The sequence below is a fragment of the Schistocerca serialis genome, chromosome 9 (assembly GCF_023864345.2).
Source record: "Schistocerca serialis cubense isolate TAMUIC-IGC-003099 chromosome 9, iqSchSeri2.2, whole genome shotgun sequence".
Lineage (NCBI taxonomy): Eukaryota > Metazoa > Arthropoda > Insecta > Orthoptera > Acrididae > Schistocerca > Schistocerca serialis.
The window spans coordinates 50,370,188-50,658,545 of NC_064646.1; the positions used below are offsets into that span (position 1 = coordinate 50,370,188).

A 288,358-nucleotide genomic window follows, 5' to 3' on the forward strand; every position below is an offset into this window, starting at 1 on the left:
TTAATCTGTTGGGCAGTTACACTGAATGAAATAAATAATTATATTGTATTTACTGTTGGGAGGTTACGGAATTTATTTTGTGGGGAGGTTACAATAGGTGAACTCCAGTGCAAGACTTTGCAGGAGAGACGCTGAGTAGCTCGGTACGGGGTTTTGTTGAAGTTTCGAGAACATACCTTCACCGAGGAGTCAACCAATATATTTCTCCCTCCTACGTATATCTCGCGAAGAGACGATGAGGATAAAATCAGAGAGATTAGAGCCCATACAGAGGCATACTGACAATCTTTCTTTCCACGAACGATACGAGACTGGAATAGAAGGGAGAACCGATAGAGGTACTCAAAGTAGCCTCCACCATACTGCGTCAGGTGTCTTGCGGAGTGTGGATGTAGATGTAGATGGAGAACTATGGACGGATTCAGAGGCAGCGTGATTCAAGAGATTCGCTGGGGACTTCCGACGACTTGTGCAGGCCGTTCTAGGTCGAGTTGCTGCGCGAAGCCGCGCAAAAGGTGTTGAGACACGATATTGGGAGGTGTCCCGTGTCATTTGTGAGCTCATTGTATTTGTTCAGAGAAATAATGAGTACCGCTTTCACTGTACAAAAACAGTTTCGTTCTGTAATAGAACAATTACGCTATAGATATTGGCTAACGAGGAGCGTCAGGAGGACTTGTGACGGGTACCGCAAGTGGGACAGCTGTGCTCTGTGCAACTGGTCTCGCACGCCCCGAAACCATTCCCCTGCCCTGCAGCTAACGTTGCTTCTCGCAGACCCGGTCTCCAGATGGCTACAGCTGCAGGGGGCAGGCCCTGGACAGAGAGCACTGAGACGACAGAACTGGGCCGCAGTCGGCAGCTGGCCGCTCGTGGCGCTGCCAATCAGCGGGCGGCGGAGTGGTGGTCCGGAGTGGGCGCGGTAATCAGGAAGCCGGGGACAGCTCTGGTCCGCGCGGCCAGTCGGTGCCCGGCGCCGCCATGGCCAGCTCCCGCCGCCTCGCCCGCTGGGGCCTCGTGTCACTGCCGCTGCTGCTGCTGCTGCTAGCGGCGTCGGCGGCGGCGTCGTCAGCGTCATCGTCGGCGGCGGCGTCGGCGTCGGAGGCGGCGCGGCTGGCCGCCAGGATTGCCAGCCTCGAGCGCCGCCTCAAGTCAGTGGAGCAGCCAGGTGCGTGCTCCCTCCCACTCACTGCCGACAGGTGTTGGGTTTAGCGCGCTCGTCAGCCTGGTCGTCATCTGCGGTTCTTTTTTTTCTTTGAGTCATCAGTCTTCTGAAACTTCCTGCCAGAAGTAATAGAAGCTATCGACAGGGGATCTCAGGTTGATTCCTTATTTCTGGATTTCCGGAAAGCTTTTGACACCGTTCCTCACAAGCGACTTCAAATCGAGCTGCGGGCCTGTGGGGTATCGTGTTATTTGTGCGACTGGATTCGTGATTTCCTGTCAGGAAGGTCGCAGTTCGTAGTAATAGACGGCAAATCGTCGAGTAAAACTGAAGTGATGTCAGGTGTTCCCCAGGGAAGCGTCCTGGGACCTCTGCTGTTCCTGGTCTATATAAATGACCTGGGTGACAATCTGAGTAGCTCTCCAAGGTTGTTCGCAGATGATGCTGTAATTTACCATCTAGTAAGGTCATCCGAAGACAAGTATCAGTTGCAAAGCGATTTAGAAAAGATTGCTGTATGGAGTGGCAGGTGGCAGTTGACGCTAAATAACGAAAAGTGTGAGGTGATCCACACGAGTTCCAAAAGAAATCCGTTGGAATTCGATTACTCGATAAATAGTACAATTCTGAAGGCTGTCAATTCAACTAAGTACCTGGGTGTTAAACTCTCGAACAACTTCAGTTGGAAAGACCACATAGATAATATTGTGGGGAAGGCGAGCCAAAGGTTGCGTTACATTGGCAGGACACTTAGAAGATGCAACAAGTCCACTAAAGAGACAGCTTACACTACACTCGTTCGTCCTCTGTTAGAATATTGCTGCGCGGTGTGGGATTCTTACCAGGTGGGATTGACGGAGGACGTCGAAAGGGTGCAAAAAGGGCAGCTCATTTTGTATTACCACGTAATAGGGGAGAGAGTGTGGCAGATATGATACGCGATTTGGGATGGAAGTCATTAAAGCAAAGACGTTTTTCGTCGCGGCGAGATCTATTTACGAAATTTCAGTCACCAACTTTCTCTTCCGAATGCGAAAATATTTTGTTGAGCCCAACCTTCATAGGTAGGAATGATCATCAAAATAAAATAAGAGAAATCAGAGCTCGAACAGAAAGGTTTAGGTGTTCGTTCTTCCCGCGCGCTGCTCGGGAGTGGAATGGTAGAGAGATAGTATGATTGTGGTCCGATGAACCCTCTGCCAAGCACTTAAATGTGAATTACACAGCAGTCATGTAGATTAAAACTGTGTGCCGGACCGAGACTCGAACTCGGGACCTTTGCCTTTCGCGGGCAAGTGCTCTACCAACTGAGCTACCCAAGCACGACTCACGCCCCGTCCTCACAGCTTTAGACGAGGTACTGGCAGAAGTAAAGCTGCTCTTTTTGCACCCTTTCGACGTCCTCCGTCAATCCCACCTGGTAAGGATCCCACACCGCGCAGCAATATTCTAACAGAGGACGAACGAGTGTAGTGTAAGCTGTCTCTTTAGTGGACTTGTTGCATCTTCTAAGTGTCCTGCCAATGTAAAGCAACCTTTGGCTCGCCTTCCCCACAATATTATCCATGTGGTCTTTCCAACTGAAGCTGCTCGCAATTTTAACACCCAGGTACTTAGTTGAATTGACAGCCTTGAGAATTGTACTATTTATCGAGTAATCGAATTCCAACGGATTTCTTTTGGAACTCGTGTGGATCACCTCACAATTTTCGTTATTTAGCGTCAACTGCCACCTGCCACACCATACAGCAATCTTTTCTAAATCGCTTTGCAACTGATACTTGTCTTCGGATGACCTTACTAGACGGTAAATTACAGCATCATCTGCGAACAACCTAAGAGAACTGCTCTGATTGTCACCCAGGTCATTTATATAGATCAGGAACAGCAGAGGTCCCAGGACGCTTCCCTGGTGAACACCTGACATCACTTCAGTTTTACTCGATGATTTGCCGTCTATTACTATGTACTGCGACCTTCCTGACAGGAAATCACGAATCCAGTCGCACAACTGAGACGATACCCCATAGGCCCGCAGCTTAATTAGAAGCCGCTTGTGAGGAACGGTGTCAAAAGCTTTCCGGAAATGTTCCTCCACGGCTGATTTGTCTGTTTTCCCGAGTCGGCAAGGACTTTTATGTTCCTTCAACCGTGTATTCACACTTCTCTTTGTAGTTCCAATGTAGACCTTGACACACGTACACGGACTCTTATTACACCACTTGCAGCCAGAGGGGGGCGTTCATCCTTAACGGAACAAAGTGCTTGGCCTATTTTGTTCAAATGTTCAAATGTGTGTGAAATCTTATGGGACTTAACTGCTAAGGTCATCAGTCCCTAAGCTTACACACTACTTAACCTAAATTATCCTAAGGACAAACACACACACCCATGCCCAAGGGAGGACTCGAACCTCCGCCGGGGCTAGCCGCACTGTCTATGACTGCAGCGCCTGAGACCGTGTAACCTCCCCCTCACTTATCGACCGTAATGACAGTGAAAAATTAAACCGCGTGTACCTAATGGAAATTTGGGAAAAGCAATCGTCACCGAAGTTAATTTGTCGGTAAAGAGGGAGGAAAGGGTTACAACTAAATGAAAGGAAAAATGCAAATGAAACTGGTGGAAATTAATTTTGAAAAGGGGTAAAGTTAATGAAGAAAGTAAATGTGCGGCCGTTACGTTAACAATTAACTAGCGGTAATTAGATATTTGAGATTTGGGGGAAATTACGGTCGCCAGTCCTAAGGACAATTACTATAGTAACTGAAAAAGAAAGGTAATTATACATATAATTAGCTCTAGAAGCGTGGCAACTGAAGGTTGACACGTGTAGTGTGAAAACTGAAAGTTTGTCAGAAGTAATAAATTTCGCTACACTCTGACTTAATTTAGCAAAAGAATTAATAAAACTGGAAAATCGAAAGTTAATTTAGTGACTGAAGTTAATAGTGAGCTTTCTTTCTGAAGCACATCGACATTCAGTAAAATAAGGTTAGTCTTGGACTACCTCAACAATCATTTCAAAAGCTACTTGAATCTACGCAATTTAGAAATAAGAGAATTAACTTTGAACTTGAATTAAATGATTCTGAACAATTAACAATAGTAAAATTTAGTACGTACCAAGCTGAGCTGCAGTCACAGGTAACTAAAATACGGTAACAAAACTCGCACTCTTAATTTGTGCTTGTGCAATCTAAATATTGTAGCCAGCTGAACTTTGAAATTAAAGCAGTGAAATCGAATGATGCTGGTGTTTGAATTTCAACGACCCTCGGGCTCATTTCGGAAAAGGAAGGGACCCTGCTTGGCAATGCAATTGGGACAATGAGCAACAAAGGTTCATGCTAAGTTGCTGTAATTTTGCGAGGCAAATGGAACAATTTGAAAAGCTGAGGTCTGCCATACAGTTCTGAAACTTTACGTGCTTTTAGTCTTCCTTGTTGGTTGATTGAAGGTTTGAAGCCGTCGATCGAGGAGGTGGCGACAGTCACTCATTGTCGGCCGTCGCTGTTGCAGAAGCTGGATGTTGGCGCGCCTTCTTCTCGACATGGTCACCAGGCGAAACGGGCTCTTGATGTGCGCCAGCTAATGCTTCCCGTCCGCGACACCATGTCAGAAACTATCATCGCGAGTCGAGCGCAATTACATGCTGCCAAACCCCGAAAGCGCGGCAACTCGCGGGAGCGTCACACAACACACCTGCTCCACTCGCTACTCCCGCCAGACTCTCTCTGCCCGCGCTCCACGCGGCAGAGTTAACACTACCAAAGATCCTACACACTTTGATTCTTCACACGAACCATCGATGTAATCGTTCGATAGCAGTTTTCCCTAGGCAAGACCCAGCGTAAAAATACAAATAATATTTACGAAACAAACCAATTATACATCGACATGAGTGCATAAATATATATATACAAACAGTAAAACAATTACAATATATAAAGAGACAGAACTGTCATATCTTGAGGTAACAAAACAAGGAAAAAAAATAATAGTACAATAGATGGAAATAGGAGGATATGCATTTCCGGCGTTACAACCGCTCGGCTAATCCCGCGCGACGCTTGGTCTATTTTCTTAGTTGGTCTGAAAGTCGGTCGAACGTCATGTTTCCTTAGAATCTTGCCGATCTGATCCGTCAATTTCTTGATGGAGGGTGGAGAAACCGTGTTCTTCCATCGCTGTGTCCTAGCGTTGTCCTTAGGCCTCCTGTTATTCGGTCGCAAAACTCTATTTGTTTCCTTACCAGAGTACACATTCTTCTCAAAAGCCTGCTTTAGATGTTTTAACTCGGCGTCCAGGTGTTCCGGCGTACAAATCCTTTTAGCTCTGTCCACTATACTTTTAACTAGACCTCTTTTCTGTCGTGGATGATGAATGGAATCCTTCTGCAAGTATCTGTCGGTATGTGTAACCTTCCGAAAGACTTTATGTTTCAAGCTGCCATCAGTCGGTCTCATGACGAAGACATCCAAGAGGATGTTGGATTGTCTTTCTCCATTTCCATGGTACACTGGATTTTTAGATTTATACTATTTAAACAACAAAAGAATTCCTCTAAAGCTTTTTTGCCATGTGACCAAACAACAAATGTATCATCCGCGTATCGATACCATCGACATGGTGTCTTACTCGATTTTTCCAGAGATAATTGTTCGAATTCTTCTATGTAAAAGATAGCAATCGTAGGACTCAATGGGTTACCCATGGCCACACCATCAACCTGCCCATAAAACTCGTCTTCCCACTGGAACTGACTAGAGGTAAGGCAGTGTCTGAAAAGAACAGCAGATTTGTTTCACTACCATGCAGTGCTGTGCTCCAGAGTACGTTCTCAGAAATTTCTTCCTCAAATTAAGGTCTAACTTTGATACTAGCAGACTTCTCTCGGCCGGGAATGCTTTATTTGCCAGCGCTAATCTGCTTCTTATGTCCCCCTTGCTCCGTCCGTCATGGGGCATCTTGTCGCCTAGGTATCACATTTGCTTCACTTCATCTACTTCTTCATCACCAATCCTGATGTTAAATTTGTGGCAGTTCACATTTTTGCATCTTCCCGTTACTTTCGTTTTTCTTCGATTTTCTCTCAATCCGTATTTTGCACTCATTAGACTATTAATTCCATTCAACAGCTCCTGTAATTCTTCTTCACTTTCACTAAGGATACCAATGCCGTCAACAAATCTTGTCACTGATATCCTTTCACCTACAATTTTGTCTTCACTTTTGAACCTTCTTTTATTTCCGCCATTGCTTCTTGGATGCATAGATTGAACAGTAGTGCATCCCTGTGTTACAGTCTTTTTAATGCGAGCACTTCGTTCTTTGTCTTTAAGTCTTATTGTTCCCTCCTGGTTGTTGTACATATCGAATATTACCCGTCTTTACCTATAGCTTACCCCTATTTTTCTGAAAATTTCGAATATCTTTCAAGATTTTACACTGTCGAAAGGTTTTTCCAGGCTGACGAATGCTGTAACCGTGTCTTCATTTTTCTTCAGTCCTTCCATTATCAGTTGCATCGTCAGAACTGCTTTTGGTGGCTTTACCTCTGCTAAAGCCAAACTCATCGTCATCTGAAACTTTCTAGCAGATTAAAACTCAGGATCTTTACCTTTCGCGGGCAAGTGCTCTACTAGTAGAGAGAGCACTTTCCTGCGAAAGGCAAAGGCCCCGAGTTCGAGTCTCGGTCCGGCAAACAGTTTTAATCTGCAGGAGGAACAAGACTTTTGGTCAGGTGATTACAGGGTTATAAATACAAAATCAAATAGGGGTAATGCAGGAGTAGGTTTAATAATGAATAAAAAAATAGGAGTGCGGGTTAGCTACTACAAACAGCATAGTGAACGCATTATTGTGGCCAAGATAGATACGAAGCCCACACCTACTACAGTAGTACAAGTTTATATGCCAACTAGCTCTGCAGATGATGAAGAAATTGATGAAATGTATGATGAGATAAAAGAAATTATTCAGGTAGTGAAGGGAGACGAAAATTTAATAGTCATGGGTGACTGGAATTCGTCAGTATGTAAAGGGAGAGAAGGAAACATAGTAGGTGAATATGGATTGGGGGGAAGAAATGAAAGAGGAAGCCGCCTTGTAGAATTTTGCACAGAGCATAACTCAATCATAGCTAACACATGGTTCAAGAATCATGAAAGAAGGTTGTATACCTGGAAGAATCCTGGAGATACTAAAAGGTATCAGATAGATTACATAATGGTAAGACAGAGATTTAGGAACCAGGTTTTAAATTGTAAGACATTTCCAGGGGCAGATGTGGATTCTGACCACAATCTATTGGTTATGAACTGCAGATTGAAACTGAAGAAACTGCAAAAAGGCGGGAATTTAAGGAGATGGGACCTGGATAAACTGAAAGAACCAGAGGTTGTACAGAGTTTCAGGGAGAGCATAAGGGAACAATTGACAGGAATGGGGGAAAGAAATACAGTAGAAGAAGAATGGGTAGCTCTGAGGGATGAAGTAGTGAAGGCAGCAGAGGATCAAGTAGGTAAAAAGACGAGGGCTAATAGAAATCCTTGGGTAACAGAAGAAATATTGAATTTAATTGATGAAAGGAGAAAATATAAAAATGCAGTAAATGAAGCAGACAAAAAGGAGTACAAACGTCTCAAAAATGAGATCGACAGGAAGTGCAAACTGGCTAAGCAGGGATGGCTAGAGGACAAATGTAAGGATGTAGAGGCTTGTCTCACTAGGGGTAAGATAGATACTGCCTACAGGAAAATTAAAGAGACCTTTCCAGAAAAGAGAACCACTTGTATGAATATCAAGAGCTCAGATGGCAACCCAGTTCTAAGCAAAGAAGGGAAGGCAGAAAGGTGGAAGGAGTATATAGAGGGTTTATACAAGGGCGATGTACTTGAGGACAATATTATGGAAATGGAAGAGGATGTAGATGAAGATGAAATGTGAGAAAAGATACTTCGAAATTTAATATTTCTTTTGTCACGCAAGGATTTCTACAAGCCCTCGCCTTTTTACCTAATTGATCCTCTGCTGTCTTCACTACTACATCCTTCAGAGCTACCCATTCTTCTTCTACTGTATTTCTTTCCCCCATTCCTGTCAATTGTTCCCTTATGCTCTCCCTGAAACTCTGTACAACCTCTGGTTCTTTCAGTTTATGCAGGTCCCATCTTCTTAAATTCCCACCTTTTTGCAGTTTGTTCAGTTTTAATCTACAGTTCATAACCAATAGATTGTGGTTAGAGTGCACATCTGCCCCTGGTAATTTAAAACCTGGTTGCTAAATGTCTGTCTTACCATTATATAATCTATCTGATACCTTCTAGTATCTCCAGGATTCTTCCATGTATACAACCTCATTTCATGATTCTTGAACCAAGTGTTAGATATGATTAAGTTATGCTCTGTGCAAAGTTCTACCAGACGGCTTCCTCTTTCATTTCTTAGCCCCAATCCATATTCACCTACTACGTTTCGTTCTCTCCCTTTTCCTACTATCGAATTACAGTCACCCATGACTATTAAATTTTCGTCTCCCTTCACTATCTGAATAATTTCTTTTATCTCATCATACATTTCATCAATTTCTTCATCGTCTGCAGAGCTAATTGGCATATAAACTTGTACTACTGTAGTAGCACTGTGGGAGATACAATACTGCGTGAAGAGTTTGACAGAGCACCGAAAGACCTGAGCCGAAACAAGGCCCCGGGAGTAGACAACGTTCCATTAGAACTACTGACGGCCTTGGGAGAGCCAGTCCTGACAAAACTCTACCATCTGGTGAGCAAGATCTACGAGACAGGCGAAATACCCTCAGACTTCAAGAAGAATATAATAATTCCAATCCCAAAGAAAGCAGGTGTTGACAGATGTGAAAATTACCGAACTATCAGTTTAATAAGCCACAGCTGCAAAATACTAACGCGGATTATTTACAGACGAATGGAAAAACTGGTAGAAGCCGACCCCGGGGAAGATCAGTTTGGATTCTGTAGAAATGTTGGAACACGTGAGGCAATACTGAGCTTACAACTCATGTTAGAAGCTAGATCAAGGAAGGGTAAACGTACGTTTTTAGCATTTGTAGACTTGGAGAAAGGTTTTGACAATGTTGACTGGAATACTCTCTTTCAAATTCTGAAGCTGGCAGGGGTAAAATGCAGGGAGCGAAAGGCTATTTACAATTTGTACAGAAACCAGATGACAGTTATACGAGTCGAGGAGTATGAAAGGGAAGCAGTGGTTGGGAAGGGAGTGAGACAGGGTTGTAGCCTCTCCCCGATGTTATTCAATCTGTATATTGAGCAAGCAGTGAAGGAAACAAAAGAAAAATTTGGCGTAGGTATTAAAATCCAGGGAGAAGGAATAAAAACTTTGAGGTTCGCCGATGACATTGTAATTCTGTCAGAGACGCAAAGGACTTGGAAGAGCAGTTTAACGGAATGGACAGTGTCGTGAAAGGAGGATATAAGATGAACATCAACAAAAGTAAAACGAGGATAATGGAATGTAGTCGAATTAAGTCGGGTGATGCTGAGGGAATTAGATTAGGAAATGACACACTTAAAGTAGTGAAGGAGTTTTGCTATTTGGGGAGCAAAATAACTGATGATGGTCGAAGTAGAGAGGATATAAAATGTAGACTGGCAATGGCAAGGAAAGCGTTTCTGAAGAAGAGAAATTTGTTAACATCGAGTATAGATTTAAGTGTCAGGAAGTCGTTTCTGAAAGTATTTGTATGGAGTGTAGCCATGTATGGAAGTGAAACATGGACGATAAATAGTTTGGACAAGAAGAGAATAGAAGCTTTCGAAATGTGGTGTTACAGAAGAATGTTGAAGATTAGGTGGGTAGATCACGTAACTAATGAGGAGGTATTGAATAGGATTGGGGAGAAGAGAAGTTTGTGGCCCAACTTGACTAGAAGAAGGGATCAGTTGGTAGGATATGTCCTGAGGGATTAAGGGATCACAAATTTAGCATTGGAGGGCAGCGTGGAGGGTAAAAGTCGTAGAGGAAGACCAAGAGATGAATACACTAAGCAGATTCAGAAGGATGTAGGCTGCAGTAGGTACTGGGAGATGAAGAAGCTTGCACAGGATAGAGTAGCATGGAGAGCTGCATCAAACCAGTCTCTGGGCTGAAGACCACAACAACAACAACTGTAGTAGGCATGGGCTTCGTGTCTATCTTGGCTACAATAATCCGTTCACTATGCTGTTTGTAGTAGCTTACCCGTGCTGTTATTTTTTTATTCATGATTAAACCTACTCCTGCATTATCGCTATTTGATTTTGTATTCATAACCCTGTATTCACCTGAAAGAAAGTCTTGTTCCTCCTGCCACCGAACTTCGCTAATTCCCACTATATCTAACTTTAACTTATCCGTTTCCCTTTTTAAATTTTCTAACCTACCTGCCCGATTTAAGGGATCTGACATTCCACGCTCCGATCCGTAAAACGCCAGTTTTCTTTCTCCTGATAATCTGATACCTTCTAGTATTTCCAGGATTCTTCCGTGTGTATCTTACTGAGTCTGTGACGCTTGGCAAAGCTCTGGGACCTGAGATTGCTCTAGCAGCTGCACGCTCACGAACGCTGTTACGTTTCGTGGGGGGGACAGCTGAAGGCTGGCCGCGATTTCACGTTAGCTGTGGGTGGTGAATGCGGGCCGCGTGTTTGTTGCAGTGTGGGAGGTGTCTTCGGGCCCGGAGCGGTGGTCGCGCTGCACCGAGGGCCCGTGCCGCTGCCGGCCCGAGACGCTGAGCCTCAGCTGCTGGAGGATGCACCTGCGGGAGCTGCCGGCGCTGCAGCTGGTGCCGACCGACGCCCGCGCCATGTGAGTCTGAGAGACAAGCCTGCCTGAGTCTGCCTGCCTGCCTGCGCGCTCTGCGGGCCGCGCTCATTAAAGCACAGGGTGACACAGAAAAACGGCAGCATCTCCACTGTGGGGTGCGTACTGTAAGACCGTCGGTACACACACCATCAGACTACTTGACTTGTCGCTCTAACGAAGTAGGCGAGTGTCAGCAATGTCTTATCGTGGCATGTTTATCTTCTGCCGTTAGGTCACACGATAGAAATGCCACTTGCACGCTTAGAGTAGCAGATTGACGGTGACCAACTTTAAACAGAACTTGATTAATTTTCACACACATTTACTAAAATAATGAAAAACATACACATTACGTAACTTGATTCTGGATGCTATTTACAATTGACAATCTGAAGTTTCTTTGGTCTTGGTACGTTAATCTTATTCTCAGATATCTCTGATACTTGACAAAGTGTCTATACATTTCTCTTCATGGCTATGTACAGGAATATGATAATCTTATTAGGCGCAGACTGAAACTTGACTATAGACTGGTACAGACAAATGTAGAGCTCGTACAGGCTGGTACAGACTAATGCAGACTGGTACAGACTGGTGCAGACAAATGCAGACTGACTAATCGGAGGTCTGTACACTCGTTATAATACCTCGCGAGTTCAGGTATCACTGCGCGAGTGTGATCCGCGAGGAGAAAAGGTTCTACGTTAGCAGCAATGTCATTGGCTGCGTTACATATTAATATGCGGATCGGCGGAAGCAGAATTTGGCCCGTCTCTATGACAGCGCCATCTCGTAGTGCGGAGACGGACGAGCGCTGCACCTGCGCTGTTGTGCTTAGCGGGGCGCGCTCTAGTGGGAAAGTTGTGTACGCGCTGACTACGCGGAACTATCTACACAACATCCACAATCCAGTAAAAGTAATGAAGGAAAGTAATTACATTCGTAGTAACCGAAACCTTACAATTTTGCCATTTAAGAAACACTGATGGCATTTATCATTTTTTTTTTATAAATTACGTCGTTTAAGTGGCGTCCTCCTGTACGAATACATTCGTGAAATTTGCTGTTGAGATTCCTCATTGACCGCTGCGACATCTCAGCTGGCGTACCGTGAATTGCACCCCTAATTCTCTGTTCTAACTCATCCAGGGTTCTCGGTCGAGTCGTGTAGACTTTGCTCTCGAGGTAGCCCCACAAAAAAAAAAAAACAAAAAAAAAAAAAAATCACGAAGGGATAACTCTGGCGGTCTAGGGCGCCAGGGAATGTCACCGAATCGTGAGATCGCACGGTTTCCATACAATTCTCGTACGTATGCCAGTGATTGCCGTGTAGTGTGTGATGTCGCTCCATCCTGTTGAAACCAGCCTTCTTCAACGTTAAATTTTCCCTGAGACATTTAAGTCTCTAATTTATCTACGATAACGGTGGAAGCTGAACATGTGAATTAAAATCTGTGCTGTGGCTGGCACTCGAACCCGGATCTTCTCGGATACTTTTCTTTTTAATGTCATTTTGTTCGTTATAGTTCGTTGCAGTTGTTCGTGGCGGACGTCCCCAGACGCTCGTTGAAGTTCGTTATTGATCCATTAACTCAGTTTTTTTTTAATTATTACAGAGGGCAGCTAACCCTCTGACCGAACACGCTGAGCTACCGTGCCGGCATACTAGGCAGATATGCTGACTATTACACCACCAAAGCATTAATGTAAACATAGCTGCACGAACTATCCAACTCAAGTACCTCCCACAAACACTAATTCACATTTCGCCTTATATTGTCACTATTACCAGGGCTCTCCGACATTGGAATAGAACCCTTGGATTGGGCGTCATGGGGAAGTGCTGTGTTAGATGTGATCGTATAGACCTTAAATTAAATTTTCGCTGAGACGTTTAAGTCTCTAATTTACCTACGATAAACGAGCCCCAACCGCAGCACAAATTTTAATTCACTTCTTCAGCTTCCAACATTATCGTTTGGAAAGTTCTTCATTTCAGCTGTGACGAAAATTCGTAACACCTCGACGTAACGACCGGCATTCACAGTTATTGTCTTTCCCTGTTCATTTGCGAAAAAGTACGGTCCGATAATCCCCTGCGATGAAACACCACACCTTACTGTCACTTTAGTAGCATGTAAACGGCGCTCATGAACGTAATTAGGATTTGTGTTTGCCCAGTAACGATACCTCTGTTATTCACCATAACCTGCGACATGAAAGTGTGCCTCATCTGACATTCACAACGTTTTTACAAATTCATCGTCATTATTTTTGTTACCATTTGTTGACAGAATCCTAATCGTAAACGGTAACCGTTCTCCTTCAGTTGTTGCACCATCTGTAGTTTTTACGGGTGAAATTTTAAATCAAGATGAAGAATTCTGCGAACACTCTCCCGGGACATTCCAACCACTGCTGCTCGCTTACGAGTTGAACGCCGTGGGCTCCGTATGACAGACTCGCCTACATCAATGTTCGCTGGACAAGCACACTTTGTCGGTCGTCCTGTTGGTTTCTTCTTGACGGCAGATCCAGCCTATTCAAAGTTATCAGTCCAAGATTTTATCGCGTGTTTCGACGGAAGGGCATCATGACGTCCTAAATTATAAAAACGCCGGAACTCCTTCTGCGCCGCTACCAAACTACCATTGTTTTTATAAAACATTTTTATGGCTAACGCATGCTGTTTTCCGTTCCACTGATAAATGATTTCTGAAATGGCGGACTGCTTACTCGCTGTCACGAACCCGCAGTGTTGCCACCTGCCCATGGCTGCCAGTACTCATCCCAAACATTCCTGTTATTCTGAGTCACCCTGTATAGATGCGCGTATGTATTCTAACTCAACGTTACATGTACGAGCGCAAAATAATTTTATATAGTCTCATGTCGAGTGCTTAAACGTGCTCCAGGTCTGGGGCAAGTTAACACACGTATGGGGCCACGTGCACGAATATCAAAGAACACAACAGAGACTAAACAAAGTACAAAACAAAACTTTTCAAAACTTGTTTACTGGTAATACAAAATTAAAGGCATAGATCCACCAATTAACATGGTAAAACACAACAATGTTAGATAATAAAATAATAGGCAACCAGTCGCATAAAAGAAATTTAATTTCTTGACCGGTTTCTGGTACTGAGTGCCCTTCTTCAGAAGGTTTTGTTTATCCCATTATTTGCGAGAGTCAGTCATAAAGTGCATACAACTCCATGGCATACCCTTAAAAATATATATACAGGTACAATAAGTAATACAATACTGAATGCATTAATACAATAAGAGCTCTTAGATGCCTACATGTAGTTCGCAGTGTCTACATAAAACTGGTACAAGGAAGCTTCTTTGTACTAGTTCACAGTGTTTGCATAAAACTTCGTGGCTACCTCGGAGATGCTGTGTCCCATGGCTCGCACGCCGACTATAAACACCACGTTCAAACCCACTTAAATCTTGATAACCTGCCACTGTAGCAGCAGTAACCGATCTACAACTGCGCCAGACACTTGTTTTGTATAGGTGTTGCCGACCGCAACGCCGTATTCTGCCTGTTTACATATCTCTGTATTTGAATACCCATGCTTAAACCAGTTTCTTTGGTGCTTCAGTGTATATGAGATAAACGGTCGTATCTTCTGACTGAATTGACTTATAACCTTAAGTTTTATACAGAACTAAGGGACGATAGACCTTACTGTGTGACATAAATTTCAACTTGATTCGTCTACCCGTTCATGACGTGAAGGGTTTTTCACAGTCCGACAGACAGACAGACCTGTAGACGGACAGCGAAGTGGTCCTATAAGGCTTTCGTTTTTACCGAGTGAGATATGGAACCTTAATTGTGTCTTTCCTGTGGCACAATCGTCGTGAGCCCACCTTTTACTCGTAAGGAAGTAGACCCATTCTGTGAAAACCTGCCTTTTTGATTGGTTGTATTGTTTGAAGCAGTAAATACAAAGGCAATTTTCATCCTCTTTATCAGACTGCTGCGGGTTGTAAGAGAAAGGGAGAAGAACTAGAGGGGACGTTCGTTGAAACGGGAGTGCTTGCTAACAGACGATTTGGAAGGTCAAGTTTGTAGGAGGGGCCCGAGGCGAAGGAGAAGATACAAAATGACGGATGACACAAAGGGAAGCGGAAATTGCATGGATCTGAAGAGCGTGACAGAAGACAGGAGGATGCGCGGAAAGTTACAATGTGAAAACGTGCCCTTGGGCAGGACACTAACGATATCAGAAGTAGGCGTATCCACATTTTTTTCTTGTCCTTCCTTACCCTTACCCGCCTTTGCTCTCATAGAACCAATTCCTTCTGCTTGAGATTCATTAGGTTCAAACAGCTTCTTTCGCAATTTCTACCTTCTGTTCTCCTGTGCATTTTTCTAGATTGAGTTTCCAACTGCTGTTGCCCCTTACAATTTCCTTGTCTGGAGTAATGAAGTGTCGTGTGTCCAGGGCCTCCCGCCGGACAAACCGATAGCCTTTTTAGTTGACGCCACTTCGGCGACTTGAGCTTCGATGGAAATGAGATGATGATGATGAAGACAACAGAACATCCAGTCCCTCAGCAGAGGAAAACCTCCGACCCACCCGGGAACTGAACCCGGGCCCCTTCGCACAGCATTCCGTCGCCCTGACCACTTAGCTATCGGAGCATACATGGATAGTAACGCAAAACAGTGTTACACGCGCGCAACAGAAATACGTAAATGTGGCCCGTGGCTATGTTCGAATTAGTTTCGAAACTACTGCAGTAACTATCAGGCTTTCAAATTATGCAAATGGGCCTTGTAGAGTAGAATAATCTCCTGCAACCGAACGAATATTTATTTCTTCTCAACTTTGAAAGGTGTGTTTCCTAGGAGTTTCGATGTTTGAATAGCAAAATTTACTCACCTCGCACAAAAACGCAAATACGGGGGACATTTCATAAATAATGCACAGGATGGCATTGCTATGGATGCTTTGATACAACAACAATGAAAATTACGTCTGATGTGATTGCAAGGTTGAGGAAGACGCACGTGTGTTTATTTTTTCTCTGTGTACTCTAACATAAAATTGACGAGAGGTAGAAATGGACCCTGCACGTGTATCGAGTACTGTGACTCCTGAGGACCAGAAATCGTATGTGACAATCGAAACTTTACGCCTCAAAAACGCGACAGAAATCCACAGTACGTTAAGTGAAGTTTGTGCTAAATTTACGGTGGACGTAGTACATTTTCACGTTGGGTTTATTGTTTTCGTGGTAATAGTACGAGCATAGACGACAGTTCAAGACCCGGGAGGGCAAAACCGTCAACAGATGAACGACGTGTGTAACTTGTGGCAGATGCTCTTGAAGAAGGTCGCAGTGCGACTTTTGAGGAACCCTTCTAAGACACGGAAATTTCTTCAGCATCAGTATTCCGCATTCTGACAAATGATCTGAAGAAGAGAGAAATTTCTGCGAGATGGGTTCGACACCGTTTGACTGGTGAAGAGAAGCAGAAACATCTGGACATTGCTAACTTGTTCAGACAACCATTGGAACGTGAAGGTCAAGGATTCTTATGTTGAATTTTCGCTGTTGATGAAGCGTGGACTAGAGACTTTGGACCGGAGATGAAATCACAGTGCAATGAGTGGAGAGCTGCAAATTCTCCATGTCAAAAAAATTTCGCCGCGCTCGATCAAAGCTCAAGCAAATGATGATTTTTTCTTATGATCACCAAAGAAACATATCAACATGATAGACAGAGTCCCTTTGGAAGAAGTGTCACAGCTGTGTATTATCGTAACTTCGTGCAAAACCTGCAAAACAAAAATGCACAAAACACAACCTCAGTTGCTGGAAGCTGGGCCATTCCACGACAGTGCTCACCCGCATATCGGCAATGTTGTAGTCCTGAAACTGTGTGAACACAGGTGGGAAGTGTTTCACATCCTCTCACCAGCCCCCCCTATACGTGGACGTCGTTATCTTTCTCTGGAAGAGCTTTCTATCACCGTTACCCGAGACATTCGACAGGTGAACAGAAGTGGTATCCTGAGTGGAATAATAAAGCTTCCGAGATCTAGAGATTCAATCAGAGACAAGCAGGGAGTCTACACTGAAGGACCGCAGGGAGAGATATTGAAAAAAAGAAAACATGTAAGTAAAAAAATTAGAGCGCATTATTTATGAAATGTCCCCCGTATGTTCTTCGCACTAAAATGTTTACTCAACTGGTGCCGCAAAGTTCGTGAGAGTCCTCAGTAAATGGCAGTACTAATCTTCGACGGTCGGTAGCGCTCTAGAGAGAATGGTTCCCGAGAAAAATGCTCTGAGTGAATGTGCCCGTTGCGTAAACTTGCCCTGTTCTTCCCTACTTACCAGCGTGCCAGTACCGGAGCTTCTTTCCAGTCCATTCACTTATGGAGTGTGGGAAGAGTGACAGTTTAAGCCATTGTGTGCACGCTGTATGTATCTAATTTTTTTCCTCGCGACTCCTATTGGAGTGATATGTACTCTGTTGTAGCATATTCCCTAGATTCATCATTTGCAGCTCGTTCTTGAAACTTTGTAAGCAGGTTTTCCCAGGATAGTTGGCGTCTGTCTTCAAGTATCTGCCAATTTCGTTTGTTCTGAATCTCTGTGACACCCGCCGACGGGTGAAACAAACTTCTGACCATTCGTGCTGCTCTCCTTAGCATACATCCGAAGTACCCTGTCAGTCCTATTTGGTACGAATCCCTAGCACTTGAGCAGTATGCTAAGTTGCGTCACAGGGGTGCTTTATAAGCAATCTCCTTTGTAGCTTCCTGGCAGATTAAAACTGTGTGCCGGACCGAGAATGGAACACGGGACCTTTGCCTTTCGTGGGCAAGTGCTCTACCAACTGAGCTACCCAAGCACGACTCACGCCCCGTCCCCACAGCTTTACTTCTGCCAGTACCTCGCCTCCTACCTTCCAAACTTTACAGAAGCTCTCCTGCGAACCTTGCAGAACTAGCACTCCTGAAAGAGAGGATATTGCGGAGACATGGGTTAGCCACAGCCTGGGGGATGTTTCCAGAATGAGATTTTCACTCTGCAGCGGAGTGTGCGCTGATATGAAACTTCCTGGCGGATTAAAACTGTGTGCCGGACCGAGACTCGAACTCGGGACCTGGCAGAAGTAAAGCTATGAGGACGGGGCGTGAGTCGTGCTTGGGTAGCTCAGTTGACAGAGCACTTGCCCGCGAAAGGCGAAGGTCACGAGTTCGAGTCTTTGTTCGGCACACAGTTTTAATCTGCCAGGAAGTTTCATATCAGCGCACACTCCGCTGCAGAGTGAAAATCTCATTCTGGAATCTCCTTTGTAGGTTGAACGTCTTTCCTCGCTATTGTACAGGGGCCGAACATAGGCGCCTCTGCGTTGTCAGGATGGTACAGTGGAACCTGTAGAGCGTCTTTCGGTGCTAACAAAAGCTGGTTAGCGATTTAATATTTATTCACAGTGACACGGAGGAATTCCGTTGATTCCTCTCGTTGGTTCAGCTGGCAGGTCTGGGGTCAAGCAATACGGCGAAGTATTGTGGGTTGCCGTCTGGCAGGCGAAGCTCTGTGGTTAAATTATGCCCCACACTGCGTCAGAGCATCCTCGATCCTACAAGACGACGGTGACTCGCACTGACCCATCAGGATGCAGTGCACTGTCGGAAATTATGTAGTCAGATGGTGATCTTGGCTCTACTGGACCCGCTGGCCCCAGGAGCCTGGAAGTGCCTGTAGCGCTTATCAGGAACAGAGGCAGCGAGTGGCGCTCTTAGCCAGCAGTGATGACGATGTTAGTGCGACAAGACCACGAGATGTACTGGGACTGGAAGACCTTCGGTCTCCCCATCAGCGGTGTCATAGGCAGCCAGTGCGAAGTCCGTTGTGTGGCAGGTTGTGATTGCTTGGATACTGCCACGTGAGGAATGGAAATCAGCGTGTTCACGAAAAGTGCTGGAACAACTAATACATCGGTATCACCACAACGTAATAATCATTCAATTGATTATATATGATGGTAGTATCTGTTCCCGAAAGAACAGTTACCGCGGAAGACCATGCAGCTTTGCTAGCGGTGGCTCAGATGGATAGAGCGTCTGCCATGTAAGCAGGAGATCCCGGGTTCGAGTCCCGGTCGGGGCACACATTTTCAACATGTCCCCAATGAAATACATCAACGCCTGTTTGCAGCTAGGGTGTCCATTTAATTATCACTTCATTCAATTGATTGCTTCGGTAAAAACGCCGTCAATCCTAAGGACCAACTGGATTCAGAGCTGGAGAACTGCGGTATTTATGGAGAGGGGCGGGAGGCAGCGACCATCATTCCACTGTGATTGCTTAACGATTCGTTACAGGCTGTTAACTCCACTGTCGAGTCTTTGATAGGTTTTACTGCATCCGGCATACAGCTTGGTGCTCCACGTAACAAGAGCTCACAATTACATCTCTGTCTGTCTGTCTGTCTCTCTTTCTCTCTCTCTCTCTTTCTTTCTCTTCCTCAGTGGTCATTCTGCTAAATGTGTCTAACTTGTGCCTCGCGGTTGGGCTTGATGTAGCAATGTGTGGTCGTGACTGCGACCGACGTGCGGTGTTGATTTTTGCTGCTTAGCTATGCCACCATTTGCGCGTTGTGTTGTTTGCGGTCGTGCTAGCGTGAACTTATGAAAAAATTTTAATTTCTTCTCCTTTTCTACTCTGTGGCATAACACTATTCTACCAATAAACCAAAGCCTATGTGATCTTCCCATTTCGTATCCTTACAAACTGTTACACCCACGTGTTTGTATGAGTCGATATATTTTAATTGTGACTTGTTACTATTGTAGTCATAGGATACAACATTTTTTATTATAGTCAACTGCACAATTTTACTTTTATGAACATTTAAACCAAGTTGACAAACCTTAGACCACTTTGAAATCTTATCGAGATCTGACAGAATATTCCTGCAAATATTTTCAGGCAGTACTTCATAACAGATAATTTCGTCATCTCAGAAAAATCTTCGATCCATGATTTAATGATGTCATGGAAGAAAAGTGCGAGTTGAGTTTCACATGATCAATTTTTTGGCAATTCATGCTGGTTGGCTTGGAAAAGGTAATTCTGTTCGAGATACCTCATTACCTAACTTTTTTGTCCATGATTAATTACAAATAGATTTGTTGTTTGAGAGACGCTGCCTTGAGAAAATCAGAATTTTATTTTTTCTTCTACTTCCCAACACTTTTCGCTGAGGTTCCACCATCATCAGTAGATTTTCATTTTCTTTCTATTAAACAGGAAAAATGCTCTTTATCACTTGAATTTTTGAGACAGTATTTACAAATAAAAAACGAGACAGTTTTGCATATGTTCCTTGTTAACACATGCTGCGGCTTCATTGCAGTTGTTTTCTTCCCCAGTTCGTCATCTGAAATCATACAGAACATAATGCATAATAATTATTTACTTCGAAATTTTACGACTGGCAACAAAAAGTGAAGAATGAAACTTAGAGAAGAATGAACAAACTTAAAAACATTGGAGCTCTTGTCACGAGATCAGACAAGGGCAACTCCATGGTAGTAATAAGACAGAAGGACTACAAAGACAAAACCTTACATTTTCTTGAAGACAACAATACAACAAACCTAACCAGTAACCCAACACAAAGATACCAGGAAAATACGCAGACACTTATGAAAAAAAGTGTTCACAAAACAGAAAGTGAAAAAGCTAAAACAAAAGAACTCCAAGGCACCAACAATGAACAGCCTACTAAAGCTCGACAAAAAAGATATTCCGATATGCCCACTTGTAAATTTCAGAAGTGCACCCACATATCGCCTAGCCAGAGAAATACACACATACTTACACAAACATTACACGTACACAAACAAAAGAAGCATACACAGCACTGAAGAGTTGATACAAAACGTCAAAGACATTAACATGTCCATAACAGCCGCACCCACATCATTCGACATCACATTTATGATCACAAACATCACCACCACTTAAACCACCAACATAATCAAACAACAATTAAAACAACAGAAAGGCATTCCCAAACCCCCCATAAAAGAAACAGTTACCATTCTAAAACTAACCACAGAACAATCCTGCTTCCCATTTGAAGACCAGTTCTACTCGCAATAAGGTTGGCTTCCCAATGTCGTCACAAATCAGTGGACTCTAAGACAGCATCTTCCTAAATAACAATGAAAACAAAGTATTTGGAGCATAGTAAATCCAAACAATACAGGATAGTGTACTGGCATCACTGTGTTGATGACATCATATGTCTTCTAGATGAAACATCTAGTTGCATCCATCAACACCAAAATGACGAACACATTTCACTCAAATATAAAATTCACGATAGAAACAGAAAACGATAAAATCTTAAATTTCCTTCACATACAGAACAATCAACACCAATTCTCCATACTCGAATAAAGCCATCGCCACGAGCACAGCCAGACACAAATACGCTAATCATCCGACTCTGTAGCAACTAACCAGTTTCCAATACGTGCTGCATAGACTGAAGAGAACTCCACTCGGTGAAGACAACTACAAAAATGAATTACAGATAATCAAACAAATATCTGTAGAGAATGGATTTGATACAAACATTATGAGAAACTGAATCATAAAATAAAAATAAAAATAAAGGGACACTTATCACAGAAAAACAAACAGCCTGTCACCAACATACAAACGCAGACACAACGAGTGTTGCACTCTCACTTACAACAACCATGCATCCCACGGAATAGGTAACATACTCAAAAAACAAGGGCTTAAAACAGCCTACGGAAAAAACTAAGGCAACCGATACAAGGGTAAACAAATAAAACACAACCGGTATTCACCAAGTGACATGCTAGGACTGTAAATCACTTTATATAGGAGAGACAAGCAGAAGCTTTAATACTAGATACATAGAACACGGCAGAGCTTTAAAAGTAACAGCTGTCATTATACATTTACTGAACATGCTATAGATACGAAACACAGCCTAACAGACATCAACACTGACTTGTAAATTCTGAAACGCAACAACAGTTCCTCACGAAAACTAGTAACTATCAAATACAAAAAGCCGTACTTGGACGAAAACAAGTAATAAATGAATACATAGCTCTCTGCAACAGAACTCTGTCCTCTTCCCTCAAAGACCTATCAGACAACACCAACCGACAAACACTCAAAAGTCCTCCCCCTCCGCCACACAAAGCTAAATAATTTAAAAAATATCAAAAATGGAAAGGAAGATAGTAATTAAATAAGAACTCACAGCCTTTCACCTAGACACACACACACACACACACACACACACACACACACACACGCACACACACACTCACTCACTTACTCACGCACATAAAATGGCAGATACATCTCACAAAGATTCAAAATCTCACCAATAAGACATTCAATTGTTCAACCGTCCGCCACCTTGTTTTCTTAGTTCATAAACGGTTATTTTTTTATTTTTTATTTTATTGCGAGTTGCGTCGATCCTGCTAGCAATGGAGTTTCAAGGATATGGAACGAGTCAGTATTTTTACAATGTTAACAATACTGCAGCACACAATATGGTTAATTCATGACAAGACTCATAGTGTCAACATGGAACACTAGAAGAAATAAAAACATATTACATACATCAAAATTAACATTTACGTTTACACATTCAGATCAACAATGTCAAAGTATTTGAGCAACAATATGACACTACAGTAATGAATAGTTTGCATTTACGCTTACATTGAATGGCTAATCCAGTTGTATAATAAAAACTTGCTTCTATGCATTAAAAAATTCAGTAATTGAGTACAATGACTTTTGTATTAGGTATTTCTTCAGTTTTCTCTTAAACTTTGGTATTTCAAGAGCAAGACTTTTGATGGCACTGGGTAGACCATTGTAAATTTTGTGCATGTATAATTTACTCCTTTCTGTACAAGGCTATAGTTTGACTGGTTACTACGAAAGTCCTCTTTTGACCTTGTGTTGTGACCATGATATTCACTATTGGTCTTGAAGAGAGAGTGGTTTTTATTAATGAAACATACAAGAGAGTATATGTACTGATGTATCATTGTAAATACCTGTAGTTTCCTAAACAGATTCCTGCATGAGTGCCTTGGTTGCACACCACTCTTGATGCAAATAGCTTTCTTCTGAGCTATAAAAACTTTTTTTTTCTCAAGGGTTGGTTGTCCCAAAAGATGATTCCATAAGACAAAAGTGCATGGAAATATCCAAAGTAAGCAACTCTTATGGCCTACTTATGTGTGGTTGATGAAATTATGTATACGTCAAATGTTTCAGAATGTAGCCTTTTTTCTAGATCTAGGGTCTAATTGGACCAATTTAGTTTGCAAACTGTGTACACACACACAGGAACTTAGCTGCGCCGGCTTGCTTTATTTGTTGTCCATTAAATTCTATATTTATATCTCCCGTTTCTTTATGTGCCTCGTGAAACTGTACATAACGAGGATTTTTTTTATATTCAGAGAGAGTCCACTACAGTTAAACTATTTCAGAATATTATCAAGTGCATTGTTCACAGATGTTTCCCAGTTGTTCCCTGTTGCTTTATCAACTAGAAGAGAAGTATCATCAGCGAATAGGGTGAACTTGCTCACTCGTGCGGTGCAGTGTGGGACGTCATTTATAAATATAAGAAAATGTAAGGGCCCCAATACTGAGCCTTGGAGGCACTCCAGTGTTCACTGTGGCCTACTTGGATAAAGCTGGGATTCCATTACTGTCAGTAATTATTACCTTTTGTTTCCTATCTGTAAGGTAGGATCTAATCCATGTCCCGATTATTCCACTTAACCCATAGTAGTCTGCTTTGGACAGGTCACATAGGTTTCTAGTTGGTGCCAATTTTCTTTTAAGAGATTCGAGAATTCGATTGGTAAAAGAGAAAACAGCAATTGATAGGCCTTGCCGGAAACCAAACTGACATTGACTGAGAATGTTATGGCTGTTCAGATGATTAACAATTCTGCTATATACCAGTTTCTCAAGGACCTTTGAAAAACTTGTTAGGAGAGACATTGGGCAGTAGTTTGTTACATCAGTTTTTTCACCTTTCTTGAAACATATTTTAATCTAAGTGAAACAATACCTTGTTTTAGGAATTCATTAAAAATGTGACACAAGACTGAATTTATGTAGCCATGACTGTGCTTGAGTATCTTAGTTGAAATATTATCAACCCTACAAGAGTTTTTCGACTTCATCTCTCTGACTGTCTTATTGATCTCACTAATGGTTATGGAGGTTATCTGCATCTGGCAAACTCTGGCATTATTAGCTTTATGCAGAAGAGCTATCGCAACACCCGCTGAGCCTTCACAGCCATATTTTTCTGCAGCTGTTAAAAATGTTTATTGAAGATATTAGCAACTTCCTCAGTACTTTTTACAATATTTCCATGCTGACTTATTTCAACACTCTCCCTTTTCATAACTTGCCAGATGGTTTTTGATTTGTTGTTTGAGTTATCAATTCCAGATGTTATGTATATAGTTTCGGACTTCTTTATTACCCTTTTTAAAATATTACAGTACAATCTGTAGTCCTCGTTTTTGATGGTATCATTAGACAGCCTTAGGGATTCATACAAATTTCTTTTTGTCCTATAGGATATTCCGATCCCTCTAGTAATCCAGGGTTTCCGTTTCGCAGCCTGAGGATTGTTTCTCGAGATTATTTTTGGAAATACAGCCTAAAACAATGCCGCAAACTCATTAGAGAACAGATTAAATTTTTCGTTAATATTTCTCTCCATAAATACAAGGGTCGAGTCGACATGCTGGAACAGAAGGTTGAAGATTTCTAAGTTACCATTATTCACTGACCTGACAGTTTTAAGGGAGTGTTTCGGTTTATCACACGGTGTGATATCATGTACTGTAAGCAGCTGACCATCATGATGTGACAGACCACTCAGAATTTGACTTACAACAATACTGCTGCTTCTGTATCTGTGCAGGAATACAGGGTGAAGCGAAATTCGTGCACTCGGGCTTCGCAGCGCTACTCCTCACACGCCAGCGATAAAAAAATGTCTGTTACAAAATTTCGTCCTGCGAGGACATCCAGCAGAAAAAGGACGTTAAAGAGTGACAATCCGACAACACTGTAGCCACGTGAATAGAAACTACCTCTGCTGGCTCATATTATTTGTACTGTCCAGTTGGTGCAGTGGGTACGGTATTGGGTAAGAATGCAGGAGGGCGAGGGTTCGGCCCTCGGTTGGGGCGCACTTTTTTATTTACTTATTCATTCTGACATTTCATATTGTAATATACTCCATTTCTTAGTTCACATGTACCCTAAATTTACAAATTTTTGTAACGCTGAACGTAACAAATATGTGGTTAGACTAATAAGAAATAGACAGTTGAAAAAAATGACCTGTCAGAGGACAGAATAACTACAATAACATTATCAGTTTCGAGATGCTAAAGGTGATAGCACAGTGCAATAACACATCTACTTGTCATTTATACCACATGTGATACGAGAACTCAGAAGTCGTTCATTAGCAACCAGTGACAGTAATAATGTCCGTATTACTGACCTCATGACCTTCACAACAGAATGCGTTGTCCTCAGAACAACAGATGCTCAAAGCGACCTCCCTGCGCATCCAAACATAGCGCAACCCGCCGCATCATACAGCTCTGGACCCTTCGCAGCAAAGCTGCATCCACAGTAACAAGAGCAGCATGAATACGTGCTACAAATTCTTCCAGATTCGTCGGAGGAGCAGAGTGCACGCGCTCCTTCAGGTGTTCCCAAGGAAGAAATCCAGGGGATTTAGGTCAGGTGAACGAGGTGGCCATGCAATTGGACCTCCACGTCCAAGCCATTTCCCTAGAAATGTTCTGTCCAAATAGTGTCGGGCATTAATTCCAGAGTGTGGAGGTGCACCATCATCTTGGAAACATATCCTCTGCCGAACATTTAGTGGAACATCTTCCACCACATCAGGCAGATAGTTTGAGAGAAATGCACGACACTTTCGTGCAGTCAACCGGTCAGGTAACATGTAGGGGCCCAAACACCTGTCGCCCAATATTCCGGACCAGACGTTGATACCAAAGCGAACTTGATATCCACGGTCGTGGGTGACGTGCGGGTTAAACTCACACCAATGGTGGGCATTGTGTATACCGAAGACACCCTCACGAGTGATTGCTCCTTCCGACCATATTACGGTGTTCGCAAAGCCATCGTTGGCCTCCTGCTGTTGTTCGGACAGTTCACAGAATTGCATCCGCTGATGGCGATCTGCAGGATGCAGGTGTTGTGTGAGAGCATAACGATAGGGGTGCAGCCCGTGCTTATTGCAGCACATTAGCGACCTTGCGTTGCGAGACGCGCAGCTGCCTTGCTACGCTACGTGTACTTCACTGAGGGTTTTGGTGTAACACCTCCAGAATACTTCCTCAGTAGCTGGAGTACGGCGAGTCCGTGGACGACCTCTGTCACGCGATGGTGGAAGGAGAGAACCTGACCCCCGAAAGCGCAGCTCCAGACAACGAAACACACTTTTATCTGGGTGGCGTCGACGAGGATATCTAGCAGCATATTGATGAAAGGCAACACCACACCGGTTATCAGATGCACCAAGGACCAGAAGCATATCCACGTATTCATCGTCTGTGTATGCCATACGTCTGCCACACTGGTTTAGAGGTTTACAATGAGAAAATTCGATACGTGTACGCATGTACATTGGAGTCAGTCACTAGGAGCGTTACTGCGCTCGCAACTACTCCGTCTGTGGGACAGCGCACACAGTATACACACACCGTCAGTCCTGCGTGCTGTTCCACCTAGCGCGCATTACCCCGCTGACAGATATTGATCTGCATGATTCATCCCGACACCGCTAATTGTGAAATGTTCGGTTTCGAATTACACTGTTTCCATAACGGTAATATACGTGATGTTTCCACAATCCCATAGATAATAATAATAAAATAATAATAATAATAATAATGATAATAATAATAACAATAATAACAGTTACATTGCAGACCCATACACATTCCCTGATATACTTACCCATGGAATAACTTATCTGAAACCTAAAGATCAAGCAGACAAAGCAAACCCAGCTAAATATCGCCTCATAACATGCCTACCAACAATATACAAAATATTATCTCCAGTCATTACACAGAAATTAATGACACATACAACACAGAACAAAATTATAAATGAAGAACAAAAAGGCTGTTACAAAGGAGCATGAGGATGTAAAGAGCAACTGATAATAGATGCAGAGGTGACACATCAAGCTAAAACTAAACAAAGGTCGCTACACTATGCATACATTGATTACCAAAAAGCTTCTGATAGTGTACCCCACTCATGGTTACTACAGATATTGGAAATATACAAAGTAGATCCTAAATTGATACAGTTCCTAAACATAGTAATGAAAAATTGGAAAACCACACTTAATATCCAAACAAATTCAAATAATATCATATCACAGCCAATACAGATTAAGCGTGGAATATACCAAGGAGTCTCATTAAGTCTTTTCTGGTTCTGCCTTGCTCTGAACCCACTATCCAACATGCTAAATAATACAAATTATGGATACAATATTACTGGAACATACCCACACAAAATCACACATTTGCTATACATGGATGACCTAAAACTACTGGCAGCAACAAATCAACAACTCAACCAATTACTTAAGATAACAGAAGTATTCAGCAATGATATAAATATGGCTTTTGGAACAGACAAATTTGGAAGAAAAATAGCATTGTCAAGGGAAAACACACTAAACAAGAAGATTACATATTGGATAACCACAGCGACTGCATAGAAGCAATGGAAAAATAGATGCCTATAAATATCTAGGATACAGACAAAAAATAGGAATAGATAATACAAATATTAAAGAAGAACTAACAGAAAAATATAGACAAAGACTAACAAAAATACTGAAAACAGAAATGACAGCAAGGAACAAGACAAAAGCTACAAATACTTATGCTATACCAATATTGACCTACTCATTTGGAGTAGTGAAATGGAGTAACACAGACCTAGAAGCACTCAATACACTTACACGATCACAATGCCACAAATAAAGAATACATCACATACATTCAGCAACAGAAAGATTCACATTAAGCGGAAAGGAAGGAGGAAGGGGATTTATCGACATAAAAAAACCTACATTATGGACAGGTAGACAATGTAAGAAAATTCTTTATAGAACGAGCAGAAACTAGAAAAATACACAAAGCAATCACTCATATAAATACATCGGCTACACCATTGCAATTTCATAACCACTTCTACAACCCTTTAGATCACATAACATTAACAGATACAAAGAAAGTAAATTGGAAAAGGAAACCACTACATGGCAAGCACCCGTATCATCTAACACAGCCACACATCGATCAAGACGCATCCAACACATGGCTAAGAAAAGGCAATATATACAGTGAGACAGAAGGACTAATGATTGCAATACACGATCAAACAATAAACACCAGATATTGCAGCAAGCATATTATTAAAGATCCCAATACCACAACAGATAAATCCAGACTTTGCAAACAACAAATAGAAACAATAGATCACATCACAAGCGGATGTACAATACTAGCAAATACAGAATATACCAGAAGACATGACAATGTAGCAAAAATAATACATCAACAACTTGCAATACAACATAAACTAATAAAACAACACGTTCGCACATACAAGTATGCACCACAAAACGTACTGGAGAATGATGAATACAAATTATACTGGAACAGAACCATTATAACAGATAAAACAACACCAGACAACAAACCTGACAGCATACTCACCAATAAAAAGAAGAAATTAATACAACTAATCGAAATATCCATACCCAATACAACAAACATACAGAGGAAATCAGGAGAAAAAAATTGAAAAATACATCCAACTGGCCGAGGAAGTCAAGGACATGCGTCATCAGGATAAAGTTGACATTATACCAATTATACTATCAACTACAGGAGTCATACCACACAATATCCACCAGTACATCAACGCAATACAGCTACATCCAAACGTATACATACAACTACAGAAATCTGTAATTATTGATACATGTTCAATTACCCGAAAGTTCCTAAATGCAATGTAACATATACCGTACAGTTAAAAGGAACTCGCGCTTGATCAAGGTCCGTGTCACTTTCCATTTTTAATCAGACATAACGTCTGAGAAAGGAAAGAAATAATAATAATAATAATGCATTTAGATACGTACTGAACAGCATGCGGTTATCAGACTCATTGTCGAAAGGCATAATTAATGGGACCATGGTGATAACACATACAAATAGTAATTGAGTTTGGACATTATTTTCAAAGCATGTTGCTAGTCCTACTGGCCCTAACGAAATGTGATGGACCTCAAGGAGGCAAGAATAATAGTTGGTATTAATCTATGGGACCATTGGAGAAGAGTAGAAAGAAAACAGGTTTCTCACATACTAGATGAAGTGCTGCGAATAAATTCACGCCCACGACGTCAAAGGGCTACTTTCAAAGCTGACCAATCTTCCATTTCTACGATTGTAGTATGTAAGTGCAAATGTTTTCTAGAGGACTTGCTGCAATCGCTGTTGACGATTATGATGCCAGGTATCATACAATTTGGACTACGTTTACCAAATAAAAAATGTATGCCTCAACCCAGGATCGAACCCTCGACCTCCTGCATGCTACCACAAAAAGCTGTCCCTTGCACCAACTATACAGCAGAGCTAATGCGAGCTCACAGAGATAGTTGCCATACATGGTGGTCACAGGGTTGTCAGATTGCCACTCTTTAACCTCCTTTTTCTACCGGATGTACTCTCCGGACGAAATTTTGTGAGAGACTTTTTTTGTTCCTGGAGTGTGAGGAATCGCACTGCGAAGCCCGGGTGCGCGAATTCCGCTTCACCGTGCGTGCCGCATACATAACTAGCCGGGGTACGCGGCTTTGCTCACGGAATTTATATGAGATTGTATGGTAGTTGGAATAAATTTGCTTCAGAACTGGCAATATCTCCTCCTATTTTACGTTTGGGCATAGTCTAAAATATAAGTCAAATAAACTTTTTACTAAAGAATACATTAAGTACACTTTACACAGCCGGCCCGTGTGGTCGATATGTTCTAGGCGCTTCAGTCTGGATCTCCGCGACCGCTACGGTCGCAGGTTCGAATCCTGCCTCGGGCATGGATGTGTGCGCTGTCCTTAGGTTAGTTAGGTTTACGTAGTTCTAAGTTCTAGGGGACTTATGACCTTAGAAGTTAAGTCCCATAGTGCTCAGAGCCACTTAACACAATTTTCGCACTTTATTTTCGACTTATATTCAGTCACTGTATCACTTTGACTGCTCACACTTCACTGTTTGTTTTTATTGACTCACTGCACTACTTTTTCGGTTCCTCCCTTCGTCACTGATGAGAAATGACGTTCGAACCCAGGATGGGTCTTGCTTTATATACCCCTACCAATGGATAGCCCCACCAGTGGCAAATTCCAGAAAAAAACCGAAAAGGACCACAACGTTCCAGGTCATTCCAAAACATTCGAGAGTGTTCTAGAATGTTCCACAATGATCTTGGATGTTCCGGCATGTTCCCGAACATTCTGGAATCTAACTGAATGATTATTCCCGAACATTCCAGAGTACATCGGATCATTGTGGAAAATTCCGGAACATTCTGGAATGTTGTGGAATGTTCCCGAATACTCTCTAATGTTCTGGAATGTTCTTGTATATCCACAAATGTTCTGACATGTTCCAGTAATTTCTAAAGAGCGAAACTTCCCAGCCTTTATATCTTCAAAAACACGCCCTTCAGGTAAAAGCGGGAAGTGTGGGTGTAACAATCTGCAGGGATATGGAATGGAATGATCACACAAGATGAGTCGCGGGTAAAGGAGCTGGTAGGTTTCGGGTTTATTGCTGGAATGCTGGGGAGGCGCAGTCAGTCTACAAATGAGATTGCTTAAAAACCACTTGTGTCATCCATCCTGTAATATTGCTCAAGTGTGTGGGAACCGTACCAAGTAGGACTAACAGGGAATATTGAACGCTTCCAGAGGAGGGCAGGAGGAATAGTCACAGGTTTGTTTAATCCGTGGGAGAGTGTCACAGACATACTGAAGGAACTGTACTGGAAGACTCTTGAGGATGGACGTAAGCTGTTCCTAGAAAGTCTGTTAACAAAGTTTCACGAACCGTCTAGGAATATACCACAATTCCCTACGTGTCGCTCACATAGAGATATTAGGATAATTACTACACACACAGAGGCATTCATTCCTCCCGCGCTCCACACTTGAATGGAATAGGAAGAAACCCTAGTAACTGGTGCATTGGGATCTACCCTCTGGCATGCTCCTCGTGCTTGTTTGCAGAGTATAGATGTAGATGTAGATGTAGATGTAGATGTAGATGTTATACGTAGTAACATTATGGAATAAACTTGCGAAGTGTATAACGTGCCGGCCGGTGTGGCCGTGCGGTTCTAGGCGCTTCAGTCTGAAACCGCGTGACCGCTACGGTCGCAGGTTCGAATCCTGCCTCGGGCATGGATGTGTGTGATGTCCTCAGGATAGTTAGGTTTAAGTAGTTCTAAGTTTCTAGGGGACTGATGACCACAGATGTTAAGTCCCATAGTGCTCAGAGCCATTTTTTGTGTAACGTGTTTCCAGATGTAACAGCTTCTGAGGTGACACGCCCTAATGCTGACTGTTGCCTTGATGTCGTGTTACAGAGACCTGGGCGTGAATGCGCTGCCAGCGCTCCACAAGGACGCCTTCAAGGACCTCAGCCGACTCGTCGAACTGTGAGTAGCAAACTTCATTTCAGGGACAGTGAAGAGTGTTGACTGTGTACGAGGGGTGCTCAATAAATAATGCAATACATTTTTTCGTCCAGTTTCGGTTGAAAAAATGCGGAATCTGTTGTGGGACATCGTGGAATATTCTCGCCTCGGCCCCAATAGTTCCACGAAGTTTCGATAGGTGGTGGTGCTATGCGGAGCCTTCAAAATAGTGTCTGTAACGGAGGTACGCTCCAAGCAGAGAGTTGTTAATGAGTTTCTTTTGAGGGAAAATCAGAGTGTCGCAGATATTAATAGCCGCTTGCAGGAGGCCTACGGAGACCCGGCAGTGAACAAAAGCACGTCGAGTCGTTTGGCGAGGCGTCTGTCACCGACGAAACAAGGGCGCCTAAACCTGTCCCATCTCCCGCCTACTGACCGGCCGCTGTGACACCTACATCTACGTGATTACTCTGCTATTCAAAATAAAGTGCCTGGCAGAGGGTTCAATGAACCACCTTCAATCTGTCTCTCTACCGTTCCTCTCTCGAACGGCGAGCGGGAAAAACGAGCACTTAAATTTTTCTGTGCGAGCCCTGATTTCTCTTATTTTATCGTGATGATCGTTTCTTCCTATGTAGGTGGGAGCCAACAGAATGTTTTCGCATTAGGAGGAAAAAACTGGTGATTGAAATTTCACGAGAAGATCCCGTCGCTACCAAAAACGCCTTTGTTTTAACGATTGCTACTCCAATTCACGTATCATGTCTGTGGCACTAACTCCCCTATTTCGCGATAATACAAAACGAGCCCGTCTACTTTGTACTTTTTCGATATCATCCTTCAGTCCCACCTGATGCGGATCCCACACCGCACAGCAGTACTCCAGAATAGGGCGGACAAGCGTGGTGTAAGCAGTCTCTTTAGTAGACCTGTTGCACCTTCTAAGTGTTCTGACAATGAATCGCAGTCTTTGGTGTGCTCTACCCACAACATTATTTATGTGATCGTTCCAATTTAGGTTATTTGTAACTGTAATCCCTAGCTATTTAGTTGAATTTACAGCCTTCAGATCTGTGTGACTTATCTCGTAATCGAAATTTAGCGGATTTCTTTTAGTTCTCATGTGAATAACCTCACACTTTTCTTTATTCAGCGTCAACTGCCACTTTTCGTACCGTACATATATCTTATCTAAATCATTTTGCAATTCGTTTTGGTCATCTGATGACTTAACGAAACGGTAAATGACAGCATTATCTGCAAATAATCTAAGAGCGCTATTTATATTGTCTCCTATGTCGTTCCTTGGGGAACTCCGGATTTTACTTATGTTTTACTCGTCACTTTCCGTCTATTACTACGAACTGTGACCGTTCTGACAGGAAATCACGAATCCAGTCGCACAACTAATGTGATATTCCATAGGCCTGCAGTTTGGTTAGAAGACGGTTGTGAGGAACGGATTCGAAAGCCTTGTGGTAATCTAAAAATATGGAATCAATTTGACATCCCTTGTCGATAGCACTCATTACTTCATGAGTATAAGGAGATAGTTGCGTTTCGCAAGAACGATATTTTCTGAATCCGTGCTGACTATGTGTCAATAAATCGTTTTCTTCGAGGTACTTCATAATTTTCTAATACAGTGTATGTTTCAAAAGCCTACTGCAAATCGACGTTAGTGATATGGGCCTGTAATTCAGCGGATTAGTCCTACTTCCCCTTTTGGGTATTGGTGTGACTTGAGAAATTTTCCAGTCTTTAGGTACGGATCTTTCTGTGAGCGTGCAGTTGTATATAACTGCTTAATATGGAGCTATTTTATCAGCATACTCTGAGAGGAACCTGACTGGTATACAATCTGAACCGGAGGCCTTGCCTTTATCAAGTGCTTTAAGCTGTTTTGCTACACCGAAGGTATCTACTTCTATGTTTCTGATCTTGGCAGTAGTTCTTGACTGGAATTCAGGAATATTTACTTCGTATTCTCTGGTGAAGGAGTTTCGGAAAACCGTGTTTAATAACTCTGCTTTAGTCGCACTGTCATCAGTGACTTCACCGTTGTTATCGCGCAGTGAATGTATTGCTTGCGTCTTGCCACTGTTGTGCTTTATATGTGATCAGAATCTGTTTGGGTTTTCTGCCAGATTTTGAGACAGTTTCGTTGTGGAAATTATTAAAAGCATCTCGCATAGAAGCACACACTTTTGGCACACACTTTTGGCATGCTGTTTTCGTTGCTTCGGCAACAGCGATCTGACCCGTTTTGTGTACCATGGGGCATCAGTACCATCAGTTATTAATTTATGTGGTATATATCTCTCAATTGCCGTCCATACTATCTCTGAAATAATTCCACATCTTTTCTGCGCTTACGTGATCAGATCGGAAGGAGTGGGCACTGTCTCTTAAAAAGGTATTAAGAGCATTTTTAACAGCTTTTTTTTAATAGATGTACTTTGCGTTTCTTTCTGATGGTTGTGGGTGTTACGGTATTCAGCCTAGCAGCAAGTACCTTGTGGTCGCTAATCCCTGTATTCGTCTTGATACTCCGTATTTGTCCAGGATTCTTTGTTGCTAAGAGGTCAAGTATGCTTTCGCAACTTTGAGTGGTCTCATGAACTAATAGTTCAAAATAATTTTCTGGGAAAGTATTCAGTACAATTTCGGATGACTCCTGCAGCGTGCGAACACTTTCATTCGAGGTGCTCATGGTGACGGTCGCCTGGGACGCTGACGGGGTTATCCTGGTTGATGTCCTCCTCCCCCCCCCCCCCCCCCTCCCCATGGTGCAACGATCCGGAAGGTGTTCTAAATGATCTTGCATCGTATACTCATTTTACATGGGGACATTTCAGTGCGGATAAATGCACAGAAGCTCTGAAACAACATTGCTTCGTGTTTAATATGAAACGAAAAATTCGTGAAATCCTACGACGATGTGTCAAAAGGTTAAGCCTATCAATTATTCCACGAAGATTTGGCTGCACCCAATCATACCTTCTCGACCGTTGGAATTGGTATCATGTGACGTAGTGGGTGCATTGCCCACGTCGAAGGATAGATTTAAGTACATTGTAGCTTTTTATGATTGTTTCACTAAGTATGTCAGAATGTATCAGTTAAGAACAGCAACTGCTCGACCTATGTTAACAAAATTGATTAAGGATTTTATTCCTAATGTGGGTAAACCCTTAGCCATATTAACGGATAATGCATCCTATTATTCTAGTAAAACATGGAGTAAGTGCATGGAAGAACATTAAACATATTTTTGGGTCCAGATATGATGCCGAATCTTCACCCGTAGAGAGACTGTTTCGTGACCTTAACCGGTTCATGAGAATGTATCTTGAAAAGAACCATTGTAATTGGATTAATTATGTGAAAGTTTTTGAAACGGTACATAATGAAATACCTCATTCCTCGATTGGTTTTTCTCCAGTTGACGTTATGTTTCATCGACAACCTAGTTGTAACTGGATTAAAGGTTTACCACGTCTCTTAGGTAATAAGATGGACTATGCAGATTTCATTGAACACGTCCAAGTGGCTTTAAATAAAAAAAGCAGAGTTAATAGTTGTAACTGAATTAAAGGTTTACCACGTATGTAAGGTAATAAGATGGACTATGCAGATATCATTGAACACGTCCAAGTGGCTTTAAATAAAAAAGCAGAGTTAAGAAAACGAAAATATGATAAGAAGTTATCTAGAGTATGTGTTTATAAAATTTACGACAAGGTCCTGTTGAAGAAGTATGTAAAGTGGTCATCTGTAATGAAGATTAACAAAAAGTGGGAACATTTGTATGCGGGTCCATTCCAAATAATCGACATCCCACATGCCGGGGGTTATTTGTTATGATATGTAAGTGGAGACTATAAAACAGGTGGATTGTATCCGCGTAAAGACTTGAAGAAATTTTATGAGTGAGCCTAATTGTGGAATTGAGAAAAGTGAATGACGTTATTTAGTGTTAGTACAGTAGAACGTAGTATATAAGAATTTCTAATTTCTACGTATAATGCTAATGAACAAAATGAAAAATTTCGAGGTATTGTGCTACCCTCAGAATACCGAAGACACGACATCAGCGTGTTCGTCGCCACAAAACGCAAACGAACGTCCCCGTGACAACGCGACGCCTGCCACAGGTCTGCGCACCCTAGAGGAACTCGCAGAAGTTCGTTGGACTGTTCTGTTCTCCCTCATCCTTCCCAGAGCCCGCATCACGTACCTCCCGGCTTCCATCAGTTTGGCCCAATGAAGGATGCACACCAATGGAAGCATTACGTGGATGTTTGAAGGTTACTGACGCAGCAGAACGTTGGTTCCGAAGTCGGCCGGTAGAGTGAGTGGTACCATGCGGGCGTACGGGCCCTCGCAGTAAGGTGAGCAGAAAAAACTGAGTGTTGAAGCTAAAAGAGTGGGGAGTACTATCATGTATTGGAATCCTGACTAAGACCAACCTGCTTCCAGAAAAAAAATATGTGTTGCATTACTTAACGAACGCCCCTCGTATCAAGCAATCCGCCAATCCTTTGCTCTTATTGTTTCACATACAACACTTTGTAATGGTACTTGAATTACGTAACCATTACGGCACCTCACCTCAACCTCTCGATACCAGAAATATTCTACTGTGTTTCTGTAAAGTAGTTAACATATCTTTGAGGCAACGTTCAGATTTGATTTCATTAATGTGGAGGTACTTTGATACATCGATATGTTTATATTGCAATGATATTATTCGTATGTGAATTCTTTCTTTTGTCACTATAATCTTTGACGTACTTGTAACACTGATTTTTGGGCGCGTAAGCGGTTATTGGAGAGTCAAGTCTTGGTCGTCATGTTGAAAAGACGCAAATTGTAGTCAGTTTATAAAATGTGAACTTCAACAGTGAGGAAGATATTTTCAAGTATGTTTTATATTGTGAAGTGATGTTTTGTGTGTTACGTGATACTGCAACAAAAGTAATAAAAAAGCAGTGTAACTTAAATTCGGAGTGCTGATTACTTTTTTACATCACCATTGTGCTAACTTTCAAAGGTTTAATCTTCAAGAATGGTTTGTGAAACACATCTATGAAACTTTTGAATATCACAGACTAACACCTAGGCCTCTTTGCATCCGAGCTTGGAATCATCACTACCTAGATTTTCGAAACGAGACCAGCGTGGGAAACACGAAAAGATGAGTGCCTAGTTTATCCATTATTTCATCAAATGACTTTATTATTAACTGTGCTCTAATGACACCTGCCACATAATATAACTTTGTTGTTGTTGCCCGAAAATGCAGTATTTAACAGCGTGAGCAACACCACAATCATAATTAATTTTTGACTATGAATTACTAAATGCAGATGAAGAAACAAACTGTTGTTAACTTCGTCACTATTACTGGGTGCAATATTATGTAGAGGTTCCTTTTGTTGTGCTAACGTTCGGCTCCAATTGTATAGCGACCGCTGTGTTCAATCAGTCATTTTATAATGATTTGTGCGTGCGAGCCCACTGGAGATAAACCACAGTGATAAAATCTCCCTACGAGGTCACCCCTACCACAGCAGTGTCATCACCTGCCTCTGTACAAGGGTCTCCCTAAACAGTAATGCCATCCTCTGTCTCTGTACAAGGGCCTCCCTACAGCGACGCCATCGTCTATCTGTGTAAGAGTCCCCTACTCAGCAGTCCATGCTCTGTGTCTGTACAGTGGTCTCTCAACCAGCAAAGCTCGCCTCTCTCTCGGTCGAGCGGTCTAAGGCGCTTCAGTCATGGACTGTGCGGCTGGTCTCGGCCGAGGTTCGTGTCCTCCCTCGGGCATGGGTGTGTGTCTTTGTCCTCAGGATAATTTAGGTTAAGTAGTGTGTAAGCTTAGGGACTGATTACCTTAGCAGTTCAGTCCCATAACATTTCACACACATTTGAACATTTTTTTCTCTCTCGGTACGAGGGTCTCCTACATAGCAATGGCACCGCCTGTCTCTCTGTCCAAGGGTGTCCTTACAGCAATTCCATCCTCTATCTCTGTAGAAAGGTCTCCTTACAGCACTCTGTCTCTGTACAAGGTCTTCTTACAGCAATCCTCTGTCTCTAGAAAAGGGTCCCATAACCGGCAATGCCATGTACGCGGGCAGTTCAATAAGTAATGCAACACTTTTTTTTCTGAAACAGAGGTTGTTTTATTCAGCATTGAAATACACCAGGTTATTCCCCAATCTTTTAGCTACACAGCACTATTTTTCAACGTAATCTCCATTCAATGCTACGGCCTTACGCCACCTTGAAATGAGGGCCTGTATGCCTGCACGGTACCATTCCACTGGTCGATGTCGGAGCCAACGTCGTACTGCATCAATAACTTCTTCATCATCCGCGTAGTGCGTCCCACGGATTGCGTCCTTCATTGGGCCAAACATATGGAAATCCGACGGTGCAAGATCGGGGCTGTAGGGTGCATGAGGAAGAACAGTCCACTGAAGTTTTGTGAGCTCCTCTCGGGTGCGAAGACTTGTGTGAGGTCTTGCGTTGTCATGAAGAAGGAGAAGTTCGTTCTGATTTTTGTGCCAACGAACACGCTGAAGTCGTTTCTTCAATTTCTGAAGAGTAGCACAATACACTTCAGAGTTGATCGTTTGACCATGGGGATGGACATCGAACAGAATAACCCCTTCAGCGTCCCAGAAGACTGTAACCATGACTTTACCGGCTGAGGGTATGGCTTTAAACTTTTTCTTGGTAGGGGAGTGGGTGTGGCGCCACTCCATTGATTGCCGTTTTGTTTCAGGTTCGAAGTGATGAACCCATGTTTCATCGCCTGTAACAATCTTTGACAAGAAATTGTCACCCTCAGCAACATGACGAGCAAGCAATTCCGCAGAGATGGTTCTCCTTTGCTCTTTATGGTGTTCGGTTAGACAACGAGGGACCCAGCGGGAACAAACCTTTGAATATCCCAACTGGTGAACAATTGTGACAGCACTACCAACAGAGATGTCAAGTTGAGCACTGAGTTGTTTGATGGTGATCCGTCGATCATCTCGAACGAGTGTGTTCGCACGCTCCGCCATCGCAGGAGTCACAGCTGTGCACGGCCGGCCCGCACGCGGGAGATCAGACAGTCTTGCTTGACCTTGCTGCGATGATGACACACGCTTTGCCCAACGACTCACCGTGCTTTTGTCCACTGCCAGATCACCGTAGACATTCTGCAAGCGCCTATGAATATCTGAGATGCCCTGGTTTTCCGCCAAAAGAAACTCGATCACTGCCTGTTGTTTGCAACGCGCATCCGTTACAGACGCCATTTTAACAGCTCCGTACAGCGCTGCCACCTGTCGGAAGTCAGTGAAACTATACGAGACGAAGCGGGAATGTTTGAAAATATTCCACAAGAAATTTCCGGTTTTTTCAACCAAAATTGGCCGAGAAAAAAAATGTGTTGCATTACTTATTGAACTGCCCTCGTACAAGGGTCTACCAACCAGCAATGCTATTTCCACTGCCATACTACGGTCTCCTAACAGCAATGCCACTGTCTGTCTCTGTACAAAGGACTCCAAACAAGTAATGTCATCTACTATCTTTGTACAACGGTCTCCTTGTAGTAGTCCAATTCTCTATCTCTGTACAAGGATCTCTTTACATAATTTCTATCCCCTGTCTCTGTAAAAAAGTCTCCTTACAGCAATCTGTCTCTGTACAGGGTCTATACAGGGTCTCTGTAAAAGTGTACCCTAACCAGAAAAGTCATGTTCAAGGGTCTTCAACCAACAATGCCATCATCTATCTCAGTACAAGGGTCTCCTTACAGTAATGCCATTGTCTGTCCCTGTACAAGAGTCTCCAAACAAGTAGTGTCATCTTCTACCTTTCTACAACGATCTCCTTATAGGAAGGTCGTCTTCTGTCTTTGTATTCTTCCCTTACTAGCCACGTGACATAACCTACTTGTTTTGCAGAGACCTGTTCGACAACAGCGTAGACCACCTGCCGCCTGCCATCTTCGAGTCTCTGCACAGCGTCCGTCACATGTGAGTGTTGCCACATTCAAGTATAGCCTTTAGAAGTGAAATCGTAAATTCTGTTTGCATACTTAAATTATTGGATGTAACCACACAAATCATTCCGTGAAACAAGATAGGCCTGACACAATGTGAGCATTTCCTGTTATTGAATTCGAGAGCGGAATATTGGGGCATGTCGTCCACTGGAATCGTATTTGCCCGTCAGCTGGCCAGCCGAAGAGAACCGATGACGATCCAATAATCTCGAGACAGATAAGTTTTTTTTTTTTTTTTTTTTTTTTTTTTTTTTTTTTTTTTTTTTTTTTTTTTTGACAGTACTGCACACTAGCAGTTCGGCTGAATATGGCCGATTGACGGGTGAATCCCAATTGCGTGGGGCTGCCCAACGGATTAATTCCAGTGAATGTTGCTTGGTCGGACGTAGCCGTTGGGTATGCAAGGCAACAGGTGTCACCACTGCGACACGCAGAGAAAACTGGTCAGAAGTTGCAGAGGACGTGGATAAAGAAGGAAAGTCATAAGTTACCACTTAAAATAATCTGATTTACTGAACACGTGACACTTAGAAGCAAATGTGACACGAAGTGTATGTTCGGGTCAGTAAAAAAATTTTAGTCACTCTGCTTCGATAAAAAATTGAGAACACCTTGAACTGCGCTTGCATTTCATCAGCCTTCTGCTCATAAGCAGGACAATATTGAGAACCCATTTAGTTGAAGCACACAACTACTGCAAATTTCGTGAAAGCTTACACTTCGTAACAGTTTAAACCAAACATGGGGCTGTGCCCCATTTTAAAGAGAGTGAATACATTTAATATCAACATGTGATAGGTAACATAAACCGGTAAATAAAATTACACGAAACAACTTGTTTTAAATATGCTTTACATAATGCAACATAATAAAAACATATTTTACTTACCAAATTGTCACTTATGGCATGCAATTATGTAAACAAACCGTATCAGTTTCGTAGTAGATATAACTCTTTCAATAAACACAAATAAATTTATTTTCTGTATGTGTCTGTAATTCATCTAATGAACTGTGCAAATATTTAAAGATACTTTGGAAAGCTTGCACAATTACCTGTCTTTTAATAATTATTGCGCCATATGCTGTGCTTGTCTCAAATAACTTTCTTTTCTGTATTAAGAAATTGTTTTTCCTCATGAAATTTTATTCTACCCTCTCACATTCTCTTCAGCTCATTTCGGGGCAAATTTATTCTGCACAACCTTTGTGTTGCTGTTACTGTTGGCTTCAAAATATCGCCTTCCCTTTAATAGTTTTCTTCTTCCATTTGAGATGTTGTGTTTTGTTTCCTTTCTTTTTTCATACTTGTAACAGATTTAACTGTTTCCTTAAATATGTTTTTAAAATAATATTTCTTTCGTCTGTACCTGTGTATCCTTCACTTTCTAAGATGCTAAACTCGTTGCTTAATTTGTTCTAGCATACATCCATAATGCTAAATAAATTGTCATTATCTATGGTTATGGCTTCCTGATTTATAAGTTTTTTTTTCCACAGTCTGTATCTTATACGTATAATATAAATTAAAATTCTGCAGTGGTTTAATATGTCACATAATTCTTTATTAATTAAAAAATATCCTTAATTAGTTGCGACTCTTAGCAAGTCCATTTTGTATTGGTTTCATATGCAAGAACTTGTTGGCAACAAACATACTGTTGTCGACAGACTCTTCTAATGCTTGAGCCCTGTCATTTCTAGTATCAAATCTGTAGTTTCCCACTGAACAACTGTTCTCTAACTCTTGGCGTACTTGAGAATAAAATCTCCTGTCACTACCGTGCAGTGGAATTCGTTGGCATTTGTTAGTGTGTGGAAATATTTGTGAAGATATTCGTTCTCTTTATCAGAATGCGAACATTTTGTAACGTAGACTTGGTTTATTCCTAAAGAAGTCTTGCTATTTTGTTTGAGATTTAATGAATATCTTTAATACTGTTTCTAAACTTAAGTCTATATCCGAATATCTCCCATTTATTGGCATGTATGTAAAGGTGTATCAAGATTTTAATTCTGCACTGACTCCGCTTTCCTGTCACACTTCTGAAAACTCCATTATTTCCAATACGTTCTAATTTCACCCCTCTTCCAACTCCAAGAAACTGTCTTTGATTCCTAAGGTCCTGTAATCTGTTGTCCATAGATATAAATTTGTGGAGGCTTAATGGAAGCGTCAGCTACGAGCGTCTGATATTAACTGGCTGCAGAGGGCGCGCGCAGGCTGCCTGCCCTTCTTCTTAGCGTGCGGCACAGCACGAGCCACTAACACGGACTCTCTCTCGCCTTGTCACAGGAGGCTGAACAGAAACCGCCTGGTGGAGCTCTCCGAGAGACTCTTCAGCAAGCTCGTCCACCTCGAGACGCTGTAAGTACCTCTCAGGTAGTCGTTTCTGCACGGAGGCGCACGCCTAAGTGGACTCCTGTCCGCTCCTACAACAAATTGCAGAGATTCACGTTACCCAATGCACTGAACACATATGCTTGTCAGTTGTTTCCATTCTCCTTCTATCTCCCGCATAACTGTTATAACTGGGTTTGATATGCTATTTGTCGCTGGTATAGAATGACTCAGTTAGTGCGTAACAACTTGGGTGTAGTATACAGGGTGAGTCACCTAACATTACCGCTGGATATATTTCGTAAACCACATCAAATACTGACGAATCGATTCCACAGACCGAACGTGAGGAGAGGGGCTAGTGTAATTGGTTAATACAAACCATAAAAAAATGCACGGAGATATGTTTTTTAACACAAACCTACGTTTTTTTAAATGGAACCCCGTTAGTTTTGTTAGCACATCTGAACATATAAACAAATACGTAATCAGTGCCGTTTGTTGCATTGTAAAATGTTAATTACATCCGGAGATATTGTAACCTAAATTTGACGCTTGAGTACCACTCCTCCGCTGTTCGATCGTGTGTATCGGAGAACACCGAATTACGTAGGGATCCAAAGAGAACGGTGATGGACCTTACGTACAGAAGAGACTGGAACAGCACATGACGTCCACATGCTAACACCTTTTTATTGGTGTTTTTCACTGACGCACATGTACATTACCATGAGGGGTGAGGCACACGTACACACGTGGTTTCCGTTTTCAATTACGGAGTGGAATAGAGTGTGTCCCGACATGTCAGGCCAATAGATGTTCAATGTGGTGGCCATCATTTGCTGCACACAATTGCAATCTCTGGCGTAATGAATGTCGTACACGCCGCAGTACATCTGGTGTAATGTCGCCGCAGGCTGCCACAATACGTTGTTTCATATCCTCTGGGGTTGTAGGCACATCACGGTACACATTCTCCTTTAACGTACCCCACAGAAAGAAGTCCAGAGGTGTAAGATCAGGAGAACGGGCTGGCCAATTTATGCGTCCTCCACGTCCTATGAAACGCCCGTCGAACATCTTGTCAAGGGTCAGCCTAGTGTTAATTGCGGAATGTGCAGATGCACCATCATGCTGATACCACATACGTCGACGCGTTTCGAGTGGGACATTTTCGAGCAACGTTGGCAGATCATTCTGTAGAAACGTGATGTATGTTGCAGCTGTTTAGGGCCCTGCAATGAAGTGAGGACCAATGAGGTGGTCACCAATGATTCCGCACCATACATTTACAGTCCACGATCGCTGTCGCTCTACCTGTCTGAGCCAGCGAGGATTGTCCACGGACCAGTAATGCATGTTCCGCAGATTCACTGCCCCGTGGTTTGTGAAACCCGCTTCATCGGTAAACAGGTAGAACTGCAACGCATTCTCTGTTAATGCCCATTGACAGAATTGCACTCGATGATTAAAGTCATCACCATGTAATTGCTGATGTAGCGACACATGAAACGGGTGAAAGCGGTGACGATGCAGTATGCGCATGACACTACTTTGACTCAGTCCACCGGCTCTCGCAATGTCCCGTGTACTCATGTGTGGGTTCATAGCAACAACAGCTAACACACCAACTGCACCCGCTTCTACTGTGACGGGCCTGTTACGGACCCGTTTGCGTGCTACGACCATACCTGTTGCATACAGTTGGCGGTAGATGTTTTGCAATGTGCGGCACGTTGGATGCTCTCTGTCCGGGTACAGTTCTGCATACACCCTGCAGGCTTCAGCTGCATTTCGTCGACACTCGCCATAGATGAGTATCATCTCCGCCTTTTCAGAGTTCTAACACACCATGGTCACAGTTCCTACAACACTACACTATCACAGACGTCTGGTAACACGGTGTACTACAGTTGGTCTGCGTGCGGAGACGAATGCAGAATAACAATAGCAGCAAGCGCTACATGCGGACACTGCGACAGCTAGACCAAACCACAACAGTGCACTACAGCCACACTCGTAAACACGGTCGTCATCGTAAACATGTCCCTGCAGATGCTGCTCGCCGACCGTGGCACGTGTTTGTTACAACACGCAACTGAACGTCGGAGGTTTCGAGCGTCAACTTTAGGTTACAATATCTCCGGATGTAATTAACATTTTACAACGCAACAAACGGCACTGATTACGTATTTGTTTATATGTTCAGATGTGCTAACAAAACTAACATGGTTCCATTTTAGAAAACGTAGGTTTGTGTTGAAAAACATACTTCCGTGCAATTTTGTATGGTTTGTATTAAACAATTACACTAGCCTCTCTCCTCACGTTCGGTCTGTAGAATCGATTCTTCAGTACTTGATGTGGTTTACGAAACATATCCAGCGGTAACGTTAGGTGACTCACCCTGTATAATTTTCATTTATACTGCGTATCACGAAACAAAAGAACTGGCCACCCCAGGTGAAGCAGTGACGCCACTTCTCCTGAATCGCACAAAATCATTGTTTTCCATTTATAAACAGAAATCTGTAGATGAAGTACACCGGGTGCTGTGCTTGCAGTTTCACCGAGGCCAGGATAGAATTCAAGGACAGTAAAGTTTAAGTTTAGAAACGAACTCTTATTACACTACTGGCCATTAAATTGCTACACCACGCAGATGACATGCTACAGACGCAAAATTTAACTGACAGGAAGAAGATGCTGTGATATACGAATGATTAGCTTTTCAGAGCATTCACACAAGGTTGGCGCCGGTGGCGACACCTACAACGTGCTGACATATGAGGAAAGTTTCCAACCGATTTCTCATAATAAACAGCAGTTGACCGGCGTTGCCTGGTGAAACGCTGTTGTGATGCCTCGTGTAAGGAGGAGAAATGCGTGCCATCACGTTTCCGACTTTGATAATTGTCGGATTGTAGCCTATCGCGATTGTGGTTTATCGTATCGCGACATTGCTGCTCGCGTTGGTCGAGATCCAATGACTGTTAGCAGAATATGGAATCGGTGGGTTCAGGAGGGTAATATGGAACGCCGTGTTGCATCCCAACGGTCTCCTATCACTAGCAGTCAAGATGACAGGCATCTTATCCACAAGGCTGTAAAGGATCGTGCAGCCACGCCTCGATCCCTGAGTCAACAGATGGGGACGTTTGCAAGACGACAAACATCTGCACGAACAGTTCGACGACGTTTGCAGCAGCGTGGACTATCAGCTCAGAGACCATGGCTGCGGTTACCCTTGACGCTGCATCACAGACAGGAGCGCCTGCGATGGTGTACTCGACGACGAACCTGGGTGCAGGAATGGCAAAACGTCATTTTTTCGGATGAATCCAGGTTCTGTTTACAGCATCATGATGGTCGCATTTTGTTCGCATTGACGGCACTTTGAACAGTGGACGTTACATTTCAGATGTGTTATGACCCGTGGCTCTACCCTTCACTTGATCCCTGCGAAACCCTACATTTTAGCAGGATAATGCACGACCGCAAGTTGCAGGTCCTGTACGGGCCTTTCTGGATGCAGAAAACGTTCGACTGCTGCCCTGGCCAGCACATTCTCCAGATCTCTCACCAATTGAAAACGTCTGGTCAATGGTGGCCGTGCAACTGGCTCGTCACAATACGCCAGTCACTACTCTTGATGAACTGTGGTATGGTGTTGAAGCTGCATGAGCAGCTGTACCTGTACACGCCATCCAAGCTCTGTTTGACTCAATGCCGAGGCGTATCAAGGCCGTTATTACGGCCAGAGGTGGTTGTTCTGGGTGCTGATTTCTTAGGATCTGTGCACCCAGATTGCGTGAAAATGTAATCACATGTCAGTGCTAGTATAATATATTTGTCCAATGAATACCCGTTTATCATCTGCATTTCTTCTTGGTGTAGCAATTTTAATGGCCAGTAGTGTATGTAGTTGGCACGAATGTAAAATTTTATCTTTTTTCATAAATTTAATTTCAGTATAAGATTAAACTGCCAACCGGTTGCACATAAACGTTAGGTACACTGACCTACGTTTCGACTCCTACTAGGGGTTTCTACATCAGAACGAACAGTCTGATGTTGTTCCTAGCTGGGTACACGTGGCAAAGGCTACAACGTTTTGTTTTACTTTTGACTTGAGCATAGCTGCTTCAAATTTTGACTATTCCTTTTTAGCAATGTCGTTTTACGATTTAGCAACTGTCCATTCTGATGAAGACATCCCTACTAGGTGTCGAAACGTAGGTCAATGTGCCTAAAGTTTATGTGCAACCGGTTGGCTGTTTAATCTTATATTGGAAATAGTATACAGTTACTGAATAACAGCCATTTTCAAAACTGTATCTATTTAATTATTGTTCTTACATTATTAACATTGTTATAAGTATTGCTTTTGTTAATGAAATAACTTTCTGCTGGCAGTCACGACTTCCTTTTTATTTATACACTGGTGTCCCAAATTAAAGCAACAAATTTTGCAAGGCTGCATTTATTTTGCCACCGAACGGTATACACAGGTGATAGTACAGTAGAAGCAATTTAAAGAATACTGAGACGTCAACAACTGCAACGTGCAGAACGGTATACAAAAATGTCCTTCGCGCTTTCCAACTTAACGGATTTGCACACACATTCTGACAGCTGGCTAATGTGCTCGGTATGGGGTGTGACCACCCCTGGCAGCGATACAGGCACGACAACGACGGTGCGTGCCGTGAATGATGTCGTCAATCTCATATCGAAGCAACAACGCCCGTTCCTCCTCCAGAGCTGCTCACAAGTCTTGGAGAGTGATTGGCGGACGCTGACGTGATGCAACCTGTCTCCCCCTGCATCCCAGACGTGGTCTATGGGATTCAAATCGGGAGGCCACGGCATCGATACAATACCTTCCGTTTCCAAGAAAACATCAACCACCCCCGAGCTCTATCGTCCATCAATGCGAAATCTGGCTCCACAACATCTCGTCACGATACCTGATAGCAGATGAACATTGCCGATCTACCCGTACAATTTAGTGAAGATGTGTTCATGTGATTAACGTAATGCCTGTCCCATACCATTATGGATGTCCTCAACATCGGTCTCTTTCCACAGTATTTGGGCCCCGAAATCGAGTTCCACGTTCCCTCCAAATGCGAATTCCCCCGAGAATCAGTCTCCAGTCCAAATCGGGACTCACCTGTGAAAAGAACATTGGCTCACTGTTCGACTGTTCAGCTAATATGTTGACGACTCCATTATAGACGTTCCCTTCTATGAAGACGCGTCATAATGCAGCAGGTCTCCGACAGCAAAGGCCTCTCTGCCGAAGCCTTCTGTACACCGTCTGCCTCGATGCGACACGTCCAGTGGGTGCTGCTGGGTCAGGTGCCGGTTGCCGTGCAGTACTGAGGTGGTACCGTCGTGTCCTTGCAGCCAAATAACGGTCCCCTCTTCCCGATGTCACAAATGGTCGGCCTTGCCCTGGTCATCGGGATACAGTTCCGGTCTCTGTAAACTGCTGCGACATCCGAGAACAGCAGAACCATTCGCATCAAGCCATCGGACCACATCAGTTTGCGACTGTCCTGCTTCCACTCTTCCTATGGCCCTGTCTGGTGGGCGTCTTCTCTGTGCCATACTGCACCGTCTATGGTGTCCATACAGCAGTTGTGGATTAGGGTCTAGCCGGAAAACACTATTTCTTTTGATAGGTGCCCCGACGTCATCGATGGTGTGGGTGTCTGTTGACCGGAATGATCCCTTCCTTGCAGAACACTATCGTACCGACATCTGTTGACAGTGTGTATGATTATATCGTGAATTAGACACAGAACGGGGAAATAGCGGTTTGTTGGTTTAATTTTGGACACGAGTGTATTTTGGACATGGCTTTTCGGGAAACGATTCTCGTTTTCAACTGCATATTTTGTGTGCCACGCCATTCATCCGTGATATTTTCCATTCAATGTATGAGGTGCTGCGTTACTCTGCTGTCTCTGCAACAAGCGAACAAGCGTATTTTGAATTAATGACCGACTTTTGTTTAAAGTTAGTGGCGAATTAGGAAACAACTTTTACAATTCGGCACTGATTTTAATTTTGTCAGAGACGGCAAAGGACTTCGCAGGGCAGTCGAATGTAGTAAACACTATCTTGGAAAGAGATTATGAGGTGGACGTCGACAAAAATAAAACACGGGGAAGGGAATTTAGTCGAATTATATCTGGTGATCCCGAGTGAATTATATTAGGAAATTAGAGTCTAAAGGTAGTAGATGATTTTTGCTATATGGGCGGCAAAGTATGATAGTATACACATTATAAAACTCAGACTGAGAACAGGAAGAAAAGCATTTTTGAATAAGAGTGTTAGTATTTAATATACTGCCGGGAAACACGCAACACAATCAAGCACTGTGCTCAGTGGCACCAGAGTACAATACGTTTGCAATGAGGGACTGTGATTCGGCTGAGACGGTGATCGGCGATCGGGCGGCCCTAACGACGCCTGCCTGTGCTCCCTCTGTTCCGACGCTACAGGCACTAACTGTGATGAGTTTAGAGGCGAACAGAGTTTGCAACCTTTCTTCTTGCGTACAACCGAGCCCCACCGACGAGTTCGTACTCTTGCTGAATAGCTTCAGCCATTTGAATAGGGTCGCACTGTTGGCTCGCGCGAAGCTGGATGCACTTATCGACGGGTTACTGCACATGTTGGGCACACGGTGTGTCGGTGGTGTGTCGCTGCATTAAAAGCGGTCTTTGGAACGTGCCCACGCCGGTAGACCAGCTTCTGGACGTTCACTTAGCACCGGCGCACTTCAAGTCAAGATGAGCACGTTGTAGCGGTGGCCATCCAAATAACACCAAGCGACCATTGGGAACCGTCTGATTGCAGCAGGATTAAGATCGCGGGTGCCTCTGGCCAAGCTACTGGCGACATCCTGACACCACCAACCACGGCTACTCTGGTGTCATCAAAGTATTGACTGGAGAGTGGAATGGCGTTCTATTCTTCTCAGTGATGAGAGTAGGTTCTGCCTGTATGCGAGTGATGGACCAACAAGGTATGACGTATGTGAGACGCCAATTCCAAAGTGCATTCGCTCACTACACTCAGATTCCATCCTAGGCTTCAAGTTGTGCGGGGCCATCATTGGTGTTTCTGGAGGGTACAGTTACCAGTGCCTACTACATTTCACAAGCTGTTATTTCCATGCTAGTGCCATTTCTTTGACAGCAAGGTGAAGTGTTTTTTCAGCAGGACACTGTACGTCCTCATATGACTACTCCGATGCAACGTGCTCGTGTTGTGTACAGCATCCGCCCTGGCCGATAAAGTCACCAGATCTCTCGCCACGCGTGGGACTTGCTGAAGCGGGAACTTACTCGTTCTCCTGAACCTGCAAGACCCATTGCCCGATTGGAAGACGCAGGACGCTTGGGATAGCAGATCGCAGGATACAGAATGGCATTCGGCACGTTTACGATCGTTTTCATGCGAGAACAGTACCTGCGTTCCCGCCAGAGGCTAGGGAAGGAGGAGGGGGGGGAGGGGACAGAGGGGTGGGAGGTACAATGTGTATTGATGCGATGCGATTGTTTCGGGCGGCCTTTATTGTGGAGAGTAGAGAGAGTACTCCGTCTTCAGGCCACAAGTGGCCCATCGGGACCATCCGACCGCCGTGTCATCCTCAGTTGAGGATGCGGATAGGAGGGGCGTGTGGTCAACACACCGCTCTCCCGGTCGCTATGATGGTTTTCTGTGACCGGAGCCGCTACTATTCGGTCGAGTAGCTCCTCAATTGGCATCACGAGGCTGAGTGCACCCCGAAAAATGGCAACAGCGCATGGTGGCCTGGGTGGTCACCCATCCAGGTGCCAGCCACGCCCGACAGCGCTTAACTTCGGTGATCTCACGGGAACCGGTGTATCCACTGCGGCAAGGCCGTTGCCCCTTTATTGTGGCATTAGTTTCATTTGGTCTCAATTTGTTATTATATACTCTTGTCTGTCAGCTCCGTTGTCAATAAGGTTACCTCGTCCTTCAGGGTACTGCACTGTTTTCCAGCATTGTATAAATTTCTTACGAAATCTTTTCTCAAAGTATTTGCCTGGCGTGTAGCTTTTTATGGAAGGGAAACATGGACGATAAGCAGTTCAGACAAAAACAGAACAGACGCTTTTGCAAAGTGGAACTATGGAAGAATGCTGACGGTTTGATGGGTTGGTCGAGTAAGAAATGAGGTCGTACTGAATCAAACTGGACAAAAAAGAAATTTATAGCGTAACTTGACGAAGAGGAAGGATTGGATTCGGAGCTATCAAATAATTGCCAATTTGGTAATGGAAGGAATTATCTTTGTGTGTGGGGGGTGGAGGAATTGGAGACCAAGGCTTGAATACAGTAAACAGCTTCAAATGAATGTAGATTGCAGTACTTACGCAGGGAATGAGAAGGTATCCACAGGACATTTTGACTACACAGAATGTGAATATCGTTATTGAGCATGAGCATGATTTGTTCATTTTACTGGGTAAAATGGAAATGAGCGTTTGGCGTCATTGGCCGGGAGGCCCCTTGCAGGGCAGGCCCGGCCGCCTTGGTGCAGGTCTCACTACATTCGACGCCACATTGGGCTACGTGCGCGCTGGAGGGGGATGAAATGATGATAGTCGCAGAGCAGAGAAAATCCCCGACCCAGCCGGGAATCGAACTCGGGCCCGTAGGACGGCAATCCGTCACGCTGACAACTCAGCTATCGAGGCGGACATTTTACTAGGTGTGCAGATAGATGATAAGCCATCGTGGAAAGCCCACGGTCGAGGTCTTGTTCAAAAACTGGATGATGCCGTATTTACCACTAGAAGAGTATCTGTAATAACTGCTAGTCTACTTTGCTTATTTTCATTCGCTTGTGATATACTGCATTATAATCTGAAGTAGCTTTTTCCATTTGCAAAAGGATATTTTCTTGGATCAGAAATGAGCAGTTCGAGAAACATATGGTGTAAGTTCGAGAACCTCTTGTCAGTTCCTGTTCCGGAGTCCGGCCTGTCAACAGATATTTTCCTTAATGTCGTTTGTTGTTAACAATATAACCTTACTGCTAAGAAGTATCAGCTTTCACGCATTTAACACTGAGCAGAAATCTAATCTGCATTTGGATCGCACCTCTGTGACTCTTGTGCAGCCTTGTGTGCAGTATTCTGCTGTATCCTTTTTCAATAAAGTACAGTCTGCAAAAGAATTAACGGTTAACTTTTTTGAAACACCCTGTGTGAACTTGGCTCAAAGGTGCCTACGAACCTTCCACTGTGATGGTGAAAAAGCATGGTGCCTTGCGACGTCTACCTCGAGCTCGGCGATGTTCCAAATAACCAGGTTCAACACGTGCGAAAGAAGGGCCACAGCTCGGGAGTTCCTGTGAGGTGTAGTACGGGGTAATGATGTCACACTGGTACCAAATTTCACCACAGAGTTTCGCAACGCCACCACGGTCGTGTCAGGGGGGAATCCGGATCTGTCACTCATCTCACCCCCTCTCCTGACTCCTCTGTGATGGAGGTCAGAACCGCAACGCCCAGCGTCGAAATCACGCGGTTTTCTTGTGGGTGGCCGAGGAAAACATTGCAGACGAACTGCCGATCAGAATCGAGAATAAAAGGCCTCAGGAGGTGGCATAAAGGGCGGCAATGTAACCAACCCTTCCTTGGGGCGTTCATTTACACACTTTTTGCGCTTGAAAACAACAGATTTCAGTAAGATGTGCAACAGAATGATGTTCAAATAACTCACGGGTTTGCTGCCGGGTGACGTCGTCGGACACCGCCGATATTTCGACAGGAGCACACCCTGCCATTCTCAAGGCACAAATGCAAGAAGAAAAAGTGTGCAAGCAATTTTAATACCTCGGTTCACAGAGGAGAAACAAGGAAGACACCACACAGAGAACAAGTGTCAACACAACCAAAGATAACCAACATGAGCTGTTGAAATCAGACTATCAAGCAACCTTATTAACAGAGATGGTGGATTTTGTTTAAATGCTGCTTGGAATCCGGATCTGTCACTCATCAAAAAACAGAGGGACAGAATTAGTGCTAATGCACCTGTTGATCAATAGTAACTATCGATTTTTCTGATGTTGGTTATCTTTGGTTGTGTTGACACTTGTTCTCTGTGTGGTGTCTTCCTTGTTTCTCCTCTGTGAACCGAGGTATTAAATTTGCTTGCACATTTTTTCTGCCTTGCATTTGTGCCTTGAGAATGGCAGGGTGTGCTCCTGCCGAAATACCGGTGGTGTTCGACGAAGTCACCCGGCAGCAAACCCGTAAGTTATTTGAACATTCGATTCGCCGGGAAAAGTTAAGGTCTCAACAGAATGACGTTCTTGACAATCTTTAACACTGCCGACACCCTACAAACGATTCAGTCCTTTTCTGAGGACATAGTGGAGCTGCAGCCCAGCTGAATGCCATATGACCCCTTTTGAATGTAACACGACAGCAATTTTTGCTCTGGTATACAGGGTGGAACCACTAGGGGCATTCAAAATTATTCGACTAAATTTGAACACGATCCGAAGCAGTAAAGGTTGCTTATGATTTTCCAGCCCTCCTAATTCGTTCCTTCCCATGGCTGATCACAGAAGTGTGCGACATTGACATGTGTATGAATAAAATGGAAAATGGTCCCTCTGAGACGCCCTTCCCAAGTTTGCCAACACCCTGGTCACCCATCTACTTTTGTTGAGCATTTTAAAAATGTGCCGGTACAGGGACATCCCTTGACAGGTTCCTAGACACCTGCAGGCAGCTGATAGGCACTACATTGCCGCTCTAGCCCTGATTGCATGCACGCTGAATCTGAGGGCTGTTGGAGGGATAGCCTGCCCACAGGCGCCTAGGAATCAGTCAGTGGTTCTTCCTGTACAGGCAAATTTTTAAAGTGCTCAACAAAGGCGCACACGTGAAACTGAGGCTGTTGCCGAACTAGCTGTAGGTCTTAGAGAGACCCTTCGGCATTTTGTTTATGCACATGTGAATGTCACAACCCACTATGATCACGCGACAGGAGGGCGCGAAATAGGAGGGGTGAAAAAGCGCTTTGGTTCCACCCATTACACTAGAGCCAAATTTGCGGTCGCGCTACACAGCGAAGGGGTTGGATCACTTTCGAAGGGGTTGCAGCCCCACAGTGTCCTTAGACAAGGAGTGAATCGTCCGGGGGTGGCGACAGCGTCAAAAGTTGTCAAGAAAGTCGTCCTGTTGCATATCACACTGCAATCTGTTGTTTTCGACCGCGAAGTGTGTGTAAACGCCCCAAGGAAAGGGTGGTTTCACTGACACCCTTCATGCCACCTTGTGAGACTTTTCTGGTGCAGATTCTGAGCGGCGGTGAGTCTGAACTGGTTTCGTCGGCCACTCATAAGGAAACCTCTTGATTTTGACGCGAGGTATTTCAGTTGTGATCTCCATCGCAGAGGGTCAAGAGATTGGATAAGATGTGCTTAAGGGGGCAGGCTGTAACGAGCTCCCCGTCATGTCACACGTTTACAGTGGTCGTCGGGCAGAATTGTGCTGAGTCTTGATGCCAACGAGACACCATTAACCTGCTACACGTCTCACGTGAACTTTTGGGCTCTCACCCTTGTTCCGCTCGTGTCGGTACCCATCTGTCTGATACGACGCAGAGCCTCTAAGGGGTCCGTAGGCCCTTACTATAAGTTTTGCGACAGCACAGGTCGACAGGACAAACAATCGATAGTGTGCGTCGGGTGGCGAGAGCGAGAGCGAGTGTTGAGATAGTAGTAGAGTGGGACCCAGGCTGCGGGCCGGGCCGTGGGACGGCCGGTGGCCGTAATGCAAGGCCGTACCGACAAAGCGGGTGGCCATCGCCGCGGTTTAACCCCTTTTGTGTTAGAAATATACGGGAAAGTGAACAAGTACAATTACTAGTGTTATTCAGTGATATTTCAGTGCCGATATTTGTATTTTCGCGTCTACCGCGCCGGCGTTATTTGGATTGCAGTGTTGGTTTGCAGTGATGGATTACAGTGATTGAAATTGCGTGTGACGATAATGAATAACGAAAGGGCCTGTGCTGAGATTAGCCGTTATTAACTCTGTACGACGAAGGCAGTGGCTGTCTCCTTACTTTGTGTTTTTGTGATGAATATAGGTTGTTGATTAATGAAGCTGTGTTGTCGTTCTTCTTGGCACCAGACATGTCATTATTACAGCATTTGAGAAGGACAAAATGGAATGTAACATCTCCGTAGCAGTCCAATCCGATTGCCAGCCCCATTAGGTACACGGTCACATTAGTTATTATCTATTTGGGCTGCTATCAGATCCCGATCGAGCGGGATAAGTCAGTAGATTAAACCGGAGTGTTACAAGCCCCAGGAAGACATTGCAGGGCGCCATGCTTTTTTGTCTTTGTAGGGAAGTTTGTAGACGCGTTTGACTCAAATTTCCAAATTCTCCGACGCAGTAAGGAAAAATGACGCGGTTTCATAAGAGTGATCTTGTAATTCGCTTGCGCACTGTACTAACAGAATAAAAAATTCGTAGCAGTAGTCCTTGCACTTTCAAGTCTAAACTGAAGAATTGAGTCATGGCTCATTCCTATTCTGTTGGGAAATTCCTGGAAAAAATAAGCTAATTCGTATGTTATACCGTTGATTACGCTAGTATATACTCAACATTTGGTCGTCTGCGTAGGATTAATATAATTTTATTTTATTTGTTATTACTTCTATGATGTTATAATATCGTGTACCGAGTCATCCCATTACCTTGGAGATGTGTCCCTCAATTTCTGCCACGGAACTAGATGGCTAAAATAAAAATACATGAAACAGGATACACTAGCATGGACACTTACATCAAACTAGTCTTCGGAGCGAAGACCACGACAACAACATGTGGAATAGTTACTTACATTGGTATCACGGGATTAGCTTTTATATACAAGACGGTTTTCACTTATATGTCCATGCTTTGGAGTGAACTATTGGCTCCTTCCTACGGTATGACCTCAGTGTATTTTAAGCGTATAATTTTGATGTCATCTGCATTGATTCATTTATAAGCTTTTAACTTATTTTCATTATTGTCGACCTTGTAGACCTGAAGAGGTCTGGTGACAGCTGAAACCAGTTATTTCTCGTTGACATTATATACTGTTGTGTCGGAAAATAAACAAATAAAAAACCATTTTAGGGTCAGTGACGTAACGAGTACGGCTAGAATGTCATTCTTTACAATAACCTGTGTCTCTCTGAGCAGCACACACGATGTTTAACAGAGCCTGACTCTCCACTAGAAAAACACAATATATGGAGTTAGTTTGACCTATGTCTCCCTATCTACACCGCCGGGAAAAAATGAATCTCCCTCAAGGAGAAGGCCATTTTATTGATAAGTGACAGGTAGGAGTATATAATGAATTCAGACGAAATGAATCACATATGTCAATGTAATATACAATGTTCCACCCCTCTAGCGGCAAAGCAGGCGCGTATTCTCGCATGCAGACGATCATAAAGGTACGGAATGGCATCCTGTGATAGACTGTCCCAATAACCTTCCAGCTTTTGTTGCTGTTCGCCAGTGGTTCCTGCATTATCTGGAAACGAGTAAGTTCCCGCTTCAGCATGTCCCATACTTGTTCTGTTGCCAAGGCCAGGGCAGTTGTTGTACACCACGAAAAGCACGTTGCGTCATAGCACCGTATGTGGACGGAGATGCATTGTCCTTCTGAAAATTCACATCAGCTTCCTGTCGAAGAAACGTCAGTATCATGGTGCTAACAACCTGTGAAATGTAGCGGGCACTGGTTACTTTGCCATGTAGAAACAGCAGATGTGACCGCGAGTTTAACGCCCCCCTCATCCCCCCCTCCCCCCGCCAATACACACACACACACACACACACACACACACACACACACACACAACATGATGCCTCACGTGCGTGAGACCTGGGTGTGGTGGGCGAATAAACTCTGGAATGGGCCTCTCACGAAGTCTACGCCCTACATAAATCCGTCGCTCACGTGCATCCAAACAGAACCTCCTGCCTTCGGTGAAAACAGCAGAGTGCCATTCTACTCTCCAGTCGACTCCTTCACGGCACCAGAGCAGCCGTCCCTGGCGACCTCACCGCGCCAGTAGTAGCCTGACCAGACGCACAGTTCTGTTCCCATCTACATCTACATCCATACTCGGCAAGCCACCTGACGGTGCGTGGCGGAGGGTACGTTGAGTACCTCTATCGGTTCTCCCTTCTATCCAGTCTCGTATTGTTCGTGGAAAGAAGGATTGTCGGTATGCTTCTGTGTGGGCTCTAATCTCTCTGATTTTATCCTCATTGTCTCTTCGCGAGATATACGTAGGAGAGAGCAATATACTGCTTGACTCTTCGCTGAAGGTATGTTCTCGAAACTTCAACAAAAGCCCGTACCGAGCTACTGACAAGGGAACCTCCCCATCGCACCCCCCTCAGATTTAGTTATAAGGTGGCACAGTGGATAGGCCTTGAAAAACTGTACACAGATTAATCGAGAAAACAGGAAGAAATTGTGTGGAACTATGAAAAAAGTAAAATATACAAACTGAGTAGTCCATGTAAAACATATGCAATATAAATGTAAATATTGACTCAGGAACGCCGTGGTCCCGTGGTTAGCGTAAGCAGCTGCAATACGAGAGGTCCTTGGTTTAAGTCTACCCGGCGGCGAAAATTTTAATTTTTTATTTTCAGACAATTATCAAAGTTCAAGCACTTACACAAAATCAACTTCGCCCTCCAAAATTCCAGGACATGTTCAGATTTGCTTGGACATATGCAGGATTTGACGGTCTACACGCGGAAAAAATTGAAAACGTTAAAAACATACGTTTAGACAGAGCACAAGGAAAACTGCGACTGCCAAACTGTTGCATTCATTTGTTGCAGTTTATGTGACAAACTCTTATGTTTTCATCCCTTTTTTGGGAGTGATTATCACATCCACAAGAAAACCTAAATCGGGCAAGGTAGAAGAATCTTTTTACCCATTCGCCAAGTGTACAAGTTAGGTGGGTCGACAACATTTTCCTGTCATGTGACGTACATGTCGTCACCAGTCTCGTATAGAATATATCAGACGTGTTTTCCTGTCGAGGAATCGGTTGACGTATGACCTTGCGATCAAATGTTTTCGGTTCCCATTGGAGAGGCACGTCCTTTCGTCTACTAATCGCACGGTTTTGCGGTGCGATGGCAAAACACAGACACTAAACTTATTACAGTGAACAGAGACGTCAATGAACGAACGGACAGATCACAACTTTGCGAAAATAAAGAATAAAATTATTTCACCCGCGGGAAGATTTGAACCCAGAACCTCCAACTTCGCAGCTGCTCACGCTGACCACGGGACCACGACGCTTCTGAGGTCACCTCATCCTTGATGTTGCTTATCTTGCGCATGGACTACTCAGTTTGTATATTTTGCTTATTTTTTTCGTAGTTCCACACAACTTCTTCCTGTTTTCTCGACTGATCTGTGTTCAGTTTTTCAAGGCCTATCCACTGTGCCACCTTATAACTAAATCTGAGGGGGTTGCGATGGGAAGGTTCCCTTGTGAGCGTCTCTCCTGCAGAGTCTTCCACTGGAGTTTATCTATCATCTCCGTAACGCTTTCGCGATTACTAAATGATCCTGTAACGAAGCGCGCTGCTCTCCGTTGGATCTTCTCTCTCTCTCTCTTCTATCAACCCTATCTGGTACGGATCCCACACTGCTGAGCAGTATTCAAGCAGTGGGCGAACAAGCGTACTGTAACCTACTTCCTTTGTTTTCGGATTGCATTTCCTTAGCATTCTTCCAATGAATCTCAGTCTGGCATCTGCTTTACCGACGATCAACTTCATATGATCATTCCATTTTAATGCCTACTCCCAGATAATTTATGGAATTAACTGCTTCCAGTTGCTGACCTGCTATTTTGTAGCTAAATGATAAGGGATCTATCTTTCTATGTATTCGCAGCTCATTACACTTGTCTACATTGAGATTCAATTGCCATTTCCTGCACCATGCGTCAATTCGCTGCAGATCCTCCTGCATTTCAGTACAATTTTCCATTGTTACAACCTCTCGATATACCACAGCATCATCCACAAAAAGCCTCAGTGAACTTCCGATGTCATCCACAAGGTCATTTATGTATATTGTGAATAGCAACGGACCTACGACACTCCCCTGCGGCACACCTGAAATCACTCTTACTTCGGAAGACTCCTCTCCATTGAGTATGACATGCTGCGTTCTGTTATCTAGGAACTCTTCAATCCAATCACACAATTGGTCTGATAGTCCATATGCTCTTACTTTGTTCATTAAACGACTGTGGGGAACTGTATCGAACGCCTTGCGGAAGTCAAGAAACACGGCATCTACCTGGGAACCCGTGTCTGTGGCCCTCTGAGTCTCGTGGACGAATAGCGCGAGCTGAGTTTCACACGACCGTCTTTTTCGAAACCCATGCTGATTCCTGCAGAGTAGATTTCTAGTCTCCAGAAAAGTCATTATACTCGAACGTAATACATGTTCCAAAATTCTACAACTGATCGACGTTAGAGATATAGGTCTATAGTTCTGCACATCTGTTCGACGTCCCTTCTTGAAAACGGGGATGACCTGTGCCCTTTTCCAATCCTTTGGAACGCTACGCTCTTTTAGAGACCTACGGTACACCGCTGCAAGAAGGGGGGCAAGTTCCTTCGCGTACTCTGTGTAAAATCGAACTGGTATCCCATCAGGTCCAGCGGCCTTTCCTCTTTTGAGCGATTTTAATTGTTTTTCTATCCCTCTGTGGTCTATTTCAATATCTACCATTTTGTCATCTGCGCGACAATCTAGAGAAAGAACTACAGTGCGGTCTTCCTCTGTGAAACAGCTTTGGAAAAAGACATTTAGTATTTCTGCCTTTAGTCTGTCATCCTCTGTTTCAGTACCATTTTGGTCACAGAGTGTCTGGACATTTTGTTTTGATCCACCTACCGCTTTGACATAAGACCAAAATTTCTTAGTATTTTCTGCCACGTCAGTATATAGAACTTTACTTTCGAATTCATTGAACGCCTCTCGCATAGCCCTCCTCACACTACATTTCGCTTCGCGTAATTTTTGTTTGTCCGCAAGGCTTTGGCTATGTTTATGTTTGCTGTGAAGTTCCCTTTGCTTCCGCAGCAGTTTCCTAACTCGGTTGTTGTACCACGGTGGGTCTTTTCCATCTATTACGATCTTGCTTGGTGATGTTCGGTCGGCCACTCGCACTCTCACAATGCGCCGATCTTGACACGCGTCTATAACACGTGGACGTTTAGAACGCGGGCTGGCGTAACACGGCAGACACACTGTGCCCAACACGTGCGTCACCCTGTCCACTCGCCCATCCAGTTTCCCACACGGCCATAACAAAATCCTCTTCAAGCGGCAGAAGTTGTGCAGCAGGAGTACACTCTCGTCGGCGGGGCATAGTTGCATTCCAGAACGAATGTTCTACACACTGTTCACCTCTAAAACCAGCACATTTACTGCGTACAGGCTCAAAGTAGAGAGCGCACCAGGCCGCTGTCTGATCGCCGACGACTGTGACGAATGAATCACCAACACTACAACCCCTTAGCTCGCACACTTTGTGTCCTGGTGCCACTGAACACAGTCCTCGAGTGTACTGTGTAGTAGCCAGCATGGCTTGAGTCGCCCAGCCCGGCACTCACAGTGTTCAGCTAGGCCTGTCTCTCCCTACCCAGCACACACAGTGTCCGCCAAGACCGTTGTCTCACATAACAGAACACACACTGTCCACCTAGATACAGCTTTATCCAAAATTTTTGAGAAAATAATGTATTCAAGAGTAGCTTCACATATTTGTAAAAATGAAGTACTAACAAAATGTCAGTTTGGTTTCCAGAAAGGTTTTTCAACAGAAAATGCCATATATGCTTTCACCAATCAAATTTTGAATGATCTGAATAACCGAACACCACCCATTGGAATTTTTTGTGATCTCTCAAAGGCTTTTGATTGTGTAAATCATGAAATTCTGCTAGACAAGCTCAAGTATTGTGGGCATGAGTGGGACAGTGCACAAATGGTTTAATTCATACCTAACTGGAAGAGTGCAGAAAGCTGAAATAAGCAGTTCTCATAATATGCAAAGATCAGCACATTCCTCAAACTGGGGAACTATTAAGAATGGGGTTCCACAAGGGTCGGTCTTGGGTCCTTTGTTGTTCTTAATATATATTAATGAATTGCCATTCTATATTCATGAAGAGGCAAAGTTAGTTCTCTTTGCTAATGATACAAGTATAGTAATCACACCTGACAAACAAGAATTAACTGATGAAATTGTCAATAATGTCTTTCAGAAAATTACTAAGTCCTTCCTTGTAAACGGACTCTCACTGAATTTTGATAAGACACAGTACATACAGTTCCGTACAGTAAGTGGTATGACGCCATTAATAAATATAGACCTTAATCAGAAGCATATAGCTAAGGCAGAATATTCAAAATTTTTAGGTGTGTCCATTGATGAGAGATTAAATTGGAAGAAACACATTGATGATCTGCTGAAACGTTTGAGTTCAGCTACTTATGCAATAAGGGTCATTGCAAATTTTGGTGATAAACATCTTAGTAAATTAGCTTACTACGCCTATTTTCACTCATTGCTTGCATATGGCATCATATTTTGGGGTAATTCATCACTGAGGAATAAAGTATTTACTGCACAAAAGCGTGTAATCAGAATAATAGCTGGAGTCCACCCAAGATCATCCTGCAGACATTTATTTAAGGATCTAGGGATATTCACAGTAGCTTCTCAGTATATATACTCTCTTATGAAATTTGTTATTAACAACCAAACCCAATTCAAAAGTAATAGTAGTGTGCATAACTACAATACTAGGAGAAAGGATGATCTTCACTATTCAAGATTAAATCTAACTTTGGCACAGAAAGGAGTGAAGTATACTGTCACTAAAGTCTTTGGTCACTTACCAAATAGTATCAAAAGTCTGGCAGATAACCAACAAGTATTTAAGAAGAAATTAAAAGAATTTCTGAATGACAACTCCTTCTACTCCATAGAGGAATTTTTAGATATAAATTAAGAAAAAAGAAAAAAAAACAAACAAAAAAGTTGTTATATTACCTTAATTATGTTGTTAAATTAACTTAATTATGTCATGTATTGGAAAATTTGACTCATTCCACATCATTACGAAATATCGTATTCATGATCCATGGAACTAGTATTAATCTAATCTAATCTCTTCTAGTGCGTTTGTTCCAACTCGGCGCACTCCAAAGAGACTTTTGTCTCTCTGCACGACACTTGCAGCGAACACCAACACCAATATCGTCCTGCCCAACATACATTTTCTTCTCATCAGTCTTCGACGCAGCCCGACACAACTGTCTCTCCTGTGCCAACCTCTTCATTTACATTATTTGTACTATGTACTTTTATTCCAAATCCTATCTTCTCCTACAGTTTTTACCCTTTACAGCTCCCTCTAGTTCCACGAAAGTGAATCCTTCATTTTTTCAGCAAATGTCCTATCATCCTGTCCCTTCTTGTTGTCAGCGTTTTCCACATTTTCCTCTTCTCGCTGACTGCACAGAGAACTCCCAAATTCCTTATGTTATCACACTATATGATTTTCAACATCCTTTTAAAGCACCACATACACTATGTGATCAAAAGTATCCGGACACCCCCAGAAACATACGTTTTTCATATTAGGTGCATTGTGCTGCCAGCTGCTGCCAGGTGCTCCATATCAGCGACCTCAGTAGTCATTAGACTTCGTGAGAGAGCAGAATGGGGCGCTCCGCGGAAATCACGGACTTCGAACGTGGTCAGGTGATTGGGTGTCACTTGTGTCGTACGTCTGTACGCGAGATTTCCACACTTCTAAAGATCGCTAAGTCCACTGTTTCCGATGTGATAATGAAGTGGAAACTTGAACGGACACTTACAGAACAAAAGGGTACAGGCCGACGTTGTCTGTTGACTGACAGAGATCGCCGATAGTTGAAGAGAGTCGTAATGTGTAATAGGCAGACATCTATCCAGACCATAACACAGGAATTCCAAACTGCATCAGGATGTACTGCAAGTACTACGACAGTTAGGCGGGAGGTGAGAAAACTTGGATTTCATGGTCGAGCGGCTGGTCATAAGCCACACATCACGCTAGTGAATGCCTACGACGCCTCGCTTGGTGTAAGGAGCGTAAACATTAGACGACTAAATAGTGGAAAAACGTTGTGTGGAGTGAAGAATCACGGTACACAATGTGGCGATCCGATGGCAGGGTGTGGGTATGGCGAATGCCCGGTAAACGTCATCTACCAACGTGTGTAGTGCCAACAGTAAAATTCGGAGGTGGTGGTGTTATGGTGTGGCCGTGTTTTTCATGGAGGGGGCTTGCACCCCTTGTTGTGTTACGTGGCACTATCAAAGCGCAGGCCTACATTGATATTTTAAGCACCTTTTACCCTCCCCCCCCCCCCCCCCCCCCTGTTGAAAAGCAATTCGGGTATGGCAATTGCATCTTTCAACACGATCGGCAATTGTTCATAATGCATTGCCTGTGGTGGAGTGGTTACACGACAATAACATCCTTGTAAGGGACTGGCCTGCACCGAGTCTTGACCTGAATCCTATAGAACACCTATGGGATGTTTTGGAACGCCGACTTCGTGCCAGGCCTCACCGATCGATATCGATACCTCTCCTCAGTGCAGCACTCGGTAAAGAATGGGCTGCCATTCCCCAAGACACCTTCCAGCACCTGACTGAACGTATGCCTGCGAGAGTGGAAGCTGGTCAACACTTTACTGAATTTCAGCATTACTAATAGAGGGAGGCACGAACTTGTAAGTCATATTCAATCGGGTGTCCGGATGCTTTTGATCACATAGTGTATCAACGCTTCCCTTCTCCCCTTTTCCGATTTTCCCACAGTTCTTAACTCAGTTACATAGAATCCAGTGCTGCAAACGTACGTTAGCAGTAATTTCTTCCTCAAATTATTTCGTATCTTTGGTAATGGTAGACTTCTTTTGGCTAACATATTCAGAGTGGTACTAGATCTCAGCACACAGGTGACCACCGTGTGCCCGACAGGCGCATCACGCCTGGGTGGACGTGGGTCTAGCTGGGACTGGCGTTCCAGGGACCTGTCGTGGAACCAGCTGCGGTCGCTGCCGGAGAAGCTGGTGCGCTTCTGCAGCCAGCTGACGCTCCTCCACCTGAGCGGCAACCGGCTCGTCACGCTGCCGGAGGGGCTGCTGCAGGGGCTGGCGCGCCTCGAGGAGCTCGACCTGTCCGCCAACAGCCTCGAGCAGCTGCCGCCGCTGCTCTTGCAAGGTACCGAGCCCTTCTAACTAGTCACAATCTTTCCCCGTGCTAGTACCATCTTACAAGACGGTCCCGTATCATCGCAGCCAGATACGAGAAAATTAAACTTACGGATATTCTTGACTTTTGTTGTTCTGGTCTTCAGTCCTGATGCAGCTCTCCATGCTACTCTATCCTGTGCAAGCTTCTTCATGTCCCAGTACCTACTGCAACCTACATCCTTCTGAATCTGCTTAGTGTATTCATCTCTTGGTCTCCCTCTACGATTTTTACCCTCCACACTGCCCTCCAGTACTAAATTTGTGATCCCTTGATGCCTCAGAGCATGTCCTACCAACCGGCCTCTTCTTCAAGTTCTGCCACAAACTCCTCTTCTCACTAATACTATTCAATACCTCCTCATTAGTTATGTGATCTACCCATCTAATCTTCAGCATTCTTCTGTAGCACCACATAACGAAAGCTTCTATTCTCTTCTTGTCCAAACTAGTTATCGTCCATGTTTCACTTCCATACATGGGTACAATCCATACAAATACTTTCAGAAACGACTTCCTGACACTTAAATCTATACTCGATGTTAACAAATTTCTCTTCTTCAGAAACGATTTCCTTGCCATTGCCAGTCTAATTTTATATCCTCTCTACTTCGACCATCATCAGTTATGTTGCTCCCCAAATAGCAAAACTCCTTTACTACTTTAAGTGTCTCATTTCCTAATCTAATTCCCTCAGCATCACCCGACTTAATTCGACTACATTCCATTATCCTCGTTTTGCTTTTGTTGATGTTCATCTTATATCCTACCTTCAAGACACTATCCATTCCGTTCAACTGCTCTTCCAAGTCTTTTGCTGTCTCTGAGAGAATTACAGTGTCATCGGCGACCCTCAAAGTTTTTATTTCTTCTCCATGAATTTTAATGCCTACTCGGAACTTTTCTTTTGTTTCCTTTACTGGTTGCTCAATATACAGATTGAATAATATCGGGGAGAGGCTACAACCCTGTCTCACTCCCTTCCCAACCACTGCTTCCCTTTCGTGCCCCTCGACTCTTATAACTGCCATCTGGTTTCTGTACAAATTGTAAACAGCCTTTCAAATGGCTCGGAGCACTATGGGACTTAACATCTGTGGTCATCAGTCCCCTAGAACTTAGAACTACTTAAACCTAAGCAACCTAAGGACATCACACACATCCATGCCCGAGGCAGGATTCGAACCTGCGACCGTAGCGGTCACGCGGTTCCAGACTGAAGAGCCTAGAACCGCACGGCGATACCGGCCGGCTAAACAGCCTTTCGCTCCCTGTATTTTACCCCTGCCACCTTCAGAATTTGAAAGAGAGTATTCCAGTCAACATTGCCAAAAGCTTTCTCTAAGTTTACAAATGCTAGAGACGTAGGTTTGCCTTTCCTTAATCTAGCTTCTAAGGTAAGTCGTAGGGTCAGTATTGCCTCACGTGTTCCGATATTTCTACGGAATCCAAACTGATCTTCCCCGAGATCGGCTTCGACTACTTTTTCCATTCGTCTGTAAAGAATTGTTGACTATGAGTAGAAAATAAGTGCGGAAATCTGCGACCAGTCACTTTGTTTGCCTACTACCACAAACACTTTTCACACTTTGTCAGACTCGTCATCAGACGGAGCTTGCAGATGATTCGTCTTTAGTTTCGTGGTGTGTTTCTGTGTACCAGCACATGGCTCTGTGGGTGGCAGCTTCCAATGCCAGTGCCTGTTGGTCACACAGTAAACAGTTTTCACTTCAAATGGAAATACAGGCTGTCACCATAAATCCGGTAGTCTCCAGCTGTGACAATATCAGTGGCAATGAGAGACAACAGTAGCAGTCATTTACGTGTACATCTAAAAACATACTCCGCAAGCCACCTTGTGGTGGGTGGCGGAGGGTACATCTACATCTACGTAGATACTCCGCAAGCCACTATACGGCGCGTGGCAGAGATTACCGTGTACAACTACTAGTCATTTCCTCTCGCGTTCCACTGGCAAATAGAGCGAGGGAAAACCGAGCGTCTGTACGCCGCCGTATGAGCCCTAATTATTCGAATCTTGTCTTCGTGGTCCTTACGCGCAGTGTATGTCGGTGCGGCAGAATCGTTCGGCAGCCGGCTTCAAATGCCGAATCTCTAAATGTTCTCAATTGTGTTTCTCGCCTTCCCTCCAGGGATTCCCATCTGAGTTCCCGAAGCACCTCCTCAGCACTTACACGTTGTCCGAACCTACCGGTAACGAGTCTCGCAGCCCGCCAATGAATTGCTTCGATATCCTCCCTCAACCCGACCTGGTACGGATCCCGCACACTGCAGCAGTACACGCGAATAGTTCGCCCCAGAATCCTACATGCGATCTCCTTCACAGGTGAACCACTTTTTCCTATCATTCTCCCAATAAACTGAAGCAGACCATCCTGCCACAGTTGTCACGTGCCCGCTCCACCTCACACCGCTTCCCAACGCTACGCCCAGATATTAAAAAAACAACTTGACTGTGTCGGGCAGGGCACTAGCAACACTGTATCTGAATATTACAGGTTTGTTGTTCCTACTTATTCACACTCACTTACATTTTCCCACATTTAGGGCTAGCTGCCATTCATCGCACAAACTGGAAATTTGTCTACGTCGTCTTCTATCTTCCTACAGTTACTCAATTTCGACACCTTACCGTACACCACGGCATCATCCGAAAATAACCGCAGATTACTGCCCGCCATGTCCCCCTAATCATTTATGTACACACAGAACAACAGCGGTCCTATCACACTTTTCTAGGGCCCTCCTTATGATAATCTTGTGTCGGACACAACATATTGGGTTTTGAAACTTCCTGGCAGATCAAAACTGTGTGCCCGACCGAGACTCGAACTCGGGACCTTTGCGTTTCGCGGGCAAGTGTTCTACCAACTGAGCTACCGAAGCACGACTCACGCCCCGTACTCACAGCTTTACTTCTGCCAGTACCTCGTCTCCCACCTTCCAAACTTTACAGAAGCTCTCCTGCGAACCTTGCAGAACTAGCACTCCTGAAAGAAAGGATATGCGGAGACATGGCTTAGCCACAGCCTGGGGGATGTTTCCAGAATGAGATTTTCACATCCCCCAGGCTGTGGCTAAGCCATGTCTCCGCATATCCTTTCTTTCAGGAGTACTAGTTCTGCAAGGTTCGCAGGAGAGCTTCTGTAAAGTTTGGAAGGTGGGAGACGAGGTACTGGCAGAAGTAAAGCTGTGAGTACCGGGCGTGAGTCGTGCTTCGGTAGCTCAGTTGGTAGAGCACTTGCCCGCGAAACGCAAAGGTCCCGAGCTCGAGTCTCGGTCGGGCACACAGTTTTAATCTGCCAGGAAGTTTCATATCAGCGCACACTCCGCTGCAGAGTGAAAATCTCATTCCACGCAGGTTAGTGTATTTTCATTCATTTTGTTGCACTTTTCTGCCTCTGACGAACTTTCGCTACTGCACAAATGACATTTACCTTTGCATCCATGAGCTTCCTTTGCTCCAACGTTCTGCATGATAGTTCGTTCGAGAATACCCTCCATTGTGTAAACCACGCCTCGCCCTTGCATCAGTGTGTGGTTTCGATAGCTGTAGTCCAAATTTTTGAAGAGGAAGTCGTAACTTACTAGGTTTTTCCTTACTCTAATGCTGAAAGTTGAGTAGAAGTAATGTATAATTATTTACCGCTGTTATGGGCACAGAAGTACAAAAACTAGGCAGCGGCCATCTTGTACTAGCCTTCTTGTTTGAATGTTTCTTCACCATTTGATGGAATGTGTCAGCGCTGTCCATCGACTCAGTGAGGGAAATTACGAACGAGCCGCATGTAAATGTAACAACAAAGATCATAAACGAAACAAATGTTGAGTATTATTTAATTATTTTTGCTGCGCAGAGACATTATGGAATTTTTATCTGTTAGAGACTCTCGGCATATACGGACTGCCGCAGTCAACTTCACAGATTTTCGCACTCAGGTTGCCACATAACCACGAATTATTTAGTTTCGTAATTGAAAGAAACATGTTTCACACACATATGTTGATAATAATATTGAAGCACCTTTGCAACATCTTCATGGAGACGTGGAAACTCTAGCTGCAGAAAGCAACATAGACGTCCTGGATAGTTTTAACTTAAAAGCTTTTCTCTTCAACGGGAATTACCTTGCAGGTGAAATTAGTTATATTGGTACATACACAGGGGCGCTTTCAACTGAAGCGGCAAACGGTCTCTTAAACAGGTCTAAAACAGTAGTAAGATTGGCAACGTCCTCAAAACATTTAGAAAACTATACTCGTAATTCTACCAAGGCTACGATGAGTCCTTGAAACCTCATGTTTTCTTTAATTCAGCTGAAACAACTGGATTTATCAGAATGTGTCCCTTCTACAACGCGATATTGTTTTTAAATGAATCTTCATAAAATTAGCCGGTCGCAGTGGCCAGCGGTTCTAGGCGCTACAGTCTGGAACCGCGCGACCGCTACAGTCGCAGGTTCGAATCCTGCCTCGGGCATGGATGTGTGTGATGTCCTTAGGTTAGTTAGGTTTAAGTAGTTCTAAGTTCTAGGGGACTGATGACCTCCACTGTTAAGTCCCATAGTGCTCAGAGCCATTTTGAACCATAAAATTAGAAACAAGTTTTTCTGGTCTTGCAATTTCTCACTGTGGGCCGTGTGCAATCAAGTCCACTTAAAATGTGAGGTGTGCAATCTATTTCAGATGTTCTAATTTTCGTTCCTGCACTGTCTTTCCCTTCATAAATTCAAAAGTAGTGAGATTTAAAGCAGTCTCCATGCTCTTCCCTCAGTTCAACTGACAGTGGAATAATGGGTGCGACTTCAAAACCTTTACTATTCGTACTAAAAATATCTTCACGTGCTCCTTGCCTGCAAATGTAGCACAAAGTGCTTCTTGATGTACAAAACAATGAATCCCGTCTGTCGTACTTTGTAATGTTTTGCTCTTTCAGTGTCAACTAGATCTTTAAAATTCTTTCTGCACGGTATTGTAATGTCGCTTCATAGCAAATTTACAGTATCCGTCGATTAAGCGACTGCATAATAAATACTGAGAATTCTCATCCCTCTCTTTTGTCATTCCCATTCATTTTTAAATGGATGTGACGATCGAGCTGTAGACTGCCTCTTTTTGTGGAAACAGCCACTGGACTTGTGAATGTCCTTCACACGATGAACAAATAAGATGGTTCAAATGGCTCTGAGCACTATGGGACTTAACATCTTAGGTCATCAGTCCCCTAGAACTTAGAACTACTGAAACCTAACCTAAGGACATCACACACATCCATGCCCGAGGCAGGATTCGAACCTGCGATCGTAGCGGTCTCGCGGCTCCAGACTGCAGCGCCTAGAACCGCACGGCCACTTGGGCCGGCGAAGCGCATAGAGTCCCAGGATGCGAGGCACTGCAAGATTCCATACCACAAGGAATGAGCTTCTTTTTCCGTGGCGATCTCAGCAAGCAAAACACGGGATTATTGCAAACTCGGACAAACAATCACGAGCCTAACCTTGCAATCGCTTTTGCGCTATGCTTGGGAATTTTACCTCGAATTCCATCTCGAGCGTAGTTAAAGCGTCTCAGTCTCTCCTGGCCATATTAATGAACTCGCTCCTCGAGTGTGGTGAGATCCGCCATCACCCACGTGAGGGCAGCGTGACACGTCTTCTGCCTCCGAACTCTCCACCGACACTACTACCACTACTACCACGACTCTCGCACACGGAGCTAGTCTCACAACAATGCTTAGAATCGAGCTGCCATGTTTCCCCCCGGCAGGTTGTTACTATCGATATCTGAGTGCCTATTTATTTCCAATTTTACACAACGCAAAGAATAGCGTTGTTGTTGGTACAGAGCCGAGTGGAGGGTCTGAATCAGAGGCTGAGACGGTTCTGCGACCGTGTGGGCTGCAGATTCCTCGACTTGCGCCATAGGGTGGTGGGGTTTCGGGTTCCGCTGGATAGGTCAGGAGTCCACTACACGCAACAAGCGGCTACACGGGTAGCAGGGGTTGTGTGGCGTGGGCTGGGCGGTTTTTTAGGTTAGATGGCCTTGGGCAAGTACAGAATGGGCAACAGCCTCAACGGGTGCGGGGCAAAGTCAGGACATGCGGGGACCAAGCAGCAATCGGTATTGTAATTGTAAACTGTCGAAGCTGCGTTGGTAAAGTACCAGAACTTCAAGCGCTGATAGAAAGCACCGAAGCTGAAATCGTTATAGGTACAGAAAGCTGGCTTAAGCCAGAGATAAATTCTGCCGAAATTTTTACAAAGGTACAGACGGTGTTTAGAAAGGATAGATTGCATGCAACGGGTGGTGGAGTGTTCGTCGCTGTTAGTAGTAGTTTATCCTGTAGTGAAGTAGAAGTGGATAGTTCCTGTGAATTATTATGGGTGGAGGTTACACTCAACAACCGAACTAGGTTAATAATTGGCTCCTTTTACCTACCTCCCGACTCAGCAGCATTAGTGGCAGAACAACTGAGAGAAAATTTGGAATACATTTTACATAAATTTTCTCAGCATGTTATAGTCTTAGGTGGAGATTTCAATTTACCAGATATAGACTGTGTTGAGTGTTACTTAAGTAAATAAATTAGTGAAATCAAAGTGAACTACAAATTAGAATATAAATGGAAAACTTGGTTTAGTTTAGAGAGTTACATACTGGCATTCAGCGGGCAGAACAGAAGAAACAATGACCGTGGAGTCAGCGAGTTCCACATAAGCGGGCGCTGTCGATTCAGCCGTCAGGGCATCGCCCGACAGGCTCACGTGTTTCTCAGTTGTCGCATGTGAGCAAAGGCCCTCGCCTACATTCCAAGAGCCAATGACCGACGTCAAGAAGATTCTTCGAGAAGCTTTTCAACGTGACGGAAGAGGCAATGACCTGCTCACGTGTTTCTCAGTCGTCACATGCGATCAGAGGCCCCCGCCTACATTCCAAGAGCCAATGACCGAGGTCAAGAAGATTCTTCGAGAAGCTTTTCAACGTGACAGAAGAGGCAATGGCCGTGAAGTCGTTCACCTCCAGTGAACTGAAGTGAATAAATACGCGAGACGCGGTGGGCCCGACAGAGGTAGACAGATGAAGACGGATGAAGACAGATGAAGACGGGGACGAAGACGAAGACGGGGACGGAGACGAAGACGAGAGACGAAGGAAGAAAAGAAGAGTAGCCGTAGTTTTCAGTCAGTTTCGGTGCTGAAGACCGTCATGCAAGAAGAGACTGCATCATGCACAGACGCACCAAGTCCGCCGCTGTAATGGAATAGCAAGCAGCAGCCGCGGCGCCAGAAGACAGAAGTTAAAAGGTATTGGAAGTCTGGTTTTTACATACCCGGGTGACTCGTGAGGACGGGAAGGAGACGGCCTCACATCAGTAGTTACCTGTGAGCTGGGATGAAGACCTGACAGCCGAAGACTGGCAAGCGGGAGTCCGTGGTTCGAGTTCGGGACACTGGCCTTCCCCCGCCGCGCCGCTCCGCTGGTCGACGCACAACACACGCGGCCGCTTAGAGAAGAGAAACACTGGGACGCCACATTCAAGGTATCACCATCCGATGCACGACGTCGCTCGCAATAATTAAACGGGCCACCTCGCGCTGCGCGTCTCCGGTCAGCTGGGCGAGACGGCGACGCGAGATACACACCGCTACGCGTAATCAGACGCCGCCGCCGCCGCCGCCGCCGCCGCTGTCGCAGCAGAAGGCTACGCAAACGACACGGCTGCCGCTCTCCGAACCAGAACGTCCCAGTAAGATACAGTTGTACGAAACTTTCAATAAAAGTTATCTTATGTAAAAATGATGTTTCATTCGACCTCATACCCGAGCCAAGGAAGAACCCACCCTGCCCACATGTTGTAAGAGAGAAAAGTTAATTTATTTAATATTCTCACCCTGACAGAATGCTTTAGAATGCTCATCCTGACAATTGACAGCATCCAAAGAGAAACCCAGTTACATTGAGTGACAGAAGTGTCACATTTAGTAACACAACTGATACATTTGATGTCAGAAGTCGTCACAGTTGTTACAATTGGCGTTTTACTTGTTACAACTGGGACACTCAGATGTTTAGGACGGGTGGTAGGGACAGAGCATCGAGTGACATTATACTGAATGCACTATCCGAAAATTACCTCGAGCAATTAAACAGAGAACCGACTCGTGGAGATAACATCTTGGACCTACTGATAACAAACAGACCCGAACTTTTCGACTCTGTATGTACAGAACAGGGAATCAGTGATCATAAGGCCGTTGCAGCATCCCTGAATATGGAAGTTAATAGAAATATAAAAAAAGGGAGGAAGGTTTATCTGTTTAGCAAGAGTAATAGAAGGCAGATTTCAGACTACCTAAGAGATCAAAACGAAAATTTCTGTTCCGACACTGACAATGTTGAGTGTTTATGGAAAAAGTTCAAGGCAATCGTAAAAAGCGTTTTAGACAGGTACGTGCCGAGTAAAACTGTGAGGGACGGGAAAAACCCACCGTGGTACAACAACAAAGTTAGGAAACTACTGCGAAAGCAAAGAGAGCTCCACTCAAAGTTTAAACGCAGCCAAAACCTCTCAGACAAACAGAAGCTAAACGATGTCAAAGTTAGCGTAAGGAGGGCTATGCGTGAAGCGTTCAGTGAATTCGAAAGTAAAATTCTATATACCGACTTGACAGAAAATCCTAGGAAGGTCTGGTCTTACGTTAAATCAGTAAGTGGCTCGAAACAGCATATCCAGACACTACGGGATGATGATGGCATTGAAACAGAGGATGACACGCGTAAAGCTGATGAAATACTAAACACCTTTTTCCAAAGCTGTTTCACAGAGGAAGACCGCACTGCAGTTCCTTCTCTAAATCCTCGCACAAACGAAAAAATGGCTGACGTCGAAATAAGTGTCCAAGGAATAGAAAAGCAACTGGAATCACTCAATAGAGGAAAGTCCACTGGACCTGACGGGATACCAATTCGATTCTACACAGAGTACGCGAAAGAACTTGCCCCCCTTCTAACAGCCGTGTACCGCAAGTCTCTAGAGGAACGGAGGGTTCCAAATGATTGGAAAAGAGCACAGATAGTCCCAGTCTTCAAGAAGGGTCGTCGAGCAGATGCGCAAAACTATAGACCTATATCTCTGACGTCGACCTGTTGTAGAATTTTAGAACATGTTTTTTGCTCGAGTATCATGTCGTTTTTGGAAACCCAGAATCTACTATGTAGGAATCAACATGGATTCCGGAAATAGCGATCGTGTGAGACCCAACTCGCTTTATTTGTTCATGAGACCCAGAAAATATTAGATACAGGCTCCCAGGTAAATGCTATTTTTCTTGACTTCCGGAAGGCGTTCGATACAGTTCCCACTGTCGCCTGATAAACAAAGTAAGAGCCTACGGAATATCAGACCAGCTGTGTGGCTGGATTGAAGAGTTTTTAGCAAACAGAACACAGCATGTTGTTATCAATGGAGAGACTTCTACAGACGTTAAAGTAACCTCTGGCGTGCCACAGGGGAGTGTTATGGGACCATTGCTTTTCACAATATATATAAATGACCTAGTAGATAGTGTCGGAAGTTCCATGCGGCTTTTCGCGGATGATGCTGTAGTATACAGAGAAGTTGCAGCATTAGAAAATTGTAGCGAAATGCAGGAAGATCTGCAGCAGATAGGCACTTGGTGCAGGGAGTGGCAACTGACGCTTAACATAGACAAATGTAATGTATTGCGAATACATAGAAAGAAGGATCCTTTATTGTATGACTACATGATAGCGGAACAAACACTGGTAGCAGTTACTTCTGCAAAATATCTGGGAGTATGCGTGCGGAACGATTTGAAGTGGAATGATCATATAAAATTGGTAAGGCGAGTACCAGGTTGAGATTCATTGGGAGAGTGCTTAGAAAATGTAGTCCATCAACAAAGGAGGTGGATTACAAAACACTCGTTCGACCTATACTTGAGTATTGCTCATCAGTGTGGGATCCGTACCAGATCGGTCTGACGGAGGAGATAGAGAAGATCCAAAGAAGAGCGGCGCGTTTCGTCACAGGGTTATTTGGTAACCGTGATAGCGTTACGGAGATGTTTAATAAACTCAAGTGGCAGACTCTGCAAGAGAGGCGCTCTGCATCGCGGTGTAGCTTGCTCGCCAGGTTTCGAGAGGGTGCGTTTCTGGATGAGGTATCGAATATATTGCTTCCCCCTACTTATACCTCCCGAGGAGATCACGAATGTAAAATTAGAGAGATTAGAGCGCGCACGGAGGCTTTCAGACAGTCGTTCTTCCCGCGAACCATACGCGACTGGAACAGGAAAGGGAGGTAATGACAGTGGCACGTAAAGTGCCCTCCGCCACACACCGTTGGGTGGCTTGCGGAGTATAAATGTAGATGTAGATGTAGATGTTGTTGTTGTGGTCTTCAGTCCTGAGACTGGTTTGATGCAGCTCTCCATGCTAGCAAGCTTCTTCATCTCCCAGTACCTACTGCAGCCTACATCCTTCTGAATCAGATTAGTGTATTCATCTCTTGGTCTCCCTCTACGATTTTTACCCTCCACGCTGCCCTCCAATACTAAATTGGTGATCCCTTGATCCCCCAGAAAATGTCCTACCAACCGGTCCCTTCTTCTAGTCAAGTTGTGCCACAAACTGCTCTTCTCCCCAATTCTATTCAATACCTCCTCATTAGTTACGTGATCCACCCATCTAATCTTCAGCATTCTTCTGTAGCACCACATTTCGAAAGCTTCTTTTCTCTTCTTGTCCAAACTATTTAGCGTCCATGTTTCACTTCCATACATGGCTACACTCCATACAAATACTTTCAGAAACGACTTCCTGACACTTAAATCTATACTCGATGTTACCAAATTTCTCCTCTTCAGAAACGCTTTCCTTGCCATTGCCAGTCTACATTTTATATCCTCTCTACTTCGACCATCATCAGTTATTTTGCTGCCCAAATAGCAAAACTCCTTTACTACTTTAAGTGTCTCATTTCCTAATCTAATTCCCTCAGCATCGCCCGATTTTATTCGACTACATTCCATTATCCTCGTTTTGCTTCTGTTGATGTTCATCTTATATCCTCCTTTCAAGACACTGTCGATTCCTTTCAACTGCTCTTCCAAGTTCTTTGCTGTCTCTGACAGAATTACAATGTCATCGGCGAACCTCAAAGTTTTTATTTCTTCTCCATGGATTTTAATACCTACTCCGAATTTTTCTTTCGTTTCCTTTACTGCTTGCTCAATATACAGATTGAATAACATCGAGGATAGGCTACAACCCTGTCTCACTCCCTTCCCAACCAATGCTTCCCTTTCATGTCCCTCGACTCTTATAACTGCCATCTCCTTTCTGTACAAATTGTAAATTGCCTTTCGCCCTCTGTATTTTACTCCTGACACCTTCAGCATTTGAAAGAGGGTATTACAGACAACGTTGTCAAAAGCTTTTTCTAAGTCTACAAATGCAAAAAACTTATGTTTGCCTTTCCTTAATCTTTCTTCAAAGATAAGTCGTAGGGTCAGTACTGCCTTACGCGTTGCAACATTTGTAGGGAATCCAAACAGATCTTCCCCGAGGTCGGCTTCTAGCAGTTTTTCCATTCGTCTGTAAAGAATTCCCCTTAGTATTTTGCAGCTGCGACTTATTAAACTGATAGTTCGGTAATTTTCACATCTGACAACACCTGCTTTCTTTGGGATTGGAATTATTATAATCTTCTAGAAGTCTGAGGGTATTTCGCCTGTCTCATACATCTTGTTCAGCAGATGGTAGATTTCTGTCAGGACTGGCTCTCCCAAGACCGTCAGTAGTTCTAATGGAGTGTTGTCTACTCCCGGGGCCTTGTTTCGACTCAGGTCTTTCAGTCCTCTGTCAAACTCTTCACGCAGTATCGTACCTCGCATTCCATCTTCATCTACATCCTGTTCCATTTCCATAATATTGTCCTCAAGTACATCGCCCTTGTATAGACCCTCTACATACTCCTTCCACCTTTCTGCTTTCCCTTCTTTGCTTAGATTTGGGTTTCCATCTGAGCTCTTGATATTCATACAAGTGGTCCTCTTTTTTCCAAAGGCCTCTTTAATTTTCCTGTAGGCTGTATCTATCTTACCCCTAGTGAGATAAGCCTCTACATATTTACATTTGTCCTCTAGCCATCCCTGCTTAGCCATTTTGCACTTCCTGTCGATCTCATTTTTGAGACGTTTGTATTCCTTTTTGCCTGCTTCATTTACTGCATTTTTATATTTTCTCCTTTCATCAATTAAATTCATTATATCTTGTGTTACCCAAGGATTTCTATTAGCCCTCGTCTTTTCACTTACTTGATCCTCTGCTGCCTTCACTATTCCATGCCTCAAAGCTACCCATTCTTCTTCTACTGTATTTCTTTCCCCCATTCCTGTCAATTGTTCCCTTATGCTCTCCCAGAAACTCTGTACAACCTCTGGTTCTTTCAGTTTATCCAGGTCCCATCTCCTTAAATTTCCACCTTTTTGCAGTTTCTTCAGTTTTAATCTACAGTTCATAACCGACAGATTGTGGTCAGAGTCCACATCTGCCCCTGGAAATGTCTTACAATTTAAAACCTGGTTCCTAAATCTCTGTCTTACCATTATATAATCTATCTGAAACCTTTTAGAATAGCGTCAAGTTGGCTCTATTCTTTTCAATGCAATGGATAGTTCTGAAACACTACTTGGGCTACAAGGCTTATGGAAAACCAAATCATTACTTCTCCTAAGAAACGCTGCTGTGAAGAGAATTCAGTGAGAAAGCGAGCTCAGGCCAGGCGCCGCGTTTCCCCTGTGAGCCGGCCAGCGGTGTGTGGAGACGGGGACTGCGGTTGCAGGGCTGTCGTCTCTGCGGCGGCTGCGGCTGTCGGACAACCGCCTGTCCGAGGTCCCCCAAGAGCTGCTGTCCGGCCTGTCGGCGCTCGAGTCTCTGGCGCTGCGCCGCAACCGGCTGGCGCGCCTCGGGCCGCGGCTGCTCGCCGGCCTGCACAACCTCACCGTGCTAGACCTCACCTCCAACAGCATCACCGCCGTGAGTACTCGCCCTAAAACCAGTGTACACGTTCACCTACTCCGTCTAGTGTTTACTGTTAGCCTTAACTGTAGACTCCGAGTCGTGGGCTGTACACTGTTGTCCGAAATTAAAGCAAATGTTGCAAGGTCGCCTTTATTTTGCCACAGAACAGTATAAACAGGTGACAGTAGAGTAGGAGCAACGTAAAGAGTACATAACGTGAACAACTGCAACATGCATAACGGTAGACAAAAATGTTCTTCGGTTTATCCAACTTAACGGATTTGCGCACACATTCCGACTACTGCTTAATGTGCTCAGTATCGGATGTGACCACCTCTAGCAGCAATACAGGCCTAACAACGACGGGAAATGCTGTGAACGATGTCTTCATACTGACTCAATAACGCCAATTCTTTCAGCAGACTGCTCCTCCGATTGCGAAAACATTCTGTTGGCGCTCACCTTCATAGGGAGAAATGATCATCACGACAAAATAAGAGAAATCAGGGCTCGCACGCAATAATTTAACTGCTCGTTTTTTCCGCGTGCCGTTCGGGAGTGGATCTCTAGAGAGACAGCATGAACGTGGTTCACTGAACCCTCTGCCAGGCACTTTATTGTGAATATCAGAATAATCACGTAGATGTCGAAGTCTTCGAGAGTGGTTGGTGGATGCTGACGCGACGCAAACGCTCTCCCTACTGCATCCCAGACGTGCTCTAATTCAAATCGGGAGAGCGAGGAGGCCACGCCGTGTGTGCAATATCTTCCATTTCGAAGAAAACGTCAACCATCTGTGCTCTATTAGGCTGAGCACTATCGTACAGCACCTCGCAGCAACCGACATTGAGGTCCAAAGATCTTGTCACGATACCCAAGAGCAGTTAAACCTTGTCGATTCACCCATACAATTTCGTGAAGAGCGGTTCGAATGCTAAAAATAATCCCAGCCCGCACCATTAGGGATCGTCCTCGATGTCGGTCTCTTTCCACAGTGTTTGGCTCCCGAAATCAAGTTCCACATTCCCTCCAGATTAAATCGTGACTCATCTGTGAACACAGCATTGGCCCAGTATTGGACCATCCAGATGGCATGTTGACGACTCCACTCTAGACGTTCCCATCTGTGAAGACGCGTCAGACGTAATAAATACCGCAGGTCTCCAACAATGACGGCCACTCTACGGAATCCTTCTGCACACCGTTTGCCTCGATACAACACGTCCAGTGGGTGCTGCGCACTCACCTGCCACTTGCCGTGCAGTTCTAAGGCGGTGCCTCACAGCCAAATAATGCTCCTCTCTTCTGAAGTCACCCGTGCTCGGCCTTGAGCTCGTTTTTGCGATACAGTTTCGCTCTCTATAAACGGTTCTGGCGTAAGACCCGCCAGGGTAACCGAAAGCGCTAATGCGCTGCTTCCTGGACTCGGGTAAGCGCGCCGGCCCTGGATCGAATCTGCCCGGCGGACTAACGACGAGGAGCGGTGTGCCGGCCGGCCTGGATGTGGTTTTTAGGCGGTTTTTCCACATCTCACTAGGTGAATACCGGGCTGGTCCCCAAGTCCCGCCTCAGTTACACGCCTCGCAGACACTTGAAAAACTTTCGCTCTATTTTATGGTTTACACTAGATGCTGACAGCCGGGGTACACTAATTCCGTCCCGGGGGGGGGGGGGGGGGAGGTTGGGGTGGCGACAGGTAGGGCATCCAGCCACAACTTAAAATCAACCGTGCCAAAGCCGACCTTAACCATGCCGACCCTGCGCAAAATGCGGTACAAAGACACTAGCAAAAGGCGACAAGCTACAGAACGTGGAGGCCGTATACTTTGTCTGCTCTGTAAAGTATGATAGGCGGCAGCGATCTGTGGCAGATCTCATGACACAGGACACTTCTGCTGCAGGAAAAAGTACACGTATGTCAGAGAAGAAACTTCAGCACGCATTGTTGAACGTAGGGCCCCGCAGCAGAGGACGCCGTACGTGTTCCTATGTTGACACAATGAAACATCACACAATGAAACCGTCAATTACGATTTCAGAGGTTACGGCATCATTGCAGTTTGACTGTGGATCAATGGAAACATACCGCTTGCTCGGATGAATCCAGATTCTTGTTATGCGAGGAAGATGGTCGTGTCCGGTTACCCTAACATCCAACCGAACAGCTGCCCGGAAAATATACCACACATCTACATTTACATCTACAGCCATACTCTGCAAGCCCCCTGACGGTGTGTGGCGGAGAGTACTTTGAGTACCTCTATCGGTTCTCCCTTCTATTCCAGTCTCGTATTGTTCGTGGAAAGAAGGATTGTCGGTATGCCTCTGTGTCGACTGTAATCTCTTTGATTTTATCCTCATCGTCTCTTCGCGAGATATACGTAGGAGGGAGCAATATACTGCTTGACTCTTCGGTGAAGGTATGTTCTCGAAACTTCAACAAAGGCCCGTACCGAGCTACTGAGCGTCTCTCTTGGAGACTCTTCCACTGGAGTTTATCTATCATCTCCGTAACGCTTTCGTGATTACTAAATGATCCTGTAACGAAGCGCGCTGCTCTCCGTTGGATCTTCTCTATCTCTTCTATCAACCCTATCTGGTACGTATCCCATACTACTGAGCAATATTCGAGCAGTGGGCGAACAAGCGTACTGTAACCTACTTCCTTTGTTTTCGGATTGCATTTCCTTAGGACTCTTCCAATGAATCTCAGTCTGGCATCTTCTTTACCGACGATCAACTTTATGTGGTCATTCCATTTTAAATGACTCCTAATGCGTACTCCCAGATAATTTATGGAATTAACTGCTTCCAGTTGCTGACCTGCTATATTGTAGCTAAATGATAAGGGATCTTTCTTTCTATGTATTCGCAGCACCTTACACTTGTCTACATTGAGATTCAATTGCCATTCCACGCACCATGAGTCAATTCGCTGCAGATCCTCCTGCATTTCAGTACAATTTTCCATTGTTACAACCTCTCGATACACCACAGCATCATCTGCAAAAAGCCTCAATAAACTTCCGATGTCATCCAAAAGGTCATTTATGTATATTGTGAATAGCAACGATCCTATGACACTCCCCTGCGGCACACCTGAAATCACTCTTACTTCGGAAGACTTCTCTCCATTGAGAATGACACGCTGCGTTCTGTTATCTAGGAACTCTTCAATCCAATCACACAATTGGTCTGATAGTCCATATGCTCTTACTTTGTTCATTAAACGACTGTGGGGAACTGCATCGAACGCCTTGCGGAAGTCAAGAAACACGGCATCTACCTGGGAACCCGTGTCTATGGCCCTCCGAGTCTCGTGGACGAATAGCGCGAGCTGGGTTTCACACGACCGTCTTTTTCGGAACCCATGCTGATTCCTACAGAGTAGAGTTCTAGTCTCCGCAATGGACGGTGCGGGCAATATTACGCCAAGGGGGAATTTACCCGGGCTTCCATAAGACCTGTGGAAGTAATTGAAAGCCCCATGACAGATGTGAACTACGTGAACATTATTGCGGGCCACCTGCATCGCTTCATACTGTATGTCTTCCCTCATAACGGTGGCATCTTCTACTAGGATAACCGTCAGTGTCACAAGGTCGGAGTCGTGTTACAGCGGTTTGAGGAACGTGCTAGTATACTCACACTGATATCTTGGTAAACAAATTCGCCTGATCTGAACCCGCTGGAAGACGTCTGGTACGCCACCAAGCGTCAGCTCTGCCCCCACAAACCGACGACCTGCGACTTGGGGGAACTGCGCGGTTCGTGCCTACTCATCTGGAGACACACAAGACGGCAACCCAACCAAAGGCTTGTCGAGTCCATCCCACGCGGAACTGCTGCTGCACTGCGCTCCAAAAGTGGATCTACACGTTATTACGGGAGTCATGATGTTTTCGCTCATCAGTACACACTGAGGTGGCAGAATTCACGGGACACCTCCAAATCTCGTGTCCGACGTCCTTTTGCCCGGCGTAGTCCAGCAACTCGACGTGGCGTGGACTCAACAAATCGTTGGAAGTCTCCTGCAGAAATATTGAGCCGTGCCGCCTGTATAGCCGTCCATAATTGCGAAAGTGTTGCCGGCGCAGGATGCTCTGCGTGAACTGACCTCTCGATTGTGTCTCATAAATGTTCGGTGAAATTCATTTCGAGTGAACTGGGTGGCCAAATTATTCGCTCGAATTATCCAGAATGGTCTTCAAACCAGTTGTGAACAATAGTGGCCGCTGACATGGCATCGTCGTTTGGGAACGCGAAGTCCACGAATGACTGCAGATGGTCTCCAAGTAACCGAAAATAACCATTTCCAGTCCATGATCGCTTCTGTTTGTAACTTCCCAACAGCTTATTTCCGTAACCTCGCGATAAAAATGTGACTAACCTCTCAATAAAACTGTGGCTCACTTATAACCTTTCAATAATTAACTGACTGTGAATCTAACCTGGTCAATTTTGGACGTCAGCAGTGCTGCGTCATGGCCCTGAAAGATCATTCTGAATAAACTGAAAATTCTTACCTCAATGACGTCGCCGGATAACGCGTATATATCTGCTCGTATAAGAAATTTTTCTGGCACAGCCCAGTGCAATGCTCGCCGATAAATTTTGTTATGTATAAAAAAAACAACTGATTTTTCTTTACGATAATTGGCATGACTGCGGATACGAGTAATTAGTAAAGACTTTAAATTCAGATGAATGACTGTCAAAAGTTATCTTTATAAGAAAGATTATTATTGAAAAATTATTGAAAATTATTTACATGTAACTCTGATATAACAGTAGTACAAAATGAGTTGTTCCAAATTACATATGTGCGCGGCAATAAACAATAATAATTTTTGCTTTTACCTTATACTAAGTCGCTCAGGCAGCGCCATCGTTCTCCACGACCGGCCTTGGTAATTCCACACAGGACATAAGTGCTCTCTGTGAGCTGTACAACTAGACAACTGCTCTCTACGAGCGACCGGACCCAACCGCCCGACTGCGAGTTACTGCTGCTACTACTACTGCATACAACACTGCTCTCTGGTCTGCGATTCTATTCTAGCTTACATATCGCAGGCAGCGCGTGAGCATTCCATCGAAGTTACATCATCTCGAGTGCGCTAGCAATAAATTCCTTAGTCATGGGCCCCTTAAAAGTTGGACCAGAGGAGTAACGGGGGGGGGGGGGGGGGTAGTGTTTTTTTAACGTCTCGTCGACGACGAGGTCATTAGAGACGGAGCGCAAGCTCGGGTTAGGGAAGGATTGGGATGGAAATCGGCCGTGCCCTTTCAAAGGAACCATCCCGGAATTTGCCTGAAACGATTTAGGAAAATCACGGAAAACCTAAATCAGGATGGCCGGAGACGGGATTGAACCGTCGTCCTCCCGAATGCGAGTCAAGTGTGCTAACCACTGCGCCACCTCGCTCGGTGGACCAGATGACCCGGTATATTCCATGTAACCTCAGCCCTCACCATTATGGAACCACCACCTGCTTGCACAGTGCCTTGTCGACAACGTGGATCCATGGCTTGGTGTTGGATCTGCGAGCCGGCCGGGGTGGCCGAGCGGTTCTAGGCCCTACAGTCTGGAGCCGTGCGACTGCTACGGTCGCAGGTTCGAATCCTGCCTCGGGCATGGATGTGTGTGATGTCCTTAGGTTAGTTAGGTTTGAGTAGTTCTAAGTTCTAAAGGACTGATGACCTCAGCAGTTAAGTCCCATAGTGCTCGGAGCCATTTGAACGATTTGGATCTTCTCCGCACTCGAACTCTACCATCAGCTCTTACAAACTGAAGTCGGCACTCATCTGACCAGGCCACGGTTTTCCAGTCCTCTAGGGTCCAGTCGATACAGTCACGATCCCAGGAGGTGATAGTAAAGACTAATTACAATAAAATATCCCCCGTAACAATGTGAAATTTTTGTTGATTACATAAAATTTTTGTTGATTAAATACAAACGTCTGTTAGAATACAACCGAAACAAATACTTGTAGAAGGTCTGAAGGCGATGTCGTGCTGTTATCAAAGGCACACGCGTCGGTCGTCTGCTGCCATAGCGCATTAGTAACAAATTTCGCTGCACTGTCCTAACGCATACGTCCATCACAAGTCCCACATTAATGTCTGCGGTTATTTCACGCAGTGTTGCTTGTCTGTTAGTACCGACAACTCTGTCCAAACGCCACTGCTGTCGGTTGTCAAGTGAAGTCCGTCAGCCATTGAGTTGTCCGTGGTGAGAGGCAATGCATGAAATGTGGAATTCTCGGCTCACTATTGAAGCTGTGGATCTCGGAATATTGAATCCTCTAACGTTTCCGCAATTGCACGTTCTATGCTTCTGACTCCAACTAACTTTCCGCCTTCAGAGTCTGTTAATTAAAGTAGTGCGACCATAATGAACTCGGAAGCCTTTCCACATGACTCACCCGACTACAAATGACAGCTCCGCCAATGCAGTGCCCTTTTATACGTTGCCGATACCACCACTACCTGTGTTATGTGCATATAGCTGTCCCATGACTTCAGCCACCTTAGCATGTGTGGCTCAGAGGAACGTGTGATTGTTGAACAAAGATGTAAAATTTTTTATTGACTGCAGAGATACCGCTGGTTACAGAGATATGACTTCATTTAGGGTGTTGGCACTCAGTTGTTACAAGTTTATATATCAACTGTAGGTTTTGTTTTGAACTTCAAGCTCTGAAGTCTTTGTTGCGTTTACGTAACTGTATTATTCAAGTGTGAGTTTGATTTGTTGACCAATTATACTGTACGATATAATCACGCCACACGTATCTACAAACGCTGACAATGCCGATTTTGATATTAGTATGCGGGCTTTCTGGTTGCAGACTTTGCCGCGGCTTTTAGAGAATTTTGTAGACGATTTCCTAACCGCAGAATACCAGATTCAAGAGTTGGTTTTACTGAACTACGCGAGCTGGTATTGCGTCCTGTACTCATATCTCTTCCGAACTTGCACTTGAACAAGCTGGGTGAAACAAGAGACATTAATCATTTAGTAGACAGTAGTGCTTCAACAAGCAGAATTCCTACGCACATCGGTGTCTGACGTACAAGAATTGGCTACCCGAAAATCTCCGAGTAATCCCACTAATACCGTTTACTGATGAAGCTACTTTATACCGTTACGACATCAATAACTCTTGTAACTCACATCAGTGATCCGACGAAAACTTACATGCCTTTGTGGACAGTTTCCAGAACGGTTCTCTGAAAATGTGTTCGCGGAAGATGGATCAGCAGAAATGGTTACGTTTCTTGGCCACCAAGGTCCCCTGACTTCACTGATTTAAATGTTCGCTTGTGTGGGTGGATCAAAGCCGAGTCTCCAAAGAAAAATTAAACACAAGGGACGAATTGATCGCTCGGATTATGAATGGTGCTTCACTCATAAAAGAACTCCAAGACGACCTCACTAGACCTTCACGTCGGCTCGTCAAGAGAATTCGAAAGTGCATTGAACCCGGAAGTAGAATGTGTGAAAATGAACTTTGAATTTAATCATTTGCCTTTGCTTAAAGCCTTCTGTATGTATTTTCATGGGTTACATTCTAACAGCTGTTTGTATTTAATCAACAAAAATTTCACATTGTTACAGGGAATATTTTACTGTAAAGAGTCTTTGCTATCACCTCCTAAAATGTTTATTATTCCTCTGAAACCCAATGTGTATCTGAACGACTTTGTTTATCGAAGAACTATCGTGAATTCAGTTCCTTGTAATAAGAAGAAGCAGAACTCAGATTGGGAGCAGGCCAAGGAGTTTCAAACAGCCATTAGTGTAATATACATGTGCCCGGTCATATTGGTTACCTGCTAAAATGTAGTTTGATGGAAGTCAGTTATTTAATCAAGGGAAAACGATTTCCATTTACTCAGAGACTGCATCAAAACATACTAAAATAACAGTGATGAAACTACAAGTATCTTGAACATAAGCCTTAAGAGTCATAAGGTATTTCGTATATTTTTATTTTTACATTAGTCAAGGTAATAAATACGTGTTCGTATATGTTTACATTCAAGAAAATCTATTCTAGTAACCAATTTTATTAAAAAGAAGCACAAAAACTTGTGCTTCTTCACTTTGTTGCCTCCTGATGGAAGCAAGTAATGAATCTGACATCTTTTCAGTTTGTCAGATGGAAAATGAGTGCTTCAGCAATTTTTTAGCAAGTATATTTCTTTGCGTTAGTATTTCTGGGCTGACGTTCTCTTGAATACCACTAGCGCCTGTGGCATCTGTATTCTTTAGTGACCAACATCGTAGTCTATTCCGACTGCTCCAGCGCCCTCGTCAGTAAGAAAAATACTTCGTGCGCAGAATAGCAGCGAATACTCTCTGCGCCGCTTCAGGATGCAGCGCGGTCCCAGGCGCCTTGACACGGTTCGCGCGGCTCCCACAGAAACTTTCCACAAATTTCCAATTTCCAATACTCTCTGTGCTGCTACGACACGAACTTCCTTTGATGATTCGCTGTAAAGCTCTTAAGCAGTGGAATACGAGCGAGCACCTGCGAATGCGAATCTAACACGACCGAACGCTGTTTGGTCGTGCTCGCCTACCGTTTGCATCAGGGGGAATGTACACTATGTGATCAGAAGTATCCGGACACCCCCAAAAACATATTAGGTGCATTGTGCTGCCACCTACTGCCAGGTACCAGGTACTCCATATCAGCGACCTCAGTGGTCATTAGACATCGTGACAGAGCGGAATGGACCGCTCTGCAGAACTTACGGACTTCGAACGTGGTCAGGTGATAGGGTGTCACTTGTGTCATACGTCTGTACGCGAGATTTCCACACTGCTAAACATCCCTAGGTCCACTGTTTCCGGTGTGATAGTGAAATGGAAACGTGAAGGGACACGTACATCACAAAAGCGTACAGGCCGACCTCGTCTGTTGACTGACAGAGACCGCCGACAGTTGAAGAGGGTCGTAATGTGTAATAGGTAGACATCTGTCCAGACCGTCACACAGGAATTCCAAACTGTATCAGGATCCACTGCAAGTACTATGACAGTTAGGCGGGAGGTAAGAAAACTTGGATTTCATGGTCGAGAGGCTGCTTATAAGCCACACATCGCACCGGTAAATGCTTAATGACGCCTCGCTTGGTCTAAGGACCGTAAACATTGTTCGACTGAACAGTGGAAAAACCTTGTGTGGAGTGACGAGTCACGGTACACAATGTGGCGATCCGATGGCAGGGTGTGGGTATGGCGAATGCCCGGTGAACCTCATCTACCAGCGTGTGTAGTGCCAACAGTAAAATTCGGAGGTGGTGGTGTTATGGTGTGGTTGTGTTTTTCATGGAGGGGACTTGCATCACTTGTTGTCTTGCGTGGCACTATCACAGCACAGGCCTACATTGATGTTTTAAGCAACTTCTTGCTTCCCACTGTTGAAGAGCAATTCGGGAATGGCGACTGCAACTTCCAACACGATCGAGCTCCTGTTCATAATGCACTGCCTGTGGCGGAGTGGTTATACGACTATAACATCCCTGTAATGGACTGGCCTGCACAGAGTCCTGACCTGTATCCTATAGAACACCGTCGGGATGTTTTAAAGAACGCCAACTTCGTAGCAGGCCTCAGTGCAGCGCTCTGTGAAGAATGGGCTGCCATTCCCGAAAAAACATTCCAGCACCTGACTGAACGTATGCCTGCGAGAGTGGAAGCTGTCATCAAGGCTAAGGATGGGTCAACACCATATTGCATTCCAGCATTACCGATGGAGGGCGCCACGAGCTTGTAAGTCATTTTCAGCCAGGTGTCCGGATACTTTTAATCACATAGTGCACTTACGCTGACGCCCACTGGTGTCCACTCTGGTCTAAATCAGACTTCAGCGAACAACGGGAGTCGGTGGTGGGCAGAGGTAGAAAACATCACACAATGTTGATGTTGAGCGGCGATGGGTTTGGATTGCGTTCTAATGGTGCGGAAAGCGTGTTTACATACACCAGAGACACTGAGAGGTTATTGCCACTTCTTGTGGTTCCGTGAATGGCCACTGTTCCTTGCCGTTGGACACGACGGTGCGTTCACTGTATGAACTGGCAAGTGGAACTCGGAAACTGTACTAGAAATTAGACAGCTCAAGGTCATATCCGCTGTCCGCAGTTGGCAGGCGCTAAGTGCTGTGATTCTCCTGCCACCGAACTTTGATGCCACGCTGTTGGCGATGCAGTAAGCCAACGCCGGCAGAATATTCAATGTTTCCGGCCGATATCGTGTGTGGTTTCGGTCTTCCGTGGAACAGTGCATTGACGTGTAGTGATGTAGTGAGCGAAATCGAGAAGCAAGGGCCTGCGTAGATAGTGTGAAGACAGGCCAAAACAATCTGAAATTTCTGTGTCGAATGTACTGAAGCTTTTTACAGGTCTGGCTAACAGTGAAGAAACTAAGATTTAATATAAATTTTGCAGGGAAGTTCATGAAATGTCATCTAAACCTTGTGCTATTTTGGAATCGACTGTATTCTACAATAACAACGCAGTAACGTCGGCAGACATCTGCAGATGTGTCGGTCTGAGGCGCCTTGTCACGGTCCGTGCTGCTTCACCCCGTCGGAGGTTCGAGTCCTGCCTCGGGCATGGGTGTGTGTGTTGTCCTTAGCGTAAGTTAGCTTAATTTAGGTCAAGTAGTGTACAGGCTTAGGGACCGATGACCTCAGCAGTTTGGTCCCATAAGACCTTACCACAAATTTCCAAATTTTCTCCAGATGTGTGCATGTGTTTTGATTCTTCAAAAAATGGTTCCAATGGCTCTGAACACTATGGGACTTAACTTCAGAGGTCGTCAGTCCCTCCCACGCCCGGGTTCCCGGGTTCGATTCCCGGCGGGGTCAGGGATTTTCTCTGCCTCGTGATGACTGGGTGTTCTGTGTTGTCCTTAGGTTAGTTAGGTTTAAGTAGTTCTAAGTTCTAGGGGACTGATGACCATAGATGTTAAGTCCCATAGTGCTCAGAGCCATTTGAACCATTTTCATCAGTCCCCTAGAACTTAAAACTACTTAAACCTAACTAATCCAAGGACATCACACACATCCATGCCCGAGGCGGGATTCGAACCTGCGACCGTAGCAGTCCCGCGGTTCCGGACTGAAGCGCCTAGAACCGCACGGCCATCGCGGCCGGCTTTGATTCTTCAAGACAGGGTTATAAATGAAAACGAAAATCTATGGAATTTGATGATTTTCATATAAAAGTTACTGCATAAAATCTTCCTTAGATACCACAGCCGATGAGGGTATCGGACAGTTAGAAGAATGTTGGGTGATCACGGTCAAAAAAATTATTCTGGCTCAGAGACGTACGTTCTTTTGCATTCTCGGCTCATGTGGTTTTTGATTCAGAAAGTATAATGGTGGGGGAAAATTTTTGATGGAAGGCAGAAACGTTGCAGTTGCAGGAACGAAGTATTGTGTACAATGCACTTATTGCTTGCTGAGGACAATAGTCTTGTACTATACTTCGATAAAACTTGGATTTCACAAAACCATATGCGGAAATGTATCTTGCTAGACTTCAAAGGAATTAGTTGCCTGAAAGTACCTACAGTTACGTTTGCGTAGCGTGAATCAGCGATTTGGGTGAGGGGTGCAATGACGAAGGGTCAGGAAGAGCTGCAGATAAAAAAAATTTCGGGTGGTAGGGAATATTTTCGGTCATATTAAGCCGTGCAGTCGCAACTAAAATCTCGGCGGCGACCTATAAGTAGTTGCGCACTGTCGCACGCGAGGATCTCTCATAAATAAACGGCGTTCATAGGTTACACGACACAATAATGATGGCTCAGATGTTACCAAAGTTAATTTTATAGTTTTCTTAGCAACTTACTCGCTGCAAATTTCTACCCAGTCCAACAGAACCCAAATTCATGAGCGGCGACATTTTTCGTTACACAGGCGGAACAGTTTCACAATTCCTAACGGTATTTTATTTCTGATCTCGGAATATTTCTGTGTTTTCACGATGAAATATGCATCACACACATCTATTAATTTTCAGAACGTTCATATATTTTTTAAGTCCAATTACGTCAGTAGTTCTGTTTTATCAACAGGTTGAAGTAGAACATTCTTTTTCAACATTTCTTGTAACCTTAGTTTTTATTTTATTTATTTATTTAATTTTTATAAGAGCTGGCAAGAATTTTCTTTTAGATAGTTCTGCATCATATTCTAGATTAAAAATAGAGATGTGTAATATTTTTTTCGTAATTTTTTTCAACATTTGAAATTACCACTAACTGGCAATGCTGTAAGACGGTGAGATGACATTGAGGTACCTATATCCCTGACAGCCACTTTAGGCACCGCCAAAATATGGGAACTTAAATGGAAATCTCTGCAAGAAAAGGGAGGATGTTTTCACGAAACCCTAATGGGTAAATTTAGAGAAACATTTATTGAAGGAATACTGTGCGGCAACTACGTGGTCCCATCGTTCACTGCTTTCAGTCACGGTGAGAATTATAAAAGGGCTGTTAGAAAGTATACACGGACATACAGGCAGTCACTTTTCTCCGTGCTCTAAATGTAACAGGACTACGACAATAAGTCGCTAATTTTGGCATGAAGTGCCTGCCGCCATGTAATGTATCGTGGGTTGTGGAGTATCTACGCAAATTCATAATTATAAGGAGCACTCAAATGAACACAAGACAGCTGGAAAATAGTAAGTAAACGGTTTATTATTTCAAACGTAATCGCCATAACTGTTAATACATTTATCCCACTGTGAGACAAGACGGTCAAACCTTCGTGGAAAAATGTTTGCGCTTGCCTACGGAAATGTGATTGTACCCACGCGTGCACTTCTTCGTCCGAAGCAAATCGATGGCCACAAACGTCTTTCTCCAGGCCCCAAATATATGGAAGACGCACGGGGAGAGTTTGGGACTGTACGGAAGGTGTATGTAGGCTTCCTGGCGAAACTTCTGCATCGCGCTCCAAACAACCTCGGCAACATGTGGGCCCGCACAGCAGCCCAGATCTCTCCCCCATGCGATTTACATACTCTTATTCATCGTGATCAAAATTTCTTGTAGCACGTTGAACTCAGATCCATGACTGATTTTCAGTTTTTGCGCTATCGTTTCGATTGCGATAAGCTAGTCCTCTAGCATCAGATCCTCCAATTCTCTCGCGATTCCCGGTTCTTTGCAGTAAGAGGGTCTGCCGCTTCGCCCTTCGTCATGCAGACCTGTCTGAGCATACCGGAAATACGCCTATGCCACCTAAGCACTGTGTCATTACACTGAGGTGACAAAAGCCATGGGTACATCCTAACATCGTGTCGGCAGACCCGTCGAGAAGGGGGAGAGGGGGGGGGGGGCAGGGGGGCAGAACCTCTGGGCCTCAAGCCTCACGGTGTTCCTAAGTGTATGAAGATTGGGGACTCCCCAGGGTGCTCGGTTCGCAAATATAAGACTGCTACTGTAAAATAAATTTTGTGTTACATAATATGTTCTTACCCCAGCACCGGCATAGCCAAGCTAGCTCCTCACTTTTATGATTCTTAAAGGTCAATTGCATACAGTTCTATTTCGTACAAAATATTGAATGCACAGCTTTTTCTTTAGACATCGTGCGCTAAAACCACCTTATGATGGAGTCTAAACTTCCCTTTCTTTAAATGTTGTTGGAAAACCTACCAAAACATTTCCCTAACAGATGTACATGACAGCAGCTGTGAAGCGCCGTTATAATTTTGTAGGATTGCCGAAACCCGCTACGGTCGCAGGTTCGAATCCTGCCTCGGGCATGGATGTGTGTGATGTCCTTAGGTTTAAGTGGTTCTAAGTTCTAGGGGACTGATGACCTCCGCTGTTAAGTCCCATAGTGCTCAGAGCCATTGGAACCAAAACCATTCAAAGATAAGGCACTTGTGATTCCATCATGAGGCGATTTTACTCGAAGTATACAGAAAATATTTTGCGTTCAAGAGTAAACACAAAATAAAATAGAGCTATGGTGATGTAGTTGACCTGAAAGTATCGTAAAACTGAGGAAATAAAATGACATGAAATAGTTACACTCGCCCTGCTAATGCTTGGAGGTAAAGAGGTAATGTTCTTCTCATGTTCATTCATAGAACAGTTAACTTACGTGGGAACCCTTACGTTACATGATGTGACATTACTCATTGGTCAAAGAGGCTTCGTCTTCATAGGTTTATCTCAGAAAACTGGAGATCTAAATAATGGAAATTTCCTTGGAATATTAGAGCTCTTGAGTGACTATGATCCGGTTATCGAAAAACACTTGAGCAAGCTGGAAATCGTTATAAGTGCATTATCTGTCAAGTCATACAGTGGATTTATTTCTAGATGTGCTCATTACGTCAGGAATGCCATCTTGGAACAGAGGGAAAATGAGAAGGATTACTCAATTATCGTTGATGCAACTCCTAATTCAAATTATGTTGAACAGACAACTTTCATCCTGAGTTATATTTAATTCAGTAAGAACATTTATGATTATAAACAAGAAATAAATGAACAGGTTTGCAATTCGTAAATTGTAACCAGAAAAAGAGGAGTTACTACTGCCCATTTAATTCGTTCAATAAGTATGGAACACTCAGTTCCTATCAGTGAATGACGCGGATATGATAGGGTGTTATAAAGGAGTCAGACGCATTTTCAGAAGTGGAGTCATCTTGCAGAATTCTCTGTGTGTGCTTGCCGTCGCCTTGTGTGGCGTACATTCAGCTGGGAGCTGTCATGAAGCAGATACTTTTTTCGGAGTGACTCAGCTTCTTTACAACCTGTTCATTTTTAGTCCACAACGATGGGATATTGTGAAGTAGTGTGTTGGAAATTCTTTATATTCCATGTCTGACACCCATGGAACACTTCGGTTGATGCCGTAAAACTTACTGGAGGTGCTCAGTTGGATACGATGTCCGCCCCCGGTAGCTGAGTGGTCAGCGCGACGGCCTGTCACTCCTCAGTGTCCGGGTTCGATTCCCGGCTGGGTCGGAGATTTTCTCCGCTCAGGGACTGGGTGTTGTGTTGTCCTAACCATCATCATTTCATCCCCATCGACGCGCAAGTCGCCGAAGTGGCGTCAAGTCGAAAGACCTGCACCAGGCGAGCGGTCTACCGGACGGGGGGCCCTCGTCACACGACATTTATTTACTTGAATACGATTGCCATTGCTGCTGAAACTCCCAGCAAGCAGCTGAAACAATTATTGTGGTACAGGTTTCTTCCGATTATGTGAAATTTTTCAAGTGTTTAATCGTGACATCAGTTTGTCTAAAGCTGTAGGTACCAATTGACTGCACAATCAAATCACTACAAGCTCGAAAAACTACCATTGCTGTTGAGGTAAGACACCTTGACAGCTTAGTTAAAGTATCTTCGCGAAAATTGGGACATCATTCTCTCTGAATCTAAAGATCTTGTCGGTGCAATTAATACCGATCCTAAATTTTCGGAGGTGCGCACTAAGAAGAAGAAATCATTTCATTATGAAACCAGGTACGAAGCGACAGATGTAAATTCAGAAGATTTGTTCAAGATGAATGTTTTACGTCATAATTGACAATCTAGTGTCTGACTTGAAAACCTGTAGTGAGACACTGAAGATGATAGATGAAACATTGTGATTTTTATGGAAATAGGCGAAGATGACTGATGTTCAGGTTGCTGAGTTAGTTATTTATCAGTGAATACCATAATGATGTCACTGCAGATTTAGAAGAAAAATTAACTATTTGAAAACTATTCGTCTCTCCAACTATGTAGACATTGCTTTGGAAGAGTTAGACCTCTTGAATAAAGTGCATGAGTTTAAAGTTTCAAACTCATTTTCGAACGTATATGTAACCATGCGTATCTTTTACTATGTAACCATGCGTATCTTTTACTCTTCCATGGCTATAGCTGAAGCGGAAAGGTCATTCAGCACTCTGACTCATGTTAAAAACTGTGTCAGATCAAATATGCATCAACAATGTCTCACAGATTTTAGCACCTTACCAGTCGAATATATTTTGGCAAGGGAACTAGACTCTGATGCTAAATGAAAGGCTCGAAAAACCCCCTTGACGGTGTTACAGGCAAAGAAGTCATAGTATACTCCCCGTTGCACAACTCATTGCTGTTTACATGAGAGTGCGCTGGTGTCTGTTTACTGAAATATGTAGGAATGCCAGCGACCGACCGGGGAAATAGCACTCCATATTGCGGCGTTACTGGGACCAAGATTTCGTCAATGTGCAAAGCAATAGCCTTATAGCACTTAGGCTTTCATTTTAAAGTGAAGACCAGTTCCCTAGCTTTGGTGGTCTTGAGTTCTTGATAACTGTCTTCATCACTACTTTTCAAACCATTATTTGTTACTGTTGTGTCAGTCTCCTATCGCGTGAAACCATTATGGCGCTAGTATTATTACTCCACATACACACATCAAAAAAAGTTTTGCATCATCCCGGTTCCCAGAACTCCTGAAGATAGACGTTGACTGTGGATATTATATTACAGACACAGTCCCTTTGACTGTTCAGAGATGTCACTAAACTCGCCCTGCCGCGCGGGAATAGTCGAGCGGTCTTGGGCGCTGCAGTCATGGACTGTGCGGCTGGTCCCGGCGGAGGTTCGAGTCCTCCCTCGGGCATGGGTGTGTGTGTTTGTCCTTAGGATAATTTAGATTAAGTAGTGTGTAAGCTTAGGGACTGATGACCTTAGAAGTTAAATCCCATAAGATTTCACACACATTTGAACATTTTTTGAAACTCGCCCAAACATGTAAACAACAATGCATGAGCAGCGCCTATTAGACGGATTTTAAATGGCTCTGATCACTATGGGACTTAACATCTGTGGTCATCAGTGCCCTGGAACTTAGTACTACTGAAACCTAACTAACCTAAGTACATCACACACATCCATGCCCGAGGCAGGATTCGAACCTGCGCCTATTAGACGGAGGGGGTCCGACAGCCGATCAGTTCCAGTCATTTCACCAGGAATGAGGTACACGGCTCGTGTTGTCTGTAGGTGAACCATGCCTAGACGGTCAATACCGTGGTTAGATAGCGTCGGCATTGTTCCTTTGTGCCAGGGAAGTGTCCAGGCGTCTCGGAGTAAACCAAAGCCATGTTGTTCGGACATGGAGGAGATAAAGAGAGATACGAACTTTCGATGACATGCCTCGCTCAGGCCGCCCAAGAGCTACTACTGCAGTGGATGACCGCTGCCTACGGATTATGGCTCGGAGGAACACTGACAGCAACGCCACCATGTTCAATAATGGTTGCTTTTCGTGCAGCCACAGGGCGTCGTGTTACGACTCAAACTGTGCGCAGTAGGCTGCATGATGAGCAACTTCACTCCCGACGTCCATGGCGAGGTCCATCTTTGCAACCACGAAACCGCGCAGCGCGGTACAGATGGGCCCAACAACATACCGAATGGACCGCTCAGGATTGGCATAACGTTCTCTTCACCTATGAGTGTCGCATATGCTTTCAACCAGAGAATCGTGGTGACGCAACCCGGTCAGGCTCAACGCCTTAGGCACACCGTCCAGCGAGTGCAGGAAGGTGAAGATTCCCTGCTGTTCTGGGTTCGTCTTATGTGGGGCGGAGGTACTCCGCTGGTGGTCATGAACGGCGCCGCAAAGGCTGTACGATAGGTGAATTCCATCCTCCGACAGATAGTGCAACCACATCGGCAGCATACTGGCGAGGCATTCGTCTTCATGGACGACAATTCGCGCCCCCATCGTGCACGTCTTGTGAATGACTTCCTTCAGGATAACGACATTGCTCGGCTAGAGTGGCCAGCATGTTCTCCAGACATGAACCCTTACGAACATGCCTGGGATAGACTGAAAAGGGCTGTTTAGGGACGACGTGACCCAGCAACTACTCTGAGGGATCTACGCCAAATCGCCGTTGAGGAGTGGGACAAAGTGGACCAACAGTGCCTTGATGAAGTTGTGGATAGTATGCCACGACGAATACAGGTATGGATAAATGCAAGAGGACGTGCTACTGAGTATCAGAAGTACCGGTGTGTACAGCAATCTGGACCACCATCTATGAAGGTCTCGCTGTATGGTGGTACAACACACAAGGTGTGCTTTTGATGAGCAATAAAAAGGGCGGAAATGATGTTTATGTTGATCTCTATTCCAATTTTCTGTACAGGTTCCGGAACTCTCGGAACCGAGGTGATGGAAAACTTTCTTTGATGTGTGTATTTAACCTTTCCGCACTCATTCGTGATTGATCCGACTGGCATGTTAGCGCTTACAAAGCTGTAAAGGAAATTTACGGACAAGCTTTAGGACTGTTTTCTCACTGCATTCGAAGTGATTTTGATTGTAATAGAACGTTATACAAGGTGTAACATAATAACTGTTTCTAGTTTTGTGAAATAATAGAGGGAATGAAATTAAACATTTTTCGTAATAAAGGAAAGTCCGGTAATGCGTCGTTTTCAACTTGTACTGGACATAAGGAAACTATATATTGTAATAAATGTGCTGGAGCATGAAATTTAGAGCAGTGTCTTAGCAGCGGCATGTCACGCAAGGGTGCTATAAACTGTTTACTTCCCACGAAATACACTCCTGGAAATGGAAAAAAGAACACATTGACACCGGTGTGTCAGACCCACCATACTTGCTCCGGACACTGCGAGAGGGCTGTACAAGCAATGATCACACGCACGGCACAGCGGACACACCAGGAACCGCGGTGTTGGCCGTCGAATGGCGCTAGCTGCGCACCATTTGTGCACCGCCGCCGTCAGTGTCAGCCAGTTTGCCGTGGCATACGGAGCTCCATCGCAGTCTTTAACACTGGTAGCATGCCGCGACAGCGTGGACGTGAACCGTATGTGCAGTTGACGGACTTTGAGCGAGGGCGTATAGTGGGCATGCGGGAGGCCGGGTGGACGTACCGCCGAATTGCTCAACACGTGGGGCGTGAGGTCTCCACAGTACATCGATGTTGTCGCCAGAGGTCGGCGGAAGGTGCACGTGCCCGTCGACCTGGGACCGGACCGCAGCGACGCACGGATGCACGCCAAGACCGTAGGATCCTACGCAGTGCCGTAGGGGACCGCACCGCCACTTCCCAGCAAATTAGGGACACTGTTGCTCCTGGGGTATCGGCGAGGACCATTCGCAACCGTCTCCATGAAGCTGGGCTACGGTCCCGCACACCGTTAGGCCGTCTTCCGCTCACGCCCCAACATCGTGCAGCCCGCCTCCAGTGGTGTCGCGACAGGCGTGAATGGAGGGACGAATGGAGACGTGTCGTCTTCAGCGATGAGAGTCGCTTCTGCCTTGGTGCCAATGATGGTCGTATGCGTGTTTGGCGCCTTGCAGGTGAGCGCCACAATCAGGACTGCATACGACCGAGGCACAGAGGGCCAACACCCGGCATCATGGTGTGGGGAGCGATCTCCTACACTGGCCGTACACCACTGGTGATCGTCGAGGGGACACTGAATAGTGCACGGTACATCCAAACCGTCATCGAACCCATCGTTCTACTATTCCTAGACCGGCAAGGGAACTTGCTGTTCCAACAGGACAATGCACGTCCGCATGTATCCCGTGCCACCCAACGTGCTCTAGAAGGTGTAAGTCAACTACCCTGGCCAGCAAGATCTCCGGATCTGTCCCCCATTGAGCATGTTTGGGACTGGATGAAGCGTCGTCTCACGCGGTCTGCACGTCCAGCACGAACGCTGGTCCAACTGAGGCGCCAGGTGGAAATGGCATGGCAAGCCGTTCCACAGGACTACATCCATCATGTCTACGATCGTCTCCATGGGAGAATAGCAGCCTGCATTGCTGCGAAAGGTGGATATACACTGTACTAGTGCCGACATTGTGCATGCTCTGTTGCCTGTGTCTATGTGCCTGTGGTTCTGTCAGTGTGATCATGTGATGTATCTGACCTCAGGAATGTGTCAATAAAGTTTCCCCTTCCTGGGACAATGAATCCACGGTGTTCTTATTTCAATTTCCGGGAGTGTAATTATAATTGAGTATAATGAAAATTTGCAAATACATTTATGAACGTTATTTAAATTTGTAGCTAACGCAATGTACTCTAATCCTGAATGAAAAGAGTTGTATTTGTGGATATCAGAAATGGGAATGCAGAAAATGTGCTCGGAAAAAAATCACGTGCTGGAGGCAGGAAAATGAACTTGTGCACGGTGAGAGGCAGTGCCTGAAATCTGGTATTCTCGGCACGTTCTTGACACTGTGTATGTCTGAATATCGAAGTCTCTAAACGATTGCCTACACCTCTAGCTCCAACTGCCCCTCCGCGTTCAACGTCAGGTAATCCGCGTCGTGCGGCCATAATCCACGTCAGAACCACGTTCACATGAATCGCCAGACTACAAACGACAGCCTCGTCGATGCGCTGCCCTTTTCTACCTCGTGCACGCGATAATACCGCCGTGTGTGTATGCGCGTGTCGCTGTCCCGTGACTCTCGTCACCTCAATGAATGATGACGTGCACTGCCGCCGTACTCTTCCACTTGCTTTATATGGAATCATACAATGCAGGCTTTCACGGCCGGTGTTGCCTTCACTTGAAACTTCCGGGCTGAGAGGCCGTGGTCGATGTATAAAATTTCCCCCTGACGTTTCGTCTCCATCTGCGGGAGACATCTTCTGAGGTCGTCCGGCTACTGGCAACTGAAGCTACAGGTACTCTCACATTTACAGAGCGCATAGACGGCACCACCATGCCGACGGTATGCCTATCTTTGGAAGGCGTCATCATTCTCGATTAAGAGTAATCGATTGTCATTCTGCTGGCGCAACGTCGACATCCATATTTTGTCCAATTTTAAAACTTCCTCTTTTCTATTAAAATTGTTATGGTGTTTGTGAATTTCTATTGCTTCTCTATACATGCGCACATGATAATGGGATGTTCGTGCTAGAACGCTTGTCTCATTAAATTTAATTACGTGATTCCCATCTCGAAAAACATGCTCAGCTGCGGCCGATTTTTCGATGTGTCCTAAGGGACAGTTTCTTTTATGTTCGGCTAAGCGAGTGTTTACACTTCTTTTCGTTGTTCCAATATATACTTGTGCACAACTGCACGGAATTTTGTATACCCCAGGTGTTGCTAGGGGATGTCGGGCGTCTTTGGGATCGAAACAATGTTCAGACCCACCAAGAAGATGAAGGAATATTTAAGAACTGCAAAAGACGCCCGACATCCCCTAGCAACACCTGGGGTATACAAAATTCCGTGCAGTTGTGGACAAGTATACATCACAGGAACAAGACAGGAGTGATATATCTGTCATGTGTAGCTATCTCGATACACATCCAAGGACATTTTCGTTTTGTTAATGAACCTATTGTTTTAAAAGCGTCTTCAGTCACTCATCAATGGGAGGCTGTCTTATACTCTGTGCTCGTTGGGTTGTAAAACGCCTTTTACAATGCTCAACGGATGACTGCTTGTCTGAACCTTCATTTAAAATCGTGACCGACGATGAGACTTGAGTCTCTAATACTAACGTCGAGACAAAAGAGGCAATCATGTGCGGCCATGCCTAACTGCCCAACAAACAAACAAAAAATTGTGGAAAACTCTAGCAGCCAGAAACGTTAACGCTACTAATTCTTTTGTCTCTTGCAATCTTATTTGTTAATTTTATGGAATATGGAACAACAATCAGTTCTGAATCATACTGTCAGGCAGGCATAAAGGAAAGTGAGTAGAATGATTCATAAAAAGCAACTCTCTGCTACCTGAGTCATGCTTTTGAGAGACAAAGCTCGGCCACACTCTACTGGGAAAACACACGGGCTGTTACGTCTCCCCCACAGCCCAGATTTCACTCCTAAACATTTCCACTTCTTCATGCATATGAAAAAAAAAATGGCTTGGCTCCCAACTCTTTGACTCTGACAGAGAACGTGAAGATACTGTCACAGATTGGCTGCAGTCTCAGGTGGTAGAATTTGAAGCAGAGGAAATTAGTCAACCCTTTCCGGGATAATAAACGGTAAAATCTGATCGTTGATTATGTAGAGAAATAATAAAAAAGAGTAGCTTCTTGCGTTTTCGAACTAATTCCGGTTAAGTATTCTATTATTATACACCGAAGAGCCATAGAAACTTGTGCAGCTGCAGAAGTGCCGCAACACGACGTAGCATCCACTCGGCTAATGTCTGAAGTAGTGGTGGAGGGAACTGACACCAGGAATCCTGTGGGGCTGTCCATAAATCCGTATGAATGAAATGGTGGTACAGGGAGATCCCCACTTCACCGCTACCTCAGAGATGCTGTGGCCCATCGCTCGTGCGCCGACTATAACACCACGTTCAAACCCACTTAAATCTTGATAACCTACCACTGTAGCTGCAGTAACCGATCTAACAAGTGCGCCAGACACTTGTCTCATATAGGCTTTGCCGACCGCAGCGCCGTATTCCGCCTGTATTTGAATACGTATGACTATGCCAGTTTGTTTGGCTCTTCATTGTATTTACAGCCTAACGGAGTTTAGTTACCGGGTAGCGCACGTACACTGACATGGAATGTCTTGTCCTGCGACATGCTTGCTCTGCTGTGTTCTCGACCTCGCCTCATACGAATACATCACAATGTTCACACTTACACAATCTCGAATTCGCAGAATCTGTTTAACTCAAAATGATTGTGTTGACTTTATGTCTCAAATGAATTTGGTGTTTCATTTTGACCCCTTATACTACGTAGCTATAGCCAGAGGAACAAACATGAAGAATAGGACAGACAGTGAACTTTGTTTATGTGGTATATTATGAATGATTCTACATGTGAAGTGTGGATTTACAAACGTCAATTAGTAACTCTTTACGGTTTGTTTTAAAAATTACGCCGAGCTGTTGCACGCGTTGCCAGGAATACTTGAAAGTCTGCCGTTGTAACATAAACAAATAAGTTAACACTTTTTACACTTTCATCTCCATTATATTTACTTATTTTCATCTGCTTCTTTCTAATTTTCTTCCCACAAGAATTGCGTTATATTGTCCTATAACCTTACCATCCACAGTTTTCTGTAATAGTCTTGTCACTTGTCTTTTCTTATCACTAATGTGGAACAGTCTAAATACTTAAATTGTGAAATTTGTTGTTCTGGTTTGTATCAACGAATAATTTCGATTTACGTGGGCATGTTTCAGTTTATTTAGATTTTAATTCTTTGTGATTAAATATTGTAGATAGAGGAAATTTTATGGTCCATGGACGGCACATTGCAACCTGATATCTGTGTTCTCTGCTACCAAATATCATCACTTGAAGTGATCGTTTTCATGAAAGTGTACTCGCTTAAATTGAAATACTTTTTCCGTAATTTGAAGCTATCTCCCACAAAACGTTTCGAAAATGACTAGTATTCACGTTGGTGAAGATCTTGTCAAAATCTCAACTGTACATTATTTTATGAAGAGAAACGTTTTTCTCACTACACTTCCTTATACTGAAATGCGCTGAAAACGTAGGTGTAAGCGTTCAAAATGTTTCACACAGGGTGTCAAGAGATTTCTCACCGGATTGCTCATTAATGGCTCACAGTTAACTTGCAAAGGAATGACTACTGTGATTACACAGATGCTAGAAATATTTCGCACCCTCTGCACAATTGCAGTATAATAAGCTCTGCGCAATATAAGGTCCCACATTCTTTCGAACAGTGTAGCGGAAACTATGTCGCGATCACTTATGCAAGAGTTCATTATTGTGCTAAACTGAAAATAAAACTCTTGAGGATTATCTCTTATGGATGTTCGCTGTTTTGTTGACCTCTACATTTCAATAACGCCTTAAGAGGCTCTTCGTTCTCTTTCTGAAGTTCTTGCCTGTAGATATCTGAACATGTTCCTTGGCTGAAGTCTTCGTAGCTTTATTTATACCTCAAAGAAAGAATAGGTCGTGACAGGAAACTATTCTGAACAGGTCAGAATGGTAACAGTTAGGGGAAAAAATGTTGTCCTGGCAGGAGTTACCAGCCATGCGCTTTTCGTTACAGTGTCAGAGAAGAAACAAGCTGTCATCTGCATGCGTGTGGCAACACTGCTTGCTGAGTCACAGCGGTTATCGCTTTCGGTACGCTGACTAATTGAAACGACTTTAAGTTTTGCTTATCAGAAAGGCTAACTAAAGTGTCAGATGTATAGTGCGACTGTATGTACTCTTTATTGACGTTAATGTACCAGCAACAAAGAGGAAGGAAGAAATGTTAGGGCTTAACCATCTATCAATAATGAGAACATTCGAGACGGACCACAAGCTCTGATGCTCTGGATTTGGGGGCGGGGGGGGGGGGGGGACGGTGGGAGGGAATATTTGAGTTGAAACGGAGGAGTATAGGAAAGAACTCTTGTCTTTCTTCAGGAACTATCGTGACATTAGCATAATCTTCACGGGAGAAATCTAAATCTGGTTGGCGGGACGAGGAATTGAAACTATGTGATGCGCATGACGCTGAGAGCTCCGAGTGTATGAATTCTGTTCCAGTGTGTGAAATGTGAGCTGACAAGTAGTTTTAAGCACACAGTTCCTGCCGTGACCGACTGGTTGAGGCTCCTATAGGGCAGGGACGTGACAGAAGTCAAGACGTTCCCACGTAACAGCAAGGCTGTTTAGGGCGATGAGCATGTTCTACCATGTGCTGCGGTACCGAAGACGGACCTGCGTGGCACAGATTCTCCACATGGCGACAAATACGTGTTGGCCAATTCGGCACGAGAATGGCTCAAGCGTGCCCTGGTTCGCACAAGAGTGCTCGAGTCAAGTTTATCACAGTGTTTGATTTATGCAGTAGCCACATTCAGGGCTACCTCAGCATGTTGCTGACATATGATAAATTAAATCAATAGTCAGACATTCTGGAAATATTAAATTTGTTCGAGTTATTATTTAAGTGGCAACCGAAACATGCTCTGAGTTACTTTTAGTTTACAGATTATACAGGGTGGCCCAAAAAGGATGGTCACATTTTAAATAACTATAACTCCATCAGTTTTACAAATTAATTTTATTCAATTACGTAACTAAATGCTCCCAGGCACCCAATTACAAGAACTAACCACAAAAAATCATGTACGGAAAATGACTTCCGGAAGATGGTGTCCTTCCTCGGTGATGCATTCCACAAGTCTTTCCTCGAAATTTTCCATCACTTTCACTACTGTTTCTTCTTGAATTGCCATAATTTCCGCACTGATTGCCTCCTTCAGATCAATTAAGTTTCGGGGCTTCTTTACGTAGACTTTTGACTTTAGGTATCCCCAAAGAAAAAAATCACAGGCTGAGAGGTCAGGTGATCTCGCGGGCCAGTGGACATCTCCAAAACGCGAGATGATGTGGTGGGGGAACATCCGCCTTAAAACACACATGGAGTCATTGGCTGTGGGGGCCGTGGCCCCGTCCTGTTGAAACCAAATTCGATCTCGATTTACATGTAACTCTCGCAGTTTCGGCACCAAAAAGCTACGTAGCATGTTAACGTAACGTTTCGAGTTCACTGTGACTGTAGCGTTGTTCTCCTCAAAAAAATAAGGACCAACAATCCCCAATCTTGAAATTCCACACCAGACTGTTACCTTAGCACTATGAAGAGGCTTTTGGTGCAATTCTCTGGGATTATCTGCTGCCCAATACCTGCAGTTTTGTTTATTGACATAGCCGTCTAAATGGAAATGGGCTTCATCTGACATAAGAAGCACAACATCATTATTAGAGTACAAAATGTCAAGCATTGATTCACAAAATCGTCTTCGCTGCTCAAAATCACGATCATACAGCTTTTGCGTGATCATAATTTTGTATGGGTGAAACTGTAACTCACGGCTTAAAATACGCTGCAACGAACTACGGCTGAGGCCTAAAGTTTGAGCACGACGCCTAGTGGAACGACGCGGGCTTTGCAGCACTGACGCTCTAACATCATCAATGTTCTGTGGAGTAACTGCCGTACGTGTACGCCCTGTAGATTTACCACTTTTGACAGACCCTGTTGTCCGGAATGCAGTCACCCAACGTGATATGGATCTGCGATCTGGAATGGGTCCATCACGCGCTACACCAAAACGTTGTCGAAACAATCGTTGCACAGTAATAAACGATTCATCATTTCTGAAAAACTGTTCCACAGCAAAAACACGATGCTCGACCGTCCACTGCGCCATCTCGTGGCAAACTGGGTGTAATGGCCGACTTGCAGACGGCCGGCAGTGGTCCCCCCTCCTCACCTTTCAATGGTACTACGCAGTTCAAATCCGACCATCCTTTTTGGGCCACCCAGTATATGTAGACCACGCCAGAACGCCGTCTAAAAATGTCAGCTGGAAGAGTATTCTGTCCGGATTTAGGTGCTAACTTTATTTTTCAGGTATCGAGTTGCTTGAAAACTTAGCAGGAATCGAACGCACAGAGAGTGCTGCAACTGCTTAATATTACTCATTACTATTGGTGGACAAAGCGAGGATGTAAGAGGCAGATTAGCACAGACAACGAGGAAATACTTCGTTAAATACTTCTATTAGTTTCAAACATAGGCCTTAATTTAAGGAAGACGTTTCTGGGTATGTACGCACGCGTAGATAGTATTGGATGCAGGTGAATGATGGAAAAAGTATATACAGTCCATGATTCACCAGCATGCAGTGCTGTGTACACGTAAATACCCAGAAAAACAAGTACACACACACATACACATATAAGAATCGCCGTGTTTGAAATGAGGCGTTGTAGAAGGATGTTGAATATAAGAGGACCGGTAAGAAGTCGTTCTGTACAGGATGGCCGAGGAAAGGAGTGTTTGCAAGACACTGACTAGAAGAAGGTACAAGATGACAGGACGTGTGTTAAGACATCGGCCTACAACTCCCGTAGTAGTAGAGGGTGTGGTAGAGGTTTAAAGTTGTAGGGGAAGACAGAGATTGCAGTAGATACAAAAAATAATTGAGAATGTTGAGTGTAGGTGATACTGTCAGCTGAAGTGCAGGCACGGCAGAGGAAGTCGTGGTGTGCCACGTCAAACCAGTCAGAAGAATAATGAAAACATAAACAAATAAGTTAAGACTTTTTTCACATTCATATCTGTTATATTTACATATTTTCATCTGTTTCTTCCTGATTTTCTTCCCACAACTATTGTGTTATATTGTCCTTTAATCTCTTCGTCCACAGTTTTTTGTAATAGTCATGCCACTTGTCTTTTCTTATGACTTTATCTGCGTCATTTTTGTCGCTTCATTTGAAAGCCTCATCGTTTAGTTTGCATACTACTGCATCTGCTGCAAGTGATCTAGTTTCAAATCTGTGTCAGCTTCCGTTTATTTGTCTGTATTAGCTATATACTATCTTCACAGCAAGCAGCTCTCTTTTTTTGTAATCTTTGATTGTGCTCTACGTCCATTTCCTATATCCACACTATTCTCTTAAATTCGAATTATCCAGTTTTATTTCAGAATCTCAAGGTTTTTTCTTGTTTGTAAGATGTTTAGAAGCAACATAAAAGCTGCATTTCATACAACATTCTTAATTCCGAAACACCACTTCAAATACGTTAACAATTTCTCATATATTTTTTAACTTTTTTATGCAGCGACAGCCAATATATATATTTCGCATATATGTTTGATTTATCTTAATAATTGTGCAGCAATTTTACTGGGTATTCTAATTCAGCAAGTGTTTTCCTTGATGAATATTTCGTCCTTCGTGTTTTGTTGTTGTCTTTGTTCTGACCATAGACTGGCCTCAATTTGTATCAACATCCTCAGGAAACGTATTATACATTTTCTTGTTTGCTTTGTGTCAGAAATGAGACGACAGTTTACGAGTCCGTTTTAACATTAGTGACTACGGTTAAACGTTAAGCATATGTAAAACTACAAATCTCCGTTATAGACTTTTATGTCTCTTCCTGGTAGGTGACGAGTTAGGAACTATTAATTTTGAGATCGTTCTGACTTCAGAAGAATAATTACGATTTTAATAGTTATTGTCCGAGGAACCCACATTTTCTACATGGTTTATCCACAATTTATTTTTCTGTGGTGCGTATTAAGTACATCCTAAAATGAAACGGTTTAAATCTCTCCATAAACTTTGTGCCTCCACTATCTATACATTATCCGCAACTTATTAGACCTAGCAAAATCAACGGAGTCTTGTTTTAATTAATGCTCACAGCATTAACCGCTGAGGTATTCATAATAATTCGTCAGGCAGCCTCTGATATAAAGAGAATTATAATTTATTTAAGCACGAGTTAGTTCTTAAAATTTGCGTTTTTACATTTGTCTATAAATAACACTTTCGTTTCTCTTCCTGGACCGCAACTTTTGTACAATCATCCTAGACGAGAGAAATCTTAACTAGAGGGTTTTCTTTCTTTCTTACGAACTTTTCAGCTTTTGTTCCTGCCTGTTAACGATAGTTCTTTTCATTTTAGAAACCATAAATGCACCCGCGTGTGACTATGCTCTCGAGGTTTAATCGTCAAATCGAAGTGGTGTGACAAGTTTTTTTGATTAGAGACGGTGATACGCGCAGCAAACGACACAGCTGCATCGTATCGCAACGTAGATATTTGTTTACACGAATACTTTACTTTGAATCAACTTCTATATCAGATAATGGATAACTTATCTATCGCGGAAATTGTGGCTAAATGTTAGGCTACAGCCGACACACGACTTTTATCAGGCGAATGATACGTTGTACGACGAGTTCTGTTTCATTTTTACACGAAACTGTAGTTCAGTTGGTGAAATTTATGCTCACTGAAAACCACTTGCCTGAAATGAGAGAATGGAATACTATGTTTTAATATAACTATATTTATTGCTCCTCTGTGGAAGCACAATTTGGAAGTTTCTCACACTCTGAATCCGACAACGTGCTGTTCACCAGATCACAGTGTCGTAGTTGGAAAAGGGAGTGTTTGGTTAAGAACACGGTGGTAGTGTTAAATTAAGGACACGAGTAAATTGCATAGGATTTGAAACGTAAGAGCTCAATTTTCATACGATTTCGAAGCTAATTTGGACTGCATGATCAACTGTTACGTCATTAGTAGGAACCAATATATGTAATTTCGCCTTTTGAGCTCTGTAACGTAATTTTCAACAACTTCATGTCAAAGTACTTACTAATATTACGTCTATCAGTTGGTAGGACCATGTATTGTCAATTCGTTCGATTGCAATTAGGGCTTTTCATTTACGAACAACCGAGTAACAAAAGAGATACCAAATATACTGTGGTTGCAATGGCTGAATTACGTACCGACTCTGTTCGGCATACTGTCAGCTTGCTATGCTATTGGCTAACATTACAACATCTAATTACCTCGTAATTACTGTAATTCATAAAATGATAAAAATAACAATGAAAACAGCAGACCAAATGGCTGCTGTATTACACATTGAAATTCTGTTCGCACTAAAAAATAATTTACTCATATTTATTGGTTGGGATGATGTAGTTTCAGAGTAATCAACAAAAATTTATAAGCATTTTTATTCGTATCATTTCACATATTTTTCCATGAAAATAAGGGATATGTAATGGTTTTTGTCTCACTTTCCTTGCATTTTAATTGTTACCACTGGATGATAAGGTTTTTTGTAATTATCAAGAATTTTAGTAATTGTAATTAGCGATTTAACTGAAGGCAACACAACGTCAGTTGTTAGCAAGAGTACACAAAACCCGCGAGAAATCATGTGGCTGGTCTGGTATGATGTAAGATCTTGAGCAGCACTCTGTGACGTAATACCCTGGTAAATTGTACACCAGAAACACTAACTGTCTTTTCACGTTTTTTGAGAACGGTGGTGTTCTCTGGTACATTTTCACTTAAAAAACATAATGGAAACATCAGCTGCAACGAAGCAACACAATGATCATAGGTTCTGGTCGACGTTTATTATTTTGAACAAAATGACTTACACACCCACCAAAGTTCAAGAACATTTTTTCAGGTAGCATTGAAAAAATTAATATTTCATAAAGGAATTTACTTTGAATTATTCTCTGTTGAAAACACACAGCGAGGTGGTTACACCGCAGCTTATGAAAGTATTCTGGGTATACAGCCGGGTCATATCCTCAAATAAGTGTCACTGAAAGGATAAATATAGCGTTTATCCATCTAGTGACAATTGTTTTATTTGAGAACATGATTCGGCTATACATCTAGACAATTATTACTTTGAAAGGGTCAGATTATGCCAAATAAGGCAATAGCCTCAAGAGATGCGTAAGTTTGCTAGTTTTGTCTAGACGTCTCTAACAGCTTGACTGAGAGAAGACAATGGATAAGTGCCTGGGAACATCCTAAAGAATTCAGGAACTCTCTTGCAAGCAGCGAAAAAATGCAAGTTAAAGCTAGTAGTAGAAAGAGGTTAAGAATATCAAGGAAACATGTTAGCGTTTAGTCATGGAAGGGGAATATCTGAACTACATTGAAGAGCGAAAGAAATTGGTACATCTGCCTGATATCGTGTAGAGCCCCCGCGAGCTCTAAGAAGTGCCGCAATGTCTGAAATGTCTGAAATAGCGCTGGAGGGAACTGACACCATGAATCATTCAGGGCTGTCCATAAATCCGTAAGAGTATGGGTGGGTGGAGATCTTTTCTGAACAGTTCATTTCTGGGAAGTTTGATGGCCAGCGGAAGTGTTTAAACTCAGAAGAGTGTTCCGGGAGCCACTCTAGAGCAATTCTGGACGTGTGTGGTGTCGCACTGTCCTGCTGGAATAAGTCCGTAGAAAGCACAATGGACATGAATGGATGCGGGTGATCAGACGGGGATGCTTACGTACGTGTCACCTGTCACACTCGTATCTAGAAGTATCAGGGGTTCCATATCACTCCAACTGTACACGCCCCACACCATTACAGAGCCTCTACCAACTTGAACAGTCCCCTGCTGACATGCAGGGACCATGGATTCATGAGGTTGCCTCCATACCCGTAAATGTCCATCCGCTCGATACAATTTGAAGCAAGACTCGTCCGACCAGGAAACATGTTTCCAATCATTAACAGTCCATTGTCGTTGGTGACGGGTCCAGACGAGGCATAAAGCTTTGTCTCGTGCAGTCATCAAGGGTACACGAGCGGGCCTTCGGCTCCGAAAGCCCATATCGATGATGTTTAGTTGAATGGTTCGCACGCTGACACTTGTTAATGACGCAGCGTTGAAATCTGCAGCAATTTGCGGAACGGTTACACTTCTGTCACGTTGAACGATTCTCTTCAGTCGTCGTTGATCCCGTTCTTGCTGGGACCGAGCGAGGTGGCGCAGTGGTTACACAATGGACTCGCATTCGGAAGGACGACGGTTCAATCCCGCGTCCGGCCATCCTGATTTAGGTTTTCCGTGATTTCCCTAAATCACTCCAGGCAAATGCCGGGATGGTTCCTCTGAAAGGGCACGGCCGACTTCCTTCCCCGTCCTTCCCTAATCCGATGAGACCGATGACCACGCTGTCTGGTCTCCTTCCCCAAACCAACCAACCCGTTCTTGCTGGATCTTCTTCCTGCCGCAGCGATGTCGGTGACTTTATATTTTACCGGATTCCTGATATTCACGGTAAGCTCGTGAAATGGTCCTACGGGAAGACCCCACTTCATCGCTACCTCGGAGATGCTGTGTCCTGTCGCTCGTGCGCCGATTGTAACAACCCGTTCAGACCCACTTAAATCTCGATAACCTGCCATTGTAACAGCAGTAAGCGATCTAACAACTGTGCCAGACACTTGTTGTCTTAAACAGGCGTTGCCGATCGCAGCACCATGTTCTGGCTGTTTAATATCTCTGTATTTGAGTAGGCATTCCTACACCAGTTTCTTTGGCGCTTCAGTGTAGAACAGAGTTCCCTCGATATAATTTCGATATAAACTATGAAGTCTCTACTTTCACTGACAGACTAAATAATTTATACGATAAACACGCACCTCTAAAAATTTTAAGAAAAAGAGAAAGCCTGCGCCATGGATTACAGACCACCTTAAACACCTTGTGAGTATTAGAGATGCAGCACGCAGGACATGTAAACAGTACCCGACCTCCGGTAATCATCTCGCCTACAAGGAGCCGCGCAACCGCGTTAGTCGGTCTGTGACAAACGCGAAACTCAGGTATGTTCACTCGTTAACTGAGAACTTTCACAGGTCTTGTCGTCTTGTGGAGAAATCTACCAGCTCTAGGATTAGGCAAACACAAATATACCGCCGAAAGTCTGATTCATATTGGGGGTCTAAATCGGTATTCCGCTACGCTGATATTATTACGTGACCAACGCACAAGGGCACGAATCTTCAATATCTCTAAAGAATTAGAGGTCGATAGAAACGAAAAATTTTTCTGCATTCCTTAATCTTAAATACGGTCAAGAAGTCAACTGCACGAATTCGTTCGACAGGTGCAGTACACGATAATGTTACACAGCAGATCATCAACTTCGTCGTCGATCCACTAGTGTCCGAAACAGCGGACACTATTAACCGTTCTCTGGTCTACAGCATCTTCCCGATAGCCTCCAATCAGGGACTTATAGAAACATTACCTGGTAGGTAAACTCCCAAAGAACCCTTCAGCTACAGACCAATTTGTATTCTGCCAGAGTTGTGTAAGGCTTTAGAATACATAGCTCACCACCAGCTCATTAATTACTTAACCTCAAGTAATGTTTTATGCGAATAACAGGCAGGTTACTGGAAAAATCTCAGCGCGACGAGTGTTCTTACGAAAGGGACTAACGAAGTGAAACATGCTGTGTATAAGCAAGAGGCGACTAATATGTGCCATTTCAGCAAAGATTTCGACATTGGTGACACTGACATTCTACTTGCTAAGCTAATTAGTCAGAAAATTTCTTCGAGTATTATACAATGATTCCATTCATACCTTACATCCCGCCAATAGCGTGTAATTATTGGAACAAAAAGGTTATAACGAAGAGGTGTAATATTAGGTGTCAAACTGTGATCAGCATTAGCTCCATTGCTTTTCTCATTATATGTTAATGACAGAGCGACTATTCTCTTCCATTCCAAATATCAGATGTACACTGACAACCTTCAGTTACATGTAACAAGTTGTGCCAGTCATGCAGCATGTAAATGCTTTCTTACGTGCCTTATCAGATTGGCCGCCGATTATAGGTTTGAAACTTAGCCCATATAAATTGCAACAAATCTTAGTCACGCACAAAAGTTTGAGAAGCATGTCCACCCCGAGTCCTAAACAACACACAAATAAAAAACTTCCTGGCAGATTAAAACTGTGTGCCGGACCGAGACTCGAACTCGTACCTTTGCCTTTCGCGCGCAACTGCTCTACCGACTGGGCTACCCAAGGACGACTCAGGGGCCATCCTCACAGCTTCAGTTCTGCCAGTACCTCGTCTCCTACATTCCAAACTCCACAGAAACTCTTCTGCGAATCTTGCAGAACTAGCACTCCCGGAAGAAGGAAATGTTAGTCCTGCAAGGTTCGCAGAAGAGTTTTGTGGAGTTTGGAATGTAGGAGACGAGGTACTGGCAGAATTAAAGCTGTGAGGATGGCCCCTGAGTCGTCCTTGGGTAGCCCAGTTGGCAAAGCACTTGCCCGCGAAAGGCAACAGGTCCCGAGTTCGAGTCTCGGTCCGGCACACAGTTTTAATCTGCCAGGAAGTTTCATATCAGCACACACTCCGCTGCAGAGTGAAAATCTTATTCTGGAAACACACAAATAGCCTTTTCTTCTTCAGCCAAGAATCTGCAGATAATTCTGGACCATTAGTTAGACTGGACAGAACATACCGCTGCAATCTGTAAGAGGGTGACAAGTCACTTCACTAATTACAGAAATATAAATATTTCCTCTCGAGCTTAAAAAGGAACTCGTAGAATTATTAATACTCCTAATTCTTCATGATGGTGACCCTGTTGTCCAAGGACTTTCATACGAGAGCTGATGCCAGTCGGTTCTGGCGATGAATTTTGTGCGATACATTTGTAATGTTTCAACCATATCACTCCTGCCTAGGAACAGTTATCATGACTAGGTGCCAATAAGCGTAGAGACTATCATATCTTGTGTTTTCTCTGTCGTCTTTTCAATCACTGCACCCGTTTTATACAGGCTGTTTCAGCTGCCCTACCGCTACGTTTTTATGCAACACGCAGCCTTGTAGCTAACTTTCAAAAATGAAGAGTGAGATTTTAATATTCTCTCGTTCTCTACGCGCAAGCTATTAGTCCTACAAAAAAAAAAAAAACAAAAAAAAATGAGCAGGATTTTTTTTGTAGAAAATTTAATGTATTTAAATTTCGTACTGGGGTACGTTTCTGCTAGAGGCCACTTTTTTCGAGTTATTTCAGAAAAACTTAAAAGTGTCACCTTCAATGACACCTCCAATCCACATTCACCCTTCAACAGTCAGGATTCGCAGTCCGTGGCAAGGCATGCCTCCCACCACTGTAGAAAAATTTCCGACTACACCAACTATTGCCAAAATTCGACCTTTTTTGGTCTCTGTTGATTGGGCTATTACGCCACCATTAACACTATTAATTTAAAAGCGCACATGAGGGTAATAAAAGAAAAATGACTTTTGTAAAAGTTACGCTAACAACTAATTATGTTGAAATTTGATCCAAACTTAACCCTTCAAAGCACAGTAGTTTCGTAGTCAGGAGGGCTGCCGAATACAGTGTAATTATTTTATGCTGTTAAAATTCACGAAGTTGTTAGGTAAAATGTTCGCAAACGTCTATTTTACAAATTTAACTGCTCTATTAACTGGTGGCGTAATGACGCCGGTCAGTCAAGGCCAAGAAGGTTGACTATGAGAAATAATTCGTGCAGCCCAAAAGTTTCGTACAGTGGTAGGAACGAGAGCATGAACAACATACTAGAACTCCTGAATGGTGAGGGCCGAGTGGGGAGTGGACGTTGGGTGTGGGGTTGCATTTGAAGGTAACTTTTGTACGTTTTTCTCCAATAACTCGAAAACTATAGCCACTGGCGAAAACGTATGCCAGTACAAAATTTAACTAATTTCCTACAAAATGGTCCCATTCGTTTTTTTCTATAGGACTAATAGTTTATATGCAGCATGAAAGAGAATATGAAAATCTCGTGTATGGTATTTGAAGGCACTGGTGGTTACATAAAACCAAGTGGTAGGGGCAGCTGAATGATGACGACGTATTATCACTCAGTTTCTGGAGAGTTCACCAATTCCGATTTCATCGGGAATATAATTCAAATGTTCAAATATGAGTGAATTCTTAAGGGCCCCATGGAGGACTCGAACCTCAAGCGGGAGAGGCCGCGCAATCCGTACATGGCACCTCAAACCGCGCGGCCACTCCGCGTGGTGGATTCTAGTAAGATACTGATCACATATACAAAGAAAGCAGGGAAATTAGGTAACACCTGATAGGTACACAACACACCTCACATACAAGTAACGCTGTTACAGTGTTAATTGACGAAGGCTGCTAGGAAAACTATTGTAAACTACTTTGACTTGTGACAGTCTGCAGTAGTTTTATAACTCTACTTCTTCACAATAAATTTGTGATGTACAGTATTTCGACCGTATCACTCCTGTCTAGGAATAATCATTGGGGCTACGTGCCAATGAACATAGAGACTATCATACCTTGTGTCTGCTCTATTGTGTTTTCAGTCATTGCACTCCCTCTCATATATTTTCAACGCTTTTACTACAGTGCGAACAGCACAGTAAAAATACTCGTTGTCAAGAAACTAAAACCCTCCCTGCATCACTACATAACACAGCCATCTTCTAAAAACCGTTTTTCTGCATCACGAAGCCGAATTTAGGACGATCATCACCAAAATATTAGAGAGCTTACAGGGTGACAATTACTGAACTATACAAAAAACCTAAATTAGTTGCAAACTACGGCGTGCACACGCTTTACTCAATATGTAAACGTCACTACAGATACTCGGATTTAGGTTATGACAGGTTCGATACGCCTGACATCGTTGGCGATGTTGTGGCGCAGACGAACAGCGGAATTCCGCATGACTCGCCAAAGTGTCGGAACGTCGATGATGGAGATGAGCTCGTGAATGGCTGTTTCCAGTTCAGCAGTGGTGTTTGGGTTATTGCTGTACACCTTGTCTTTAATATAGCCCCAAAGAAAGGAGTCACATTTCTTCAGATCCGTAGAATATGGCCGCGCGGGTAGCCGCGTGGTGTTAGGCGTCTTGTCACGGTCCGCGCAGCTCGCCCCCGCCCCCCCCCCCCCTCTCCGACGAAGGTTCGAGTCCTCCCTCGGTCATGGGTATGTGTGTTGTCGATAGCTTAAGTTAGTTTAAGTTAGATTAAGTAGTGTGTAAGCTTAGGGACCGATGACCTAAGTAGTTTGGTCCCATAAGACCTTACCACAAAGTTACAATTTATGTAGAATATAGAGGACAATCGAGGCGCATGCCAGTGCCCTCTCGGTACGCTAGAGCCTGAATGGGGTTCCCAAAGTGCTCCTCTAGGACATCAAAAAAGCTCTCCTGCTTCGGGGATCAAGCTCCGTCTTGCATGAACCACATCTTGTGGAAGTCAGGGTCACTTTGGATAATGGGGGTGAAATCATCTTCCAAAACTGTCGCGTACCTTTCGGTAGTCATCGTGCCAACAACGAAAACCGCACCGATTATTCCGTGACTGGACATTGCACGCCGCACAGTCACCCGCAGAGGGTGAAGAGACCTCTCGATCGCGAAATGTGGATTCTCAGTCCCCCCAGATGTGCCAATTTTGGTTACTGACGATTGCACCCAAATGAAAGTGGGCTTCGTCCCTGAACGAAACTGTAATACTGATGGTAGTTCCTAACATGTCCCACGGGCAACCGTGCAGTTTGAACGCCCTAACTGAAGCCGTTCAGAAGTTATGACGATTTTATTTGATGTTGTTGTTGTGGTTTCCAGTCCTGAGACTGGTTTGATGAAGCTCTCCATGCTACTCTATCCTGTGCAAGCTTCTTCATCTCCTAGTACCTAGTGCAGTCTACATCCTTATGAATCTGCTTAGTGTATTCATCTCTTGGTCTCCCTCTGCGATTTTTAGCCTCCACGCTGCCGTCCAGTGCTGAATTGGTGATCCGTTGATGCCTCAGAACATGGCCTACCAACCGATCCGTTCTTCTAGTCAAGTTGTGCCACAAACTCCTCTTCTCCCCAATTCCATTCAATACCTTCTCATTACTTATGTGATCTACCCGTCTAATCTTCAGCATTCTTCTGTAGCACCACATTTCGAAAGCTTGTATTCTTTTCTTGTCCAAACTATTTAACGTCCATGTTTCACTTCGATACATGGCTACACTCCATACAAATACTTTCAGAAACGACTTCCTCACACTTAAATCTATACTCGATGTTAACAAATTTCTCTTCTTCAGAAACGCTTTCCTTGCCCTTGCCAATCTACATTTTATATCCTCTCTACTCCGACCATCATCAGTTATTTTGCTCCCCAAATAGCAAAACTCCTTTACTACTTTAAGTGTCTCATTTCCTAATCTAATTCCCTCAGCATCAACCGACTTAATTCGACTACATTCCATCATCCTCGTTTTGCTTTTGTTGATGTTCATCGTATATCCTCTTTTCAAGACACTGTCCACTGTATTCAACTGCTCTTCCAAGTCCTTTGCTGTCTCTGATGGAATTACAATGTCATCGGCGAACCTCAAAGTTTTTATTTCTTCTCCATGGATTTTAATACCTACTCCGAACTTTTCTTTTGTTTCCTTTACTGCTTGCTCAATATACGGATTGAATAACATCGGGGAGAGGCTACAACCCTGTCTCACTCCCTTCCCAACCACTGCTTCCCTTTCATGCCCCTCGACTCTTGTAATTGCCATCTGGTTTCTGTACAAATTGTAAATAGCCTTTCACTCCCTGTATTTTACCCCTGCCACCTTCATTTGATATAGTTGGACGGCTGCCGCCCAGTAAGTTCGTGTACGGTGGCAGCAGAGTGTGGGTGTGGGTGTGGGTGTTGCAGCTGAGCGGGGAGGAGCTGCGCGGGCTGTGGTGCCTGCGCGAGCTGCACCTGGGCCAGAACCTGCTGTCGCGGCTGCCCGACGGCGCGTTCGCGCAGCTGCCGGCGCTGCAGAAGCTGTTCCTGTTCGCCAACACGCTGGAGCAGCTGTCGGCGGGCGCGCTGCGCGGCCTGCACAACCTCACCACCCTGCTGCTCAACAACAACCTGCTGCGCGGCTTCGACGGCCGCCTGCTGGCGCACTCGCCCAGCCTGCTCAAGCTGTCAGTACACACCCCGCACCGCGCCGCGCCGCGCCGCTGGCCTGGCTGGCCGGCCGGCCGTTAAAGCTGCAGCATGTCGAATAGGGGCATGCGACGCGTTCTGCACTACTGGCCATTAAAATTGCTACACCACGAAGATGACGTGCTACAGACGCGAAATTTAACCGACAGGAAGAAGATGCTGTGATGTGCAAATGATTAGCTTTTCAGAGCATTCACACAAGGTTGGCGCCGGTGGCGACACCTACAACGTGCTGACATGAGGAAAGTTCCCAACCGATTTCTCATACACAAACACCAGTTGACCGGCGTTGCCTGGTGAAACGTTGTTGTGATGCCTCGCGTAAGGAGGAGAAATGCGTACCATCACGTTTACGACTTTGATAAAGGTCGGATTGTAGCCTATCGCGATTGCGGTTTATCGTATCGCGACATTACTGCTCGCGCTGATCGAGATCCAAAGACTGTTAGCAGAATATGGAATCGGTGGGTTCAGGAGGGTAATACGGAACGCCGTGCTGGATCCCAACTGCCTCGTATCACTAGCAGTCGAGATGGCAGCCATCTTATCCGCATGGCTGTAACGGATCGTGCAGCCATGTCTCGATCCCTGAGTCAACAGATGGGGACGTTTGCAAGACAACAACCATCTGCTCGAACACTTCGAAGACGTTTGCAGCAGCATGGACTATCAGCTCGGAGACCATGGCTGTGGTTACCCTTGACGCTGCATCACAGACAGGAGCTCCTGCCATGGTATACTCAGTGACGAACCTGGGTGCACGAATGGCAAAACGTTTTTTCGGGTGAATCCAGGTTCTGTTTACAGCATCATGATGGTCGCATCCGTGTTTGGCGACATCGCCGTGAACGCACATTGGAAGCGTGTGTTCGTCATCGCCATATTGGCGTATCACTCGGCGTGATGGTATGGGGTCCCACTGGTTACACGTCTCGGTCACCTCTAGTTCACGTTGACGGCACTTTGAACAGCGGACGTTACATTTCAGATGTGTTGCGACCCATGGCTCTGCGCTTCATTCGATCCCTGCAAAACCCTACATTTCAGCAGGATAATGCACGACCGCATGTTGCAGGTCCTGTACAGGCCTTACTGGATATAGAAAATGTTCGACTGCTGCCCTGGTCAGGACATTCCCCAGATCTCTCACCAACTGAAAACGTCTGGTCAATGGTGGCTGAGCAACTGGCTCGTCACAATACGCCAGTCACTGCTCTTCATGAACTGTGGTATCGTGTTGAAGCTGCATGGGCAGCTGTACCTGTACACGCCATCCAAGCTCTGTTTGACTCAATGCCCAGGCGTATCAAGACCGTTATTACGGCCAGAGGTGGTTGTTCTTGGTACTGATTTCTCAGGATCTATGCACCCAAATTGCGTGAAAATGTAATTACATGTCAGTTCTAGTATAATATATTTGTCCAATGATTATCCATTTATCATCTGCATTTCTTCTTGGTGTAGCAATTTCAATGGCCAGCGGTGTACTTACACAGTATAGTAGGATGATATATATAGTACTACGGTTTGGGGGTAAACAGAATGCAAAATCTCGCACGCAGAGCTAGAGTGCGCACAGAATAACATGGCCGATAGACGCCCAATCTGCTGGGCACGCTTGGCGGTGGTGGTGGGATTTGGCGGTAGGTGCTGTAGGGGACATACCGAGCGCCGGAGGGAAGTGCCCCTCTAAACTGAAGGCTACACTCACATCTTTTGTAAATATTAAGTGGGGTCTCTCCACTCCTGCACTTGCACGGTGACCATTCAAAATCTACTCTATGCTCTGCTTTGGTTAGACTCTAAAAAGAACCACTTTGAAAACGCAAAAAAGCAGCAAATTATTTTCGCCTGCCTTGTTAACCGTTTGTAACTTTCAGAGAAGCGTCATGAATGGCGAATTTTGAATGAAACCTCTATTTCTCTTGTTATCAAATTAAAATTAGCTTCTCTTGGCGAAACACAGCAGAGTTTTACACAATACCACCTGACTGACAAGTTGTGCGAAGTGATACGAAATGGAACCACGTGATAACTGTGGTAGAGAAGACAAGTGGTCGACTGCGGTTTACCGGGAGAATTTTAGGAAACTATGTTTCACCTGTAAAGAAGACCGCATGTAGGCCACTGGTGAGACTTATTCTTGAGTACTGCTCGAGTGTTTGGGATCCGTACCACGTCAGACTGAAGGAAGATGTTGAAGCGATTTAGAGGCAGCCTGATAGATTTGTTACTGGTCGGCTCAAACACCATGCAAGTGTTACCGAAATGCTTTGGTAACTCAAATGGGAATCCCTGGAGTGAAGGTGATGTTCTTTTCAAGGAACAGTGCTGAGAAAATTTAGAGAGCTGGCTTTTGAAGCTGAGTGCAGAACGACTCTGTTGCCTCCAAGATATATTGCATGTAAGGACCACAAATGTAAGACACTACAAATTAGGGCTCATAGGGAGGAATATAGATAGTCGACTTTCCCTCGCTCTGTTTGCGAGTGGAAGGGGAAAGGAAATGACAAGTAGTGGCACACAGGGTACTCTACACCACACACCGTACGGTGGCTTACAGAGTAGCTACGTAGATGTAGATGTAGATACTCTGTAGACGCAACTGCGAGAGAATTAAGTTTATCAAGTGAGCAACTCACTAAAGTTAACATCAATAACTAATAAAAAAAGCACATTCTCGGTGCTAAAATAAGCGTGCAATGTCTTCACTTGTTGATCACTTGCTGTTCCAAAATGCGCATAATTTCTCATTTCATCAGTTATCGTTAGCCATTACATATTAAATTCTTCCGTCGGAAAAGTCTGTAGTGAGTGAAATAACATGGTAGATAATGAAGTTTTGCATAATAACAATACGGAAAAATAGTCTCCTCCTTGTGTGCTATCATTTGTCAAAAGTCATTTCGAAGTCTGAAATGGTTTATGAAATATGATGAATGTTGTGGATGCTTCATTCCAGCTTGCCGCTGGCATCTGCAGTCACAAATGTGTGTGCTACATCAGATCAGTTCTCTCGAGATTGGTGACAGATAGAGGCCTGCAGCCAAGTCCAAACAAAAATTCAATACGTTGTCTGAATTTCATATGCAGCAACATATTATGTAATATGCATCAAGCACAAAATCGTAGCGCCCCCCAATTTCCGTTGAAATCTTTTTCGAATTTTGCGCATTGTCTTACTTAAATGGAAATATCTCAGTAACAATGACCGTTAACGAAATGATGGGCACATCATCATGAAGCTGACATATGAAGCTATAAGTAACGCAAAAATGATTTTTTGCCAAGTAGTTTCTGTAAAATTGTTTGAGAAGAACTGCAGGTCGTGGGTCATGATTCTGCTATCGCAGCGCATCGGCAATCGGCAGAAAGTGGGCAAACCCTCACCTTCTGCCTGGCACTTCGGAGGAAAAGTGGTCACTGCACACTGACCACAGTATCCTGTGCAGACTCGACCACTCACAACAGCAACAAGGGTTCTAACACGGCTTGTCATGGAGTCGAAGTGAACAGTGATCATAGGGTACGTCATTCCACGATGTTTCAACTCTATGTGGCAGCTGCTCAGTTGCAGTGGGTGATGAGTGGAGGTTTGCCAGTCTCTCAGCAACTAACTACACGGTCAGATAGGTGACGGATCTGGAGAAAGTGTTGGCCAGGTCAACAGTCGAACACACAGCGTCTATAATCGAGGTAGGTCAGGATAGCACCGGCAACGAGCGGTCTTGCGCTATCGTGCTGAATGATAGCAGCGCAGACACCTCGAAGGTATGACATAGCTGGTACACTTTCTTCGATTCATTGATTGCTCAAGACCCAAATGAAAATTAAGCACCATTCGTAAAACTGAAATCCTATCTTCAGAGAATATTTAAAACAATTTTAGTGCTGACAAAAATATTTCGAGTAAAACACAACAACAGCCTTTAGGCTTCGTTAGAGCTTTGAGATTACAACTGAACAATTATTCTGAAGTGCTAATACCAAACCATCGCCCAAACTGAAGGCAATTTAACAAGAGTTATTAAGCAGGTTTTACACTTTACAAGAATGATAATTATCTCTACTAATCACACACTGAAAAGGGGAAGGATCAAGTCCTCCAAGAACTGCATCAAAGTCAAAATAAAAATTTACTAATGACAGCAGTTACAAAATAACGGCGGTAACATAAACACATCAACATCAGAATTAGTGCAAACCGCCTTAGCCTCTCTGGCGGGAGTATAAAACTATTTTGGGCACCGGCTGGTCAACCGAACCCTCGCACTTGCCTTTAGAATAAGCACGGGACCATAACATGTCTATAACACACAAAATACTCTCTTTGAAATACGCATGGCAATTAAATACCAATTCAAGGCTCTGACCGCTATATCGGGTGTGAGTTTAGCTTAGGACAGATCGACGAAACAAAATCTTCAGATGAGCGAGCCAAGAACACAGTGAATAATTAGTGTTAAGACGTTATCTGCCTCTACTTCCCCGGGAATAGTAAACAACTCGTGAGGAGGTCCAGAAAGAGGTCAGGTTAGACTAATGACAAATTTTAACATGGGAGAAGAGAGCGTACAGACGTACCAGAAAGTGCCAGAAAATTTAAGCAAGCTCTCTCACACTGCTTTTGAATTGAACACTCACAGCCCAGGACGAATGCGTCACTATCTTACCTGATAATTTGTAATGTTCCCATGAAAAGAAGTAAGGTACACAACAGAGCGGTCCCCATCAAGCAGGTCCTCTCAGTTCAAGATGCACAAATACGACGGTGAAATCAATATCCACAGCACGAATATCCTACACAGAAAATATTTAACAACGTCAATACCACCGGAAGCCGCAGCTTAAGGACCAGGTAGACATGGGTATAAGGATCTACCACACATAGGATACCTCTGAGTGGACACAAGTACCACGAATCCGGGAATACTTAACAACACAGGGAGGCTGAGCAGAACCACTCTACAGAACTTGGTAAAATATCTGTTATCCACAGTGCAAGTAGCGATTATCATGATTCTGATGGGGACAGTACTGCGGGGCCATGAAATAGCCTTTGAATTAACCTGCATCGACCACCACTGCAGCCGGCCGGAGTGGCCGAGCGGTTCTGGGCGCTACAGTCTGGAGCCGAGCGACCGCTACGGTCGCAGGTTCGAATCCTGCCTCGAGCATGGATGTGTGTGTGATGTCCTTAGGTTAGTTAGATTTAATTAGTTCTAAGTTCTACGGGACTGATGACCTCAGAAGTTAAGTCGCATAGTGCTCAGAGCCATTTGAACCACCACTGCAATGTACCACAGAAACGGACCTTAGTTCGAAGAAATCCACACCAAGTACGTCTTCACCGGATTCCTAGTCGGCGCTGAAGACAGCTGATCTTGGTGGCGGCAGCAGCGATGTCAGCGGACGCAACTGCAGCACGTCACACTTCCAACAGCCGATCTTGCTGCAGCAGACCAGACCATTCCGTCTGTTCGGCTGCGATCCAACCAGACGTCCCGACCAGCGTCACACCCTTCTCGGCCCGCGTCTTGTGTGACCGCGACGTCGTCTATCGAACGCAGGAGCCTTGGAAGCCAGAAGGCCACGGTCTAACACCGCACCGCTTCAGTCTGCATCTCCCTCCGCTTCGCCCAGCGCCGTACTGTCACATCCCCCCTTTCCAGCACAAGCGCGCCCTCTCGATGGCAAGTTCCGTACACCAGTATCTTTGTCTCAAAAACGTGCTGCAGTTTACCGATAGGTCATGGAACAGCTCAATGGCGAAGGGCTTTAATACGTCAGAAACGTAATCGTTACTGTGCAAATTACCGGCTATTCGAATTAGAGGTTGTGTAACCAATGGCACTCCGTACAGTCACACCATGTGGCGGTCCAGTATGACCGTGACGAATGGAATCTGGCAATGTTCGTTCTCCTTGGATACTCCACACGCAGATAGATCGTTTTTGATGCTGTATGCACAAGCAGGACCGACTGAAAAGAAATCGCCGGACCACTCCTGTGGAAAGTATTCGTGGCGCAGAAATTGCGGCAGTGGTCACCATGCTGGCAGTCCGTGGTGGTCCAAACGGCGGCGCACTGCCCATGTGGATGCGTGTCTTGCCGCGTACAAACCCATTTTCTGAAGCAAGTTACGTGATGTGACTTCACGATCCTGCACGAACAAACAAACAATACTTCTATCCTTTTGGGCGCTAGATACGGTGGGCCCTTAAGGTCACGTGGCGTTGAGAACGGCCCTCCTAAACCTATCGCTTCCGTATTCGCATGACAACTGTCGTATCCCGACCAACAGGAGCAGCAATATCGCAAAATGAAGATCCACAGTCTCGCTCTGCTATGATTCTGCCACCAACAAATTCAGACACGGTAGACGTGTCCCCTTCTTGTGCGACGCATAACAGTATCCCCTCATAAAGAGACACTATTCAAATGCGAGTTCTAAATCAGAAACACACTACATAATATTTCCTTATACACTCTGAAGCATTGAAAATAGTGCATGAAGAGGAGAGTATCAGATCGAAAGTTATTGAACATAATGATTCAGATGAGACATTCATTTTATCCCAAAATAAAGACAGATACAGTCAGTACAAGTAGACAAATACAGTGGCACATGGATAGTGCATGGAGCACCTTTTACTGCAATACATGCCGCAACATGGTCCGGCATCGAGTTGATTAGATGCCTGAAGTTGTCCTGAAGGATGAACACTTCTAACTAAAACATGTAAAGACTGACACAGAGACATCCGGCGTTTCAGCTGGTTCCACACATGCTCTATAGGGGACAAATCCGGGGAGCAAGCCGGTCATGGGAGTGTCCGAACATTACGCAGGAAGTCTTGAACAACTCAAGCTGTATGTGGACGACGATTAACTTTGCTGGGAAAGTGTGTCACAATAGATGTCGTTACATGATTAAAATTAGTGCTAAAACAAATCTTCATACTATCTGCTATACAAAATTATATATATACAGTTTTTACCTTTCTTCTTTCTCGGAGCACGAGAGTGTGTATAAAGAACGCAGATGGGATTACATCTACCTACTCTGTATGGTTTTGCTTTAATGCATGTGTCTATACTGCAGTTCTTGCTAATTTGACGTTCGGTGCATGCCGCATTCATGATATTGCAGTTTTAATTGGCAGCAGTTTATTTACTATCAAGAAACAGTTACTACTCTCATCCACGAGAGTTACCATTTAAGTTTTCATAATTGATATGTAACATAATATTGCTGTTTTAAAATTAGTTATCTGTTTTTGTCTGCATATACAGCGCGATTCAACAAAACAATGTTCTGAAGGTATGGAAATTTCATGTCAACAGTTTTGTTGATTGACTCTTTTACGACTTTCGTTAGTGTTTAATTCAGTGTCAGTGTCTCGGATCAGATCGCCCAGCTTTCGGTAATATGTCACTCACTACTTACAGTTGTTCAAAAAAGCATCCATTTCGTGCGTAACATGACGAGAGAGGATCGCCATGTGTCGTACCGTGAGACAGATAGTCTTATGCTTATCGAAGTGTGCAGTACGTCCGATATTGCACGAAGATTTAGCGGTGAAAAAGACCTCTTCCCGAAGAATTCCGTACAATCTGACCGAAGCTCAGAAACAGGCCCTTGTTAGTTCGTCTCAGGCATTGTTCACAAAATTATACCGAGGAGATCCAAAATCCGTATACACTATCTGATCAAAAGTAGCGTATCTGGACACCCAAGTGTAACACGGAACTGACCATTATACGTCGCGACAGGCGCAGCCGCCTGTATAATAACAACAGCGGAATTTGTCGGTCAGGAGAACTCGTTATCTTCGAATGTGAACCGGTCACTGGATGTCACTTGAGCAACAGATCCATGAGGGACATTTAAAGTCTTCTAAGGCTGCCCAAGTCAACTACTGGCGACGTGGTTGCCAAATTGAAACGCGAAGGAACCAGCACAGCTAAAACAAGGTCAAGCGGACGTTATGTACCGAAGGACCGGGTCGGTCGAGCACTGCGAGGAGAAGGGGGAGGGGGAATTAAACAGAGAAGGGGGGGGGGAAATTAAACAATCACATAAAATCTGTGGAAGGCATCACTCGCGAGTTCCAAAGTGTTACCAGGAGTCAAACTGACACACTGGCTGTGCGTAGAGAAGAATGGGCTACAAGGGTAGCCACACATTTCTACGCTCAACGCTAAGCGATTCTTGAGGTGGTGTAAGGAAAGCGAACGATGAACACTGGGGGACTGGAAACGAGTGGTCTGGAGTGATGAATCACGCTCTATCCTTTGACAGTCAGATTTAAGGGTTTGGGTTTGATGAACGTCTGCAAAACGGCACGCGCCATCATTTGCAACGCCAACAGTGAAGTACGAAGTAGGCGGTGCTACCGGATGGGGATCTTTTTTATGGTCACCATGTCATCCCCTTATTGCACTTAATAAAACGCCAAATGTGGGAGGGTATAAACATTATTTACAGCATTACGTACTGTGTATCTGGAGACTGCGTCAGTTGCAGTTCACATCATACTACACTGAAGCGCCAAAGAAACTGGTATAGGCATACGTATTCAAATACAGAGATATGTAAACAGGCAAAATACGGCGCTGCGGTCGGCAAAGCCTGTATAAGACAAGTGTCTGGCGCAGTTGTTAGATCTGTCACTGTTGCTACAATGGCAGGTTATCAAGATTTAAGTGAGTCTGAACTTCGTGTTACAGTCGGCGCACGAGCTAAGAGAGACAGCATCTCCGAGATAGTGGTGAAGTCGGGATTTTTGCGTACGACCATTTCACGAGCTTACCGTGAATATCAGCAATCCGGTAAAACATAAAATCTCAGACTTGGCTATGGCCGGAAAAAAATCCTGCAAGAATGGGACCAACAATGACTGAAGAGAATCGTTCAACGTGACCCTTCCGCTAATTGCTGCAGATTTCAATGCTGGGCCATCAACAGGTGTCAGCGTGCGAACCATTCAGTGAAACGTAATCGACATGGGCTTTCGGAGCCGAAGGGCCACTCGTGTACACTTCATGACTGCACAACACAGAGCTTACCCTTCGCCTGGGCCAGTCAACATTGGACTGCTGATGGCTGGAAAGATGTGGCCTGGTCGGATGAGTCTCGTTTCAAATTGTATCGAGAGTATGGAAGTGTACGGGTATGGAGACAACCTCATGAATCCACGGATCCTCCATGTCAGCAGGGGACTGTTCAAGCTGGCGGAGGCTCTGTAATGGTGTGGTGCGTGAGCAGTTGGAGTGATATGGGACCTCTGATACGTTTAGGTACGACGCTGACAGGTGACACATTCTGTCTGATCATCTGCATCCATTCATATCTATTGTGCATTTCGACGAACTTGGGTATTTCCAGCAGGACAATGCGACACCACACACGTCCCCGAATTACTACAGAGTGACTCCAGGAACACTCTTCTCAGTTTAAATACTTCCGCTGGCCACCAAACTCGAACATTATTGCGCATATCTGGGATACGTTGCAACGTGTTGTTCAGAAGAGAAATCCATACCCCCGTACTCTTACTGGTTTATGGACAGCCCTGGATGATTCATGATGTCAGTTCCCTCCAGGATTACTTCAGACATTACTCTAGTTCATGTCACGTGGTGTTGCGGCACTTCTGCTTCTCGCGGGGGGGATACACGATATTAGTCATGTGTACCAGATTCTTTGGCTCTTCAGCTTTATACAGATTTCATATGTACCCTAAATCCTACCCCTTGGTTGTCAGATTTCTGATTTATCCAGTTTATATCTGCAAAGCAGCACCTGCTGGTTATGGTCCTCCGTGGAAAATATTTCCCAGTTTCTCTATATGTGATGTGTCACCTGCGGAGGCGCCCAATGAAGAACCGGCAGTCCACTTCTTGGGGGGGGGGGGGGGGGGGGGGGGGAGAAACGGGAACACAGGTTTGACGTGCTGGCATATGCAGCACTGTTGGACATAACGGAAAATATGAGAGTCATCTCAATAAATTCAAAGATTCACATTTATTAAATTCTTATAATATCCGTTCTCGCATTTTTTTGGTATTTAATAACTGACTTCTGCAAAACACTGTATATTTCTGTTTCTTACACAATGTGTTTTGCAGACTCAGAAAAAATAGAAAGAGGAGCTTTGAACCTCAGCAAGATTATAATGCTGTAATATTTACGCCTGTGAAAATTAGACGTCAATAAAATCTGAGAAGGTGAAACTAAAAATCTTTGAGAGGTAAATTTTGAGAAAGTTCTTTGGAGGAACCCAAGATAAAACGACAGCTAAATGTCGAAAAACGCAGAAGTCTGTGGTTTATATGGAGAGCCAGACATTATATTCAAAATTGAATCTAGGATACTTGGTTTGTATGGATACACACATCACTATCCGGACGAAAGGATAATCCTCCAACTGTTTACGGAACTCATTAAGGACAAATATTTCTCAGAAGACCTCGCTTAATATTCTTTGAGAGCATGAGAAAAGATACGAAAATTCTATGAGCGAGGAAATGGGAAATAAAGTGCCAAGACAGAACTTTCTCGTAAGGCACTTTAAAATCAACAATTGAAAGCTTTCATAGCTGCTGAAGCTTGTAAATAATAATGATTTTCGAATATATTGACGAAAAAACGGAAACACAAAAAAGTAAGTAATGTAGGGAAATGAAATTTCAGAAATACATTTGCCTAAGTGACATACTTAAGTAATCACAGGTTAATGTAAGCGCACGATAAGCAATTGCAAATGTGAAATGCTGGTACATTAATAATCGGTGTAGCCACCAGAACGTTGGATACAAGCGTGCAGTCTTGTCTGCACTGTGTTACGTGTACACAGGTGCCGGGTGTCAGTCTGTGGGATGGAGTTCAGTGCCCACTGCACTTGCTCGCTCTGTACAGGGACGGTTAATGGTGTCAGTGGACGACGCTGGAGTTGCCTTTCGATGATATCCTATAAGTGCTCGTCTAGAGACAGGCCGAGGCAAACTGCGACACATGTTGGGTTATAACAGCCGTTATCCTGTTGGAAACAGCCCCCTGGAATGCTGTACATGAATGGCAGCACAACTGGTCGATTCAAGACTGAGTTACAATTTCGCAATCAGGGTGCGTGGGATAACCGCGAGGTGCTCCTGCTCGACACGAAACCGCACTCCACACCGTAGCTGTAGGTGTAGCTCCAGTGCGTCGAGCACGCGGGCTGGTTCGGCGCGGCTCCTCAGATGGCCTACTTCTGACCAACACACGATTGTGACTGGCACCGAGGGAGAACAAGCTCTCAACAGGGAACGTTAACAGCTCCCCAGCCTGCCCTCCAGCTAGCTTTCGTTTCACACCGTCGCAGATGGTGGCGGCTTGGGGTCACTGGAACATACGCTACAGGACATCTAACTCGGAACTTTCCTTGAAGTAACCGGTTTGTAAGAGTTTGTTGTGTCACTGGTGCTGCAGGTGCAGTACGAAGCGCGATAGCCACACGCCGAACACGACGGTGTTCCCTGTCGGTATTGCCACGTGGCCGTCTTCTCCCTACTGTACACTCTCGTGGCCGCCGCTGCCAGCAGTCATGAACAGTGGCTACATTCCTGCCGAGTCTTCTGCAGTTTCGAGGAAGGAACATCCAGCTTCTCGTAGCCCTATTACACGACTTCGATAAAACTCAGAGAGGTGCTGGTAACGGCATCTTCGTCGCTTTAATGGCTTTCTCGGCCATGATCAGCTCGACACGTTCAGCCTCAGAGGCAACTAACGCCCACGACTGCTGCAGCGAGTATGTAAAGCAAACGTGACTTGCGTCCTCATGGTAGCGTTATCAGCGCCACTCTTAGACGACTGGCGCGAAATTTGAACAGACATCATCTTAGTTGTAGAATTTTGGAACACGTATTATGTTCGAGTATAATGAGTTTTCTGGAGACCAGAAATCTACTCTGTAGCAATCAGCATGGGTTTCGAAAAAGACGGTCGTGTGAAACCCAGCTCGCGCTATTCGTCCACGAGACTCAGAGGGCCACAGACACGGGTTCACAGGTAGATGCCGTGTTTCTTGACTTCCGCAAGGCGTTCGATACAGTTCCCCACAGTCGTTTAATGAACAAAGTAAGAGCATATGGACTATCAGACCAATTGTGTGATTGGATTGAACAGTTCCTAGATAACAGAACGCAGCATGTCATTCTCAATGGAGAGAAGTCTTCCGAAGTAAGAGTGATTTCAGGTGTGCCGCAGGGGAGTGTCGTAGGACCGTTACTATTCACAATATACATAAATGACCTTGTGGATGACATCGGAAGTTCACTGAGGCTTTTTGCGGATGATGCTGTGGTATATCGAGAGGTTGTAACAATGGAAAACTGTACTGAAATGCAGGAGGATCTGCAGCGAATTGACTCATGGTACAAGGAATGGCAATTGAATCTCAATGTAGACAAGTGTAATGTGCTGCGAATACATAGAAAGAAAGATCTCTTATCATTCAGCTACAAAACAGCAGGTCAGCAAATGGAAGCAGTTAATTCCATAAACTATCTGGGAGTACGCATTAGGAGTGATTTAAAATGGAATGATCATATAAAGTTGATCGTCGGTAAAGCAGATGCCAGACTGAGATTCATTGGAAGAATCCTAAGAAAATGCAATCCGAAAACAAAGGAAGTAGGTTACAGAATGCTTGTTCGCCCACTGCTTGAATACTGCTCGCCAGTGTGGGATCCGTACCAGATAGGGTTGATAGAAGAGATAGAGAGAATCCAACGGAGAGCAGCAAGCTTCGTTACAGGATCATTTAGTAATCGCGAAAGCGTTACGGAAATGATAGATAAACTCCAGTGGAAGACTCTGCAGGAGAGACGCTCAGTACCTCGGTACGGGTTTTTGTTGAAGTTTCGAGAACATACCTTCACCGAGGAGTCAAGCAGTATATTGCTGCCTCCTACGTATATCTCGCGAGGAGACCATGAGGATAAAATCAGAGAGATTAGAGCCCACACAGAGGCATACCGAGAATCTTTGTTTCCACGAACGATACGAGACTGGAATAGAAGGGAGAACCGATGGAGGTACTCAAGGTACCCTCTGCCTCACACCGTCAGGTGGCTTGCGGAGTATGGATGTAGATGTAGATGTTTCAAATGTAGAAACACACCTACAAAGTGTAGTTTATGTAGCACGACTCCTTCTTTGTGTTGCGATTTTCTTTCCATCAGTGTATATTCCTTTCAAAGTCTTCCTTTCTGTATATAAAATAAGGAAAAGATATGGTACTTGTATTTTTTGCAGTCACGAAGAGACATTGCGCGAGGATATAACAGGACGGTCCGCTGGCTTCTGTTGTGTATTCGATTTTGTGCTCTTTATTTAAACTGTACAGTAGAAGATCTGATGGAACACATACAGACGTGTACAATGATAAGCGTCGCACTACACTGTGTACGTAAAATAAAGATTCGGTTTTTTTTCGTTTTGGCCCGAAACACACACAACCAAGAAACCCTGTTTAAAGCATCCCAGGCAAGACCAATGAAATATGAGTCACAGATAAACACCCAACGAGCAGACCAAAGGTGTACAAGCCTGAAGCGACATTCTGGTAAGTCATCATAGTGAGACGACCGTGGTAACGTTCACATATACCCACCACCGGCCGCAGGGTACGAAGCCAGCGTCTTCATTTGGAGGCCAAAACCAAGAGCATTCCCGTAGAAACACTGGTGGCAGGATCTGGAGTCTCGCACTGCTAGCGCCCAAGGCAGTGTGACAGTACTGTGTAAATTGAAGGTGGAGAGGGGAGAAAGGAAAGCAAGGGAAGGAACTGACGATATCAGCTGCATCCGGACCGGCAGAGGAAACGTGCCACACTGGGATTCGAACCTTGGATCTCCTGCTTACTGGGCAAAATGCGAGGACCATCTTGGCACGGTCCTCAGCCGATCCCCATGCTCACCTATCGCCAGTAATTATCCACAGTGTCCGGTCATGCCCTTCGTGCTGCCCTGGTGGTTGTGGAATCACAGCACAACGAGGAATCAGCTGTATGAATGTGTGGCATCTGTTCATTTGGAACATGCCCAAAAGAACAGACACCAGGTGGAATCCGCGGCTGCGATACATATTATATACATTCAAGGTTGAAGGGAGAGAAATGAAAGGAAGGGAAGAAACTGATATATCAGCTGCATACGGACATTATGCGGAATGGGTATCGACGAGTTAAAATGTGCGCCGGACTGGGATTCGAACCCACGATCTCCTACTGACTAGGCAGTTACATTAACCAATGCATCACCTGCATTACTACATCGCCAACGCACTGACCTCGAGTGTCCGTAGTCTCGTCGATTCCGACCCATATAGGACTATCCTGAATTACGTCTCGAATCGACGCCAAACAATCCTCGTAAATGCTGTTGACATAGTTTTTTCTAAGCGTATATTCCTTAGGAATATGTTTGCTTGGATAATTCTCTAGGAAGTTTTTAAATACTGGGTTGTTTAATGTGCATAAAGGTATGTCTCCAAAAACCACGCCATAACATAAATATTTCGAGAAAGTAGAACATAGGGAGCCACTGGCTGTTACATCAGAAAAAATTGTTGTTTGAATTCATTCTTTCTTGTAATATTTAACTTATGTTTTGTGGTAGAATTGTGCTGTGATATTAGAAACCGTTGCTCAGTCGACACGGACTTTTCACAAGCATTACAAAACACTACTTTAAAATCTGCACTCAAAGACTGGTTTGGGAAATCTTCAGTATATTTTTTCACTATGAAATACTACCGTTGCTTGTCCTTCGGCATTTTATGTGCGTATAAAAAACCACACGCACACAGACTGCGATACGCAACTTTTACACTTGAAAGAACGTATATGCGTGAATAACAAATGACGCTTAGCGGCAAACCTCGTCGTTATCAACAGTGAATGACACAGACTTGAAGTTATGCCTACTACTTGTGCAGGCGCGCGTCAGACGTTGGGCGTTGAACTATACACTCGAGTGTAACAGTGAGGAAACGTTTAAAGCTGCAGGCTTACTGTTCGCATCGCTGGCATGAAATAGCCCGCTTGATTGTAAGGCCTTACTGTTGCGCATTCCAATAGAATGATTAAATACACTCCTGGAAATGGAAAAAAGAACACATTGACGCCGGTGTGTCAGACCCACCATACTTGCTCCGGACACTGCGAGAGGGCTGTACAAGCAATGATCACACGCACGGCACAGCGGACACACCAGGAACCGCGGTGTTGGCCGTCGAATGGCGCTAGCTGCGCAGCATTTGTGCACCGCCGCCGTCAGTGTCAGCCAGTTTGCCGTGGCATACGGAGCTCCAACGCAGTCATTAACACTGGTAGCATGCCGCGACAGCGTGGACGTGAAGCGTATGTGCAGTTGACGGACTTTGAGCGAGAGCGTATAGTGGGCATGCGGGAGGCCGGGTGGACGTACCGCCGAATTGCTCAACACGTGGGGCGTGAGGTCTCCACAGTACATCGATGTTGTCGCCAGTGGTCGGCGGAAGGTGCACGTGCCCGTCGACCTGGGACCGGACCGCAGCGACGCACGGATGCACGCCAAGACCGTAGGATCCTACGCAGTGCCGTAGGGGACCGCACCGCCACTTCCCAGCAAATTAGGGACACTGTTGCTCCTGGAGTATCGGCGAGGACCATTCGCAACTGTTTCCATGAAGCTGGGCTACGGTCCCGCACACCGTTAGGCCGTCTTCCGCTCACGCCCCAACATCGTGCAGCCCGCCTCCAGTGGTGTCGCGACAGGCGTGAATGGAGGGACGAATGGAGACGTGTCGTCTTCAGCGATGAGAGTCGCTTCTGCCTTGGTGCCAATGATGGTCGTATGCGTGTTTGGCGCCGTGCAGGTGAGCGCCACAATCAGGACTGCATACGACCGAGGCACACAGGGCCAACACCCGGCATCATGGTGTGGGGAGCGATCTCCTACACTGGCCGTACACCACTGGTGATCGTCGAGGGGACACTGAATAGTGCACGGTACATCCAAACCGTCATCGAACCCATCGTTCTACCATTCCTTGACCGGCACGGGAACTGGCTGTTCCAACAGGACAATGCACGTCCGCATGTATCCCGTGCCACCCAACGTGCTCTAGAAGGTGTAAGTCAGCTACCCTGGCCAGCAAGATCTCCAGATCTGTCCCCCATTGAGCATGTTTGGGACTGGATGAAGCGTCTTCTCACGCGGTCTGCACGTCCAGCACGAACGCTGGTCCAACTGAGGCGCCAGGTGGAAATGGCATGGCAAGCCGTTCCACAGGACTACATCCAGCATCTCTACGATCGTCTCCATGGGAGAATAGCAGCCTGCATTGCTGCGAAAGGTGGATATACACTGTACTAGTGCCGACATTGTGCATGCTCTGTTGCCTGTGTCTATGTGCCTGTGGTTCTGTCAGTGTGATCATGTGATGTATCTGACCCCAGGAATGTGTCAATAAAGTTTCCCCTTCCTGGGACAATGAATTCACGGTGTTCTTATTTCAATTTCCAGGAGTGTAGAAGAAGTGGAGGAACAGAAATCATGTAATTATCTACGACGAAGATGGTTTATAACGTATCGTCTGTAAACTTCTTAGTGAGCTCTTACACTCTCGTTTCGACTGGTAGATTTCACGGACGTCGAGATTACCAACAACCTTCGGCATCGAAATAAATTGCGTTTTAGCTGCCTTAATTGAATATCGTGTTCATTATTACAAAGAAACTTGACAACAGCGTGTTTATAAATGTGCTGCCACGAATGCTCGTAACCTTGGTGAGACATTTCCGCTACAGGAGATGACTGGTAGGGAACGGGATGTTGACAGCAGTGGACAACATGTCAAAAACTGCTACCCCCCCCCCCTCCCCACCACTCCGAAAACATGATTTCAATGCTTCACTGTCCGGAATAGCGTTTACTTTGTTCCCTCTTCCCATAACCTGTGGGAAGCAACACTTAAAGGTTTTCAGGGTATCTGAAAGACTTAGGATGCTTTGCACAGTGAGATTTGTGTTTCCGGCTTGTCCATCCCGGGGCCAGGAATCGCGCTGTGAAGCATTATTTAATGAATTCTTTACTGCTGTTACGCTGTTACGCCTTAAAAAGATCAGCTTCATATAACGTAGCTTTGGAAATATTGATTTGTGCAATTCCGATACAAAAATATGGACTAAACTTTAAAATGTGAAAAATATAAACTAAACTTTGAAATATGGGAAAATATGGGAAATGAAAGTTACATTTTCAGACTCCAAATGTTATGAATTATGTAGAAAACTACAGAAAGAACGAAAATTACTTAAAACGAAAATATTTATGTACATATGAAATCGGGCCCTAGTTGCGAGGTATGAATACAATTGAAGCATCCGCTGTTGGGAGCACAAAGTAGTGACTGCGTAATTACCGAGAGATTCTTCAGTGAGAGTGAAGTAAACCACATTTTATCACGCGACCACGCCTTACACCACTGCTTCATTATATCGCTAAAAATGAACAGATAACGTGAATTAAAATTCATTAAAATTCTTATTTATCAGACTTTACATAACCGTCGCACGCTTGCCGTGCGACTATCGGCATGGCTTCCGAAAACATGGATCATTTGAAACAGAACTCGCACTTTTCTCGCATGACGTCATGAAAGCCATGGACTAAGTCAGTCAAGTCGATGGAGTATGTCTCGATTTCGAGAAGCATTTGACTCAATATCAAACGCTTATTAGCTTATTGTCAAAAGTACGATAGTATGGTTTATCAAGCAAAATTTGTGGCTGGAATGAGGATTTTTGATAAAGGAGGGCGTAGAATGTTATCGTCGGCAGGTATGGAATTAACTTCAGGTGTGGTTCACAGAAGTGTGGTAAGATCCTTGCTGTTCGTGCTCTTTGTTAATTATCTTGTGGACGGTATTAATAATATCCTCAGAGTTTTCGCGAATGATACAGTTGTATTCAGTCCGACCTTGATAAGATTTAAATGTGGTGCAAAGGTAGACAACTTGCTTCATATTTTCGGAAATGTAAAACTGAGCGTTCCATAAAACGACAAAAGTAGTATTCTATGATAACAGTATCTACGAGTCACAGTTGAAATTGGTCAACTCATACAAATTCCTTAGTACTTTGTAAGGATATGAAATGGAAAGATCACATAGGCTCAGCGGTAGGTAAAGCAGGAGGCAGTCTTTGGTTCGGTGATAGAATTCTAGGGAAATGAAATCAGTCTACGAAGGAGATTGATCATAAATCAGTTGTGCGACCCATCCTAGAGTATCGCTCAAGTGTATGGGACGGTACAAAATGCAGCCAACACTTGATGGTGAACGTATGCAGAGAAAGGCAGCTGTAATAATGTACTGCAGCCTACAATGTATCTCTCCCGTAGGTTTCGTGACGGCGAGATTAGATGAATTACAGTGTCCACAAAGGTATTTATACAGTCATTGTTTCTGCGCTCCATACGTGCCTAGATCGGGAAGAAACCCCAATATCTACTACTTTGGAAAGTGCCCTCTGCCACAATGTATCTCTCCCGTAGGTTTCGTGACGGCGAGATTAGATGAATTACAGTGTCCACAAAGGTATTTATACAGTCATTGTTTCTGCGCTCCATACGTGCCTAGATCGGGAAGAAACCCCAATATCTACTACTTTGGAAAGTGCCCTCTGCCACGCACTAGACAAAGGTTTGATAATGATGCAGTTTTAGGTGCAGATACAAAGTTGCCGAAAAGTTCTCTAACATTTTAAAATGCACTAACTCACGGTATAATGTAGGCAGGGAAGAAGAAATTGAAACACGTGCCTTGCCACAACTGAGAGGGACCTCTTGCGCACATCGCTTGGTGAGGATCGCGCTCTGAGCCTCCACGTCCGCCACGCTTGGCCTCCCAGGTCCCCAGACCTCAGTCCGTCCCGTGTCATCATCGGTTGTGTGGCTGCCTGAAACCCCGAGTCTACCGCGATCCTACGACCTCGTTGGGGATACGAAAAGACAGCAGGTGACGTCAGTTTTTCACCATACCTACTGAACAGACCATACAGTGCTGTTCACAACTTTGTCCCTCGGCTACAGGGATTGTTGATAAGCGATGGCTGACATGGCGAGCCTTTGCTAGAAAGAACACCGTCTTGGCTAGGAATCAATTGTTTATGCTAACTGATGTATTTGTGCAGATTGAAAAATTTGTACAGTGTAGTAGTGAACACATCAGCGTAATGAGCGGGCGCCCTGGGTACCATCCTGTTACAGTGGCTTTGTAGAAACGCATGGCCTGCCCCAGCAGTCCAAATTCCCATTCACGCCTCAGCTCACTTGGTATTTCCCCAAAGCCGAACAGCAGTGCAGAGGCTCTCCAACTGCATTAGAATAGCACCTCACCATCTAACGAAATGGAGGATCCTGCCTGAAACCCAGGCGCGGATGCTTTCAACAGATGATAGAATATGCTTCCAGAGGCCTTCTCATGTCCCAAAGATTTATGATGATCTATCGTAGACTGAAGTGATGAATGAAAAATTGTATGAAAAGGATTTGAAACTGGGTCTCTTGCTCATTAGGCGGATATGCTAACCATCACACCACACTGGCACAGCTGCAAGGACTACCAGAGCGCGCATCATTCCTCAGTCCAAATTGCCACTCGTGCCTCAGCCCACTTGGTAGGGACGGCACCGTGCTACTGTAGTCCGTGCAGTTACGCAAAGAGACTGCGTCAGGGTGGCGTACTGGTTAACGCGTCTGCCTATAATGGTTTCATGATAAGAATAAACCTGATGTAACAAACACAAACGCGATGATTCGTCATAAGCCGTAGCACACGTACACTGGTGGTGTTACGCTACTTATGCATTAGATATCTTATTACTAACTTACGTTACATCAAGGTTTAAGATATTCAAATGTATTAATAGTCATCAACGTTTTTCTTAATCACGTTTCAGCTACGTAGTTCTTATTTAAAAACTAGTTTACAGTCACAGCCTCTACAGCGTTGGGCTCTGATTGTTGCGCTGTTAATGTGAAGTATGAAAATGGCTGAGGCTGCTTTCTGTTCCGTAGTGAAACACGCCCCCCCCCCCCCCCCATGAACCATGGACCCTCCCGTTGGTGGGGAGGCTTGCGTGCATCAACGATACAGATGGCCGTACCGTAGGTGCAACCACAACGGAGGGGTATCTGTTGAGAGGCCAGACAAACGTGTGGTTCCTGAAGAGGGGCAGCAGCCTTTTCAATAGTTGCAGGGGCAACAGTCTGGATGATTGACTGATCTGGCCTTGTAACACTAACCAAAACGGCCTTGCTGTGTTGGTACAGCGAATGGCTATAAGCAAGGGGAAACTACAGCCGTAATTCTTCCCGAAAGCATGCAGCTTTACTGTATGGTTAAATCATGATGGCGTCCTCTTGGGTAAAATATTCCGGAGGTAAAATAGTCCCCCATTCTGATCTCCGGGCGGGGACTACTCAAGAGGATGTCGTTATCAGGAGAAAGAAAACTGGCGCTCTACGGATCGGAGCGTGGAATGTCAGATCCCTTAATCGGGCAGGTAGATTAGAAAATTTAAAAAGGCAAATGGATAGGTTAAAATTAGATATAGTGGGAATTAGTGAAGTTCGGTGGCAGGAGGAACAAGACTTCTGGTCAGGTGAATACAGGGTTATAAATACAAAATCAAATAGGGGTAATGCAGGAGTAGGTTTAATAATGAATAAAAAAATAGGAGTTCGGGTAAGCTACTACAAACAGCATAGTGAAAATATTATTGTGGCCAAGATAGACACGAAGCCCATGCCTACTACAGTAGTACAAATTTATATGCCAACTAGCTCTGCAGATGACGTAGAAATTGAAGAAATGTTTGATGAGATAAAAGAAATTCTTCAGGTAGTGAAGGGAGACGAAAATTTAATAGTCATGGGTGACTGGAATACGAGAGTAGGAAAAGGAAGAGAAGGAAACGTAGTAGGTGAATATGGATTGGGGCTCAGAAATGCAAGAGGAAGCCGCCGGGTAGAATTTTGCAAAGAGCATTACTTAATCATAGCTAACACTTGGTTCAAGAATCACGAAAGAAGGTTGTATACATGGAAGAATCCTGGAGATACTAAAAGGTATCAGATAGATTATATAATGGTAAGACAGAGATTTAGGAACCAGTTTTTAAATTGTAAGACTTTCCAGGGGCAGATGTGGACTCTGACCACAATCTATTGGTTATGAACTGTAGTTTAAAACTGAATAAATTGCAAAAAGGTGGGAATTTAAGGAGATGGGACCTGGATAAACTGACTAAACCAGAGGTTGTACAGAGTTTCAGGAAGAGCATAAGGGAACAATTGACAGGAATAGGGGAAAGAAATACAGTAGAAGAAGAATGGGTAGCTCTGAGGGATGAAGTAGTGAAGGCAGCAGAGGATCAAGTAGGTAAAAAGACGAGGGCTAGTAGAAATCCTTGGGTAACAGAAGAAATATTGAATTTTATTGATGAAAGGAGAGAAAAAAAATGAAGTAAATGAAGCAGGCAAAAAGGAATACAAACGTCTCAAAAATGAGATCGACAGGAAGTGCAAAATGGCTAAGCAGGTATGGCTAGAGGACAATTGTAAGGATGTAGAGGCTTATCTCACTATGGGTAAGATAGATACTGCCTACAGGAAAATTAAAGAGACCTTTGGAGATAAGAGAACGACTTGTATGAATATCAAGGGCTCAGATGGAAACCCAGTTCTAAGCAAAGAAGGGAAAGCAGAAAGGTGGAAGGAGTATATAGAGGGTCTATACAAGGGTGATGTAATTGGGGACAATATTATGGGAATGGAAGAGGATGTAGATGAAGATGAAATGGGAGATACGATACTGCGTGAAGAGTTTGACAGAGCACTGAAAGACCTGAGTCGAAACAAGGCCCCTGGAGTAGAACAACATTCCATTAGAACTATTGACGGCCTTGGGAGAGCCAGTTCTGATAAAACTCTACCATCTGGTGAGCAAGATGTACGAGAAAGGCGAAATACCCTCAGACTTCAAGAAGAATATAATAATTCCAATCCCAAAGAAATCAGGTGTTGACAGATCTGAAAATTACCGAACTATCAGTTTAATAAGTCACAGCTCCAACATACTAACACGAATTCTTCACAGACGAATGGAAAAACTGGGAGAAACCGACCTCGGGGAAGATCAGTTTGGATTCCATAGAAATACTGGAACACGTGAGGCAATACTGACTTTACGACTTATCTTAGAAGCTAGATTAAGGAAAGGCAAACCTATGTTTCTAGCATTTGTAGACTTAGAGAAAGCTTTTGACAATGTTAACTGGAATACTCTCTTTCAAATTCTAAATGTGGCAGGGGTAAAATACAGGGGGTGAAAAGCTATTTACAATTTGTACAGAAACCAGATGGCAGTTATAAGAGTCGAGGGGCATGAAAGGGAGCAGTGGTTGGGAAGGGAGTGAGACGGGGTTGTAACCTCTCCCCGATGTTATTCGATCTGTATATTGAGCAATCAGTAATGGAAACAAAAGAAAAATTTGGAGTAGTTATTAAAATCCAGGGAAAAGAGATAAAAACTTTGAGGTTCGCCAATGACATTGTAATTCTGTCAGAGACAGCAAAGGACTTGGAAGAGCAGTTGAACGGAATGGACAGTGTCTTGAAAGGAGGATATAAGATGAGCATCAACAAAAGCAAAACGAGGATAATGGAATGTATTCGAGTTAATTCGGGTGATGCTGAGGGAATTAGATTAGGAAATGAGCCACTCAACGTAGTAAAGGAGTTTTGCTATTTGGGGAGCAAAATAACTGATGATGGTCGAAGTAGAGAGGATATAAAATGTAGACTGGCAATGGCAAGGAAAGCGTTTCAGAAGAAGAGAAATTTGTTAACATCGAGTATAGATTTAAGTGACAGGAAGTCGTTTCTGAGAGTATTTGTATGGAGTGTAGCCATGTATGGAAGTGAAACGTGGACGATAAATAGTTTGGACAAGAAGAGAATAGAAGCTTTCGAGATGTGGTGCTACAGAAGAATGTTGAAGATTAGGTGGGTAGATCACGTAACTAATGAGGAGGTATTGAATAGGATTGGGGAGAAGAGAAGTTTGTGGCACATTTTGACTAGAAGAAGGGATCGGTTGGTAGGACATTTTCTGAGGCATCAAGGGACCACCAATTTAGTATTGGAGGGCACCGTGGGGGGTAAAAATCGTAGAGGGAGACCAAGAGATGAATACACTAAGCAGATTCAGAAGGATGTAGGTTGCAGTAGGTACTGGGAGATGAAGGAGCATGCACAGGACAGAGTAGCATGGAGAGCTGCATCAAACCAGTCTCAGGACTGAAGACCACAACAACAACAACAGTGAAAGACGCACGTGGAACACGGTTAAAAAGTGCCAAGAAATAGGCTGTTCTTAATGTTTTTCGTAAATGTACGGAGATGCCATGAATTTTGTTTATACTGTAGTTATACAAATCAACGTCGAACGTGTAGCGCCTTTGGGAGCAAAACGGAATGTACTAAATGCGGTTATTTGTGCGTTGGTTCAAACCTCCCCAGTGTCATTTGTTTTTTCTCGTTCAGTTTGAAATACCTACATCTCGTGATTATAAAACTCGTCATTTTCATGAATAATGCTCGTCTTCTTGTTTCTAATTACACAATGGACTCGAAATTACTGTTTCCATTTCAAATACAAATCCTTAGTTATCGATGTTTTATGAAAGTCTGTTGATAAAAGTTGTTTAAATTAAGAAAACATAATTTAATTTTTTAAGGCAAAAACGAAAAACCAAAATGCCTTTATTTGGGCTATGTCCATCGTTTTATACCACAGAGGTACATAAGTATCGCAGAAACATGAGAAACTATGATTTTCACAGCATCGAGCGCATCATACAAATGCTGCATTTTTACATTTACCACTGTACCATTACAATGTAAACCAAACAGAAGTGATTTGGAGCCAAACTGCGGGATTTGGTCCGAGAAGTAACAAGATTGTTAAGCTGCCAGTCGTACTGCAAACTAACGCATGCAGTTTTTTCACACGTCACTGCCGAACGCTGGCGGGGTATAGAACGGCTCGTCATAAAAGAAGAGAAAATTCCGCGCCTGGTTGACTTCGTGGATTCTGTTCTTGATAGGCTCGTTATCAAAGTAGCAGGTGACACTTTCGGAACTGAAATGTATTTCTCGGTTTCGGATTAGGAAGGAGCTAAGAGATTACCGGACGACTCACTGAAAGTAATACCTTCAGTAGCTTTAATATTCTCTTACGTTACACACAGCTCATGCAGAAAAATTACCCTATGGTTATGTCAGGAATTTTCATCATTCTTGTTTATAATTACAGTAGTACGTTGGCTAAAAACGACAACGTGTTGCGGTTTTCGTCTAGTAGTCTAAGAAGCGTACTGTGGGAGATTTGCAGTGTGTTATTTCATTCTGCTTAAAAATTAAATGACATTCGAAGCCGTATTGCTACTCTGCTCGTCTCTTTTTACGTGTGAACGGCAGCTGGCCACGACACTGCAGGCTAGCTGTGTGAGCGTGGGGTTGCTCTGAGATTTCATTCTGCGCAACGGATTACTTTGAGATGTACCCTTTACCCTGTGGCTCCTGCAAGATGCAATTGCCACCCGCACGCTACTACAGAAGTCAGACTGGCGCTCCTAACGTTCTAAAGAGAAATGCCTGAAAAACTTTCAGCAATAAATATCTTCTGGAGTCGTCCGCTGTAAGGAAATGGCACAAAAATTCACAAAATTTCTTACGTAACTAGTGGGTATTGAAGTAGTGCTAGTTAGTGTAACAAAAACATGAAACTAACGAAAATTATTGTTTATTTTGCAAAAATTCTGAGAAATCACAATGGAACTTTTAGTTATGAACTGAACAAGTTATTTCCGGGTTCCTTTTGGAATGTGAAGCTACCTCTCAAGGATTCGCTAATGAAATTTCTATACAAAGTTTAAGATTGTTATTGACTTGGCAGAATGGCTGAGAGCCGAGCCTACTCAACTTGAATAATTATCCGTTACAATGTTCCTAGGTACGGTCGAGGCTGTCGCGTGTGAAATGCAGTGAAGTGTACTGTTGTGGAGGAAGTATGGGGCTCGCAAGAGCTGTAGCGCACAATACCGTAAGCTGCGATGACTGCTGTCTGTGCCGCTCGCTGCTGACAAATAAGATAACTCTCGTTCTATCTCGATTGACCTTCGTCAATCATATTCTCCCTATGCCTTGATGAAGTCAAGGACTCCTGTTCGCCCCTAGTCTAACTACTGGCGTGGTACACCAGTCAGATAACCAGTCCACCGTGCCCAAAATTCGCTCGCAGGCGTTTAACTATAACTCTGTCCGTTCACACCGCACAATAAGTGTGTCGCCCAACACAGTGAACAACACTTAATCGCAAGGACTCAATATAGAGTCGCCCTTTGATTCGCTCTCGACAGAGGTGCTCTCCCAGTGAAGTACTGAGGAGAGACTTGTTCCTCGCTCTTTGAGTACACGTACGAGCGCGCACGCTCTTGTTACGTGTTCTCGCTCCAAGAGCAACAACGGGATGGCCCCTCTCCACGTCAGACGTGAAGGGGTATATCTTTCGGTCTCTTACATTACCCCTTCAGCTCAAGGCGTATGGAATATCGTCTGCCAGTCAGCATTGCTCTTCTAAAACGGGAGAATGACGTTTCGTTTAGGGCGACCAATCTGGAAACTTGTAGCATCGGCGTTTGGCGTTTGCTGTCTCCCTGTGAAAACTTCTGAAACTGCGTGCTATGTTTGTAAAGAATGCGTAGGCTGGGCGCTCCCACACAATGTAGCAGAATTTGCTTTTAAGTCGAACATGGGGTCGTTCTCCTCTTTCACTCGGGCAAACGCTGTCCACTCCACGGGCGGTCGCCGTCCGACATAGATAGGCTGAACCGTCCTCTGAAGGGACCGGCCTCTCAGTGTGCGGTGTTTGCCTCTGCCGAACTAAAAGCTCTTGTGGCCGTTGTGTCTTGAATGTGTGTGTGTACGCCAGCCTCGAGTATCTCAACCCCGGTGTGCTTACTTGTTATTTGATTATCGTTTACATGAATTCACACAACATTGACTTTATCTTATCGAGTTTGGGTTCGAATGAAGCGTCTTGATGTGGGAAATATGATTGTGAGGGCGGAATATGCAAGCAATGAAGGTCAGGAGACCATTACGTCTTACAGCTGTACTAGCTGACCGGCCAGTGCTATCCAAGTTAAATGCGCTGCTAAAGCTGTTGTCCCGTATTATCGCTAAGTCGATGTGCGCATTACGCACAGCACAAAACGTACCCTTGTTATCGTACTTGGCAGTACTCGAGACAGCTTGGCTGCAGTTCTACGTGAAATGGAAATCCAGTGAAGTTCCAGGAATGGCGGAAGAATACATAGTGCAATGTTTACATCAGGTTTATTCTTATGCTGAACAGATTTATAGTGAGTAGACACCCGGGTTCAGATTCCAGCCTCGGTAAGAATTTTCATTTCTCGCATGAGTCTGCATATATACTTAATGGATGTTTGAGGCTTGAAAAGGTCTTACTTGATTAAAGCACCTGTACCTGGGTTTCAGACATGACACCACATTTCTTTCGATGCCTTCCAGTATAGCTGGAGAGCCTCTGCAATGCTGTTCCAGTTTATGGGAAATACCAAGTGGGCTGAGGGAATTTGGACTGAGGAGGGAGACGTAGTAGGTCGGGCCTTGCTCCTGTGCAAAGCCACTGTGTCAGCGTAAGGTAGTGGTTGGTTAGTGCCGGCGCCAACTGAGCAGCGTTGGCACAAACCTTCACTCGTCGCTTCAGCATGCGTGAATACATCATAGGTGACTGAGGCTTGAGACTGTCTCTGGAACCTTGTAGTTCCATTTGGTTACGCTTTGATTTTGTGTCGTATGAAGCGCCATCTGTTGGTCACTTTGTGGAGTTTTCTTGGTTTCAGTAAAGCCTCATGCCATTTCAAGCATGTAAGTCAAATTTTACGTTGTTCGCTTGCAGGCAGATCGACAGCAACAAGCTGCAGTACATCCCGGCGGGCGCGTTCGACGTCGTGCCGGACCTGGTGGCCATCAAGCTGGCCAAGAACCCCTGGCACTGCGACTGCTCCGCGCTCTACCTCGCCACGTCAGTACCTCTCCCTCACTCTCTTTCTTACAAAAATGTATTTAAAGTCAGTAATTTTCAAACGTCACTTCAGAAGCATGCAGTTAGTTAACTGCATGAAAATGTTTTCACTCGTCATTGCCTCATTGTGTTCTATAAACCCCACCATGAAGATGGGGAAAGAGTCATCTTATACATTAACAAGCAGGAGTAGCCACTCAAACTTTATTTCGATGAAGTATTGTAAGTAGGCTGTTTAAGTTTTTATGTTGGTAACGCCACGTAGCGCTCTGTATGAAAATCACTGACTGTGCTGTGTGCAGTCTGTGGCTGGTTTGCATTGTTGGAATTTGCTATTGTAGTGTTGGGCAGTTGGAGGTGAGCCGCCAGCAGTGGTGGATGTGGGGAGAGAGATGGCGGAGTTTTGAGAGCGGATGATCTGGACGTGTGTCCGCCAGAGACAGTTAATTTGTAAGACTGGATGTCATGCACTGATATATATATATATATATATATATATATATATATATATATATATATATATATATATATATATATATATATATATATATAATGACTTTTGAACACTATTAAGGTAAATACATTGTTTGTTCTCTATCAAATTCTTTCATTTGCTGACTATGCCTATCAGCAGTTAGTGTCGTCAGTACTTAGAATCTTTTACTTAGCTGGCAGTATTGGCGCTCGCTGTATCGCAGTAGTTTGAGTAACGAAGATTTTTGTGAGGTAAGTGATTCATGGAAGGTATAGGTTATTGTTAGTTAGCGCCATTCTTTTGAAGGGATTATTGAAAGTCAGATTGCGTTGCGCTAAAAATATTGTATGTCGATTTATTGATGATCTGAATAAGTAAAGAGAGAAATGTCTGTACACGTTCAGTTTTGCTCAGCTGTTTGAAAATCAAATAACGTAAGAGGATTATCAGCACAGTAATTCATTAATGTTTCTAAGGGGACGTTTCAGTATACTAACGACCAATTACGACTAGTTTTAAACAGTTGACATTAATAATTATTTCTAGATTACCTGACACGTGATAACCACGAGAAAACAAGCCACCGATCCACGTCTTACACTATTCAGCTGCTGCTTTTATCTAATAGGCTACTTCAAACACAGTTTTTCTGTAACCACGCACAGAACGCTATCAATTGTCAGTATGCATTGAGATTACAGAAGTCATGGGATAGCGGTATGCACTTGTACACACGGAGGTGGTGTCGCTTACAGAAGGTATAAGGGGGCAGGGCGTGGGGACAGCTGTCATCTGTACTCGGGTGGTTCATGTTCCTTGCTTGTATACTTATTGCGGGTAATTCTAAAATATTTCTGTTTGCTGATGACACTAACTTGGTAATAAAGGATGTCGTGTGCAACATTGGCTCTGTTTCAAATAGTACAGTTAATGACTGAAGTTCATGGCTTGTAGAAAATAAACTAAAGCTAAATCACAGTAAGACTCAGTTTTTACTGTTTCTAACAGACAATTCAACAAAACTCGACGTTTTACTTTCACAGAATGGGCATATGATTACTGAAACTGAAAAGATGTAATTTCTAGGTGTTCAGATAGATAGTAAACTGTTGTCCGAAGCCCTCGTTCAGGATCTTGTTCAAAGACTTACTGCTGCCATTTTTACTATTCGAATGGTATCTGACATGAGTCATCGTTCGACACGAAAATTGGTTTACTTTGCTTATTTTCATTCGCTTATGTCGTATGGTATTATATTTTGGGTATTTCTTCTCATTTTAAAAGGATGTTTTTGGCTGAGAAATGGGCAGTTCGGGCAGTAAGTCGTGTAAGTTCGCGAACCTCCTGTCGACCCCTTGTTCAGTAGTCTGGGTATTTAGACATTGTCCTCTCAATACATAAATTCTTTACTGTCGTTCCTTGTTAACAATATCAGCTTATTCCCAAGAATTAGCAGCTTTCACTCAGTTAATAATACTAGGCAGATATCCAATCTGCATTTGCTTCACACTTCCTTAACTCTTGTGGAGAAATGTGTGCCGTACACTGCTGCATCCATTTTCAGTAAGCTACCACAAGAATTCAAAAATCTTAGCAGTAATCCACGCGCTTCCAAATCGAAACTGAAGAGTTTGCCCATGGGTAGCTCCTTCTATTCTACTGCGAAGTTCCTTGAAGACTTAAGGTGATTCTTACGTTATACTGCTGATTGCGTTTTCTTAAACGTATGGCTTCACTTTTTTCGGGTTCATAAAACATTTTATTTTATCTGTTATTACTTTTACTTTGCAATTTCCTGTACTGACAAATTCCAGGACCTCGGAGATTTGCTCGTCAATTTGGTCCTACGGAACTAGACGTATAAATAGATAAATAAATGTGGAAAAATAGAAATGATAATGGCCGCACAGAAGAAACTGACAGACTTAGAATACGGAACGGTAGCTGGAACTAGACGCGTCAAGAGTGTACCGAGAAAGCCACACTTCAGGCACGTCACCTCTCACCACGGACAACGCAGTGACCGACGACCTTCACTTAACGACCGAGAGCAGCAGAGTTGTCAGTGCTCACAGACAAGCAACACTGCAAGAAATAACTGCAGAAAGCAGTGTGGGACGAACGACGAACGTATGCTATAGGACAGTCCCCAAACAATAATGTCACATCACCGGACCACAGTTGTTCGTGACTGGTTTGAAGTACATTCTAGACAGAGGGAATCATTTGGCCGCCCAGACCGCTTGACATGGCTGCCATCCATCACTTATGGGACATAATCGAGAGGTCACTTCGTGCACAAAGTCCTGCACCGGCAACACTTCCGCTATTATAGACGGCTGTAGAGACAGCTTGGCTCAATATTTGTACAGGGTACTTGCAGAGTCCATCCCATGTCCAGATGCGCACTAGGGCGGGCAAAAGGAGGTCCGACACGGTTTCAGGACGTATCTCATGACTTTTGTCGCCTCAGGCACTTACATATGCCGAATTACAGATTCTTACGGAAACTTCGTCTCCAGAAAGTACAGGCAGTTTAAAGACGAAAACTTTTGTCCCATTTATTTGTTTGGCCAACGGCTTAGTCAGTGACGCTAATTAACGAAAGAAATCATTAATTGCGAGATCAACATACAGTGATTCAGGATAGTAATTCGCTCCTCAGTGTAGATCCGATTTCAGAATTCTTGTGCCAGCCGCAGTTTTCATGTAGTAATGGTTTTTGGCTCTGAGCACTATGGGACTTAACTGCTAAGTCATCGGTCCCCTAGAACTTAGAACTACTTAAACCTAACTAACCTAAGGACATGACACACATCCATGCCCGAGGCAGGATTCGAACCTGTGACCGTAGCGGTCATGCGGTTCCAGACTGAAGCGCCTAGAACCGCACGGCCACACCGGCCGGCCGTAATGGTCTTTGGAAATGTTCACGGCAGCCTATGTATTACACACTGAGTTCGACAAAGGTCACGGGACGCCTCCTAATATCGTGTCGGACCCCCTTTTGCACGCCGAAGTGCAGCAATTGTACCTGGGACGGACTCGACAAGTCTTTGCAAGTCCTCTGCAGAAATACCGTGCCGTCGGTAATCGTGAAACTGTTGCCGATGCAGGAAGTTGGGCACGAAATGACCTCTCGAATATGTCCCGTAAATGTTCTTTGGGTTTTATGTCAGCCGCTCTGGGTGGATACACGATTCGCTCCAATTGCTGAGAGTGTTCTTCAAACTAGTCTCGAAGAATTGTGGCCTGGCGACGTGGCACATTGTCATTCATAAAAATTCTTGTTTCGGAACATGAAGCTCATGAATGGTTTCAGATGGTCTTCTAGTAGCCGAACATAACCACTGCCAGTCACTGATCCGTTCAATTGAACCAGGAGACCCTGTCCATCCCATGAAAACACAGCCCATACCACTATGAAGCCACCACCAGCTTGCACAATGCCTTTTTGGCAACCTGGCGCTACACTCTTACCAACTGAAATTGAGACTCATCTGATAAGGCCGTAAATTTCCTAGTCGTGTGGGGGTCAAATGACAAGGTCACGAACCCTGGAGAGGCGCTGGAAACGATGTCGTTCTGTTACCAAAAGCACGCGCGTCGGTCGTCTGCTGTCACAGCCCATTAACGTCAAGTTTCGCCGCACTATCCAAACGGATATGTTCGTCGTACGTCCCACAGTGATGTCTGAGGTTATTCACGTATTCATGTAAAGACCTGTCCTTTTGGGTTCACAACGTTTTTACGAGGTCCAATTTAATATGCTGAGGAGCTAGATACACATTTGCTTTTCCCACGCAATAATTCATTTCCGATCAGGTAATTTTTCTCATAAAAGTTGCATTTTCTATCTTTGCTGGCCCACTTGTCTAGGACGCAGTAGTGCTCCCTGTACCCGTGCTGCATAGCGAGAAGCAGTGCAAACACTTTAAGATATTCACAATTGCAATTGAAATGCCAACCATCTGAATGAGTACATGGTACCCGACACCGTTTATGCAATTGGCATAATTAGTTTAAAAGCATCTGCGGCTGGTTGCGTTATTCACCAACAAAAAGCAACAAAATGGCACATTGCGATATTTGTGCTCACACATAATGTTTAAGAACGACTGTGAGTTACTTGAGAAAACATCCGTAGCCAAGCCATCCAACAATAAATTTGATGATGAAGATGATGAAGTCCCATACTCCTTGACGGAGTGTAGAGGAACGATGCGGGAGACCCGCACCACCGTACTAGGCAAGGTCCTAGTGGGGGTGGTTTGCCATTGCCTTCCTCTGACCGTATGGTGATGAATGATGATGATTAAAGACGACACAACAAACACCCAGTCATCTCGAGGCAGGTGACAATTCCTGACCCCGCCGGGAATCGAACCCGGGTCCCCGCGCTCGGGAAGCGAGAACGCTAGCGCGAGACCACGAGCTGCGGACACAATACCAGTTACATTTCAGAAATAATATATTTTTTAGTCTACAGTCCCAATATTTTATTTATTATTTTGCCTATGGTCTACCGGTTTCGGCACACAGTGCCATCCTCAGGCTAAGCCCTGAGATGCAGTCGTCAAACACGTTTCGCAAGTAGACGTATCAAATAATTATCGCATAAATGTCCTGTACCAAAACTGGTAGACAGTATGCACAATAATAAATTAAATATTGGGGCTATATACTAGAACCTACACTGACGGAAAAGAATCACAACAAAAAGGAGGAGTTGTGAGACATAAACGGAAGTCGGTAGGCGTGTTTCTACACCCGAAAGGTGATGTCTCTTCAGGTATGGCGCCATTCCTATAAGAGCGCCGCTGGTAGCGCCACTAGGAGGATGGAGATGAGGTTTGCTTTAAATACACGCCGTCAGGAGCGTTAGTTACGCCCCATCCTCACCTACCTTGGCCTCACCATTGACCGTCACCTCACCTGGATCCCTCATCTACGCTCCATCCAATCCGAAGCCCAAAACCGACTCCGACTCCTGAAACTCCTCTCTGGCCGGACATGGGGGTTGCACCCCTCTACCATCCTCCACACCTACCATCCGTCCCATTCTCTGTTATGCTAGTCCAGCCTGGATATCTGCCCCCCCCCCCCCCCCCAACTTCTATAAGTCCCTCCAGCTCCTTGAGCGTCATGCACTCCGCCTCGCCTTCCGTATACGCCTCCCGTCTCCCACGCGGATCCTCTATGACCTCATCCCTTTCCCCCATCTGCTCCTATTCCTTTGAACATATCCGCATCCTCCACACCTCCTGCTTCCCTGATCCCCCCACCCCCTGGTTGCTCCTCTCCTCTCCCATCGCCGCCCCCTGCCACGCCTTCACTGTTGTGTCCCCCCTACCCTCCATCTCTACACCCTTCATCTCCTTTCCCAAGGTGGCTTCCATCAACTCCCCCTCCTGGATGATGCCCTCTCTCCCTCCATTTATCCCTCCTATCAACTCTGATCCTCACTCCCCCTCCTTTCCTCTGTCCTTTTCCTGGGATCCTTCTCCCCCCTTCCATACTCTTTTTTCCCCACCTTCCCGCCCTCTGCCCCCTTCTCTCCCCAAAGTCCTTTCGCATTTCCCTCCTCTGCCTTTTCTCATTCCGTCTCGCGTCTGCCCTGCCCCTCTCCCCCTTATATCTCCCTCCTTGGTACCCCCCCTTTTTCGTTTTTTCCTCTCCTCCCTCCTTGTTTTTCCCCCTCCTCCAGGTCCCCCTCCCCCAGCCTGCCCTTGGCTCGGGAGTGTCATCTTTGTGCCGCCATCTTCGTGCAGTGTTTTACAGTGAGTGTTCCGTGTTGTGTGTCTTTTGGGTGTGATTTTTTATATCTCTTGTGAACAGAAACCAGACTGTCGCCATGTTTTTTTAATTGTGTGTCTACTATGTTACTTGTCTGATTCCTGTGTATTTTGTTAACATTGCCAACCTCTTTGGTTTCTGTTTTAACTTTCCACATTTTTCCGCCATTTTACACTTTAAGTCACCGTTTTATCGCCTGTTTTTCTTGTTTATTTTCTTCTTTCGTTTTTAAAAAAGTCTGTAGGCTGTAGAGCAGAGTACTAAGCTGCTGCCAGCCTGCCCCCTTCGGGGGGGGGGATTGAAAATCAATAAAGGAAAAAAAGAAAAAACCGTTAGCTACGTCTGAGACTTCGCGCGGCGAGTTGGCGTCAGTCAAGAACGCCTTTAAGGCGACAAAGGCGCCGGTATCAACACCTCGCTGAGTTTTAACGAGGTCTTGTAAAAGGGCCACGAGAAGCTCGATGTTGCTTGTGCAATGGACAGACTTGGCAGTAATGTAGCCGCTGTACTTGACTGCTGGCAGACGTGGTCACGAGAATGTACCGTGGCAAGAAGACCGGGCTCCGGACGGCCACGTGGCACTACCGAGAGGCAGAAACCGTTGTGTTCGGCGTGTATGGCTCTGCAGCGCCGTACTGCATCTGAATTACAAATTTTAGCAGCAGCCGGCACCACAGTGACACAACGAACCGTTACAAATCGGTCACTTCAAGGGGATCGCTCCGAGCTCTGTAGCGTAAATGCCACTGACTCCAAACCACCGCCATTTGGGACTTCAGTGGTGTCAAGCAAGAGCACATTGGAGGACAGCGTGGGAGTAGGTTGTGTTTTCTGATAAAATCCGGGTCTACCTCGGTGCCAGTGATGGCCGTATGTTGGTTAAAAGGAGGTCATTTGAGGTCCTGGACTCAACCTGTCTATGTGCTAGACACTCTGGACCTATGCCTGGAGTTATGATCTGGAGCGCGATTTCATGTGACAACAGGAGCATTCTCGTGTTTATCCCACGCACCCTGACTGTAAACTTGTACGTCAATCTGGTGATTCGACCTGTCATGCTACTTATGAACAGCACACCAGGCGGTGTTTTCCAACAGGATAACGCTCGTCGACATACCGCTATTGTAGTCCAACATGCCCTACAGAGTATCGACATGTCGCCTAGGCATGTTCGATCACTAGATCGAGCACGCATGAGACGACAACTCCACTGTCATCCACAACCAGCGTGAACTGTCCCTGCATTGACCGACCAAGTGCAACAGGTATGAAACTTCATCCCACAAATTGACATCTGGCACCTGTAAAACACAAAGCATGCCCGTTGCATCCTTGCATTCAACATTCTGGCGGCTACATCGGTTATTTATGTACTAGCATGTCACATTTGCAACGACTTATCTCACTCTTAAATTAACCTGTCATCTTGCAATGATAATTAGTGAAATATGTTAGCTAAACTAATATACTATCGAAATTTCATTACTGTACATTAATTATTTTTTGGTTTCGCGATTTTTTTCTGTCAGTATGTATCTAAGATGTATTAGTCGCTGTTCCAATCGACGGTCTATCCATAATATGCATTTCACAATTATTGTTGTACTTCCTTAAACACGTAGCTTATGTTTTAGGAATGTGGTTGGGGAAAGCAGTAATGGATTGTTTAGAAACTTACGTGTGTATCTTAAATAAATGAAAATTTAAAATGATTTACTTAATCACAAGAAACACTTAGAAAACCTTGTTACATAATATGAACTATATGGCTGGTTTCTTATTCAGCGTAGTTCACAACCTACGTGGAACCGACTAAATAATTAAAACGTTTCCGGAACCACACAATTCGTCGTCCCTTGGCCCTACGGGTGAAGTTACATTTTTTTAATCTGCTGCAAACATGAGGTACAATTTAAATCTTTTGTGTAATATTTTACAATGAAACAGCATCAGTGTCAAACTAGGAAGAATAGAAAGTACAAGGGAACTAGAGCGAATGAAATTAGCCGAAATGATGACGAACAAAGAAACCGGACAAACTGAAAAATACAGAATGCAGAGAAGATAATGGTTAAAAGTACGATGGACAACGCAACGAAAAGGAATGATACCTTTAATAGTAAAACAAAAATTGAAACGAAAGCGTATGAACCCGTTCGAAACAAAATGAACGGAAATAATCGCTTGTATCAATAGCCTGTTACACTGAGGCGATAAAAGTCGTAGGATACCTCCTAACACCGTGTCGGAATTCTTTTTGCACCGCACAGTGGAGCAACTCGACGTGGCGTGGACTCAACAAGTCATTGGTTGTCGCCTGGAGAAATATCGAGCCAAGCTGCATCTATAGCCGTCCATAATTGCGAAAGTCTTGACGGTGCAGGATTTTGTGCACCAGCAGACCTCGCGAATGTATTCCATAAATAATTTATGGGACTGATGTCGGGCGATCTGGGTGGCCAAGTCATTCGCTCGAATTGTCCAGAATGTTCCTCAAGCCAGTCGCATCGCCCATAAAAATTCCATCGTTGTTTGGGAACATGAAGTGCGTGAATGACTGAAAGTGGTCTCCAACTAGCCGAGCATAACCATTTACAGTCGATGACCGATTCATTTGGACCAGATGATCCAGTGTGTTCCATGTAAAATATGGCTTCACCATTATCCAGCCGCCACCAGTTTGCACAGTGCCTTGTTGACAACTTGGATCCGTGGCTTCGTGGTGTCTGCGCCGCAGAAGAACCCTACCTTCAGTTCGTATTAAATGAAATCGAGACTCATCTGAACAGGCCACGGTTTTCCAGTCGTCCAGGGTCCAACCGACATGATAACGAGCCCACAAGAGGCGCCGCAGGCGACGTCGTGTTGTTACCAAGACATCCGCATCGTTAGTCTCCTGCCGTAGCCCATCAACGCGAAATTTCGCAGCCTTGCCCCAACGAATAAGTTCGTCTACGTCCCACGTTGATTTCTGCTGTTATTGCAGGTAGTGTTGCTTGTCTGTTAGCACTGACAATCCTACGCAAACGCCGCTGCTTGCTACGTGAAAGCCGTCGTCCACTGCGTTGTCCGTGGTGACAGGTAATGCCTGATATTTTGTATTGTTGGTATTCTTTTGGCACTGTGGATCTCGGAGTATTGAATCTCTAACGATTTCCGAAATGGAATATCTCATGCGTCCAGTTCCAACTACCATTCCGCGTTCAGAGTCTGTCAGTTGTCGTCGCGCGCCCGCAATGACGTTGGCCGCCTTTTCACACGAACCACCTGAGTACAAACGAGAGCTCCGCCAGTGTACGCCTTGTGTAGACAGTACCACCGCCATCTGTACGTGTCTGTACCCCTGTGCCATGGCGTTTGTCATCTCAGTTTATTTTACTAGACAACATTGATTTTTGAAATAATTCAGTTTTCATGTCGCTAATAAATGCTCATTTATATATATTATGTACGATTCTGTAAAATTTACTGTATGAAATTACTTAATCTCGACATGGTATCAATGAAACAAATAATGATTACGTACCTTACAGCAAGTAACTTAACAAATACACCAACGTTCCAAAGTCAGTAGAAAAGTTGCCGCTATTATGTATCATTTCCGACACCCGGCTTCAGTAGTCCTTTCAGGTTTTCCTTCTTTCTACCCTTTCTTGGCCGGGTTACAACTGCGACAGTAAAAGTATCACGAAACAGTGGCCACAGTTTGTAGAAAAAGTAAACTTCGTGAGATAAAATAACGCAAAAAGGATGTTGGTGATATGGAGGAGTTGTATTAGAAACAGACAGCAGTGTTGCAGGTGAATCTGCCCTCAAATCCTCGCTAAAAAACTCAAACGACCTCTCTGTCTCTTTCCAATTTACCAATTACCCAGTCCAGGCCAATGAAAGAATCACGATAGTAGACTGTTTTAGTCTCACTAATCGTGCACAAGCTGACATCTACACATACTGAAACTGAAATATCTGGAATTGGTGCTGAATATTATTGCAACATGAACAGAAAATTCTGTGTGTACATTGACGAAATTACACCTTCAAGCTAAGAAGCTTTATGATGATCATTGTTTTGGAACCACACTGTACATTGAAAACACGTTTTGGAACGCATTCCTCCAGAAAAATGGTAGGATGCACAAAAATCTTCCGAAGTGCTTTAAAGCTATTATTGCAAGTAGGAATTATTAAGTGCGACATCAGTTCTACGCTGAGGCATTGATCATTTACAAGTGAATGAGCTCTTCAAAGTTGTTATTCGAGACTTTTCCTATGTAAATAAAAGATCCAGATGTAGTTTCAGCAGGTCTCTAATTGTTAAAGACATGTAGGCGAAAGTAGGACACACCATAAAGCCTGATACAAAAGAGGACGACATGAAAATAGTTAGAATAAACACACATATCCTAAACTTACTATAAAATTACCATATACACAAAACAAAATCTGAAAATTAGCTGCTACTGAATGATCAAGTGAATATGACTAACCACTTACTGTTTACACTGACTTATCATATAATAGACAATAATCTCAATAGATGATCATAAATTCCATTTCTCTCGCAAGTATATAAACGAAAAATAGAAAAGAAGGAGAAATATAGTAAACAGTAAAAAATAGCAAATATAAAAATAAATAATTAAAAAATAAAAAGGTACACACACACACACACACACACAAGACTTACGGCACATCAGCACATATAGTCACAGAATTAACAATTAAAGACAAGTAAGTCGGCAACAGTTACAGAAACGAATGACACTCTAGATATAGAAAATGGCAGTTACAGTGTTATATTTCGAAAACAATGACCACAAAGAAAACTGCAAACTTTCAACCAGTGCGTCATATGAAAGAAAACTATTTGGCTTAAAAATAATGAATTACACGCTGATCCGTAAGTAGTTTTCTTTTTATTTATTGAAACTTCAGTGAACTATAACCTGTACGTGCAAACGATGATCTATACGCACAAACGAGAAAATCGTGTAATATTTCAGGACACCTACTGAAAATGAAAATGCCTTGTATCTAAGGCGAAACGCGTCTGGATGCATGTGTTAAATAGCTAAAACTTAATGTGCAACAAGTAAAAGGCACTTTTCCTTTGAAGCACTGCAAATTACTTGTATTATCATTTTTTCTTGCAGTTTATCCAGATCGGTGCAGTACTTTTCGAGTTTCATTGTTTGACCAGACATGGGTAGTAATTACCATTTTGACTGTATGAGACTTCATCTCCAGTTTGTGTCATGCAACCAGTATCCACAGATGGAGGGGAGTGGGTATACAGTGTTACACGTCTCGTGGCCCTGAGAGAAACTGAACCTTTCAGGTCTACGAAAACCAAGAAGACAGCACTGCAACGCAGCGGTGTCTTTGTGGAGGCTCAGACCACAGACAGCCTGGGTATGAAACTTCCTGGCAGATTAAAACTGTGTGCCGGACCGAGACTCGAACACGGGACGTTTGCCTTTCGCGGTCAAGTGCTCTGCCAACTCAGCTACCCAAGCACGACTCACGCCCCATCCTCACAGCTTTACTTCTGCCAGTACCTCGTCTCGGTCCGGCACACAGTTTTAATCTGCCAGGAAGTTTCATATTAGCGCACACTCCGCTGCGGGGTGAAAATCTCATTCTGGAAACATCCCTCAGGCTGTGGCTAAGCCATGTCTTGGCAATGTCCTTTCTTGCAGGAGTGCTAATTCTGCAAGGTTCACAGGAGAGCTTCTGTAAAGTTTGGAAGTTAGGAGACGAGGTACTGGCAGAAGTAAAGCTGTGAGGACGGGGCGCGAGTCGTTCTTAGGTAGCTCAGTTTGTAGAGCACTTGCCCGCGAAGGGCAAAGGTCCCGTGTTCGAGTCTCGGTCCGGCATACAGTTTTAATCTTCCAGGAAGTTTCATATCAGCGCACACTCCGCTGCAGGGTGAAAATCTCAGCCTGGGTATCCCTTAACAGACCCACTGTAGGTGGAGATGACGGCTGGACAGCTGCCGTTGCTAGCGGAGGCAAGGGAAAGAGTGTGAGACATACCCCACACTAAAGACCTCGTCCGTAAAATTTGTGACACCAACGCTCCTATCCATATAGAACTGTTTTGAGCTGGAAGAAGATTCCTAAATTTTTGCTAGAAGATGCTCCTTAACGAGTGTCTGGCCGACTCGTCTCAGCTTTCTTGCAGTTCCACAGTGATCTTCAGGAATTCTTCTTCTTCGAGGTTCCACACACTCTACAAACAAATCCCTTTGCCATCTCAAAAAGCGGCATTCGTGTCCTTTCTGGCGGATTGTGTTTTTTGTTTCTTAATTGTTTGGCGAGGCAGTGAGACATCACACTATTGACGAGTATTTCGTCTCCACATAAAAATAGGAAACCTAAGCCTCTCTGGCACGATTCTGTTCAGACCATCTTTTAGATTCTCAGAAAGAAGTTATGGAATCTAAAAATCATAGAACTTCAGGTACATTTATTAATTAGTAAGGCTCTGATGCAAAATTGCTTGACAACTGAGTAGTTACAAAATACCAATTTTCAGACATTATTTTGTGAATATTTTTAACCAGCTCATTGCTGTCTACAGAACTACAGGTGAGGGTAAATCTCTGGCGTAATCAGAGAGGAATCCGTGCCGAGTCTGAACTTTGATTCATTTCGTGAAGTGTACTCAGATGGCTCGTTTGTAAAAACACTCTCATCAAGGTCTCGGATCCCGATTCAGCATACAGTTTTACACAGACAACGAGTGTGTACACTGCCGAAAATAAAAATTAGTACACCTTTTTAGAGTTTTTCGCTTCATTCAAGATTTATTGTTGCAACAGTGCACATGGAGTACATGAAATGATTACATTTATAGATCAACAGCACAAGCGTTTCAGAGGTACCATGTATCAATCCATAGTGAAACACCATATTACAACATGCTGTAGCCTCCACAGGGGGAAATTTGGGCACTGACCATCGCATTCAGGGCAGAGATGGCGAATACTATCCTGGGGTACGTTATTCCACGCCTACTCGACCTGTTCATGTAGCTCTGTAAGAGTTGTAGGTTGACGAGTCGCAAGCGACGCTTCTCATCCCATCATATCCCACACGTGCTCGATTTGAGGCCAGTCATAGATCGTGATGGCCAGGGAAGTTGCTTCACGTCTTCCACAGCACGGTGAGTTTCATTGGTAGTGTGTGGGTGAACACTGCCCCGTAGGGACAACACATCACCATCCTGCGGCAAGAACGGCAAAAGATCGGGTCCAACAACATTCTGCACGTATCAAACACTGATTAGCTTGACCTCCAGAAACGGCAAAGGTGGACGAGAGCTGCAGCTTACCGCCCCACAGACACTGAGTCCCGGGCTGGCGCCAGTGTTCCTTGGACGGATGCACTCTGGGGCAGAGCATTCGCCAGGTCTACTCCGTACCCCAAACGAACATCACTCGCGTGCAGGCGGAATCTGTTTTCATAGCTGAAGACCACGGCGCGCCATTCCATCTTCCAACTGATCCTCCGATGGCACCAATCGAGCCGTACACGTCGGTGTCATGGCGTGTGTGGAAGTCGGGATAGCGGTGTACGTGAGCGTAGTCCCACTGCTAATAGCCGCTTTGCCACAGTTTGTGTTGACACGTCTGCGCTCACAAGCCGTCTTATCTGTGCTGTGGTAGCTTGAAACTTCTCTATTTAATCCTGCCCACCTCCGACACTGCTAACTATTAACTGCTAACTGCAAGTCCTTCCAGTCACAGAGTCTCCTGGCGAGGTCGCAGAGCGCTGGCAGTGACATTAATGCTGCCAACATAAAAACATATAAACAGGCTACTTACATAGACCTCCGGCTCCCCTCAAAAAAATTTACAAGGTGTTTTACGCAATGGTCAATACTAAGATGTTAAAATTTTTTATATTAATGATATCAAATATATCAGATGCACACAATTAGTAATATACCGTTGGTCGATAAAGCAAAATTGTCCTCAGTCCTAATCATTCATCAGAAGAGAAGTCTATGACAGTTTTATGCACAAAGGCTTGGACATTTGTCAATTCATTACAAGGTGGTGCTAACACGCTACTCTCGTCTTCACTGTCATTTCTCAATTTGCTTTGCAGCCTAGCGTTACGCTTTTCACACGTCATGATTATCACAGTATTTCACACGATAACACAGAGAAAACACAATTTGAAAAGCAAAAAATAGGAAGACACACTAAAATATCACCGAAAATAATCAATTAGTTGCAAACGCGACTACGAAATACTTGGTGCAAATCCACGTGCGTGCCACAACTGCTTTGCTCATTACAGTATAGTAAAACAATATAGTACTACAAAGGAAATGCGATATATAACTACGCGCTAACAGTAAAGAATAACTAATTTCTGATCATGCACTAATTATTCAAACTACAAGAAATTCAGAAGATTCCATTGAAGTATCCTCGGCTATGGGTCGACAGGTGAAACTTCTATGTTTCGCTTCTGAAACTGCTGAATGCAACTGAACCTTCTTAAACTGCTGAGTGCAACTGAACGTACTGTCTCTTTACTTGTTTTTATCATTACAACACTGACCTACAGAATTTTCCGTGACAAATACGACTCACACTTATTCTATTCATTTATTGCCCACAATATACAAGCGCAACGCAATCTGACTGCAAATAATTAACACGAAAGAATGGCCCTGAATTAGAATAAATCCTAACAATAACCCGCACATTCCGTAAGTCACTTACCTCGCAGAAAATCTTCATTGCAAGAACTACAGCAAGCAGCAACTACAGACAGCTAAATAAAAAGGTTCTAACTAGTATAGATTAGACTAGATTAGATTAGATTAATACTTCTTCCATACATCATGAACACGACACTTCGTAATGATGTGGAACGTGTCAGGTTAATAAAAGATGTCTGTACAAGATATTACATTACACAAAATATTGCATGACACTAATGTTTAAGTTGTTTTCTTTTTGTTTGTTTTTTTTTGTTTTCTTCCCCCTCACTTAATTTATATCTAAAAATTCAGCCAATGAGTAGAAGGAGTTGTCATCTAGAAATTCTTTTAATTTGTTTTTGAATGTTGGTTGACTATCTGTCAGGCTTTTGATGCTGTTTGGTAGGTGACCAAAGACTTTTGTGGCGGCATAATTTACCTCTTTCTGTGCCAAAGTCAGATTTAACCCTGCATAGTGAAGATCATCCTTTCTCCTCGTGTTATAGCTATGCACACTGCTATTACTTTTGAACTGGGTTGGATTGTTAACAACAAATTTCATAAGTGAATATATATACTGTGAGGTTGCTGTGAGGATCCCTAGATCCTTAAATAGATGTCTGCAGGATGACCGTGGGTGGGCTCCAGCAATTATTCTGATCACACGTTTTTGAGCAATGAATACTTTTCTACTCAATGATGGATTACCCAATAATATGATGCCATACGAAAGCAGTGAATGCAAGTAGGCATAGTAAGCTAATTTACTGAGATTATTATCGATAAAATTTGCAATAACGCTAATAGCATACGTAGCTGAACTCAGACGTTTCAGCAGACCATCAATGTGTTGCTTCCAGTTTAACCTCTCATCAATGGACACACCTAAAAATTTTGAAAATTCTACCTAAGCTACAGACTTCTGTTCAAAGTCTATATTTATTACTGGAGTTGTGCCATTTACTGTATGGAACTGTATATACTGTGTTTTATCAAAATTTAAAGAGAGTCCGTTTTCTGAGAACCACTGAATAATTTTGTGAAAAACATCATTTACAATTACATTACTTAGTTCTTGGATTTTGGATGTTATTACTATACTTGTATCATCAGCAAAAAGAACTAACTTTGCATCTTCATCAAATTGGAATGGTAAGTCATTAATGTATATCAAGAACAGTAAAGGCCCTAAGACCAAACCCTGTGGGACCCTGTACTTGATAGCCTCCAGTTTGAGGAATCAGCTGTTGTTTTAACTACTAATAGGCATGAGGTTAGCATAGGAAAGATTTTGTTGCAGAGCAAACAATATATTTAGCAGATTTTACCTTATTCATGTGACATCCAGTTCCAAAAATTATATAATCATCAATAATTCCAGTGTCCAAACATTAGCAAATACATCAATCATGATTTTACAATTCATGTCCAACCAATACTAAATCTCCATGGCGGACGCACGCCCAAACCGTACGCTCGCTCATGGCCCACCTCCATCACTGCTAACTATTAACTGCTAACTGCAAGTCCTTCCAGCCACAGAGTCTCTTAGCGAGGGCGCAGAGCGCTGTCAGTGACATTAATGCAGTCTGTAGTGCTGCACACATACAAACATATAAACAGGTTACTTACAAGCTGAACGATCTGCGACTGCCGCCCTTAAAGTAGGACGGTCCTGGCGAGCGCCCGTGCTGTTTGGACACCCAGGCGCTCACGTGACTGCTGATAGCGGCAACATTGGCACAACTGACGCAGTACGTGCACCTTGTGTGGCAGTTGTCCAACAGGACGCTTGCGCCACTCGCAAGGCCACCATTTGAGCCCTTGCAATCTCGCTGAGTTGACTGTGGGAAGCACGAGTGTGTCTCTGTTGTCTGGTTGTCTGGTTGCTTCACACGTTTGCCTCACACTGAGCCGTCCAGCTGTGAGCACAGATGGCGCTATGTTAGCTGTGTCACTAACAAGGGAACCTCCCCATCGCACCCCCCTCAGATTTAGTTATAAGTTGGCACGGTGGATAGGCCTTTAAAAACTGAACACAGATCAATCGAGACAACAGGAAGAAGTTGTGTGGAACTATAAAAAAAAATAAGCAAAATATACAAACTGAGTAGTCCATGCACAAGATAAGCAACATTAAGAAAAACATGAACTCAGACGCGCTGTGGTCCCGTGGTTAGCGTGAGCAGCTGCGGAGCGAGACGTCCTTGGTTCAAGTCTTCCCTCGAATGAAAAGTTTATTTTCCCAAAGTTATGATCTGTCCGTTTGTTCATTGACGTCTCTTTTCACTGTAATGAGTTTAGTGTCTGTGTTTTGCGACCGCACCGCAAAACCGTGCGATTAGTAGACGCAAGGACGTGCCTCTCCAATGGGAACCGAAAACATGTGATCGCAAGGTCATAGGTCAACCGATTCCTCCACAGGAAAACACGTCTGATATATTCTGTACGACACTGGTGACGGGATGTGCGTCACATGACAGGAATATGTTGTCGAGCCACCTAACTTGTACACTAGGCAAATGGGTAAAAAGATTCTTCTACCTTGCCCGATTTAGATTTTCTTGTGGATGTGATAATTACTCCCAAAAAAGTGATCACATCGGACAGACAGATAATAATTGCCTGAAAATAAAAAATTAGACTTTTCATTCCAGGGAAGACTTGAATCAAAGAAAATAAAATTTTCGTTCAAGGAAGACTTCAACCAAGGACCTCTCGTTTCACAGCCGCTCACCCTAAGCACGAGACCACGGCGCTCCTGAGCATTCATTCTCCTTGATGTTGAATATCTTGTGCATGGACTACTCAGTTTGTATATTTTGCTTACTTTTTTCATAGTTCCACACGACTTCTTCCTGTTTTCTCGATTGATCTGTGTTCAGTTTTTCAAGGCCTATCCACTGTACCAACTTATAACTAAATCCGAGGGGGGTGCGATGGGGAGGTTCCCTTGTAAGCTATATGTTGGCGGACGACATTGAAACCATTATCGGTACACCTACTATCAAACCATTATCAGTACGTTTACTATCCCCCATATGGCGTATCTCGTCATCTGATTATAATCGATGTTGTCTTTCCAGGCGCACTATTTTTTTCCGGCAGTGTACATACTCTCTCAAGTGTGTAAATGAATCTCACAGATCTCGTTTCTGTGTGTGGCAGGTGGCTGCGTGATCACTCGTCGCAGGTGTGGGACGCCTGGCCGACTTGTCGCGGGCCTGGGGACCTGGGCGGTCGCAACATGCACGAGCTGGGCTTCGAGGAGCTGTGTGACGGCCAGTGGGCATCCATGGTCCGCCTTACGCCTCGCATTCCCGTCGCCTGATGGCGCCATCAGCGGGCCTCCGAGGAGCTGCTCACGCATTACGTCACCATCGCCCGATGACGTCAAGAGTGGATCTCTGTAAAGCACCGCACACGGCACCTCCTCATCGCCCGGTGGTGCCATCGGCCAGCGTGTATGAGGCGCCTCATTCTGTACACCCCAGCCACCTGACAGCACCATGAAGCAGGCTTGCGGCCATCTCTTGGTAGTCCAGGGGGCCGCACAGCACTTGGGCCCTCTCAGCTCCTACTCATCTACAAAGTCTACAAGTTATATTCTCGAACATCCTCAAAAAAGTGCCAGAAAAAGAAAACACAGATAAGAAATCTGACTGATATTGATAAAGAATCAGACTAACACACAGACTGGAATTTTGGTGATGATGATGATGACATGTCAGTGTCCCTGTCGATCCAACGCAGATACGGGACAGCTGGCGGCTAGATACTACCAAAAAAAAAAAAAATCACTAAACAGCCGCATGTTTTCAAAAGTTGTTATTTTATTTACCTGACCAGTTTCGGCATCTCATTAGCACTCCATGTATAGAGAATCAGATACATCGATGCATGCATAATCGGAGCCACCATTACCTGGATTCTGTGGATTTTATAATGTGTACACATCGAAGATTTGATGACTCAAGTCTTCGAAGTAAACACTCCACAAAAACCGTTATGCGTGCATCGATGTAACTAATTCTCTATATGTGGTGTGCATAGGGAAGTGGAGATGGCATTAATGAGATGCAGGATCTGCTCGTTTAAACAAAATAGCATCTTCTGCAGACATACGGCGGTTTGGTGAGTTTTGTTTGGTGAATATGTCAGTTTGGTCGCGCGACAGCAAGCTCTTTAGCGTCAGTACTAAAATTTTGTGAGACCAGTGCAGATAAAAAGGAAATTATTAAAACGTGAACTACAGATATCAAAATTAAGAACGTCCTAAATAACACACACACACAAACAAACAACATCAACGGGAATCACGTTACCAGACCTAAAATCTACAGTAAAAAGAGAAAAAGCAGTGCAAAGGGTGAAAGTTTGCAGTGCCGTTTCAGGCTGAATATGATACCTTCTTTATGCCAGCAATTTAGGTCAGAGAGGCTTTTGATTAATGACTAAAATCGTTCTGCCAAGTCGTTTCGATCTGTTTCTGCAGTTCATTTCTATCTACGTCCATAGCTTTCTGGAAGACACAAATGATCCACTCAGCAAGAAATTTTATACCAAGATAGTGAGAAGAGCATTATGTGTTGTGCAGTGGAAAGGCTTCTGTATTGTGTGTAGTATATGGTGGGGCTTTGCCTTATTGAAATGCAGTCATAAGGTTTGAGGCAGGGTTTACTGTTGGCAGCATTTGTTATTTCCAATGCTTGGCGTAAAAGGCACATTTGGTATAACGTGTTTAACCCATTTTTAAGACAATTGCTCCACATGGAGCATTGATACATGTACACGAGTGATCACTGCTTAAGACTGTGTGCTCTGCTACCGTTTTATCATCTTCGTAGACTTTTTTCCTTCATCAGATTGCGTATAACTATTTACCTGCATTAGCAATAGTGGTGTGCACATTCGGTTTAGACTATTCTCCGTTGACCAGTCGTTACCGGAGTCTTAGCACTCGTTTACACAGCGTGTGGGGCAGTTTGCAGGTCGGCTGTGCCATTCACCACATGCCTTGGGGCCGGTACGTGGACCATTGTGCTCTAATCTTCTCTTGCGGTGCGGTTTTCCGTCCGCACCACAGCATGTGTAAAGAACTGGCCCAAGTTGTGAACTGTAGATAGTACGGCGTACTCTCACCAAAGGCGTGAACGGATAATACTGATGAAAGGTGAAGAACACACTAGTTTCACAAAATATGGAGTTTATCTATGTCCATAGCTTTCTTATGGGAAACCCTGAATTATACAATAGCCAATATATCCGTAACATGCATCAAGAGATAGCGGAAATATTCACAAATTGGACGACAATAACATAATTATTTATGCAAAACAAGAGAGAACTTCCACAAGAGATCATGTAAGTCTGCAAATAGCTACAGTAGGGCTGAGTCCCTGTTATTAACCATGTAGTTCACCAAGATCGTGGAGCAAAGGCAAGACAGTCAGAGCAACATTTCTCTACAAAGGAAAGTGGTGTCCTCACCATTTTTAAGAAGGTGCCGACACAATGAATATTCCAAGTATGAATCAAGATGCCCGAGAAGAATGTAATCAACGAGAACGTGAACAAACTTGCTATATGAATTAAAGTAATCATATTATCATTCAGTAACAAGCGACTAGGACGATGAAATGAAGATCCATGGAGTTCCTTCAAGCTGCCAGACTGAATCCCATCCACCTCCCAAGCATGGTGCTAGAGTCCTTCACCGCAAACTGATAGCTAACTTGTAAGACAGCTAACGGATCTGTAGTATACTTTTCCCAAGACCAGTGATAATATCAGAGGCACTATGCCAGTCATCTACCGTAGTTTCACAGTCATGTTGACCACCTACAGCGCGATCAGAGTATATGTCCCTGTGAATCTCACAAGGCGACCTGCAACCAGTCCACACCATTTTGGTTGTACTTCGTCCATTGTACAGCTTGTGATTTCCCGTGACATAAAGGGTGGAAGGCGGCAGCGATGAGTTGCTGCTGACTGTCAGTGACGCGACGTTAATGACTACCAATTACCCCAGTGGGAAGACTAGGCTGACCAGATTTCAGAGACAAAAGGCAGATACGCTTGTGCTTATACCTCAGCTCGTTACCACACTTACGCTTACCCTTCTTGTCAGTTATGATATTTTGAAATCGATAGCAGGCTTATTACGATGAAGCAGCTGAAAAACCCGTGGCAAGAATGTATCTTCATTTTGGGAATTGGGAAGGAAAATGTGCGTATACTACACATAAATAAGTTTATTTTCTTCAGAAATAAAAAAAGATCAATACATACTTTTTACTGTAATAGCCCGGAAATATTTTCTGCAATATTTTCTCACCTACTAAGTATTTAAGTACATTTTGTTAGTTCTAAAAACTAAGTAATATTACCAGTCAGTAATCAGATGGAAATTATGCATTTCATATTAAAATTTAAAATTTCAGACTGTTACGGCAAAGGCGCGGGCGTGACAAACAATATTCAATAAGTATCGGTAACGTTCGCCGCATCGCTCACATTGTTCAGAAAATTATCTTCCATATAGCTGCAGTCCCGTTTGGAGAAATGGTTTAGGTGATGCTCCTTTATACCTCGTTTGGTTTTGTTTTTACTCGTTTTGAGGGCCATTTAGAGCGGAAGGTCGACAAGTTAGAGGTGGGAGTACACGATACGTGCTTTTCTTTTCAACATATCTCTTACTCTCTCCCGTGGCATAAGACGAGTTAGACCAAATGTAGTAGGCCTATATGCTGTGAAAATATATATTTCTTTAAGTTCTAGTACTTCTAGGAAACTTGTTTTTCACAAATATTTCATTAAATGAAAAATATTGTTGCACGCATTGTGTTTCCCGATTAAAAACCGTGACAATTATGCGTCCCGAATGGTATACTCGGGACTTTTATGTGAAAACGGGGACTGTCCCGGCAAAACTGGGATGTCTGGTCAGCCTAGCGAAGACCACCTCAGCAAGCTGACGGTTAAAAATTCGTATCCTTCCTTCAAAGCCCCAATGGCAGTGTACTCGAATAAAAAAACAGCTAGCCACGTGATCCTCGCAAATACCCACGTCAGCTCCACAACAATGACAGAAACTGTCCTTTTTCGACGTACCTTTCTGTCGCGTCCACGACTGTCCCTGCGACAGGGTGGTTTTGGAATATCGAAAATACCTCAAGAACATGCCTAACGCGTCTTTCGCACCCCTTAGCGCCTGAGCTGTTGTGATGCATCTTTCAGCGTGTGTCACGTATTGGACCAGCTACATATACCTATAATCGTAGTAAGTAAATGTTGGTTCATTTCTTGGTCGTATTGATTCGTAGTTGTTAGCAGAGAAAAGAACATAAATTGGAACCAGTGAAACGGTACTTTTCGTTTGCTTTATGTGTACTTCATTACGAAGCAAGGAACCCACTTTAAGACACTACTGCACACTTCGGTAATTGAATGTCGTGTGGTTTAACCGCGTAATACGGTAACTGAACGATGTCTCCAGAGTTCAGATAACAGAAGGATTGGGGCATTTCATGATACCCAAAGGAGCCGAATTCTATTTCAGTACTAGAAACATGTTGCAGATAGAGGGGAATCAAAGCAATGTCGAGTTACCGGTACATTCTCAGCGATTCTGTTCTCATCCCAACTAGTCAAAGCAATCAAATACCTCAGTATCCATTGGCAAGAAGCTCTCAACCTTTCCTAAAACAGGAGGGTGATAAGGAACGTGATAAGGATCTAGTATATTCGCTTGCCCCAGCAAGTTAACAATAGGGGCGCCACAATGTGAATCAAATTAATCAACAAGACAGGCGGACGCAGTTTATGCCCGCGTATTGCAGGGTTATGATGAATCTGCATACTTCTGTCTCATCTTCACTTAAATCTAGTAGACATAAATACCATTTTTCGATCATGGTAAAAAAGGTATTTTCTTATCTTCTATCTCGTTGCAAATGAAGCTATAAACCCATTTGTGAGATATCTCTGGCATGATATATAAAATGACATTTACTTAGTCCAAATTTTACCGGAGAGCCAGCGCAAAGCATCTTCGTGCTTTTACCTCATTATACTTTGTATTACAAGTTTAACAGTGCAATCAGGATCTCATCGGAGCAAACAGACTAATGTGATCAGAAAGAAATCTAACTTTCGGTTTGTGAAAACCAATGTTTTCCAAATAATGAGTAAGTGTAACATTGACTAACATTCTACCATGAGTGTATGTCGTAAGAATTCATACAGTAATAGTGAGACAAAAGAAAGTTCCATGTGGTTTTCCCTTGCGCTTGCTGTGTACAAAGGAAGTATCACTGTTTTATGGAGATTTAGAGTTTGCTTTATAAAACTGTCATATTCTGTCAAACTGTTGGAAGTGTGACACCTGGTACAAGATTTTCTTGCCTAAGCCTTGTTATTGTTTGATACGTTATTTTGCATAGCTACCAGTATCAGATGTTAATATAACTTGAATCAGTTTCTAAGCTTCGCTCAAATATAAAGAATTTTAAAATGACACTGCATCCAGCACATGACTCTCAAAATCCCTAAGACCTTTCCTAGACCACTGAATTGTAAGCTTGAGGTAGTCGGTATGGAGTAGGATGGAGAGCTCCATCAGTCTAGTCCTCGGACTGAAGACAACCACCACAACAAGAACAACAACAACAACAACAATAACCACTACTACTACTACTACTACTACTACTACAACTACCAACATTGCTACCATAACGTAGTCGCTAAGTTAAGCTTTGGTGATACTCGTAAGCACTGAGCAAGAAACACATAATGGAAGTCTTACTTCAATAACGCTACCAGCTACTACTTTCTCTTAGCTCTTTGGAAACAAAAACTGTCATCAGAAATTGTAACTACAATGTTTAAATCACCATCTGTTACGCATTTCAAAGTCTTTCATGTTTTAGTGCATAGTATACTAATGTCAAAGTAAGTATGTACAGTGAGTGCACAGGTACATCTGCGTAATTATTATATGTGCCCAGGTGATAATTTAAAAAATTTAGTCTCTTGTATTCCATGGCACGGCCTCTGTTACGAGGTGATTAACACAGATGATTCGTACAGTGCGACTGTCTGAGATTCCTAGAAGGATTTTCTTTAGAGATATATATCAGTAGCTTAAACAAGTTTAAAAGGCGTCCGTTGTGTTTGATTTGATGCAATTACATCAGCTACTAAAATGTTTGGACCAAATCATTCCCCAGAGATATGCAACTTTGATGTTCCTCAGATCTCAAAACAAATGGCCCTAAAATTCAATACATCGCTGTGGTTCAGGAAACAATCTCAGAACACACAACATTTACATCACACCCACCCACCCACACACACACACACACACACACACACACACACACACACACACACATGAATATTTACATGAAACATGCAGAATGTCAAATACTACCGTTGCTCACAGCGTGTGCCAATCTGAGAAAAATAAAATTGATGACGGAGGATTTGTGGATCAGTTATATACTAGTAAGTGAGATTTGCTTACTATCAGACTTAGCGTGAACATGTTCATAATACCATCTCGAACGTAAATTTATTTTCTGAACTGTGTACGATGATTAATGTCGGTTATCTAGCTATTATGTACAGGAAATTCACTGACTGACTTTACCAAAATTTAATCATAAGCAGCTTCTTCCCACTGAACTGTTGGTATTGTAATAGACTCATGGAATAAACCCAGTTACACAAGCACCTGAGTGCAACATTTTGTTTGAAGTTGTATGATCACATAGGCTGAGTCATAGGTAAAACAGTTCATTGATAGGACAGTGGCAAAAAGCAATTAGCCTTCAAAGGACACTGCTTACAAAACACTTGTACTACCCATACTTGAATATTGCTAATATGTTTGGTACCCATAGCAAATAGGAAAGAAACTGCAAAAAGGTGGGAATTTAAGGAGATGGTACTTGGATAAACTGAAAGAACCAGAGATTGTACAGAGTTTCAGGGAGAGCATAAGGGAACAATTGACAGGAATGGGGGAAAAAAATACAGTAGAAGAAGAATGGGTAGCTTTGAGAGATGAAATAGTGAAGGCACCAGAGGATCAAATAGGTAAAAAGACGACGGCTAGTAGAAACCCTTGGGTAACAGAAGATATATTGAATTTAATTGATGAAAGGAGAAAATATAAAAATGCAGTAAATGAAGCAGGCAAAAAGAAATACAAACGTCTCAAAAATGATATCGACAGGAAGTTCAAAATGGCTAAGCAGGGATGGCTAGAGGACAAATGTAAGGATGTAGAGGCTTATCTCACTAGGAGTAAGATAGATACTGCCTACAGGAAAATTAAAGAGACCTTTGGAGAAAGAACCACTTGTATGAATATCAAGAGCTTTGATGGAAACCCAGTTCTAAGCAAAGAAGGGAAAGCAGAAAGGTGGAAGGAGTATACAGAGGGCCTATACAAGGGCGATGTACTTGAGGACAATATTATGGAAATGGAAGAGGATGTAGATGAAGATGAAATGGGAGATACCATACTGCTTGATGAGTTTGACAGAGCACTGAAAAACCTGAGTCGAAACAAGGCCCCCGGAGTAGACAACATTCCATTAGAACTACTGACAGCTTTGGGGGAGCCAGTCCTGACGAAACTCTACCATCTGGTGAGCAATATGTATGAGACAGGCGAAATACCCTCAGACTTCAAGAAGAATATAATAATCCCAATCCCAAAGAAAGCAGGTGTTGTCAGATGTGAAAATTACCGAACTGTCAGTTTAATAACTCACAGCTGCAAAATACTAACGCGAATTCTTTACAAACGAATGGAAAAACTGATAGAAGCCGACCTCGGGGAAGATCAGTTTGGATTCCATAGAAATGGTGGAACACGTGAGGCAATACTGACCTTACGACTTATCTTTGAAGAAAGATTTAGGAAAGGCAAACCTACGTTTCTTGCATTTGTAGACTTAGAGAAAGCTTTTGACAATGTTGATTGGAATATTCTCTTTCAAATTCTGAAGGTGGCTGGGGTAAAATACAGGGAGCAAAAGGCTATTTACAATTTGTACACAAACCAGATGGCAGTTATAAGAGTCGAGGGACATGAAAGGGAAGCAGTGGCTGGGAAGGGAGTGAGACAGGGTTGTAGTCTATCCCCGATGTTATTCAATCTGTATATTGAGCAAGCAATAATGGAAACAAAAGAATAGTTCGGAGTAGGTATTAAAATTCATGGAGAAGAAATAAAAACTTTGAGGTTCGCCGATGACATTGTAATTCTGTCAGAGACAGCAAAGGACTTGGAAGAGCGGTTGAACGGAATGGACAGTGTCTTGAAAGGAGGGTATAAGATGAACATCAACAAAAGCAAAACGATGATAATGGAATGTAGTCGAATTAAGTCGGGTGATGCTGAGGGAATTAAATTAGGAAATGAGACACTTAAAGTAGTAAAGGAGTTTTGCTATTTGGGGAGCAAAATAACTGACGATGGTCGAAGTTGAGAGGATATAAAATGTAGACTGGCAATGGCAAGGAAAGCGTTTCTGAAGAAGAAAAATTTGTTAACATCGAGTATAGATTTAAATGTCAGGAAGTCGTTTCTGAAAGTATTTGTATGGAGTGTAGCCATGTATGGAAGTGAAACGTGGACGATAAATAGCTTAGACAAGAAGAGAATAGAAGCTTTTGAAATGTGGTGCTACAGAAGAATGCTGAAGTTTAGATGGGTTGATCACATAACTAATGAGGAGGTATAGAATAGAATTGGGGAGAAGAGGAGCTTGTGGCACAACTTGACTAGAAGAAGGGATCGGTTGGTAGGACATGTTTTGAGACATCGAGGGATCACCGATTTAGTATTGGAGGGCAGCGTGGAGGGTAAAAATCGTAGAGGGAGACCAAGAGATGAATACACTAAGCAGATTCAGAAGGATGTAGGTTGCAGTAGGTACTGGGAGATGAAGAAGCTTGCACAGGATAGAGTACCCAGGAGAGCTGCATCAAACCAGTCTCAGGACTGAAGACCACAACAACAACAACCAAATAGGAGTGACAGGAGGTACTGAAAGTAATACTATCCGAAGAACGGATATCGAATAAGTACTGGACTTCATAGTACATAAATTATATAGTTTGCACGTAAAATTGGAACACATGATTTATTTTTCATCTTTACGAATTCTAGGGTGATCCTGTAATAGTATTAAATGTAGAATCAGATATAAAAAGAAAAAATCTATTTTCTACGAGATTTGATGCCAGGACTCTTCTATTCTGCGAGGGGCGTTCAATAAGTAATGCAACACTTTTTTTCTGAAAGCAGAATGGCTTTATTCAGGATTCCTAAACACCATATTATTCCCTACTCTTTTGGTTACAAAACCGTATTTGCGAAAATAATCTAGGTTCAATACGACGACCTTGTACATCAGCTGCTGTTTGTTACATCGATTATCTCAGCAGTATGTATGACAAGAGAGGGGAGCCAGTGTAAGTAACGTCTTTGCCTTATCATTCCTTGGTACTGTTGAAATAATTAGAAAGGCAAACTGATACAATTATTTTTTGTTCTTATCACAAAAGGACTCCCGCCCCCGCCGAGACTTATGTGATTGCGCAGCGCTTGCAAGGAAGGGTAGCTTGAAAGGTCACAGGTTTGTTTGCCCATGCTGAAGAAACTTGAACTGACAGACGCTTCATAATGATTCCGATTATCTCCTGCAACTTTACTTAAAAATCTTTCAAGAACCAGTATTAAGAGAAGAAATAATCCTAATGCAGATGCATGTGCCCTGCACTCACAATTTTTTTTTTTTTCATCTTCTCACTGCTGAAGGAAGAAAGTGGGCTGATGAGAGAGCTTCTGCTACTCTTCAGCCCAGGTTTGGATTTCGTGTTTGATTCAGTTAATTTTTAGATGATAACCATAAATAACTTTGGTCTCAGGGGATATTCTAATCCCAACAGTTGCCCGAAAGGTGGAACAGACCCCTCTAAAAATTCACCTGGGACTGGCTCAGTGGCTTGCAGAGTATATATGTAGATTATACACTCCTGGAAATGGAAAAAAGAACACATTGACACCGGTGTGTCAGACCCACCATACTTGCTCCGGACACTGCGAGAGGGCTGTACAAGCAATGATCACACGCACGGCACAGCGGACACACCAGGAACCACGGTGTTGGCCGTCGAATGGCGCTAGCTGCGCAGCATTTGTGCACCGCCGCCGTCAGTGTCAGCCAGTTTGCCGTGGCATACGGAGCTCCATCGCAGTCTTTAACACTGGTAGCATGCCGCGACAGCGTGGACGTGAACCGTATGTGCAGTTGACGGACTTTGAGCGAGGGCGTATAGTGGGCATGCGGGAGGCCGGGTGGACGTACCGCCGAATTGCTCAACACGTGGGGCGTGAGGTCTCCACAGTACATCGATGTTGTCGCCAGTGGTCGGCGGAAGGTGCACGTGCCCGTCGACCTGGGACCGGACCGCAGCGACGCACGGATGCACGCCAAGACCGTAGGATCCTACGCAGTGCCGTAGGGGACCGCACCGCCACTTCCCAGCAAATTAGGGACACTGTTGCTCCTGGGGTATCGGCGAGGACCATTCGCAACCGTCTCCATAAAGCTGGGCTACGGTCCCGCACACCGTTAGGCCGTCTTCCGCTCACGCCCCAACATCGTGCAGCCCGCCTCCAGTGGTGTCCCGACAGGCGTGAATGGAGGGACGAATGGAGACGTGTCGTCTTCAGCGATGAGAGTCGCTTCTGCCTTGGTGCCAATGATGGTCGTATGCGTGTTTGGCGCCGTGCAGGTGAGCGCCACAATCAGGACTGCATACGACCGAGGCACATAGGGCCAACACCCGGCATCATGGTGTGGGGAGCGATCTCCTACACTGGCCATACACCACTGGTGATCGTCGAGGGGACACTGAATAGTGCACGGTACATCCAAACCGTCATCGAACCCATCGTTCTACCATTCCTAGACCGGCAAGCGAACTTGCTGTTCCAACAGGACAATGCACGTCCGCATGTATCCCGTGCCACCCAACGTGCTCTAGAAGGTGTACGTCAACTACCCTGGCCAACAAGATCTCCGGATCTGTCCCCCATTGAGCATGTTTGGGACTGGATGAAGCGTCGTCTCACGCGGTCTGCACGTCCAGCACGAACGCTGGTCCAACTGAGGCGCCAGGTGGAAATGGCATGGCAAGCCGTTCCACAGGGCTACATCCAGCATCTCTACGATCGTCTCCATGGGAGAATAGCAGCCTGTATTGCTGCGAAAGGTGGATATACACTGTACTAGTGCCGACATTGTGCATGCTCTGTTGCCTGTGTCTATGTGCCTGTGGTTCTGTCAGTGTGATCATGTGATGTATCTGACCCCAGGAATGTGTCAATAAAGTTTCCCCTTCCTGGGACAATGAATTCACGGTGTTCTTATTTCAATTTCCAGGAGTGTATTTACTGGTTCTAAAAACTGAGCTGTGAGAAATTTTTTAAAGTAAATTTGAATTTGTAATATTAAAAAAAAAGAAATATCTAAGTTTCTATCATCGTTTTAGTAATTTACTTCGCTGATACACAAGGATTTGACAGTCTTTACAGCTTCGCCAATCTGTTCTCAAGTCAGCGCAACGAGAATTTTACGTCTCTAGCTTGTGCCACAGGGTAATAATATCTTTGAAGTGAGCATACAAATGCGCAAAACAGAAGTTCTGTCGTAAACATGCAGTTGTGTAGTGGTACATCGTAGACTACAGTAAATAAAAAACAATATGCAGCTTTGAGATCTGGGACATCTGTTCCTCATATCTGACTAGTGCCAGCATGAAGTGAAATGCTTTTGGAACTTGGAAAAAATACTACGAACCATGGGATGGAAATATAGAAGGCTGTGAGCGATCAAACGGGGCTGTGTGCGTATATAGGTGGCACAGTGAGACTGCTTCACGAAAATCAGTTCAAATAACCATCTTCTCCAGTCCAAGAGCGTCTGAAGTAACTAATTATGTTTTCTTATATATAACAGCCATTGTTTTGAAACATTACTATACGTCTCAGCAATTCTGCTGTTTATAGATATCCTGCATGTAGCGGACGTATATGCCCCAGAAAACTTCGTAGAATGTAGAAAACTTTAGTGTGTGATATGTCAAAGCCATCTTCAAATGTCATATTCAGAGCTTTTGTGCAATATTTCGTATTTCATTGCCAGCTGATAAAATCTTTCTAAAATCAAAATATTAACCCAATTGTAGGTTCACACGAAAACATGGATGTTGTTAGGTTCGTGGGACAGCTGTGTTCCGTTTCACCGATTTTTAGAATCAATCACCTTAACATTTTTTTGGTAGTGAAAGTGTATTATTTGTCATTAAGGAAGACAGTTTTCGACCTTTTGTTTTTAACCATGACAGGGTTAATCACTAAAACACTCAGATTCCGTTCAAAAGTAACTCGGATTCTGTACACATAATTAATTTGCGCTTCAACAATTTGCGTTCGATACATGGAAAGAATTTGGCTTAAAGTTTTTAAGACATAAACACAAGGTCATTTCACTTTTTTCCGACCAATACCGATAGTTCATATGTCATCTTTTTTTATGGAAAAAGAGGGGATAGCCACAGCTATTTTTTATGTTTTGTACTAATTATTCACACTCAGAAGACGTACAGCCTGGTATCTAAAGAAAATGGCTACATCGATAGATGTCAAATGGACTTGCTCAGTATCTACCAAAAAGAGAGAATATACATGGAGAGGCTGTGACATGTTATTTAGTGCTCCTTGCGGGAGCACATTGTATTACTGGCTGCCATAATTTGTGAAGGTATTCTATAGTTGACGCGAAAGCCAGAGAGCACGTGTCAAAACTTGCAAGGTAAGCAATTGCCGACTTTATTTTCAAAGTCATGCCCATTGTTTACGCAGGGTACAAATAAATGCACAGAAGCAATAAAACTACGAATATTTCTTATTTCAAGTCAGAACTGTTTAAAATATTATGTTTGTGGTTGATATAACAGATTGATCTATAACGTATCCTAATGCTTATGTTCACGCCTTATTTCACCGCCCTTTGCCATGCTTGAAGCACTTTTCGTCATGAAAACGAAAACTGGAAGGTAAACTCAAAAAACGTAATTAGATAATGAACAAGCCCTCCAAGTATTTTGAGCATATTATGTATGTAAATTATAAATAAACTACGAAAAATTCATGGGGGTACCAATACGTAACTTTTACCAGTCACTTTGTAAAATGTGACTCTATATATGAGGAGAATATGTGAATTAATGAGAAATATATTACATTTGCTATTACTTTAATAAAATTACCATCTATCAAAAACTTCACTGCATATTCGACTGACTAGGTAGCTTAGATTGTAATATTCCTGCTTGTTGGAGTGGTTTCTTTTGTATCCATTTCTTTTTATTTTAGCTTCATTTGAACTGACATGTAGACGTTTTCCTCCACGTAGTGGAAAGAAATACACCAATTGCAACCGTACGTGAAGATTACAAGTTTTATTTGCGATCCACAACACAAAATGCTCCCTCTCTATCGTTCGGCGCGAACCACAGGACATCAAAATATCATAAGTGCAACGCCCGTGTCACGACACAAAAACAGATAACGATAGTAGCGCTCCCAGTGACGTGGCAGTGAACTTTAAATACGAGACGTTGTTGTTGTTGTTGTTGTGGTCTTCAGTCCTGAGACTGGTTTGATGCAGCTCTCCATGCTACTCTATCCTGTGCAAGCTTCTTCATCTCCCAGTGCCTACTGCAACCTATATCCTTCTGAATCTGCTTAGTGTATTCATCTCTTGGTCTCCCTCTACGATTTTTACCCTCCATGCTGCCCTCCAATGCTAAATTTGTGATCCCTCGATGCCTCAAAACATGCCCTACCAACCGATCCCTTCTTCTAGTCACGTTGTGCCACAAACTTCTCTTCTCCCCAATCCTATTCAATACCTCCTCATTAGTTACGTGATCTACCCACCTTATCTTTAGCATTCTTCTGTAGCACCACATTTCGAAAGCTTCTATTCTCTTCTTGTCCAAACTAGTTATCGTCCATGTTTCACTTCCATACATGGCTACACTCCATACAGATACTTTCAGAAACGACTTCCTGACACTTAAATCAATACTGGATGTTAACAAATTTCTCTTCTTCAGAAACGATTTCCTTGCCATTGCCAGTCTACATTTTATATCCTCTCTACTTCGACCATCGTCAGTTATTTTACTCCCTAAATAGCAAAACTCCTTTACTACTTTAAGTGTCTCATTTCCTAATCTAATTCCCTCAGCATCAACCGATTTAATTCCACTACATTCCATTATCCTCGTTTTGCTTTTGTTGATATTCATCTTATATCCGCCTTTCAAGACACTGTCCATTCCGTTCAACTGCTGTTCCAAGTCCTTTGCTGTCTCTGACAGAATTACAATGTCATCGGCGAACCTCAAAGTTTTTACTTCTTCTCCATCAATTTTAATACCTACTCCGAATTTTTCTTTTGTTTCCTCTACTGCTTGCTCAATATACAGATTGAATAACATCGGGGAGAGGCTACAACCCTGTCTCACTCCTTCCCCAACCACTGGTTCCCTTTCATGCCCGTCGACTCTTATAACTGCCATCTGATTTCTGTACAAAATGTAAATAGCCTTTCGCTCCCTGTATTTTATGCCTGCCATCTTCAGAATTTGAAAGAGAGTATTCCAGTTAACATTCTCAAAAGCTTTCTCTAAGTCTACAAATGCTAGAAACGTAGGTTTGCCTTTTCTTAATCTTTCTTCTAAGATAAGTCGTAAGGTTAGTATTGCCTCACGTGTTCCAACATTTCTACGGAATCCAAACTGATCTTCCCCGAGGTCAGCTTCTACCAGTTTTTCCATTCGTCTGTAAAGAATTCACGTTAGTATTTTGCAGCTGTGACTTATTAAACTGATAGTTCGGTAATTTTCACATCTGTCAACACCTGCTTTCTTTGGGATTAGAATTATTATATTCTTCTTGAAGTCCGAGGGTATTTCACCTGTCTCATACATCTTGCTCACCAGATGGTAGAGTTTTGTCATGACTGGCTCTCCCAAGGCCATCAGTAGTTCTAATGGAATGTTGTCTACTTCCGGGGCCTTGTTTCGACTCAGGTCTTTCAGTGCTCTGTCAAACTCTTCACGCAGTATCTTATCTCCCATTTCGTCTTCATCTACATCCTCTTCCATTTCCATAATATTGTCCTCAAGTACATCGCCCTTGTATAAACCCTCTATATACTCCTTCCACTTTTCTGCCTTCCCTTCTTTGCTTAGAACTGGGATTCCATCTGAGCTCATGATATTCATGCAAGTGGTTCTCTTCTCTCCAAAGGTCTCTTTAATTTTCCTGTAGGCAGTATCTATCTTACCCCTAGTGAGACAAGCCTCTACATCCTTACATTTGTCCTCCAGCCATCCCTGCTTAGCCATTTTGCACTTCCTGTCGATATCATTTTTGAGACGTTTGTATTCCTTTTTGCCTGCTTCATTTACTGCATTTTTATATTTTCTCCTTTAATCAATTAAATTCAATATTTCTTCTGTTACTCAAGGATTTCTACTAGCCCTCGTCTTTTTACCTGTTTGATCATCTGCTGCCTGTACTACTTCATCCCTCAAAGCTACCCATTCTTCTTCTACTGTATTTCTTTCCCCCATTCCTGTCAATTGTTCCCTTATGCTCTCCCTGAAACTCTGTACAACCTCTGGTTCTTTTAGTTTATCCAGGACCCATCTCCTTAGATTCCCACCGTTTTGCAGTTTCTTCAGTTTCAATCTGCAGTTCATAACCAATAGATTGTGGTCAGAATCCACATCTGCCCCTGCAAATGTCTTACAGTTTAAAACCTGGTTCCTAAATCTCTGTCTTACCATTATATCATCTATCTGATACCTTTTAGTATAGCCAGGATTCTTCCAGGTATACAACCTTCTTTTATGATTCTTGAACCAAGTGTTAGCTATGATTAAGTTATTCTCTGTGCAAAATTCTACAAGGCGGCCTCCTCTTGCATTTCTTCCCCCCAATCCATCTTCACCTACTATGTTTCCTTCTCTCCCTTTTCCTACTGACGAATTCCAGTCACCCATGACTATTAAATGACCAGACATACAGCGCGTAAATCCGTACTATTACGAGACGATAATATTTTTCGTTTATACTTTATGGTTGGATCTGGTAGTCTGGTGGTTAAGTGTATTTATTTATATAACCCAATACTACAATTTCGACTGTAAGGCTATTATTAAGTGGAAATTATGTTGCTGATTATTACCATCTTCTGCATATTCTACTCTTCGAATTACAGCGTAAATATGTTGTTCATATTCTGCTTAATTTTTGCTCTCATCCGCAATGGTTGGTGGGGTAAATGATTCCATATTTGCTTTTGTTTCAGATGAAATAGAAACTGGTTTCGTGGCATGGTTGTCTGTGGACTCCTGTCTATTTGTTACTACTTACGAATCCGTGTGTGAACTGTCCGATTTAAATGCTGAAGTAAATTGCTCTTATTCTACGTTATTTTTCCTATCATCAGTTTTTCGTACCCTCGCATTTAATGGAAGCCACAGAAATTTTCATTAACTTCTGCTAAAATGTACTCTTTGTAGTTACCGTGTGAAAACATTTGTGTAACTACTGTCACGTTTTATCTATTGTAAGAATGTATGTAAGACATCAGGGGTGGATGAACGCCGACCTCGCAGGGAAATATCTAGTGCTGCAAGGAGTGTATAGGGTGCTGTCTGTCTTTGTGGTATATGTACGAATGATGTAAAAGGGATGATTTTGTATGGCGCAGGAAACGAATTGCATGTTTACTTCTTCGGCATGGTACACGGTGATATATTGTTGGGCTATGGATCTGTTTCACGCTCTAATATTCAAGCTCCTGTCCTCAGTGGGAGAGCAGTGTAATTGAGTAAGAGTCTTTCCATATTTGGCGATCTGTAGGCCACTTTGCAGGGTTTAATTGTCGGTGCAATATGGTGATCTGTACAAAATGCAATGATAACGCTCTGTTCATTCATAAAACATCCTTTGTGCTGGGAGGTAAGAGCATCTACAAACTGATTCGAACAGGATGGAGGCAAGGTATGTACGGAAAGTTCTGAGAAAGCAAGTGTTCAAAGACAAGTTGAAGCAGACCATCCATCTTTGGCTGGGTGCCATCACTCATCCGCCACTGTGGCATTATGACATCTGCAGACCTATAGCTGTAGGATACCGAAAATTTCGCCCATTTTTTTCTCTATCTGTAAGACAGTGCTTCGAATTCTGTTTGCATAATTGTTATGATTTCCCCCCATCTGTGCTCTCTTTCCAAACAACAAGAATGCTTTTATGGTTAATGGTGTTTTAGTCAGCATGCATAGGCTTTGAGCAGTGAGTACATTTAACGTTTATGAGACGTATATTGACAGCAGGACGAACAATTTGATTGATGCATCAGCCACACTGCGTACGTGCGCATGGCTAGACGCAGCTTGTATGTGTTGTTAGGATCGCTAGGAACAATGCACCCTGTGATGTCAGTATCCACAGGTATCGCATCTGCAATGGTAAACACACGTGCTGCCCACAGGCGTATCACGTATGGGACCGGAGTTCAGTATCACACTCTAAGAACTCTAACTGTATACCCAAAGATAGGCCCAACTTCCACCTGCTCGCTGTAGGCAGCAATGACTTGCGCTGGCTTGCATCCGACTGTGGTTTGTGGCGGCGTCGACGTGCTTGCTCCCTAGGATCGTCTGCGCTCTGTAGACAGGTCTTCACCCACGTCCAGTCACGTCAGCAATGGTGCCTAGGTGATCAGGTATTTCGAGAGGAATTTCTCAGCTGTCAAGTATGAAAGGGATGCCGCTGCCTAATTCTTGAGGGCCCCAAAAGGGCACCTGTGCATGGTTAGGCAGCTGACAGCCACGTCACTTCGTGGGGGCTGGTGTTGCATCCCGACTTCTAGGAGCGTGTGCAATAGCGTCCTGTGTGGTCCAGTGGTCAGGGGGTGGACGGCAGCGTCTGCGTACGTTGTTTGCGTGTCTGTTGCATTATTTTGTGAGCAGGGCTGTGGGCTGTGCTATGCGTTATCTTGATGGTGTACGAGTTGATTTCGTGTCTGCACATCAGTGTGCTGCATTATTTAGGAAGTGTTTGCATGTCTGTGTGCTGTGTACTGAAATTATTTCTGTAATTTAGGAGTTGGTCGCATGTCTGCAGAGCGTTATTTCGGTAATTTACGAGTAGTTTACAGGTCTATGAGCTTTGTGGCGTGACCACAAGCATGTCAGAGCATGTTTTTTGTATCAGTGTGATAACTGTACTACCTAAAATCCATTCCTAAATAAATTGTTCCAAAATAAATAAAATGCACTCCTTCCTCTCTCCAGCAGCCTAATACAGGCTGAGTCATTTTCCGCTCCAGACAGCCATCTTGGCATACGTTAAATGAGCTGCTGGAAGGTTTATTTGGCAATGGAGCCCATTCTTTACGGCGTGCTGCACTGAGAAGAGGGATCGATGTTGGTCGGTGAGGCCTGGCACGAAGTCGGCGTTCCAAAACATCCCATAGGTGTTCTATAGGATTCAGGCCAGGACTCTGTACAGGTCAGTCCATCACAGGGATGTTACTGTCGTGTAACCACTCTGCTACAGGCCGTGAATTATCAACAGGCGCTCGATAGTGTCGAAAGATAAAATCGCTCTTTAACAGTGGGAAGCAAGGAGATGCTTAAAACATCAATATAGGCCTGTGGTGTGATAGTGTCACGGAAAGCAACAAGGGGTGAAAGCCCCGTACATGAAAAACATGACTACACCATAACACCACCCCCTCCAAATTTTACTCTTGACACTACACACGCTGACAGATGAGGTCCTCCAGGTTTTCACCGTACCCACACCCTGCCATCGCATCGCCATATTGTGTACCGTGATTCGTTACTCCACATAATGTTTTAACCACTGTACAATCGTCCAATTTTTGTGTTTCTTAGACCAAGCAAGGTGTCGTTTGGCATATACCGGCGTGATGTGTGGCTTATGAGCAGCCACTCGACCATGAAATCCAAGTTTGGTCACCTCCCGCCTGTCATAGTATTTGCAATGGATCCTGATGCAGTTTGGAATTCCTGTGTGATGGTCTGGATAGAAGCTTCCCTATTACACATAACTACCGTCTTCAACTGTCAGCAGTCTCTCAGTCTGCAAGGAGGTCAGCCTGTACGCTTTTGTGCTGTTGTGCCCCTTCACGTTTCCATTTCACTATTACATCAGAAACAGTGGACCCAGGGATGTTTAGGAGTGTGGAAATCTCGCCTACAGACGTATGACACAAGTGACACCCAATCACCTGACCACGTTCAATGTACGTGAGTTCCGCGAAGTGCCCCATTCTGCCCTCTCATGATGTCTGATGACTACTGAGGTCAGTGATATGGAGTACCTGGCAGTAAGTGGCAGCACAATACGCTTAATATGAAAAACGTATGTTTTTGAGAGTGTCCGGATACTTTTGATCACATAGTGTAGCATTAAAAGCAAACAAACAGTGTTATAGCAATAGTTATAAAGGGCCCAAGGTGATACTGACGACAAGCATAGTGCAGTATGCTTATTTCGTGTAAACTGTTAAAAAAAAAAAAAAGAACATGAAACAGCTGGAAGACATGGTCAAGGACCAGTGTAACTTCTTACACGCCAGCTGTTGTGGCCGAGCTGTTATAGGCGCTTCAGTCTGGAACTGCGCGACCGCTACGGTCGCAGGTTCAAATCCTGCCTCGGGCATGGATGTTTGTGTTGTCCTTAGGTTAGTTAGGTTTAAGTAGTTCTAAGTTCTAGGGGACTGACGACCTCAGATGTTAAGTCCCACAGTGCTCAGAGCCATTTGAACCATTTGAACTTCTTATACGTACACACCATCGGCAGATATGTAAGTCGTTAGAGTTTCAGTTCTCTAAGCCAGGTAGAATGGCCATCTGAATGAACGCTCACTTCTAGTGTTTCTACCAGGCCTGTTCTAACATTCTGCGTGGTGTCTGTTTGTTCTATATCGTGCCTCCCTACCACTTTCGCGCAACGACGCTCTGAGCGTGTTTTTTAGGGAATTTACTAGTTTGAACCTTGGACCTGTTGCTGGTAAGGAGACGCCAGACCACACATGACATGTAGAATTCAGAAAAGTTCAGTGAGACGAGCAATGATATAACCAAATACGTAATGATTTTCAGAGTCAGCTCCACTGCACTCCCTGTAAAAGAATCTTAATACTAACTAAATTTAGTGGAAGGGGTTCAAGGCTTTCCTATTTTTAGTTAGCTGGTAAAATAAAGTCGAAAAAGCAGTTAAGTTTACCATTGGAAATTTTATTCTACTCACAAAACATCTTTTATCAGGTGCACTATTGATAAAAGGAAATGTTTTAATACAGGTTGAAAAAAACCAACTGCGTTCAACAAAAATGTGAACGAATATTCCCTGAATGGGTTTCCAAGTTCTACAATGGATCGAAGGATGACCTATGCCATATCACATCTATAATCTAGGTTTAAATTAAGTTTCATAAAAGAGAAAACTATCAAAATGGTCTACAGTGACCCTCAATTATCTTTAATTACTTATCTAACATGTCGTAAATTACAGTGGCTGATGTGGCTTCTCAATAACTATATAACAGAAAAATCATCGCGTTTCAGATTTTTACTTCAAGTGGCAAATGTGAACACCATGAGCTTTAATTGACGATCGACACTAGTATTACGCAAAAACGGGGTGTAACAGATGAGACTTCTGCAGTTCTGAGTGAAGCTTTAAGCGCTGTTATGCAGCATCGCGTGCGTTCATTACCTTGTCGGTATTCGTCAGGGGGCGGCGGACAACACAGCTCCGCTCACCTCGCCGTCTCGGAAGCAACTCTCCCCTAACTTCTCCTTACTGCAATTTACCGAAGTTGGTTTAAAAAAAAGTATCTGGCTGTGTTTTCATCTGACCAATCAGGGTCTCAATGTTAACCTTAAGCTCCGCTTACAAAAATTCTGTCTATCCAATGAGAAACGCTATATTTTTCGTGGTGGGGCAATGTTTTTAAAGTGCGCAATGTAACAGAGACGTGAAAAAGTCTCACGCTAAAACTTGCAGCTGGTGTGGCCCTTTTTGTGTTATCGTAAGATCTATACTGTTCTACTGGAGGGATCTAGCTTTTAACATGGGCTGGGGGTGGTCCTGACGTAACAGAGACGCGAAAAAGTCTCACGCTAAAACTTGCGGCTGGGGTGTGGTCCTAGCGGTTAGCTGGCGACGTGGGTGTCCGTCCCTTATCGTAGGGCCTTCCAGCTTAACACGGTTCTGCTCTCGGCTTCTCGTTTCTCCCCTTGGAACTGTATCTGTCTCACGGTGGGAAGGTATGACATGCATTTAGGCATTCTTGTGTTAGTCTGTGGTATTCCATTTGCTCACTCGTTGCTCGTATTACTTTGGTTAACTTAACGTCACGATTTATTCGGAGCTATGTGACATACTACTGGATTTGCTTATCATGTCAGGGTTTTCATGGAAGGTGTTGGGTTTGCCTGACACCTTACACTGTTCAGGTATGTAAGTGGCGTGAACAGAATTATGTGTTGAGAGATCATTGTGAAGGATAAGGAGACGTCACGTTCTCGTGTGAGACAGTGTTACCGACAGCCGACAGATTTTGAAAGGAGCCTTATTGTGAGTCTTCTCTGGTCACGTGGTAGGTATCGAGTTTTGTGGGGAACTTGGATGTGTCAGTAGCCATGCGTGGGAGTGCGTGGGAATGTCAGAGTGAGGATCAGCCTGTTGTTCACCAAGCACGTCGTAACACATTCACTACTGAACCCGGCATTCGTGGATGAATTATGGAGCCCCTGGAACATTCTGTGTCATCCCACAGAATTAGTCGGACATTAGCTGGCCTAGGTAATTACTGCCCTGCGTGTAGGTTGCCATAAACACTGCATCACAAATAGCTGCATTCGGAATGGTGCTGTGACCGGAGAGCAAGGACTGCTGCCGTGTGGCAGCCCATTGTGTTCAGTGATGAACTGCGGTTGTGCACTACCTCGGATGACCACCTTTACAAGAATGGTAGCGACGTGGGGAGAGGTCCTATTCTTCCTGTGCTGGCATAAGCTGGCGCCAGCACACCAGGTGGCAAAGAGGTTGCAAGAAGCTAGACAGAGGCCAAACACAGACTCGCAGGAAACACACCGCCAACGCCCTCTCGGCCGCCGCTATTTAGATCACCACCGCAGACCTGAGGGTAAGGTTGTCGCAGTCTGTCACACCACGTGAGGTCCAGTCTGCCATCAGTCGCAGCCCAGTGGAAATCGCAGTAGCTGTTAGCTTCGCCGCTACCTCAGAGACAGGCAGCACCTAGCCATCAAAATAGTGTACATAGCGGACTTGTACTTCTCCAGCAGTGAGGCTAACGTGGACTATTACAGAGACCTTCTACCACAACGACTGTCTAGAGTTAAGTAATTTTCTATTCTTATGAATAAAGAACCCGGCTCATATATATATGTGCAGTTTGTGTTATACAAAGAGGATACTGGCCACCAAACAACGTTCTCTCCTTTCTCTGTTGGTACAAGCGCACAGAGACAACGAGTTGACATAAAAGTTCCAGTGTTTTGGAGGCACAGCGACGTTACTTCTGGCGTCATGATGTGAGGAGCCGTCGGGTATGACATCGGGTACTGACTAGTAATGGCTGAGGGAACTCTGATAGCACAGTGGCACATAAGGGATGCCATGCATCTTCATGCATTTCCTCTCGTTTAACAGTATCGTGCTGCTATTTTACAATAGGTTGTGGGTGATGCATACATGGCACTGTCTTCTGTGACCTGTACGCATGATGTTGAGCTACTTCTGTGACCAGGTAGAGCCCCAGCTCTGTCCCCAATACAAAATGTGTTGAACGTGTTCGAACGTCAACTCTATACAAGAGCCAGTGGCTGTCTGGGTTATCGAGGGTCAGTTAATGACATCCATCCCTACCGAATCAGTGCTCGCATCCCTGCCAGAGGGGGTGTAATGTCGTACTGATAAGTGGGCTCATTCTGCCAAGTCCTTTGTGAGTTTTTACATAAAGTGAAGGAAAATCAAACCCTAGAATCAGAGATGGTAAGATAGTCTATGTTAAACTGAGTGAAAGTCCAAATCCGCAATAGCTGTTTATTGCTTTTATCCCTGTACGACGAATGGTTTCATACATGTGCCACCCGAGCTCGTCTTTTGACAGAGTTCTGGAGATGTTTTACTGGTCATGCACGGTTCGGATCGGATTCCCATCTGAAATTTCATTCATCATTTCACAGAGGAGTGACATGTTCTTTTGCGCACTTGCACATTGGAAGTCATGGTACATGGAGTATTAGTTTTATATGATCCGAAGATAAGCCTCCAGGGTTGAAACCGGTCGTCATACAAGGATAAACACAATAAACAGCTATTGCGGATTTCGATTCAGTTTAATATCTCTGATTCTAAATTGTTTGTCTTCACATTATGTGCAAGTTCTTTAGCTGCGGTTGCCCGATGTAGAGGGTTCTTAGTAAATTTGATTCGGTTTTGTAATCACTGAAATAACATCATATTCCCTCTCAACTAGAAAGAAGCTTCATTTCATTTTCTTCTCTCACTTTTTGTCAGGTGATGTGTTACGTGAACGAGTGCAACAAATTATGGGAAATAAAATGAGGGTCGCCTGTCAACGACGCCCACCAATATTTTCAGCGACATGAGTACTGTGTAAATACAAACTATGAATAAAATACTTACTTTTCACTTCCTAACAAACACTCATAAAAGATTTCAAATCATATAACACTTTGGCACATTGATTAAGTACCGGTCTTTGTTGTGGGAATGAAAAGAAGCTAAATGAATCTCCACTTTATAATAATAGATACTACATAAACCTAAAGATTACTTTTGGAATAACTGATTTAATTGTTCGGGTACAATTTTGAAATACCTGAAGTGAACAGTTTTGTAGCTAACAGGCAGAGGTCCCCAGCGGTGGGATCGACTTTTTGATACCAAGCAGACGGTGGTGACACAGGCTGAGATCCCAGGTAACACACCTGCAGCCATTCACCATGGCGGGTCCTCGTTTGCGAGTAACTGACGAAAAAAGGAAAATCGGAATTTTGCGTGATGGCAATAACGTTAAAAAAGTTGTCCTACACGGTCTGGTTGTGTGGTGTAGTGCATAGGATAATAGACTCACATGCAGGAGGTTGTGGCTTCGATCTCATCAGGTGCAGTATGTTATTATTTATTTTTAAATATTTATCGAATTTTTAATAAATTAATTGATTCACAAGTAATTTTTTATTCCTATTCCTTTGTCATATAATTTTAATCATAAAATCAACTTCTTCATTTACTCTCACTTTCTTTCAACCATTCTTTTCCACTTGAAATCTTTGTTTACGTGTTTTTAATTAATTTTATGTATTAATTTACATTTAATTTCTATTGTTTTATCAGCCTATTTTTTCGTCCACATTATTGCGTTCTTTGTGTCTATTTCTCATTTTACTTGAAATTCGTTTTAATTATAAACCATTCTTTCACTTAAATCTTGAGCTGCATCGTTTTGTCTGTAATGCTTTAGGTATTAGGTTGTGTTTCAAATGTAGTATGACGAATTCCATTCCAAAAAATTGCACATCTGGAAACAAAAACTACATGTTTCACACTGTCACACTGTCTGTATAAATAGATTATTTGGCCTTTCGTCTTTTAACGGATACATTGGAACTTTCAGATAATTGAATATTATAATAGATACACGTAATTACACTACTGGCCATTAAAATTGCTACACCAAGAAGAAATGCAGATGATAAACGGGTATTCATTGGGCATGTAGAGGACAAGAGGTTATTTCTTTGCTCGCTTCTTTAGACCGAGCAAGCTCTATCTCTCATTCCGACACTCGTTCAGTTAGCTGCCGCCGTTGGATAAGCAGCTGCAGCAGCAAGTCGTATACTCCTAGCTCACTCATTTGTTACATAGTTTAATTCTTAATTTCTTTGCGTGTTTTTGGTACTTGCATTGTTTAATTCATAAATTTCGGGCGTATTATAGTATTTGAGAGTGTAGCATCGTGTTTTAGTACCTGAATAGTGTAATTTCGCTTAGTCTCCTTCCGCCGCCAAGCAGTGTCAGCAGTGCGCAAGTAGCAGCATTACTGGATTTACTAGGCAATCTTGTATTTTAACAACCGTTTAAATTTTGTCGATTTGTTTGCGCTCTCTGTAGATTAGTTCAGACGTTCTTTGCAAAACAGTTTTTAGCATGGATAGGGACTGCAACTGCTGTGTTCGGATGCAGGCTGAGTTGGCATCCCTTCGCTCCCAGCTTCAGGCAGTGTTGGCTTCGGTCACACAGCTTGAGGCTGTTGCCAATGGGCATCACTGTGGGGGTCCGGATGGGGGTTTGCCGGGGACGGCCAGCTCGTCCCACGCATCCCCTGATCGGACTACGACTGTGGTTGCCCGGGATACTGCCCACATTGAGGCTGATCCCTCACCTGTGGTAGAGTGGGAGGTCGTTTCAAGGTGTGGCAGGGGGCGAAAGACATTCCGGAGGGCTGAACGGAAAGCCTCTCCAGTTTGTCTGACGAACCGGTTTCAGGCTCTGTCTCAGGCTGATACTGATCTTCGGCCTGACATGGCTGCTTGTCCTGTTCCAGAGGTTGCCCCTCAGTCTGCAAGATCCGGGCGGTCGCAGAGGGTGGGCTTACTGGTAGTTGGGAGCTCCAACGTCAGGCGCGTAATGGGGCCCCTTAGGGAAATGGCAGCAAGAGAGGGGAAGAAAACCAATGTGCACTCCGTGTGCATACCGGGGTGAGTCATTCCAGATGTGGAAAGGGTCCTTCCGGATGCCATGAAGGGTACAGGGTGCACCCATCTGCAGGTGGTCGCTCATGTCGGCACCAATGATGTGTGTCGCTATGGATCGGAGGAAATCCTCTCTGGCTTCCGGCGGCTATCTGATTTGGTGAAGACTGCCAGTCTCGCTAGCGGGATGAAAGCAGAGCTCACCATCTGCAGCATCGTCGACAGGACTGACTGCGGACCTTTGGTACAGAGCCGAGTGGAGGGTCTGAATCAGAGGCTGAGACGGTTCTGCGACCGTGTGGGCTGCAGATTCCTCGACTTGCGCCATAGGGTGGTGGGGTTTCGGGTTCCGCTGGATGGGTCAGGAGTCCACTACACGCAACAAGCGGCTACACGGGTAGCAGGGGTTGTGTGGCGTGGGCTGGGCGGTTTTTTAGGTTAGATGGCCTTGGGCAAGTACAGAAAGGGCAACAGCCTCAACGGGTGCGGGGCAAAGTCAGGACATGCGGGGACCAAGCAGCAATCGGTATTGTAATTGTCAACTGTCGAAGCTGCGTTGGTAAAGTACCGGAACTTCAAGCGCTGATAGAAAGCACCGAAGCTGAAATCGTTATAGGTACAGAAAGCTGGCTTAAGCCAGAGATAAATTCTGCCGAAATTTTTACAAAGGTACAGACGGTGTTTAGAAAGGATAGATTGCATGCAACCGGTGGTGGAGTGTTCATCGCTGTTAGTAGTAGTTTATCCTGTAGTGAAGTAGAAGTGGATAGTTCCTGTGAATTATTATGGGTGGAGGTTACACTAAACAACCGAACTAGGTTAATAATTGGCTCCTTTTACCGACCTCCCGACTCAGCAGCATTAGTGGCAGAACAACTGAGAGAAAATTTGGAATACATTTCACATAAATTTTCTCAGCATGTTATAGTCTTAGGTGGAGATTTCAATTTACCAGATATAGACTGGGACACTCAGATGTTTAGGACGGGTGGTAGGGACAGAGCATCGAGTGACATTATACTGAGTGCACTATCCGAAAATTACCTCGAACAATTAAACAGAGAACCGACTCGTGGAGATAACATATTGGACCTACTGATAACAAACAGACCCGAACTTTTCGACTCTGTACGTACAGAACAGGGAATCAGTGATCATAAGGCCGTTGCAGCATCCCTGAATATGGAAGTTAATAGGAATATAAAAAAAGGGATGAAGGTTTATCTGTTTAGCAAGAGTAATAGAAGGCAGATTTCAGACTACCTAACAGATCAAAACGAAAATTTCTGTTCCGACACTGACAATGTTGAGTGTTTATGGAAAAAGTTCAAGGCAATCGTAAAATGCGTTTTAGACAGGTACGTGCCGAGTAAAACTGTGAGGGACGGGAAAAACCCACCGTGGTACAACAACAAAGTTAGGAAACTACTGCGAAAGCAAAGAGAGCTCCACTCCAAGTTTAAACGCAGCCAAAACCTCTCAGACAAACAGAAGCTAAACGATGTCAAAGTTAGCGTAAGGAGGGCTATGCGTGAAGCGTTCATTGAATTCGAAAGTAAAATTCTATGTACCGACTTGACAGAAAATCCTAGGAAGTTCTGGTCTTACGTTAAATCAGTAAGTGGCTCGAAACAGCATATCCAGACACTACGGGATGATGATGGCATTGAAACAGAGGATGACACGCGTAAAGCTGAAATACTAAACACCTTTTTCCAAAGCTGTTTCACAGAGGAAGACCGCACTGCAGTTCCTTCTCTAAATCCTCGCACAAACGAAAAAATGGCTGACATCGAAATAAGTGTCCAAGGAATAGAAAAGCAACTGGAATCACTCAATAGAGGAAAGTCCACTGGACCTGACGGGATACCAATTCGATTCTACACAGAGTACGCGAAAGAACTTGCCCCCCTTCTAACAGCCGTGTACCGCAAGTCTCTAGAGGAACGGAGGGTTCCAAATGATTGGAAAAGAGCACAGATAGTCCCAGTCTTCAAGAAGGGTCATCGAGCAGATGCGCAAAACTATAGACCTATATCTCTTACGTCGATCTCTCGTAGAATTTTAGAACATGTTTTTTGCTCGCGTATCATGTCATTTCTGGAAACCCAGAATCTACTATGTAGGAATCAACATGGATTCCGGAAACAGCGATCGTGTGAGACCCAACTCGCCTTATTTGTTCATGAGACCCAGAAAATATTAGATACAGGCTCCAGGTAGATGCTATTTTTCTTGACTTCCGGAAGGCGTTCGATACAGTTCCGCACTGTCGCCTGATAAACAAAGTAAGAGCCTACGGAATATCAGACCAGCTGTGTGGCTGGATTGAAGAGTTTTTAGCAAACAGAACACAGCATGTTGTTATCAATGGAGAGACGTCTACAGACGTTAAAGTAACCTCTGGCGTGCCACAGGGGAGTGTTATGGGACCATTGCTTTTCACAATATATATAAATGACTTAGTAGATAGTGTCGGAAGTTCCATGCGGCTTTTCGCGGATGATGCTGTAGTATACAGAGAAGTTGCAGCATTAGAAAATTGTAGCGAAATACAGGAAGATCTGCAGCAGATAGGCACTTGGTGCAGGGAGTGGCAACTGACCCTTAACATAGACAAATGTAATGTATTGCGAATACATAGAAAGAAGGATCCTTTATTGTATGATTATATGATAGCGGAACAAACACTGGTAGCAGTTACTTCTGTAAAATATCTGGGAGTATGCGTACGGAACGATTTGAAGTGGAATGATCATATAAAATTAATTGTTGGTAAGGCGGGTACCAGGTTGAGATTCATTGGGAGAGTGCTTAGAAAATGTAGTCCATCAACAAAGGAGATGGCTTACAAAACAGTCGTTCGACCTATACTTGAGTATTGCTCATCAGTGTGGGATCCGTACCAGGTCGGGTTGATGGAGGAGACAGAGAAGATCCAAAGAAGAGCGGCGCGTTTCGTCACCGGGTTATTTGGTAACCGTGATAGCGTTACGGAGATGTTTAATAAACTCAAGTGGCAGACTCTGCAAGAGAGGCGCTCTGCATCGCGGTGTAGCTTGCTCGCCAGGTTTCGAGAGGGTGCGTTTCTGGATGAGGTATCGAATATATTGCTTCCCCCTACTTATACTTCCCGAGGAGATCACGAATGTAAAATTATGGAGATTAGAGCGCGCACGGAGGCTTTCAGACAGTCGTTCTTCCCGCGAACCATACGCGACTGGAACAGGAAAGGGAGGTAATGACAGTGGCACGTAAAGTGCCCTCCGCCACACACCGTTGGGTGGCTTGCGGAGTATCAATGTAGATGTAGATGTAGATGTAGCTGCTGAATAGCCACCTCGGTTGACACAGACCGCTTCATCACTACCAGCTATCGAATGAAGACTACAGTAAGCCCAGAAAGAAGAACAGAAAGGGAAGACGGATTGTGCTACACGTTCAGACAAAACACCAAATGAAAAATTGGTACTTACTTGTCATGTTGCAGGAGTTGCTGATCCATTGTTGCTCTTCTCAGGTGCCACATATCCTCGTCGATTACCAGCCACAATTTCCTCCAACTCCAGGGAGAAGACCACTACTGTCACCAATTGTTACAGGAGTGTGTGGTGAGCAGGTTGCCCGACTGGCACCATTTGTAATAGGATGACCGGAGCGGGTGACGTGGTCGGGGTTGTGGGATGTGGCTGAGTAGAAGAAGGTGGCTGTTTTTAGCAATCTTCCTCTTTATTGTTTGTTCTTCCAATACATTTGCCAGTAGCTCAGCCTCACCGCTCATGTGGGGGAGACGTGCTGATGCACGCAGTCCGGGGAACGCGACACCGTGCTCGGTCAGCGGCTGTGCAGGCGGTAGGAGGGTAGCGGCACGAGGCCGGCCCAGCCCAGCCCGCCCCCTGCAGACACGGCGGCTCGTGACGACGCCGGGAGTCGCCGGTGTAGCAGTGGGCAACGCCCTCCGCCAGTCAGTCCTCAAGGACAGACTCACTGATGACGATGAGATGACAGCGACGGAGCGCCCAATCGGTCGAACCGAATGCCGACGCCCACCTCTGCTGCCCTTAAATAGTGCTGACCGCTGCTGAATCCGCCGGTTACGCGGTGGCGTGTGTATTATAAGGATCTCAAAGGAGTTGGCTAACGCATCCGTAACTATCTGGTTGCAGATTGTAGACAAATGGAGTGGAACGATCGTACACACATATTTGTAGGTTAAAAAATAGCAAACTATGATTCATTTATGTTTCATAAGATATGGAAAATCTGCAGTTTGTTTACAAAACAGTTTGAGTTTGCATTATAGAGGCTGGTGATGGGCGGCATTTATGGTGAGTGGTGGAACTAACTGGAGTCTCACTTTTACCCAACTATGCCAAGTGAATTAACTGCGGTGCACCAGTATGCACAACTCTTGTACAGTTGGTACTTCAGTACTGCTCCAGTGCGGTCCATACAATGACTTATAACAGGGAACTTTGACTGTATACAGAGAATGGCGATGTAAATGGTCACAGGTCTATTTGCGTAGTGAGAGACATCACAAGAAGGATACTGTACCTGTTATGATAATCGGCTTAGAAAACCTCGAGGATACTATATGTCCAGGAAGAAACCTTCTTCAGCTCCCTGCATGTCTATCCCTCAGGGATCGTGGAGACAAAGTAAGGCACATGTGTAACAGGCTGCGCTGCGGCACACAGCAATCGTTCTTCCCACGTTCGGCCGGGTGGAAGCCTTCGTACATGATTCAATAAAAAGTATGCTCCACCACGCGTTTCACAATGATTCGTGGTGTATAGTCACAGAAGTGTGAACGAAATAGGTGTTTCCTTTTCTTTCACTGACGCGTCACCAAAAGGATAGTCGCTGAGTGACTCACCGCTCATCAGCAACAGAAACTCTCCTTGGTGCGCGCACTAAACCTGCTGCACACTGGTGGCGGTTTCTCTTTTTTCATAGAACAAATGTTTAATAGTAAGTTAACAAATTTTTGTAGATAGTAATAATACTACCAGAAATTAACATTTAGGAGTGTAACACGAAAATTTTGGCCTTTGTTCTATATGAAGTTTCCTCCGTCATACGAATGAAAACTCGACATTTTAGACAGTGGTTGATATTATTAAGAACACAATAATAATTAATTAAAAAGAGTCCACCTTTTCGCAAGAACACTTTTTTTTGTTTAACACCTGAACATGTTTACCACAGTTGTAGCATCCTCAGTGGGCTTCTTCTTGTATTGTTTTCAAAACATATACATACGAATTTGAGATATGTTAGGAATATGTTGCCAAGAGATTTCGTTGCTGTTTAGGTTACGTATGTACTTTACCTTTTTTTAAGTTACATGTGCCCTGCATATGCCAACAAAAATCAGTCACGAATCTAAATTAATACGTCATGTCATCTGTGACACATGTTGTTACGGCACGAAAATAGTGGCGTATTACGCCCCTTATTTACGCTTAGCATTGCTGTATTTGACCTGTCCAGAGCTGTACGCCGTTTCTATTTGCCTGCACTATGTCTGTGTTGTTGCTTTTATATTTAAAATAACGTGTGGACATCGTCAAAGGCTTGTGAGGCTTTCGAAGGGAGAACTTTTTGCTGTGATTTGTTATTTATAAATTGTGTTGCTTATTTTTAACAGCTTTTTAACTTAAGTTTTCTTCTGTTCGTCGACGAATTCTGCATCTTGTTCTGTTGCTGTGGCTTAGACACACGTTTCAGTGCAGAATTTACGTTTCTGTCGTTTGTTTCACCGTTTTGTGTAGAACTGGCGACCGCAAAACTTGAATTTATTCCCACGTGTCTTCATTTTATATAAATTATAAATGTGTGTGTGTGTGAGCGCACGTGTTTTTGTGCGTGCTCTGTGATTGTTTGCTTACGGGTACAAGCTGTGGGATTGACTTTTTAAAACAATTTGTACAGTGACGTAGGTTAGGGTTCAACCCCACTCCTTGCCCCCCCCCCCCCCCCCACAACGCCTCTGCACCAATTCACCCTGGTGCGTGTAATCCACAAAAAAAAAAAAAAATCGTAATTCATTCTCTCCCTCTCTCTCTCTATCTCTCTGCCCCCCCCCCTCTCTCTCTCTCACACACACACACACACACACACACACACACACATTTTTCATTTTTAATCATTATTGAAATGACATTAATCGTTATTTTATTCAGTTACATGGATTAAAAGTATTTTTTTTATTTCTGTTCCCTCGTTACGTAATTATAATCAGCGTGTTAACTGTTTCATCAGATCTCATTTTTTCTTCTATCGTTCTTTTTCCACTTGAAATCTTTGTGCACATAAATTTAATTATTGTTATTTATTGATTTCGATTTCATGTCATCCCTTTTATTATTTCATATTCTTATCCATGTTATTGCATTCATTATTTTTATTCCTCGTTTTACTTATAATATCTTCTTTCGTTTAAATATTCATCTGCATTATTTTGTGCATAACGCAATAAGAATTGAAGTTTTAAATGTTTATGTGACGGCTGCCATGGAAAAAACGTACGTCTTGTAACGAAACATACAATTTGACACCACTGCACAGTCGATAATGAATAGATTATTTGGTCTTTTTTTGTAACCGATAATTCGACGTTTTCAAATATTTAAATATTATGACAAATAACAAAAATAAGTCGGCATTTTGAAATGTTTAATATTATGAAAGATGAACAAAAATAATGAAACTCACATGCGTAACATTCCAAGTGGAGAAAGAATGATAGGAAGAAGGAATGAGAGAAATTGAAACAGTTAATATGCTGAATAAAATGACATCACAAAGGATTAGAGATAAAAATAAATACTTTTGAACCAGTTAACTAATAAAGATAACGATCAAAGAAATATGAATAAAGATTTAAAAATAAAAAAATTTCGAAGCACCTAATGAGATTAAAAGGTACAATCCCGTTAGCGCGTGAAGACTGCACAATAACCGTTACGCTACTGCAACATTCTGAGTAACATTGCTATTTTAAAAGCTGTAGAGTATCATGCGAAATTCCGAAATATTTTTTTCGTCGATTATTCGCAAAACGATGCCCCACTAGGATAAATGTGATACCTTGGACCTTAACCTGCATCCGCGTATAGATGGTTTCAAAAAGAGGATCGCACAATTGGGAATCTCTCCTTGTTAGTGCTGAATAACGTTTGGTTGCAGAGTACGGACTTCATACAATTTCATTTTGCTTTATATGACAGCTCTTTTGGGAATTAAACAAAACAAAAACAGCTTCTTTGCAAAAAGTCTGACCCTCTTCAGTTCGTTATTATTTTCTGCAGAGCTTAAAATTCCATTACGATAAAGACGTAACAACCAGACGTTCTGTGCATTTCTGTCTTGACCGACCCACTGTTGCGTCTTGCTTTGACGTGGCAGCAGAGTCGCTCTGACAAGCGTGGGTCCAGCAGGAGTGTTTTTTCCTGATTCAGAAGCTTTAGGCTTGGAATAATAATATTAGAAACATTTTAAAAATGTGTATGAAGGAGCAAAATGGTAAAAATAAGACGTAAGACACAAGTTAATATTTCCTTTTCGTATTGGTTCGTCGTTTCGTCGCATCCACTGTGTTTTTTCCTCTGTTGCAACTTAAAGTGAACCAGTTCCCTTATTTTTTTTTTTTTTTAGCATCCAGGGTGCTGAAACTCTTTAATGAAACTCGTTTCAGTGTAAGTGTTGCACTCTTCCTTGGTAGCGTTTGCACGCTCTCCTACGCAAGTTGCTTTGTGGCCCCCATACCCACATCACCGCTGTCCTCTTTGCTCCAGACTGTCTGAGTCCTTCCTGTGCAGTAAATTCATCGCGTCATGTTTTATCTAGCTTTTCCAGACGTTGCAGAACCAATTACGTAACGCCGTTGACACTTCCACGAGAGTATCTAGGTGGGTGATTCGAAGAATGACTGACAAACTTCCACAATTCTATCCATCTTGCCGTGTCAAAATCGCAGCAGCAAGACCTGTCAGTCATCCACGTCAGTTTTCTTCACTATCAGATGGAACCTTTTAATCTTTAGGAAGTTTTCTGTAGCTTCCTTCCACAAGAGTATTCGGATGGCCGATTGCAAGAAATCTGACAAGGAAGTGTGTTAATGACCGATTTGCGCGTCTTGCCTTGTCACCAACACAGCAGCCTAATCAATCCTTATCACTTATCGCTGTCAACTGTCGTTGCTATCAGATACTAACAGAGGGCCTGATGAAGTTTTCTGTAGCTTTCTTTGTTAGCTTAATCCACGCCGGTTCGTAGAAGAGAGACTGACGTAGCCTGCTTGAGGCTGACCCGGGGAAGGACGTGGCGTCGAGACGGGCCGATATAAGGGCGCCAGCTGCGGCTTTCGCTCCAGTGCACCCCTGGAGCGGTGATCACATTCCCGAGAGTCCCGTCCAGCGGCTCCTCTGCAGACATGGCGCAGCCACGGGCCCTGTTAGCGTTCGCCGTCTTCTGTTCAGCTTTCGTCGCCGCCCGAGCAGCCGCACCCAATGGTATGTCAGCCACCACACAGCTGCACGCCGCGTCCACTCTACTGCCGTTTTTGTTGTTGACGTCCGCGCAGAAATTGGTCTCGCGCCGCTGTCTACGCTAGAGGTGGATTTACGAAAGATGACGGTCGATTTTAAGCTTGTTCTGCGCACCTACGTCACGCGTTCTCCGACAGCCAATGAGCGTTCAGTAATGTTCTGAGCTCTCTGCTGCGAATGCCACATCCAGTGCCAGCGTAAAATGTGATCGCAGCTGGTTATGGATGCTGATGGTAGTGGCAGGCGACAAATGTTACGTAAGCAAGAAAGAGACATTATTTGCTGACACACGCTGTCTTCATGTGAAAGCACACGTGTGTGCATATCGCAGCTGTCCCTTGGAACCGGCAAAAATTCACTCCCCATCCGTGTCTCGATCTGGACGACCCGCCATCGTGGAGGATGACGGAGGTTGGTGTCCAACGTCCCGTCGACAACAGGCCAATAGAGACGGAGCAAAAGCTCGGATTCGGTCTAAGGCGCTGCAGTCATGGACTGTGCGGCTGATCCCGGCGGAGGCTCGAGTCCTCCCTTGGGCATGGGCGTGTGTGTTTGTCCTTAGCATAATTTGGGTTAAGTAGTGTGTAAGCTTACGGACTAATGACCTTAACAGTTAAGTCCCATAAGATTTCACACACATCTAAAAAGCTCGGATTAGGGAAGGATGGAGAAGGAAATAGGCCCTGCCCTTTCAAAGAGACCATCCCAGCATTTGCCTTAAGCCACAAGGGAAATCACGGAAATCACCTAAATAAGGGTGGTCGGACGCGAGTTTGAACCGTCGTCCTTCTGAATGTGACTCCAGAGTGCTGGACCACTGCGCCTGCCTTCTCCGTCCAACGCCGACCGTTCGTCACTCAGACTATAGCCTATCTCGAGTCCGTCTCTTCATATCTGCATAACTAATGCAATTTACATGTATTTGAATCCGCTTACTGTATTCGTTTCTTTGTCTCCCCATACAGGGTGAGTTTCTTTTATCGTGTACAAACTTTACGGATTGATCGGTGAGAGGATACGGAACAAAAAATGTCTACTGAACTTACTTCCGGGAACACATGGTTTCCATGCTAGAGACCATTTACTCAATCATACATCGTTACAGAGACTGCGGTCTAATACATGCTGTACCATGGAGCCACAGTTACAGTATGTGTTGAAAATGGTCTCCATGTGTCTCAACGTATGCGTGTATGCGCCGTAGCATGTCCTGTCTCACACGTTCACGCCGGCCGCGGTGGCCATGCGCTTCTAGGCGCTGTAGTCCGGAACCGCGAGACTGCTACGGTCGCAGGTTCGAATCCTGCCTCGGACATGGATGTGTGTGATGTCCTTAGGTTAGTTAGGTTTAAGTAGTTCTAAGTTCTAGGGGACTGATGACCTTAGCAGTTAAGTCCCATAGTGCTCAGAGCCATTTGAACCATTTTTTTTAACCCACGTCTAACCTAAATAAGCACTTGCCCAGTGACGGCTCTTAAAATTTGATTAGCCAGTTCTCTATAACAAAGAAATAAAATAATAACATAGGAACAGGAAATAGGAAAATTATTTCGGCCCGCTCTTGGACGTCAGGCACAGACTTACGTACTATTTGGCAAGACCTCTAGCTACACATTAAGCACGGCTTGATGTCTATTTGTTGTGCGTAGGTAGCAATCCCTTAAATACCATCAACATATCAGGCGCCCAGACCAAGTACAGCGACAAATAACTGAAACAATCAAGATAGTTTTCAGTGGACTCGGGTATTCAATTTACGTGAACAGAAAAAAAAAATGATTCAAATGGCTCTGAGCACTATGGGACTCAACATCTGTGGTCATCAGTCCCCTAGAACTTAGAACTACTTAAACCTAACTAACCTAAGGACACCACACACATACATGCCTGAGGCGGGATTTAAACCTCCGACCGTAGCAGCAGCGCGGTTCCGGACTGAAGCGCCTAGAACTGCTCGGCCACAGCGGCCGCAATTATCCCGATACAAGCTTTCTGCCCGCCGCCTGTTGTTATTTGTCTTTTAGTAAGCAAACAACATGTCCGCAAGGTCTCGATTCGAATACAGAACCATTGCGTACTACGCTGCATCACGTCCACTACAAGATGAGTCAGCAGGAGAAGTGAATCGGACGCAGCATTACCAATTACTATGGCAGGAGAGGGCGCTAGAGCATGACGTATGAGGAACATTACCACCCTCCAGGAGGAAACCGTTCATACTGGAACTGTGGCTGCATGGTACAGCGCTTATTAGACCGCAGTCTGTGTAACAAAGTATGATTGAATAAATGGTCTCTAACACTTCCGGACATAATTTCATTAGATCTTTTTTGTTCCGTATCCTCACATCGCTCAACCCTTAGAGATTGTACACGGTGGAAAAAATCACCCTGTATAATATTTACACCCAACATTTCACTCGATTACTAAACCGAAGATTCCTTGGTGTCTCAGAATGTGTCCTACCAACAGATTTCTTTCATCCCAAATTCGACTTAGAACATTCTCAGTAGTTATTCAAACTACCCATCTAATTTTCAGCATTCTTCAGTAGCACCTCATTTCAGAAGCTTCTGTTCTCGTCTGACGTGTTTATAGTCCACGATTCATTTTCGTACGAGGTTTACACTTCAGACAGATACCTTCCGAAAGGGCTCCCAATCATTTAAATTTATATCCTATGTTGACAAACTACTCTTTCAGAAATTCTATCATTTGAATGTATATTGGATGTAAACAAACTACTCTTGTTTAGAAATGCTTCTCTAATTATTGCCAGCCTTCATTTTATATTCTCTCTATGTCGGTCGTCGTCAGTTGGTTTGCTGTCCAAATAACAAAACTCATCGACTACTTTTAGTGTCTTATTTCGTAATTAAATTCCCTCGGCATTGATTGATTTAATTCGATTGCGTTCTGTAATCCTTGTTTTACTTTTGCTGGTGTTCATCTTATAGCCTCTTTTAAAGACGCTCTCCATCCTGTCCAACTGATCTTCCACGTCCATTTTCGTTTCCAAATTTCTCTTGCATTCTAAATCTATTTGAACTTGTTTATTGCCATAGTTTCTCTCTATAGTTTTACTCTTCTCAATTCACTACATTACAAAACATACTTTGATACTTCAGATGATTTCCGTCAGATTATCTGTTCTTTCAATCAAGGCCTGTCATAAAGTTGTTTTCTTCCCTAATTTCATTCAGTATCTCTTCATTAGTGACACAGTCTTGCCCCTTAATACAGCCCATTTCATTAATACCATATTTCAAAAGGTGCTATCTTCTTCTTTTTGTTTATCTTCCACCTTTCATTTCCACCATATTGGGGATCGTAAAATTTTAAACACTTTAATCGCGATTGACACACCGCTCATTAGCACACATCCGTACTGTAAGCAGACTTTCAAAGCGAATTGCGACCAGGCCAGAATGGCCGCTGCCTTTACGCAGCTTCGCTCTGTCCTTACAAACCCCCACAAAATTACACATACTGTACATATTACTATGAAAACGACACATATAAACAATATACATGATTCCCGGTTGTATGCTAAATCCTTTCAGCAGTTAAAAACACCAGTTTCATAATCCTTTTATCAGAAAATCTAGCGTAATATCATTCGCTGGTTGCACACGAATCTTGCAACGAATAAAATTACGTTAAATTTATCGCTATCGTAAGTATTATACATGAATTAGGGATAGAATTTTACCAGCTTTTTCATTGGCGACGTTAATTTTTACTGGGTTCCTTGGTTTCTATGTTATTTGCATCTTATTCAGTAAAATAGTCAACATTAAAGTTATTTGCTATTATATATTTTAAACCTAATGACAACTAAACATCTATAGGGAGTTATTGTACTCTATTATCTTATAATGACATTATATTTATTTTTTTGCAAATTTATTTTGCACTAATATACGTTTTTAACTTTCAGCAAGAACATTTCAGCTCATAACTCAAATTGTGCTGCTTCAGTATCAATTCTGAAGGTATTCTCGGTAGTGCTGTTCAAGCAGTAAGAGTCGAAATATTATTTAAGACAGCTTAAGATGTTTAGAAGTTATTAATTTTTAACGGTAATAGACAAATTTCATCGACAATACGTAAAACACTGTTGTATCTACAGGGTGCTCTGTCAGATGTCCTTCGTCGTCTCGTGTCTCTCTTTCGTGTGTTGCCATTTCCTATTCTCTATCTTTTTAATTATAAATTTCACTTATGCTGTGAAGGTGATATACAATGTGCGACTGAAAAATTCGGTGAATCGTCACAGAAAATAAAAGAAACAAGAGCTGCAAACCAAACGTCTTTATTGGCCTCCAAAGTAATTGTAAGTAGGCTGTTTATGTTTTCTTTATGTAAGTAGGCTGTTTAGGTTTTTTTATTGGTAACGCCACCTCTGTATGAAAATCACTGGCTGTGCTGTGTGCAGTCTGTGGGTAGTTTGCATTGTTGTCTGCCATTGTAGTGTTGGGCAGAGGCAGCTGGCTGTGAACAGCGCGTAGCGTTGCGCAGTTGGAGGTGAGCCGCCAGCAGTGGTGGATGTGGGGAGAGAGATGGCGGAGTTTTGAAATTTGTCATGAACTGCTATATTTATATATGATGATATCAAGGTAAATACATTGTTTGTTCTCTATTAATATCTTTCATTTGCTAACTATCCCTATCAGTAGTTAGTGCCTTCAGTAGTTTGAATCTTTTATTTAGCTGGCAGTAGTGGCGCTCGCTGTATTGCAGTAGCTTGAGTAGCGAAGATTTTTGTGAGGTAAGTGATTTGTGAAAGGTATAGTTTAATGTTAGTCAGGGCCATTCTTTTGTAGGCAATTTTGAAAGTCAGATTGCGTTGCGCTAACAAAATATTGTGTGTCAGTTTAAGCACAGTCCTGTATAAATTGTACAAAGGGGACGTTTCATATGTCGACCCTTAGCCTAGGATACCTCACTGGAATCTTCTGATTTTTCTTGTAGTTTGTGTAATTAGTGTAGATGTTGTTTACTGCTAGCGCGTAATTGTAGAGAGAATCTCCTTTGTAGTTGTAGCCTTTCATTGTTGTACAGTAAAACAGTTGTGGCATGCATGTAGATTTGCACCAAGTATTTCGCAGCTGCGCTGGCAATTAAGTAGACATTATTTCCATTGCTATGTTATTTTATTTTGCTCTTCAAATTGTGCTTTTCTGTGTTATCGTGTGAAATATTGTGACAATTATGGCGTGTGAAAAACGTAATACTAGGCTCCAAAGTAAACTGAGAAATGACAGTGAAGACGAAGGCAGTGTGTTAGCGCCGCAGAGTAATGAATTAACTAATGTTCAAAGTAGTAATTTGGTAATTGCGCATAGGGAAATGGAGCGGGCGGCAAACAATGGTGTAGACAGTGAAACAGGTAGTGAACAGGGAAGCGTTATCGATCGATTGGTCGGCAACAGCTCGCCTCAGGAATCGGGAATGACAGAACACAATATCGCAAATACTGTAGAGTCAGGTTTTGGGTCATCACCGTTTTCTCAAATAAGTCAAGACACATTTTCTGCTTGTCAAAATGTGAATGTTGCCGGTGCAAATGCACTGCCGAAAAGCGTAGAGAAACAGATTCCAGACACTAATACATTATTATTGCAATTAATGCAACAAATGGAACAAAATCAGAGACAAATGGGACAAAATCTTAAAAAGTTAGACACAATGGAACAACACCTGAGACAAACACAGCAACAGTTAGACACAATGGAACAACACCAGAGACAAACACAGCAACAGTTAGACGCAATGGAACAAAATCTTCACACCACGCTTGAACAAACACGTGAAGATTTAACTACTGAGTTACATAACATTGAATCGAAATGTCAAAAAGTCTGTAATGACGTAAAAACACAAATTTGTGAGCATTTTCAACCTATTTTTTCGCGGCATGAAAATGTATTACAGAATCACGAAGCAGCCATAAAAGAACTGCAAACCATTGTTATGAAAATCACGACACCTTGCAAGCTAAAATTGACTCAGTTGCATCTACCGATTCGGTTACGCAACTTGCAAAAACTCAGGACAACTTAAAGGACACAGTAGATTCGATTTCAACACAAATGGACACTCTGAAACTTGGTTCAGAAAAACACACTGAGGAAATGTGTTCATTATCAGAGAAAGTAGTTGAACTTTCGGATCAGTTAAATAATTTATCTACGAAGGTAGATGATAATCTGAGTGACGCAAAACCGGTAGTCTTTAATGACACAGAACAGAGCGAACAAATTAGGAAACTGAAACAAAATCTGAATCAAATTGATACGCAACACAAAAGAGAAATCCCAGAAGTACAAGATCAGCTGACACAGGTAATACAAGAATTACGTATTTCAGAGGATACTCGCGCCCCAATACGGGAAGAGGGACACAGAAATACGGAACAGCCACAAAACAATAACACAGGGCATTTCGGAAGTTATGAAAGAAATTGGCAAGGTGCACCGAATTTTGAAATGGAACCGCCGAAACAACGTAACAATGACCGATATGCGACTCGCCGATATGATGACTTTGACTATAAGCTGTTCATTACTACACGTAAATTCAAAACATTTAAGAATTCTGGCAACGACATTCATCCACAAGCATGGCTCCATCAATTCTCTTATTGTTTTCCTCCCAACTGGTCATTAGAGCACAGATTAGAATTTATGTGTGGCTACTTGGAGAATGAACCAGCTGTAAGAATGCGATCGGTAATTCACGATTGCCACAGTGAAGGAGAGTTTTACCATGCCTTCCTCTCAGCATATTGGTCTCAAGCCACACAAGACCGTGTAAAACATAGCATCATGATGATGAAACACTTTGAACAATCTGAATTTTCCAGTCTTGCCAAATATTTTGAAGACATGTTGCATAAGAATCAGTATCTTTCAAACCCATACAGCCCCTCAGAACTCATCCGCATTTGCTTACTCAAATTGCCTGAACATTTACGACATATTATTTTAGCAGGACGTTGCAAAGACGACATTGAAGCTTTTCAGGGACTGTTACAAGAATTAGAAATTGACACAGACAGTCGCGGGATGCGAAAACAGGAAAACAATCACTACAGGTCACATCCGTCACAATTCCGTGACGACAGAAACGATAACTGGACGCGACAAGGCTATTCTCACCACACAAATCGTGACCAAAATAGACACCACCCGTATGACAACCGTTGGCAGAGTAGTAATAATTACAGGGAAAGATCACCTCTCCGCAGTAATGACTATCACAGAGACAATCAGAGAAACAGACAATATGGGAACCAAAATAATTATTATCAAGGGAGACAGAATAACTTCAGACGCAACGGTCCAGCGCGCAGTTACGATTCTGGGAGAAATTCTCCACCACGTGACCGACAAGAAAGATACTATCAAATCTACCGACATGACGACAGACGATATGATCGTAACGACAGACGTGAATTTCATCAGAACTGGCGGGATTCAAACAGAGCAGGGCCTTCTCGTCAGAGTGAATTTGTAGAAGTTAGGTCTCCTAATCCCAATAACAGCGCGCGCCAACAAAGAGACAGACAATGACTCGCACAGCAGGCAGCCGCGTGCGCCCGCTGGCTCCGAGAAAAATAACGTAAGACGCTAGCCTTGAGAAAAATTTTAGCATTCTTTACCGATGTATACAACGTGATAATTGCTTTGAAGTTGAAACTCTGCGTACTAGGAAGAGTAAAGGTTTACACCACATTTCTCATGTAAAACCATTTATTGACAGATAATCTGCCTTTTAACTTTGTCTTTGCCATAAAACGTTTCACTTCACGTTACTAGTATGCTTTAGAAACTGTTACCATGCAACAATGTTTGAAGTTAAATATCCAGCCAAGAACCATGAGAACTTATTTAAACAGAAATTACGAATGCATTGTTATAATGAACAGACGACACAGTGTTGTTAATTGTACATTCTTGCTTGTTAGTTGCACGATTACGTAACGACTATCAGGCTTACGTACTTAGTACACATACTGGTACTGCTAATGAGATTTTAATGCAACTTTTGGTTTACTTGAAAATACATTCTGGGTTTAAAGTACTTTCTGTGAGATACCAGAGGACACAGTGGTTAGTTTATGTGACAGCTACACGATGTTATCACGACGCTACTAATGAGTGACAATTCACAATGTTGGTTTTGCAGTGTATCTGTTTTATATCTGCACAGTTTTCTGAATTCTTCTAGGAAGAAAAACATGTTTTAGTAGTAACTTTTGTGGTATAGCAACAATGAGACAGCCTTTTTCATGGCATAACAATACGTTACTGTACAGTACTTTCTTCATTACAACAATAAGCGTAATAACTACGATATCTATACGCAAAGCATTTCACTTTTGTGTATTATGAGGTAAGTACATTGACTTATGCAGAACTTAGCTTTCGGAGGACGATAACTACGACACTTCCACACAGATTATGTTGCAACAAGACGCACATTTAGCGCTACAGTACACGTATTTGAGTGATTAATTTTGTACTTAAAACATTTATTTTTAAAGATTTTTGAACTACAAAGAAAGTTTTCCGTGGTACATTTCATTGCATTGCTGTAATCTGTAACACCTGAGGGTATAATTACATTAATCCTCAGGGGGGTACACGCCTACTTTGTGTACCATGTGTGTGGCAACCACAAGGAACCCTAGCTAATATGGTATTTGCTTATACAACTTTACACATCGGTACCATATTTCTCTAACACACAAATTACACAGCTATCCGATCATGTAATTGAGAGATAAACTTTTTTATTACATCAGTGACATATGTTTACGCAATTACAGAGTTGGATTACTTCACACTTACGAAATTGTATTTTGTCTGTACTGTGTGAACTCTTCATATTTTTTCGGAACCATTGTGATACTATGAGAGCTTTGAATGATGTATTTGGTAAAGGGATTATGATTTTTAAAGTACGTTTGAGGCAGATGACACTTTTGACATGAGCAGAGAATTTTTTTAATTATTGGAGGAAGCTACGACGATTTTGAGATTTGACTGAGGTGTTATGATGTTATTTTTACGACGACGATGTGTATTATGCTGCTGAGGTATGTTTACGATTAATAGGCTGAGGCTATATGAGTTATGCTTCATATTTATAATGACGAAATATTGACGAGTGTCGATGGATATGTATATGTATAATGAGGTAAGGAATAATGAGTAGTGTTTAGGGACTCTGATTTGTGGAAAAGGTTGTTGGAAACCAAGAATCGTACTTTAAGAGTTATGAAATGTGTGTGTATATGCGTGAATGTATTACAATGCAGACGAAAATTTTTTGGACACTGTTATATCAATAGCATTTTGTTTCTACAGATTTGTAACGCAAATTCTTGACCTGTGAAATGTTTTTATGTGAGACTGTCACTGTAGCGGAAACTGCTGTCGTAAATATTTCCGTAAGAAAGTTAAGTGACCACCTGCACGTAATGCGTCGCGGGCACCCACCTGGGCGACAGCCGCCCGAAAAAAAGCCATTAGCCTTCAGCAGCACAGGTAGAAAAAAAAAAAAAGGGGAGGCCATTATAATGACAAGTGTCTTTCTACGAGAGTTGAGAGCTACTAACTTATGAAATGTCACATGACTATTGAATGATATTTTTATGCTTTGGTTTGCGTAATTGCTTATTTCATTTGATACCTGTTTTCCAGCTGTGTTACAGCATTAGTTTTATAAAATAAACTTAGATGCATTTGCTAATGTGAACACTTTCTGTCAACAGATCTATTAAATAATTATTTTATGATCCACATTCTTTAAAAAAGGAGCACTTGGAAAGGAAAGAACAATAAGAAGGAACTAGTAACTGCATTCATAATTTTCTTTTCAAGTAATTGGTAACTTTTTGGTAGAATAACTTCTTGTGGTGCACCACTTTAATTACATAGACATTAAGATGTGAATATACATTTCCCTTATCTGCATTGTTGTTTTTACTGTAATATTTTTTCTGCTTGTGCTATGTCATGTTTAGGTATAAGTTGCTGCTGTTTGCCAGGCATAGTGTTATTGAATTTGACTTTTGCTCATTTATGCTGCTAGCTTTGCCAATTTGCATTTTTTTGCATTGCTGTTTGTGATAATTTGTTATGTGATGCTGCATTGCCTCGTCCCTTAGTTTAGCATCTGAGCTCAGTAGATTTAAGTTAGCTTAAGAGGGGGTAGCCTCTAAGAGAATGAGTTGCGATGAATTGGAAGAAATGCATTGAGAAAACAGGTTTAGGTAGGATTTTCTTGGAAATAAATGTTGAGGTAAGAAATATGTGAACATATAAATACAGAAAGCATGCTTAGATAGAATTTTTTTGGTGGAAACAAAGGATGAAATAAGAGGAAAGATATATGAAGTTTTGGGTTGGACTGCAGTACCAAATGTTACACTGAAAACGAACCCTGTCCTTTCCTATTGGTGTTATCCCATTACGTGTTTGTGTACCCTTGTGTATTTGTTTTCTTCCTGTCTCTGTGTAGTTTCATAGAATTTTTTCTTCTTTTAATATTAAGCTACATTCACTATGATGAGGAATACTGTTATCCTCGAATATAATTGGCATATGTTATTTACTTTGTAAAGATGTTAGACATTATTAATTCATTCTGTTTAAATGCTCATGTGTGAAGTTGATGTTTCAATAATTATTCTGATCTTCTATGTATGTACTCATGTCATAATTCCTGTAACACTGACGTATATGTCTATTTCTATTCTTTTGTAAAGCCCCTATTACTACAAATGTTATCTATATTGTTATGTTCTTTAATGATGTATTTTGTACCTTTGTAATTGTATTTTCATCTTGTAAATTTATAAAATTGTAATTGACACCAGTTCATCTTATTATTAACTTGTAAGTTACATTTCACTGCACACGTTTCTGTTGGTCATAGTATATGGACAATATGTGAGAAGTAGGGACTGTTAGTGTTTGCACGTGTGTTAATAATTCAGCAAGGGACTGGATAACAGCATTGCTGGTTCTAAGGACAATTCCAAAAACTTTGTGAGTGCACAAGTGGTGTTTTATGGACTTGCTATATTCTCCGCAAGACTCTTCGATGGTGAATGTGCACCTGCACAATCGCAACAGATGGCTGCTGGCCTTCTCTACAAGGACTACAGTGGGTCTGCATCTATGATGACCCACCAACGCCATTATTTCTACCAGGACTCCAGTGGGTCTGCTCTGTGATGACCTACCTACCAATATTCTTCAAAACTTCGAATGACTCTGCTGTGGGTTTGCTCTGTTGTGGCCCATTATCTGTCAGCATGTTGCTATTCTACTGTTATGTACGATTAGGACTGTCTTTATGGACTGTGAGAAAATTTGAGCTTTTGACCAACGTTGTATCAATAACTGTGTGCATTTTATATCTTTGTTACTGTAATTGTGAAAAATTTTTGTCAAATCTGTATTGGCCAGTGCCCAACACCATTTGTAAAAATTTTTTGTGGGGAGCATGGGGGCTATGTAAGTAGGCTGTTTATGTTTTCTTTATGTAAGTAGGCTGTTTAGGTTTTTTTATTGGTAACGCCACCTCTGTATGAAAATCACTGGCTGTGCTGTGTGCAGTCTGTGGGTAGTTTGCATTGTTGTCTGCCATTGTAGTGTTGGGCAGAGGCAGCTGGCTGTGAACAGCGCGTAGCGTTGCGCAGTTGGAGGTGAGCCGCCAGCAGTGGTGGATGTGGGGAGAGAGATGGCGGAGTTTTGAAATTTGTCATGAACTGCTATATTTATATATGATGATATCAAGGTAAATACATTGTTTGTTCTCTATTAATATCTTTCATTTGCTAACTATCCCTATCAGTAATTAGTGCCTTCAGTAGTTTGAATCTTTTATTTAGCTGGCAGTAGTGGCGCTCGCTGTATTGCAGTAGCTTGAGTAGCGAAGATTTTTGTGAGGTAAGTGATTTGTGAAAGGTATAGTTTAATGTTAGTCAGGGCCATTCTTTTGTAGGCAATTTTGAAAGTCAGATTGCGTTGCGCTAACAAAATATTGTGTGTCAGTTTAAGCACAGTCCTGTATAAATTGTACAAAGGGGACGTTTCATAATCACCATTAACTACGACGCATTTCTGGCACCGGTTGTAAGACTGCTGGAAACAATCAACAAACGCTTCTTGTGGAATCGCTGGATGCAACGTGGTCGCACATCATTGGAGACTCAAAACATCTGAGCAAGTTCATGAAGAGTAGTGCTTCCACTGTCTTTGCTTATCTTTGACTCTTTTTCTCTCATTCTCAATGACAGCCACCGATCGCCCGCAAGCATCTGTCGCATTCTTTCGATGTTGTCTGGAATTCTGCTTCTTGATATGAATATGGCTCGTCCTCGACACCGTCGTTTTCGTGTCTAAAGAATTTAAACCATTCAAACACGCATTTCACTCACTGCTTCAACACATTATGGATATATGAATAAAACTACTTCTTGTGAACAACTCGTGGATTTCCCAGTATTTTATATGTAATTTCAGATCTTTGAATCAAATAGTCACACTCATGTAATCTCGATATGAAAGTAATCAGTCTAAAACAACAATGAATGGTTCTTATCAACTGTTTATGTCCGCCCCGGTAGCTGAGTGGTCAGCGTGACAGACTGTCAATCCTAAGGGCCCGGGTTCGATTCCCGGCTGGGTCGGAGGTTTTCTCCGCTCAGGGACTGGGTGTTGTGTTGTCCCAATCATCATCATTTCATCCCCATCGACACGCAGGTCGCCGAAGTGGCGTCAAATCGAAAGACCTGCACCAGGCGAACGGTCTACCCGACGGGAGGCCCTAGCCACACGACATTTCCATTTTTTTATCAACTGTTTATAATACAATATGTATTTCTGTAACTCCCATAAAATTTCAAACTTTTCAAATCAATTACATTAAAAACCGCAATTTCACAGTCTCGTCCTCCCCCCCCCTTGGCGCGTTGTTGGCTTCGGTATTTAAAAAACTGACAGAATTTGTAAAAGTCAAGTTAGCAAATTAATATTGTTTCCTCCTCATTGAGCAATGTAGCAACGGTCATTGATGATGCCGGTGTACATTGTTCCTGTTGCATCTCATACCCATCTAAAAAGAATGCAATGACTTCAAAATATAATTGGATCCTGAAGTTTTTCCATCTACGAGCCGTAGTAGTTTAACATAACCACCAGTTCCGTGGAGTCTGTGCCTGACAGAAGCGAGAGCAGCAGAATCGATTTTCGAAGAGAAAGGCCGGATCATACGTAATTTGTGCTTGCTCACAATGATCGAAAGTCACTATTAAATGATCCTCACACATTCTCAGCGAAGTGCTATGCTAATTGCAGAATGAAGTCAATGGCTGACCGCGAATCGCCATTCGGCACATTGCGTCTCTTTACCACGATCTGCTGAGATCACAGTTCTAGCTAGCTTTTCAGAAATACGTATTACAAAAATCACAAACCATGTTCCACTTGCTTGCGGGGAGTACATTTCGTTTTCAATTATACTTAGTTTCACTCCATTTTTATATATTTAACTATAAATCAACATTAATTCCTTCTACAGGGAGGGAGAGAGATTTACATAAAATATGTCTGCTCAATTCGATGGAGACAAGAGAAAATAGAACAGTTGTAAACATTTGTTATAAACATTTGAAAACGCTATTCCTTCGATGCTGATTTATCTGGTACGGTCAATCTGAATTCACATTTCATAGACGTTTTATTACATTTTTCATGGATGACGTGAAACATTTCATTCAGAAAAGAGCGCACATTCGCGCAAGAAAATCACTTTGAAATATTTTTTTTTTAAATTTAAAAAGGAGATAACGTTCTTCAAGCAATGCTTCGCTATGTCGTTCGGGTTCATCGAGTAAGATATCACAAGAAAGTGATTAATAAACAGACAACCCGAATCAAAGATACCACACGTTGTCGTTGTGGCTCCAGGCTGTTAGTCATAGGATACTCGCCACTGAGACGTCCACCTCGCACTGTGCACTGCCTTCTAATGTTGCAGCGACCTGTGACCTGCTGTTTGACGGCACCCCAATCAGCGACTCCAGCTGGAGCAGCGCCCTCAATGTGTCCAGATACGTGGGCGACCTCAAGGACGACACGGCTGCTGAAGCAGAGTATCTGGTGCTCACCACCAGGGAGGTGGCCGCCTTCACTTTCAACACCCCGTCTGACTACGTCGACGTGAGGTTCGATAATCCCCCCATCACGCTGAAACTTGTCGTCATGGAGGCGTTCACCAATTATGAAGAGGACATGATCTCTGCCACAGATCCGGTAATTCGCACTGCGCAGATCCTAGAGTAGGTCGTAAATCTTTTCGGTTTGGTTACATTTATTTCACCACAACTGAAAACAATGGCATCGTGTCATTTGCGGCGAGGTATGGCTGTTCACTAAGTTTCGATTGTGGGCATCGTCGGAAAGCTTCCCTTCTTATAGTAAGAATCGAAATGAAGAACCTTAAACACCAACAACTCATTATGACAATAACGCCTACCTAAGCTTGTAAGTAGGCTGTTTAGGTTTTTATGTTGGTAACGCCACGTAGCGCTCTGTATGAAAATCGCTGACTGTGCTGTGTGCAGTCTGTGGCTTGTTGGCATTGTTGGAATATTCACTATTGTAGTGTTGGGCAGTTTGATGTGAACAGCGCGTAGCGTTGGGCAGTTGGAGGTGAGCCGCCAGCAGTGGTGGATGTGGGGGGAGAGATGCCGGAGTTTTGAGAGGTTACTATAAGCGGACTATCTGGACGTGTGTCCGCCATAAAAAGGAAATTTGTAAAGATGGATGTCATGAATTGATAGATATATATATATATGATGACTTTTGAACATTATTAGGATAAATACATTGTTTGTTCTCTATCAAAATCTTTCATTTGCTAACTATGCCCATCAGTGCCTTCAGTAGTTACAATCTTTTATTTAGCTGGCAGTACTGGCGCTCGCTGTATTGCAGTAGTTCGAGTAACGAAGATTTTTGTGAGGTAAGTGATTCACGAAAGGTATAGGTTATTGTTAGTCAGAGCCATTCTTTTGTAGGGATTATTGAAAGTCTGATTACGTTGCGCTAAAAATATTGTGTGTCACTTAAGTGATGATGAGAATAAGTCAAGAGAGAAATGTCTGAGTACGTTCAGTTTTACTCAGCTGTCTTTGTATCAAATAACGTAGAAGTTTACCAGCACTGTCATTTTTAATTTTCCACCGGGGATGTTTCAAGCTGTCCGACGGACATGCTCTGGTCGATGATCGACTAAAAGAGCGGGATCAGAGTTTGTAATCTCTACAGTGACAGTCAATATTCTGAGTTAAGTATGTACTTCTTTCTCAGTGCTCACCCTGTCCATAGCAGGTTTTACTAACAAGTGGTGTGACATAGAGTTGTAGTAGTAGTAGTATGTTATTCTGCCTTACGGCAGGTCTCGTCATGGGTTAAGCCCCTTCCACTTTTGTCTGTCCATAGCCAGTCTTTTCATTTCTTTAATATTTGTCTACTTTGATATTGTCGATTGATTTATTCTTTTTCCTCTTCCCCTTTTCCCCTCCACTATTCCTTCTACTCCTTCCTTCAATAAACAGTCCCTCCTCAAACAATGTCCAATCCAGTTTCGTTTTCTCCTTCTGATGACTTTCAGCATGTTTCTTTCTTCTTCATCTCTTCTTAATAATTTTTCATTCCTTACTCGGTCTTCCCATTTCACTTTTACCTTTCTTCTCCATATCCACATCTCTAGTGCCTCCAATCTTCTTTCATTTTCCTTCCTCAATGTCCAGATCTCCGCGCCATACAGTGTAACGCTTCAGATGTAACATTTGGCAAACCTTTTCCTCAGATCTTTGTTTAGTGGTCCTCAATGTAATTTCTGTTTTCTCTTGAATCCTTCTTTTGCCATTCCAATTCATTTCCTACTCTCTGTTGAGCAATACATATCGTACATTATTACATATCCATAGTAACTGAAGTTATTCAGTTGCTCTATTTCCTCTCCCCCCTATTTTCATATGGCACTTTCTCCCCTTTCCTACAGTTACCATGCTTTTCGTTTTATTCTTGTTATTCTTCATTCCATATTCTTCTAATTTTATGTTTAGATCTTCTAACATTTCTTCCATCTCTCTTGCACTCTCTGACATCACAACCATGTCGTCTGAAAATCTTATACACTCCACTCTCCGACCCCCTGTTCAAACTCCTCTCCTTCCACCAAAACTTTCATTAATAATTTACTCCACATAGATATTGAACAGTGTTGGTGATAATCAACAACCTTGTCTTACACCTCTTCCCAGTTCAATTTCTTCGCTCATCACACCTCCTATTCTTACTCTTGCTCTCTGGTTCATATATAAATTTCTAATTAGCCGTCTATCCCTCCAGCCAAATCCATGTTCCCTTAGGATTTTCATCAGTTTGTCCCATCTGACACAGTCAAAAACCTTCTCAAGATCAATGAACACAGCATACACTTTCCTTTTCTTCTCCATGTACCTCTCCCCTATCACTCCCAGTAACCAAATGGTATCTCTAGTTCCCACTCCTGGCCTGAAACTAAATTGTTCATCTCCTATTACGCAATTCCGCTTTCCATGTAGCCTTCTGCTGAGCGTCCCCAGCAAGACTTTCGCTGCATGCGATATCAGGCTCACTGTTCTGTGTTCCTCACACTTTTTGCTGTTCTTTTCCGTAGATATCAAGATACTTTCTGTACAGTCCTTTGGCCATTTTCTTGACATGTATATTTGATTACACAATTCAGTCAACTCCCTTTTTCCTTCTTTCTCCAATGACTTTAACAGTTCCGCAGGAATCTCATCAATTCCCATTGCCTTTCCATTTTGCTTTTCTTTCATAGATGCTTTAATCTCACTAGTTACTATTGCATTTCCTTTGTCATCATCTGCAACTTTATGTTCTTCTTCTATCATAAGCTCTTCTTCGCTTGGTCGGCTGTCTGTAGCGTATAGCCATTCCATATATTCTTCCCATCTTCTCATTATTTCTAGGGGTTCACTCACCATTTTACCGTCTGCTGCCTCTACTCCCTTTAGTCCATTGTTTATCTTTTCCCTGAATGTCAAAACCATTGCTTCTTTGTACATCAAATCATATTTTACTTCTTTCTCTAATTTCCCTATCTTGTCACACTTTTCTGTCAGCTATTTCTCCTTTGCTTTTTCTGTCTCCCGTCTTAATTCATTATTTAAACTCCTGTAGCTGGGCTTCCCTTCTTCTGTGCTTACAGTTTTCCATTTCCTGCGGTCATCCATATTGGTTATCATATCTGGTGTTACCCATTCTTTCTTTACTTTTTTCCTCTCCCTGGTTCCAAGCGTCTCCTTGGCTGCCTTTTTTATCCCATTTTTAAAACGATCCCATCTTCCTTCTGTGCATTCCGTTTCCTGTCCTTACATCATGATTTCACAATATGCATTCTCTAATTTTTCACAACTGCCTTTGTCTTTCCAGAATGTGGGTCACCGATTTTCATCAAGTTTTGCAAGGACGCTATACACTGAAAATAAAGACAGACTCCATATTTCCTGAAAAAAATGTAAGTCAAAAGTGATGTCGGAAAACCGTATTTTCAATGTTATACATCGAAATGTAGTCTAAAAACTAATTTTTATTAATATAATATGGTGTCCAAAGTCAATAATGTTCGAGTTATTAACGTTTTTGTATTTTCGTGTTGTAGCTTGGATACGTGTCGTTCAACACGTATATCAGAGCTAAGTCGATGGTCGAACTGCCAAACCGATGGTCTGTATTCGATTCTTGGCTTCCACTGTTTTTCTTATTCGACATTTTTTTCGGTGTATCTGATAATAATCTGATAATAGAATCATTTTTTTACCTTGTTTTAAAAAATAAAACATTGGGAGGTGTGATTAATAACCAATAAGTGTACATAACATTGTGATACATGATGCGCTGCGGTTGGACTTTTGTGGAAGATGGTGCTCAGCCAACCAGCACCGTGAAAGTGATAACACTAAAATGTACATCTGTTAACCGTGTTACGTTTACTTTTTTCCGAAAGGTAAAGAATTTCATCGCACACTTCAAAATCATGCCACACGATTGCGAAGCAGAGAATTACGACATTGGGCAGTTGCTATCAAAATTCATCAGCTGGTCCATAACCAGTTGTCTGCGACTTTGTTCCACGATATGCTTAAATATTCCTGGTACGCATGCTAACTGATATCTGATAGATCTGTTTTCAGCAACGTGAAAGGGATATCTTTTCCTCGAAAAATGTACCGGAAAACATGCCAGTATGGCGAGATTTCATTAGTGTGTTTCGCATGTGCGAGAAATATTTATGTTTGGCCTCTTTCTATAATAAGTTTCACCCCACTGATTGCGAGAACGCTCACGAATAGACGATACGATCAGTTAGGATTGCGCAATATGTAATATACTTTAGCTGTATTTTTATACTATGTATCACGATGAAAGTAACTGTCAATATATTGTGATTCTTGAGTTTCTCCCGGCGTATTTGATAATCAAAATATCCACGGGTGTTCTGCCGGTCTACAGTGTCCAACGGGCACAATATTTCGGCGATCATACATGTCGCCATCATCAGGTGAACTGACGGACTGAGCTCCTGTGAACGTGCCGGCACGGAGATCCGTACGCTATGGCTGCTCAGGAGGAACTGGGTTCGGTCTCGGCGGCGGCCGATTTAAATACCCTCCGCCTGCGGCGCGCTCACTCCGTCGTCCGCGCCCCGCGCCATGGTCGCGCGGTGGAACAGATTGCGACGGCGTCTGAGATGGCGTCGGTGTGATGGCTCTGTCCGCCGTGGTCGTCACAACTATACGTTCGCTCGACTTACTCTCGATTAACCCAATCGCTGGTTCCCAAGCCTTGCTAAGATTATAGCCACAGTCACGGTTTATGAGGGCGTCATTGGTGCGAATTTCGATGGCTTCTCTAACAAAGGGAGGGTTTCTCATCGTCGTAATATTATCAGATACACAGAAAAACTATCGAATGAGAAAAAGCTACGATCAAGACTCGAACAGGACCAGCAGATCGGTACTTTAATGCGTTGACCGCTCGATCGCCGAACTCTCTCTGCTAGACGTGTAGGATGACGGATGCCCAAATTACTGCATGAAAACACAAAAACGTTAATAACTCGACAGTTGTTAGCTTCGGACCCCGCATTATCTCAATGAAAATGTTTATTTTTAGACGATGTTTCGTTTTATGACATTGAAAATTCGATTTTCCGTCATTATCTATTTAACTCGATTTTTTTCGAAAACTAGCGAGTGTCTAGCATAGAGCAGAAACACGTGCCTCTTTACTTTAAACGTACAACGTCCTCGTAAAGTTCAATTAAAGCGGTGGCCCAGATGCCACGCCCTTCCCTTGTGAGTAGAGGCTCCTTCCCTCCCATTCTCGAGTCGGTAAGTGGCCAACACTTCTGAAAGCATCAGAAGAGTGCCCTTCCCACCGCCAGATCCTCGGCTACCCTAAAAAAGGAAGCCCAGCAAACAAAGGACCATTCGCGTTGCTTATCTTTTGCACGATTGCAGCACGTACTTAGATCCACGTAACGAATGCTGCCTAAGTACGATGCGCTTCTCAAGGATTTTCCAGAAATCGAGGCTCGAAATTTTACGAGCCTGTTGAATATGCCACGAGAGCGCTAGTTGTTGGTGGAACAGACGACGAAGGCTAGTAGATATCCTTGGGTAAGACAAGAAATATTCAATTTAAATGATGAAAGGAGAAAATATAAAAATGCAGTAAATGAAGCAGGCAAAAACGAATACAAACGCCTCAAAAATGAGATCGACAGAAAGTTCAAAATGGCTAAGCAGGGATGGCTAGAGGACAAATGTAAGGATGTAGAGGCATATCTCACTAGGGATAAGATAGATACTGCCTACAGGAAAATTAAAGAGACCTTTGGACAAAAGAGAACCACTTGCATCAATATCAAGAGCTCAGATGGAAACCCAGTTCTAAGCAAAGAACGAAAAGCAGAAAGGTGGAAGGAGTACACAGAGGGTGTATACAAGGGCAATGTACTTGAGGACAAGATTATGGAAATGGGGAAGGACGTAGATGAAGATAAAATGGGAGATGTCATACTGCGTGAAGAGTTTGACAGAGCACTGAAAGACCTAAGTCGAAACAAGGCCCAGGAGTGGACAACATTCCATTACAAATACTGACAGCCTTGGCAGAGCCAGTCCTGACAAAACTCTACCGTCTGGTGAGCAAGATGTATGAGACAGGTGAAATACCCTCAGACTTCAACAAGAATATAATAATTCCAATCCCAAAGAAAGCAGGTGTTGACAGATGTGAAAACTACCGAACTATCAGTTTAATAAGCCACGGATGCAAAATACTAACACGAATTCTTTATAGACGGATAGAAAAACTGGTTGAAATGTTGGAACACGTGAGGCAATACTGACCCTACGACTTATCTTAAAGGATAAATTAAGGAAAGGCAAACCTACGTTTCAAGCATTTGTATACTTAGACAAAGCTTTTGACAATGTTGACTGGAGTACTCTCTTTCAAATTCTGAAGGTGGCAGGGTTCAAATACATGGAGCGAAAGGTTATTTACGATTTGTACAGAAATCAAATGGTAGTTATAAAAGTCGAGGGGCAGGGTAAGCAGTCGTTGGGAAGGGAGTCAGAGAGGTTTGTAGCCTATCCCCGATGTTATTCAATCTGTATACTGAGCATGCAGTAAAGGAAACAAAAGAAAAATTCGTAGTAGCAATTAAAATCCATGGAGAAGAAATTAAAACTTTGAGGTTTGCCGATGACATTGTAATTCTGTCAAAGACAACAAAGGGCCTGGAAGAGCAGTTGAACGGAATGGTCAGTGTCTTGAAAGGAGGATATAAGATGAACATCAACAAAAGCAAAACGAGGATAATGGAACGAAGTCGAATTAAATCGGGTGATGCTGAGGGAATTAGGTTAGGAAATGAGACACTTAAAGTAGTAAATGAGATTTGCTGTTTGGGGAGCAAAATAACTGATGATGGTGAAAGTAGAGAGGATATAAAATGTAGACTGGCAATGGCAAGGAAAGCGTTTCTGAGGAAATTTGTTTACGTCGAGAATAGATTTAAGTGTCAGGACGTCGTTTCTGAACCTATTTGTATGGCGTGTAGCCATGTGTGGAAGTGAAACATGGACGATAAATAGTTTGGACAAGAAGAGAATAGAACTTTCGAAATGTGGTGCTACAGAAGAATGCTGAAGATTAGATGCGTAGATGACATAGCTAATGAGGAGGTATTGAATAGTATTGGGGAGAAGAGAAATTTGTTGCACAACTTGACTAGAAGAAGGGATCGGTTGGTAGACCATGTTCTGAGGCATCAAGGGATTACCAATTTAGTATTGGAGGGCAGCGTGGAGGATATAAATCGTAGAGGGAGACCAAGAGATGAATACACTATGCAGATTCAGAAGGCTGTAGGTTGCAGTAGGTACTGGGAGATGAAGAAGCTTGCACAGGATAGAGTAGCATGGAGAGCTGCATCAAACCATTCACTGGACTGAAGACCACACCAACAACAACAATTCTGCCTTACACTGATGTTCCAGTTAAGCGTCTGTACACAAAGAGAGAGTAATAAAAATTTAATGGAATGTGTAACTGTTCTGTTTCAGTCCATAATCGACGTCGGAGTCCAGTTTAGTTGCAGTGATGGGAACAGTGTTCCGTTTGTAAGTATCTATGATATGTGTGATGTATCCTGTGCTTTGTTGAAATTAAAGAATATTTATACAAAAAACTTTACTGTGTAGATGACAAATTACATTAAACAATTAAATCATAATGACTAGTTTCGGGTCGGCCGTTGTGACCGAACGGTTCTAGGCGTTTCAGTCTGGAACCGCGCTGCTGCTACGGTCACAGGTTTGAATCCTGCCTCGGGCATGGATTTGTGTGATGTCCTAAGGTTAGTTAGGTTTAAGTAGTTCTAAGTCTAGGGGACTGATGACCTCAGATGTTAAGCCCCATAGTGGTCAGAGCCATTTGAACCGTTTGACTAGTTTCGGTTGGGTACAACGACCATCTTCAGATCGTAAAAGCAGGTAAATACGCATTGAAGAGTGTTAGTAGGAACGTCACGCGAAAAAATGCAGTCGTATTAAAAAGCAACCGCAGTAGGACAACACTGACGTTAAAAGCATCATCAAGGACGAGCCAGGTCGTAACCCACAATCTTGTGAGACGCAAGGAAAAAAGATGTGGGGGTGGGGGGATGGAGGGAGCATTTGCCTAAGTAGAATTGCAACTAGATAACTCTGTCATTCTTAGGACGGGAACGTACTGCCCGTCTGGATGGGCTGGTTTCATCTTATTTCTGTCAAGAACAAGTACATACAATGTAACGATGGCTGATTTATATTTTGCAATGGATTACTGTCTTGCCAGCCAGGATGTAGAACGCTTTTTGATTCTTGTTTCCGCTGCATAAAGCTTTCTCACTGTATTAGCTGTTTTACAAAAGCATAGAATAAATGACCGATTCGATTTTACTTATGCAACTGTCCCACCTCGTTTTTACCTGCATCTCGCAAGATTATCGTTTACGAACTGGTTCGTCCTTGATGCTGTTTTTAATATCACAGTCTAACTGTTTGTTGATACGAATGCATATTTTTGTATGATGTTCACTATAGATACTGTTCAATGCACATTTACCTGCATTACGACTTGAGGGTTCTGAAGATGGCTGATGACCGAAACTATTCACCATGTTTTAATTGTCTAATGTAAGTTGCGATCTAGGCAATAAAAGTATTTTGTGTAATTTTTCGAATTTTATGAATTGCGTTGAGACCGCTGACTCCTTTCCTGATAATGTCAGGCTTCACAAGTATTTGGTACTGATAATCAGATGTGTATGTTTAAAATTGTTATTTCTTTGATGTTAATGAAATTAGTGCGTTTTTTTTCCTTTTTTATTTGCTGAAAATAACTTTTCATAATACATTAGTAATATGTGTCATTTCTTCAAAGAAATAGATGGCTACAAATATAAGCTGTGCAGTTAATAATTCATATAACTCTTGCACCTATGTACAAGATAATCTGACACGTAAATGTCTCTTCCATGACATAGATATGGTAGGTGGAGAGAAGAGAAGTGATGTGGTGGAGTCACAGACGGGACAAAAATTCTGAGAAGAGGAAGGACTCTCTCGTCTGAATGATGAATACTTCAGTTATTTAACAACTTCAGATGAGGGCTAGAAGTCGTAAACGTAAGAGTCAAAGTACAAAATAATCGAAATAATTGTGAAGAATTTTGTATTAACATGATATACGTTCGTTACCCACCTTTGGCTATCGTTCCACATAGTCACTACCTCTATCCAGACAATCAGTGTCTTTAGATCCGACAAGTTAAAAATATGCGCCAGAGTGGGGTTAGAACCCAGATTCTGGCTTTTACAGTAGTCAGTCAATTTGTTACAAAATAAGGAGAACTTATTCTTCTTCTCTCTCGTCTGGGCCCTCTGTATCTCTCTCAGCCTCGCTTGAGTTTGAGAAATGTTGATTCACCAGGGTTGGCAACAAAGCATTCACTCTTACACTCTTAAGTACTGTGTCGAATGGGTAAATTCAAAACAGTTCAAAAGATGCACATGTTGAGTGGGACGAAAATTATTTTGTACGACTTTTTAATGCGTAAAGAAAATAAGATAATGTCTTATACATTATACAACAAATTATCGAACATGTAGATGAAACTACAGGATGGCGCAGTTAAAAATTTACCGCCTCCCGGTTCCATTCGAATGCAATATTTCGACTTTTGAAGTAAGCAACAACAACAGTGGGGCAGTTCTATGAAATAATCGATTGTTAGCATTCTTCTGTCAGCATTTCAGTTTATTTCATTAGAGAAGTTTCTCTATGCGTTCTTCAAAATTTGTTGACAGAAGAAAGAATTGAAATTGTGGAAGCATATGTGAAAACAGGTTAAGGAAATTTGCGAAATTTTCGGGGTCAGTATCCGGACAGGCAGATAGCAAAGAGAGCAATACAGTGTCTGTATAAAAATTGGCGCATGTAAGTAGCAGGAGTTGCCAGCGGATACTGAAATGTCTTAATATGAAACCACATCGTGTGATGGTTGTGCAGCGATTTCGGGAGGACGACGGTCAGAAACGTGTAGATTAGGCCTACTGCACGTGACTTTCGAATAACATCGGCCATGGTTTGTTAGACCCTTTCCAGTACATCATGAGTAAGGTAGCATTGTTTCATCTTTCTGATAGTGTAAATTCACAGAACACGAGGTCCTGGGCAACGGAGAACCCTAACATTGTGTGTCAGCTCCAAGACGAAAAAATAGGCGTTTGGTGCGTAGCAACAGGAAAGAGTACCATTGGACCGGTGTTTTTTTTTTGACAGTATCCATAACACGGTTACATACATGGAAATTTCTGATACAGTTTGCAATGAGCTCAATGAATATGAAAGACAATACTGCTTCTTCCAGCAAGATGGGGCAACATGCCACAAGTCTATGGTATCCCTGGAACTAGTCGATGACGTCTGCACAGAGGAACGAACTGTCAGCAAACTTTTACGGCCAAAACGTTTGCCGGATCTAACAACATGTGATTTTTTTTCCTGTGGGGACGTTTGAAGAATAATATCTATGAAATAAGTCCACACACAATACAGGAAGTGACAGGTAACACCAGTTATGAAGTTGCCGCCTTCGATATCCGAACTTTACGCCGGGTGTATCTAAATACCTTTAGACGTACACAGCTGTGTATTGATGTTGCAGGAGGTAACTTTCAGCATCTTCTATAAATATATTTTTCATTTTAAATAAATGGTAAGCCCACTTTAGCTCTTTGTTTCTGTAATTTCTCTGCATTTCCTTTATACTTACACTGGCTACTTTTACCTGCGCTACCCTTCAGTTGTGTGTATGATGAATTCTTCTAGGTTGTCAGCCGGGTCAGGGCGTCGTTCTGCGGCAACGTTTCAACAACTTTCTTACTCGTCGTCTTCAGGCGAAAATGACCAGAAGGAATCTTGTCGAAATGTTGCCACAGAACGACGCCTTGAGTCGGCTGATAAACTTGAGAAGAGTTCATCATTGAAACCCGCCGAGAAAGCGTGCATTCCCTTATAGTCGTGTATAGTTTATGCTTTTTCACTCCAGTGTAGCTGAGCATTCCGTGTGTTCTCAGAATATTTTTAGGGACATGCAGCACAGTGAGGAATGGCGTTTTGTGGCGGTATGCTTTCTCCTTTCTCTTATTTGTGCATCAGCCCAAACCACTTCATTTGCGAACGAGGTGAAACAGTGCTAACTCAAAATAATACCTAAGACCAGATCAAACACGACGTATTATAACCTGTTAGTCGTTTAATGACCGTGGCCCTTATCTCTGCCCTCAGATCTTCAGGATCACAGTGGAGGACGTGAACAACCATGCGCCGGTGTTCGAACAGTCCAGCTACAACTTCACCCTGTCGATGCCCTACCCTCCGGATAACGACCTCTCCTCCTTTATGGTTGAGATCAACGTGCAGGACATAGACTTCAGTAATCAAGCCATCACTATCCATTTCGACGAAGAGGGAGAGCAGCTGTTCACGGCAGAAGCGACCTACCAGGGCAACAGAGACTACGCCGTTCAGCTGTACAGCAAAGCGACGATCAACCTCACAGAGACGACGAACTTCACTATGACGGCTGTGGTAAGTGACTGCCCACAACTCACAATATACAGGCGCATCACGGACAGGCATCCAGCTTCAACGGGACTGCAGGGTAAGTTGTTAGTGAAAGCAGGGCACTCCACAAATTTGTAGGGGAACTCCCTTAGTAGAATAGTCAGGCTGGGATGTTGAGATTTCGTCCATAGTACAGCTCGGTTCATTTTACGTAAACGTCAGTGACCTGAGAGTGAGGTAGAGGCATTCCCAATTGCGATTCATAACGAGGTCATTTACAATTACTGCCTTTATCTTACAATATTGGAAAAGTGCCCAAAAACGTTGGTCAGATGCGGTGGTTTGTAGATTGATTTAAATAATGAAAACTGCCCCAGTTACTTATATTTTACTGCTTAGCAGAACACGTTCGAGAATTTATCCTCACTTTCAAGTGCACTTGTGCATTTGTTTACATGAGTATGTTTGGTGATTTTTGCATATGTGCTTTTCTGCCTCTCTTGCGTCTTTTCGGCCTCCTGCAGTATACAGAATGTCACACATTATGTGTATAATATCTTCGTAGTATGTTTTGTAAACAAACAGTGTAAGTGATGATCTGCGGCTGTGTGATATTCTAAATACAGTGTGTACATAAAGTCCGGGAACACTTGCAATTATTTATTGCACGAGAACCAAAGACTGTACAGATATCATACATGTGCCATTTCCAAGAGAAACCCTGAAAGTTTTTTTCATGTATGCCGCCACAGCGTAGTTTGGCAATTTGCCGATAGTCGGCGCCTGTCGCCGACATGTCGAGTTCAGGTGAGGAGTGAACTTTCTGTGTGTTGGAGTTACAAAAAGAAATGTGCTACAGCTGTTCAGCGGATGTTTAGAACCAAGTAGGGTAAGAAGCCACCACCAAGGAAGGCCATTTACCACTGGCACAACAAATTCATTACAACGAGTTGCTTGTGCGCGGCAAAGAGAAGAGGACATCTCAGTGTGAGTGAAGTGAATGTGCAGCGGGTATGAGAGACATTCATAAGGAGTCCAAAGAAATCGGTGCACCGTGCATCCCGTGAACTCGAATGTATGTATAAAAATACTTTCAGAGTTTCTCTTCAAAATGCAATATGTATGACGTCTGAACAATGTTTAGTTCTTATGCCATAAATAATTGATTGCGTTCCCGGACATCATGTACAGCCTGTACTTGAGGTGGCTCATTACCCTCCAACTTCGAGAAGACGGAAGAGAGACAGAAAAGCACACATGCCATCACCAAACATATTCATGTTAACAAATACACAAATGCACTTGAAAACGAGAATAATTTCTCGAAAAGCGTGGTGCCAAGCTGCAAAAAATAAGTAACTGGTGAAGTTTTCATTATTTAAATTATGAATGTCACAGTTGCAGGCTTTCCCAAAACATCTAATACGATGAACGTAACTAATGATTGCAGATTAATAATCATCAGCAGCAATATGTCGCAGATAAAAGTATGAACGCGTGGTGTATGTATGTTAGTGTGTGTAGCAGGGTCAGTTCAACTATCTGCTTTACATTTGTAGCAGCGTGGTGCATTGTACGCACAGCTGTGGTAATCGTTTGCTTACAAGCACCGAAACACATTATTTCTAATTGCCTTCCATAATAAATCCTGATTTGAGACAGCGTTATAAATGCTTCTGTGCTGTAGGAATAAGACTGTCCCTTCTAGGTGTTGAATTTTTCACAAACGTCAGTATACGGATAGGAAAAACGTTCGGTTAAATCGATACCGATATTGTAGTTCTGTAGAAATGATATTTTTGGTATTTGATTGGTGTCGGTTGTAACGGGTGTCTCTTTTTGTTTTTTTGCTAGGAACCGGGTAAAAAGTCGAAATATCAGTTAGCACTAGCAGCAGGACTGAAAATTTTGGTTTTTAAGTAAATCTTTAAAAACAACTATTAATTTTATTTGTAAAGTTTCCATTGCGTTATGTTATTATAGCAAATGGAAAAAAAGATCAGCGCTATTTTAATAAGAATGCCGTTAGAAGCGAGCAACAAACACATGGCACAGAGCTCAGAACAACACTGCTGAGACAATGGTGTATCATGTGGTGTGACCTGTTCTGTGGTTCGCGTGTTCATGCAGCGTCCAACACTTGCCTCATCTGCAGCATCTCGCTGTCGTTATCGGACATCAGTTGTATCACACAGAATGACACCATCCTTGTCTGGAAGTATTTTATGCAGTGGGGTAGCACTGAAGTACAATAAATTTGCTTTGAATGCAGCCCTTGTAAACGGACAGTTTAACACGAAAAACAGAGTTCTTCAGCCTAACTTTTCACCCTTTAGCACTGACTGTAATGCCCAAATTATGGTATGATCCACGATTACAAAGTGATTCCTGAGCAGTTTAAAAAATTTAAAATGAATAGAAAAAGACTGGTGACTTTTTGTAGTATTGAACAACTTAATCACTTCTCGAGAAAAGCAGCGAACGGTGGACGGAAGTGCTTTTATTCGTCTGTTTAATTTAATGTTTTTATTCTACGTAGCTTAAAACTGAGGGAGTCAACATTTTACCTCCTTTTTTGATTTCTACGTTTATTACAGGAAATGACAGGAATAAAAACTAAGAGTTGGCTATTTCAGAAACTGGTCATTTCGAGCGGTTTGGACAGTCAGGTTAAACTGGCGTTGAAAAAAACCGGTATAGCTGAAAACCGATATAACTGAAAACCGGTTGCTTCAGCGACAATCGCCGTCCCCAGTGTACTACCAGCAACGTGTTAGAAGCGTATAGCAGCTGTGTTAGTAGCAACTGCAGCTGTTTGTGTGCTTGGTGAGTACAACGGTTGCCAAAATGCTCAGACTGATCAGTATATGTCTTCCGAGCGGTCGGCCTGCGGTAAGTACAGTAATTGCAAACTCATACTTGGGACGGATTTTGCACTTAAGCCGGTTGCTTATAGGAAATCACTACAATACAACAGCACGAGTATGGGTAATGTGGAAAGGCTAATCCTGTAGCGAACATGTTGCATTTCAAATGGCTGCGTACAGGGCTAACAAATCTATTGTGCATTTCAGTGTTCAAACAGTTGTCTAGTTCTCAGCTACTCTCATTATTTTTTTAAATCAATTTGTGGTGTCTTAAGTATAAATTTTCTTAATATGATGTACGACTGTACAATTTCAGCCTTATATCGTTTTCAAGCATCTAAAAAGGGAGCATTACACATTGAATGCAATAGTATCACGTTCTTAACATAGAACAAGTCATATCCCAAGATTTACTAGGACGATCGTAACTTATTTTATAGAGGATTTGTTAATGGTACACTACGCCATGTACGTCTTTGCTCCTATGACTGCATATAATTGTTATAAAGTAAATGGTAAATCATTTATCGAAACTTTAAGAGCAAGTTCTTTTAGAGCAGTTGTTGCAAAGTTTTTTCATGTATGGTCCATGTTTTTAATGTAAATACACTAGGAAGATTATAATTATTTCACAGAACTTGATTAATTACGATGTATAGGTCTTGTTTGTACTGTTCTCGTGTGTCCAGGCGGCATATTTTCGAAGGCGTCCCTTGCCGTCATCTTCAGATGATACCTGCAGAACGAGTACCTGCGCTGCATCACGCCTCCTTTATACACGGTGATCGCTCCACACTCCTTCATCCGCTGTCCAGTCGCACGCCGCGACGGGTGAAGTCATGGGGGGGGGGGGGGGACGGAATAAGTGAAGCGCCCCACTTCGGGCGAGGAACTGGCTCTCGTCCGACGCTAAGATTTTAGTTGTCTGATCGCTGGATGCCCGGCTTTGCTTAAGGTGTTGCCATTGTCTCTGTTGATCAGCCCATTGCGCACTGGTATTTCAATCGCCTCCTTCACAATACAGTCCCAAGGCGACGGGGTCTGTCTCAACACTTCCGTTTTTTTTTTTCATACTTCATTGAGTCCCCCCTGTAGCCGTGCAATGTTCTGCAACCGCAGATATTGTTAGCTGCTTACGTCCGGTGTGCTCCGTGCATGTTTCCTCGATTGTCTGCACGATCTGCCTCATATACACTGATGAGCTAAAACGTTATGACCATCTGCTTAATAGCCTGTTTGTCCGTCTTTGGAACGAAATACAGCACTGATTCTGCATCAGGGATCCAACAGTTCGTTGGCGGGTTTGCGGAGGTGTGTGGCATTAGATATCTACGCACAGGTCTTTTAATTCGCGTGAATAACGGACCTCCGATTTGCGTACGCGTTGACGGCGGCCTGTAGCGACCAAGACAGCTCCCGTAGGATTTACACCAGGCGAATCTGGTCGACGAGGCACCACCGTGAGTTCACTGTAATGCTCCTCAAAACCACTGTGGCACGGTTCTGGCTCCGTGACACGGACAGTTAGACCGCTGAAACATGACGGCGCGGTCGGGGAAGACATCGAGCATGAGGGTCAAATGGCTCTGGGCACTATGGGTCTTAACATCTGAGGTCATCAGTCGCCTAGAACTTAGAACTACTTAAACCTAACTAACCTATGGACATCACACACATCCATGCCCGAGGCAGGATTCGAACCTGCGGTCGTAGCGGTCGCGCGGTTCCTGACTGAAGCGCCTAGAACCGCTCGGCCACTCCGGCCGGCGAGCATGAAGCCATGCAGGCGGTTCGCAGCTGCCTGCGTGTCTCCGATTACTACCGCAGGTCCCGTGCAGTCGCAGGAGAACGTCTCCCATAGTACAAAACTGCTCCCAGCAGCCTGCGTCTGTGGCGCGCTGCACGTTTCGAGGCGCCTTTCACCTCGACGACGGCGTTTGTGGAGACAGCCAGCAACCTAGTTTAGTGCAAATGTTATTCACCCAAACAGTCGACACGTTTGCATTGATCGACGGTCGAATCCCAATGATCTCGAGTCCAATGCAGTAGTAAGTGACTATGTCGTTGGGTGAACGTGTGAACACGTAGTGGTGGTCTGTTGCGGAGCTCCACGTTCAACAATGTACGATGAATTGTGTGCTCCGAAACACTTGTGCGTGCACCAGCATTGTGCTCTTTCGGCAGAGATGCCACAGATCACCGTCTATCCTACTTTACAGGCCATACAAGCATCCGAACCTCACTTTCTGTGAAGAGTAGTGGACGTCCAAACATTTAGCGCCTAGCGGTAGCTTCACTGTCCTATCTCTTTCCGTAGATGCGCACTACGCTAGCACATAAGCCATTCCACCAGCTCAGGCGTTTTCGAGATGCTTGTTCACAGGCTCTGGGTAATAATTATCTGCCCCGTGTCAAAGTGGCTTATCTCAATGGATTTCCCCAATTGTAACCCACATCTTCGCTAGGATGATCCCCCTCCGCGTCTACTCAACTTACATAGTTTTGTTACCGTGTCACCTGCCCGCAACGCCATTAGGCGGCGTCTGACGTCACGGTGAGCAGTGGTCATTATGTTTTGGCAGACCAGTGTATGTCTTACCGCTGAACCAGGGTGTCTGACGGGAGTGGAAGGCTGGATATTAACTCTGACGATGTTGATTTGATTCTGATTTAATGAGGCTTTGACAGAAATGGTTGAAGCTGTCAAGGGCGACTTGTCTGTTTTTGAGTGTCCCCCCGTCGCCCCGAATGCGGGAAAAGTCTCTTCAGCAGGGTGGCTGCAGCGGACGGAGGACGGCAGAAGCCCCGGCCTGCTGTCCACGGAAGACTGAGGCTGTCACCACAAATCATTCCCATCAGGTCGGAAACAGCTTAGTCCAGACCCTGACACCCACCGTAACAATTGGAACACCACAAATGGCAATTCTGCAAGCTCACTACAACACTACAACTAACAAAATCTTTGGCTAACACGAAGCAGTTAGCACCTATATCCTGTGAGACTGTGCAACCCCTTAAAACTAAAAATCATTAATGTAATAAGAACATAGAAAGAATTGCTTTAAAAATTTCAAATGCAATGGTCCCATCATAAGTAAGTCAAATAAAACTAGTCAGCCAAATCAAAACTGCAATAATAACTTTATCAAACAATAATAACTTAACTCGTAACAATAAAATAATTTTAGAAAAGTCAAGGCAGCGTTGGCAACTTTTAACATGGCTTACATGACACCTCCGAGAAGGCAATAAAATACGCTACACACCCCAGATATGACCACTAGATCCACAGGAAAAAAACCACAACAAATATCAGAACACTAATGTAATATTTTTTTCCTTTCAACTGAAGCCCTTAAGAACGTGCCGCACAAAAATGCAAATTCGCAACCACAGCGCCATCGCAATACAGCTACACATACCAAGTTACTTAAAATAGCAGGGCACTTTCACGCCCTAACGGACTACCTTGCGTCGTAACAAGATTGCCTAAACACGGCTTCCGTTAGTTGTTGTGTGCAGTCGAATGATCGGAGCAAGTGAATGCTGTCAACTAAACACCTTGAAAGCGACCACACCCAGAATAATAATTAAAGTCAACCTGTAATTTACATTAATCATCTAACTGCAGTGGTGCACAACTACTAAATTAGGCAACGGTTAGTACAACTAATTTCTCTAAGATAGCACACAGAACACCCGCCACGGAAGTCGGAACACTTATGCAACACTAGGTTTTGAAGTCAAACAGACAATGCAGATGTCACGCAATAACGAATGAACGCAGCTCTTTTGAAAACATGACTCCACTTCCGGAATCAAATGGTTCAAATGGCTCTGAGCACTATGAAATTTAACATCTGAGGTCATCAGTCCCCTAGAACTTAGAACTACTTAAACCTAACTAACCTTAGAACATCACACACATCCATACCCGAGGCAGGATTCGAACCTGCGACCGTAGCAGTCGCGCGGTTCCAGACTGAAGCACCTACAACCGCTCGGGCACACTGGCCGGCCTTCCGGAATCACGTGACTATTCGGCAAGGTAACTCAGACTCACAAAAACATTCCACACTACAAGATCCGATGACCCATGACCAAACGGAAACCAAGTGACCACACTTTTTCAGAATTACTCAAATACCGGTAATCAGTTACGGACGGGTCAGACCGAGGACGTCAGAACCACCAAACCTTTTTAGGTAGCAGGTATTCACAACAGAGTAACACTTGGTTCTATAGGTCAACTACGTTTACAAGGCGATAATGCATACTCTGTCACAGGCGGAACCAACTACACACCGCCTAACCTCATTACTCCAGTCAGATCTTAGAAAAATTACGCTTCGCGGCGGTGTGCCAACCAGCCTTTGTCGTCTTGTAATTGGATGTAATCGGTAACTGATACTTAACACGAGTAAATGACACACACCGGTAACCACTCCACAACCGACAGCGTGAACAGCTGCAAACACACCGACGGACTACCGCAACAACAGCACCTTTCAACGACGGGTTGCACCGACCTGTCGGTCTATGTGACCGAGCGGTTCTAGGCGCTTCAGTCTGGAACCGCGAGACCGCTGCGGTCGCAGATTCGAATCCTGCCTCAGGAATGGATGTGTGTGATGTCCTTAGGTTAGTTAGGTTTAAGTAGTTCTGAGTTCTAGGGGACTCATGACCTCAGAAGTTAAGTCACATAGTGCTCAGAGCCATTTGAACCATTTTTTGCACCGGCCTGTAGTATCACTGTGACCTGACAACTGATCTACGAAACGACAGAGGTTAGGCAATACACACGAGTAATCCTTTTACCGTACCCGAGCTGCTAAATACAGACACATCTTGGGGATCCCATTAGACTACTTGTCTACGGCTATCCCCAAAGTCAAGTTAGCCACCGCAGAGCCCCTAGACATCGCTGTTATAGATTAGTGAAAATCAGTATAAAGGCATGGATATTTGTGAGGCAATTAACATTGTCGGTTGCAATAGTTCCGCACAATCTACATCCGTGAGATCCAGTATACTGACAGATACAGTTAAATAGTATTACATTTGATGTTAGTTGCACAGTACATAAAAAGACACTGGAGATTCAGGTAGTTGAGGGTGGCGCTCGAAATGAAGGCAGTCGGCTCTGTGCGCCGTTCGAGTGTGCCCACGTGTCTTTCCTGCTGATAGGAAACAGACCCCATCACTGGCAGTGTGCCTTGTGTACTTAACCCACGGCTGTGACGTAGCTAAGCGGAAAACAGTTGTCATGTGATGAGAAAGGAAAAATCGGAGCGTAGAAGGAAATGGGACTCTCTAATCGGCAAATCGCCAAGACGTTGAACCTCTCGAGTACAGTGAATTACACTGAAGCGCCATAGAAATTGCTATAGGCATGCGTATTAAAACACAGACGTATGTAAAGGGGCAGAATACGGCGCTGCGGTCGGATACGCCTGTATAGGACAACTGTCTGGCGTTGTTGTTACATCGGTTGCTGCTGCTACAATGGCAAGTTATCAAGATTTAAGTGAGTTTCAACGCGGTGCTATAGTCGGCCCACGAACGATGAAACATGGCATCTTCGAGGTAGTGATGAAGTGAAGATTTTCCCGTACGACCATATCACGAATGTACCGTGAATATTTTTTTTTTTTTGGGGGGGGGGGTCCTCAGTCTTCTGATTAGTTTGATGCGGCCATGGTAACACCCCCCCCCCCCTTGGCAGTCCTCACCCCTCTCCCGGAGATCCGAATGGGGGACTATTTCGCAATCTTTTGCCAAAGGAGAGATATCATCATGACACTCCTTGAATTCCAGGACACGTGTCCTGTGGTTGCACGTTACGCGTCTTTAATACAGTGGTTTGCATTGCCTTCTGCATCCTCTTTGCTGATTCTTCCTCCTTCATGGGCAGTTTCCCACCCGTAGGCCAAGAGAGTGCCCTGAAGCTCGGTCCGATCCTCCGCCCTCTTTGACAAGGCCGTTGGCAGAATGAGGGTGACTTCTTATGCCTAAAGTCTTCGGCCGCCAACCGTGAATATCAGGAATACGGTAAAACATCAAATCTCCGACATCGCTGCGGCCGAAAAAAGATCATGCAACAATGGGACCAACGGCGACTGAAGCGAATCGTTCAACATGACAAACGTGCAACCCTCCGCAGATTTCAGTGCTGGGTCACCCACAAGTGTCAGCGTGCGAACGATCGAAAGAAACGTCATCGATATGGGCTTTCGGGGTTGAAGGCCTACTCGTGTACCCTTGATGACTGCACGACACAAACCTTTACACCTCGCTTGGGCCTGTCAACACAGACATTGGACTGCCGATGACGCCTGGTCGTACGAGTCTCGTTTCAAATTGTATAGAGCGGGTGGACGTGTACGGGTATGGAGACAACCTCCTGAATCCACAGAGCCAGCATGTCAGCAGGGGACTGTTTAAGCTGGTGGAGACTCTGTAATGGTGTGGGGCTTGTGCAGTTGGAGACGTATGGGACCCCTGATAGGTCTAGATACGACTGTGACAGGTGACACGTACGTAAGCATCCTATCTGGTCACCTGCATCCACTCATGTCCATTGTGCATTCCGACGGACCTCTGCAGTTGCAGGAGCACAATACGATACCCTACACGTCCAGAACTACTGGAGAGCGGCTCCAGGAACACTCTTCTGAGTTTGAACACTTTCGCTGGGCACCAATCTCCCCAGACATGAACATTATTTAGCATATCTGGGATGCTTTGCTACGTTGAGAAGCGATCTCCACCCCATCGTACTCTTACGGATTTATGGACAGCCTTCAGGATTCATGGTGTCAGTTCCCTCCAGCACTACTTCAGACATTAATCGAGTTCATGTGACGTCGTGCTGCGGCAGTTATGTGTGCTCGCGGGGGCCCTACACGATATTAGGCAGGTGTGCCAACTTCTTTGGCTCTTCAGTGTATAATTTCGTTACATTCGGAGCACGATATGTAGACTGGACGGAAAATATGAAAGATAGAGAATTATCTGAGGCATATAAACAGCTACTTTTGCGCAAAGCAAGGGCTACAGACCATTATTCTTCTCAACTTGTTGCCGATTTGCAGACATTTACGACAAATTTTGTAAAATGAAAGCATCTTGCTTTCAAGAAACGACTGCAGAAACCTGCTCTAACACCCAAACATAAAAAGCCTAGATTGGAGTTTGCTAAAACACATTTTATCGATCCCAGCTGGAAGTGATCTTCAGTGTTGAGATGAAGCTTAATTTGGATGCTCAGGACTGATTTCAATGTGACTGGCATGAACTGAGGGCAGAGCAGCGGATAAGAATAAACAGAAATGTTGTTGGTGAAAGTGTTATGATTTGGGCAGCATTCTGTCCTAAAGGTAACTGCTTGAGTGATCACTGGAACGAACTGTAATATGTACAGTCGTATGCTAGAGACACAATAGATTTGAATGTATGACGATTCAGGAGACGAAAGTCTAAAGTTTCAACAAGATAATGCATTTGATAGGTTTCTGCACAACTAACGTACTGAAATGTGCTTTGAAGATAAAGATATCGATGTCTTGCATTGGCCTGCACTTAGCTCGCATTTGAGCCCCGTGGAAAACCTTTGAAGTGTACTTACAAGGCGTGTTTATCGCAATGGAAGGCAATATGAAGCCGTATGTGAGCTGAAACGATCGATAGGAGAAGAGTGGACGGCGAGTTCACTGCAAAAACTACAAACACTAACAAAATCAATGCCATAATGAATTTTTGAGGTAATTAGGAAGAACAGATGTTGGACAAAGTACTAATAACGCAATAACACAACAGGACAATGAGTGCCTTTACACCAGTTTCCATCCAGGAATTGTAAACGCTTTATTTTGTTACTCGTATTATGAAGGAAACTATGCAATTCCGTCGCGATCATTAATGTCTTACATGGAACTACTACTCTCATAAGAAATTCGATACATGTATGCTTCATACATTGTATATTACTTCCGTAGAAACCCTGCCTTTATACTGAGTTTCATTACTGTAGCAATCACTGCCGGAGGGACAGTGAGGCCCTCCCTGGGGTTATTTTATGCATCGTGACCTCTCCTCCGGATGTCGACACTGCCAACCGATGGCAGCGCGCGAAACACCGCTGACGGACGAGCGGCGAAACACGCAAAGCGACTGTTTCAATCGACGGCTATGGCGCGAATTCAGAAGTGCTGAAGAGAAACCAGCTGGCACACTACTGTTATGACGAATGTTGTAAACAACCGGTCTGCGGATCCCCAGGTCATCTTTTACTGTACCTAACAGTGAACGCATGTTTGGATGTGGATGCCAGGATTCTGCCCATTTTGTTCGATACTTTGCCGCCGTACGGCAGATACGCCCTCGTCTTATACTCCTCGTAGTGTTCTAGTTGCTGGGCCTTTACCTTCTGCCTAAAAGCATGTCGGATTTGTCTCCTGCCGTAATCTTTCTTCCTAAATACGTCCTTAGGATGGTTGATTTCCTTCATTTGGCTTTCTTCGTCCGATATTGCACTGGCCCTGTGCTTCAGAGTGCGTAGCACATCCTCACGTGTGAAGGTTGATGGCAGCTGACAGCGTGGAGATACAGATCGGTGTGGGTGGCTTTCTTGTGCACACTGTGTCCCACAGAGCGGTCCATTCCTTGACTAAGACGTCCACTAAGGGGAGTTTGCCATTCTCTTCCACCTCCATTGTGAATTTGATACTGCCGTGCTAGAGTTCAGATGTTGGATGAACTGTCTGAAGTTTTTCACCACAACTGTGTCACCAACATATAAGAAAAAGCACAAAGGCTTCAATGTAGCTGTTTCCAGAACTTTCTCTTCGAAATCCTCCATAAATAAGTCTACCACAACCGGTGGCAGAGGGCACCCCATGAGGAAGCCAAACGTTTGTTAATAATAGTTTGCAAATGAAGAGAAGCAACGTTGACGTGAGGACAAATTCTAAGATATTCATCATTGTCGGACCGAATTTCTCCCTGACCAACTTGAGGGGACCTGCAAGCAGGACTCTGGAGAAGAGACAGACCATTTCGGAACTCACCATAAGGTCCTGGTCACAAAGAACCAACAGGGTGACAGAAGAAGACCATTGAGCAGGTACGCTAGTCACCATCGAAGTAAATCTGTCAAAAAGCTTCAACCACGTGCAGCACCACTCAGGCTCTATGACTTACCAACGTTTCACAAATAATATGTTCTTCTATGTCCAGTTGTAACACAGGCGCACCGACGTACCAGCTGACAAAACATCGAACTGCGGTATTAAACCCCTACGCCGGAAAATGTCATTGCCACATCAGGAACTCTGTACATTTCATTAACGGCTGCAAGATCCACGCCTTCGTGACCAGGACTTAATGGTGGGATTTGATGTGGTCTCCCTCTTCACCATAGTCCCACTTGCTGATTCCTTTAATTTGACCAAGAAGCAGTTCAACCATACAATGATTAATTTCTTCGACTTTGCCCTCATATCAACATTCTTTCTCTTCAATGATGACTGTTGGAACAAACAGATGGCGTCTGCATGGGATGCCCTCTGTCATCAGTTGAGGCAAGCTCGATTATCAAGGATTTTGAAGATAAAGCTCTAGAAACAGCTACAGTCAAACCTACATGATTTTTCAAATATGATGTGACACATTTGTGGTGCAGATATATGGGAATGAAAAACTTCACGTGGTCCTCTAATATTTGAACTCTCTGCAGCGGAGAGCAAAGTCAACAAGGAGGTGAAAGAGACTGACAAAGTTCCCTTTTTGGACGTTTAATCAATCGCAAAATGGACAGCTCTATAGGACACAGTGTCTACAGGAAAGTTACCTTTACTGATTTGTATCTCCATGCTGCCAGCTCCTATTGTCCTTCGCGGCGTGAGGATGTGTTATGTACACTGATACACAGCGCCCGTTCAATGTCGTACGAAGAAGGCCTATCAAGGGAGTTCAACAACCTCAAGGATGTATCGGAGAAGGAAGGTTACGGCAGGAGACAAAGGCGACGTGCTTTCAAGCAGAAGTTGCAAGCCTGGTACTAAATCAGAACACTATCAGGAGGAAAGAGAATGGCGTGTCTGCCGTACAATGGCAAAGTGTCGAACAAAGTCGGCAAAATCCTGGCTCCACGCAACATTAAATGACTTTTCCGTCCACCTCCGAAACCGCCCGCACACTATTAGGTACGGTGAAAGACGACCTCGGGTTCGATAAACGGGGTATTTACCATATTCTGTGCAATTGAGGCAAGGCATACATCAGACAGAGTGTGCGGACAATCGGAGGAAGACGCAAGCTGCACGGAACACACCTCAAATTTAAGCAGCTAACAAAATCTGTAGTTGTAGAACATTGCATTGCTACAGGGGGCTCAGTAACGGAGGTTTTAAGAAGACGTCGTCGTTTTGGGACTGTGTGCTGAAGGAGGCTACTGAAATGCGAGCGACCGATGGGCTGATCAACAGAGGCAGTGTCTGTACCCAAAGGAAAGCACTGAACTCAGCGCTCACCCAGCTTGCGCACCAGACGTGGGTCACAGGAGCACTGAGGGACCAGGCTTGACTCCCATCCTTCCAGTGATGTTGTCCCCCTCCCCCCGCCCCCCACCCATATTGAAGATGTAAGACGAAGAGCCAGAGTCAGAATGAGCCTTCCCCACCCGCTCCTCAGTACAGAAAGCTCCCTGACAGCAACCATAGGTGTAATGATCTACTGCTCACTAAGCCGGCCAGTAATGGAATATGCATGCGCTGCACGGGGTTACGCAGCTAAAACTCACATATTAAAGCTCCAGAGAGATCAAAATAGAGCACTGCACATCCCACCGCAATTCCGTTGGCCGATCTACACGACGCAGCCGAAATTATTCCCCTTGAAGAAAGATTCCAGGAGCTAGCCGAAACCTTGTACGAGATAGCAGCTAGCTCCAACAACAACAACAACCAACTGGGACAATGTGACCCAACAAGGGCAGTCATAAAAGACAGAAATTGATCTTTTATGACTAAACAAAACACCCATTAAACCACCCAACATCCACCATCACATCACCTTCACCTCACCCAGACCACAACAAATGCAGTCAAGTAATACCACAAAATGCACATTACAACGGAGACCTACCACAATGTAAAGCCTAAATACAAAATTACCCACTCTCACTTGGAGTAAATATCTCTAGGGCAACAAACGCCACAGGTTGCCATCCTCAGATAGAGGAAGCATTAAAGTGCAGCAGAGAGAAGACGTTCAGTCTAGAGGTACCGCCTGAAGATGACGGCTAGGTGCGTTGTCGAAATGTCGCGTTATGAAGACGACTGCACCTGGCTGGACACCTGAGAATAATACAAACAGTCGATTCTGCGAGAATGCTTAAGGTCACACATACATGTCTTTATTCTTACGTTCATTTAATTATCTTTTGTAGTTGCTGTAAATTTCACTGCATGTAATTTCCCGAAAATAAGTTGCATTTATTTGTTCTGTTATTAAGGGCGAACGTCATTTTCGAATAGTCGATCTCAGAAGTCTAATCAGTCCCTAATAAAACTATAAATATCGAATAAGAGCCTTGAAACAACTGCTCAAAAGTAACGAGCTCCTAATATATATAAAAAAAACTATTTCCAGCTTGTTTTATGATAATAAAATGCAGTCATAGGAGCAAAGACGTACTTGGCATGACATACCATTAAAGAATCCTTTATCGAGTACTTTATAGTCCTCCTAGTATATCTTGGTATACGACTTGTTCTTATGTTCAGTCCAGACGTGATACTAATGCGTCCTGCGTACACTGATTCCGCTTTAGGTACACGAAAATAGCCTAAGGCCGAAAAGGTCCGATGAAGTTTTAGCTGTAATTATGCTGACTGAAGATTCATATATAGCGCGTCGCTGTGGCCGAGCGGTTCTAGGCGCTTCAGTCCGGAACCGCGCTGCTGCTACGGTCGCAGGTTCGAATCCTGCCCCGGGCATGGATGTGTGTCATGTCCTTAGGTTAGTTAGGTTTAAGTAGTTCTAAGTCTAGGGTACTGATGACCTCAGATGTTAAGTCGCATAGTGCTCAGAGCCATTTGAAGATTCATATAACGTCTGACCAAGTTGGGATAAGGCTTGATTGTGGCTATTATCTTATAAACAATATTGTAAAAATCTTCATACTTTAACATGAGTTTAATTAATAATGAGTACCTGCATTTAAATAAGCCAGAGATTGCAGAGCAATCACTTCTGTTGGATAGCTTCAATAGATCTAACTAATTAAGGACGTACGATCTCAGACGATCGCCAAATTCAGATAATTAAAGTTATTTGGCCACATAAAGCTGTTTTCTACAAGGATAATATAGAACTTACAGCTGCTCTCTGTTGGCTCCATTTTTGCTTGTTTGTGATCACTGTTTGAGTCAGCAGATGGCACAGGAGTACGCTTTCTACAAATTTCGCGGGCTCCTGTTGTCATTAGGCCATTGTTTCGCACCATGGTCAGTCTTTAATGTCGGGATCAGTAACGTGCTATGGTTTGCACAATACAATGAACATCAAACCAAGCAGCTGAGTGCAGATTTGGGAATTAGGTGACCCTGTGTACAGCTCTGCATTTTTAATGTACCCATCGCTCTTGGCGTTTTCTAGTATGTCAGTGATTGATTACACCCTATTAAAATGCTACTTGTATGTGTGTATGTATGTATTAAACTGGGGACCTAGAAACAACGGAGGGGCTTCGTCCCGCCGTAGCCCTCAGTGGTCCACAATCCCACAACAGGCCACAGCAGTCCACCCACCCCACCGCCGCCCCACACCGAACCCAGGATTACTGTGCGGTTCAGCCCACAGTGGACCCCCTTGGGAATGTCTCATACCAGACGAGTGTAATCCCAAATGTTTGGGTGGTATAGTACGCCTACGTGGAAACGGTGTTTGCGCAGCAATCGCCGACATAGTGTAACTGAGGCGGAGTAAGGGTAACCAGCCCGCATTCGCCGAGGTAGATGGAAATCCGCCTTAAAAAGGCTGGCCGGCACGCCGGACCTCGAGACTAATCCGCCGGACGGATTCGCACCGGGGACCGGCACGCCATCCCGCTCGCGAAGCTGCGCGTTAGACCGCGCGGCTAACCGTGCGGGCTAAATGGTTCTTTATTGGTATAATGAGCTTTATAAATAATTTTAGAGTACGATATATCCACCAGGATGGTTCTTATATGCAATTTTTCAAAATATTTGATAGTTTTTCCTGGGCGTCCCGTTACTTTGGTTCCATTCCATGCAAAAGTACCTGTGTGAAATTTTGGCTCCGTTGGATTAGGAGAAATAGTGCCTCTGGATCTAAAAAATTGGAAAATCCAGTAAATAAAAGAGAAACCATCAGCTTTGCAAAATATTACTTTTGGTTGAGTAAATCATTCATTACAACTGTAGGCAGTTCGCTCCCCTCACTCTCCTTTATTGAATGCGTTCTCATTAAACAAACCCATTGTTCATGTCTCGAAACGATTCATATAGAGAGGGCAAAGTGACTCAGTTTGGACCACCCCAGCCCTCTTTCGGTTCGAAGGAAGGCTGCAGTCATAGCAAGGACAATGTCTCGATCTTCAGTTCATTTAAGAAAGAAAACCTATTTCCATCGGGTATTATTCGCATGAAATAACTAGAAACTAACTGTTAACAGAATCTTCCGTCGGTTCTTGGTAGAACAACATTATAATAAATGAAAAGCACCAGTCTGCTTTTGTTCTACAATATTTCTTTTATTGTTAACCGGTTTTCGGCTTACAAGGCCATCTTCAGACATTTACTGAGTATTATCATCAAAGAAGTTACAATGTTTGCAAACAACATTGGAAGAGAAGTAGTACGTCTAGACTGAAGTAGAAACATCTGATTGTGACAAATTTTACATTGGTCAGTCATATCAACTAGGCTGGCTGAACATGAACGCAGCTGGAGGTTGCAGAATGCAGACTCTGCATTTGCTGAGCATGTACTGAGAGAGGGTTACAACTACCAGCCAGTGTCCCGTGTACTTCACTTAGCAAACAGAGGCCATAAACTCAACCTGCTCGAAGCCCTGGAAATTAACAAACATCTTGCTCACAGTCCAGATCTCATCCTAAATGACCAGACACAGCTCAATACATCCCCTCTCTTAAACTTCATATAATCATCTCTGTTGTTCATTACTTCCCACACACTCTCTTACTACATTTTCCCATTTTCCTGTATTCATTAAGTTCTTTTGTTTTGTTGAAGTAGTCTTTGTATTCCATATAGGCTGTAGTTTCAATAGTTAAGGCTTTCTTTTAACTGGTACTTCTATTACTGTCCATGTTTAACACCCCTTGTAGTTGTCTCATCAAATATTGTTCATATTTTACTTTGTTCATTTATTTAATACAGACTGTTACACAGCCACTGTTTTGATTATAATGTTAATGTCAAAATGCAGTACCACCACAGTGCCACAGATTGCATTTACTATAGGTTCCCTCAAACGCCTCCATTTTCCTGCATTTATTTATTTCTGTTTATCTTATTGATATTGCTTAAGTTCCTTATGTAGTTACATTTTTATTTGTTTGGTTATCACTCTCTATGTTTCATACGTCCTGATGTAGCTTTGTATAGTACTAATTTTATTTTATTTTATTAGTTTTGTTTATTAGTAGAAACTGTTAAGTTGGCATGCTATTCCTATTTTGTGTTAAAGGTTTTCCTGTCTCCTCCATTGTAATTATGTACTGTTCAATTTTTATTTTTTCATTGCATTACCACCACACTGTCAAAGATGCTACTTACCCTATGTTTCTACTTCAGTCTAGACGTGTTACTCCTTTTCCGATGTTTTTTGCAAACGTTGTAACTTCTTTGGTGATAATACTCAATAAATGTCTGAAGATGGCCTTGTAAGCCGAAAACCGGTTAACAATAAAAGTAATATTGTAGAACAAAAGCAGACTGGTGCTTTTCATTTCTTAGAAACTAACTGGTATCTGTCAAGTAAACGTTACCGGCATTCTTGTACACTTTGAGGAGGTGTTCATCAACTGTGCGTTAGAGTTTCACAGTAGCTACACGGGAAGTACTTTTTACTGGGAAAAAGCACGTAATCCCGTGCAGAAACTGATAAATTGCGTACCAATATTAGAAGCTTTGTATTAACAATGGAAGCAATTACGAAAACCACCTCGAAGATCACTGAATGTTCATAAGCGGAAAGAAAGAAATTTGAGATCATGTGTGTCATAGCACAAGGTGATAATCTGAATACCATTACAATCGAAGAGTGTAAATGTTTCTGAGAATTTTCCAATCATTTTTTTAATTTTCGACCAATATGTCCAACTGATGCGTCAGTTTCAAGTAGTGATGACTCAGGTAACAGGATTTCAAACAGTAATGACTCCTAAGACTGTTGCATCTTTGAATAAATGCGGGGTAACTGACAGGGAAGCAGCTGACATCATAATAACTACTGTCGAAGTTCGTAAGATGTCGCAGATTTTACGGCCAACATATTTGCAGTTACCGTGAAAAACTACTTCGGTATGAGAATAGACTACTGATATCTATAACAATTTATGGATAACAAATTGTAGGCTACGACCGTGAGATGTATTATTACGAAAGGGTGCTGAAAATTAAATGGTGTGACCGGATAAGAAATGACGATGTTTTTTGCATTATAAATGAAAATGGTCAATGCCTCGAATCGTGAGACAGAATTATCAGACGAAAATATTACACGTTCTACACATACGTAATAAAAAAAGTTGCAAATTGCCCCTCTGAGACAGATATAAAGTAAAGCTTACAGATGGCTTTAATACTTATAGAAAATTATTTTCAAACAAACGGGAAACAGAATCAGTTTGCGCATAAGGCTGTATCTGAGTATAGCTGTACGTTTCTGGAACTTAGAAAGCAGACTTCAAAACAGAAAAATTGTTAGAATAATTTTCTCGTCGTATTGCCTCACAGACGTGCTATTGTTTTATTAAATTTAATACACCAGTTTAATAATTAAGTAAAGTTATTTGTTAATCAGCTACTTTGGTTCAACATTTTTGGAGGTAAAAATAATTTTTTTTTCGTTTATTTATCAAATATACTAGCTGAAGAGCACGCTGCCCTTCACCTATTGGTCGTGAAAAAGACCAAACTTGAGCTAACACTAAGAAAAGAACCTAACCTGAAAGGAAGTGCCAACCTAATGATCAGCTAAATGATCAGACGCTCCCCATTCAAAAATTTGTGGGGCGTACCGTAAAAAAAATGTACTTGCGCTCAAAATCGTCAGCTCGCAACAGTTACCTGTGGTCGTCGAAAGCGAATGGGTAATTCTATCTCCCGAGTCTTTTTGGCGAATTATAGTGTTTCTTGTTCACTAGTGCTGCTGCATGATTTCAAAAAATGGTTCAAATGGCTCTGAGCACTATGGGACTCAACTGCTGAGGTCATCAGTCCCCTAGAACTTAGAACTAGTTAAACCTAGCTAACCTAAGGACATCACACACATCCATGCCCGAAGCAGGATTCGAACCTGAGACCGTAGCAGTCGCGCGGTTCCACACTGAAGCGCCTAGAACCGCATGGCCACCGCGGCCGGCTGCATGATTTGAAAGTGGCTCCACTGTGCAATGGCAGCGACGGCTTCAGTTTGAAACAAAGGGGCCACAGTTTGTATCGTCGTGTGTCACACGTGGGTTATTTCAACAAGCACGTGTAAAATGGTTTTGCCCTTGAAACCGCATCACGTCAGAATTAAAACTCGAGCATTCGAAGCTATGCACCAGATCCTTTGTCAGAAGTTGACTGTATGTGCGTCTGTGGTTGTGATGCTCAAGCTCATACACATCGGTCCTGGTTCTCAGTCGCTGGTAATAAAGAAGTGTTCAAAATATTGAGTCTGCACTCGAACCTGACGCGACCCGAGCATCACTATTAATTTATACATGGATACCATCACAGGGAGCGAACGGCTATTTACAATTTGTACAGAAACCAGATGGCAGTTATAAGAGTCGAGGGGCATGAAAGGGAAGCAGTGGTTGGGAAAGGAGTGAGACAGGGTTGTAGCCTCTCCCCGATGTTATTCAATCTGTATATTGAGCAAACAGTAAATGAAACAAAAGAAAAATTCGGAGTAGGTATTAAAATTCATGGAGAAGAAATTAAAACTTTGAGGTTCGCCGATGACATTGTAATTCTGTCAGAGACAACAAAGGACTTGGAAGAGCAGTTGAACGGAATGGACAGTGTCTTGAAAGGAGGATATAAGATGAACATCAACAAAAGCAAAACGAGGATAATGGAATGTAGTCAAATTAAGTCGGGTGATGCTGAGGGAATTAGATTAGGAAATGAGACACTTAAAGTAGGAGTTTTGCTATTTAGGGAGTAAAATAACTGATGATGGTCGAAGTAGAGAGGATATAAAATGTAGACTGGCAATGGCAAGGAAAGCGTTTCTCAAGAAGAGAAATTTGTTAACATCGAGTATAGATTTAAGTGTCAGGAAGTCGTTTCTGAAAGTATTTGTATGGAGTGTAGCCATGTATGGAAGTGAAACATGGACGATAACTAGTTTGGACAAGAAGAGAATAGAAGCTTTCGAAATGTGGTGCTACAGAAGAATGCTGAAGATAAGGTGGGTAGATCACGTAACTAATGAGGAGGTTTTGAATAGGATTGGGGAGAAGAGAAGTTTGTGGCACAACTTGACTAGAAGAAGGGATCGGTTGGTAGGACATGTTTTGAGGCATCAAGGGATCACAAATTTAGCATTGCAGGGCACCGTGGAGGGTAAAAATCGTAGAGGGAGACCAAGAGATGAATACACTAAGCAGATTCAGAAGGATGTAGGTTGCAGTAGGTACTGGGAGATGAAGAAGCTTGCACAGGATAGAGTAGCATGGAGAGCTGCATCAAACCAGTCTCAGAAGACCACAACAACAAGACCATCACGCAAAACTTTGAGCTAATCTAATGAACAGATTGATGGCAAATATTGTTATACTTCAAGACCTTGTCATGCTTCTAACTGTACATCTTTTACTTTCTGCAGGACAGCGGCACTCCAGCATTGACATCTGATCCGGTCACCATCGTCGTAAGTGCATACAGCGTCAACTAGAAACAGCACAAGAAAAATCGTCAAGTAAGTGTTGGATATTAAAATACCTACTGTCGATAGCTTTACACTGAAATGTGATGCTGTGTTGCCCCACAGACACTTGCAGCGACCTACTTTCAAAGACATGACGTCAGTCTTTCACACGCACTGGAAACATGCACATGTTTCGCCCACCTTCAGACAGAAGTTAGTGTTCTCACACCCACAGTCGACATTAGCTTTCTGTTCAATACAGTAGCTACTTAATTCGAGTGCTTACGAGTCTCCATTAACAAAAAATGCACGGCTTCGAAACTGCATCAGTAATGAACTAGTGTTAAACTGGTATGGACTATATGTATTTAAATAACGCAGAAGAGATCAATGAGACTCTTCCACGAAATTTTAAAGTATCCCAGAAGTATCAGAAAATCGAGGTATAGGAAAATTAGTCTCCTGCCCTTCAGCCAGAGTTCGAACTTTGCAAAATTTGAATTATGACGGTTAAAGTTGGCGGTTGACAGAAGGGCTGCTCGGAAAATTAGCAAAGGACAGGTGGGAAAAAGTTTTGTTAACAGATTCTACATACAGTATATTTCCTGCGCTACCAGTGTTAGAAAAGGAACACACTCGTACAGATTTAGAGGTATGCAGAGTGTAGCAGAACAATGGTAGTAACCTTAAAGATAAATCAGGAGAAAGCAGAATAGGAAACCAAGATGTGTGCTGTTGGATAGCAGTCACTGGAGAGGAATGCAGCAGCATCAACAATAGAAACTAGGCTCAGGAAGCTAGTGCACAAATGCGAAACCAACTGCTGGTCTTCACCAGGTAACAGAAAACTTAAGATGAATGTGTACGGTTCTTATCAAAGATGATAAGGGGCTGTTATTAGGGATCTAGAAACAACCTGGATATAAGCGTGCAGTACGTTATTAGCATAGACCTGTATAAAATGGAGCAGCTACTGAAAATGTAACGGTGGAGGCCCTGTGGAGCCACGAATAGCCCTGCGTTGTCTAGCTCTGTCGTAAAAAGAGAATATACAGAGGTGGAACGGCTCCTTTGGACGGCTGCGATTCTTCACGTTCGTTCAGTTTGAGTGGATCATATACGATGATAGGATGTATTTCTTATGTCTTGTACTTTTATAGGAGCGGTAAACACAAGGTAGTAGCTATTATCGGACGCAAGATAGGGTCCACCAGCATATAAAGCGGTTATTGAGCTAGGTGAGAGAACAGTTTTAGGCTAAATTCATAATTCAGACTGGCAGTATGTAAGAAATTAAACTGAGATGTACTCTCAGTTCATGACAAAGAATAAAGTGAAACTGGTATCAAATTACTTCATCATAGTGTTAGGGATGGGGATGGGTTGAATAAAGTAAATAACTTGTTAGTTTCTTTACGAATCTTACAAGGGACCCCTTGAGCGCGACGCCGCGAAAAGGCCTGTGATGTTTACGGCATTCGACTACCCACATGTTGTCTACCATGATGCCACAATATTGGCTGCTAATGGCAAAAGGGGCGGAACTGGAGGTCTGCAATAGCGAGGACAGTATGAGGCTACGGAGCGTAGTCCAACTGCGTGGTCGGCGAACAACTCACAACGGAGCTACGGCACTTGGTGCTGGTACAAAGCAGAGCAATGGCAACGATAGACAAAGCAGCTGGAAGAGGTAAGATAACGAAGTTTCAAACAAAGCGTCAACTTGATGATGCGCAGCAAACTGCGGAAATTTCCTGAAAATTTTTTGGTGGGATAAATAAACTTATCCAATCGTTCAATATGGAATTTGTTTTCAACTCGGACCAATCGGGATTTGAACACGAAATGCATATGAAAGGAAGCCTCGAAATCAGAGGTCCAAGAGAATTATATCAAGATCAATTAGCATCAATGCCTTAACGCACTCGTATACAATCATGACGACTGTTAATCTGGATAGTAAATTGACTGGAAAGTTATTTATTGTGTTGTGAGAAGTTGAAGGTGCTCTGCCTCCTAAGATTCTCATGTACGTGGTCTTGCAAGGGCAGTACAGAATATTTACGTCACAGCAAGCAAGCATGGAAAAATGGGCGTGAGGGATCCATAACTATAGTATGAGCACTGCTCTTGGCCATTAGCTGATCAAAATAACTTGCTTTTGTGTGATTCCTGGTCGGCGTATAAAAATCATACTCATTTAGAGCAGCCTATATGCCTCCTTATAAAATTTATGACATTGCAGTTCATACCACTTGGAACCAATGGATAGATTCAACCGCGCCTACAATACATATTATCGCACTGTCAGCAGCTACTCCTTAAAGCACAGCGAGTTTCACGAGAAGCTCCACGTCAGACTGTTTCGCATTCGGTTGCACGCCATCAACAGTACATCACTTGTCATCACCCCATTACAACAATATGACTCTATATGCATTCTTTGAGAGTCGATACTTCGCTCAACGTCCTGCATGGTTCGTAACTCCTAAGGAGTTCGCCTGCGATCTGGATGGTGCGAACCTTTGTGATCACTGTGTTGCGTCAGTTTTCATTCGGTGGTGCAATTTAATGGTTTGTTCTGAACATTTCCTGAATGTCGGTGATGCCCATTTTGCGTAATACATGCATCCCACAGAAGGTTGATCTCTGCACCTCCCGGACACTCATTTTCTGCCGCCCTCCTGATTCACATGGTGAATCATTAGCAGCTAATACTTTTACTGTCATAATGGTTAACACAACACTTTCAAAGACTGAACTTGCGACTTGCTCTCACGGGGTCCCTTACCAGTGGCTGGAAAGGAACTGATATCATTAGTGCATCTCAGTAAGCTACAACCACACACAGAGGCAGTCTTAAGGAAGTTAGTATAAATTACGTGAATATGCATGTAGATTCAATGTGGAAAAGGAAGGAGCTACCACATTCATAAAAATGAATATAAAGTTTTAAAAATATATAGAAATAAGTAAATTCTGTTCGGATCCTGATACAGAATGGATTGTCATATCAAGGTACACAGTTGGTCAGATTAGGTAACTTAATTATATGAACAGACGAGAAACACCCAAAGAAAACACTGACGGTTATTGATGACAAAGCAATGACAGAATTTAGAGGAAACATAAAAAATACTGACTGCGATTAAATTTGTATGCCAATGTCACCTCAAAATTCAACGTATTTCTGAATAAGTTTTCTTCGACTTTCGTCACTCTGTTCCCAGAAATACTAGGAAGCCTTCACAGTACTACAGCCAGACGCCAGCAGCGTTGCCCCCTCTGGCGGTGCTGAGAAGCGAGCAGAGGTCCGTGCTTGTGGGGTGGTCCCTCCCATACCGTGGAGAGCGCGGGGTCGAGAAGGCTTTCTCAGCAGAACACCGTTTATTATTAGCTGTCTGTGGTACAGCACTCCGATGCTGGCGGACCATTAGCTGGACGAGGCTAGTGGGCAACGAGTAACGTATACCGACGACCGAGGCAGCAGAACGCTGAGGCAGCGCAACAACAACTGGTGTTGACGGTGCCCAAATGTTGGCCTACAGCATACTGAATTTTATTGTCACTGAGTGGTGTTTCGGTCTTTACCATTTAAGCAATCCATCTTTACTGTTAGTACATTATATTTTTCAGTTATTTATATCTGTAGAGCTTTTTGTTTTTTCTTTTTTCAAGAATAATGCCAAATTCAGTAACTAGTGAGTCATTAGCCGCTGAGAATATTCTTGACTTCGGATCGCAAAAAGGGACACACGATTCATAGTGACGGCAGTGAACAAGGAAGTAAGGAATATCCTAAAATCATTTGATCAACAACAATGGCACAATTTCCACAGGTGTGGTCCCTTTGTGTTCCTGGTAAAAAGCAGTATATAAGTTTCACTGTGGTTACTTGGATGTGGGTGTAATAAGCATCTATTTCTCCACTGTTAAGTAATTCTTTTCCTCTCCATTTAAATGTTGTGTGGCATAGGCGACTGGATTTTCTGACATATCCACTTCCTGACTTAATACACAGCCGAGAACATGATAACTTGAATCACATGATAAATTCTGTCTCATAGTTTGGGAAGACTAATGTCGGTCAGTTCTTAACAGTTCTTTCAACTGACTGAATGCATCTTTGTACTCAGCTGACCAGTGAAACTTAATTCGTTCCTTCAATAGATGAGTGAGCGGCCATACTATTTCCACAGATTTTGGTACAAACTTTCGGTGATAATTCGTCAGGACCACGAAAGACTACAACTCTTTTCTGTACATAGTGCCATAAAATCTTGAATATCCTTGTATTAGTTTCGGCTCTCTCACAACTAATAATAAGGTCTAAATAATATACTTTTTTCAGCAAAAAGTGAGACTTTTTTAAATTGAGTGTTAGTTGTGCCACAGGCAGCCACTTAAACACTTGCTTTACCCACAATAAATGCTCTTCCATATTGTTAAAAAAGAAAATAATTGCATTTAAATGCACAATACACTATCTAGGTTTCAGTCCCAGCAGTATCCTTGAAAGGTGCTTGATGATTTAATCTGACTATTGGTAGCATAAGTCTTTGGAGGTATTTCCAGTTCATAATTGATAATGGCTTGTGAACCAGTAACAGCCCATAGCTCCTGTCCTACTAGGACACATTAGAAACTTCTACCACCAGATCCCTCCATTACTGTCCTTATCTGGTTGTCAACCATAAGTTGCATCTGTTCAAACTAAAGTATGAACCATCTAAGCCCAAGGGAGAATATCTCAGTCTAATCCTGCAAACAGTAATGCTAATTTGGTACACTATGTGATCAAAAAAATGCCTCTGAGCACTATGGGACTTAACATCTATGGTCATCAGTCCCCTAGAACTTAGAACTACTTAAACCTAACTAACCTAAGAACAGCACACAACACCCAGCCATCACGAGGCAGAGAAAATCCCTGACCCCGCCGGGAATCGAACCCGGGAACCCGGGCGTGGGAAGCGAGAACGCTACCTCACGACCACGAGATGCGGGCACTATGTGATCAAAAGTATCTGGACACCTGGGTGAAAATGACTTACAGGTTCGTGGCACCCTCTGTCGGTAATGCTGGAATTCGGTATGGTGTTGGCGCACCCTTGGCCTTGATGACAGCCTCCACTCTCGCAGGTATACGTTCAATCAGGTGCTGGAAGTTTTCTTGCGGAATGGCAGACCATTCTTCACGGAGCTGCACTGAAGAGAGGTATTGATGTCGTTCAGTGAGGCCTGGCTCGAAGTCTGCGTTCCAAAACATCCCAAAGGTGTTCTATAGGATTCAGGTCTGGACTCTGTGCAGGCCAGTCCATTACAGGGATGTTATTATCATCTAACCACTCCGCACAGGCTGTGCATCACTAACAGGTGCTCGACCGTGTTGCAATCGCCATCCCCGAATTGCTCTTCAACAACGGGAAGCAAGAAGGTACTTAGAGCGTCATTGTAGGCCTGTGCTGTGACAGTACTAGGCAAAACAACAAGTGGTGGAAGCCTCCTCCATGAAAAACACAACACTATAACACCACCGCCTCTGAATACACACGCTGGCAGATGACGTTCACTGGGCTTTCGCCATACCCACACCCTGCCATCGGATCGCCACATTATGTACCGTGATTCGTCACTCCATACAACGTTTTCCCACTGTTTAATCGTCCAATGTTTACGCTCCTTACACCAAGCGAGGCGTCGTTTGGCCTTTACCGGTGTAAAAAATGGTTCAAATGTTATAGGACATAACATCTGAGGTTATCAGTCCTCTAGAACTTAGAACTACTTAAACCTAACTAACCTAAGGACATTAGGCACATCCATGCCCGAGGCAGGATTCGAACCTGCTACTTAGCAGTCACGCGGTTCCGGACTGAAGCGCCTAGAACTGCTTGGCCACCGCGGCCGGCCTTTACCGGTGTAATGTGTGGCTTATGAACAGCCGCTCGATCATGAATTCCAAGTTTTCTCACCTACCGGATAACTGTCATAATAATTGCAGTGGATCCTGATGCAATTCCTATGTGATTGGATAGATGTCTATTATACATTATGACCCTCTTCAATTGTCGGCGGTCTCTGCCAGTCAACAGACGATGTCGGCCTGTACCCTTTTGTTCTGTACGTGTCCCTTCACATTTCCACTTCACTATCATATCGGAAACAGTGGACCTAGGGATGTTTAGAAGTGTGGAAATCTCGCGTATAGACGTATGACGCAAGTGGTACCGAATCACCTGACCACGTTCGCAGTCCGTGAGTTCTGCAGAGCGCCCCACTCTGCTCTCTCATGATGTCTAACGACTACTGAGGTTGCTGATAGAGAGTACCTGGAAGCGGATGCCAGCACAGTGCCCCTAATATGAAAAACGTATGTTTTTAGGGGTGTCCGGATACTTTTGATCACATAGTGTACATCCTTGTGGGAAGATGACTTGGTCTCTAAATGATATTTGCACCTTGCAGATTTATACCACTAACACTGCACTGGGACTGTGGACAAAGTAGTTTAAAAAGACGCATAGCAGTCCAACACTTTTATTCACATTGTCTTGGAAAACAGACATCAAATTTGAATGTAAAGTATGTTGAATAACGAGGCACTATCATCCCGTATAAATTCATTATCAGGTGTAAAACTGATGGACAAAAATTATCACCATGGCGGAAACTCTGTGCATTGAGGAGCTGAACGCTAATGTTAGATAGAACACCCAAAGCTTGATCAAAGAAGTATAAAGCAAAATCATAGCAGCTAAGCACGAGTGCCTCTAGTTAAGGGTAGCCAGAACGATCCATCTCCTCCATGTTAATTTTAACAAATAGAAGGAACGTTTTTTCTAAAACCATTAAACATTTTGCTCTGAAATTTGGACTACATGTTCAGTGAATATTTCTCTACAGATTTATAATGCAATGTTAAGAAATATTTATTGGTTTTTGTTTTACAATTTTTTAAACGGATGCTTATTTTTCTTCTCTAAAATTTTGAATTTTTCTTCTATACCTCTTGAATTATATAATATTTTTTTACAATTTGTTGTAAAAATGAAGGAAAATAAGTAAACAATATTGTGTATAAATTTCATTGATATATTGTTGGCAGTTTTTGAGAAAATGTTCCTCAAAGATGAAAATTTTAAAGTTACAGGAAATGACTTCCAAAGTTGTTTAATACATTCCTGCCCCATATGATGGATTATCAGCAGCCTCTTATTTTTCCAGTGTTAGTTTCCTTTTCACTGGTCTTTTCTTCACTTTTGCTGCATGTTGTTGGCTCTTGTCTCTTCTTCCTGCAACTCTTAGTCTTTCTTCATCAGTTAGGCGCATTGTGGAAATGGTGTTGTGTCCTGGTTGGAAACTTAAACGTTTCAGCATATCTCATTTGATAATGTTTCCTTCATTGTATGTTCCACTGCATCATACATTCCAAAATGCAATGTTTTTACCTGTACAAACACTCTTTTGGGAATCCTAATCAAATTAAATTATTTACACTTTCATTTGGATTTTGTGTTTTCCCATGTAAACACTTTTCTAATAAGCTTGGTTGTGACAAATCTCTGAATATGGGCTTAATTACATCAATTACAGCATTTGGAAAATTGTTTGGGCACATTCCTTTCCTGATGGGCACTCACACCATGAGTCATCACCTGTGGGGTACAGTGCATGCTGTGGGTGCTCATTTGTTGTTGCAGTATAAAAAAATAATGCCCATACTGCTCTCCTCATATGCTCAATGCTTCTTGTATTTTGCCTAATTGCACAACCATAATACCTCTGCAATTTGTCAATTGCTTCATCTGTCAATCTTCTTCTTCCTCCAAGGGTCTAACCATCACTATGTGTGGTGTCACCGCCAGACACCACACTTGCTAGGTGGTAGCTTAAATCGGCCGCAGTCCATTTAGTACATGTCGGACCCGCGTGTCGCCACTGTGTGATCGCAGACCGAGCGCCACCACAAGGCAGGTCTCGAGATACGAGATAGCAATCGCCCCAGTTGTACGGACGACGTAGCTAGCGACTACACGGACGAAGCATCGCTCATTGGCCGAGCAGATAGTTAGCATGCATTGCTCATTAGCCGAGCAGACAGTTAGAATAGCCTTCAGCTAAGTCCATGGGTACGACCTAGCAAGGCGCCATTTGTAACATTGCATGTACCTCAAGATAGAGTTTCACTTGTATCACCAAGAACGTTGTAAACCAATGAAGATATAAAAGTTAAGTGTTGTAGTAGCTACATACTTTCCTTATAACATTAATAAGTATCCTGTTTCAGACCTCTATCTAGCCTACTTAAGATTACGTGTGCCTTTCGGCTACTTCAGTGTGGCGTAGCTGTCTTGTTACGCCACAACACTATGCTTCTGGGATCCTAATGTCTGCTTTACTTTGCGCAAGCAAGTCCCCGTGTGCTTCTGCACATTTCCAATGCACTCCTGTTTTTTGATGCGAATTTCATTGCCATAAGGTTTGAGTTCCTCTACAGCTGTAATTCCCGTAGAATCACCATCTCCTAGATAGTTAGTGTATCATACATTATACCACTCCTGTGATCTGGAAAAAATTGCTTTCACTCCCTCTACTTCCACCGCTCCACTAGTGCCGTGAAAATTTGCTTCACAACTTTCACTATGTTCATTCTTTGTATTGCCCTTACATCTAAAATGTTTTGAGAGAATAACAAAATCAATTACTTTGCAACTGTCTCCACCGATAGCAGTCACAACTCCATTTAGAGATTTATGACCTCTACATTGTCATGATCCATCTAAAGCAACAGTTAAATCTCTACAATTCCCATTATCTTTCACAGCTTCTTCAATGGCTTTCTTCACTGTTGCTTGAGCAGCATCTTCAGCAGAAGATTGCACCAACTCATTATAAAATCCAAACTTGGTTGGTGATTTTGACAAGTTCGTAATTCCACATAACATTGTCCCTGCAGCACTGCCCTTGCCAATGCGATGCAAGCCAAACACTTGCCCAACATTTATATCATACACCTTCTTTCCACTATTACCACTACAAGGAATACTGTTAGAATTAGAAAACGAAACTTCTGCAGCAAATTTGTCACACTTCAATAACATTTTACATGCCAAACCAATGTGTCAAGTTGTTTTCAATTCCAATCCTCTTTATTTGCAAACATGGCATAATACGCCATGTTTCAAAATTTTCGAGAGCAAGGAAATATTCATTATTTCATTCACATCATTACTGCCACTTTCATATTTTTCAAATTTTTCTTTGGTGTCACAAAGTTTCTTGCTGCAAGAAGTTCTGTCACATCCATTTGGAGTAGTCGGTGAAGCAGTCTGAGCAGCATCTCCTTTCAAAACAACAAAAGATGTCTTCTTTCACTCATTGTGCCTTTTCTTAAACACTCGGTTGCTGAAACGGGGCATGTTGATATCCACAAACCAAATACATAAAACAGATATGAGCAAAATTCGTCAAATACGCAAAATTGAACAGCTAAACAACAAAAAGCAAACTCCACAAGTCAACACACGCGGTATAGCGTTTATGTTTACCGAGATGAACAATCACTTGTCACAGAGATAAGGCCATACAACGTTGGAAAACAAAACACTGTCTAATTCCGCAAAGACACCCTGCTTGCAGGCAGCGAGCGGCGCCGTCAGAGGTGACACACCAAGTCGCTACAACCGTTTACGCGGCGCGTCAAATTTGCAGCGATAAAAAACACACTTAGCATTCACTTAGAAGGGTGAAAGTTGTTTTATTCAGAAAAGTCCAAATAATTTTATAATGAAAAATAAAACAAAGAACATTAATTTTGTAATTTTCATCGTTCCGGCTCCCCTTAAAGCTTCGACGGACAGTAGCAGGATGAATCTCTTTTGGATCTCGCTTTCCTGAGAGAATTGACTGGATACTTGTGAAAACTGAAGGCATGACTCTATGTTGACTTATTATGTATGTATGTATCACAAAACAAAACTGAGCAACAGGGAATGCTCTCTATTCCCATAAGCACTGTTGCTAACAAATTATGACATGGCCTTACATCCTCACTTACAAGTACATGTTGTCTTACCATCTCAGCTTGCAAACTGCAACAGCTCCTCAATGCAGGAAACTCTGAAGTCTTTAGCCAACTGTCTGCTGAGATTTGATTTATACAGCACCCAATGTCTGTCTGATACTTTCAGTTTGAAAATGGCTCTCTGTAACTTTCCACAGCTATTTGACTGAAATGTGTGCCATCAAAATTACTCTGCTAACCAGATACATCTGGTCCCTGTCGCACCCCACAGCTACCTGACAGTACTGATGATGGCAATGATGCATGTGTGGGAAGTTGTGGGATGGATTCTCCACTAATGCAGATGGTAGAGAGTCAAGAATGCTTTCTCCACAGTACGAATCTTTAATAACAGTTACCTTTGAAACAGTACTCTAATGATAGTGGTTCAGAAGCCAGATGAGCCTGGTAGGCAGCGATTGAGGTATAGTGGGACAACTTAATGCTGTGGCAGTCGCAGCATCTGGCAGTGATGGCGCCCTTTCTGATGCATGTCGGGTGTCAACTGCTCAGTACAGTGGTGCTTGGCAGCTGGGCTAGCACACATAGCACACAGCCTGAGATGCCTAGAGGGAACATGCAAGTGGCTTGAGTTGTGCCCACAACTCTCAGAGACTGGTTGGAGTGTCAGGCGATGGCAACCACAGGGCAGCCTTTCCTCTGTGCACCTAGTTCGAGCCAAATAACCGTCAGTGCTAGCTGACAGCTCTTACATCAATGGCTTCACCTAACTAGTCAAGCCGCTTATTGAGGTTTTAGTAGCTTTGCTGCACATTCTGCCTAGATGCTGTGCTTGTCGAATGGACAACACCGAATGGATGCTGCTACCACCTGAGGTGCGAGCATTTATTCTTGCTCTGTCTGCATGCTCTCTGGTGGCTGGCTGTGGAAAAACCCAGTGAGCTGCACTTTGCAGCAACGTAGTGCAACACTGGACGTAGAATGCCACGTTGCAGAATGCTCAGCTAGTGCTACTGCAATGCTTGGCCACAGAATTACATGAGTGGCCAGTCCTTATACGAACTGGATGACTGTGAAGGCTTGCCTGATTCTGATTGGCAACCACAGAAACTTGAGGTCAGAGTATCTTCTGACCGAAAAAGACAAATTTAGGACATGGCGAGAATAATTAAGGATCAAGAAATGATTTGATATTATAAACAGTGAGGTGAAATACTTCAGATATGTATAAAAATTGGAATGTCTACCTTCTTAGAAATTGATAGGTTTTTACAAATAAATCAAAACAATTAAAACAGAGACAAGGAAAGATGCTTTGGAAATACAAGTTAGGGCACATAATCTTTGCTCCCCTCAAGTGAATATTATTTTGACACAGAAAAATGTGAAATACATAGCGATGAAACTCATTTATAATATGCCCAAGAAAATAAACTGTTTGCAGATGGAATAAGAGTTTTTAAATGTAGATTAGAATCATTGTTCTTTACCAACTCCTTCCATATCACAGAAGAATTCTTGGTACGACTAAGTATGCAGTCACAAACCTTTTAATTGTTTGAATGAATACCCCTAAACATACACACACATTTAATGTGAATATGAACTATAAATCTTGGGACCAACACTCCTTTTAATTGTTTGAATGAATACCACTAAACATACACACACACATTTAATGCGAATATGATCTATAAACCTTGGGACTATCACTCCTTACATTGAATGTGGTAAAATTACAGGACCTGGAATGCTTTGAACCAAGCTGCTGCTCCCTAAGATGTATAGCTTGTGTTTACCTCACACTGCTAGGTTAATATCCTCATGATTAGACTGCTACTTATCACAGAGCTAAAGTTATCTTTATCTGCAGCAACACGAATCTCACAACAAAACGAAGAAAGAAAATTTATGCTTAATGTTAAGAAACAACGTGTTGTGGTTCAGATGCTAAAGGTGAGCAAACTGTTGCATACCTAATATATTGGTGCTTCAAGCAGTTAAGATAAAGTTAGTGGCTGCAGTATAAAATGTCTTTTCCCCATAGACAAAAGTGGTCCATGTACTTTGCACGATCTTCATAATTATATTCACTCTTCTGTTAACCTAACTGGTTTAATTACATTTATAGAACACATTTATCCAATTCCTTAATCAAGATTGGATTACTCATAACTTTATTTTTGAAAAACGTGATTTGGTAAAATATACGTAAATCAGTTTATCAAAACTACCAGTTTCAGCCAAACAATAGACAATCATTAGGCATCTACCGAATTAAAAAATGTGCTAATTAGCTGCAATGATCACAAACCAAAACCTATTATTTTACATCCATAAAATATTGGTCACATAGCATATATTTACGAAAAACGACATTAAATCTTGGACATGAGTCCATTCATGATCATTTGCATCTAGGCTGACTTTATAAGTTACATTAGCTGCATGAAAATTATAGAATACAGGAAAGCACTTGATTGAGGCAGTAGGCACTATATTAACAGGAAAATGCACAAGCCATGCTGAATTTCTGTTGTCACAAAAAAAGTGTTAAAGTTGGTAAAAGTCATTCCAATGATGCCATTTATCGATAAATCAATAGTCATACTCAGGTTATCTCTATCTTCTTATATATTCGTGTAGAGAGAGAAAATTTTGATAGCAATTGCTTATAGATGGATTTTTCCAACTTTACACTGGGTAACAGACTGGTTGCCTTAAACATACAGTTCAGTAATTAACTACATTTTTGTTTTCAGGCAGTCTTGTGACACAGAGGCAAGCTGAGAAGAACATTAATGACAAGATAATTACAGACTCATCAATGCTTGTTATTCACACAAAAACTAAACAACACATCGCTAAATAAACAGCAGCTATTGTTCATCTTAGAATAAGTTGGATGGCAATTATAATTTCATGTGTCACCTTACAGGAAACCATATTCTTCAAATTTATGCATGCTGAAAATAATGTGATATAAATTTGCTATAATGAAAAGACAAAGCATGTAACCATGTAAATATGGAATGTTTTTCAGTGACTGATATTTGAAAATTGAAATTGTTATGTTAGTAAAAATCATTTTAGATAATAATTTTTATAAGTTTATAAAAGCTATGGAAATAGCATACTAAGAAAACTGTAAAGGAACCGGCAATGCACAATAAAGTAGTAACTGTTTGCTACTCTTTTAAGAGTATTATTATTTTTTAATCTTTCATATATTAGTAAAATGTAATTGAATCAGTAAAAATTATTTCATAAATTTATATACAATTTCTGACCTCAATCATTTCTGTGCAACACACATAAATAAAAGAGTTACCTTTGCTGGTGAAAAAACAATGATATCAGGTTGTGTTCCAGTTGTTCTAAGGCTCAAACGGATAAACAATATGTGGTTCATACCCACAATGTCATTCAACGTTTAGTGATAGTAAACTAAAGGTTTTTTCTGTGGACATAAGTTTAGTTACCAGTGACAAACAGTCAAGATGAAGAAATCAAAGGTATGTACGATTAAATAGGAAAACTATGAGAAAGAACAAAGAAAAATTGTAATATTATGGTAATGAGAGACTTAAATGCCTGTGTGGGTACCTATCACAATGCAAAATGCGTTGGCACATCTGGATGGAAAAACATGAATGCTGGAAGTTACTTATGGAAAGCACTAAAAGATATTTTAAGAAACAATATAGTCTATATTCTAGTAAAACAAAGACACACAAACCAAATAAAATCGAGTCATTCCTACCCTGACAATCATACCAATCACATTTTCGTTATAGCCAAGTACAATATTACATTTGAAAAGCATAATAATAGGACTAAGTGGTGTATAGCAGGATTAAGGAATCAAGACACATGTCGAATGTTTAGAAGGGTGATGGACAAAATAATTCTGTAAACTGTAAGCTGGGAGGAAGGAAAACGACATCACTGCAAAAGTACAGAACGTACTAGGGTAAAAGAAACTTTTCTCAATTAAACCAGGTATGACATAAGAAATAGTGGGTTTTATAAAAGAATGGAATAGATGGTTATAAATAGATTTTGATCTGCACAGAAGAATCGAAAATCAAATAACAACTAGCTATGTTAAAGATAAAGATAAACCGATGAGACAAATAAGTAGGAAGGTGGAAGAAGACGTAGCAAAAAGAAAATCTAGGGCTATTCTAAACTTACATAATTACAGATTAGATTTACAACTTGTAGCAACGTAGTTGAAGATTAAAAAAGGTAGCATTCTTGCTGAATCCGAAAGAAACACCATCTAGTCTGGGTTAAAAGAATATACTGAAGCACTATATGATGATGATGATGTTGGAGACGATTCAGATTACACAGCTATAATGGCAGAAGTAGATTTGATTTCACAGGGTCACCAATTAGCAGATCGAAACTCAACAGTGCTTTAAATAACTTGAACAAATACCTAGTGATTGGAGCAGATAACTTCCCAGTTGAGTTGTTAAAGAACGCTGGAGATAATGTGAAAAACAATGTAGATTAATGTGTGTTTGCTATTATGATGGAATACCACCAATGGAATTATGAAAACTTAATCAGTTCCCACGTCCAAGAAATTATAGAACGTTCATATTAATAATCCATGCTTCAAAATTTTACTCAGTATTTTCAAAGAAAGATTGATACCTAAGACTAACCAACATTTACAAGAGGACCAGTTTGGATTTAAAGAAGGGAAAGTAATCAGAGAAGCTATAATGGCACTATAAACAATATCAGAAAAAAATCATATAAATTGGAAAACATATGCTGCATTCATTGATCTAGAGAAAACGTTTGATAGAGAGGATTAGAAGATATTGTTTGGACAACTGAATCAAAGGGAATAGGCTGGAGAGATAGAGCATTTCTCAATATTTACAAAAATCAGAGTACAGATATAAAAGGCATTAAGAAAGGAGTCACAATAATAAGAAATGTCAGACAAGGCTCTCCTCTCTCTCCATTTTTATTTTAGAAAATACAACACAAACAACGAAATGCAGCACCAAAGGGATCAAAATTTGTTTTCAACATTGCATTTGATTTGCTGATGATAAAGCAGTATTCGTGCATTCTGGAAAGAATGTGAACTATAGAACAGAGATTTTGCCTGATGCCTTTGACAATAAACACCAACAAGAATAAAATAATGGTGATTGATGAATCGAAATGACAATTAAAGGCAAACATTAAACTAGTAAATACAGCATTAATCCAAGTAAATTAATTTTGCTAGTAGGAAGTACAGTAACAGACAAAAACGAAAGGGTAATGGATATTAAAGGAATAGTTACAGTGAGCAAACAAGTCTTCGGGAATAGAAGTAATTTATTATCAGACAATAACCTATTTATTAGAAGTAATTTTAGATATGATTGTGAATGGTGCTTTAAGGCGCTCGATTGGGTTGGTATATATCGCAATTTTAACTTAGATTTTATCAAGACTTTTGTCGTTCTTCTCTCTCACTATTCTGAATTGTTAATTGAAGTTAGCATTAAGTTCCTCCAAATGTTTAGTGAAATTAGCAATAAGTTGTTTACTGGAATTAGTGTTAAACTGGTTCAGTTATTTACTGAAGGTAATATTGCTCCCTTTAATTTGTAACGAAATCACTGTGAACATTTCTATTAGATCTAATTTTCATGTCACACACCCACCCACACACACACACACACACACACACACACACACACACACACACAAACGGTTCATCATGTCCATTTGCAAATTGCTCACGTTTTGGGCGAACACCTGGTCGTAATGCGTGAACGATTTAGACCTTGTACATATACATTTTAAGACATGTACAAACTACTTTAAGTACTGTACTATTTGGCAATTGAAGCTCCCGTGAGGCTTGTCTAATCGATTTCTGCGGTGACCTCATGAATGTGGCTTGAACTGCCTGGACTGTCTCCTATGGAACAGATGAACTGTCGCTGATGGTCCGTTTCTGAACCAAACACAAATTTTCACTGCACAGTTATGGGTGATCTGTTTCTGCTAGTCACAAAACACACTGAGCTTTCTCCTGGGGCGGGGGTATGGGAGGCTGGAAGCCATTTTTACGATATAGCTCGCACAGCACTCCTTGTGGCGAAAGGGCTGAATGAGACAAAGCTGTACAGAAACTTCGTGGTTTCCCTAGTCCAGCTCTAACAAAAAAACAAACGTTACATTCATAAACACTATAATTATTTGATCTTGAAATGAAGGTAAACATTTATGGACACCCTGTATATACATATATCGCTGATAAACACCAAACTCAATTGCTCTCCAATAATGTGGTCACGGTTTGCTTGAATGCAAACAGATTCCATGTCACATTTTTAATCACATCGTAGTTCTTTAATTTCCATAGCTTTTCAAGCGATGTTCGCGTCTGTAAGAGTGACAACAGACTTTGTACAGGAACCATGATTTGAACATGACTTAACAGAGCGGAACCATAACCACATCTTTCTTCAGTACTCTGACTGACAGAGTACCAGATCGTAAGACGTTAAGACCCATGTTACGACACGGAACAGAGAACAACAGTAACACTCATAGTGACCTGGCAGTGAACTTCTAATATGGAAAAAATTTTGCATGAAAATCTGTATTCCGCCTTTGCAACGTACGAGTATTAGATGATAATAGTTTACATTTATACTTTGTGGGTGATCCTTGTTATCTGATGGTAAAGTGTGTACATGGAAAAGTTTTGGTGACCTTACAAAGTAATACTTTCGAGAAATCTCAATCAAAAACTAAGATTAACTCTTTGAGGCTTGGTTCCACAGTTATGTACAATTTTATAAATGACATTATGGTCATCTTGTGACTGTAAAATTATTTGTTTATAAAACCCAATATCACAGTTTCGACCGTGACCGTTATCAAGTGGACATGTATATCTACATCTACATACATAGATAGCGTCTTAAGAGTATTGGTGTATTTGACTCGTGCAGACCTGCACTTGGTTTCTATTTGCCTGCTAAAAGTATCTTGGTTGTTGTTTTTATAATTAAAAAAGAATGGTTCAAATGCCTGTGAGCACTACGGGACTTAACATCTGAGGTCATCAGTCCCGTAGAACTTAGAACTACTTAAACCTAACTAACCTAAGGACAACACACACATCCATGCCCAAGGCAGGATGCGAACCTGCGACCGTAGCGGTCGCGCGGTTCCATACTGAAGCGCCTAGAACCGCTCGGCCACAACGGCCGGGTTTTATATTTAAAATAACCTGTGGACGTCTGTGAAAATTTTGTAACTCTTTAATATGGATAACCAATTGTTGTAGTTTGTTATTTGTAGATTATGTTGCGTATTTTTAACAGCGTTTTCTTACGTTTTCTGCATCTTATTACGTTGCCATACTTAAACATGTTTTACAGAGCAATTTACATTTCAGATAAGCAGTTGATAGTCGCTTGTTTCACCGTTTCGTTTTCGACTGGCGGCCGGGAAATTTGAATTCATTCCGATACGTCTTCGTTTAGCTTGTTTGTTTGTGTGTGTGTGTGTGTGTGTGTGTGTGTGTGTGCGTGTTCGTGTTTTTATTGTGCTTGTTTGTCAGGTCACTTAAAGTGCTGAATAATGTTTTCTTGAAGAGTACTGTTCGTTCACTGATGATTTCTTTTGTTGTGTATGTCAGTTTTTTTGGATGTTTCACAAAACAAAAACAATGTTTCTGCAAAACGCGGACCGTCTTTACTTCATTAGTATCTTCTGCAAGCACGGGAACAAAGTTTAAAATTCCTTTATCGTATGTCCATGGACGTTCTGAACATTTATGTGTTAAACGACCACTCTTGCCTTTACAAAATGACAAAAATAAGAAGAAAGCTGCAATTTAGCACTTCCTTTTGGTTCTGGTACGTCCTTTCGTAGCTTTCGCTTCGTTTCTTCCTCTGTTACGATTCAAAATGTAATCAGTTACTGTATGTTTCTTCGTATCCAGCGTTCTGCAATGAATTCTCTTTCAATGTACGCAAAGTACTCTTTCTAAGTAGTGTTTGCACACTCTCTTACACGGTATGTAAATTATTATTTAACTCAAGACCCATATCGCCACTGCATCCCATATCTCTGTCTGCTCAGTTTTTCGTGTGGAATAAATTCAGTAACGTGTATAGCGACGCGATGTTTTAGCCTCAATTTTTGGTGTGCAACAAATTCAGCAACGTTTATAGAGTCAATTGATGTTTTATGTAAGAGTGCCTGATGTTAGCTAACCGTTCCTGTGATGCCATCGGCATTTCTACAAGAGTACCTGAATGGCTGACTGGCAAGAAATCTGGCAAGGAAGTGTGCTAATGGTCGACAAGGCTCTACAATAGTAGGGCGCGTTGCCTTGTCACCATCCCAGCAGCCTAAGCAAGCCTTTTCACTGCTCACTTGTCAGTTGTCGTTGCTATCAGGTGCTAATAGATGGCTTGAGGAAGTTTCCTGGCACCTTCTTTGTTAGCTTAATCAGAGCTGGTACATATGAGCGTGACCTGCTGGAGACCGGCCCGGGGTATGACGCGGCCTGGGACAGGCCGATATGAGAGCACCAGCTGCGCCCTCCGCTTCAGTGCGCCTGTGGAGAGGTGGTCAGATTCCCGAGGGTCCCGACCTGCCGCTCCACTGCAGACACAGGGCCGCCACGCACCCTGCTGGAGTCCGCTGTCTACGGCTCAGCCTTCATCGCTACCCGAGCAGCCGCACCCAATGATACGTCTGCCACCACACAGCTGCACGAAGCACCCAGTCTGTTGTAATGGTGGAAGTTGTTGTTCTTGTCGTTGGCATCGGTGCGGACATTGGTTTGATGCTGCTGTCCACGCTAGTCTATCTGCCGACTGTCTCTTCACCTCTGCATAACAACTGCAACATCTCTTTGAATCCGGTTGTTGTATTCGAGTCTTGGTCTTTGTACACAAAGTTTACCCCCAACACTTCACTCCGTTACCAAAGATAACCAAAGGGACGATTTATTGATTTAAAATCCACGGAGAAGAAATTAAAACTTCTGGAAGAGCAGCTGAACGGAATGGTCGGTGTCTTGAAAGGAGGATATAAGATGAACATCAACAAAAGTAAAACGAGGATGATGGAATGTAGTCCAATTAAGTCGGTTGATGCTGAGGGAATTTGATTAGGAAATGAGACGCTTAAAGTAGTAAATGAGTTTTGCTATTTGGGGAGCAAAATAACTGATGATGGTCGAAGTAGAGAAGATATAAAATGTAGACTGGCAATGGCAAGGAAATCGTTTCTGAAGAAGAGAAATTTGTTAACAGCGAGTACAGATTTAAGTGTCAGGAAGTCTCTTCTGGAAGTATTTGTATGGAGTGTAGCCATGTATGGAAGTGAAACACGGACGATAAATAGTTTGGACAATAAGAGAATAGAAGCTTTCGAAATGTGGTGCTACAGAATAATGCTGAAGATTAGATGGTTAGATCACACAACTAATGAGGAGGTATTGAACAGAACTGGGGAGAAGAGTAGTTTGTGGCACAACTTGACTAGAAGAAGGGATCGGTTGGTAGGACATGTTCTGAGGCATCAAGGGATCACCAATTTGGTATTGGAGGCTAAAAATCGTAGAGGGAGACCGAGAGATGAATACAGATTCAGAAGGCTGTAGGTTGCAGTAGGTACTGGGAGATGAAGAAGCTTGCACAGAGTAGCATGGAGAGCTGCATCAAACCAGTCTCAGGACTCAAGACCACAACAACAACAACAAGAGCTTATACCATTTAAATTTATTTTGATGTTAACAAATTACTCTTTGTTAGAAACGCTTTTCTTACTGTTGCCAGTCCTAATTTTATGTTCTCTCTACATTATTCATGGTCAGTTATTCAGCTATCCATATAACGAAACTCATTAACAGCTTTTAGTGTCGTATTTCTTTATGTAATTTTTTCAGCATTCCTTAATTTAATTCGCTTGCATTCCATAGTCATTTATAACATTAACTGCCCAACAGAACATTCAGTCCTGTCACGGGAAAAGCCAAATATAACACTATATTGCATCACATGTTGTATCAACATACAGCATATTACTAATTATCTTATTACAATGCAGTAAATGTTACCCTCTCTGATGATTTGAGTAAATTGACCGTGAGTTACCTAATGGGTTTGACTTATCGAACCTGATTTAAGTGCTACAGGGGAAACCAGAAAGCTAAAGACTGAAATTTGGAAAATGTTTTAAGCAATCAAGTTTACTTAAATGAAATAAAAACGACCGCCAGCCTAATTAGGCATAATAATATGAAACATTACTTTTATATAATCTGTATAGAATATAGATAAAGGAAAGCTACCATTATTTCTTTGTCAAAGAAGTGCAATGAACTCTACCATAATCAGACAAGTGGTACAGCGATCCTAGCAGTTATATACAGTATACGTAAGCTCTCACAGAAACCGTTAACGGCTTATTTCTTCTCAATAGTAATTACTTTGTTGTATATGAATTATGTGATCACCAAAAGTTATGAAAGTCAGTACTAAACCAGAAATGGACATGGACTTACTCCTATTTAAATATCTACTTCCAAATAGTACAAATATGATCAAAAGTCGCTTGCAATAGGATTTTTACACTCATTAAGAACTAATATTGTTTCTATTTTTATGGATAAGAGCAACTGCATTAAATTCATCTGCAGTAAGCAAAATTGTTGGTGTGGGGCTCTCAAACTGACTTTCCAATTTTCATCACAAAAAGTACACAAAACTCAAAATTTACTTCAACTGTAGTTAATATATTCATTATTCAAGTAGCTTCATTCATTTTAAGCAAGTCAAAATTGGGAACCCTAAAACTGTCCATTACCATAAAGCAAACTAACACACTTTTCTGAGACAATTTGTGAGATGTAAATTTTGGTATTATTCTTTCACTAATTTCGCTCACCTTGCATGGCTTTTAAAACAGTTAATGCTGGCAATTTTCTCTACATAATTTTAAGTAAGACTTCAAGTGCATTTACATTCTAACTAACTTCAAGACAACACACTGTCTTATTGCCATTAATACAACCAGTAATTTTCACTAACACAATTTAATGCAGTTAATCTTTAAAGCACAAACACTTTGAAATAAGTCAAATCAACTACTATGGAGGTTTTCATAAATGCAACACTAACTTCCTCCCTTAACTTCAATTGAAACCACAGTATCTCTAGACATCTTTCTGCATTCACAATTATGCAAATAAACAAATATTCATTTTCATCAGTTTTTAACACACAAGATTCTTTGATGTCAGTATTTATGTGGAGTGGATCCTCAGAGGTATCATGAGAGGAACCAAATCAAGGCTTGGACACAAGTGCCTCAAAATTTGCCTTATTATTGCAAATTAAACAACACTTAAATATACCGATTCATGCTTTGATATAAATCTGACCTCTTAGATTTGCTGAAGTGAAGGCACAATATTGGCAGCGAGTACATGGTGGCTACCTGGTCTTTCCTCTGGATGTAATTTGCTCTATTATCTTCTTCTTGGCGACGATACTTCCAACATTAGAGCCTTTTTCATTAATAGAGCACCATTATATAGCCGTACACAAACGCGAGGCCTTTCCATATTAAACCAGGTACTGGATGCTGCCCCTGGCACTTGCGCTGTTCGCTCATTTGCTGCTCAGACCAAACTGTCCAGTAGCTAGCTGCCGACTGACTCCTCTCTCACTTGGCGCCCAGACTGAGCGCCACATCCATCTTCTAGCAGCACACCAACTCACTTCCGTTGCAGATGGGAAGTACTGTTGCTTTTCATTTTATACAATGCAAGTCCCTAGGTATGAAGCAGCTTATACACAACTGTAAACAAACATCTTTTTAAAAAAATCTTAATACTTAAATACATTAACATCTCGACACAAAAGCCACATAATTATATAACATTTTCCTCTAATTAATACAAAGAATTTAAATAGTTAAGAGAAAACATTTTACACATCTTTCCACTTCATTACAATAGGTCAAAGACATTACATAGTGAAAAATACGTACTTGACATTGAACAGAATTAATCAGTAAAAAATATTTACAGTATTAATTATGGTGTTACACCTTTATCTACGTTTGTTGATGTTCATCTTACAGGCTCTGTAACGCTGGCCATTCCCTTCAAATGGTCTTCCAAGTCCTTCACCGTTTCCAAATTACTCGTGTGTTCTAAATGTATTTGAACAGGCTAACTACCTTGATTTCTCTCTATAATTTTACCCTTCTCATTTCCTTCTTTACCATCTATACGTTGATTCTTCAGGATGACTTCTATCAGCCTATCCATACTTTTAATAATGTTGTGTCACCCATCTTCCGATTTAATCTGCAACACTTTGAAACTAGTTAAGATGCTTGAACTTGTTAACTGGCAACTGTGTGTGTGTCAAAACCTCTAGCAAGCAATTTGAAACCAAGTACGTTTAAAACTCCATTACTGATTCTGATCTAGAGTCGCTTTAGTTACTCTGCGTTTGAAGACACACATATTTATGCAAAATAATGTTTAGATATGTGCTTTTATTTGATCTGAAACGCATCTGACCATCTGTAAATGAAACTGGAAACAGTGAAAACAGAGAATAGCTATCAACAACATATAGAATGACTGTCGTGAAACAGTCGCAAGCAATGGCTAACTATTGAAGTTTTCTAAATGAGAACTGTTTCTAGCATTCCCACAAGGATTTGTTTCAGCCCTAAAAGGGTTTCTTACCTTGTAGCAGATAACTGGACTCTGCACTGTTCGCACTGAAAATACGATGACCTGAAATAAATCACTGCTTGCCAGTTTGCCTTTTTAATTCTTTTACCAAGCTGCGTTAGCTAATTGAACATTTTGTTCCTTTTTAATGTTCTGTACCTCAGTCGGTAAAAACGAAACCCTCATAGGATGACATTGTTATCTGTCTGTCTGTCTGTCTGAATTTTTTCCTCCCTTTTTCTCAGGCATGGGTAGAGGAAAAAGGTTGTAATTTATGTCACATACTGAGTTCTATAGTTCCTTGGCGATTTAAAACTTGAAGTTTCTTAGTCAGTACAGTCAAAAGATATGGCCATTATGTCACATATTTTGATACTCGCAATCAAAGCTATAGTACTTCCCATTGGCCTAGAATGGTAAAATTTGGAAAAAAAGGTTTTCACAGTACAACCAAAGCAAAAAATCCGAAAATTGTGAAGTTGTAAGTATATCATGTAAAAAATATTTCTTCTGTCATTTGTTGTCCTACACCAAACTTGAAATTAAAATAGTCAGAGTGCTACATTAAGGCTGATTGAATCGCTATGGTAAAGACAAACAATGGGCAAGTAATAAATTTATTACTCATATGACGCATTTAGGAATTTATCCATCATCAGATATCCAGGACCGATTAGTGCTCTTAGATATGGCTGTTCAGTTTGTATCTGAAACGCCATATCTGTGAGCAGTAATCCCTCCTGGATATCTGATGATAGATAAATTCCGATACATTTCATATGCATAATGAAGTCATTTGTTGCTTGATGTTTGACTTTTACCATTGTGGCCCAGTCAACTTGAATGGAGAACCACTGATTATGATAATAGTGGTCTCCGGTCTCCAGTATGACTTTATGTCTCATTTACATCACTGAAATAAAAAAATTATCGAAAATCTTGGAATCCCTGGTACTGATAGTTTCCAAGTATTAATGCCGGTAAGAGGCAAAAATGGTCAAGATTTTCCACTCCCTGGATGGAGGAATTGTCTATACACATAATTAAGTTTGTAAGGAATGCTCAGTGCTTGAGTCCCTCTCCCACCTGTCAATTTTTTTCAAAAATGATAATCGTTCTTCACACAATAATGCAAGGTGTGACGGTGCAATTTCTTACCAAACACATTTTTCATTTAAACAATAAAGATAAGTTTCACTGCAGTGTTTTGTAAATAATGAAAAGGGTATTTTACAATTGAGTGAAACATTTTAATAAGACAGAAAAAACAAACTAACGTGAGCTATTAATTTTTCTCAAGGCCTTTCCTAGCATTATTATGCACCACACTGAATACTTTTAACAAACACTTTTTTAAATCTTCTAAAATGTATTATTTTAAATTCCTAATGAAATATCTTTGCATTAATCTGGGAGAAATTAATTAGAATACTGAACACATGACTGATAATTCTCCCTGGATACAACATGTAGCTATTGTTGAACACAATGAAATCCTTACATTACAATAATTACCAAACTATCGCTTGCAGCAAAATAAACTCAATGCAAATTACCACTGCTTTCAAATGAGTCGTATCTCTATACAATCATATCAAATCATTCTCTATCCTCAATTACACATCATGGAACATCTCAAATAAAAACCTCTGTGCAGCACATCTGCCATCGAAGCTCAGCACTCTACCATGACAGAACACTTCGCTCTCGCTCTCTGGCCGACAATTGCTTTGCACTCTTTCGCTCATCTGAGCTCTGCTCAATAATACCACAACTTCTGGTACCTAAGGACTACATATGACTCAGGTGGTTGGGATGCAAAGGCTCTCAAAGTGGTAAACATGCCAAATAACGGTGATTTACTGTCGATATTTACATTCAAAGATACACCAAACATAAGAGATCACCTGTGATCTCTAATTATATTTAAATTTGTTACAAGCAATTCTACTAACATAACCCTCACCCTATGAAACAAGAATTTTGCGCAATTTTCCTTGCTAACAGTAGAGGATGTTCAAAAATTCGTAAACAAACCAGAACTGTAGGTATTGGTGTATGAACAAATGAAAAAAAAAGAAACAAAAACCATACAGATGTCAATATAAAAATTACGAAATGGAATAAAAAGTATTGTAATTTGAAATAGTATACATATGAAACATAATTGATAAATCTAAGTAGATGTCACTTGGACAGCAAAATATTACAAATGTCACTCAGTGTGTAATTTCTGTGAATAATAATGTTTTAGGATAAACTGCAAGTGTGACTAGCGTTATACAACTGTGTAGTATATGCAATAGGATGAATACCAAATGGCATCATAGTAAGAACAGGATTATGGATTTGGGAGAAAGAAATGATCAATGTAATCAACAAGTGTTGACATCATATTGACACAGATATGGATCAACATGCTGGAATGGAAGGCGAAAATGTTTAATTAATGGTAAATTTGACATGCAGCACAGTATATTTTCACAAGGACACAGTATTTGCTTTATATATTCACTATAACAGAGGATGATAGGTATTTATGGACCAAACGACAAACTATTGGAATAAGCAAAGAGATCAATTTCTCCAATGACAACCCGAGATCTCGACGATAAAATAATAGTGTAGATGAAGATAGAGTCACTGACGAAAAAAGTTGAGTTAGTTACCCCATTGACAACACAGTCATTCACACTAGTCAAAACAACAGCAGTATTGTCTCTACCATCATCTACTGTCAGCTCTGTAGCATATAGTCTATATTTGATAAAAAGTCAGGCAGTGATAGCGAGGTGAACCCACACTGTAGTGGCGTTTGCGGAGTGCTGCACTTGAAATGCTCCCCAGCCAAGCATGACTGTTCCTCTTCCAAGAGGAACAGTGGACATCTCAATCTTAATACCATCCATATGAGAGCTCCTCTCAGTGTAGTGCGTGCATGAATCCCTTTGGAGTAATGAGCACATCCCATGCTTGTCCATAATATATGTAACATAAGTGAACAAATGTTAGACATTACACCAAGAAATGTCTTGCAGAACTTGTGGGACTATCACTCATGGAAGAAAGGAGATCGTGGAGATGTGGCTTATCCACAGCTTGGGGGATGTATCCAGTTCGAAATTTTCACTGTTTCTCTTCTGCGAAGTTTGGAAGGTACGAAATGAGGTACTGGCGGAAGTGAAGCTGTGTGGACAGGTCGTGCATAGTGCATGGGTAGTTCAGACGGTAGAGTATTTGCCGCAAACGGTAAAGGTCCCAAGTTCGAGTCTCGGTACACCACACAGTTTTAATCTGCCAGGTAGTTTCATATAAGTATATACGCCCCTGTAGAGTGAAAATGTCACTATGGAAACATCCCCCAGGCAGTGGTGAAGTCATTTCTCTGCATCATCCATTGTTCCAAGAGTTCTAGCCCTGCAAGTTTTGCAAGAGAAGTTGTGTGAACTTTGGATGTTTGGAGACGAGGCACTGTCAGGCCACGCCGTTAGGCATACTTGAATAGCTCAGATGGTAGAGCACCTCCCCATGAAATGCAAAGATCCAGAGCTCGAGTCTCAGTCTAGCACACAGTTTTAATCTGCCAGGAAAGTGTCTTTTGTAACAACCAGCACTTTTTATTTATACAGTCAGTATATTTTTCAGAATTGTTAGTGAGTTGTATGAAGTTGGTGACTACCTTAAATCTTTCTGTAACAGTACTCACCTGTTCTTCATTATTTATTGTCTCATTATCACAATAGCTCTCAAGAAACCGTGCTTGAAATCTTAATTCCTGGATCTGTGAATCTAGCTGATAACACATTATTAGGTTTAACAAAAAAGTCACTTCCTTATCTGCTTCTTGTTTATTCATAACATCCGTGAAAGTTTGTTCCACTATTCTCTCTCCATCTGTGCATCCTGTTTTTGGTCTACCTGGTACATCTGTAATTTCTGTTTTTGATAAGATTTCGTTTCATATTATGTATGTTTCCTGATTAATTACTTCACTGTACCCTATATTTTTGTACGTATTTGATGCTGAAGTGAGGACTACCTGAAGAGAAAAAGAAATAAGTCTCTCTGTGTGGGAATCACGTAATTGTGCTAGCACTATGGGAAGCTGACACTGTATCATATGGAGATTTGGCTTGGTTCTGGAAGATTGCTCAAGTTGGTGATCACTTAAGAATTGTGGGAAATCCAGATTCGAGTCCAAGTGCGGCACATATTTTCATGTTTCCAGTAAATTGTGCAATTTTTGTGGTACTGTATTTGCGGTTTGCAAATACATTTCATAATCCTTCTCACAGGTTGCAAAAACTGACATCAGTGCAGTTATTAACAATTCTTTCCACTGGCTGCGCTCATCTCTACACTCTGCTGACCAGTAAAACTTTATTTCCTTCTTCAATAGATGAGTAGCCATGCTGTTTCCACAAATTTTAGTACAATTTATCAGTAACAACTGGCCAGGCCCAAGAAAGATGGCATCTCATTTTCTGTACATTGTACCAGAAAATATTGTATGGCTTTTTCTATCTTCTGGTCAGTTGGCTCCATAATCATCAACTGTGTGTGCAGAATAGTATACATATTGTAGCACAGAGTGATACTTTTCTGAAACTTAGTGTTAGGTGTCCCATGTACAGCCATTTAAACACTTACCTTAGCTGTGATACATGCTCTTCCGTGTTCTTCACAACGAGAATTATCTCATTTAAAAACACCATAGAGTGTCTAGGTTTCAGTCTAGACAATAGCTTGACTAAGAGGCCCTGAAATATGGTTGGTAAGCTTTTCAATACAAACAGCATACTGTAAGGCAATAAAGTCAATAACATATAACATCAGTAAGTATTGCTGTCTACAGCTGGATGTAAATATATCATATTTAAATATTCATATTATATATATTTGAATTAATATTGAAGCATTTTATTTAAATTTCTGTAAATTCGTTTTTATTAATTGTTTCAAAGGTGCAACAGTGATAGTATCAACAAAGCTGGGCTTTATGTCTTCATTTTTCTTCATTCTGTGTAGTATGGGAATGTGATGTGAAATGGCCAGCCTTGGTGGAAGAGTTGTTGTAAATGGAGATAATGTGTGTCTGTAATACTTTTGAAAGCAGAAGTATTTTTTGTTAATATTTCAGTGTGTTCAAACAGTAGTGAATATAGCTGTTTCAAAGTTCAGAACCTCAATTTCTTTAAAACATCATTGGAAGCCACTGGAAGCACACAATCCTTTCACCACCAATCAAATAACACAATAAGTAATATTTAATAAGTAGGTGTGGATGTGAGAGATTCTATGTAACTCCCTTAAAATAATGATCAATGTTTGTTTCAAAGAGAGATTATTGAACATTAAGTATTGAAGACAGTAGTACAATATGCTGATATTGATCATGTCCTGATAGGACCAAGTGTGCTGTCTTTGTATGACCCTCCACTGCTACCTTTAACAGTGAGAACCCCTCAATAGATCATAGCAGAGAATTTCTTGCATTGCCCCAGGCTGTCTGAAGGTTCCATTGTATTTGGGATTGGAGAAGTATCTGTAACTGTTTGCTTATTAAGGTACCAACAGTCACAAAAAAGTGAAATGCCTTTGTCTCATCTTTACTTTCCTTCAGGACAGTTAACACTGGCACTCCCAGAGACTGGTGCTTTCCTCAAAAATACCATGTCCTAGCTGCTGCTTAATAAATTCTTCTGTCACTGATTGCAGGTGACATGGTATACAGTATGGGTTCCTGTATACAGGCAACTCGTATCCAGTTGGGGTTCTTTGTTGTCTCACTTGAATCACTGACAAAGGTGAACACGAATGAAAGAGATCTTCATATTCTAACAACAACTGTTCCAACAATACCTTCTCTGCTCCATCACTGTCCATTACTTTCATTCGTAAGGCAGCTGCTGACAGCTTGCTGAAGCTTAAGGTATATATTTGCTTCATGTAAAACATCTGTCTGTGAGACCTCCAAATTGGTGAACATCTTCAGCCCTGAAATTTTCTTTCTCTACAGGCAATGTCTGTTCACCTTATAACTCCTGTATGCATATCACACTCTACATACAAAACACTGTGCTTTATCTAATTCTCCATTTTCCTTCAGTGGCTCCAGTACGTATAATAATTTTACAGCCAAATTTGTTGCTATACTTGTAAAGTTTTCCACAGATTCCAATATAAATTGCAATCGACTATGAAATGTATACCTGCAGTATTGAAAAGGCCTCAGTTACGATGAAAATAAACTGACATGGTGTGTTAAAGTGTACAATTAATCGTTAATATGACAAGAGGACACTCTGTGCTGATAACAGGTGAATGTAAATATATATAACAACAAAAATTAATTTTGCATGACTACTCTAATTTTTCATTGAATAAAAATGCATGTTCATGGTATTTTTATGAAGTAATAAAATAAAATGTCTCCAGTCCTAAAGCTGACAATTCACTATTCAAACCATTGAGTTTTGATTGTATTTAAGGTTATATATCAATTAGTAAAGTGCATAATCGCAACAGCAGATATTCCTCATGTAGGAGCTGATTTGTATAGGTAGTTGATTACAAAATTTGTTATTCAAATCTGTGCATATACTCAAAACTTATCAATTATTTAAGGAATTTGTAGAGAAAATCAAATATGAATGAATTATTGCGTTGTGAAACAAGATAATAATTATGGAATGTAACATCCTCGTAATTTTTACTTTCGTAAATTTTATTAATGTGTCCTTAAAATAATTGTTATTAAGTGTAACAGTTAAATGGAAATGAGTTCAGAACAACAACGAAATACCATAGCAACTCTTAAATACTACAGCCAAGGTGTTGATACATTAATTTATTATGAAAACAAGTAAAGGTAAGCAGAATAGTCGAGAGTAAGGTAATGTTCATTACCGTTTGCCAAGTTCAATAGTTTTCAATAGTTGTTACAAACATATGTTCAAATAATTAATTATGACTGTTGTATTTCAAAATATAAGCAAGCAATGAACTTCCAATACAAAAAAGTTGTCTATTTTGTTTTGTATAACTATCATATTTTACTTTAAAGTATTTTTCATTAATAATGTGATTCTTGTAACTTAGGATAATAGTATGTGAATCCTGTTAATGGTGACAAAGACCTTTGTTAATGACCACTATAAAATTATGATTAGATTTCACACAAGTGCTCAAGTGCCTCAACAGCTCTAAGACTGTGGGAAGCCTTTTAAGAAACTCAGTGTCTGAAGTATCTGAGTCTTACTTTCTACAAAGGTGCTGGTGTGAAGTATTAGCTGCATTACAAAAATCAAGTCTCATCTTCCAGTCGCAAGCAGTTTTTAGCATGCTTTGCTCAAACAGTACTCTTCCTTTTTAATCCTCTTCAAGCCTTCTTATAAATCATTAATTGTACTATGTCCAACGGAAATTACGTTGCCTCTAACAACTACATGGCACTGCTGCATGCATACCCACTATGCTGGAGCCACAAACACACATTTGTGTCCTATTTCATTCACAATTAAACCATGTTTCATTCTGCTCATTACTGTCTTTCTACTCCCCATGTGTACTCCACAGGTTTTGTTTTATTATTCTGCCATTATCATTCACTCTGTGTAAAGCTATATCCTTGACATCACCAGTGTGTCTACGAAAGTTAAAATATTTGTTTTTAATCTTTTACATCTAATGCATTTCGCAGTACTTAATTTGGCTGTATATAATATAGAAATAAGAAAAAAAACATTTCATTTACGAAGGGACACTATTCAGTAATTCAAAACTGATATTCTATCATATAGTGACGTCATGTGTTGTAGTGGCACACACTCACCCACAGTAGTTTTCCTGTATCTTGCAGTACATTAAATTCTTAGTGGCTTTGATTAAAGTCTAAGTAGCTTCCCTTGCTCCAGCATGAATATTGTGCCAGGGTGCGCTGACAGCAGTTTCCCACAGATGGAACGAGGTCCCATCGATCTCTACCATGGACTGGTCAAGGTTATTCTAGATTGACATTTGAACAAGGTTCTCACTGAGACTGTGCAGTAATCGTCGTCTATATGAGGAAAAAATTACATAAGAACCTGTAAAATTTTTACTCAACCTGAAAACTCATCACCACTGAACCCAGAGAGTGCACATCTCTTCCACTACCTCCACACACTCTACATATTGGTGCCCCAACCATCTATTGCTCAATAGGTCTAAACCGGCCACCCATACCTCTAAACCTGTATCTCAAAGAAAATTGTGCTCCCTTACATCCACTAAGCTATTTAAGCAAAATTACACCACTGGACAGGTTTTCGCTGTGCTTATCTATTCTGGAAGAGCCATGCGACAACTCTGGAGCCGCCACTGCCATTGATCGTTGAGTTTATATTCCCATCCTGAACCTACCTGCCATGATCTCTGTTAGTCTTTTGTTTGTAATTCCATTTCGGATGCCCTATTCACCTGCATTACTTACATTATGGTTCATGGCATTTCCGCCATATGTGGCATAGTAGTCCACATGTAACACGTGACTCTTGCAGTGGAAATCCGATTTCTACTCTCGAGTCACGTCACTGCATCTATCTCTTCTAATGCCATCACAGTCACTATGGTTTCATTTAATTTCCTATGGAAACCGTCCATACTTTTCTTGACACATCAGTTGGAAACTCCCGCAAAAAGATAAATGATCCTTATTAGAAACTAGTTCTTTCTTCTGTATCGGTGCAGTAAAGCTGGCCATAGAATCTGAAATGTCAGCCCATTTCTTAACTCTTCACGATACCTTCCATTCTAACTGAAAGTGGTATGGCCATATGTTCCTCTGACTAATATCCCAGTTTTTCGGCTGTTTATAGGTTGTCTCTGGCTAGTAACAAGCACTCTCCTGCTAAAAACTTAAAAGAAGCGCTAACGGTAACGGGCCGAGGTGGCTACAGGGAACAAACAGGTGCCTTGAGTTGAACCCAGAACTTTCAGAAACTAGTTGGAATGTCAGATGATGGCACCCACAGGCTGGCCTCAACTTGGCCCGTCCAGCTTGAAGCCCAGACCCATCAGCGCTAGATGACAGCTCGTAGATCAACGGCTTCACCTAAATGGTGAATATGATCGATGAGGTTGTAGTAGCTTTGCTGCACACTCGGCTCAGAGACTGTGCTGGTCGAATGGACAACTCCGAAGGAATGTCGCTACCGTCTGAGGTGAGAGTATTTACACTTCATCTGGCTGCATGCTGTTAGGTGGCTTGATGTGGAAAACCCAGTGTGGTACACCATGTAACAGCCTAGTCCAACATTGGTGGTAGAATGCAACACTGCAGAATGCTGTGTCAATACTAATGCAGCTCGGAAGCAGAATTGCATCGATGGCTGATCCATATACAAAGTGAATAGTTGTGAAGGCTTGCCTGAGGTTGATGGGCAACAACAGAAACTTGGGATCAGAATATCCTCAAACCGAAAAGGAGAAATCTAGGAAAAAGCGAGAATAACTAAGGACCAAGAAGTACTTTCATGTTATAAACAGTACAGTAAAATATTAAAAAAGTAAAAAGATGAGAATGAGCATATGTTCTCAGAAATTGACAGGTTTGACAATTAAACCAAATCAGTACTGAATATTGTTAAAAGAGACAAGAGAAGATTTTCACAAATACAAATTAGCGCACATAACATGTATTCACCTAAAAAGACTAATTTTGGCATAGAAAGATGTGAAATACATAGCTAGTAAACTCTTTTATAATTTTCACAAGGAAATAAAATGTCTGCTGACAGGAGAGGTGTTTTCAAATGTAGATTAAAATCAGAAATCTTCCCAACTTCATTGTACCACAGATGAATTCTTAATAGAACTAAGTATTCAGTTAGTAACCTGTAAATGATCAGAATGATTGCCAACATTTAATGTGAATAAGAAATATGAAACTGGGAACTAACACTTCCTGCATAGAACACAATAAAATTATATGGTGTATAACACAACAAAATTATAAATCCTGGAGTGCTCCCTATGTTCTATTGCATAGCTTATGTTTGTATCACACTCCTAGACTAATATCCATATGATTACATTGATGCTTATCACAGAGCTTAACACTTTGGAGACCAAAACCGAGCAAAGCTCGGGCCACATCAATGTGTCCAAAAGACAATGCCCGAATGTAACTCGGGCTCCGATTTTCTCGACGCGCGAGCCACCTGTAGCTAAAAAACTGGACTCATTTCGTATGCGGACGTCTCAGTACGTGTCCCTTGACAGATGCTTCCTTCTATTTTAAATTTCGGATTATTTCGAAAGAAACACAAGTGAATTAACAGCTACTGTCGCGAGTGGCTGAGTCAGTATGTCATCACAATGATGTAATTTCGTGCATTTACTCGTTAGGTTTCGCAGTTGGCTGTAGTTCTGCTACAAATATGTCACGTTTGTTAAGTAAGCAAGAACTTTTGGAAGTTAAAGAGGAAGAAATTGCTCAATAACTAACTTTGAATTTTTTTAAAGGAATAATTATATTTTGTGTCATTATTTTAAAACTTGTAAACTATGATAGAACTGAAGTAAATATGAAAAATAAATCTTGAGCTTGGTCCTTTTTTAGTATGTATTACTCCCCCATGAACCATGGACCTTGGCGTTGGTGGGGAGGCTTGCGTGCCTCAATGATACAGATAGCCATACCGTAGGTGCAACCACAACGGAGGGATATCTGTTGAGAGGTCAGACAAACGTGTGGTTCCTGAAGAGGGGCAGCAGCCTTTTCAGTAGTTGCAGGGGCAACAGTCTGGATGGTTGACTGTTCTGGCCTTGTAACCCTAACCAAAAGGGCCTTGCTGTGCTGGTACTGCGAACGGCTGAAAGCAAGGGGAAACTACAGCCATAATTTTTCCCGAGGGCATGCAGCTTTGCTGTTTGATTAAATGATGATGACGTCCTCTTGGGTAAAATATTCTAGAGTTAAAATAGTCCCCCTTTCGGATCTCTGGGCGGGGACTACTCAAGAGGACGTCGTTATCAGGAGAAAGAAAACTGGCATTCTAAGGATCGGAGTGTGGAATGTCAGATCCCATAATTGGACAGGTAGGTTAGCCATGTCTACCACAGTAGTACAAGTTTATATGCCAACTAGCTCTGCAGATGATGAGAAAATTGATGAAATGTATGATGAGATAAAAGAAATTATTCAGGTAGTGAAGGGAGACAAAAATTTAATAGTCATCTGTGACTAGAATTCGAGAGTAGGAAAAGGGAGAGAAGAAACATAGTAGGTGAATATGGATTGGGGGTAAGAAATGAAAGAGGAAGCCGTCTGGTAGAATTTTGTGCAGAGCATAAATTAATCATAGCTAACACTTGCTTCAAGAATCATAAAAGAAGGTTGTACACATGGAGGAATCTTGGAGATACTAGAAGGTATCAGATAGATTATATAATGGTAAGACAGAGATTTAGGAACCAGGTTTTAAATTGTAAGACATTTCCAGGGGCAGATGTGGACTCTGACCACAATCTATTGGTTATGAACTGTAGATTAAAACTTAAGAAACTGCAAAAAGGTGGGAATTTGAGGAGATGGGCCCTGGATAAACTGAAAACTGAGGTTGTAGAGAGTTTCAGGGAGAGCATTAGGGAACGATTGACAAGAATGGGGGAAAGAAATACAGTAGAAGAAGAATCGGTAGCTTTGAGAGACGAAATAGTGGAGGTAGCAAAGGATCCAGTAGGTAAAAAGACGAGGGCTACTAGAAATCCTTGGGTAACAGTAGAAATATTGAATTTAATTGATAAAAGGAGAAAATATAAAAATTCAATAAATGAAGCAGCAAAAAGGAATACATATGTCTCAAAAATTAGATCGGCAGGAAGTGCAAAATTGCTAAGCAGCTAAGGCTAGAGGACAAATGTATTGACGTAGAGGCGCATATCACTAGGAGTAAGATAGATACCGCCTACAGGAAAATTAAAGAGACCTTTGGAGAAAAGAGAACCTCTTGCACGAATATCAAGAGCTCAGATGGAAACCCAGTTCTAAGCAAAGAAGGGAAAGCAGAAAAGTGGAAGGAGTATATAGTCTATACAAGGGCAATGTTCTTGAGGCCAATGTTACAGAAATGGAAGAGAATGTAGATGAAGATGAAATAGGAGATTTGATACTGCATGAAGAGTTTGACAGAGCACTGAAAGACCTAAGTCGAAACAAGGCCCCGTGATTAGACAACATTCCATTAGAACTACTGACAGCCTTGGGAGAGCCAGTCCTGACAAAACTCTACCATCTAGTGAGCAAGATGTATGAGACAGGCGAAATACCCTCAGACTTCAAGAAAAATATAATAATTCCAATCCCTAAGAAAACAGGTCTTGACAGATGCGAAAATTACCGAACCATCAGTTTAATAAACCACGGCTGCAAAATACTAACACGAATTCTTTACAGACAAATGGAATAACTGGTATAAACCGACCTCGGGGAAGATCAGTTTGGATTCCGTAGAAATGTTGGAACACGTGAGGTAATACTGACCCTTAGAAAATAGATTAAAGAAAGGCAAACGTACGTTTCTAGCATTTGTAGACTTAGAGAAAGCTTTTCACAATGTTGACTGGAGTACTCTCTTTCAAATTCTGAAGGTGGCAGGGCTAAAATACAGGGAGCGAAAGGCTATTTACAATTTGTACAGAAACCAGATGGCAGTTATAAGAGTCGAGGGACATGAAAGAGAAGCATTGGTTGGGAAAGGAGTGAGACAGGGTTGTGGCCAACCCCGATGTTATTCAATCTGTTTATTGAGGTAGCAGTAAAGGATACAAAAATATTCGGAGTAAGAATTAAAATACATGGAGTAGAAATAAAAACTTTGAGGTTCGCCAGTGACATTGTAATTCTGTCAGAGGCAGCAAAGAACCTGGAAGAGCAGCTGAACGGAATGGACAGTGTCTTGAAAGGAGGATATATGATGAACATCAACAAAAACAAAACGAAGAAATGGAATGTAGTCGAATTAAATCGGGAGTTGCTGCGGGAATTAGATTAGGAAATGAGACGCTTAAAGTTGTAAATGAGTTTTGCTATTTGGGGAGCAAAATAAGTGATGACGGTAGAAGTAGAGAGGATATAAAATATAGACTGGCAATGGCAAGGAAAGTGTTTCTGAAGAAGAGAAATTTTTTAACATCGAATATATATTTAAGTGTCAGGAAGTTGTTTCTGAAAGTATTTGTATGGAGTGTAGCCATGTATGGAAGTGGAACGTGGACAATAAATAGTTTAGACAAGAAGAGAATAGAAGCTTTCGAAATGTGGTGCTACAGAAGAATACTGAAGATTAGATGGGTAGATCACATAACTAATGAGGAGGTATTGAATAGAATTGGGTAGAAGAGGAGTTTGTGGCACAACTTGACAAGAATTTGTATTGGAGGGCAGCGTAGAGGGTAAAAATCGTAGAGGGAGACCAAGAGATGAATACACTAAACAGATTCAGGAGGATATAGGTTACAGTAGGTACTGGGAGATGAAGAACCTTGCGCAGGATTGAGTAGCATGGAGAGCTGCATCAAACTAGTCTCTGGACTGAGGACCACAACAACAACAACAATGATTACATTATAAAATATAAGATCGGTTGGGAGAAGTGTTTTGGTAACTGCACACATTTTGCTACAGCCATGGTAAGAAAACGGAGTTTTATGATGCATACTGCTAGGAGGTACGAGAACGACCAGCAATCATCGTATTTTCAAGCTCCAGTAATAAAAAAGAAAATGCTTACCGATTCAAATTATGTTATGGATGAAATGATCAAAAGGGTAAAGCTATGTAAACTCGCGACCACTGCAGCGCAGATTTTGTGTGGCACAATTCATTAGCACTATATGCAGAAATGAGATGGCTGACCAGAGGAAAGGCACTGTCGAGGCTTTAAGAAATTCGTAATGAGTTTTAGGCCTCCTTTAGTGCACAAAATAATTCAGTGCAAAAATTTATCGAAAATATAAGAAAATCTTTATTGCTGATAAAAACTCGCATATCTGGCAGATATTTTTACTAGGTGCAACGAAATTAACTTGCCATTGCAAGGAAAGAGTGTATTATTTTTAAAGCAAGAGACAAAATTGCATCCTTTGAGAGGAAATCGAAATTTTCGATCTCTTCGGTTCAGGAAAAAAATTTTAATGGTTTCTCCTCTTTATGAACGTTTGATTGAAAACAATTTTAGAATAGATGTAGAAATTTCTAAGTTATTTATAGAGCACTTACAGAACTTGAGAAAACTATATTTTCCAAAGATCAGTGAGGATAATGGGTTTAAGTGCAAGAGACTATGAAAAAATTAATTGACATAGTGAGTGACTGTGATTTAAAGCAAAGGCATAAAGATCAGCCAATGCATAATTTCCAAGCTAATTTATCAGAAGAGTATTTGAGTTTGTTAAGATAAATTATTATTGTTTTACCACTACGTATTTCTCTAAAGGAAGATTTTCTTATTATCCTGCAACGATCACAAAGTTCAGGAACAGGTCTGATGCCACACCAGATGTTAGAATTCAGCTTTATACTATTGTACCTGATATCAATAAGATTTGTAATTTAAGGACTCAAAATCATCGAGACCATTGAAAACTTTATTCCACTTTGTTGCTATGTGCTAAAGAAAAAATAAAATAATTACTGAATACTTTTGAAATAAATAATTAAGCTTTTCTCATATTTTTAAATATTATTATCATTTCTATGTAATAAGTTATGATTTAAAACTGAAGTAATCAGCAAATAAAATAGGTTTTTCTCTTTTTAAAAAGTTTATTAATGTTATTAACGTCAAAATAAACAAGATGTTCCGTCAAAGTACTAGGATTCTCAAAGTGTTTATCAGAGGAAAAGTTTGGAAATCCATGATCTAGAGGAAACTTTTCACAGAGTGGACTAGAAGATTCTGTTTAGAGAACTGAATCAAATGGAATACAGTGGAGAGGTAAATGATCATTTCTCAATCTTTACAAATAGCAAAGTACAGAAATAGTTATCAATGGCATTAAGAAAGAGGTCAGAATTAGAGAGACGTCAAACGAGTTTCTTCTCTTTCTCCACATTTGTTTATTTACTTATAAAAGATCCAATACAAACAATGAGAAGAAGCATTTAAGGGATCAAAATTTATGGTAAACAAATACATTGTATTCGATTTGCTGATAATAAAGTAACATCAGTAGATTCTGGAAAGGACACGAACAGTACATTAAAAATTTTGTCTGACACCTTTGACAACCAAAACTTAAAGTAAACCAAAAAAGAATGAAATAATGGTGACTGATAAACTGAACTGGCAAGTAATGGAAAACCTTGAAATAGGAAATACAACACTACTGCAAATAAATGCATTTTGCTAATGGAGAAATACAATAACAGATAACAGTAGATGTATAACAAAGATTAAACGAAGAACTGACTTGAGGAACAAGATTAACTTACTAAAAAACAATTGCTTAGTACTAAAAGAAGAAAGAACTTTATCAAGACATTTAATAGGAGCATTTTAAACTATGGTTGTGAAGGCTGGACTGTCGGGCAACAAAGAAAGAAAATAATTAGAAGCAATTTGGACTTGGGTAAGAGCCACTAAAGCCTCCTGCATTGAAAAAACACAATTAATAAATACTAAAGGAAATCAAAGAGAAAAGGACATTGAATAAGAAAATTAATTGAACACTTAATTCGACTCAACAACTTCACAAGAAACATCTTAGAAGGAAAATGCGTAGGAAACAAAATCAAGAGGCAGGACTAGAACATACGTACTTCAACGAAAAAATTTTGCAATTGGAATGAACCACTACCAAATCGTATCTTGAACTTAACTGCGTGTTTCTATGGCGAAATTTGAATTTTGCTTCTTTGTTGCTGGAGTAGGGCTTTTACATAGTTCAAGTGCCACATGTTCACAAAGTAAAGATATAACCTGTATGTTGCATATTAATGAATACGACAAGTACCTCCATGCCGAATGGATCCCGATTTGTATAACAATTTACAAATAATATGAAAATTACTTAACTTGGAGGGAAAGCTTTGACTTCGACTTAAGTCTCTTTAAAGCACGACCTGTTGCACAGGTGTGGCTAAACAGTGGTGGAGGTTGATTTATTACTTTCCCTCCAATGCTGCGTCTGTCTATTAATGCAGTATTATTCTTCCTTTCTGTATGTATTCCCAACCTTCACGTCACTACCTTTGAGATTATTCGCACTAGTTGTTCCCTTGCAGTTTCAGGTCCATGTTATAGACAGGGCGACGACCTCGCACTCTGAGGTTCCTGCCAAGTTTTTGACAAAACTTCTAGCTAAAGTAGTAAACTTGCAAAATAGCAAACTAATATTCGGATGGGGCATACAAACAATGTCAGACAACTCCTTGTTTCTACCACGTGTCCTAAACAGTTATGTCCCTCGTTGTATTGCTTCTGAAATCTCCCTCTAATACCGTAACAAGTTAGAAATTGCACGTAAGGTCTTCAACAACTCTTTTCCTGAAATTTTTCGCCACTGTGGCTGCTGAGGGATGGAGTCTACGACAGCACCCGACTGTCTGATTCACTTTTAACGTTCTCATCTCTCATTTATTCCACATTCGGAACTATTCTCAACAGGTACTGTGTTGTTTGCATCTCCAAATCGCCTGTACTGTCGGCGTTCAGTCTGTATTGGAGACACGCATTCCAATTGTAATTTAAAATATCATTGTTATTCACATCTGGTTTCAGACAGCTATCTGTTTCTTGATCAGTGGTGGTATTATGACTGTTTATAAGCAAGACTAGTTCTGTAACCTTTCCATGGACATTCCTGCAGTTAACATTTTCTCTGTAAGAACGGCAGTGACGAAGGTTGTCATGTCTAATTAGTGAGCCGATATTCTCTCTTGCATGAAATCATTACTTAATTTTACGAGTCTGAGGATACAAGTCCATCCCATGTGTGCTCTGCTACCCTCAGCAGCCGCTACCTGCGTGCAGTATAAGGCTGGCGTATTATACAATGTGGAAAAAAACTGTGTCACGAAATTTTAACCCTGGATAGCTGATGCCAGCAGGTACCAACCGCAGGCCCCCAGAGTGGAAGGCTGGCCCGCTACCCCGAGCGTGCGGGCCGCCTTGGAATACATCGCGATCTCCGGCATGCAAAGCATTCGCGGTCATGCGTTGTCCAGAGCATCCGGCAACAGCGCAATCCCGCGGCCAATCGGAGAGCGTGGCGCCAGGTTTCCGTAGTTTAAAAACTGTCCGTTGTCGACCTACACAACATCAGTAATTTTGGTTTCTATTCGCATCAGCGATCCAGGGTTAAAATTTCATGACACAATTTTTCTCCGTCCTATATAGGAGCCATACAACTCTTGACCCATTAGTGGAGGTATTGAAATGCGCTTCCAAAATACCCTGAGAGTCCGTTTAAGTCCTTCACTCAGATACAAACCAGAGAATTGGCATCGGTTCTGGGAATGATGCTGCTAGACAATGTATCTGATTCGATCTCGCGCCCGTGGCTGGTTGTCTTCAGCAGTGCTGACACCCGCCTGTGGGAAACGAGGACGGCCACGGAGCGCAGCCGGCGGGCGTCATCTGCCAGTTTGCAGCCTCCTGCTCCCAGTACCCTCAATAGTCGACAGCACATCTGGAAAGAGGCCCCGGACAGTCACAGCGAATGGTCACTACCTCTCTGTTGTGAGTAGCCTGTTTGCACGTTGGCAGCGCTATAGACTGAGTTAATATCGCTGACACTGCTCTGCGCCCTCGGCAAGAGACTCTGTGGTTCGACGGACTAGCAGTTAGCGAGTGGACAGAGAAGTTTGTGCACATTGTTTTTCTTATTCGAGACTCTGTGTTGGTAGGACATGCATTGTAAAGTGAGACGTAACGAAATGCACGAGGAAGGGTGTATGGTTGATAATATTTGGGCAGTGGAATTATTGACAACTATATAATTTTTTGAACTGGATGTCACATGAATAAGGTTAAATTTCCTAAATACATTGATCTACAACAAAATGTTCCTTTTTCTAACCACATCCCTCCTAGTAGTTAGAGTCTTTAGTAGTTAGAATCCCTTTATTTTTCTGGCTGTTGTTACTACTTACTGTAATTGGTGTAGTTCGTGTTATGAAGATTTTCAGTGAGGCAAGTGACTTATAAAAGAGGAATGAGGGTTTCCACTATCGCGATTCGTGTTTGAAATGAGTTTAGGCAAAATAGTTCGCGGTAGTTTCATATTTCTTTAATTTCATATTTTTTGGAATTGTATTATTGTGAGGATTTCATGCAATTCAGGGCCATTCTTTTATGTTACTTATTGGAAGTCATGTTGTCAATTTATAGCAGTCAGATTGCGTTGGGCTTGTATATTGTGGGTAATAAATGAATAGGTTAAGTTTGAGTTGTCGTTGTCAGGGAAAATTCTGTTGTCTACATCTACATCCATACTCCGCAAGCCACCTGACGGTGTGTGGCGGAGGGTACCCTGGGTACCTCTATCGGCTCTCCCTTCTATTCCAGTCTCGTATTGTTCGTGGAAAGAAGGATTGTCGGTATGCTTCTGTGTGAGCTCTAATCTCTCTGATTTTATCCTCATGGTCTCTTCGCGAGATATACGTAGGAGGGAGCAATATACTGCTTGACTCTTCGGTGAAGGTATGTTCTCGAAACTTCAACAAAAGCACGTACCGAGCTACTGAGCGTCTCTCCCGCAGAGTCTTCCACTGGAGTTTATCTATCACCTCCGTAACGCTTTCGCGATTACTAAATGATCCTGTAACGAAGCGCGCTGCTCTCCGTTGCATCTTCTCTATCTCTTCTATCAACCCTATCTGCTACGGATCCCACACTGTTGAGCAGTATTCAAGCAGTGGGCGAACAAGCGTACTGCAACCTACTTCATTTGTTTTCGGATTGCATTTCGTTAGGATTCTTCCAATGAATCTCAGTCTGGCAACTGCTTTACCGACGATCAACTTTATATGATCATTCCATTTTAAATCACTCCTAATGCGTACTCCCAGATAATTTATGGAATTAACTGCTTTCAGTAGCACCTGCAATTTTGTAGCTAAATGATAAGGGATCTATCTTTCTATGTATTCGCAGCACATTACACTTGTCTACATTGAGACTGAATTGCCATTCCCTGCACCATGCGTCAATTCGCTGCAGATCCTCCTGCATTTCAGTACAATTTTCCATTGTTACAACCTCTCGATACACCACTGCATCATCTGCAAAAAGCCTCAGTGAACTTCCGATGTCATCCACAAGGTCATTTATTGTGAATAACAACGGTCCTATGACACTCCCCTGCGGCACACCTGAAATCACTCTTACTTCAGAAGACTTCTTCCATTGAGAATGACATGCTGCGTTCTGTTATCTAGTAACTCCTCAATCCAATCACACAATTGGTCTGATAGTCCATATGCTCTTACTTTGTTCATTAAACGACTGTGGGCAACTGTTGTTCAGTGTTTAGTAAAAAAAAAATATAAAGAGTTACTTTCACTTTGCCGAACCTTCTGCTACTTACCTATTGAGCATCATCACTTCCATAATATTGACCAGCAAGCCAACACTTGCGTTTGTCGAGACCTGTCAGGAAGATCCGGTCCAGTCCAACAGATGAAGCACCCTGTGCTGGCTCAGATGTACGTACCCTGACTATGGATAAGATCTCAAGTCGTTTTCGTCATTCTTGAAGCTGTACTCGCGCGTTATGTGTAAGTCACTTATCAACTCAACGACCACCTGACCCTAGCCGACACTGTCGCTGGAGAGGAATCGGCAGGTGGCTCTTAGGGATACGCGGAAGCTTCCAACAGTGCCGTGCAGTCAGAGAGCTGGCCACAAAAATTTCAGTTAGGTACGTCTCGTGCACTTTAGGCACAAAACAACCTTCTTCCTGGCAGCGCATCGAACGAACGAAACTTAGAACTTGTCCTGTGCTTTCGAGAGGGCCGCATTCGACCGACAGCTTTCAGCACTATGGTGAGATTGCATCAAACACGAACCATTTATACGTTATTTGTGCGGCTGGAAATCGTGTGTGTTTTGGGGGGGGAGGGGGGGGTGTAGAATTGTTCCCTTTTCACATTGCATTTTGCATTAGAACTTGGCGTGGGAAACGTCATTCCTTTGTTCTTCAGAACAAGTCTTGATAGGTATCCGTTTCTGAGTCAGCCGTCCGTAAATTCAAGTGGTTTACAAGCAGATACTCTACCCGAAAGATCGAGTTTCAGAAGCTTGTAATTTTATTATGAATGGTCGTGTGCTATAATGCCTGGCGACAATAACAAACGGTTTCGCTTGACACTTATATTTATACATGACGAGTAATCTCATGTATGTCTTCACAAATTTATTATCTTGCACCGCTACCTTTGTTCACGAATTCCATCTTGAGTTCCATATCTCTGTTCGTCAAGTAATGCAACAAATTTGTTTTGAAACCAGCGTGGTTTTATTAAGAACTCCAATACACGATATTATTTCCCTATCTTTTGGTTACAAAACCTATTTTTCAGCATAATCTCCGTTCAATGCGATGCCCTTACGCCGCCTTATTGGGAGTAGGCCCTCATGGTACAACTCTACTGTCGACGTCGGAGCCATAGTCTTGCTGGAACAGTAGCATGCACATCACCCTTATACTGTTTCGCACCGAGTGCATCGCCCGCATCTCGTGGTCGTGCGGTAGCGTTCTCGCTCCCCACGCACGGGTTCCCGGGTTCGATTCCCGGCGGGGTCAGGGATTTTCTCTGCCTCGTGACGGCTGGGTGTTGTGTGCTGTCCTTAGGTTAGTTAGGTTTAAGTAGTTCTAAGTTCTAGGGGACTGATGACCATAGATGTTAAGTCCCATAGTGCTCAGAGCCATTTGAACCATTTTTTTTTAACCGAGTGCATCCTTCATCGGGCCGAACAATCGGAAGTCGAAAGCAGGTGTCTAGGGTGGATGACGAACAACAGTCCAATGAAGTTTTGTGAGCTCCTCTAGGGGGTGCACACTTGTACACACTTGTATGAGGCCTTGCGTCGTCATGGAGGAGAAGTTTGTTTCCATTTTTTTTTTTTTTTTTTTTTTTTTTTTTTTTTTTTTTTTTTTTTGCGACGAACACGCTGAAGTCGTGTCTTCGATTTCCTGAGGGCCAGCCGAAGCGCGGGAAAACGGACAGCTTTGTGCAATCATGTAGCGACGATGACGGACGCCTCGCCCAACGACTTCCCGCGCTTTTGTTCACTGCCATGTCTCCTCAGACATTCTGGAAGCGCTTGTCAGTATCTGCGGCGCTCTGGTTTTCCGCCAAAAGAAACTCAATGACAGCTCTCTGCTTGGAACGCAACTCCGTTACAGACGCCATTTTGAAGGTTACGTACAGCGCCGTCACCTATCGAGACTTCGTGCAACTATACGGGCTGAAAGGGGAGTATTCCACGATGTCCCACACCGAATTCCACATTTTTCAACCGAAATCGGGCGAGTAAAAGATTGTGCTGCATTACTTATTGGACGCCCCTCGTATAAGTGGATATTTAAGACTGGTTTCAAAAAACGCGCGCTATTCACTTATTATAACAAGTTGCTCAGAAGAAGCAGTACTTGCAGTTGTCTTTTGTGGAAACATTACAGCACTTACGGTGATTCTACATAAATACAGTACTTTGAGATACACGATGGCAGAGAAGCGTTATCAGAACTTAGTTCTTCCACCACACAAGGTCACAGTATTTCAGGTAATTTGGCAGTGTGTCACAAATGACGAAGACATTCGTCTTTCAGACAATGAATCTATAAGATACAATTTATTACACTTTAAGGCAATGCAGTACGATGTTTCCAGTCAATGTCCTAATTTAAATCTCAGCTGCCTTAGTTCCCACTAACCACTCCTACTTTTGTTGCGCTTTGCAAAAGCTCTGCCGTCTCTGAACTTGGTAGTCAGGCTGTATTATTAGTGAGACGCGTTCAGTGACTGGTAGTACATTTCAGGGCAGAAACTAGGTTAATAATCTTATACGAACACAATGGTTCAATTTCAAAACGAGTGGCAGTCTTTAAGTGCGTAAGAAGACAACCGCGCGGCCTAGTATCCACTTTTACTTTTCGTCCAGAGACTCAGGACCTACCACTGTTCGCGATTCACAGCCAGATGAGAGTAAACTAGTCAAGTCAGACATATCTGAAGGTGCTTAGGCATCGGGGATCCGAGGTGGTGATAGTGGTACCGGAGGTTCCACAACTTCTGCCACAGGTACTTCAAAAATGTTTGTGAATTCCTAAGGGACCAGACTGCTGACGTCATCGATCCCTAAACTTAGGCACTACTTCAACTATGCTACGGGCAACACTGCGGGACTCGAATCTCCGGCGGCCACTCTGCGGTTCCAACGCCACTACAGCCTACAGCTCGCCGACTGCCACCAATCCAGTTCGCAAGTGTTTTCGGGCAGTGGAGGGTCCTGTATCCCCCTAAGCCCGTATATAAATTTGCCAGTCCGAGCAGTCTCTAGCTACAATCTAAGAAGTTCTGTTATGCTGCTCCTCCATATCACCCACTCATCAAGAGTGGCGACATTAATTAGTATTTGCAATGGCCGTGAACTGAAATCTAGGTTGGCTATTTAACAGCATGAATCTCCACTCCAGAAATAGTGCTACACTAACACTCGGAAGATACACAAGTAATTGGGGAAATGCAATCTACTAATTAATGCAAACAATACATAAACAGCTACTGATTACTTTCAAGTGGAAGAACGTGATAAAACGACTAAACTAGGTGCTCTACGCAATTCGCGTACTACTGCCACTGCTGCTGGTTGCTTCTTGCGCACAGGACTAGAGCACTCCTCTTCTCATTCAGTCCAGGTGATCACAGAGTGCCCAAAATATGCACGCACTTAGCAAAAAGTAAGTATAACTACTCAGCCCACAATCACTTAAGAAACCGACTGAACTAAATACTGTGCATGTAGAGCTCCCGCTGACGACTCCTCACTGCTCTACGACTAGACTACTGCTTCACTGCCAGCGCCTCCAAGGAAACGTTGTTGTTGTTGTTGCTGTGGTCTTCAGTCCGCAGACTGTTTTGATGTAGCTCTCCATCCTATTCTAACCTGTGCAAGCCTCACCACCTCCGAGTAGCTACTGGAAACTATGTCCTTCAGCATCTGCTCACTGTATTCATCTCTTGGTCTCCATCTTCCATTTTTACCCCCCACACTTCCCTACAATACTAAACTGGTGATCTCTTGATGTCTCAGAATGTGTCCTATCAACCGGTACCCTCTTTTGGTCAAATTGTACCACAACTTTCTTGTCTCTCCAATTCTACTCAGTACCTCCTCATTAGTTACTTGATCTACCCGTCTAATCTTCAACAGCATTCTGTTGCACCATATTTCGAAAGCTTCTATTTTCTTTTTGTCTAAACTGTTCATCGTCCATGTGTCACTTCCATACATGACTAAACTCCAGACAAATACCTTCACAAAGGACTCTCTAACAGTTAAATCTATATCCGACGTTAACAAACTTCTCTTCCTCACAAAAGCTTTTCTAACCGTTGCTGTCTACGTTTTATATCCTCTCTACTTCGGCTATCACCAGTTATTTTGTGCCAAAGTAACCATATTCATCTAATAATTTAAGTGGCTCGTTTCCTAATCAAATGTCTTCAGCATCATCTCATTTAATTCTACTCATTTCCATTATCCTTATTTTGCTGTTACTAATGTTTATTTTACATCCTCCTTTCAAGACACTATGCATTCCATTCAGTTGATCTTCCAAGTCCTTTGCAGCCTCTGACAGAACTACAATCT

At 42.8% G+C, this 288,358-nt stretch overlaps 1 protein-coding gene and 1 pseudogene across 1 annotated transcript; one reads left to right on the forward strand and one right to left on the reverse strand.

Annotated features, from left to right (window-relative positions):
* The first annotated feature begins 981 nt into the window (after positions 1-981).
* On the forward strand, positions 982-161,680 carry LOC126418839 (carboxypeptidase N subunit 2). Its single transcript, XM_050085817.1, has 10 exons — positions 982-1,168; positions 10,864-11,014; positions 31,841-31,912; positions 39,862-39,933; positions 42,259-42,330; positions 63,540-63,733; positions 76,652-76,845; positions 114,932-115,191; positions 142,299-142,424; positions 160,585-161,680. Exons 1-10 carry the CDS (start codon positions 982-984, stop codon positions 160,745-160,747), a joined length of 1,491 nt encoding a protein of 496 aa, XP_049941774.1. The 3' UTR covers positions 160,748-161,680.
* Positions 50,120-50,237, reverse strand: LOC126420101 (5S ribosomal RNA; annotated as a pseudogene).
* Positions 161,681-288,358: the final 126,678 nt, after the last annotated feature.

What these genes read in the sequence shown, in the direction of transcription:
- LOC126418839 (XM_050085817.1), top strand. Translation starts at nt 982, where the DNA reads ATGGCCAGCTCCCGCCGCCTCGCCCGCTGGGGCCTCGTGTCACTGCCG. An exon ending in CTCGTCCACCTCGAGACGCT is followed by an intron (nt 42,331 to 63,539) that starts GTAAGTACCTCT and finishes CTGGCGTTCCAG; the next exon opens with GGACCTGTCGTGGAACCAGC. An exon ending in CCTCCAACAGCATCACCGCC is followed by an intron (nt 76,846 to 114,931) that starts GTGAGTACTCGC and finishes TGGGTGTTGCAG; the next exon opens with CTGAGCGGGGAGGAGCTGCG.